This window comes from Pogona vitticeps, chromosome 4, assembly GCF_051106095.1.
Source record: "Pogona vitticeps strain Pit_001003342236 chromosome 4, PviZW2.1, whole genome shotgun sequence".
NCBI lineage: Eukaryota > Metazoa > Chordata > Lepidosauria > Squamata > Agamidae > Pogona > Pogona vitticeps.
Window position 1 is genome coordinate 42,038,826 of NC_135786.1, and position 260,570 is coordinate 42,299,395.

The 260,570-nt window shown below is 40.9% G+C and overlaps 1 protein-coding gene and 1 long non-coding RNA gene across 4 annotated transcripts; one reads left to right on the plus strand and one right to left on the minus strand.

The window, feature by feature from the left end:
• Nucleotides 1–60,728: 60,728 nt before the first annotated feature.
• On the plus strand, nucleotides 60,729–67,262 carry LOC144589184 (uncharacterized). The gene is made up of 2 exons (XR_013545138.1): nucleotides 60,729–64,003; nucleotides 65,190–67,262. It is a non-coding gene; the product is annotated as an uncharacterized LOC144589184 (long non-coding RNA).
• Nucleotides 67,263–108,486: 41,224 nt separating this feature from the next.
• TAFA3 (TAFA chemokine like family member 3) lies at nucleotides 108,487–233,716 on the minus strand. 3 transcript variants are annotated; one of them, XM_020780599.3, is made up of 7 exons: nucleotides 233,246–233,716; nucleotides 190,906–191,012; nucleotides 184,377–184,465; nucleotides 183,130–183,245; nucleotides 126,697–126,846; nucleotides 116,201–116,325; nucleotides 108,487–110,788 (listed from the first exon to the last, which is right to left on the minus strand). In XM_020780599.3, the coding sequence occupies exons 4-7, from the start codon at nucleotides 183,242–183,244 to the stop codon at nucleotides 110,777–110,779; spliced, it is 402 nt and encodes a 133-aa protein (XP_020636258.1). In that variant the 5' UTR covers nucleotide 183,245; nucleotides 184,377–184,465; nucleotides 190,906–191,012; nucleotides 233,246–233,716; the 3' UTR covers nucleotides 108,487–110,776. The 3 variants fall into 3 exon arrangements, with proteins under 3 accessions (XP_020636258.1, XP_020636257.1, XP_078249496.1); XM_020780598.3 differs by lacking the exon at nucleotides 190,906–191,012 and having other exon boundaries at nucleotides 233,246–233,715; XM_078393370.1 differs by lacking the exons at nucleotides 190,906–191,012; nucleotides 233,246–233,716 and adding an exon at nucleotides 232,115–232,710.
• Nucleotides 233,717–260,570: the final 26,854 nt, after the last annotated feature.

A 260,570-nucleotide genomic window follows, 5' to 3' on the forward strand; every position in this document is an offset into this window, starting at 1 on the left:
TCTCTCTCGGCAAACCTCTCTCCTTTTCTCTCTCTCTCTCTCTCTGCCTTAACTGACTCTCTGCCTCCGCCCCTCCTGTCTTCTCATAGGCTTACGCAAATGAGCTGCAGATAAGAGTGACAGGCATGATGTGGGGCATCCATCACAGTCCTTCTTTAAAAATTCATGCAGAGAACCTGATCTTCATTCAAGCCACCTGGGATTTATCTCCTTTCTTATTCCTCCTGGTTGCTATTCATCCATGAAGAAAATAAGTTTTTTAAAAGACTTTATTTGTATTTTTAAAAGATGGGGGGGGCATCCAGCTCCATCAGGGGGTTCTGCCTTTGCACTGCATCCACCCTGATTCCTGCTCTTTCCTGGGTCTGAGATTAGTGGTGCAGTCACCCAGATTTTTTTAAAGCAGATTTTCTAATTGCTCAAATGCCTTTTCAGACTCCTCCCCACTGTAAAAATACTAGAGAATGATGTTTTGCACAGAATTGCCCACATTGCACAAAAGTGTGTGACTTGCGCAGCTGCATAAAGGTGAAGCGATTGGTAGTCTATTTAAAAATTTTTAAAATAATTTTCTGTTCCTTCTGTGCTTGCTTCATATATGTGTGTCATTTGCTTCTGGAAATATTTTACATGCAGTGTGGAAAGTGGAAAATGGGGAAGAGCTCTTTGCCTAACTTTTCTAATCATGTGAGTTTTTGAAATTTCTTAAGATGTCTCATTATGTTGATACAGACAAAAGTTGGTGAGAAAAAGTAATGTATTAAGTATTCATTCCATCTCTGTGCTATTGTAGGAAACTAGATGCTGGACCAGACCAGTCTTGAGTTTGGTTCAGCAGGGAACAACTATGTACTTAAGGTATATTTGTGAATGCTTGCATAGGCACAAAGGGATTTCTAAGGCTCAGCAACAGGTTAAAAAAAGGAAGAAGGATGGGGCAATGCTTAGCAATCTGCAGATGTGATGTGTTGCTAAATTCCTTCTCATTCTTCAATATGGTGATCAAAATCAAGATAAAAAACAGTTCCTTTAATTCTAAATAAATTTAGAATTTATTTCTAGGACTTTGGGGTCCCATCAAAAGGAAGGTGAGAGGCTGGAATTTCCCCCCCTAAACTACAGCTCAATAAATCCCCCGGGCAACATGGCTATTAATTGAGTCATTCATTTCATGAACAGTAGGTGTGTTCCACCCTGCATGCTGATATGGGGGCGAGACATTAGAAATGAAGTGGAGCATGAGAGGAAAAATCAAAATATCATGTTGCAGGAGAAATGCATGTGAAATACCATTAGAAGAGAATTTGTACTGTTCAGAGCCCCATCCCACAGACTTCCATGCGCATGGAAGGATTATATTATATGGTAATAGCATAATCATGAATAGCAAGCAGACCACTATGCTACCCACCAAATTCAGTCCCCACCATTCTCACTTTGACAGTGGGAGTCTGGCTGCTTGAGATGAATTTAGCTTATGTTGCAAAATGGATGTCCATCTCTCAGAGACATAGGCCAGAGAAGAGAGGGACGCCTGAGAAAACAGATGTTGTACAGCCTTGTTGAACAACATGCTGTTCTGCAGCAGTGAAAGCAACAGCAGCAACCACAACCCATTTTCCCATTCTCCCAGCTGTTGTACCAAGACTAAAACCTACTCGCTGGAGCTTCTGCATTCAGAACTGCTGGTGCTTAAAATTTGAACTGAAGGGGATCTTAGGACCTTCCGAATCACTAGTTAGTTGGCTACACTCTGATGCTTCTGCTGCACCTAATAAAATGTGGCATGACACATCCAGATAATTCAATGACATTTCACACAAATGCTACTTGAGCATACATGCAAACAGTGAAGAACTAAAATAAAATAAATCCCCAAAGACTTAGTGCACCAAAGTCATCTGTTCTGCTGATCTGTCCATAATCTGTGATCCTGCACTTATTAGAATTGCAGAGAAATGTTCGTGATGCATATTATCATTCATCGGTTTCGCTGAGATGGCCATTATACAATTTTAGCAGCTTGAGCACTGCTCTCATGTTTTCAGGGTGAGCCTTGTTATATGTACCTTAATCAACCTCTTTGCACTCAGCCATCAGCAATGTGGAACAGAATAGTTCAGGTTGAGGGGGTTTAATCTTGTGTGTCGCATTGTAACCCTGATTGCAATATAGTGCTGATTTAATCTAGGCAAATGATACGAATCTGAATTATATCCCATCAGTGAGGCCTTGGCAAGTGCAAGCACTTCAGCATCACTGGAGATGTAGAAGGAGCAGATGGCAAAAAATAGGAGGGACTGTTTTTCCTGAAACATCAGATACCTGTGTGTAAAAATGGGCAGTCTTGATAAATGTGCATGAAGAAAGCAAAAAGCAAAGTGTGCTGCTTATATACCATCCCATAGTGCTTTAAGCTCTCTCTGCATGGTTTACAACTTAATTACGCAGGCTACGCATTGCTCCCCCCCCCCAAGTGACCTGGGTACTCATTTTACCAACTTTGGAAGGAAGGAAGGCTAAGTCAACCTTGAGCCAGTTACCTGAGTCTGGGATCAAACTCAGCTCATAGGCAGAGTTTTCACTGTAGTAGTGCAGTTTGCACCAGATTTAAACATGTGTGCATGTACACACATACATGAAAGATAGTACATACAGAAAGTATATATAAAAACTTGATACATTATAATGCACCGGACAAACCAGAAGCACATTCCAGACCATTTTGTGCATTAAAATAGTTGGCAAAAAGCAAGTACATCCATACTTTTGCTGTCTGCTGCATGGAGTGTGAGATGCTCAGCAGGTCCAAGAACGCCTCTGCCTGAGTGCCATCCATCCCGGCAGGGAAGGGAGAGAGACCTGTTGAACTACAGCCTGGCAAGAGCCTGATGGAAAATGAAATGACAGCCCCAGCGGAGAGTGTGTCAAAGGAAAAGGCGAGAATAGAAGTGGAGGGAGAGGCTGAACTGTTAGAAGAGGTGGGTAGAATGGTAGAGAAAGTGACCAAACAGTTTAAAAGGGTTGAAAGCAAGGAGATATATAAAGAAGGGTCCTCAGGGAATTATATAGCAGAGGTTGGAAAAGTTGCGAAGGAGAAAAAAGGGAAACTTTCCCCCCCTGGGTGGAAGTGGATTTGGCTCAAAAACATGTGGAGTCACAAATGGGAAAAACTCACAGTACCTAAAGAAGCAGAGAGGAGGAGATAAGAGACTGTTCCCCCAAAGTCTTCTTATTGGGGGGAAAAAGAATCCCAAGAGTGAGGATGTCACCTCAGGGGGGAGAAGGCAAGAAGAGAAAGAGAGAGAGAAGAGAGAGAGCTCATTGTCAGAGACCAGCTGGGATCAAGAACTGCAGGAACCCAAACCATGCGTGATCCAGGCGCCAAGAGATGGGAAACCCTGGTAGGAGGAAGCCGGGGGGGGAGCCGTGCTCTTGCTGCCAATACCACCAGGCACTCTGTTAATGGACATTAACTCATGAACAGTTGGATCTCGTTGCTGATTCTTTATTGGGTAGCCAAAAATACAGTCCCTTCTTCACCCCTTTCCATGAGGAGGAGAAGTTGAACATTCAAGTTGACGTGAACATTTTCTTAGACATTTCCCGAGATAAATGTTGGAAGTTTGAATTATAAGACTGTCCCTGTATTTACTGAGGTAAAGGATGAGTCCGGGGAAGAAGTGCTGAAGGAACCACCCAAATGCTTGCATGGAGACACATCTGAAATGGAAGTCCATTGTGTGAGAGGATGTACCTGTCCATGAAAGTGCATCTCTGCAGCATATTTTTGTTCTTTGTTTCTTAAATTATTTTAAAAACATTTCTTTGGGATATTTGTGTGTATGTTTGTGTGTGATCAAGATGTTTGTGGACATGCACGCAGATATGCAATATGCCAATCACTATCTTTTTTGCCACTTTGTAGCTTGTTCTATAACAGCATAATTTACCTATTCATTTCCTTATTTATTAACTACACTTCTCCTACATTGAGCTGAATATGTCACACATGTCTTTCCTCTAGAGATGGACATGAACCTTTTCTTGCCTCCCTGGCTGCATCCCTAATCACCATCTGGCATGGGCTTCTCTCTTCTTCTTCCGCTGCTGCTGCTGCTGCTGTTCAACTAGTCTCCAGCAGGAGACAGGCTTCTCTGCCCCACCTCCTTGGCTGAACACCCACTCACACAAGGAGGCAGAACAGGCAAACCCATGTTCCCACCAGGGATTGGTTGAACAGCTGAAGAGAAAAATGAGAGGACCATGTGCCAACTAGTGAGTGGGTCATTGGCAGAGGACGTGGGGGAACGGTCTGTGCAGCACCTGTGATGCCACATGTACAAACCAGCACAAATCTCCAAGCTGAGGTTTGTTACCATCTCTACTCTTCTCTTTTCTATTTTATCCTCACAAGCACCCTGTGAGACAGAATGAGAGCAAATGAATTGTCTAAGGTCATTGGGTGAATGTCAAGTCTTCTGTAGGACTTGAACCTGGACTCTCCAACATTCGAGATGGGCATGAATCACTTTGTCACACTTCATATGAGAAGGTGTTGTGCGGACCCATCCCCTCCCCCCAGCTGGCTGGGCTACTCATCATACATTGCAGGTGGGATGGGGATTCCCCCTGCACAGCCACAGAGTGGTTGGCTGCCAGAGAGGGCAGGGAAGGGCAGCCCGAGCTCCTTGCCAGACTGGAGCTCCGCCGGAGAAAGAGGACCCTGGTGGAACAACACACAGTGAGTGGCCCAGCTGCTTGTAAGGGCATCTGCACAGATGCTTTGTACAAGACACAACAAAGTGATTGTACTCATTTCTGTCTACTATACTAAGTCTCCTCCCACTCAGTGCTTCAAGTGGCATACATTAACTGCATAGAGTGGCATGGCTCTGAGCAGAGGTGTTACAGTCGGCTCAGAAGATGCTGTCACTAACACTGCAGGTAGCTAGAACCCACATTTCTCTCCACAGGGAAAGTGGGCAAGTTCCCTTATTAACTCTCACAAAAGGCAGTGAAAGACAGCAAAGCACATTAATTGTTGAATCCACTTTGTGCTGCATCATGTATTCTTGTTTTTTTAAAAACAAACAACAACTTCTCTTTGCAAAGTATTATTAATTCTTCACTCAGTTTATTTCTATTTATTTCTAAAGTTATATCAAGCATAAATTAAATGTGGAGAACAACAAATATAAACCAAATTGTTCAAATACAAAAATAATCAACAGGAATCAATCTATTGTATAGACTGAAAACAAGCAAGCAAACAACAAAAGCAACAGGGTTTAAAGATGTGTGGCACTCAAGTTTCTGCATCTCATTGTCTTAAAATGTGTCAGGTATACCATTCATGCAACTTTCATCCAATTCTGACAAAAAGGTGGGGAGAGACAATTTCCTGGTTTCTTATGATAGTCAATTGGCAACTCGGAGATTTGCATTCTCAAGCCAATGTTTCTATTTGAACCTCAGTCAAGTCAGAAGCTCTCCAAATTGGTCCAAGCCAAATTGGGGTGCTTGCTGTTTTTAATTGTTTTAATTGTCAAATCATAGTCTAAGCCACTGGTTCTCAACCTTGGCTTACTCAGGAGTTGTGGACTGCAACTCCCAGAAGCCTTCACCACCAACTGTGCTGGCTGGGGTTTCTGGGCGTTGCAGTTCAAAAACATCCGAGTAACAAAGGTTGGGAACCTAGGGCTAAGCTATACTTTGTTAGAGCTGACATCTAATTAAAATCTGCATGCATTTTCTACCTCTTTTCTACTTTTTTCCTACTTCTCTCTCATCTCTTCAAAGGTTCTTGCTGCATGAGAGTGCAGAGCAAATCAACATTCCAAAAGGCAATTGTAAAAACGGGGCACCACAAACAAAAAAATTGTAACTTTGAAACCAAGTGTACACTTGTTGAAAAACAGCCCTGACAATTGCTTTGTGTTTGATTGAGAAGGGGTAAACCAATGAAAAAAGGAGTCAGCTTCTGAGATTTTCCCTTGTGTAAAGTTGCTTTTTGAATGGTCATGGGCAGTGTTCCCTTTAAGCTGTCCAGCTGCATGCCTGCGCAAGGCTGAATTAGGGCCACTCATTTCCTTCTTTGAGTTGCTCATAGCAAAGTCCAACAGACTGCCAGGAGATCTTCCGATGATCATTGGCTTCAGCTCTGCTCTCAGATAGCAGCAGACACAGGTAGCATCAAGGGAATGTTCAGAGTATGTTACTATGGTCTCTCGAGACTGAAGGATGCCTACATTTCCTTCTGGTTGGAGCCAGAACTCTGCATGCATAGCGAGGGACTCCTACACAACGCTCCAGAAAATTAGAGGAAATGTTGGTAATTAGCACAACATTGGTAGAACAGGGGGCCCCAACCTTTTTCAGTCCGTGGGCCGGCTGGAGAAGGCGAGGCACCTCTGTGCTCGTGTGCATGCATGAACAAGCATGCACATTCTCTCACACAAGTGTGTGCACACCCGTGCACATGCACAAACAGCGGCACAACACTTGTCTGGGCTTGCTCACACTCATGCACATGTGCATGTGCAAACAGCGGTGTGGCACTCGCACAGGCGTAAACGGGCAGTGCAGGGTGAGTGCTTGCAGGGGATGGAGTGGGAGGTCTGTCTCGGCAGCCCAGTCTGGGTCAGGCCACGGACCAGCACCAGGCCACAGACCAGGGGTTGGGGACCTCTGCTGTAAACCATCTTGACTGCTGCCATGGGCGTTGTCAACATTCAGGCTGACCTTTGCTATGTAGAGCTTGACATCCTCTCTCCTGCTGGCAATGCAGACACAATATTGGGCCAAAATATCAGGCCATCTCCTGGTGTTTTGAATCATGGGCACAGAAGCACAATATCCCACATTCATAAACTGGAGGGTGGTTTTGTTTTGTTTGTTTGTTTGGTTTTCTGAAGAATTGAATGACAATGTGGTGATGTCATTTTGTACAACGTAATGTGATCATTCCACACATCAGAAATTATAAAACACATGAGAAGAAGCAAAATCAGAGTAGCTGATGAAGACAACAGCCCCTCAGGTTCTTCGTATATAGTTGCTTCCACAGTTGAAAATTCTAAAATCTATACTAAATGATGCCGTCATTAAGCTAACCAAAAACGCTCAGATATCTGAGCATGCTTTCAAGACCTCTAGGTTACTTCATCAGGCATTATGTTATAAAAGCCAGGTGAGAAACAGACAACTGCAAAATGCAAAACTTTCAGGGAAAATTTCCCTCTACCTTTCCCCTCCACCTTACTGCCTTCTTTGACTTCTTAGTTGGCCTAATAATGGTACTATAGATTTAGGAAATCATTTTATGGCCAGCATAAAATTAAACATACAGAAAGACATCTATAAATGTTTCATTCCAGATTATTGTTGTTAATGGGACAGATTTGTCTGCTGTTGTCCTTCAGTTAATTAGCCTTTGTAAGGATTTGAGAATGAATCATTACAGCACAAATAGTGTACAAATACCCATATTTCTATTGTTCTCCCAAAGAGAAGATTAGATGTTCAAACAGGGCCCTGATTTATAAGGCATATCAAGTTTCAGATTGAAAAAAAAACATATGATGGATTTTCCAGGTGTCTCATTGATTTATAGACCATATGGCAATTTATAAGTCATGTCAGTAACTTTATAAGTAACACAATTAATTCCAAAGTTATTCCTGAGTTATCCAAGTTGGGTGCTGCTGATGGATAAGCAATGGGACTGACTTATAAGTTGATGTTGAACTATAAATCAAGTAGCTGAGCAATAAATCATGAGATGGATGGATTTGATTACACTGAATAGCAAGCCACGCAACTGTATCTCACTTGCTGAGCTGTTGGACCAGTGTGTCACCATCTATTCCATGCATTTGTTTGGAAATGTGCAGATTGATTTAACAAGCAGACACACAAATCATCATTCTGCTTTGTACCCCAAGCTGATTTAAAAGCTGTGTTTATCCAAGCTGTGTTTTATCAATATACCCTCCATTTAGTGCAACAGTGCCTGGCTTACATACATGATGCACACTGGCTGCTCTATAACTGGGTCTTAACAGATGGGAGGCAAAGCTGCCTTTTTCCGAATCTCTTGTCAGGCAAACATGAGGCATAAGAGGCATGAATTGATGGTGCATGCTTTGTAAACAGCACTATAGTGTGTTAAATCAGGGCATTAAAGCCCTTACAGCTAATAGATCAAGAATAATTTACTCTTGCCTGCTACCCCAGGCAGTCATTAAAGAAAGCCTGGGAACTTCAGTACCAATGTCTGTTAGTTACAAGGTGCTAAGGCATGTGAGTGACAAATGCCTGGATCACACAGTCAGGCAATTCATGCTTTAGGCGAGACCAAAGTCACAAAGTTACCTCTGATAAAGCAAGTAAATGCCTGCTGTTTCTTGCACTACTGTTCCTGCTCTTCTAAAATCAGCAGGTCTGCTAAAAAGCAAGTCCTCTTATAAAGACCATATGAAGTGGTTAGCCTCCCCATTAGGTTCTCTGTGTCTGCTCTCCTAACTGGAATTGTAGTCAGTCCTAAAACTTCCTCAAGTTCTGGCAGGGTGGCAGCCTCTGCAGGTATGCAGAAAGGCTTCTCCCCAGCAACCTGGAACACTGGTTCAAAGTCACATGGAAGAATGTTGTGCAGACACTTCCATTAGGCTATTCTGCAGATATTTCTATTAGGCACCAGCATGGCAGTGAGGCAGCCTCAGACTGGGTACATGTCTGTATGTGAGCATTAGCATCTTAATAGGATTTGCCTCTCCTGTTTGTTTCGACCAAACAAAGTGGTGGAACTGCTGGACCTGTGTCTAGAATCGGTGAAGGGCTGGAAAGAGTCCAAAACTATCAGAGTGCTTTAAGAACCCGGTATATCTGGTACATCAGACACAACTGGACTAAATGTCAAGGGGAACCTTTTCCTTTACCTTTATATATCTGCATCATTTGAGTCCTTGCATTCAGATGTATACTTATATGCACATATAACTGAAAACATATAGGAGTATATTTAGTAGAATTAGGAACAGAAATTTTTATCACAAATATAACAGCAGTGGCCTTTAAGATAAACCGGTTGATGGCCAAGGCCGAACAATCAGGCTTCCTGGCTTTTTGAGACAGCACCGGAAGGAAAAGCTAAATGTGTATGGACTCTTCAAAGCAGCCAGTGATCCTATAATGACCTGCCCTGACTTATTTATTTTCTCAGCTGAGACAGGTGTCATTATGGTGGCAGACTTTTGTCAAGGACTAGGCAGCAACCGAATGCACGGAGCAGTCTCTTGGGCGGTCACCTTGATGCTTCCCCAACTGTCGAAATGTTTCAGACACGGCCTTGTTTTTCAAACCGCTGTCACCTCTCTCTGCTCCTGACTCAGCAAACCGTGGAGTGCTGTTTGTTCAGGAAGCAAAATGTCCTCTTGGAATTCCTGCTTGCTGTGTGACCCAACAGCTGCCTCCAAACATCGGCAAATTACATTAATCATCAAAGCTGTTCCTTTCAGCTCTGTCAAGAAGCAGAACCATAGCAACAATGCAGGGCAAAGCAGGGCAGGAGCTGTGTGATTGATACAAGGCCACCGAGAGGGGAACGCCACTCCGGTTCGGATGGGACAAAGTCAATAGATTTCAAGGTGTCAGCCTGTAAATGTGAATGCAGCACTCAGGAAAGGCACCCAGGCCCTCAGTGCCCTCCTTTCATTTAGCTGGAGGCCACGCTCCGCAACCTCTTGCCACCCACTTGCACTTTTGTTTTTTGACATGCATAAATCATCACCACACTGTCTTCTCTCTATATAATTATCTCATCTCAGGAAGGAACTCTGAGAACTTGCCCTGCAAATAGGAAGATGCATTTTGTATATGTAAACAGTGTATTAACATACAAATTGGTTGTTGTTTGCAGTACCGCTCACTGAAATTTCAAAGCGTACATTCTGAAGAGTGAGAAACAGCTTGGTTTGAAAAGAGAGAGAGAGAAAATAATTCTAAACAATTATCCCTTCCAGCTAATTATTAGTTTATTGTGACATGTTTTTTTCCTGTATATTTTTCCAACCTTCTGCAAGTCAAAAATTAGTTTTTGGGCCAGGAATCCAAAAATATCCGTAAGATTATTTCCCATTACTTGTGACATAGTGACCATGTGGGGTGAGTGATAATTCTGTTTCTATGGCTGTGCGATTGCTTCCTCTCATTCCACCCACTTCTACAGTGCTACCACTGAGTAACCTCTGGGGAGAATAGCAGTCTTTGTCAGCTACAGCCAAAGCAACAGAGTCTTGAGGCATCTGAAAGATTATTAGACACAAGCTTTTGTGGGTTATAACCCATTTCTGCACAACATCTTAAAATGTCCCAAGACACTTTGTTGCTTGTACTCACTGACCTGTCGTAGCTCATGAGTCAGCTTCTTAAGGACCAAAGGAGACATCTGAGGTCACAGGATGAGAGCTGGTGGCAGATCTGAGCTCAGCTCTTCTCCTTTCTCAAAATATGCTTGAATGGCCAGGCAGCTGTCTGTAGGCCTTGGTTTGCATTTCTCTGCACATGCCAGGCTGATTCAACCTCACAGAAATCACCTGGATAACTAAAACCTCCAGACTATGGATCCGACAGTTTCTGTTTGTGAAGCTGCCTCAACTGCCACCCCTTTAGTTTTCAAAGAGACTTTCTTTGCCTTCCCTTATATAACTGAGAAGTGAGGCCCAGCCACATCCTCCTCCTAAAAGCTGCTGTAATGAGTTAGTCCTAGGATCTTGATAAGTTTAGTTTGCTAATAGTTCGATTATTCATTTTAATTTAAACATCTCTGGTCTAAATCTCATTGTGCAGCTTTGTTGATACAGTGGAAGTGTCACCAGCAAGGCAGAATGTTAATAATTGAAGCATTCCTGTCTGATTTCAGGTTGTGCACAACTTTGTCTCATTGAGTAGAAATCTCATGCAACCCAAAATCAAAGGAACAACTCTTTAAATAGCAGCAATCTGTTATTGCTAGTAATGTCATTCCTGCTACACAGTCAGAGCTACACAGCAAGATACTGGCTAATGTCTATTTATGAATTTCCCTCAATTTAGTTATTTACTAAGTATATTGAACCAGCTATTGAAGTTTGTCTGGTTACCTGCCCCTACTCTAGGAGTTAGCCTGATCCATATGGCAAGTCTCTTGGCAGAAACAAGCTAATTTGGCTGGAGAGGGGAAAGCACATCTTGGAAAAGGAGACTAGCCTTCTCCATAACTCTGTAAGTCTGATTTTTTGCATAACCAAGATTTCAGAATTACCAAAGTGCACACAGTGACAACCTATGAGCAATATGCATTCACAATACATATTCCAGCCTTGCAGCTTCTCCAACTACAAAGGATAGAAGTCCACATGCACAGCTTTGTTGCAAAACTCTAAGGGAAGGGCGCTCCGGAAACCAATTATATTATCCTCTTAGTGCCCTGAGAAACTCACTACATTCTCTCTTCTGAAATTAAAGACCTCCTCTTTAGAAACCTTGCTACTGCAGGGAGACATCTCTATATGACATCTCTTTGTGACTACATCTATGGGCACTAGGAGCCCAGCTCCACTGACACAGGCTTGCTCTCTTTAATTGCCAGCCACTTCTTCAAAAAGGACAGAGCCAGAGAAACTAATTTCACAGATGACTGACAGAGGCCAAGTTGGCCCCCTCCATCTTATCCTTCTGTCATCAGGGAAACATATTCCTTGTCAATGAGGCTTTTAAGAAACAGTGTATTTATTGCATTTGAAGATTTTTGAATGTTTTTTTTAAATGGTTTTAAAATTATTTTTAATCCTAGTTTGAATCTTGACACATGTTTCATTGTTTTTCATATAGCTTTTGTACAGTATTTTCAACTTGGGAGGATTGTAGAGTTTTAATGATTGTGAGCCACATTGGGTCCCCAATGGGGAGAAAGGCAGCAAGCAAACAAGCAAGCACATAAATAAATAAATAAGTATTCATTCATTCACCCATTCATTACCCATTGGCTCTGCTTCACTGCAGAAACAGAATGTTACCTGTAAGGTGCCTTGTATCCCAATATGACTCTCCTAGAGCCCTCCCATAATTGTGTTTGGGTTCTGTACATTTTATGTACACCTGAGTAGAGCTAAGCTGTCTGATCATGTTGAGGCAGCCTGTTGAGAGTTAGTTCACATCAGTGGTATTTCTTGCCCCCATCCTGAGAATGAGACAACAAACAGAATTACCCCCATCATTCCTGTGACTTGTGCAAAATGCCTCTGTTGAAAACAGGTCTCTTTTCTTTTTGCAAAGCAAAACAGAGAAGGACTGGCTGACTGATCAAAAATAAGCAAATAACCGATCCAGTGCTTCTAATTTGTAAAAGGCCCATGCAACAAGATAGCAATTATCTGAACAATTTGTACAAAAGCTATTCCTGAAAATGGGGGAGAAAACATCTCCCTGATTCACAGGTGAGGAGATATATTTTGTGTTTTCTCAATCTGACACATGAGAATGAGATAGCAAGGATTTATATCCCTAGTTTTTATTAAATTGTTTATTTGTCCCACAGATACCTTTCATGGAGAGCATATCAGGATTACTGAGATGCTTCATTTCTATTTCCTGCATGTATTGGATATTCCTTTAGAGGAGCTATGGAGAACTATTTTCCAATACAGTCCTAGAATTCTACTAGTTTTTGGATTCCACGGTACAAAAAATTAGAAAAATTAACATGACTGCTGATAATTAACAAATAGATGAGAAGTGTGATATCAAGACTTTGTAAGATGGCAAAGAAATTCCAGCAGATCATTCTTTGCAAGGAAGATCTAAAAACATCACTGTGAGAAAGTGGATCTTCATTGGAGTTTTTCAAACTATTGGCTCAGTCCTCAGCATGAGGACAACCATGTCAGAACTGTAGTAAAAGTGTACAACATTTCCCTTATACTTTGTCTGATTTCTCCTGGTTTCTCTTGCAAATCAGCCGACCTAACATGTGAACAAAAAAACACTTCTTTGAAGGACAAGATCAAAAAGATTTGCCTCATTTATCCTTCCAGGAAGTTTACAATAATGCTATTGCCATTTCCATCATCCATTAATACTTTAGAACCCATCTATACACAGTACCGGGTTCAAGGGCCAGCATTTACAATAGAAGGATGCAAACTGCAATGCATTCCATGAACTAATAATTTCTGCAGCTCCTCCCGCTGCTGCTTCCCTACTTTCCTCATTTTCCAGCCTCTGATTTTCTCTGCAGCAATTACAGTGATATAGTCATGGGACTCTTGTCCTTATTATACCTGTGGAGTGTGGGAGTGGCTTTTCACAGTGAGATCTATCAGCAAACAAAGCTTACGAGAAGTCATTTATTAAATGGGTAGATAATCCTTTGTGGTTAAGCATGGTAGGACACATAGCTATTTCTTTACCAATGAATGCCTTCTTAATAAAGAGGAGAGCTTTCAAAAAGCATATTCTATAAGTCTAAGCACTTAAAATGAAAGTGGTCTATCTGGCAATGTATTTACGAGACAGAGTGCTCACCTAATATAGGTCACTAGCATATAAGTGCATACAACAAGCGCTAAGTGACAGGCAAAGCTGACAAACCTTGGTCCAAGAAGGCTAGCACTAGGCACATCATGAAGAAGAGCATTACTTGAAATGTAAGTTTTGCAGCATAGGTTTCCCTCAGGTACAGTCTTTGCATCTGCGATAAGAATAATCATCATCAGCCATGGCCAGCTCTGATAAGATCAAGTAATATAATAACCTGAGAAATATTGTTTTATTATTGTTATGTGTCATCAAATGCTTTTGATTTATGGTGACCCTAATAGTATGTGAGATGCTGAAGGAGTGGTTTACCACTGCTATGCCATGTAGGTTTCTATGGTTAAGTGTGGATTTGAATGAAGTCTCCTGATAGTCCTACGTGCTATCCACTACACCATACTGCCTCATCTTAATCTGAGAATAGCATTAATAAAACTGATATTTTTATATTTTAAAAAGTTTTTTTAAAAAGTTATCAGGAATCCCAACACTAAATAGTGCCATTAAGATTTTTCCTCAGTGCTATATACAATATTATTCTGGCTAATTCATGCCTGGAGTGGGTCTGCTGGCTTCCCATGAATCCACTTTTTCAGAGAGATTCTTTAAGTTGCTAGGAAAAAGAATTCAGGAGATAATATGTTTTTTGTAATGCTGTTTCAAACATTCTTGGGACTATTCTGAAATCTTTTTGTGAACCTGCTGTATGTTTATACTGAGTCAGAAAGTTTAATAAACTTTTCACTTTATAATCTAGAGAAACATCGCAGTTAATAGCATGAACTGGAAACCTTTAACTGCACTATCATTTCAGTCAGTTGACCAAGCTGCCACCATACCTCTATGAATGTACCCAATTGTGTTTGATTTAGGAAAATAAGTAGGGTCAGTCCTGATTACTGCTCAGACAGGAGATCCCCGGGGAATATCGGACATTTCAAGATGGCACTAGGAAAGATCCCTACCTCAAACTATAGAGTTAGTCAGAGTTGACAAAATCTGGGCTACCTGGACCACTGACCTGACATAGAGTGTTCCTACCTTGCTTCTTACTGCTTGCCACTTTTCAGGCATGATTCCTTGTATTTCATTTGAGAATGACAACACTTATATATAGGATTGTCGCAGTGATTATTTATGTAGTTAGGATAGTGCTTAATAGTCCTCCATTTACATTGAAAGTAACACATTTGGGGACAAAATATATTTTGCACTGAACATGCTTAATTGAGGAAATATTTCCTTTTTGCCATCCTCTTCCTCATCACTGTTTCCCTCATCTTCTGCTGTTTTGCCACTATTACCTTCTCATAACCTTTTTCTTCCTATTTGAGCATACCACATTATTCAGAAATGATTCCCTACAGTCCTCCAGAGAAGCTTTGAAAGGAACTGCATGTAGCTTCAGAAGGGAAAAAGAGGACAGGAAACTTTTCTTTCACTGACCTTCTTAAGTCAATTTATTGTGGGATGTGCCATTATGGCCAACATTCCTGAAAGTCCTAATGAAATTAAGTATAGTGGTGGATAGATAGCCCTTTAACCGAAAGCCAAGGCAATTCATACATGTTTACCACCTGATTTTGTTAGCCATTAATTTGAAAAGATCTAAAAGAATTAGATTTAGGAATATTGCAAACAGATAAAGTCAATGTTTCAGTCTTTTATTTTGAACATTTTGTTGGCTATGAACTTATCTGCAGATTTATTTGTGTTTTGACAGTGAACCATCATTCTACTCATACAAATAAACTGAAGTTACAGACCTGAGTATTGTGTGGCATAGAGCTGGCATCAAGTGACAGGACAACAGCTTTAATGCTGATGCGCTTAGACACATGGAATTAATAGGCATGACTGTGAAGGCCTGGGGTTGATTGTGGGTATTTGAAGATGTCAGAAGTCGCCTGCAGATGGACATGGAACAGATGAACAGACACACTATAGGCCAGCTTAAATGCTCTGTGTCTGTACCTGGGAAACGACAGCTACAGAGAGATCAGAGTGATATTTTTATCTGTTGGGTTAGTAATAATGAATCCTAGGTTATTATGAGATAATTTTAAATGTGTATGGACATTATAATGATGATAAAGATTATGCTCTGTGAGAAAATATTAGTTATGACATACTATTGTTCTGGAATCTTAATACGTTCAGCTTCCATTTCAAAATAAACAAACTAATATGTATTTCATAAAACCTGTTTTCCTCATCTAAGCACAGAACTACTTTGGTTGATTTTCACATGGAGAAGAGAAGATTGTTTGGTCTATTTAAAACCAGCAAAATACCCTGCTTTAGACACATCAGAATAGCCTTTGTAGTTTAATATATGCATATATCTAACATTACAGAATTATCAAAACTATATGCATTGTCTTCACTTGTTGTGAATCATGTTATGAATTATGGAATTGTCAGGGGTGCCTCCTGACTTTTCATGAACTTCACAAGTCATTTGATTTGGAACATAACATCACAACATATCTCTGGGGGTCCACTTGATTTTATGATAGTGGTTGCAAGAAGCTGACATTGACGCAATGGTTATGAATTGGTGGGAAACATTTCCCGAAGTCAGATTGTAAGAGAATGCTGAGATTTATTTTCTTCTTCAATGGTGATCCCTGGTTTCAACCACTACTACTTGGTTTGCTGCCTGTCTTGCATGCTTCTGATGGGCAGTGAAGTTGGGCTGCTGAGTCCTGGAGCATGTGTTCTTCTAAATTGGCTCCTGGGTGTGAACCACTATTTCCAGGCAGCGAAGCTAGCCACTGCATTCTAGATTGCAATGCAGTTGAGTTGCTGCTGCAGCCCAACTTCACCGCCCATCAGCTGGGCAGCTGATAACATAAGGTAACACTAACAATGATTTATAATCACATGACTGTCACATGATTATAAATCAAATTAAATAACACCAATGCATATTGTGAAGTATATCACTGATGTAACTGAGCCCTCCTGTCCTTTAAGCCATTGCTTTCAAATTTCCACTCATCTGGATCCAACTTTTCCTCCTTTCTCTGCCACTTTTACTAGCTGCTTTTTCACAAACTGCCTCCTTACAAAATTCTTTCAAGTCATAGGAATAATAATCTATAAATAATAGCCATTCCATGATTAGGGAGTTTGCCCTTTAGTGGTTTAAGATGATATTGTAGCCTACAGACATATTTAAATAGATAAATCAATCACTTAGTAACCGAAGATGGTATTCCAGTTTACAGATTAAAGTTAATCAGTGTTTTTAAGCAAAAGACAAATGACCCCAAGGCAAACACCATAACACACACTCCTTAGTGTCTATGACAAGTGTCAGGTGTCAGGTGTTCACCGTCTGAGAGCTATGGTGGATGCAGAGTGACATCTTCTCCATAAATTACGGAAGATAAATGTTGAACACAGATGACTAAAACAGCACACACATGCAGATTAACACTCTTAGAGGCAGCAACTCCATTGCCTCTTGTAAGATCACGAGGTTATGGTAGCTCTATATTTTATTTTATTTTATTGTTTTATTTAAAATATTTTACCCCACCTTTCTCCTTCAGAAGGACCCCAGGCAGCTTACCTCATTAAAAGACAATATTCGAAGCTGAAAACAATAATCATACAAATACTAAAGAGGATTAAATATCATATTAAAAGACAGTAAACAAAACCAACACCAAAAACACATTCAAAGCAGTAAGGCGCAACCATCCATCTGAAAACCCTGCTCAGGCAGTCACTCATTAAGGGAAAGCTTGCCTGAAGAAAAAAGGACTTCACCTGCTTGCAGAAGGACAGCAGAGATGGGGCTTCCAAAGTCTGGGAGCAGCAACAGAAAAGGCCCTCTCCCATGTCCCCATACAACCCATGTATATTTTCAATACACCCCATGTTTTTAGTTTAGGAATCCGAGCTCAAACACCCAGTTTTTTCTGCCTCTTCCTATACCTTTCAAATAGAAGTTTCTCATTCCCTCAATTATTTCTGTTGTTCCCTACATACAACATGTGTGAGAGAGAGTGCATGCCCATTCAACACATCTTAGTCAACAGCTTCTTCTATGAGGCTTCTCTGGGAAGACATGTAATTTTCTCAAAAGTCTGATGACTTTTCTCCCCAAAGCTTTGCAGGAAAAAAAATCCCCAGCCATTTTCTCACCCTTAACTCCATTAAGGAACCATCAGCCATAGCCATTAATATTATTTGGCCTGGTAAATGATATGGCTGAACCAATGTTCATGCTATTTTGCAAGGTAAGTGAAATATTTAGTAAGTGGTTTTACCATCCCCCCCCACAAGCAGGTTTCCATGGCTGAATGAGGATTTGAATCCATGTCTCCTGAGTCCTAGTTAGAGATGGGCATGACTTAAGTCATGCTGCATTGTATTACTCACATAATGCCATGCCACAGCTGTCACGTGTTCCCTCCGACCACTCCCAAATTTGCTGCCCCACTCACAAGCTTCCAAATGCCATCCTCCATCACTAACTCCCCAGTCCAGGCAGGAACTCTTCCCTGCCTCCTCTTACAGCTGACCACTCAATAGCTGTGCAGGGAGACTCCCTGTCCCACCTCCTCATCTGAGTGGCCGGTGTTACATACAGCACTAATGTTACCTGTCTGTCATGGGTTTGGAGGGAAAGTTCCATCCTATGGGGAGTGGAAGGCGGGACATCAGGAGGAGGGGCTGTACTGTATATATATGTGAAGCCTGTGTGGAGAAGTTTAGAAGGAGAGCTGAAGGAGAGCTGAGAGAAGAAGCTGGAGTGGGAGTCTGTGTGTCAGACAGGGTACTACTGTGTGTCAGTCAGTACCAACCTGATAGGTTCAGGTGTCTGTATGGTTAGCCAGAACTGATAGGTTCAGGGTCTGTGCTTTATTTAAAGGTGTTCTGTGTGAACCAAACTGGTGTATGTATGATTGAGACTAAGCCACGTTACTGTATGTTATTCACTTGATCATTTTATTTTCCCTGTGTGTTATTTAAATAAACCTTATTCCTTTATTTGTTAAAAATCCATTCCTGGTCTGTGTGACTTCTTACAGGGAATGGTTGGTGGCAGCTTAGTGAAACTGTGGCATATCCCAGTAGGTCTGGGGTTGTCACAGCCGGTTGCTGGAGAAAGCAGGGAAGGGCAGCCTGAGCTCCTTTCTGGACTGAGCAGCCAGTGATAGAGGATGACCCAGGTGGTGTGTGGAGGCTTGTGAGTGGGGCAGCTGGCTTGGGGGTTGGTCGGAGAGAACACATGGCAGCTGTGGCATCATATGGTACAATTTGTGCCCATCTCTATTCCTAGTCCATCATCCTATCCTGTGCCACACTGATGATGTTTACCATAGGGATTTGGAAGAAGGAAGGGTTGGGCCTCCTTGCATCACACTATCACATCTCTGGAGAGAGGACTCTCACGAGGTGACCTCTCTAACAGTAGCTCCAGCACTGAACAGCAATCAGACTCTATTGACCAAGCCCTCCCAAGTAGCGATGCCACTTTTGATCCCGTACCCTCTGTGTAAAATATCAAAGCATTACCCATTCAAGCTCAGTGACTTTGAAATGTCCCCATCTTTGCTCTTGATGGCCAACAAGAATAGATCAGGACAATAAATTCCTTTATGGGTAGAGCTCAGGTATGCATATGATAGCAATTTATGAAAACCTTCCCAGTTTGTTTTATCAATTATATCTGAGTACTTTTACACACTGAATGCCAGTGTTCTTATTACGATGGTTCGGGACGTTAAGCACTTGAGTACAATGTATCTATCCTTTTCACCCCTTCAAACCCCCTGTGTGTCATTGGTGGCCATGTATAAGGACCCTTTCTGTCATCTGCACATCCACAGCAGAGAGGCTTTTCCGTTGTTCTCGGCAGGAGCCACCATTAATCACTGGAGGCGCATAAGGGCTTTTTGCTAATGTGTTTCTCCCTCCTCATTGGGACTATGTTGCAAAACTGGCTGCCACCACCAGATATCTTAGGCAATTAATTAAGATGTCATTTATAGGCCCATTGGGTGACCTTAATTAAACTGTAAAATGGTGAACACTAATAAGAAAGATGATATCCCTGCAGGTGGCAAATCAAGTGTATTAACCTCCCAGTAAGGAATCTTGGCTTCATTTGATAGAGGATCTGAGAAGCAACCGAAGCAGTGAAACAATTCTACTCATTACCTCCCTCTACCCCTCCTCACAAAGCACAGGATGCTCAGGGTAGCATCTTAGGCTTTGGAAGTAGTGCTTCTATTGCTCAAAATTGTGCATTCCTTACATCCCTACAGTCATCCATGTTTCATTTCTATACCTCTTGCAGAATTGACTCAATTATTTGCTCTGGAGACTCTTTATATTCAGTGGCTGAAATCTGCCACACTAGAGTAGGCACATTGAATCAGTGGGGATTTGGTGAGCCAATCCCTCCATAGGTTTGATTGATTCAAATGTGCTTACTCTAGTTGCAACGTACTATGCTAAACAACAGGATTTAGGCCAGTATATTTCTTACCTTTGATATATTAGTTATCTTGTGGAGAAAAGATAGGATGGAGCCAGCAGTGGTGAATACAGACAGACCAAGTGGGGGCCCTTTTTGAAGTAAGTCCTAATCTTTGGGGAGGCAGAAGTGGCTCCACCCCATCACCCATTTTAATAGCTTGCCATATTGTTTTTATTTGGAGTATTCAGAATGTTTTTGTTCCAATTTTTTAAAAATTTAATTTCAGTTCTTATTAAAACTTCTCAAACAACTATTTTTGACAATAACCATATCCTATCTGTGTGTGTGGTCCCCCCCCCTAAAGTTGCATAGCTTGTTTGTTCCATCTGAACAGAATGTGCAGCTCTTTGCCTTATTCATTCTGTTTAATTTATCCAGTAGATGACTGGATCCTCCTTCTATTTTCCTTTTCCTACTCATTTGATTTGGGATTCAATCTCTGCTTATCTATAACCACCCCAAAAGGCCTTCATTATATCATACCCCTTTCTGGTCATGTACAGCCCACCAGACACAATTATTGCAGAAGAAGAAAAGAAATATAAGAAAAGCACTTGGCACAATGGGAGTGTAACATAAATGATTACTGACAACTGTTTCTGCAATTTACTTAAGTCTTCCTTGGGTTATGCTAAAGTGCTGGCAGGGTGCTTCCAGCCATGAAAAATTTGCATCTTTCAGTAATGCACCCACCAGTCTTGACAGCAGTATGAGAATAGTGGCAAAACTACACAACTCGACCCTTGCCTATCATGGCTAATAAAGGAATCTGCCAGGGGAGTTCGCACCAGGATCTCGGAGGTAATCAACTCCTTGTTAAGAGGGGGAGTGGTCCTCACCCCGTTAAAGGACGCAGTGATTCACCCACTTCTTTAAAAAACCTAATCTGGACCCAGGTCTAGTGATCAACTTCCGACCAGTAGCAAATCTCCCTTTTCTGGGTGAGGTGTTGGAATGGTGAGCAGCTACAGGCTCTCCTGGATGAAATGGATTATCTAGATCCATTTCAATAGGGTTTCATGTTGGATTATGGGACAGAGACTGCCTTGGTCTCCCTGTTTGACAACCTCTGCTGGGAGAAAGACAGGGGAAATGCATCCCTGTTGATTCTCCTGGACCTCTCAGCAGCTTTCGACACCATCGACCATGGTGTCCTTCTGGACAGATTGGCTGGGATGGGAATAGGAGGCACTGTTTTATGACGGTTCCGCTCCAACCAGGCTGATCGAGTCCAGAAGGTGGTGATGCGAGATAGTAGCTCTGATCCATGGTGGTTGCATCGTGGGGTTCCTTAGGGCTCTGTACTGGCCCCATGCTATTCAACATCTACATGAAACCGCTGGGTAAGGTTGTTAGGAGGTTTGGGCTGAGGAGTCAACAATATGCTGATGACACCCAGCTTTACCTCTCATTCTCTACCAAGCCGGGTGTGGCAGTCGCCATTCTGAACTTGTGCCTCAACTCGGTAATAGACTGAATAAGGGTCAATAAACTGAGCCTCAATCCAGATGTCAGAAATCCTGCTGGTAAGTGCTCCACCAGCTAGGTTAAAGGGCCATTTCCCTGCCTTAGACGGGGTTACACTCCTCCTAAAGGACAGAGTCCATAGCTTGGGAGTGCTCCTTGACCCAGGTCTGACCTTGGAAGCCCAGGTGGACTCAGTGTCCAGGGGTCCCTTCTTATAGCTGTGGAGAATATATCAACTTCGCCCTTACCTGGATGAGCAGAGCCTGACAACAGTCACACATGCACTGGTAACAACCAGACTGGATTACTGCAATGCACTATGCGTGGGGCAGCCTTTGGAGACAGTCCGGCGACTGCAACTGGCAGAGAACATGGCTGCACGGCTGGTAAGTGGTGCCACCGCATGGACTCATATCACACAAGTTCTGAAAAATTTACACTGGCTACCAGTTGCTGCTCAGGCCCAATTCAAAGTGCTTACTTTGACATATAAAGCCCGAAATGGCTTAGGACCTGGTTACCTTAAGGACCGCCTTCTTCCACATGAGCCTGCCCATCCTCTAAGATCAGGCCAGGAGGCCCTTCTGAAGGTGCCATCCCTGAAAGATGTGAGGGGTATGGCATGTTGAAATAGGGCCTTCTTGGCTGTTGCCCCCCAACTTTGGAATGCCCCCCATAGACGTCCACCTGGCTGCAACACTTTTGGCTTTTTTGCACCAGGCAAAGACCTTTCTGTTTAACTGGCATTTTAATTAAATAGTATTCTTCAGCTGGCCATATGAGCAGCAGGATTTATTAATATTAATGTTTTAATGATTGTTTTAATATAGGATATTATTATAATAGTGCCTATTTTTTATGGTTTTAATGTTTTTAAGGTTTTAATATTGTTGTACGCCGCCCAGAGACCACTGGTAATGGCATGGCTAAAAAAATCTTGTAAATAAATAAATAAAACACAGGGTGAAGCCAATTGGACTGTCTGTATAGCCCTGACTGTTTAGGTCACAAAACTCTATCAAGCCTATTGTTACAGGCAGTAACTTCACTTGTGTATTTCTGTGCATTGTGGGCTACAACTTTGCTAGGGAATAAAGTACATATTTGAGAGAAAACAGCACAAAATGTGAACTTATCACAGTGTCCTCCTGTAATATCTCCCCCTTTTAAAACTGAGGCTATCTCAATGCCAGCTCTAACCAGAATCTGAGAAAGTTCTAGAATATAATTAAAATTGTATAATTAAAATTGTATAATTAAAATTGTATAATTGTATAATTAAAATTGTAAACCGCCCGGAGAGTGCTTGTAGCGCTATGGGGCGGTATATAAGTCCAATAAATAAATAAATAAATAAATAAATAAATAAATAAAATAACTCCCAGAATCCCCCAGCCAGCATAGATAGTATTCATGCAGACTTGGCAGTTTTGGAACTCCTTGTCCAAAAAAAAATTCTCTCCAAAGTTTCAGTGATCATAATTTCATAAAAACATAGACTCCTCATAGGGTTGGAAGGGACCTTGGAGGTCTTCTAGTCCAACCCCCTGCCCAAGGTGGGAGACCTCATACCATCCCAGACAGATAGCTGTCCAAACTTTTCTCGAAAACCTCCAGTGACGGGGCACCTACAACATCAGGAGGCAAACTGTTCCACTGCTTAATGGTTCTCACCATAAGGAAATTCCTCTTTATTTCCAGGTTGGATCTCCCTCTGATGAGTTTCCACCCATTGGTTCTTGTCCTACTCTCAGGTGCAATAGAGAATAAATCAATCCCCTCTTCCCTGTGGCAACCCTTCAGATATTGGAAGACTGCTATCATGTCTCCCCTCAGTCTTCTCTAAGTCTTCTCTTCATTAATTAGCACTGAGGCATATAGGCAATGATTTCATCATATAATATTTTTAATAGCATCTTGTTACATTCATGTCCTGCTAATCAAAATTGTGTTAATATTTCTTCATGAAGCCTTTGTTGTCTACAGTATAACACTTACCTGGCCAGATCTAGTACTTTTAACTATAGGCCATTAAAAGTAATATGATAAACAATAATATCGTATCAATGAAATGGTGATAAAATATTAATTAAAATAAATAAAATCGACATTTTGGATTTGAGAAGATACAGTTTCACTTATCGATGCTCTCCTGGAAAGAGAATTTCATACCTCAAGGAGCAGAGGGTTGTTTTTTTCTCCCAGCATCACCAGAAGACAGAATATTCAGGAGGCAATTATTCCTGCTGCTGAACCCAAGCAGCTGAGCGGAGTAGCTGATAACTGCTGCTCACCTCATGGCTGCTGAAGAGCACAATCCCTGGATCACTTCCCAGAGTATCAGACACTTGAAGGGAAATCAAGATTGATTCTGCTTGTCTTGCCAAGGCTCCCCTCCCCTTTCAATTTATTTGGACCTCTTCAGAGACTCTTGCTGAGAAATGCATCTATGCTACATATTGTGGATTCTCTTTGTACTTCCCACCCCTCAGTACTCCAGGGCCAAATTCATAACCTGATTCAGCTGCAAGGATCGGTTGAATTTACACCACTGATCATTTTCTGATTCTTGTTTTGGTGTCATTATTAACTCTCTGTTGACTGAAAGCTGATGGTTGTGCAGATGAGCAATGCAGAAATTGCTAATGCAATCTTATAAATTACAAATGCAGGATTTACAATAGCATTCAGTTCTTATACTACTATGTTCTGTTATATTATATGATGTTTTATACAATGCAGCATTAAAATGTTTGTTTTTATAAAGAAGACATCTCTAAAATAATCTTAAAGTTTATTTTGCACCAGTGAACAAATTTGTTACCACTCTATACAAAATAGACACAAAATAAGCATAGAGCCTCTGTGCTATTACGATTAACGTTTTTAGAAAGCTATCATTTGCAGTTACTGTTACACCTCAGACAACTGTGACTATGCTATGTATTTCTCCAAAAATCACCTTAATTTTTAAATTGCAGGGGAAACACTAGTGCCATTTTACAAAAGCCTAAACAGACAGACAGACAGACAGACAGACAGACAGACAGACAGACAGACAGACAGACAGACAGACAGACAGACAGACAGACAAAGGGGATGTATGGCTGTATCTAATAGGACAGGCATGTAAATCTTTCCTTATTTTGTTGTTCAGGTTAAGAACAAAACTTACTAAATGTTTTATCCTGCTGGCCAAGAATGAAAAACTTTTGTGCATTTGCCATATTTCAGCCCTTTTTATGAAAAATCTGCACATACATTTGCACACAAACCTTTTATTTCAAAGAAAACTCTGCAAAATACAGATTTTTAAAAGGCAATATACATGGTGTGTGTGTGCGCGCGCGCGTGCACAATACCACAGGGGAGGTATCTTGCTTACACAGCAACAGAAATTGATTTTAAAAAACAGGATTTTGTTGGGTTCTTTTGTTCTTGGTCTGCCACACCATCCTCATCCTTCTCATATTTTTGTACAAAAACATGTACTTTGCATTAGAAACATGGCCTGTACAGTGGGTATTTTTGCCACCAAAAGAAGAAACTGGTAAACCATTTGTCAGTACTTCAAACCCTGAACGGGGTCTTTATAAGTTGGAATTGACTTGATGGCACATCATTGTCATGATAAGGAGCAATAAATTTCATACTGGATGCCCATTCTTTTTCAACAGTGTGTCTCAAGGTGTGGGCACATCATTTTTTTTTGTCTATTACACGAACAACTATATTATTGCTTCTACATGATACTTTAGATATAATTGGAGTTATATTTATAGAAATAAACAGGCTACCTTTTAACACTGATATCATTTGGATAAAATAAGTTTCTTCAATCCAATAGTAAGGATGACAATATCATACAAAGTATCTTTTTCCAAAGAAGAAAAAGGAAATGTACATTATAATAGTTTGCAATGGAAACGAAAACAAATGTGGAAATTAATCCATAACAGAAAGTCCCTGTTGTTCTTTAAACTACTGCTTATGGAACAATACATGTTTTGTTTACCTTAATATATATTTTTGTCCAGAAACAATGCCCATTGTGTCACATACACAGGTAACATTATTAGGAGATTATTTGAATATCTCTGGTAACTGAAAGCAAATATTGCCATACACTATGATTAGAAAAAGGTTATGCGACGGAGTGAGCTCCCGTTGCTCTGTCCCAGCTCCCGCCAACCTAGTGGTTTGAAAGCATGCAAATGCGAGTAGATCAATAGGGACCACCTCGGTGGGAAGGTAACAGCGTTTCGTGTCTAAGTCGCACTGGCCATGTGACCACGGAAGATTGTCTTCGGACAAAACGCTGGCTCTATGGCTTGGAAACGGGGATGAGCACCACCCCCTAGAGTCGAACACGACTGGACAAAAATTGTCAAGGGGAACCTTTACCTTTACCTTTATGGTGATTTTATGATTAGTATTACTATTATTCAACAATCTCTATTTTTCATAGCATGCCAAAAGGCTCTTAAGTGCATTGGTGTTGCTCTCATTTCTTCCTTTGGATTTGCAAAACATAAATGTGTGATTTGTGAAGATAACTTTAGATGCAAGAAAGCACCGTTTCAAATAAGAAAAAAAAGCTACCTGCTTTTGCTCTTGCAGGTCTTGGTGGAGCTGTTGGGAAAGCAGTAAAATATAGTACTGTACTTGTTTTCTTACATATGGCTGTGCCAAATCAAACTGGGACCATTGAACTAATGGGTCTCTAAAGTATTAATGGATGCACAGAGAATATGTCTAACTCTCCCCCACTGTAAGACTTTAAAAATGTTGCATTATAATCACACCCACTTTTTTATAATTTGGTTTTCTTTTTCCTTTCTGTGTAGCACTACAAGTGTGACACTTTAATGTAGTTTGCTAATAAATCATATCACATGACTAGCAGCATGTAAGGGGTTACAATTCACTTGTCCTGTGATCCCAGCCCAGTGAATGGATATTCTGAATTGCATAAATACATTATTCAGCTAAGGACCCAGCTTTGCAACACAGCTAGAAAACAAACCATGGTGGGAATTTTTCTCTAAAGCATTTTATTTTGAAAGAAAGATTGAGAGAGAGAGAAACCTGCCATACCTTCAAATTTAAGTACATATATGATGTTATAAGCTTTCACAGTCAAGAACCTACTTTACTGGATGCATAAAAATAGAGAAGGTTTAGAACTATGAAAAATAAATATGCAAAGCTAGAAAATGCCATAACATATTAGATCATCCAAGAGTGACCATGGGAGGGGGAGAGACACTGAAATATATATACATTAAAATATATAGATGATCTATATAAATAATCCAGCACTGTAGATTCTTTATAGCAATGTCTGAATTGTGCATATCATTGATGAGATGCAGGATGGATTGTATCCAAAAGATTATCTTTTTCTTAGAGATGAATTGCAAGTATCTCCTACATAGACAATTATTACAGCAGTCTAGGTACAGCAATGTCTTTATGCCTAAGTTTTCCTATTAAGCCACACATGTTTTTGCACTAAACATTCATTTGTGATGCCCAGGGGGCAAAGAAGATGCCATGGGAAATGTAATCAGCACGTTAATTAAACCTAGCACAAGTAAACATTGAAGGGTAGAGAAGCAACTCACAAATACATAGTCTGCTGTCTGAATAAATAATGTGGATGTTTATTGTTTCCCTCCCATTCCCTTGACTCTCAATGGGAAAAGCACTAAACAAAACAACAATTTGAAAAGCTTGTGATTAAAGTGGTGTGAAGTACCCAACTATAAAATCCTGAGCAAAAACATATTCTACAGTACTGGCCCAAAGACATACGATGTAACTGTCCTATTGAAGCTAAGCTGTTCTGAATCTGCTCAGTGTCTGGTCAGTGCTTGAATGGGAGAACTCCAGATAGCCTGCCTTGAACTCCAAGATGGAAAACTGGGGATATAAATGTATTATGCAAAATACATTGGAAAGCATTGCAAATAGTGAGGGGCAGAAGTCCCTGTACACTTTAGGAGGCATTTTAACTTGCTTCATCCTCAGGACCATTACATTATCTGTGCACTTCCAGATACAATGGTGCCTCGCTAGACAATGATAATCCATTCCACTGAAACTGTTGTTTAGCTAAATCATTGTCTAGCAAAAAGCATTTCCCCATTGGAATGCATTGAAACCTGTTTAAGGCGTTCCAATGGGGAAGAATCGTCGTTGTCTAGCAAGGATCGGCCATTGGAAAGCCACTTTGCAAACCGCCGATCAGCTGTTTAAATTGCTGCCTTGCAAAGCTTAGGTCCTGAAAACACCTGTTTTGCAAGCACAGAGGGAGCTATCAAAATCATTGTCTAGCAAAAATTGGTTTGCGAAGCAGGGACCAAACATTGTCCAGCGAAATTCCCCCATAGGAATCACTGTTTTGCGAATCGCTATAGCTATCACAAAAAGTCAGTGTCTAGCAAAAAAAAACTGTCAAGTGGGGTAACTGTCTAGTGAGGCACCACTGTATCCATTTAAAAACAAATCAACCAGGGAAACACAAATGGCTATGATCTAGGGCTCTTGCATTGTGTGACCTATCCACTCACCGCTCATACGACATCTTTCCACAGTAGCACACAGTGTAATAAAGTTTCAGTAAAGTTTAGTAAACTAAGTTGGGTGAGAGAACAAAGAACAAGAATACTCCAGGATGGCACGAGTGGGCAGAAGGCTGTCTAGACAGTGATTCTGGTATTTCCCTTCACTCTACAGCTCTGCAAAATGACTGGAAGAGTGGATGGTAAGGGAAGCATAAACAGCACAGTGACCTCAATCTGAGTCCTCCCTAGGGCCTCAATAGTTGGAATATCCAGAGAAGATCTGGGCCTTTATTGGAGCTTCACCTGCCACTCATCTTCTCTCTTGGTACCAGCTGGGCAGTCTACTCCATTACTTTTGATTTCCTCTTCCCCCATTTCCTCAGTTCCTATCTTTGTAAACTTACAAGTGCTGGATGGGATATAAAGAATCCATTGTGAACTGCTCACCCCTATGTGTTTATGGTGGCCCCTTGCCACCATTACAGTCAACCCAGAACTGCACAAATACTCTGATTCATTCTATTTCTGTGCATTTGTCCAAAGACAGCATTCTGCTGATAAAGCACAACTTGATTTGATTTGTTGTTATTCATGAAAGGATTTTGAATGCAGACATGGATATAGGACTGGAAGGTTGCCCCGCATTAAGTTATTAGCATTGGTTTGTCTTTCCAAACCCTAGTTTGCAAACACTCTCCAAACCCTTAGGCAGAGATATCTACTAACACTGCTAAGTGGAATGAAAATACCTTGGGTTGAATACAAACCTTGTAGATGTTGGAACTGTAGCAGCCTGCATATTAGTGTATGACTTTGGGAGGCTTTGATGGGAGGGACTTTGAGTGAATGTTAATCACATAGTAGCAGCCCATTGTTTCCGCTCTACTCCAGATCCCTTTCCTTTACTTTTTTACTCAGAGTTCTGAGTCTGCTTGCAATGTCAATGTTCTGTGTTTGTTAGAGTCTGTTACTCACGAAGTCAGCAGTTAAGAGTCTGATTGAAGGGTTTATGTAACCAGCCAGTTAGTGAAGCAAATGAAGATAACCAGTTAAAATATTATACTACATAGCAAGTGAATATGTTGTGTTTGTATTCTGATATACATGAAGATTTTGTGAGTAAAAGAGATGCATTTTTAAAACCTGTGTTCTTCTATTGAGTTCTGTACCTTCCAAGAGGACATATATCTAGCCAGCTATCTTTCTGATATGTCAGCCAATACTGATGTACAGCATCAGAGCTTGCCTAAGGTACCTGCTTGTGTAAGTCTGGAAACTCTCCAACTTCCCATGTGATAGAGTATTACACGAGTATAAGGAACAGACAGAATTATACCCATTGGTCAAAATCCACTCATGCAGTTAGGACAGCATAAGGCTCATGACATAACTTTTGGAGGTGATTTGCCTTGAATTAAGAAATCACCACAGGTGTTATCTGTGATCTACACCCACAGATGTACACCCTCCATGTCTGCAAAGATGAGGTGCAGACATGGGGGTGTCCCTATGCAAGAGGATTTAGGCCAATGCTTATTCCATTTTAATCTTACCTATCTCTCATGTAGTTTAGAAGGGAATTTATTGCAGACTGTTAGTAATCTTGGAGGGAATGCATGCATGAAAATACTGTAAATTCAAATAGTTTAAGTTCCTGGCCATACCATTTGTTCTTCAGCGCAGAAAGGAATAGTGAGTGGCTGCTAAAATTAATTTTTAAAAAAAAAAATGATACTAATCAAAGTTCTCTTAAGAGCAGGACAGTGGTGTGCCCCCTGAAATTTTGAGATAAGTGCCCCTCATCCTGGTCTACACATTGCCCCTGATATTTTAAAAAATCAGCTTGTTATATCAGATGGTGAACTATACTAATATAGATCACTGGTTCTTAACCTTGGGTTACTCAGGAGTTTTGGACTGCAACTCCCAGAAGCCTTCACCACCAACTGTGCTGGCTGGGGTTTCTGGGAGTTGCAGTTCAAAAACATCCGAGTAACAAAGGTTAAGAACCACTGATATAGATGATGTTGACAAAGGATTCCCACCAGGTTTGCGACTGCAGCCAGAAGTGGGATGCTGTGTGTTACCATCTAGTCCTCCTTTTCATGGTTAGTGGTGTGGGGCATCCCAATGGATGACACAGCTGACACTGATCCCCATATGATTTTCTTTTCAGCCTGGCAATCATAGTGCAGTTTGACTGGCTTGGGAGGTGGGTGGGCCTTTTGTAGCAGACCTGAAGAGGTAGTCTCCTCCTCATATACTCTGGGAGCGTAAAAGTGGGTTCCACCTCAGTAGGAAACAGACAGCCTAGCTCAAAGTTTCCTTGCCCACCCTCTGTTTGCTTATGGAATGGGAAGGCTAGACCGCTGTAGACTAGACTGCACTTCAAGTGGTGCTGCCTGTCTATTATTTATTGATTCAAACAGTAGTGACTGGCAACTTCCCTATTCTCTGTCATAATTTGGGGTTCATTGTTTTGGCATGGACATGCATCTAATATGGGGAGCAGAACTGTTCTGCATTCCCTGTTCTGGGGGGATCCCCTTAAGGGATCTTGTGGGAAGGCTTCAGTGGCCCACCCAGCTCAGAATCTGTGGAGTGCCTCAGCCCCAGATAAGATGAAGAACCACTAGAGTCATGCATGCAGGTGGACCCCCTTTTCCTCCCATCCCACAATATTATCCATCAGCAGTTGAGTGGCTGGTCATTGGATAACAGGCAAGCTACCCAATGGTTAGATCTGATGCCCACCCTGTGTCAATGTTCATTACAACTTTAATCAGTAAAGCTGTGGCCATATTCTATTCCATCTATGCAAAGAAGTGGTGTTGTATGCATTTCTTTGCTTTCTTGTTGCATGTGGCTTGCCATGAATGCTACAGACCTTGCAATATCTGCGTGGTACCATTTGGCTTCTAAAAACTACAAACAAAAATACGGAATGAAAGTCCTTGCAGTGCAATGAACAGCTGGAGTATGGGGATAAACATTTACAAGCCACTATTTTCACCAGATAAATGATAAATGATACGTAGTTAGGTAGATTGGTAGGAGAAATATAAATGCATTTCCACAGAAGAGAGAGCCTCTATATGCAGAAAGCATAGGGGTGTGTGTTCATTCCATTATGATGACCTACAACCTCAGAAGATGCATATAGTCATCTCTCCTTGATATGCATTTGACAAAAGAATATACTTTTCTTAGTAACCAAAGACACAAAGATCATCATCTTATGTACAATACTTAAGGATCTTGCATTATTTTCTTTTGATTTTCTTGATATTTTCCCCTTTACTGCTTTCAAACACTATGTGAACTCTAATTTTCTTAAATAAGTCCCATTTTGCTCTTTGATTACCATAATTCTATGCCCAGAGTCCATTCACATTCACATTTCCACATATTCATGTTTGAATATAGTGCTGGGAGTTTGAGAACCCTACCTTATTGAGCTTACTATTTGGGATGTCATACAATTATCTTTGTTGTTTTGGTCCCAGCAGATCCAGCCATTCGAGAACTGGGATGACTTTAGAAACCATTAATTTTATATCCTTTTGTAGTCTCTGTAACATTGCCTTAAATTTGATTTTCCACATTTTCCTTGAGAAAGCTCAAGATGGCATGAACACATATTTATTGATTTAACATTTCACCTTCTTCTATGGGGACCCAAGGTGGCTCACAACATCTTAGAAAACAAATATAGTATTTATAATATGAAATTACAGTATTAGGGCACTATTAAATGAATCATCACCTTAAAACATGCATCAAATTAACATAACTTCAAAGCCTTTCAGAAGAATGCACAAAGTCATCCAATATTATCCATCAAGTAAACTTATGAGGAAGGTTTAACTGAGAATGATGACATTTAATAAACTAAAAGAACCTAGAGAATATCTTCCAAACAGGAATTGTAATTTAGATTTGTTTTTTATAGATCTAGTATATTCCCTATAATAGCAATCATGCTATGTCAATTCTGACTTATGGTGACTCTTTTTCCAGGTAGAAAATACCCAGAAGTGGTTTACCATTCCCTTTTTCTGGGGGTGCACTGGAACTGTGCAGCTTACCCAAGGCCACACAGGCTGGCCCTACTCATAGGAGGCACAGTGAGAAATTCAACTCCAAACTTTTGGCTCTACAGCCAGATACCTAAGCCATTGAGCTATCCAGCCAGCTTATACCCTTGTGTTTTATGGCTAGTACCCAATTCTGTACTTCACCAGCAGTTTACACATACCATCCCTCATTGTTTCTGCCAGAACTGTTGCTCTCCAATCCCCTGTTACAAGTTTTCGGAAGCAAGTAAAGCAGTTTTTATTGCTGTTATTTTGTTGCTGCTGTTAGGAGGTAGTGTGTGTATATGTGACAACAGAGGTCTGCAAACAGTCCTATCTCCATTGACATGGGATTCAGAAATACTCCATTGGATCTTAGCCTAGGGAAGCTGGTCCCCACTGATTCAGCTTCATATTTTGGATATGGAAGTGAATGAGCATTTCAACTCCTAATGGAGGAAAATAAATGCCGCTGTGTCCTAGATCCTCATTGTCTGGTTAAAATAGTATTTCAGGTGAGCACATTTTCTGATACATTTTTAAAGTGCAGAAGGAAGCCACTGTAATTCCCTACATGACCTTCTGCATTTTGGGAGCCACAGAAAGTCACCCATTTGGCCTTATATCAAACCAAGTACTTCTGAAACAACTGGGGAATGTCTTTTAAAAATGAAATACTATTTTACTTGAAACAGTTTCCTGTGGGAAGGCAACTTTCACTTGCCCTGCGCAACCTCTCAGCACTCAGCTTACAAGCCACACATGCAGATTTCCAAGTGAAAAGAGTTGGATGCTGTGCTACTGTCAATAATTGTGCTTTTTAAAAAAGGCACTTAAAATTGTTAAGGACAAGAGTGAAGCAAAAGAAACAGCTGACAGAAAGAGGGCCAGAATCTAGAATGCAGCTTTTCAGCCACTATCACAAAGAGACAGAGAAAACTAGTGCAAAAATCATGCAAAGAAACAGAAGATAAAGACAAAAGAGAGAAAACAAGTGATCTTAAAGATGTGGAAGATGGGCACTGAACAAAGTCAAAAAGAAAAAGATTGATTCATTTGAAACAGAGTGTTGGAGGAGAGTTTTGCAGATAGCCTGGACCACCAGGAAGGCAGTCAAGTGGATCTAAGTTCAATCAATCCTGAATGCTTCAATAGCTCTTCAGCAAAAATGATGAAACTGAGGCTGTTGAGCATGTCACAAGAGGACAAGACTCACCAGAGAAAGCAATGATGCTGGGAAAGCTGAAAGGTAGGAGGAAAATAGAAAGGCCAAGTATGAGGTGGATTGACTCTACACAGGAAGCTATAACTAACTCTGCAAGAGCTGAGCAGGTCTATTAATGAGAGAACCTTTTGGAGGTCACTCATTCATAGGACTGCAGTAAGTTGGAGGCAACCTGCTGGCACATAGCCTTAGTACAGACCTGGTCAAAGTGCGGCCTGAGGGCCACATACAGCCCGCCAGTCGTCGCTCCAGTCCGGTGTTCAAGCACTTGTTCAAGCCCAAGACAGACTGGATTTCTCTCACTGAACAAGTTGAACATCAAAACCATTTATAGCTTTTTGTCTAAAGCTGATCAGTTGCTTATCTTTAACATACCGCAAAAACCTCTTTAGTATTTAGATTAACAAGTTTAAAATAAAAACAATCATAGCATCACTGTTTCATTTTATTTTTAAGTGAAGTTGGTTCAGCCCTCAAATACAGTTCAGATGTTTCATGTGGCCCCCTACAGAAATTAATTGCTCACCCCTGCCTTAGTAGTAGCAGCAGCAGCAACTTTTTTTCCAGCAGCAAAATATTCAAAGTAAACTTAAATTTACATATAGACTTCTCTCATATCTTGAGTTAGTTATTAAACTATGGATGACTCTTCAGTGCTGGTGGTGACCAAAAGATGCATGTCTCTGAATGAGAAGAAGGAAGAAGAGAAGGAAGAAATACCTCCTCAGATTTCCAGACTGTCCTTTTTCTGCTCTGCCTGTGCTGATCTGAAGCTAGTAATTACAATTTGGAGTTCCATCACTTTTCCAATCTCAAATGTATTTGCTTTAAAAACTAAAACTTTTTTCATTGCCTAGAAAGAAGTGTGGCCATCATACAAAGAAAAAAATGTAGTTGGATAATCATTCTGTTTTTTAAAGGTCTGAAACCACAAGTTAATGTTGCTTCTGTGTCATATTTTTGGTTACTTTGCGACACATAGACTCTGTGCAGTAATATGTCCTCATTCACTTTCAGTGCCTCATTTTCTCATGGTTTTGAGAGTTAAGTAAAGGGCAAAACCCTTCCAGCCTGGAATTTGTGACAATTGGAAACTGACTGTTACTGTGTTTGTATATCCTTACCATGAAGACTCTATAGTATTAGGCAGGTTGAGAACGGAACTTCAATACCTGACCTCCCCAGATTCCCAGACTGTCCTTTACTTGCTGTGAACTGTGTTGATCCTCCTTCAAGCTTAGATTGCTATTCTTATGTGTTGAAGATGCCACTTCTTTATCACATTTTTTCTTGTCCCTCCAGGGAGAAGCCATTTTTTCTTAGTTCTCTAGAGATGAAAGGGGCAGCCATGGTTTCTGACATTGTTTGTCCTATTTTCCAGGAGCCACGTGTGTTTTATATAAAAATAATCTATCCCACTCCTTTTTCAAGCTGTTCCACTCCTTTCCCAGTGCTAAGGCTGCAGTTTATTTGGTGCAGTTAAAAGCACTCCTGATTATCCTGTTCGGCAGTCTGTGTGGCGCCTTAATTCACTCCCAAATAGAGTTGTGGTTGATATTCTCTTCAGTAAAAACCCTGTGACATATGCAGTGAGTTGAGGCAGTAGAAAGGACAGAAGGGAAACCTTTTCAACTATTCTCCTCTTCTCACAATTTTAAAAATATTTTCCTAAGTGGCACAGAGCTATTTCAGATATAAGAGAGTATCTGTATGAGTCTGATGTATTGTTGTAGCGCTATGCTTTTACTAAATTAAATAGAAAAATCATAGAATAATAGAGTTGGAAGGGGCCTATAAGGCACTGAATTCAATCCCTTGCTAAATGCAGGGATCCAAATCAAAGTACATTTGACAGATGGCTGTCCAATTTTCTCTTGAATGTCTCCAGTGTTGGAGTGCTCATCACCTCCCAAGGTAATTGGTTCCATTGCCATACTATTCTAGTAGCTAAGAAGCTTTTCCTGATATTCATCTAAAATCTGACTTCCTATAACCTGCGTTCATTATTACCTGTCCTTTACTCTGGAATGATTGCGTATTTGAAAAGCGCTATCATATCCCCCCTCTGTGTTCTCTTCTCAAGGCTAAACATGTGCATTACCCTCATGTAGATGGTCCCTAGTCCAATAATTGGCACTTCTAGTTAGAAGGATCATTTAGCACATGGGAGAGGGATGTCCCCTGAGATATTGAAGAACTGTCAACAAGAAAAAATAATCCTACTTTAAATTGATAAATGATGTGACTCTGTGTGTGTGTGTGTGTGTGCGCGCGTGCGTGCGCGTGCACATGCATGTGCACGTGCATGTGTGTGCATCTACATGTGCATGTGCGCGCGTGTGTGCAAATTTTGGTAAAAGGGGACAAAATGTTAACATTTGGCAAACGCAACTGCAAAATTATGTATGTCATTGCCTGGCCCTTGCCTCTTCTTTAAGCAGTTTTCCACAGTGACACTTTGGCTGAAATCTTGTTGCTTAACTCATAACTTATATGCTAAACTCATAACAAGGTCAGGTCCACTCACATCAGTGGAGCTTACAGAGGAGCTGACTCACCAAATCCCCATTAATTGAGTGGGCCCAATCCAATGTGACTTACTTGCAGGTTTTCAGGTATTTAATTTTTCCCTACCAGTGGTCCGGCTATGTCTTCTTTCCATTTGACACATGGCCCTTGTTTTAGGGTTGTTTCATTAATACTGAATTTATTCCACCAAAATGTGTAAAATATTCATTGATAGTCTTGCCACCTTTAAAATTTTGCTGTCTCCATGTGCTATCAATAATTGTTAACTGCAGGCAGAGTACTTCAGAATGTCAATACCCCAGGAAAAAAAGTATCAAATGAAAAAGGTGCTAAGAAAAAAAAAGTCAATCAAAAGTTGCCAAAACAGCTCATGCTGGAATGAATTTCCAGTTGGGTGCCTTCTGAGCCAAGAAATTATTAGCACGCACATCTGGAGCAAGCATATTATAAAGCAGTCTTTAGAAAGAGAAAATTAATATATATGTATATTACTAAACATATGAAATTGTAAATAAAAACACTGAGCAACAGGGCAGAAATAATTCCAAATGGATTCTAGAAATTTTTTTGCTTCTTGCTGTTTTCATGAATTCCATCCAGCAATGGCATATATATCCATTACAACTATTATCCATGGTGACAATGCCACCATGTTGTTGTTTTAAATGCATTTCATTTCTTAGCACATTTAGCATCTGCCCTTCAGTTCTACAGAACTTCTGGGTTTTAATAAATCGTGACAATCAAAACAGAAAAGAAACAGTAGAAACAACATTAAAATGATATTGCACCTAATTTACCAGCAGCATTGAAAGTAAACCAGATTGAAAGCCTTGGCTGAAAAAAAGATAATACTTCCTAGCAAATCAAGATCCGTTAAGTCTTATTGCCAAGCAAACCTCTCTGGGAAAAGCATTCCTAAAGACCGGGTGCACAACAGAAAAGGTCCTATTTCTGTTCATTGCCTTGAACAGGGGTTAATGAATTGGTATGGACTGTTTCACTTTAATAGTTATACAGTGGTAAAACGCTGTCTAAAGGGCAGTTTTCATGTGAATATATTTTGAAGGAATCCTCATAGGTATTTTAGGAGTGGTTGTTTGCTGAAGAGGTCTTTTCTGTAAGCATTGTAGAAGCCCAGCATAACCTCCAGCCCCACATCGTCCCTTGGCTTTAATGTGTAAAACTGTCGAGCCAGGTCTGCCAGAAGCATGGTTGGTTCATCTGACCAGGAACCCTGGTTAATAGAATTCCCCATCTCCTAGTGCTGGTCAGTTGAAAGTGCTTCAACTGGAGCAAAATGCAACAGTAGATAGATGGAATACAGCAAGTAGATATTCCAATATCAAAAATATTCACTGCTTGCCATTTGGTTTCTGAGCCCAATATAATAGTTTCAGCCTTTAAAGCCCCCAAAAGATTTGGGGCCTGGCTATCTAAGCAAACACCTGTCTCATGATGAACCTGGTGAGACATCAAGATCTTCTGGAAAATGCCAATACCAGTCCAGGTCCACTTGATAGGCACACAGATGAAAGCTTTCTCCTCTGTTATGCCAAGAATCTAGAATGTCCCCCTGCCAGAACTATGATCAGCTTTCCATTCTTACTGCTTTTGGGAGGGTTGTAAAGACATCTTTCTTCTATCTGGCTTTTTAAACTGTTTCGATGCCTATTTGTTGCAGGTTGAAACTCTGCTGATTTTTTATGCATGCAGAAGACAAATGATGTCATATTCAGTCACTTCTGACAACAAACAAGTTGCCACTGGGATTCTTCAGTGGGTGTAGATGTGCACAAAGCCTACGCCTTTCTGTGCGCTCAATAATCCCAGTGGGGACTAAATAATCGTTGGTCAGAAGGCACTGAAAAATAAACTGTTTGCTCTCTACATGTGTAATAAAGCAACCAGATTTCACTCACTGAGACAATATTAATGGCTTTATTGTTTAAGTTGCTTTTTGGAAAGGCTATTTTTCAATGAAGCAACTTTTAATCAGAAAAGTGGAACAAAAGTAAGAACTCACATATGATTTATATACTTGTATGTTTTGTGACTTTTTCCATTGCCTGTAAGCGGCAACATGTGCTTCAGTTATTGATTTTACACATATTTCTAGGTCTTGTCTTGTGCTTACAAAAGATTGTGCTAGTCTGGATTATGGAATATCAGACTATAAACCACATGAACTCCCAAGGAGCATTTTGCCATCCTACAAAGCTGCTTGAGTGTCCCCCCCCCCCTTTTATCTCAGTCTTGATCCTTATCTCATGTAATTTCCAAGTCGTTTTCACATTGTGGGTACACGGAATCCAGTGAACCTCTCCATAAAAGCTAGAGATAGCATCAGCATACTTCCTGTTCCCATTTTCAATGTGGCCAAAAATGACCATTTCTGAGGTCAACCACAATGAGGTCTGCAGGCCTCCCAAGGCTACCCGTACCAATGGTAGATTGATAGTGTTAAGGCTATAACCACTGGGGTTGGCATAGAGGCCAACTATCCTAAATATGCCTCTGACCTTTCTTTCAAAAGCAGGGAGAAATTGGTTGTTAAATTCACTGGGCAAGATGTGCCCTTCCTGTGTACATATTTATTTCCTGTTCAACAATATATGGAACTTGTTACGAAAATTGTGCCTTGTCTTTTTTTCCCCAACTTTCAGTGAATGACTAGACTAGATAACTCTTGGACATGGACCAAATGACCCCTGAAGGTATCTTCTAGCTGTAGAATTCTCCTATACACTCACCACCCATCTTACATTCAGGCAACCTCCAACTCAAAATGTCTTCTACAGACCTGGTAGTGATCACTTGGCATTAGCCATGGGAGTGTGCCTTCTTGAGTTAGAATTCTATCACAGTTTGAATCATGTTCTGTTCTGCACTCAAAACAATTTAAGACAGCTTGGGGGGGGGGAGCAACAAGCACAAAAACCAAAGAGCGATGGTTTCACTAGCAAATACTTTGCAGGGCATGCCATTTGTTCATGAGAATGGATCAAAAGCTAAACAAACAGGGAAAAAATGGAATCCAAACAAGACAAAACATCAATGAAAGGATTGATTTCAATGTAAAGAAATGACAGAATAACTGTGTAATTCAAAATGGTATGTGGAAGACAAATATACTTTTGCAAACGTGGTTCTAAATAGGCAGCCTCAACAACTAATACAACATTATTCTTCTGTTGTCCGCTAAACGTAGAATTGCAACTGACTCCCCACTATTTTTTCTCCATATGAGTGCCTGTAGTCCTATTACAGTATAATTTTAAAGGGTATAGTTTTATTATGGGTAGATAGTCATTGCGCAATATATATTCACTGTTTTGCTATACCCTTTTCAGTTAGCATAGTTTTATCACCAGTTTCTGTTTTTCATCAATCTTTTAACTTTGAATTATATGAATGTAAAATATTAACAGCAAAGTACCCCTTAAATGTTATATCTCTATAGCACTGTAATGCAATAAACGAGTGAATCATATACACAAAAACATAGACACAGATTTAAATTCCAGTGGAAATCTTTTCCAGTAACAGCCATTTTAGCAAAGTAGAAGTTGTCTGAGAATTTTCACAGATATCTTTAGCAAAGTGGTTCCCACTCCCCCCAGTTTTTTAAAAATGATTTATAATAACATTAGCAAACTATGGTCCAATACTTCTATAATGCTACAATACTTTTTCTCCAAACTAACATGATGGGGATATTGTGTTATAATCCTACGATGCTTTAAAAATGATTTAAAGGGCTCAGAAATCCCCCTAACACATAGAAAAAGGATAACAGTTACTTTGTGCAATTTCCATTTTCTTTTCCAATAAAAAAAGAAGACTCTTTCTAACGGTTGTTTTCAATCAGAATTTTACTTCAACAGGATTTTTGTCGGATTAAAGAAAGCAATGAAGGCCCTTCAGCAACCAGGCCAGAGATCTGCACAGGTCAGCCAGCAGTGACTTGTTTAAATAGTGTGAAATTGTTCTTTATGAGGCCAGTCACCTTTTGGCCAGAGAGGCTGGCCTTTTTGCAGTGTCTAATGTTTTCTTTTATCCCAGATGTTATTTGTTCAAGAGAAGAGAGAAAGAAAAGAGAGAGAGTCCAATTTAGGCCCAGTTGTTCAGCATTTAGATTGCTAAATGTTAAGAGCTTAAAGATAAAATGCCCTGCGTTGTAGGTGAAGGCTTGACAGGGATGGAATTCACGGGTGGCTAATCTTTTGGTTCCCTGCTGGGGATTTTAACAGCATTTCCTTTTTGGAATTGCAATTTGTACTGTTTATTGCTCCTGTGTTCAGCATCTTGTAGCATCTTCAGAGGAAAGTGGAAGGAGAAATGGGAGCTGTAGAAAAGGCATGGCCCTCAGCTGGGCAAGGAATAAAGGGCTATTGTTTGCCACTGTTTCTTTGTTATGTTGAACGGATGCTCCCCAAAGATGTTGGGCAAAGCCCCCAAATGCTGCTGTGTTTGAAACATTTTTTATTTAAGTAGGGGCATTGTTTCAGATTTCAGCAAGGAGGTGAACAAATATTTATGTAGGCATGGAGGAATAAGACCCTGGACTCAAAGTGATAGTCTAAGATTAAAGTGGAAAAATATGAGAGTTTATTGTTGCTATTTGTATACTAATGAACAACTGCCTCAGTGTCGTCAGGACAACAGGTCAAATAGCCACTGTTTTGAAACCTTGATGTGGCTCTAATGTATAAGAGGGCAACAGGCAGGCTGTATGCATCAACTCATGGTCATTTTTGTGAGGCTCAGCACGCTGACCTGACAATCTCCTCGCTTCACAAAAAGATAATTTTTAAAAAAATTTTAAAAGTAATATTTTGCTCAGAAAGTCCCTTTGTGCCGTCCAGGGAACATGGAAGAAAAATTTGCCATGTTGTAAGGGACCCTCAGCATCATCAGGGGCCTCCAGAGCTTGCCAAATACTTTCTTTAATTAGGGGACCACTAACGGAGCTCAGGGGGGCTTTTTCAGTTAAAAATATCCCCCTTTTTCAGTTGAACCCATTTTTCAATTAACAAAAGCACATTTTAGGAATATTTGCAATATAAAACAAGTGCATTAACTTTTTTAAAAATTTAAGTAAATATGTGAAATTAGCCTTTGTAGTCTTCATGTGATCCTTAATCTGTTGTGGGTCCTCAGAAGTCCTTTTAAAGTGTGGCCCTTAGGCTACTGACAAATCTGAAAGATGGCCCTCAGCAGTGCTGAGACCATCCACCCAACCTTGCACATGTTTACTCAGAAGAACGTTTACTCCCAGAGCAGTTATAGGACTGCAACTTTGCCTCTGAAGGCTTACCTGTGGAGGCTGCCCATCTGAAATTTTTAGATGACTTCCCCTCTCATTCCAGTCCATAAGCTATGTGCTTTGTGATACTATGTCATCCCATTTTATTTAGAATTAAGTTCCACTCTGTTCCCTGAACTTGCAACCATGTAATACTAATTGTGCACTGAACTGCAGCATTAATTGCATGTAACGTATCACCACCACTAGTAATTTACAAGTAATGTTGGCTGCCCTTTCTCTGACTGTATATTCACAGTCCCAGAAAGGAGAAAAACAAAAGAGATTTCCAGGCCTCTAGTGGGCCAAACTACATGGATTTGTATGTATGTGTTTAGCTTCATAGGTCACAAGTTATTACAATAACTGAGAGTCAAATTAGATATTAAGGAAAATGTATTTCCCCTGTGATCAACTCATGTTCTCTTCTGCAATATATATTTCATCAGAGAGAAGTACCTCTACAGACCTATGGCCGTGTCCACTTCCAGTGACTAATGACAAAACACATCACACTAGAATGCAAGATATGGAGATGAGGGAAATTCAATACTATGACAAACAAACATTTTTTACCACTTACAAAAACAAACTTCTATTGTCATTATACTCATATCTTCAAGTTTTAAGCTTAGGTTAAGCGTGTGTCTGAGGATGATGATAGTGATCTTGACAGAAAATCTTCAAAATCATTACTAGATGTGAAATGCGACCAAGCCCCACTATCCTTTTACCTTAGAGGCTTGCATGTATTACCATGCAGTCTCTGTATTCTAACTCTTATGCTCAACAAAGTTCCATGAAAGCTCACATTAAAATCTAGCAGTTGGTTCTTAAGGTGCCACATTATCTTTTTTTTCCCTTTTGTGTTTTGTGTTTCTTATTGAAATGCTTGAACATCTCATTATGCACAAGCGAAATTTTCTTTACCAAAATGCTGAGGACCCACAACAGATTAAGGGTCACATGAAGACTTTGATCCACTAATGCTAATCACACAAGCATTGGTTGATCTATAGACCTGGCCAATAGTACAGCATTTATTGGACAAACTAAACAAATTCTATGAACAGATGCCTTCGGTGACAGATCATCTAGGTTACTGAAATTATTTTATTCACATCAAAATAGCTACTCCTTTTGTTGTTTATAATGAAACTACAGTGGTGTCCCGCTTAACAATTACCCCGCTTGATGACGAATCCACTTTACAATGATGTTTCTGCGATCGCAAAACAATGTTTTAATGGGCAAAATCCGCTTTGCAACGATCGGTTCCCTGCTTCGGGAACCAATTCTTCGCATTACAATGATCAAAACAACTGATCGTTGGGTTTTCAAAATGGTCAGCATAGTGACTGGGAACTTGTTGGTCTTCCTCTGCATTTCTAAAATACTACTTTGCTGAACTACAGGAATCCTTGAAAAGTGAAGAGGAGGCAGATTAAACATTTAAAAAATACAGTGTTTGATTGCCCTGAGCATGCTAATGGAAGACATTGCCTGCTTTACCCATTCTGGCTGTGACCCAATCTAATTTTCCTATCCCTGCTCTCGATGATATAATGACACTGCAATTTGATCCTGTCTTTGCAAAATAGGATGCAGGTTTCACTCCTCATATTTGTTTTGTCTGGTGACCTGATGGACCTGGCATTCCACTTTGATCAGTAAATCATTGGGATGCCCTCTCATGCCCTCTCTTTTGATTCCTTTTTAATGAAACTGTCCTGAGGAAAATAAAACTCTATAGAAGAGACAGCCAAGACAACCACATCATCACATAGGCGACAGACACATAGACTTCCTTTTATGAGAAAGACAGAGACAGAGAGAGAAGTTTTAGCAGACCAATTTTTGCCTAAAAGGCACAGTCTTAAATTGATTAATAAGTGCTGAGGAGGTGCTAAAAGCTAGTGTCAATTAGGCAGACATAGGACACTTTTACAAGTCATATTATATAAGCAGCAAGAGATCTTGCTTCTTCTTGTGTTCTGCACAAAGCAAAATAAAGAATGCTTCACAAATCAGCAGTGATGAGAAAGCAGAAGGACTTGCGAGACTTCTCAAAAAAATGACAACCGGAAAGACCATGAGCAATAAATATGAAGCCCAAGCTAATTCAGTCTGCCCTGCTGCTTCTGACAGGGCTGACTTCCCCTGCAAACGAAGAATGTACACCACAGTCTCCTGGGATGATAAAGATAGTTTTGACTGTGGAATAAGACATGGAAAAGAAACGGAGATGGTCTCCAGGCAAGACATTTGGGCAGCCCTACAGTGGTGATTTTGGAGCTGATGGGAACTGGATTCCAAACAAAGCAACAGCAAGAGGGTAACAAGTTCCCCAGCCCTGATTCAGAGAATCATGTCACTTGACTTTACTATGTCATAGGCTTGAAGGCTCTGCCATTTCAACATGCCCCTTATACAGTATGTAGAACAGGAACAGAAAATGGCCATCCTGGCTGGAGAGTTCATTTCTAAACTCTGAGCACAGCATGGAGGAAGTTAGCATTGCAACTAATTCCCTCCGTGGCATGTCAGCTTTCTTTGCGAGAAGAATGTTTTGAGGTGTGCAAACATACACTGTGCTGTGAACAGTTAAATCCAAGAAAACTAGCATCACAGAAAACAGCTGTGAATGTAAGGTTGGCCTCTGCTACCTTTGAGAGGGAGCACAAGAGTAGTGTCAGATGTTGGAGAAAGCAATACAAGAGTCATTATTATAATCTTAGAAGTGCAGAGCTGGAAGGGACCTTATGGATAATCAAGTCCAGTCCTGGTAAAGGAAGCACAATGGAGAATCAAACTCCCAACCTTTGGATACACAGCCACTTTTCCTCCAGTGAGATCCAGGAAGAATACATCTTCTCCTCACTTTGTCCTCACAAAAAACCCTGTGAGGTAGGCAGGCTAAGGGAGAATCACTGATTCAAGGTCTTGTGGCGAGTTTTATGTTTCTTTAGGAACTTAAAGATGACTCCTCAGCTCTATTCTGTCATTCTGAACATTGCAATACATGGTCTCTGCTTAGTGAACAGGGTGGTATTATCCCTCAAGAGGAAGGATCTATTTCATAATTCCTTAGCTGGTAAAGGAAAAACTTAAGAACCAAAAAGCGGAGGGTGAGGTATATATTTAAAATGCATTGCTGCTTTGAAAATGACATTCATACATATAACCTCCGATAGACCTGACCGCAAAATATTCTCAAAATCCACAAGGGTATCTGTGGAGAAAGTCAATCTCTTTTCTTCCAGTTGTCAGATCTGTGTGAACAAGATACATAGCTTGCAGGGCCTATAACCCAGACTCACCAGAGTTCGGTATAGAAATAGATAAAAGAAGTTAGCTAAGTGCTCAGTGTATGATTGGGGGGCAGAATGCTAATGACTCAGGACAGCGGTTTACAGAGAAAGCAGTCTGCTGCTCTGGCTCCTTTGCCTGAAATAAAGTAGCAAACGGCAAAATGGGTAAGTGTACTGTATGCCAAGAATTAGGTTTGCCACCTGTCTGATGGCCTTAAGCCAACATAGTTACTGTATTTTTTGCTACTTTCCTTGGTGTGACAAGAAGCTATTCTGAGTTAATATTCTTCTCTCTCTCTCTCTCTCTCTCTCTCTCTCTCTAAATAAATGCAGGAAAATTGGAAAAGTTGGAAACAACCATGATATTTGGGGGGGGGGGGGTTGGAGAGAAAATGAAAATAAACAGTGTAATGTATTACAGAGGGAAGCAACTTATGCTGTCCAGAGTTCTGCCTTGCTACACCCATCAGCTTTCTGGAGAGAATGACATTGTCTGTGCCCTGATTTAAATAATATGTGGCGAATGACAAATTCTTTGGTTCCAATTTCATATCGGCCACCCCATCACACTCCTCTGCTACCCCTTTCATGTTTGGGGGTAGTAATAATAATATTGTATTCCAAACTCATGTGAGAGTTAATGCACATTGAAAATGTGTTGGACAAATGTGATTATCATACATAATTGTGTGCAGTCAAGTCAATTCAGACTTATGATGACTCTTTCCAGGGTTTACCATTGCCTTCTTCTGATGGTGCCTGGGAATATGCAGCTTACCCAAAGGCTGGCTCTTCTGGGATACACAGTGGGGAACTGAACTTCCAATCTCTGGCTCCTCAGACAGATACCTAACTCTGAGCTATCCAGCTGGCTAAATGTGGTTTATACCTAAGAGCTATTAAAGATAATGTTTTCAATTTTTGGGCTCCATTGGTGAGGGATATAGAAATTATATTTATAGTTTGTTGTGCCTTTTGTTCCTTGCACAAAAATAATATTGTCACAATTATCCAAGTAATAGTGACATCACAAGAAGTTGCAAAGAATTCTGAAATTCCAGCTAGTGTAAAACTGGCAAACTTTTAGTTAACTGCTATTAAGATTGCTAGGTCAGCTGCATCTCATTTCCTAAGATTTCATGGCCAAAATTTGGGACATGGAGATGAGCCCCTATGATGTTACAGAGGCCACCACTTACAATGTCATGAAAGCAGGACACATTGAGTTAAGTAGGGGCAAGGACTGTCACTACTTTTTTAAAGTGGCAGAAAATACTGTTACCCTATTCTAGATAGGCTAATTTGCATATTATTCAAATTAGAGTCTAATTTGGATACTGTGCAAAATGTACTAATTAATGCAGGATTTTTAAAAAAAACATTATGCAAGTTAAATGCATTAATTGTTGCAGTATTTTTCCACCAATATATTTTAACCCTGTAATCATGTATACAGTGAACACGGATTTGAGGAAGCCAGGATATTGTAATGGCTAGACTGTTGGATTTGGAACATAGGGACGAAGCAGGTTAAAAGCCATGCCCTGTCTACTCACATTATTGAGTCAGTCAGTAATTCTTAGCCAAACCTACCTTACAGGGTGTGTTTTTTTCCAGAATAAAATTATAAGAAGGTACTATATGAAGCAGCCATGTACTCTTGTGGTCCATAAAAATAAGCGACAATTTTCTGTGATGCACCTAGAATCTCTTAATCAGAACAATCAATGATTGTAGCAACAGGGAGATGCTGGAATCTGTAGTCTAAGAAAGTAATTCTACTAGTGTCTGTTTCCTAATAAATACAAATGTAGCAATTTCCCGTACATTTTATTCAGTTGGACATATATCAGAGTAAGCAGTTCAAAGCAGCACATTGAGACAAATCCATATACAGTGATGCTTCGCAAGATGAAAATAATTCATTCCACGAGTCATTTCGTATTGCGAAAATTTCATCTTGCGAAGTGCAGTTTCCCATAGGAATGCACTGAAATTTAATTAATGTGTTCCTATTCGTCTTGCAAAGCACGGCCACAGAAAAATTTGTCTTGCAAGTCACCAAAAATTGCAAAATGCTTTCATCTTGTGAGTTTTTCGTTGCGCGAGGCATTCATCTTGCATCTGTAGATAGAGTTAACTCCTTCTGATTATCTCTCCAGAAGTATAAAGTACACAGGAGCCATAAATGCAGTAGCAAGGGGGAAAAAAATAAAAAGCAGAATATTTCAAAACTTTGTACTCTCCAGAAAAACATTTTCTGGAACTTCTCAAAAAGTGGTAAGAGCTCATAAGAGAACATATCATTCTTTATTTATTTATTTGATTTTTACCCCGCCCCTCTAGACCATGTCTACTCGGGGCGGCTTACAAAATAAAACAGAACAGTATAAAAATACATAAAATCATAAAATTACAATTTAAATTTCAATTTAAAACAATTAATTTAAAGAGAGGATTACCAAGATGGAATAGCGAAGAAAATAAAAAAGGAGAAAGACTTAATTGACTGGAGGGAAGGCCACATGAATGATAAAGCTTATGCACAAATAGTGGCTGAAATCCAATGAGAAGAGAAGGTCCATTGACTCAGTGGGGATTTGATGATTTAACTCCTCTATAAGTTCCATTGATTCAGTGGGCCTACTCTAGTTATGACTTACTACTGGGTTTTAGCCAGTGATGTTTAAATGGCATATAAGATATATCCGGTCTACACTTATATCCATATCTAATCAATCCTTGTTGGACTTTTATTTCTTTTAACTTGCTCTAGTAGAAGAAATCCAAAACAACAACAACAACAACAATTTACCCAGCCAACTTAGGATGCCTGCACATGTGTATGTGCTGTTGTTGTTCCTTCAGTTGCTGGCTGATGGTGTGTGTGCTTTTAGACTTAAGCTATTCCAATACCATAGATTTTTGTCTCCATGTGTGGGTTATTATCCTAAGTGCTCAGCACTGGGACATTAAGCAGCTGAAATCTGTCAAAGAAAACTCTCTCAGGACTCCTCTATGGCAGAGGAAACCAAGCAAAAGAGGCGCTGAGGTCTATTTTAAACATGCTCAGGCATTTTTTTATTTCCTATGACCTACTTCTTTTCTAATAATTGAAGGAAGCAACCATGTGTCTTCCATCCTGATGGAAAATTACTAGTACCCTACATAAACCATGCCTGTCACGGTGACTTGTGAATAATGAGGCATTATGTGCTTTGGGATGGATATTCAGAAATGTTATTGTGACATTTGTGTTCTAAATTCAAAAACAAACAAACAAGCAAGCCCAATTAGGATGTGCTTCCTCCCCAAACCCTTATGGCATTGTGGATGTAAAGTAACAGTAAATATTCATTTCTGAGTAACTTGATTCAATTTCAGCCACTAGCAAATGGTCAGAAGAAGAATTTACGGCTGCATTTATTTTACTGTGGTCATTTTTCAGAAACTAGTTAGACATACACATAGAGAAAATTCTTTGAAAAACATATTTTTATACTCAACCCAACCTCAAGCACCCGGAGTTCATCACTGCTGCAGAAGTCTCTTTGAAATGGGGTGTTGGGCTGGGAAAAGTAATGGGTTCTGGCATGTGCATTGCCTCATATTGTTTACTATGGCTATTATGTGACCAGTTATTCATTTCCTGAGGACTCTCACAGTAAAAATGTTTATTTGCTAAGACAATGGGTCAAAAAAAATGTCTTCAGGCTTCTGATATAGGATGAAAGCTCTGTTTTAATTTTGCTCCATTAAACATTATGGGGGAATTGTGCTGGCCCTTAATGACCACTCCTACAAAAAAACTGGCCAATAATCCACTTCATGCTTGCTTTGTTTGATGGAATCTGTGACACAGAAACACAATTAAATCAAATAATTGCTGACTAGAATTTTTTTAATGGTCAGCATTAAAATTTTTACATATTCCTGGGGTATGTAATTGTGACCCTCCAGATATTTTTGAACCACATCTCCCATAATCTCTCACAATTGGTGGTGCTGGCTAGGGCCAATCAGACCAGTGGACCAAAAACATCTGCAGGATCTCAGCTCCTCATGTCATCACTGAGCCCCGTGCCAAACTCATCTTGGCACAAAGAGAAAGTGGTGGTCAAGACATGCTAACAGCATACATCATGCAAAACCTTTTGGAGTATGAACATTATGAGTTAGAACAGGAGGAGCTGTGGGCCTGTTTCATTGTCTACTGTTGGTGACAGCTTCACAGTGGCCACAACTTCTCATGTTAGGCTGCATGGGTGCTCTTTGAGAAGGGCAAGAGGCATACATTGCACGTTCTACATCAGCCACAAGATTCATTTCAGGACCAGTTCAGGGGAAAAAAAAAACAACTGGTTCCATTTGGAACAATTTATAATCTGTCTGATTCTACTCCAAATTTTGTTCTCAGATCAAAAATCCAGCACTTCATGCTGATCATCACTGGGAAATTATTAGAATATCACTGACATTTTGGTGCATAGGAGCCCATTAGGAAGGAACTACCCATTAGGAAGGAATTCGTACAACTCCTAAATTTCAGATGAACAGGTATAGGAATAACTGTGCTATGTGCCTTTAATTTTGTTTTAAAAGATAAGTGTTAATGGCAAAATTAGAAGAGACTTGCAGAAAAGTTTTCCCTTTTGGAAGGATTTACTCTGATCAGTTTCAGAAGAATGAATGAAGAGAGCTTTTGAGCAAAATGTCTAAAAAAGGATGCAGATATTTCCATCATGCTTGTACAGGCAATTGTGATGAAAAATGCATGCACAATAGAAGTCCTTGTGGTTTTAGATATATCAAATTTTGAGTATGATAGGAGTGTTCAAGCTATTCATTCCTCCCAGTGCCTTCTGGGGCAACATTTATGGGGGGAAACATGTGTCAGAGGCAAGAAACCAATTTTGAAGGAAGATAAGTGCATGGGCTAGGTAGCTATGATGAATGATGAACCATTTAAAATGTTGGTTTTACTTTCTTTGTGGTGGTACCAAGGTGATGGGAAATTAAATAGGATGGGTGGATGAAGGTTGTGCACTGGATGATACAATGATGGAGGCAGAATGGGCTGAAAGGACTTGGTCATGCAGCATTTTAGCAGCAAGCAGCCAGTCTTACACCCTCCCATATTACATGGACAACATCAAACAGTTCTGATATTCCCATACTTGAGAAGCACAACTAATAGAAACCTGGAGAAACCAACACTGATTCAAGCCTTTGATTCTATAAATTCTGTTGCTTAGCACAGTAAGTTACACTAAAGTAGGCTCATCAAAATATTGGGGATTTGTTGAGTTTATAAGTTCCATCAAATTGCCTACTGTAGTTGCAATTTACTACATTAGGCAACACTATTTCAACATCCCTTCTGGAAAACAATGCATTTGAAGGGCTTCAATAAAGCCATTCAGTAAGCCTTGAAGCTAAAAATGCTACCATGAAATGCCATCCCATCATCTCCCTCTTTTTCCTGCTCTGGTAGTTGCCTTAAACAAGAACCCGAGGAGATGGCAAAGCTTAGAGAAGTGTTTCGAACTACAGTTGTGAAGTATCTATTCTGAACTAGTTTCCCAAACCCTTTTTTCCAGCATGCTTACTGGCTGAGAGATTCTGAAGTTGTAGCTCATAAAAGAAACTTTTCCAAGCTCTGAGGGAGAAAATACATCAATTCTGGAGACACAATTTTTGGGCATCTGTGTACCTTCAGATACAAAGGGCTAAGGAATCTTCAAGAGTTTTGAGGATTAGATCTGCTCTACTTCAGAGGAGCCCTGCTTTGACATTTCCCAGATCTGATCAACAAGTCTATCCGTTCTCGGATTCCAATGAATTTGAAGCAAGTCCTTACTACTTGGGTGCCTATCCAGAATAACAATCCGACTGTCTGAAATTTCAGCCCAGTCTCATCGAACCTGCTTGTTAGTTATAGCTATGAAAGAAAGTTGATGTTTTACTTTCAGCTCAACTAATTAACCCAGTGTTCTTTTCAAGCAAAATATCACAGCCTTTAATTAATTTTTCTCCCCTGTTAACAGTTGGCAAATATCATCCATTACCTAAACATGGCATATCTGCCTTTTCTGAGCCACTGAAATCATATTCACTGTCACCCTCTGACAGGAGGATGGGAAAACTGCATTATTCAAATTGGATATCAGTCACAAAAATTGAAGAGTAATTTGTCAAAGTCACAGCCGGGCTCAATAATCATTTGGAGACAACTAAGTAATTAATCAATAATGCATTCTCACCTTTTCATTTCCCTCAATTGTCAGCACTGCTGCACCCAGGATGCCTTGAAATAACAGAATGAAATGTTTGGTACCAGCCAGGTTGACAGCTCACATCCACAGACGGGAGCATTTAACACTGCTTGTTTGCTTCAGGACTTGGATGCGGTTGAGGATTGTCTTCACTAAAACTATATAATCACAATGATTTATGAAGATGGAGATTCCATTACCACCTCCAAGAGGGTAGTTTCACTGATTCCAGTGGGGTAGCACCAGTATGTGATAACCAAAATGGTCCCTTTGATTGTAAAAGTGTCATTTCCCCACCTAATTTCTTAAGTCATTTCCTACTTGTGGACTGTACCGGGTCTTGCTTACAGTAATTGTTTCTGATATGATTGCAGTATCTTTACTAATCTAGTGCATTTTAAACTTTTATAGTTGACCTCTTGATGCACTCTTGTAAACTCTGAGACCATATTTACAGAATGTCATAATCTGGATTATGGATTAAGCGGTATCTACAGCAATATGTAAAAGGGAAGTTGATCAGAAAACAGACATGTGTGGCTCACAAAGTGTTATTTGAAACATGGTTTGAAATCAAAGAACACTTCAGATCTGTGCTTTCACATATATGCCAACCACAGTTTTGCAAACTGCAGTTTGTGAGCCCATAGCATAAACTTCCAGTTAGGGTTGCGAAATATAGAATCTTCATATTAAGGTACTTTGCAGATTTCATGTAACTGGAATTCTATTGTCACAACTTTCAATTTATTTCTGTACATTTTTTCACAGCTCTTGTGAATATCATCATCTTTTTGTTCCTCAGAATGGGCAGGCTTCCTCTATTTCTTGAATACAGTCTCGTTTTAAGCTACATCAGCCCATTTCTATTCCTTTCTGTGTCATTTCCCCTCCTCCAAGTACCAGTGGAAAGCTTTTGCACATTCTCTGTGGACAGCTGAATACAAATTACTTAAATCAGGAAAAGATAATTAAATCTAATGAATCTGGATTCTGCCCAGGTTATAGCTCTACTAAGGCATTAATCTTTCTAATTACTTAATTTTACTAACACACTATTCAGGGAGTTCAACAATGCATTCAATGAATCCAGCTCTGTGGAATGACTGTATCACAATTGATTTTGAGTTTTAAAGTACTTTAGGACTGCAAATCTTACTACTTTATTAATGTAATTATCACTTTTAGGATATTTGAGATAAAACTCTTTCAGTCACAAAAGCAAAATCATTCCATCATCATCATAATCATCATCATCATCTTAGAACTGCAAAGCTGGAAAGAACCATATTTTATTACTGTAGTGAGTTATTCTACTCCAGAGATACAAGAAAATAAAATAATTTAGTTGAAATAAACATTCTAGTCATTAAAGCATTGTTTAGATAACTTGGAAGACTCAGAGATTAAACCACTGGTTCATCACTATGCTTTTTAGCCCCTCATTTGTGTATTATACTGTTTTTTTCCATCTGCTTGGCTCATCTTGGCACAAGTCACCACATGCACTCCCTTCACTGTAGAGAGAAATAATGCTGATAATAGTTTAATATGTCTCCTGATGAATATACAACTGTGCTTGCATTGCCCAAAGCTGCATTTGCTTAGAAAACTACTATGGGGATCAATGTATTCGCGAAGGCTTTCACGGCCAGGATCTAATAGTTGTTGTGAGTTTTTCGGGCTCTTTGGCCATGTTCTGAAGGTTGTTCTTCCTAACGTTTCACCAGTCTCTGTGGCCAGCATCTTCAGAGGACCACACTCTGTGCTCTGGTGTAGTTGGCTTGGGAGTGGAGTATTTATGGCTGTGAGATGGGCTTTTGTCTTTTTCTGTAGATGACACACTAATCACCCATCTTTCATACAAGCATACATATAAGCTGAGATCTGCAACTGCTTATAGTACTGTGTGAAATTTCTTAATATTATTCCCTAAGCCCCAATGACTACGGGGACCACTGAGGTGTGTTTCTTCCAGAGGCAAGATGTTTCAATTGCCAGGTCTCTGTAGTTTGTTAATTTTTCCAATTCTTTATTTTTAACTCTGGCATCCCCTGGAATTGCAATGTCAATTATCCAGACATTTCATCATTCTATTACTACTATCTCTAGAGTGTTATGTTCAAGGTATCTATCCGTTTGGATCCGGAAATCCTACAAAATCTTGACTTCCTCATTATTTGATACCTTCTCTACCTGATGTTCCCACAGGTTTTTGGAGGCCGACAAGTTACATTTTTTTGCATAATGACCAGTGCACTCACTTTGTCACTCTATCATGTCTAAATTTGCAATCTGTTTGTACAATCTTTGGACATTTGAGGTGATGATGATGATGATGATGATAGTTTTTAGCTGAATTGACAAAGCTATTGCTCACATCACCTCAGTAAATAAATCTGACAGGATTGTGTGAAGTAAACATGTGCATAGGAAAACTTTAAATGTGCTGAAATTTATTTCTTAAGTATTGTTAAGATACTCAATACTGTGTTACTAATAGACCACTTTTTAATCCTAAAGTTGAGTCCTTATTAATAGAGTTCAGTGCAAAGAAGTGCATAGAAACACCTTGACATCCAATTTCTCCATTAATATTCACCCTACTGTAACATCTACCCTTAAAGAGTGCTTTAACTAGATAGTAAAACAGGAACTGGAGAAAGTCCCATTTTAGGGAAAAGGACCAATGATTTATTGCTATGTCAAAATTTCTACACCTTCTATAGATCTGTGAACTGATCAAAGCAAAGGAACAGATAAACAAAAAACTGTGTAATTTTGTTCAGTGGTGTACAATGTCCTCAACCAGTGATTCATGAAGGTGAAGCTAGAAATTTGTTCAAGAACATCCTGCCATCTGGACTTGGTGCAGAGAAGTACTTAGTCAGGGAGAGCATCCTCCACTGAACTCATCCTTGCATACCTGCTTTCATTAGTCAGAGCAACATCTGATACATAGCTCTGTACTGTCCTCTTGGGCTAGTTTTATGAAGATGCATGTCTCAAGCAGGCCCCTCCACTTTCTATCTGACTTGGTTCCTTCTGCCATTTCAGGAACAGAGGGATTTTGTATGGGAAGATTAATCTCTTTAAAGAGGAAAAGGAATGGCAGCGGGCAGCAAGCCCAAACTCTGTATGAAGATCAGTTGTATGGAAGGTAGCAGCAAGAGCAGCCTTTTCCCTTTTCTGCAAAAATATTGAAACAGTAAAAGAAATCCATCATCATTTATGTTATTTGGGCTTCCAGGTTACTTGGCAGCTTTCTGATTCAAAAAAGAGTTTATTTTCCAGTTGTTTCTTTTGAATAAAGTTTCAGCACGTTCTGGGACATTTACTGGTTATTGATAAATCGGAAATGGGATTTACTACTTTATATCTAGGGTTGAAGTTGATTCAATGAAACATCCAGATGCAAAAGGGGAAAGAGTGTCCATTAGAGATGGGAATGAAATGAACCACAAACCAAAACAACAACAACACTCAGTTCATTTTGTGGGCAGTTTGGGGAACCGCTCTTGCATGGAGTGAAACAAAACACCTATCTTTTTCACTCTTGGCATTTCATTTTGCTTTGCACACACACACACCCCTGAAATTTCCCCTTCATGGCCCTCAGAACCTACTGTACTCATCTCAGGCCTCCTCAGTGCCACTCCTGCTGCCCAGCTGGGTAGAGCAGTCTGGAACCTACTTCCTGCGCCAGTGCTTTCTGACAGGCTTAGGGTATTTTGGGAAGTGTAGTTTTGCTGCCCATTGGGCTACATATAGGGAACCTTCAAAGACCTACACTTTCCACAATACCCTATGCCTCCCAGGAAGCACTAGGGCAGAAAATAGACCCCAGACAGCCTACAGCCCTACTCAGCTAGGCAGTAGTGGAGGGGAGGAGGAGGCCCAGAGCAAGTAGGGTAGGTGCTCAAGCCCATGAAGGGGGGCTTTCTGTGTAGCTGCACCACAAACCATCATTGTGCCATTCATGCCTGTCTCTAGAGCCCATGCAATTAGGTGTATGAAAAGGATATGAGGCACCTTTGTAATATGGGACATGGCTTATTTTGGTTACCTTAAACAGAAACATTTAAAAGCAGATCACTTCTACATGGAGTCCAAAGAAGCTCATGTTTGGTTCATCTCCAAGGGAAATAGCCACTAATTGCCTATTTGTACATAACAAGCAGCCTGCTGTTGGGCATGGGCTATTCATATTCATATCCCTGGGGATACAAACATAAGTCTCAGCACCACAGGTGCCACGGAAGCTCATTCCCTCCCTTCAGAACTGGCTAGTCCATTCACCAGTTGCCACACAGCACTTAGGTCCTGCGTTGTCTGGGAAGGCTTCTGCCTGGCCAGCACTTCCCCACCTCCCCATGCAACTGACCACTCCAGTGAGGAGGCAGGGCAGGGAGTCTGTCCTCTCAGCTAATAGGTGGTTGGCTGGCAGGGAGGTGCCGGCTGGAATCCTTCTTGGATTGGCCCAGTGACAATGACAAAGGATTTGAGCACTGCACAGCGACTGGTGAGTTGGGAGGAAGGGAGTGGGCCTCCATGGCACCTGTGAAACCATGATTCATATCCCAAGATAAATGAATATGAATAGTCCATGTCTCATTAAAAGCTGAAATCCATTAGTATGCTTAGGAGACCTACTTGATGGAACAATCATATGTGTAAATGATGCCTAAGATAATCAATCACAAAACCAAGAACATTAATTGGCAAAGGATAGGAGATACAAAAAGTCCAGTTGTGAGAATCAAACATGTTCAGCAAAATATCTTCTTCTAATACAGATTAGTATAGAGTTTATTACTGAGAGCTTCAGGAGCTGCTTTTCTGTGTGCCATTTCTGTTTGACCTTGGTGTATAGATTACAGAATTGAAGGAAGAATCTTTGCTACTAAGAAACCAGATGTGCCAGAAAAAAAGAAAAAAGCTATGTGGTTCTTTTACACAATCTGCAAACAAGGTGGACAGTAAATGCAGGATTCTTAACCAGGGTGGGTGTTACAAACTGGATGGGCCTGACAGTGTTGTTTAAAGTTCCAAAATGGAGGCTGAAGCATTGTAAAGTTAGTTGGGGCAGCAGGTTTCAGGTTTCATCCCAGGTGAAGTAGATTTCAAGAGGCATTCCCGTCCCCTGAGGGCCAATGATATTTGCATTTATTACAAAATGTGCAAGCCATACAAATACTTTTCTGGGTTATCAGATAATTTTAGCATATTGCAAAAATGACTGAGCATTCAAGCATACATTTTGTAGTAAATTATTGTCCTAATTTTCATATATTACATTTTCCCCCTTACGAAATATTGAAATGCCATCAAACTTTGTCCCATGGCACCACAATATACAATTGTGCTTATCCATATTCATAGTCACTCAGCTTTTGTGATGCAACTATTTCTAAAATCATACAGTGTTCTTAGAAGCATGCATCCATAATATTTATTATTGTTATGAATGGAGGACTATTTCAGCATGTTTAATAACTGTAGGATAAGATTCTCAGTACATTTAAATAATTGATTGGCTTAGACATTTCACACTAATGCAAATGCATCAACAAGTATTTAATTGGATCACTGCTTGATCCTAGCATCGTGCTATGGCTCACGTTCCTTGTAAATCAATTCTACATTTTATTCTGTCTATTTCATATTTCTAAGACAATATCTCAGCAGCAGCTCAAGAGAGATTACTACAAAGTTAAGCATCCGTGCTATATTGTGACAGCATTGCTTTTAGAACAATGTTAATTTATATATGCTAATTTATTTAAGGATTCTTAATATGTAACATTGAGCTTAACCTAAAAAGCAACATCTGGCAAGGTCAGCTGGGAATCAGCAGAAATGAGACACATGGCTTTCTTTTCTTCTAAATACTTTCAGATCTGAATGTTGCAGATATTCCCCTGTTCCAGCCCATATCTCTATTACCAGGAAAACAAGGAAATACTCAGTGGTCTTACTATCAGTTGCTCAGTGCTGCAGCTAAACTGGTGACTTTCAAACCCAATGGATTTCAGAGGTGGCGTATGTGCTGCAGTGAACATGTCCACAGCAGGACATTTCTGAACTTACTGAGATGCTCTGTAGCCCTTACTATGTACACCAAAGAGGAGACCTCTAAGGTCATTTCTACAAACCACCCAAGTCCCATGAAGCATCCCAAATGCCCCCCCCCCCGATGAAATAGCATAATTACATTCAATACAGGTATTTGGCTTGATCATATATAGTTAAACAGCCCTTCTATTTTATGTGCAAAAAGCAGTCCATCTCCCACAGGAGCAACTCATGGTTGGAAGAAGTGTAAGGTTGAAACAGAGAAGAGAGTAGTGGATAAAACTCAAAAGCAAAAACTCATTGTAGGACTACCATGACAAGAAAATGTTTTGAAAGAAAATAGGGCTACCTGTCTGGGTATTATTGTTGTTGTACTGCTTATTTTAATGGTCTATTTTTGTTCTCTTTCTTGGATCCCCACCTTATTGTGATGAGAGGATCTGAATGTGTCAGAGAAGCCAAGAGCAATGCCATCAGGAGACCAGAGTCTATTACAAATCTGGGCTTCTACTAGGGTCACCCATGACAGAATGTTTACAGCTGAGGCGTTGGTCTAAGAGGCGTCCACCATCTTTAGGGGTAACAGCTGCATCAGCAGAACAAAATGAATAGTTCCAATAGTGATGTGGGCAGAAGAACTTCAGGGAGGCAGCTACTTGGTAGCAATGGTAGCTGAAGGTGAAGATGGTGGAGGATCTTTCATAGACAATGGCTGTGACACTCAAGGTAACTTTTCTTAGTGCCATGTAGAAGAAGGCAATACTAAACTACTGCTGAACTTTTCTTACCTTGAAAACCCTATGATGAGATGGGCTAAAATGAAGCAAGAGATAGTGCTGGAATATGAGACTCCCAGGTTAGAAAGTACTCAATCAGCTACTGTGGAAGAGTGTCACGTTCCCGGCAGTTACAATAGCTAAAGTCCAGTAAACCAGTCCAGGGTCAGAGATACCAAGAATGCAAACCAGAGTTCCAAAACAAACTTACAGAGTGCAGTCCAAAATCAAAGTCCAGGGTCAGATACACAGTCAGAGTCCAGAGTACATAGTCCAGGGCCAAGGTCCAAAGTTCAATACCAGTGCAAGTCCAGGGTCAAGGTCCAGAGTTCAGGAACAAGAGACGTGGATGCCAGCCAAGATGTTGACTCCTTGCTTCCACGAAATTTCTTGCTTCACTGAAGCTCAAGCTCATTTTATCCTAAAGCAGCTCCCTGAGCTGTTGGAATGCTCTCTATTCTGCTAGTACTCGGGGCTAGGTGAATACAGGTCCCTGTGGAAAGCTTTAGAGCGATCCTCTGCTCTTCTTTCCCTGAGTCTTTTCCGAAGCCTGCCCTGAAGCCTGTCTGCTGTGGAGGGAGAACCTGGAGGCTGCTCAGCTGTTTCCAATCTCTCCACATTCTCCTTAGCCACAATTAACCCTTCTGGGTCCAGATCTTCGGTCGCACTCATGACAAAGAGGAAAGGACAACTACAAATAGTGTTGTCACTAATAACAGAACTAGTTTGAAGCCGAAAGCGCGTATAGTGGCTGACATGCACAGAAGTGAAAGCAAAGTCCATTGCTGCACAACACAGACAATTGGAACATGGAATGTGAGAAGTAGGAATAAAAAAATGTAGGAATGCTGTTATACAGTTGCCTTGCTCTCAGGATTGGCAGGGGCTAACTGCTTTGCAGTGGTTTTTTATTTAGTAAACTGCTTTTCAAACCTCATTTTTAAAATAAAATGTATATTTTCAGGATTTTTTCCCCTACACTCCCTTAACTATTTTAACAATTTGTGTCACATCTTGCCACAAATTTATGCCAATAGAATTTTGGACTCAGTTTTATTGCTGTACTATGATAGTACTATGGTGTATGTTTAAAATGTGAGATTGCTTTTTTGTCATTTTTTCTCACACACAAATTCAGAAGCTTACATTGCATATAATAGTACTGGAAACTGGGACATAGATTTGTTAGCAGGGTTCTTCATATGGCCCTCTAAAACACCCTTATTCTATTCCTCCAAGACGATTTGAATACATGATCTAAAATGATGGTGTACCACCACAGTGTTTAATTAATGCATTGTTTGATCATCAGTCTTATTTTTTGTTTATTGAATAATTTTTCCAACAGCCTAATACCGAACAATGTGCCTCTGCTCATACCCTTCCTGCTGTCTACCAAACTTCATAATTCCTAGCATTATTTATACCTTTCCTTGAGCAGCACAGAGACAAAGCTGTCAGCATTTTGATCTGAATCTTGTTGTGGCATTATTATTACGTGCTTATTTCTAAATGTGAATGTCTGCCATCACCAATAGCATATATCACCACAGATATTTCCATTCGTTCTCCCCACAGAATGAGTGCCCACAATTTATCAAAGAAGGTCTATTAGAATAAGATGAGGTTAGCTATATATTTCAGACTCTACATGGTTTAGAAGCAGAACAGAAGCCCCATGAAGCTTCTTTAGAGCCTGAGGTAGAACACATTTTGCTTCCTCAGAAATTTGGTATGAAGTCTATCTTCTGAATATGAAAAACATTCTCGTCACATTTCTAATGTTCATTTATTTGGGGATGGGGTATAAAATGGCTGGCATATAGCCTGTATTTTAAAAACAAGTGGGATACAATCTTGTTTTTTGCTGAATCAACCTGTTCTGTTGCTGAAAACTCTCTTTTCTGTCCTCTGGAGTAGGATGTAGGACTTGTCAACAGCTTCTGAAAGGTTCAGAAGCAAAAAATAAAGATACATTCTTTTCTGCTGCTTGAGTCCAGTATTTCAACTTCAGTGGTATATTGCTTTCCACAGAATCTTAGGGAATGACTCCCTTTTCACAGAGAATAATAATTCAATCATTTGCACAGTGAAGGAAATTCAAAGCTATATCATCATCAACTGATGTGTTTCCAGCTTCTCCAGAGAGTGAAAGCTTCTAGGTTAATTGGTGCAGTCCTCAAACAGCTTTTACCATCAAGATATTTCTCCTAACAACCCACTAAGACATTGTCTCCTTTATCTTAAAACCATTAGATACTGTCCTACTATCTAGGGCAGCAGAGAACAGCTCTTTGTCCTCTTCTGTGTGACAATTCTTGATTCATCCGAGGAGTGCTATGAAATTGACCTCTCAATCTTTCCTTCTCGAAGATATATAGTATCTTTTGTCCCAGAACTTGCTTTTCATACCACATGGTGTCTTAGTTAACCATCTTTCAACCTGTTTCATTTTTGTCAACCTCTTCTTAAAATATAGCAAGTTATGTGAGTGGGGTGGGTGGGTGGGTGCTTGAGTGCACGCAGGCATCCGTGTGGGCGGGTGGAGGTGCAGGCAAGGCTGTGTGTGCATATGCAGATATGTACACACGTATGTGCCCATGCACGTTCAACCCTCTAAGGTGTTGAAAGTATCTGGTGTGGCCCTCAGGGTCAAAAGTTTGAAGACCCCTGATCTAAACCAGTGAACCTGAACCAACCTGAAGCACAAACTTTTTTTTTACAGTTTAACAAACTTCCTGATTGTTCTCCCACCCACTTCCAATGCCCCCGTTGCCACCCTCCCTGGTCCTGTTGTCTCCTCCTCTTCATCTTTCACCATCTTGAGACACAGCAGGCCTAGCTTTCCTTCCTGGGTGCCTATCAGCTGAGAAGCAGGTACATGCACAGAGAAAGCAGGCCCAGCTTTGGAAGGGAAACTTGGCTGCTGTCTCTCAAGATGTAGAGTGGTGCAATGGAGGAGAAGGAAGAGAAGGAGGCAGCAGGACCATGTAGGGAGGTGACTGGGGCAGTGGGCAGGCTGTGGAGCTGTAACTAGGTGATCCAGCACCTTGCAATGGTGGGTCACCTATTTGCAGTGATGGAGGAAGAGGAGGCAGCAGGAACAGGTAGGGAAGTGATGAGGGAAGTGGGACGGGGAGAGACAGGTTGTGAGGTTCCAAATAGGATATCCAGCACTGTGCCAGATCACCAGATTGCCTGTTTACAGCAATGGGGGGGGAAGTGGAGGAGGTGGCAGGACCAAATGGGTTGGTGCCGAGGTGATGGGAAGGGGGTGGAGGGCAGGCTGTGGGGGTTAGTTCCCCATCTAACAAACCTTATTAAAATGATCCAGTTCATAGTTCTTTTTTTTTTTTTTTGGGTGGTCCATGAGCAGCCATGAACCACCACAAACCACCATTTTTGTGGTTGGTGCCCATTTCTAAGCAGTGTGGTTCTTCATCCAAACCGGTCTCCTAGGTTCTTCTCCTTCCTACACTTCTTTTTCCATTTATTTTGCCTTGAATGACTATGACTATTTCATTTTATGACCAAAATACTCTCTTTTTTCCTGCATTTCCTCTGCCTTATGAGTTCTTGATATTTACTCATTTGCTTTAGTACTTCTTTCACCCTTTCAGTCTATGAAATTTATTGATTGATTTGATTTGATTTGTACCCCGCCCATCTGTCTATAAGACCACTCTAGGTGGCAAGAATATTTTTAAAATTCTTTAAAAAATATCTTAAATTGTTATCAATCAATCAATCAATCAATCAATAAAATATATACAGACTGAAATCTGCCCTCCTTTTGGAGGGCAGTCCCATCACATTGTCGTGAACATAGAGGTTCTGTTTATTTATTGCAGCTAATATAACCATAGGATTCTCTTTTAAGCTCATCTCTAAGTCGCTGGCCATCAGTATTTAATTTTTATTATTATCCATCAAATCAATTATGATTTATGGTGATCCTTTCCCGATACAGAGTACTCAGAAGTGATTTACTATTCATTTCTTCTGGGGACACTCTGAGACTGTGCAGCTTGCCCCAGGCTACACTGGCTGATTTTTATCTCAGGAGGCACAGTGGGAAATTGAACTCCCAAACTCTGGCTTCATAGCCGGGTGCGCAACTCATTAGGATGTATCTATCTGTCGGATTTATATATCGTCCCTCCAGTGAACACGGTACTCTGGGTGGTTTACAAATTAAAAAGTCAGAACCCCACATGACCCTAATTGTGGTACATCAATATGGCAGTTAAACAATCTAGGTCTAAAAATTTTCAAAAAGAAAAAAAAAAGAAAATTTAAAAATATTACTCTTAGTGGTCATTAATTCCCTAATTGTGGGAAGAAACATTGCTTATGTTTTCTTTTTCTCCCAGAGTTTAACCTTTGCTATTAAAAGCAGAGAGTTCTCAGGAGCGTGGGCTGCGCATCTGTACTGAGAATCGGATCTCTAAATGCTGATATCTCATTTATTTTTCAGGATCTGAAAAATCTGGATAAAGGTTATAAAACCCAAGCTCTCACTGAATCCTCCTCCCCGCAGGTAGGGGAACGAGAAATAGGAAGACATTATTAGCAGCAGTGGAGCATGTGCTAATTTGCTCATGTTTCCAGTCAGCAGGCATTTATTAAGACTTTCTAACTTCATTAATATTTCAGTAAATGTAATAATATTATCATACTCAAATGACACATGTGGAAATAATGGAAGTCCAACTATATTTTAAATAAAATAAAATTCACATACACTCTCCAGACAGTCAACCCAATTATCTATATTAAATGGTGATGTCCATCTGTGAGTCTCAATGGGTCCCCCTCTGAATCATCCACATTCAATTTTGGGAACTGAACTGATCATGACTACCCTAGTGTATTGCTTGACTGCTAGAGTAGTGAAGTCCTACCCTCTTGCTTTCACTGGATTTTCAATGGTATTTGATACTGTCATCACTCATCCTATTGGACTGGCTTAATGAGAAAAGTATTGGAGGCACTGCTGCAGATTCTGGTTCTATCTGCAGGTTGAAAAGATAGAATTGGGAAAAGGCTTTTGAGTCTTGTGATATGGCCCATGGATTGAGAGATAGCATAGGCCACTATTTGTTCCACAGTGCTATTTACATCCATATAAGCCATTGTGAGCTGTCACTAAAGGATTTGGAGTGAGTTGTCATTGGTACTCGAATTAGAGCCCAATCTATTTCTCTGTAACTTCAGTTGTGAACTAGATGACTTCCACTAAACTGGAAAGATGGAGACTTTTGTGGGTAGTGGAATTATGTTGTACCTGCCAGAAGGATCAAGTATATAGTTCAGAGCTGTCACTGGAAGCATGGGTGTTTAGCTGATGATAAACATCTGTAGCCACTGCACAACCATTATATTTTTGCTTTGCCACTATAGAAGCAACTAATCTTGCTGACAAGGAAGAATTAGTCATGTCTAAGAAAATGAAAATAACTTTTTAGCTGCATACAGGACTGTTGTGAAAACCAGCTTATTATTAATGTATATGTGTAGCACAGTCACTGTTTAAACCACTTTGGAACTTACAGATATATGCCAATTCAATCATCTCCCTCTTAAATTGGGTCCTGTATAGAGATGGGTGGGAACTGCCAAAATGGTGGTGTATTTTGGTTTGTGGAAGTCCATGGACCATGAACCACAAATTTATGATTTTTCCCCTGAACAAACCAAGAACTGAGTTGTTGATGCCTGTGCACATGCATCTGCCTCACACCAAACATGCCCAAATCCCATTTAACAGACAAACCAGGAAGTTTATTAAATAAAAAAAGAGTTGTTGGTTCAGGAATGTTTGGGTCATCCAGTTTGGAATGACTCGAATCTATGAATCAATGATTTTTGATGGATTTCCTGGTTTGTTTGTTTTTTTATTTGTGTCCATCTCTGCTCCTGGGTCACTAGAACTTTCTAGCCCTTGCCATAATCATCATAATATATGACGGGACAGAGTTTTTTTTTTTTTTAATATAATCAATGAATGGTACATGTATATCAATTAATATTATTATGTGTTTAGCCTTCCTCTTTCCTTGCAGAAATCCTTATCCAGATCACACCCTCCTCGCTAGTAGTTTATAGTGCAAAACAGAGCTATGTTTGAGTCTACTGATCAGTTATGTTACATAAAATTTCTGGTTCAGAAGGACAATCTGTACTGAGACTACAGCAGGGGAAAATAACTGCCTGTTATGCCACGTTGTGCGTGATCATGGAACAAAGGAAGGCTAATTGCCTTAGAACAAAGGAGTCTACCACACGGATGTCCGAACCAGCGGAGCCCTGCAGGTAAGGCTCTGAGAGCTCTTTTTATTGACTTAGCATGAGATACATAGTATGTTATTAGAATTCAGATAGGATACTAGTTACCTAATCGCCACTAGGATTGGTTGAAATAATTCTTTGGTCTTATGCACTACCTCTAAGCGAAAGCTGCTACTTCCTTCCAGGATTGTATGCACATCACTGGAACAGAATGCAGCTACAACCTTTAAGCAGAAGTTTCCCACACCACGTCCCCAATCCAAATCTGGGGCTTTGTACTAACTTTAGACTTTGAAAAAATTAAAATTAACTGTGGTCAAAATCACAACATCGGTGGTGATCACATAGTAGTTTTTACCTACTGGCGGAACTATCTTATTGTGCCCATCTAGTGTGAGATGCATGAAGTGGGACCTGCTGGATGGGGACTGCTTACACAATATCCTTTTACAATCATGTATGTAAATGGGTCTGTGTCTTTGAAGTAAAATCTGCTTTCATCCTCAGTTCAGGATCAGAATAAGATAATGCCACAATCTTCAGATTTCTCCTTGTAGCACAGCTAAAATCACCTGGACCATTAACATACTATAGTTTTCTGCATTATGGGAATCCATCCCACACATGCCTGTCTTCTGACAATAAATACCACTATTACTATTTCTAGGCAGACTAAGAAAATTGTAGGAAATCACAGGGAAAAAAGTAAGACAGCACTTGTGGGAAAGAGATCAATTGCACATCCTGGAATTCTCCTTTAATTCTTTTCTTTTTTTAAAAGACAACATGGTGGTGCAGATTATAATTATAGAGACAACTCCCCTCCCTCCCAGCCCTTTATGGCTCAATTATGGGTTAATAAGTGCACTTTGGTGGATGTCTGGTTTATTACGGAGGATGTCAGCTAAAGGTTACCTTGCCCTGTTAAAACCATGCAATAAGATGGGGTCAGCCAGACAAGGAGAATCACTTTCCTTCACATGCATGGGATGCAGAACCATAGATGGATTTATCATGTTTTTTTTTATTTAAAATATGTCGTGTATTGTTCAGGCTGTTGTTAAAAAAGAATTGCATCCTGAGAAGACAATTGAGTTTTCAATTGTAAATTTCACTAACAGTGATGTGGCCACTTAGAAGAGAGAAGAAGTGGGCAGGGCAGTAGTCCTCTGAAAATATCATTAGCTGGATTTCTTTCTTTCTTTCCCAGATTGGAGTGAGTAATAGTGGTAGCAGGCTAAATTGCCTCTTGAAGCAAGAGAGCAAAAGAAGAAGAAGATACTCTTTCTGGGTGGAACTACAAAACCACTTTCAGTTACTTGAAGAGTCTGTCAGACAGGACAAAGAAGAGACCCCCAGAGGAAGACATGAGTAGGGCTGAAGTGCAGCATAATACAATCGCTGAACCCACACCCTACAGAAAGAAGAGTAGTTGTAGCAGGGGACTCCCTCCTACGTGGAATTGAGACTGAAATTTGCCAGGAGAATCCATGGACTCACCAGGTATGCTGTCTCCCTGGAGGATGGATAAGGGATGTGATGGAAGGATTGTCATCACTCATAAAACTTACAGATACATATCCCTTTCTTCTTGTAAACATGGGAACAAACGACACAACCAAGAAGAGCTACTGAGAAATCACATCTGACTTTGAAGCTCTCGGAAGGAAACTCGGGGACTTTGGGGCCCAGATAGTTTTTTCTACCATCCTACTAGTCCTTGGAAGAGGAATCAAAAGAGAAAGGAAGATCCTCTGGGTGAATGACTGGCTACAAAGGTGGTGTCGACAAAAGAGATTTGGTTTTTGGGACCATGAGCTAAGCTTCCTGGAGGAATGGCTGCTAGCAAGAGATGGCTTGCATCTAACAAGGACTGGGAAGAAAGTGTTTACCCACAGCATGAAGAACTTCATCAGGAGGGCTTTAAACTGAATTGGAAGGGGGAGGGAGATGCAGGCACAGAATTAAGGGTAGATGAAGCCTTACACACAATAAAAGGAATGGACCAAACTGACCAAAAGGGCAACAATAATAACATTAACAATAATAATCACAATAATAAATACAACAATCATCATCATCATCATATTCATAAAAATGTACAAACAAGCCACAAATCACACACCTTCTGATGGCTGTATATGAATGCCAGGAGTATGGGAAACAAACAAGAAGAACTAAAAATTTTAATTTAGGAAGGCAAGTATGACTTGATAGGAATAACTGAAACTTGGTGGGATGACTCCCATGACTGGAAGACAGCAATTGAGGGATATAAACTGATCAAAAACAACAGAGAGAATAAAAAGGGAGATGGAGTTGTAGTATATGTCAAAAATATGCATTCCTGCATGATTCAAACTAGAGGAAATAAATTAGTACCGCTAAAAGTTCTTGGGACGTTAATCACAGGATATAAATAATGTGACCATGTTTCAGGGCAACAGAGGTATGGAAAGTATCAGAAAAACTAGAAAACATTTCCATTGTGTGGCCAGGGCCTCAGTCTTATGTTGTTCCAGTCTTCTTATCTAAATACAAAATAATCCTAATGTAACTTTAGTGAACAGAGAGCAATTATGATTACAGAAAAAGTATCCACAACTAAATTGCAGAACTAGATTTCAGAAATGCAGAAATGTGATTCCAGAAACATGGATTTTGTGCTTTGCATGGGCCCTCTTCAATCATTAATGTTAAGGAATGCCAAATAAGTGTGGGAGCACTCAGGTCCTACTTACATCAGAGAAATTGGCAAAGGTGAAGAAAAATGAGAAAGATAAATGTTGGAGATGTAAGACAATAAAAGGAACACTGTATCATATGTGATGGGGTTGAAAATTTATTAGGAAATTTTGGAAAGAAATAGAAAAAATAATCACCAAAGATTTAAAAATAAAAATGGAGATGAAACCTGAAACTTCTTTGTTCAATATGGTAAAGCTAAACTCAACACAAGAGACAAAAATTTGTTTATACATATTAGGCGCGGCCAGAATTCAAGTGGCAAAACAATGGAAAGACAAGGAGGAACCTTTGGTGGAGGATTGTTTAATAAAATTACAGGAACTAATATTAATGGACAAACTAACAGACTCACTGAAAGGAAAGAGTAGAACGGAGCACGAATCCCAATGGGGGGAAGTAAAGAATTATCTTAAAGAGAAATGGAGGAAAGATTCTAAACCTGTTCCAAGTGACTTAGGCTTAAATTAGAAGCAGAACTGCTCTCAACAGAAGTAAAAACAAAGTATTATATTATTAAGATTGCAAAGAAAATAAATGTTTGGTGGAAAATAAGGAAGTAAAAATGTTAAAGACTTGCTGTTTTGCAAAAGAGATAACAGAAAGTTATTTTGGCTGTGTGCTAATATTGTGATAATTACTTACCTATTTTTATAATTTCTTTTAAAAATGCAATAAAGATTAAAAGTTAAAAAAAGTCCTGCCTTCCTATGTCTCTGATTTCATTGCTGTGAAAGCATGGCAGGCAGTGAATCTGAATAAAAGAGTCTTCTCTATATGTAGGACCTCTTAATATGAACTAGCACCCTAGAGAGCACCCACAGATAGTGGAGGTTCTCCTGGTCAGACTCAGTACCCTCCATGGTGATGTACAAAAAATGGAGTTATAACAAAAAAGGGAGTGGGGATAGGGCATGTGAATATTCTTCTTTATCAGTGGTTCCCAACCTTGGTTAACCCAGATGTTCTTGGACTGCAACTCCTAGGACACCCTGCCAGCACAGGTAATGGTGAAGACTTCTGGGAACTGTAGTCCAAGAACACCAAGAGGAGCTAAGATTGGGAAGCACTGCTCTATGTAAACAGCTCAGTAGAACTTTAGCACACACATAAAATATATTATGATTTCATGGAACTAGTGTATATGCTTCTCATTTTTTTAAAAAAATTATGGAATGAGGGTAGATTCTTGTAGAGAAGCAGTATTGTTTTCAACAGCATCCCAGTGTTGAGCATAACACAATTTCCTATTTAAAATTCTCAATTAGCCACAAAACGCTGTGTAACAGAAAAGCTGAAGCTAGAAACCGCTATGGCTTTGCCAGATGCCTGGCCCAGCTTGGACTTGACTTTTTAACTTATGCCATTCTGCAGTGCTCTGTGCAGATTGATGGACCTCTGTAAATAAATAAATAAATAAACAAATCAATAAATAAAACTCTCTCCCTGCTGCCATTTCCTGTCTTCCTCTGCTTTGTTTTCCAATCTCCTGTGTTACATAGGATATCAGGGCTTCGCTGGAGAAGCAGCACAGGGAAGAGCACAAAGCAATTCTTCACCTGGGCATGATGAGATTTTGACTGAGTGGCTGCAGACTGGAGAGGGCTCAGAAGCTTTCCTGCAGAGAGCAAGAATAATGAGCATGAAGCCAGTCAGAAAGATATTTTCTTTTTCATAGAAAAAGAGACAACAGAGAACTATAGGATAGATGAGCCTTTGTCAGAAATATTTGCCCAGGTTCTGAGGCACACTAACATATTGAGATTTCACCACTGACAAAAAGGTCAGGAGTCAGAATTTATGATTGACTTGAGAGTAGCATGGTCGTTCAGTGAGTTGGAGTGCACAAGGAGCTGGGAGTTCAAATCCCCGCTGTGCCTCTTCAAAGAGGGGCTAGTTGAGTATGTGTGGCTAATGGAGTTATGTGCCCTTCCACCTGTGTGGCTTTGGACAACTTTATGGTCTCAGAGATTCACTCGAAAGAAGGACTGATAAGCAAGCTCCAAGTACTTTTGTATGTGAAAAAGTCACCATAAATTGGAATTGTGCATCACTAGATGATGTGTTTGCACACTTTGTATACCTGTTATGTTTTTTATAAAGGAGAGAACAACTGGTTATATGTTTCAAAGATAATAGAAGATAATGGGTCAACACAGCACCAAAACAAAGTCGGGACAGGTATCATCCTTCTCCCAAGGTTCCTCTGTTTTACTAATTCCCAATTCCTGGTCTTCAGTTGTGGTTGGATTTTACCTCCGAGAAGTCCCAGGTTGTATGATCAGTGGTCAGAGATCATGGGAGTTGTAGTCCAACATATGTAGACCACACTTAGGAATCACTGTTCTTTTTAATTCAGGAGAGGGAGGTTCATGCCATTTCATTGGTGACACATTCACATTCACTTCCCCCACCCCTGTGTGTTCACTCACTCACCAGCCAGTTCATACTGCTTTTTCTCCTGCTCTTTGTGCAGTCGCCCAGTCACAGCAAGAGCACAAACTTCCCTTCATTTCCTCCAGCAGCTGCCCACTCAGATGAGGAGGTGGGGCAGGGATTCCTGCAGCACTGCCTTTAAGTGGGCAGCTGTTGGAGGAGGCGGAGAAGGGAAGTCTTTGTTCCTGCTGTGACTGGATGATTGCATGAAGAGCAGGAGAAAAGCAGCATGCACCTGCTAGTGAGGGAGCCTGCAAGGGGGGGGAGTGAATGTGTGGCACCTGTGGTGTGATGCCAATGAAGCAGCATGAAACTCTAAACTGAGATTCATCCCCATCTCAAATACACATCCTTTATCCTCTCAGTTAAACTAATGTTGTCATGCCTGCTTCGTCAAACGCAGACTGGAAAGCTACGTTCCAAGTTTATATCCCTTGCTTTGAATTAGGCAAGGTGAAGAAAAAAACAGTATTGGACCGAAACCTTTACAGATATGTTGTGTACATATTTTCTCTTTGCTTTTTGAAATAAAACAATTAGGAAGAGGTTGGAGTTAGCAAAGAATATCACTGAGAAGCAAGGTCAAAATCATGCATACATTGTAAAACGAAGATAGTGAAGAAAGACAGGGACAAAAATCAAATCATTTGAAATGTGGGGTTGGCAGAGATACTAAAGACAGCCAGAAAAGTAGAAAAGTGGGCGCTCAATCAAGTCAAGCCTGAACTCTTACCTGAGCAAAAATAAGTGACTTGCATCTATCATACAATGCACATATAGTAAAAATGTGAACATTCTAACTGACTGAATTATTTGCGTAGCATGGCATTCTGATACATCAGAACGTCTCTGCAGTCATGATTTCTGTGTTTTAATCTATGACATAAATGAGGCCTATGACCGGAAAATGGTTTAGGGATCATCCTAGTTAAAAATCATGTTGATCCATGAGGATCCATGCATCACATTCATGTTTTGCACCACTGCAAAATTATGCGCTGGGGGACCCATGATTTCTGTGGTGTTGTTTATGGGCACAGATGGGCCCTATGACTGGATAGTGGTTTGGGGATGAATCTAAGTAAAAATCATGTGGATCAGAGAACTGCTGAATAACTCAGTGGGTTTGGGTCTTTGAGAGTTCAATTCCCCACTGTGCCTCTTTGTCAGAGACTGGACTTTATGATCCATAGGGTCCCTTCCAACTATGCAGTTCTAAGGTTATTATTGGCATTGGCATTAGGATTGGCGGTGCCTTAGATCAGTGTTTTGCACCATTGCAAAGTCATGTACTGGGAGACCCATGAGCTCTGTGGTGTGGTGTGTGATCACAGATGGGTCCTGTGATTTGTTAGTGGTTTGGGGGTGATCCCATGTAAAAATCCTGTGGCTCCATAAGGATCCATACTTTGGATACATGTTTTTGCATGACTGCAAAGCCATGCATGGAAGGACCCACAATTTCAGTGTTTGTGGGCAGAGAATGGAGCCTATTATTAGACAGTAGTTTGGGCATAATCCTCCATAAAAATAATGTGGATCCATGAGGATCCATACATTGGTTCCATGTTTTTACACCATTGCAAAGACATGCGTTGGGGAGTCCATGATTTCTATGTTGTAACCTATAAGCTCAACCAGGGGCCTATGAGTCTACAATTGTTTGGGGATAATTGTGCAAAAAATAATAATGTAGATCCATGGGCATCTCTTATTATTGGTGTCCTTTGCCACTGCAAAGCCATGCACTGGGGGACTCTGTCTTGTAGTCTGTGGGCAGAGATGGGACCTATAATCGGACGGAAGTTTTAGGATGATTCTGTAGAAAACTCATGTGAATCTATGAGGATCCGTATGTTGGATCAATGTCTTTAGATTAGATTAGGCATCCTTCAGTCTTGAAAGACTATGGTAACGTGCTCTGCATGGAGGACTTGGAACAGTGTCTAGTGTGGCTGAGGAGGCCAATTCGAGAGTGACAACCCCTTCCACACTGAAGACAAATACAATCGGTCCGCTGTCCAGCTCCCTGATTTTGCTGCTTTCATGACTGCCTCTTTGCCTCGGCCTGCTGGACAAGGGTCTCTTCAAATTAGGAGAGGCCATGATGCAACACCTGCCTCCAGGCTGAATGCTCAGATGTCAGGGTTTCCCATCTGTTGAGATCCATTCCTAAGTCCTTCAGATCCCGCTTGCAGATGTCTTTGTATCTTTGAATTGGAGTTTGTTCATGACTTTGTGTACCTTGGCTCAATGATCTCTGACACACTGGATAAACACACTGGCAAAGCAGCTACCATGTTCTCTAGACTCACAAAGAGAGTATGGCTCAATAAGAAGCTGACGGTATACACCAACATCCAGGTCTACACAGCCTGTGAGCTGAGTGCACTCCTGTACTACAGTGAGTCCTGGATCCTTTCTGCATGGCAGGAGAGGAAGCTGAACACGTTCCATATGCGTTGTATCCAACGCATTTTTGGTATCACCTGGCAGGACAAAGTTCCAAATAGAATAGTCCTAAAACGAGCTGGAATTTTTAGCATGTATACATTACTGAAACAGCGACATCTACGTTAGCTCGGGCATCTCATGATCATGGCTGATGGTCGGATTCCAAAAGATCTCCTGTATGGAGAATTAGTGCAGGGAAACCACCCCAGAGGGAGACCACAGCTGTGATACAAAGATATTTGCAAGCAGGATGTGAAGGCCTTAGGAATGGACCTCAACAGATGGGAAACCCTGACATCTGAGCGTTCAGCCTGGAGGCAGGCATTGCATCACGGCCTCTCCCAATTTGAAGAGACACTTGTCCAGCAGGCCGAGGCAAAGTGGCAGTCCCAAAAGCAGCAAAATCAGGGAGCTGGACAGGGGGCAGATTGTATTTGTCTTCAGTGTGGAAGGGACTGTCACTCTCGAATTGGCCGTCTCAGCCACACCAGACACTGTTCCAAGTCATCTATTCAGAGCACATTACCATAGTCTCTCAAGACTGAAGGATGCCTAACAGAAAAAAGGTGTTTGCCTGTGCATGAGGTAAAACAGTGTTGTTGTTGTTTTAAAAAATCACAATTGGAAAACCCTCTAGCTAAATTTGGCACAGAGCAAGAGCAAACTGGTGCTGCTCCAAGGTCCCGTTTCACAGTTATACTTTTTTGTTTGGGTATCCATATCTTTTGGGTTTGCTTGTAGAATGCTTTTTATTGTGCGTACACAAAATATGTGGTACATAATTGCATACCAACTAGCTAAATATAAAGGTTCTGCAAATAAATATATTCCCATCTTCTAGAATCACAAATCTATATAATCCACACATTCCTGCATGTTTGGTTGCGAATGCTTCTAGAAAGTCTTGGGCTCAAGCCTTGTTTGCATTTAAAGCCTTGGATTTTTGCAGAGGCCGCTGAAAAATATTCCAGGCTGGGTTGAAGTATATGGATCTACAACTGAGTGCAGCCAGAATTAATTACATAGGATGAGATCCACATGCAATGAAAAGGGGATAAGGTTAGATGCCGTAATCAAATTAAGTTATTCAGAAGAAACTGGTCCCACTTGAATAACCCTGAAGGGTTGTTAGACTGCAAGAGAGGTCATAATATAATGAAAAAGAAAATGATGTTGAGCATACAAAGCAGCAGTGATCTTGTGACTGTGAAAACACTTTAAAGACTTGTTTGTAACTGGCATGAGCAATCCCACTTACACCACCTTATTAAGTCTGCTGAATATAATATTGGACTGACTGGCTAATATTGATTAATACCCAGTAATAAGTTGCAACTAGAATAGGCACATTGAATCAATGGATTATGTAGAAAGGTTAACTCACCAAATCTCCATAAGGTTACATTAACTGCCTAGGGTGCAACTAAAATTCTGATTCTCTTTGATTTACAACTAAATATGAAGGGTCCAGATCCACATCAAGGCTATCACATGTGGTTAGTAAAGTTTTAACCCTTCTGTCCATGGCTAGTTGTAGCAGCTGGTTTTAGAAGAGTTTTAATTATTTCCCGCAACTCACCTCTAGAGTTGATTTCCCCAAAACACACCAATATCAATGTGTGTGGGGGGGAATCACTATGAGTTGTGTTTCTGCTTCTCATAGGGGATCTACCGTATGTGCATAGAACAGGGCAAACTAGATTTGGGCAATTTTAATGAAAAACAATAAATATCCCAACCCTTTCTCGAAAGGAATATCTGAGCACTCTATAGCACCCAAAGGTATTTTTCTTTTCCCTGATGCTGCCTTAGCTAGAATCTGGAAAAGGGGTCTATTCTAGAAGCATTTTATGCACAAACTACACAATACTGTTAGCATGTCACTAGAAATGGAACTTCCTGAAGTGAGAAAAGATGTATGTCCTGACAGAAGCTTGCCTCCCTCTGTATTTGGCAAATGGCTTGAGCTTGCTTTTGTTTTATGCTTCATCGTCTGGAGTAAATATAGGCCTCATTTGCACGTCTGATTGCTCTTTGAAAGAATGGCATGCTTGAAAGGAAACTGTTGTAATGTTAGGAAATGCTCTTGGTGTGTGATTTAACCCTTAACTACTGTATATCTTGGACAAGTGTTTCTGCAGATACAGTCATGTGAAGAAAGACAGCATGGCCACATGCTCATTCTGCTGCCACCATCACATCTTGCACTGGCCGCTTTCCCAGTGTCATCCATATGTTTCAGAAAGGGAAATTCTGAAGATACCAGGTTTCTTTGTGAGCTGAAGCTCTGAATGCTCATTTTACATTAGGATTTCACTTTTTTTAAAATTGAAGAAGTGAGAACTGCTGAGGTGTAAAATCAGTCACTGCCGTGGCTTGTTGCCTAGCCACTACCTATTCGGTCTTCCGTAGTTTAAGAGAACTACCAAATGTTTATCCCCATGCGAATGGTGGGATAGTTACCACCTTTGCCTGGTCATTTCTCATTGCCTTTACTGTGACAGGGTTGCAACACCAATGCAGAGAAGTTGACACATCTTTGTTAGCTTGGTGCCATTAGATGAATCTCAACATAATTTCAATACCTGAAGCCTTCAATATCTTGCACCTCTGAAGAGTCCTAGATCAAATCAAGCCTGAACTATCTCTGGAGAAAAAAAATGTTGAAACTGAGGCTATTGTACTTTGGGCACAGCATGAGAAGGCAGGATTCCCTGGAGAAGACAGTAATACTGGCAAAGAAGGAAGTCAGCAGGAAAAGAGGAAGACCAACTATGATATGGATTGACTCTCTAAGGGAACCACAGCTAAGTTTTTGAGGACAGGATATTTCTGAAGTCCCTCATTTATAGGGTTGCCATAAGACAGGTAATTTGAAGGCAAATAGTAACAACAACAATGAAGGTTAATTAAGACATTAAGGGGTTAATAAAGACATTCCATGTAGGATGCTTGTTGCTTAGCTACTACCCTTGCTCCGGTGGAAGTAAAATTTCCAGTCTTTGTTAAAATATTCGAACAGAAATATAACAGCTGAAGCATTCTAAAGATACTGTATTCTTCTAGGTTTCTGATTTTTTCTTCTTCTTCTTAAATCTGTCTTGCCACTGGAATGATCTTTAGACATCAAACTTTTAAACTTTTGAGTTTGAGGAACATATTCCTTGAAACAAGACACTGTACAGGACTAATGTCTTTGGCCAAAAAAAGAGAGAGAGAGAAATGCAGAAAAGGAAGGCACAACAAGAGCTTCCTGCTTTCGAGCCCATTCTATTAACTGATTGGATCAAGGATTAAAGTAGACGTTCATTTTTTATAAAGTGATTTCTAACCTTGTTTCCCTGCAGTTCTAGATGGGGCCAGCAGCAAAGCCACTGGTTTGTGTAAGGCACAATTTAATTTGTACATTTCCTAGCCTATTATTAATCTCCTGATTTATTGCAAGCATTTGATTTCTGCAGTATTGCTCCATAATAAAGGGATTATCAAGAGCCAGAACTCTCTCATACAATGCTCATCTGTTGTGGATTATATCTCCAATATGTTGTTAATTAATGGGTCATATAAATAAAACTGTAGACATGGAAGTCAACATTTTCTTGGAAAAGAGAGCAAGGCTCAAAATGAAGCAGCAAGAGAGGGTTTCAGGGCAATTACTGGAAATTGAAAAGCAGGTCCTTGGCTGAATGACCTCAGATTTCTTACCTAAATATACACTGGGGAAAACATTGGCACTCTAGCTCAAGAAATTCTGCAGAAGGAATTAAATGTTCCAAGTGCAGATATTGCTGGGTGATTGGTCTGTCATCCCGCATGACCAAAGTGGAGTTATGTCTCTAACAACCAGCGATGGGCTAACCCTGGGTAGAGGCACCATAGACTGAACTGATGGATGCATCCTGTTGAACTTGAGATAAACCTGAGTTAATTAAAGTTTCCATTCACATCATATGACATATTACATCGTGTCATGATTTATTTTACGAAACTAAAACCAAAATGGAGAAACAACTTAGTACACCTTATGATTCAATAGCTTGTAGAACCACCTTTAGCACCAGTAACTTGAAGTAATCATTTTCTGTATGACTTTACCTGTCTGACATCGTTCTGGAGGAATTTTGGCCCACTCTTCTTTACAAAGTTGCTTTAGCTCTTGGAGGTTTGCAGACGTTTGTTTATGCACAATTCTCTTAAGGTCCCACCATAGCATTTCAATCAGGGTGAGGTCTTCACCAGAGTTGATGAATACAAAGTGACAAATATTATACAAATCAGTAATTTCTGACAAATATCACAACTCAGTTTTTTATTCTTCCCTATGTCTATGTTTGACATTTCACCACCACCAAAAAAAACCTCATTAGGTTTGCCTTCTGCCTCCTGTCTTTGAAGCAGCTGGAGGGAATAACATGGGAAACTTCCATAAGCAAACCATGTACTCGGCTGTTTTGCTGGATATTGATCAGCATGATGACAGCAATGATGTGCCTACTCTTTTCTCTCCTGCAGGTGTCTCTGCCCTCTGGCTAACAGTGCTGGAGGTGCAAAACTGCCTGCAGGGGGAAAAGGTGTGCAGTGAAAAGCGATCCGTATAAAATGCAAAATATGTTGAGCACTCTCTAAAAGCTGAGAGAGAGTCTCGCACATGCAGACCATTTACAAAGCACTGTGATCCTCCCTCTTAATGTTAATGGTGCTTTTAACCACCAGAATATTTCACAGGAGGCTGAAATCATCAGCGTGCCCAGTCTGGATTCAACAGTGGCAGAGAAGAATGATTTCTTTGCTGCCACTGCTGCTATGGTGTAGGCTTTCCAATGAGCTCTAGCCCATGTTTGAATGGATCTTTTCCAAGTCTTCTGCTATTGACACTCCAGGCCAGGCTTGTTCAACCTGTGGCCTGAGGGCCGCATGTGGCCCAGGTCAGCTCGTAATGCGGCCCAGTGCAATTTTTTATTTTTAAAGAAATTCCAAAGTTTCAAGTTACACTACTGGCGCTTGCGGCCGGAATATGGCGGGGCATGTCACAACAGTAGAGGGGGAGAGAGGGAAGGAAGGATGGAGTGGGAGGGGAGGGGACAAGGGGGCTGCGTGACTGCATTGCACCATCCCCATCAATAGGTGGACCCCCTCCCGGCCCCATAAAGCCACCAGAGTTGAAGCTGGCAGCCTCTGCTGTCTGAGATCGCAGCTGCTGGTAAGCGCACTTGGAGCGGGGCTGCGGAGGACGGCTAGGGCTGCCCCCCCATGCGGCCCAAACCAAATGTAGGTGCAGCCCAAACCAAATTTTCATCTTCTAATGTGGCCCAGGGAAGGTGAAAGGTTGGACACCCCTAATCTAGGCTTTTTCTGGCTGGATCAGTGGCATTAAAAGAAAAATGGGGCAAATCACATATCTCTCATCTGGGTGCCATTCTGGTTCCACACACAATTCAAAGTGTTGCTTTTCATCAATAAAGCCCTAAATGCCATAGATCCAGGCTGAGAGAATGTATCTCTCCATATGAGCCTCCCCATTTTTTAAAATCTTCAGAGAATACCCTTTCCCCCCCGTCCCACCACCCTCAAGTATAGACACAAGGGAAGGGTTTCATGGATTAAAATCTAGCTATGACTTTTCTTTGCATGGTAAACTGCTGTTAGGATAAGCCCATTTGAATCCATGGAACTTATGCAGGAGTGTAGTCACTAAATCCCCATTGATTCAATGAACCTACTCTAGTGTAATTCATCACCCTAACGAACAGGATTTGGGTGTCTGTATATAACCAACCACGCGACAGAGTGAGCTCCCGTTGCTTTGTCCCTGCTCCTCGTCAACCTAGTAGTTCGAAAGCATGCAAATGCGAGTAGATAAATAGGTACCACCTCGGTGGAAAGGTAAACAGTGTTCTGTGTATAGCCACGCTGGCCACGTGACAATGGAAACTGTCTTCGGACAAACGCTGGCTCTATGGCTTGGAAACGGGGATGAGCACCGCCCCTAGAGTCAGACACAACTGACTAAATGTCAAGGGGAATCTTTACCTTTACCTATATAACCAACCAACCAACTAATCAGATACATGCATACACACACACATACACACATACATACATACATACACACACATACATACATGCATGCATGCATGCATACATACACACACACATACCACTTGTCCAGAATGTGGCAGTTTTCTTGGAGCATGTCAGAAAAAAAATGGAAGACTAGCAATGGTATTCTATCCAGGCAGAAGACTGGAGGATTCTACATCGAGGTGATGCTTGCAGCAGGGAGCAGCCCCCTTGCAATGGCTTTTATTGTACATTAGGTGGGAGCATAAATATTTCATTCATTATGTTCCATGAGAACATCTTCTCCGATTAATAAAACATGAAGCCGTGTTTTTGGCATCTCCTTGGTTGCCTCCTGAATAGGCCCCCTCACAGATTCATTAAGCAGAACAAATACTTAAGGTTCATATCTTTAATAGCATTGTTCTGAGGGAGTCACATACAATGTAATTTCACAGCAAGATGTGTTCTTGGGAGTCTTAGCTGTGCTGGAATAGTAAGATGTGTGCAGTCATCAATAAAAACTCAAAATATCTACTTCAGAAGTAAGAGGGTGAGCTCTCTTTTCCTGGATAAACTGGAATGCTGGACCAGCTGTTGATTCAACTTACAACCTTCTCTGTACAGTAGTAGCTAAAAACAAAGACTGTGAAATGGCAACCAAAAAAGAAGACAAAAACAGAAGCATGTCTCCATATGTTAATCTTTATAGAGCCAAATTTAGAAAATATGCTATAATTTAAATAGATATGCAATTGATTTCATTATAGTGAGAAAGAGGGCAAGCAGGTGTCCTGTAGATGTAGATGGTATTAAATAGCAAGGAGAACAGAAGCAAACTGTAGGAGACCCTCCTAACTGCTGATAGGCAACTTTCAAGTCCCTGCTCTCCCTTCTAGTGCTTATTTATTTTCACACTGGACCATGACTGACCAAAGTACCTGACAGGTGGCTACATAAAAGACAGAGTATACTTGCTTTCTTTTTGTTGAGGATAACCCAAATTTCAAGAAAGGCAATTTTGGCTGAACATTAGGAAGAATGTCCTGGCAGTGGAACGGGTTACTTCAGAAGCTGGAGAGAAAAAAAATGAACCTCATGGTTTGTGCCAGTTTGTCTTTTGGTTGAATAGATTTTTGTCACACACCCCAGTCCCCCTGTTTGTTTTTCTACACACCCAGGATCCCTTTCGGGTATGACATGTATTTTTCACCCTTTTTCACTGCCACCAGAGGATATGTTCCTCTACGTACCAAATATGACTATTAGATCAGTGTTGTCCAATATAACAATGTTTATTTATAGGTTTGTAGGTAAATCATATAAAGAAAATCATGGATGGTCTTTTATTATTCATTCAATAAATGTTGTTTTGGTTACATTTATGTTTGCTTATGTAGATTGACTTTAATCAAGGTATTTATATATTCAACTCTTTATTTCTTAGCACTTTTAACTCTTTCCAATCTTAACCACATTAACTCTTCAAGGCTTGTCCTATACTTATCTCTTTCTCTATCTCTCTATTACTCTTCTCTCTAACACAACCATGGCCCTAACTGCCTAAACTCTCCTAACTATCTAAACTGTCATTAACTGTCTTTCTTTTTTCCTTTTATTTCCCTGGTTCCACCCCTTCTGTACTGTCACTGGTTATCACATCAGGGTTCTACTGTGGTGGACAGGCTAGGTATTTGGACTATCCATCACAACAGTATACTTGCTTTCTTTTTGTTGTGGATAACCCAAATTTCAAGAAAGGCGATTTTGGCTGAACATTAGGAAGAATGTCCTGGCAGTAAGTGCTGTTTTGCAGTGGAACAGGTTACTTCAGAAGGTGTTGGCTGGAGAAAAACATGGACGTAGTGGTTTGTGCCAGTTTGTATTTTGGTTGAATAGATTTTTGGGATGTCCCAGCCCTGCCTCCTCTGGTGGGTGCCCACTGAGAGGCAGCACCCAGTGGAGGCAGAGCAAAGAATTCAGGGTGCTTCCTCTGAGCGGGCATCCACTGGAGGAGGCAAATCTGGGGAGCACAGAACACCTCTTTGACTGAAGAATGAATTGGCATGAACTGCTGGAGCTGGTTCAGCAGTTTGTGCCCATCTTTAGTGGCAGCCTCTCCTTCACTGTAGGTTTCTCAAACAGGTTGGGTGAACATTTCTCAGAGATGTGTTTGCTGAATTTCCTGTACTGGTGGTGGGTAGAACTATATGATCCTCGATATCCCCTCCAAATGTACAATTTTATGATTCTGTACCTCTGAAGAGGCAGATAGATCCTTATGTCGAATAGAACTGGTTATTCTTAAAGGTGCCAAAAGCCTGTTACTTCTTGGAAATGTCTCCTATGCTATCAAATTTGCACCTTCGGATGGATGAGCCCTTCAAAATGAGCCGAGTGAAGGAACTTCCAGAGCTTTCAAAGTTCAAAATCTAACCCAGAATGTAGTCTAGAATTTAAATTGGAATTCTGGCTCATTGGAGGATCTGTTTATGGGAGAGCAGTAGTTGCACATAGCTAATATTTGCAGGTACAAGCTGAGTCCTGACCTCAGGAATCAGTTAGCATCAACTGAAAGTGCTTCAGTCCAATCTCTGGGGGGAAAAACCCTAGGTCCCTGGCTGAAGTAACAGATGGGCTTCCACAGGAAATTTCAGTTGAGGCCACAATGACATCAAGGTGTGTGATCTTACTTTCTTACTACTCTGGCCTGGAAAGGCAAGAAGAATTCACCCCTCATTATGATTTTTTTTATCCCTGTGATAAGATATCTAAGTGTCAGAAAGATAATTGGATGTTGGCTTCTAATGCAAAGAGTATCAAAAGAGATGCACAAGTGTTATTTAAACCTACTGAGCTATTTTCAGGATTTTACCAGGTTTCTCACCAAGGTCTTAGATCAGCCAATTTAAAGGTTATTTTATGGGTTATTTGACTATAGTAGTGACCTAGTAATCAGGAAGGTGCTTACATCTCTCTGGGGTTTCCAAATTCTACATTCAGCAGGGAACAACTCCTTTTAAGTCAGGCAAAGAAAGTAAAGGTAACAAACTTCAATCACATTAAAATTGACAGTCTAACACACACATATACACACTCTGCACCCCTTTCCACCTAATTGCCATGCAGCCCTTGTTGCTTCAGCCTTTCCAAAGGTCGTATCAGACAAGGCACTAGGGCAAAGCCGACAAAAATGCAAGATAGAAACTACATGCATACACAAGCTATCATAGTCATTCTTTCCAGCAATAACTATTTTAATTAAACCATAATTCTTCCTATGCCACCTAAATTGGTCACTTACTGCAGGTGCTGGTGTAGTGATGAACTTTCTGCAGAATCCCCGAGGCCAGGTAAAGAGTCCTGCAGAAATTGCTGCATGCTGTTCTTAAATGCTTAGCCACAAGCTAATTTTGCTGTGGGACAGAAAAGCAGCGAGATATGATGTTGCTGTTGTTGCTATATGCCATGAATATGCCTCCAACTTATGGCAACCCAATGAATGAATGACCTCCAAAATGTCCTATTGTTAACATCCCTGCTCAGCTCTTGCAAATTCAAAGTTGTAGTTTTCTTTACTGAGTAAATCTATTTCATATGTGGTTTTCCTCTTTTCCTGCTGCCTTAAATTTTTTATAATGCCATTGTCTTTTGTAGTGTTTTCTCTTGATGTGTGCAAAGTAGGATAGCTTCAGTTGTTTTGATTTGGATTCCTGCCTTGAGCAGGGGGTTGGGCTCGATGGCCCTTCCAACTAAATTATTCTATGACTTGATGATACTGTTTTATGAGAGGTACAATGAGCTGATGACTAGTGCTAGTACCTCACATTCCACTTGGTGCGTCTGTGGGCCCACACCTCTCTGGACAGATTGCCCTGGGTTATGGTATATCACAGAGTCTGTACCTATTCTGCTTTGCTACCTTGTTCTGTCATCAGCATTCAATTGGCAGTCCAGTTAGGCTTTAAATGTGGAAGGACAGAAGAGGGGGCATCTTTGCCCCAGGCAGCAAAACAACTTGCCAGCACTGCTTCTGCACATCTCTCTCTTTCTCTATAAAAAGCATCATTAACAAGACAATATTTAAAAGCTAAAAACAGTAGGTATATGAATATTTGAAAAGAATTAAGCAAATATTATATTAAAAGCGATAATAAAATCAATACTAAAACACATTTAAAACAACAGAGCAGGACATTCCATTTAAAAACCCTTCTCAGACCACCAGTTATTAAGGGAAAGCTTGCTTGTGTCACATTCCCAGGGGGTTTCAACAGGAAACAGTCCAATAAACCAGTCCAATATCAGAAGTCCAGAAGATGCAAAGCAGATACCAAAATGCAAAAGCCAAAACACAAACCATAGTCAGCAGTCAGAGTTCAAAGCCAAGGGTCCAGAGAACAGGGTCCAGGGTAAGCAAGAGCATGAATGTGAGCCAAAGTGCTGACTTGTTGCTTCCACAAGCTTGCAAGCCTCTGGGTGCAGATTTTATAGCAACAGCAGTCATCTAAACACCTCATCCTGCTAAAACTCAGGGCTGGTCGATCTGATGTTCCTATGGGAAGCATTCATGCGGGCTTCGGATCTTTGTGTCATGAGTCCTTGCTGAAGCTTCTCTCTCACTCTGGCTACTGGGGGAGGAGAATCTGGTGGTGATTCAGCTGCCTGCAATTCTGATTGCCCAGCATTCTCCTCAGCCGTAACTAACCCCTCAGATTCCAGATCTTCTTTGGCTGAACTCATGACAGCTTGAACAGAAAGGTAGCTTCCTGTGGAAGTGAGCTCCAGAAATCTGGGAGCAGCAACAGAGAAAGCCCTCTCCCATGTCCCCACCACCTGCACCTGTGAGGGTGGTGGGACCAAGAGAAAGGCTTCCCCTTATCTTAATGCCTGGGCAGGCTCATAGAGGAAGGTGGAGTCTTTTACATAGCTTGGACACAAGTTGTTTATATCTTTATAAGTTAAAACCAGCACTTTGAACTATGCACAGAAATGTCAGTTGAGTTGTTGTAACAAGAGGGCCTTTCTTTCTTTCTTTCTTTCTTTCTTTCTTTCTTTCTTTCTTTCTTTCTTTCTTTCTTTCTTTCTTTCTTTCTTTCTTTCTTTCTTTCTTTCTTTCTTTCTTTCTTTCTAAAAAACATTTGGGGGCCATTTCTGGACCTAGCTTCATCAAAGTTGCTTACTTCCACTGTAGGTTATTTATTTATGAAGTTTATTTATTTATTTATTTATTTCCATTTTTATACCACCCCATTAGTGTTGCCACTCTCTGGGTGGTTTACAATATGCAACAAAAACATAATAACACTATATAATAAATATAACAGTACATTAAAATACAATTTAATCCCGTCACTAGCTGAAATTACTTGTAAATTTTTTAAAAATACGTAAATTAAAATCCATTTGAACGTCACAGGAAAAATGTACACCAGTAGAAGGCAACTTTGTATCATTCATCCTTAATTAGCCCTAAAAAGGGAGAGAGGGCTGGTGCCTGGCAAACCTCTGTAGGAAGCTGGTTCCAGAGGAAAGTGAGTCATGTTACCATCCTTGCATAAGATTGACATGTCAGCAGACATTAAGTGGACACCAGTCTGCAGAGGTAAAAACCTGTTTTTTGGGGGGAACACCTCCTACTCTCCCTGCCCAATAAACAGCTGAGTGAGGAAGAAGCATGATCAGCAGCCCTAGGATGGCTACTAAGAATTCAGGAGTGGAAAATGGCAGCTTAAAAGAAAATGGAATAGTATATCCTGGAGGCAAGCATGGCTAGCAGATTAGAAGACTGATAAAGTTCTCTCAGCACTTTTTTTTTAAAGGTCCTATTTGTAGTTCATAGCCAAATCTTGTTGGGAGAAACCACACGAGGAAAGGTAATCACACGGAAATTTCCTCCTTTTGCCTGGCTTTCTTCTGAATGACCAGTGGGACACCAGTTGTAAAATCAGTCATATGAACAGCTGTGTTATGGATACTTCACCAAAGGCGGGGGAGGAAACCCAGCCTTTTGCAGGCGGTTTGTCCCAACAATGTAAGACTGCAGCCTACATTTGTGTCTTTTCATCACATACAGAATAACCAAATGCACCATTTCATTTCATCTGATCAAGCACACCCTGCCTACAGTGTTAATCCTTGCTATTATGGAAACAATGCATGAATACTCATTCTACTGTATGTATTCGCAAAGGCTTTCACGGCTGGGATCTAATGGTTGTTGTGGGTTTTTCAGGCTCTTTGGCCGTGCTCTGAAGGTTGTTCTTCCTAACGTTTTGCCAGTCTCTGTGGCCGGCATCTTCAGAGGACAGGAGCAGCACTCTGTGCTCTGGTGCAGTTTGTGGGATAGTTGAGTATTTACAGCTGTTGGATCAGCTTTTGTCCTTTTCAGGAGATGGGTGATTATGATTATCAGTGTGTTTTTGTTGTGGGTGTATTGTTGTGATAAGGAGGAGAGATTATCTGTCATTGTGATTGATGGGTGTTGTTAGCTGGTCTTTTGTGTGTAGTGATCACTGGTCCTTGTGGCTGGGTAGAGTTTGCTGACCTTTTGCAAGCTGTATTTTTCAGTGCTGGGAGCCAAGCTTTGTTGAGTTTTAAACTTTCTTCTTTTTTGTTGAAGCTCTGTGGATTTCAGTGGCTTCCCTGTGCAGTCTAATGTAATGATTGCAGAATATTCATTCTGTTTGAATATTTCCACAATAATGGTTATGTACCATTACATTGGCTGTTGATTCCAGCACCTCATATAAAAATAATCACTTATCCTAAGTGAAATCTATTATGCCATAAAGATAGTAGCTATGTATAAAGCAGAAAAAAAGGGGGAACTAGCTATACCATTTCACCTAATTTTGTCTCCCATTTCATTTTACATCTTTCAGTACAATGCTGAGTGGTTGATTGTGTTTCTATCTTTTCTTTTCTTTTTCTGATAATGCTCTCCTTTTTCTTAGTCTCAGCTTCTGAAAGATTCCCCCATCCCCTTCATTTTCCTTTCATTTCACCTTCTTACAGAGCTCTAAATTTAGGTGGCTGGTAATTTGAGGAATATTTTATATGTGATGCCATTATTATTGTGAAATAAAATGGAGCCTTTGCCTTTTAATTCACTTACTAGTAATTCTCCATCAAAGCTTTAGCACCAAAAGGTTTTTTCCCACCCTTCCCCAGAAACTAATTGAACTAGATATAATTATAGTACCCCAGGAGATTATAGTGTGTTTTAATAACTCTAACAATCCTTTACCTAAAAGCCCCCTCAAGGCTGCCACATCAGTTAGTACAGGATATGTTTAGAATCTAGTTTATTTATTTATCCATTTAATTTACATTTGGAAGAAAGCTACAGATACACTGCTATTCCCAACTGTGTGGACACAATAAATTCAAAGAGCTGGTGGTGAACTCCTGGCATTGCAGGATGTTTGGGGCCAAAACAGATGTCAAATTTAACATATCATTAAATGGCAAGTTTCCTTAAGAGATAAAAACATCTGCTCATCCAAGCATGAGCTTTCCTCCTTGCGCATGTTGTAGATCAGCTTGTTTTTCATTTGTAATAGGTCACCAGGAGGTAAACACTGTCTCTATCTGCAAGCCTGATTGCTCAGGCACAGAGTTTTGAAGGAACTGGTATGCCTGGAGGAAAAATGTAATAGTAGGAAATACGCATTTCCTTTAATGTATAACTTGACTTTTTGTCCATCACTGCTCATTTATTTTCAAACAAAAAATTCAAACGCAGGAAGTTTGAAGTTTCGATAGTACCTCATGCAGCTTTCTCCCTCCTCATTCCGTTTCTCCTTCTTATATTTTTATGTAGTTTGTATGCCTCTTCTTCTCTGACACAGAGCTGTCCCTCCCCTCAAAAGAATGAGAAAGTCCAGTGGTATATACTGGGCTACAGATTAAACTGACTAGAGCATATGATGCTTTCATCACCATCTTCCCCATACAAAAAGCATATTCCTCTTGATCCAGCAGCTGACTGTTAGTGCAACTTTGGACATGGATCACCATCATTTTAATCCTTAACGAAGTCACTGAACTAGGGGTTTTCAAGCTCATGGGGGTGGCTAAAGGGACCCCATGAACATTCCCTATGATACACTGCAATGTGAGCCTTCATATTGTAAATAACATTGTATTGCATCCTGGAGCAAAGACTACTTTCTGAAAGGCTGATTCTCATGGCATCAAGTTGGCAAGCATAAAATATACACCAGCCACAAACACCCCTCATTTCACATCATGGAAGCTACAATTCTCAGTATGCTAATGCCAAGTATACAGAGAGTTGCTTATTTTTAAAATACTCGTACTGAAATAGAAACCAGAACTTTCAATACAAGCAGTTTGAGAGGAAGACTGCCCAAATCTCTATATTCTCAGGTACCATAAATCCATAATTATTAATCGCTGCCAACCTGTTTTACGTTTAATTTTTCCAAAATCTATTTTTCTTCTTATTCTCCCCCTCCATTTTTTTTCTTATTCTCCCCCTTTCCTTCTTGAGCCAGATCGAAGGGAGTGTTGCATACATATCAGACAAGGCCTTCTTTCTGTCTAGCAGCATCTTTGAATTTAGTTACATTTCAGGGCAAGTGCTGGTGATTTTCTGTATTTATATGTATTACCTTGGTGGCAGTACTGAAGATGCAAGGTCAGCATTTAGTGCTGACACCGAGGGGCTATTGCCTTGCTAAAAGAACTGCAGGAAGTGAAAAATAAGCAGTAGAGGTAGCTGTTATGTGAACAATAAAATGGTTTTATAATACCAAAGTCAAGCCTCCAGAAGAACAGGTCCTTGGAATTCTAAGCACACTGCATAATCAGGCACTTTAGGGCCACTAGGGAACAGCACTGGTAGACTTGTATTCGGATAGATACCAATAAATATTTACAGCATTATAGTGTTAGGGTTCAGCAGTCATGAACATGCGTTGTTCCTATGACAGGTACTATAAGGTGTACCTATAAAGGCAGGGATTTTGCCTAGATTAAGTCAGAATCAATAATAAACCAAAGATACAGATATAAATAACTCTGTATAACTTAGATATATGCTGGGAGGGGGAGAGATTTTACCAATGGATGCAAGAGTTCCCATTATAAAATGTGGATTTTCAACATAAATACTTCCTGCTAAATGGTTTTCAATGCCAAAAGCATTGTCGTAGGTAAACTGAATCTATAGTAAGGTAGAATTTTTTTTCTAAAGAGCAAAAGTTTTTAGGCAAGGAAAATGAAACTTTTTAAATTAGGAAGGAAGGAAGGAAGGAAGGAAGGAAGGAAGGAAGGAAGGAAGGAAGGAAGGAAACCTAAGTCTATCTGCTGCAAAATTCTGTAACATATAATTGGCTAATTAATCATTGAAAAGTCAGTCAGTTTCAATAAAATTGACATCCTTACTATAGGCATATACTGTACTTCAATCATAATAATTCTGTCCTAAGGCTGACAGTACCAGGTATATTTCATCTTCAAATAACAATTCCAGTCTTTAGTATCCCATACCGTGGCAGAGGAAACTTCAAAATGTGGTAAGAGGGGAAAAAAAGATTATACATTCTCTGCATGCTTGTATATATGTGTGTGTACAATGGTGCCTCAACATACGAATTTAATTGGTTCAGGAAGATGGGCGTAAGTCTAAATGGTCATAATTCGAAGCACCATTTCCCATTGGAATGCACTGAAATGCAATTAATCCATTTCGGCCAAAGGAAAAAAATCACACACAAAAAAATCACTGCAAGATCAGTCGGAAACATGATCAATCCCTTCCAGCCAAAGGGGGGGGGGGGAGAAAAGCAAGACCCATTGCAAATGTAAACAAGAGAAAGCAGCAGATCATGCAAGATCAGAAATGAGGGCAGAAAAAACTAAAAAGCAAACCCCCAAGACCCATCGGAAACGGGGGAAACCCCAAAACAAACAAACAAAAACCCCAAGATCCATCAGAGCACAGAAACATAACCCCCCAATTCAAAACCTGTCATGAGTTCAGGCGAAGAAAATCTGGGCTTAATTACAGCTGAGGAAAATGCTGAGCAATTAGAAGCACAGAGAGCTGAATCACCACCAGGTTCTCCTCCCCCAGTAGCCAGGGTGAGGGCTAAGCTTCAGCAAAGACTCATGACACAAAGGGCAGAGGATCGCATGAATGCTTCCCACAGGTCCTAGGAACATCAGGTCGACCCGCCCTGAGTTATAGCAGGATGAAGTGTTTAGATGACTGCTGCTGCTGCTATAAAATCTGCACTCAGAGGCTTGGAAGTATGTGGAAGTAACAAGTCAACACTCTGGCTCGCATCCACGCTCCTGCTTACATTGAACCTTGTTCTCTGGTCCCTTGGCTTTGGACTCTGACTGCTGACTACAGTTTGTGTTTTGGCTTTGGCATTTTGGTATCTGCTTTGTACTTCTTGGACTTCTGATATTGGACTGATTTATTGGACTTTTGCCTGTTGAAACCCCCTGGGAACGTGACAAAACCACTCTGCAAAAATACCCAGAACAGTTTTTAAAAAGCAGGAAAAGCACCTTACTTTACAAGACAGCCCGAAGCCTCCCTGCAAACATATACACACACACACACCCAGAAGCAGAAGGAGGCAGTCCCAAGCCTCTGACGGCGCACAATCTCTAACTGCTGGGGCAAAAGAGCTACAAAGAAGCATCCTCATCGCCGCCTACAGTTAGAAGTTTGAATTCCCTGCCTTTTTCTGTTTGTAAGTGGAAGCTCCGGTCACAAGTAGAAGCAAAATTTTGTGGGTTGAGCTGGTCATAACTCGAAATGGTCGTAAGTAAGAGCATTCGTAAGTCAAGGCACCAGTGTATATTTATTGGTATGTCTGGTGAATATAAAAAATTCTGAAATCATAAAGAAGCTTTCAGACTTGGCTATCAATCTGATGTTTCTGATATTCATAATCGTATTGGGAATGAAATGCTTGGTGCTCTCCCTCTTGTTTGGCTTTGCAGTAGCAAGGGGCAAGTTGAAAACATCAGTTCCTCTCCTTCCACCCATTCTTTTCTTGGAGAGCTGAAAGAACAGCAAAAAACCTCTTCTATAGTCATGAAGCAATGTAGAAATGTGGGTAAGCAGGAAAAGCTTCCACAGTCCAAAAGGAGCTATTCTATTTACTAGCATAGTATGGAAAATAACTTTCTTAGACAACACCACCCATATTCCCTCAAGTGGCATGACCAATTTCCATTCTGGTGAGGGAATTCTGGTAGTTATAGTCTAAAAGATAAAACTCCCCTGTTTTGCACATATGCAGGAGGTTCATGGGATTTCCCCCCCCCCCCTTTAAGTTTTAAAGAAGCTAATTCTTTGCTTCAGGCAATGATTTGATTATACAGAGGAGCCTCCTTGTGAAGCTAGGAGGCTTGTAAATGCCTCAGGAGCAATGTTACATGTGGAATGCTGACAAACTACTTGAAGGAAGGCAGGCAGGCAGGGCATTCTTGAATTATCTTATCAAAGCAAACCTAAAGTCATCCCCCTACCTTATTGCCCCCACCTAAAGACACATGAGTTTCATTGCACATTTGTTGCAGAGCGAAGCTCTGACATGTTTTGTGACAGCAAGGTACAGTGGTGCCTCACTTAACGTCGATAATCCGTTCCTTGGAAAATCACTGTTAAGCAAAAACGTAAAATGAAAATAAAAAGCCCATTGAAATGCATTGAAAACCATTCAATGCATTCCAATGGGCTAAAAACTCACCGTCCAGCGAAGATCCTCCATATGGCAGCCATTTTCGGTGCCTGTATAGCGAGGAATCTGTCCCTAAACACAGAGGGGAGCCATTTTAATTACCCGGTGGCCATTTTGGAACCGCCAATCAGCTGTTAAAAACATCGTTTTGTGAAGAATCGGTTCCCAAAGCACAGAACCGATCATCGCAAAGCAAAAAAAACCCTATTTAGACCATCGTTTTGCGATCGCAAAAACATCATCGTGAAGTGGATTCGTCATAATGCGGGGTAATTGTAAAGCGGGGCATGACTATAAATCCTTGTTAGTCTTATCCTCATACATGAAGACGGGGATTGCAAATTCTTCTCACTAAGCAAGAGAGTAACATATTCCCTGATGTTCTTAATGATTATTCTTACATTGGTGAATTTCTCTTTCTCCTCACCCCCAATTTGTGCCCAACTACCTTGCGGCTGCTTTGTTGCATGAGCTTTTCAGGATAAGAAGCACTGGATGAGTTTTTTTGCATCTTCCTGAACAATCAGCTTGTGATTGCTGTGTCTATCTGCATGCTTTTCTCAATTACTTTGTGTACAGAGCCATTCTATGCTGGGGGCGGTGGCAGCATTTTTTGTTCAGCAGTCACTCAGGAGGTGAGAATCTTGCAAGGCTTGAAAAATGCTTGTTGGGAGGTATCTTGTCACATTGGGACATCCTGAATCAACAGGAATGATGAATTGGCCGAGTATTCTCCACATCCCTGTAAGTGGTGGTGAGAAAATGGTGATCCTACCAACAGTACACATTGACAGAAGTCCTGCTGAGCTGGGATGGGACTTGAGTTGCACGACTCACTGTCAATTCAGACTTTAGTCACACCAATGACTCAACTCCATTCCTCCCCCCACCCATGACATGGACTCAACTCAAGAGCCTCGTGGCACCGTGATTAAACTGCTGTACTGCAGCCAAAACTGTGCTCATGACCTGGGGTTCAATCCCAGGTAGCCAGCTCAAGGTTGACTCAGCCTTCTGTCCTTCCAAGGTCGGTAAAATGAGTACCAGCTTGCTGGGGGGGGGGTTTGCAATGTGTAGCCTGCATAATTAACTTGTAAACTGCCCAGAGAGTGCTTGAAGCGCTAGGGGGCGGTATATAAGCAGCACGCGTTTTTGCTTTGCTTCATAACTTGGAACCCACTCGCACCTCCCTTTTTTCAGTGGGGTGAAACTTGTTTTTAACAAGACCTGGTGCTTAGGACTCAGGTCTCAGTACCAAAGACTTGGACTTGAACTTGAGATTCAGACCCAAAGACTTGCCAGCATCACCACTGTTGAGTAGCTACATGGGTGTAACTCAGCATTACGTCCACAGTAGCCGAAACAGTGCCAAGGCAGAAGTGCTATCACTTCTGCTGGTGCATTGCACACTTATTTGTGATGGGGTAGGAACCATGCCACAGAATGCACAGCCAAATTGTGCAATCTGCTTTGCCTGGGCATAATTCTTAGCAAAGTTATGCCAACTTTATGTTGCGTGGTGATGAACATGATTTCAGCCATTGTCATGTAGCCAAATTTGACCACATGGTTCATTTGCATCCAGACACTTTTTAAATTCACTTCTCTTCTGAAGAAATCAAGATCTTTCAAAATCTCTCAGAAATTAGCTTCCATGCTGGATTGTTTGATAATGTCGAGCTGTTTTGCCTTCACCAATGCCCTGGTGCCACTGCTGCCACAGTTTTGGGATTTCTGTCTGTGCTCCTCCACAATGCCTGGTGCTTTGGGGCTTCCTTCCCCTTCTTGCTCATTCTTACACTGCCTCGTCAATTACACTGCCTCGTTAATCTGCCTTCTTCAGTTTTCCTCTCCATTTTTCTGCTAAGATCCCTTAGCATGGTGCTGTCTCTGGAGCAGGTGGGGAAAAAATCAAAAGGGAGAAAAAGAGACATAGTGAGTGAAGGGGGAAAATGCAGCTATGGCACAGTGGCACTAGAGAAGAGGTGGAAAAACAAGGGCACATGAAAGAAAAAAGGGAGTGAAGGGGACCAGAGAGGAAAGCAAAGGAAACATCGGAATAAGCAAAACATAGGTGTCACAGCAGGGACAAAGAGAAGGACACCAAAAGGAGGCAGCTACCAGGCAAAGAGGTTGTAACAAATAAGTGGGGGTGGGACAGAGGATGGAATAGAGGTCATATAGTAAAAGGGGGAGATATCCCCTCCCTGACCTGTTTAATAATAATAATAAAAGGCTTTGTAAGAGCTTCTCTACTTGAGTTTTGGTTTCATGGACAAATCTAGGAAGGAGAAATATCTATGACAGCTCACACTAAAATATAGCAGTTAGTCTTTAAGGTGCTACAACTTTTTTGTCTTCTTTATTTTTTATTTTCCTTTTGTTTTTGCCTGATACGCTAGCACAGGCTAACATGACTGCCTCTTCTGAAAATGAAGAGAACATGGTGAGCATGCATGAAGTAACAGGGCTTGGACAGTTATTTTTTTAAAATTACAACTTTCAGAATCCTCAACCAACATGACCAGCAGCTGTACTGGCTAGAGGATTTTGGACAATGTACAGTACTCCAGGAAAGTAAGTTTTCATGTAGTTCTGAATGACATAGGAAAAGCTATTTATCAGTGTGTTCAGAGATGTAGCGCTTCCCACGACTCTGCCCTTGCCAGTGACTGCATTACACAAGCTGCTGATTAAGATCCACACTGCTATTTGTGTTTATGTGGGGAAGGTGTGTGTGTGTTTGCGTAGGCACATCCATATATGTGGACCTGTGCACTTAGTTGGTGGTAGTGAGAATCAAAAATGTTTTTAAAACAGAAAATTCAAAATCCACTCGATGTATTGAAAGTTCAGAGAAACATAAACTGTGGTGTTGGAAGGGGTACGAGGTTCATTGTGTCCAAACTCTGTCAATGCAGGGAAATCCTCATCTAGAGCACTCATGACAGATGGCCATCCACTCTCTTTAAAAAATTAATCCTTAACAAAGGAGAATCCACCAGCTTCTAAAGTAGTTTCTTCTATTGCTGAACAACTCATACTGTCAGGAAGTTATTCCCAACATTTAATCAGAATCTTCCTTCTTGTAATTTAAATCCATTATTTCAGTTCCTACTCTTTGGAACAGTGGATTCCATGTGGCAAAGGAAGTGGACTCCTTCACTTGTCAAAGATAGCCCTCATACAACCTCTTGAGTCTTCCTTTCTCCAGGTTATACACACTTAGGCCCCTCAATGGTTCATAGAGTTTAGGTTTCCAAACTCTTTAATATATTTTTTGTTCACCCTGTTGATTGCCAAATTAGTAATCTGCCACGGCTGTTTATATCTAGGAAGCCTCTCCAGCTGCTGGCACTTGAGTGTCCAGGAAGCAGTACTTTGTTGACTAAAGATTAACCTGCATATGCTCTTGTTTTCATCACCGAGTGCTCACAAAATCTACACATTCTCTTGGCTTCTGCTATCACTGGCTCCCAAGGAGGGTGAGGTGGAGAACACATCTCGGCTAGCACAGTGGTACCAGAACATCTAACTGCCTAACATCACTGCCTTCTTTCCTAAGTATCTGAGACTCCAGCATGAATATATTAATGGTATCGTATTATTAATACATGTCTAGATCTAGATATATAGCTATATAAAAGCTATAAGGAAAGCCATCCTGGATAGTTTTCATGGTTTGCTTTCTTCCTGTTGGCAGAACTGCAATTTTCAAAATAGCTGGATAAATTGCCTTTCCTGGATACTAATCAGTCTCCTCTTATCATTAGATACTACTGTTTCTGTCTGCAGTTTATGTACTTCCCCCACTTCTTCTCCTGTCAATATTGTCGATTTCAAACCTGAGCTTGCCATCTCTGCCAGAAGTGTTGATCCACTCAGAAGCTATGACTGATTTGTTTCATCTTAGATGTAGATGTTACTGATATGACGACTGGTCTTAAGATATAGGGGCTGTTGGGTGTCTTCTCAATTCCCCATCCTTAGGAAGTAGTGCATTAAAAAACCACATTATCTGTCTCATTTTCTCATGCATGCACATAATTTTGGAATTGTTATATAGGAGCCCATCTCCTATGACAGCACAAGGGCCTTGCAATTGCTCTTATTTCAAATCATTGAATGATGTTTCCTCCCATTTTTTATTATCCCAGTACAGTATCTACTGTTGAATTCAGGGAAATGAGCAGTGGCAGGACTTCTCAGAGATGTTCCAGTGGCTAGATGAGGAACCTCAAAAGGTCACATTAGGGCTGGAGGGCAGAGGTGTAACAGTCCACATAGATTACATAGAGGCTCTATTCCTCCACAAAATGTGGAGAGATAAAAAAAGGATAACTTTGTTATAGATGACACATCACCCCATGTAGATTCAGGTCAGTTCAAACTGGAATTTGCACAGATCAAATTCATAAAGTGCTGATGCTTGTGCATCCATCTACTTACAGCCCAGGTATGGCTGGCATTCTAAATATACCAAAAGACAGGGTCCCATGGCCTTACATATGTTTAATTATCACTTGTTGGGTCCTAGATCAAATCAGGCCTGAGCTATTTCTGAAGGCAAAAATTTGGAAACTGATGCTTCCTGCCTGCCTCCTTGCTTGCTTTGCATACTTATGCAGCAACAAAGCTGAAGAGAACAGTTTCTTCTTCATGTGTAGATTTTACTCACGTGCAGGAACCCTGGAAAATCCTGCATGCAAGCAAGACCCTTCTTTTCTTCAGACACGTTGCTACTTGAGAGGGCTGTAGTTTCTCAGATCATTTTCACTCAGTGCACACACCTAGACAACTTTTCCCCTATAAAAAGAATTAGCGCCTGAAAGACTCTTTTTTTTTTCTGTTCTCAATTCAGATTTGGTTTTTTAAAAATTAATTCAAAGTGATTTTTTAAAAATGGGCTTGCATGTAAAAGATACATTCACTGCCATTCATGCAGAGTTAAAAGTGAACCTGAAACTAAATGATACGAAGTCAAAGCCCCACTAGTACTAATAATAATACCAATGTTGCCCGCTCAATATAGGCTTGCCAGATACGTGGGCATCAAAAGGACAACAAAGAAAAAAGAGGACAGAGGAGGACATATTGAATGTTTCATTTGAATAATTCCGGATTAAACCCGCAATCAATACAATTTTATTACAATAGCTGCCAATAAATGTCTCTTAGTGAACCGACCAAGAAACAGTCAAGTTAAAAAATAAAAATAAATTCAATGGAGGATTTTTTTTTCAAAATACCAAAAAAACATTATTTAAACAGCCAATTGTACAATTATTACTTTATAATCTTTATTAATTACATGACATATTTTTCGGAGGAGCCAATTTTTCACAGAAGAACTTCATTAGCAATCACATATGTATAAAACTGTTGACAGGTAATATTCTTCAAATTGTACTTCCAACTGGGAGCAAAGCAAATAAACCCACCCCAGCCTGGCTGCGGGATCCCCCAGCCGCTCGCACTCTGCACAGGCTCAGAGGCAACCTTGCTAATCTGGACACCAAAAGAAGGCTCTGGCACAGGCAGGGGGAAAGCGGTGCCAGGCAAAGACGAACGAGGCAGCCTCCCCTCCCCTGAGGGTCATAAGTTCAAGGCTAGGGAGTGTGGGAGTTGGAGTCCCTGAAAGGGACTTTAAACACACACAGTCTGGGCACTCGCCTTCCCATTGATGCGTTTGGGCTCTGCTTGCTCCTGCCTGGCTTGGCAGGTGGTGCTCCACTTGCTCTGCCTTTCTGAGCCCCATGTGGACTCGACAGGCATGGTGGATTGCTGAGTAGCTGCCGCTGCGGTGGGAGGAGGCGAGGGCTGCAGTCTGACGCCTGCAGCAGGTAATGGGGGGGCGGGGCCCCCAGGAAAGACAGGGGGAGGGGGTTCCTTCCTCTCTCCCTCGCCCATTCAAAATTATAACATGAAATATACAAAAGCTGGACATTTTAAAGGTTTTTATCTTTGTCTGGCCGACGGAGGACATTAGGCTAAAAAGGAGGACATGTCCTCCTTTTGCTAGATGTCTGGCAACCCTAGCTCAATACTTTGATCAGGCTACTGGTTTTAATGAAATAAATAGTAAAAGACTTAAACTGTAACATCCAAAACTTGAAAAGAAGGAATCTCAGAAATAAACAGGTATATCTCAGAATTCCTTTCTTGGCTAACCTGTAAATTTTCTTTCCTTACACCATCAAATACTCTGCAAATCAGTAATATTAATTATTTATACTTACAAACAACTGATCAATACGAAAGCCAGACACAGGTCACTCCTCAGGCAGGGCAGGATTTTTTCAGATGGTTAGTCTCGCCTTCCCCATACCATTTATCTAAATGTGGCCTTCATCCAGGAAGACACTTCAGGGCACTCATACAGTCTTGCCTTCAGTGTGCAAGCTGAACATCAGATGATTAAATTCTGAGAAGTAACTTTAGGGTTGCCACTCTACCCCAAGACCAAAGGTGCTATGCCATTAATAGCCACCTCTTCTTGATGTCTTCTGCTTCTGTGAGGTCTCTCCCATTTTTGTCCTTTATCATGTCCATCTTTGCACAAAATGTTCTTTTAATATCTCCAATTTTCTTGAACAGATCTCTGGGTTTTCCTTTTCTATTCTTTTCCTCTATTTCTTTGCATTGTTCATTTAAGAAGACCCTCTTGTCTCTCCTTGCTATTATTTGAAAGTCTTCATTCAATTTTCTATAACTTTCCCTATCTCCCTTGCATTTTGTTTCCCTTCTCTGCTATTTGTAAGGCTTCATTGGACAGCCACTTTGCTTTCTTGCATTTCTTTTTCTTTGGGATGGTTTTTGTTGCTGCTGCAGGACATGAGTGCAGAAGAGTTCATGTAATCCTCCCACTCCTGTTATCCAAGTAACTGGTATGCAGAGGCTAGTTGTCTCTAAAACTGGTAGCAATATATGGTCATGATGCTCATTAGGCATTGTTAAATAATTTTATTCTCTGAATTTGTGTAATACAACTTGGTAGCCATTATGACATCCCATGCAACCAAACTCCACAGCATAATTTATGCAAATGTGAAGAATTATTTGCTTGTACCTACCTTGAATCTTCACCACTCCACTTCATTGATCCCAAGTTCTAGTACTATTCACTTTCTCTTCACTATGTATAATTCTATATCTTTCTCACATGTCTTACAGTACATATTTTTCCTAAATATGTACTGTAAGACATATGATGCAAGAACATGAGAGCAGCCATCCTGAATCAGACCAAATGATGTTCTAGTTGAGCATTCATTTATGCTGTGGCCATCTTGTTGCCAATGGGAAGGCAGAAGCAGGACTGGAGTGCAAGAGCAATTTCCCTGTCCTCACCTCCACACTTGTGACTAGTGTCCACTGTTAGCTCCAGCCTCCAATGTTGTAACCTCTCCTAATAATTCCAAAAACAGTGCTTGTTTCAGTTCCTCATTGCAGACCTAATACCTATAATGTTATGAGGGTTCAAAGAATGTTGAAGACATCTAAGCTCTCTTCCAAAACTAGTTTTCAGAGATATATTGGAGAAAGGAGTCATGACGGTGCATAGTGCAAATATGTCCTTTGCTTCTTTTCACATGTTGAGAGGAGCCATTTGAGTTTTATTTCTCACCTCACCACAGCATTAAGCTACTTTTGCTTACACAGTTGACTCCTTCCTATCTCTTTCCTTCTGGGAGATGCTAGTGTATAAGCCACTAACACACACACAGTGCATTTTAAAAAAATAAAATAAAACCATCTCCCAGTGTTTGGACGGAAATAAATCAAGCAAGGTTCTTGCACCTACATATCAAAATCATGATCCAGTTCACACTGTTTTTCCTAAAATACAGTATTCCAAGTGCTATGAACATGGTGCCTAAACAATAACAGCTATTGCAACAGTTGAAAATTTAAGAACCTCCGTTTAGATTTCCTCTCCTTCCAACCCATTTAGCTGAATCTTTAAATACCATTTTCCTATCTTCTAGGCTTCTTTTTGAATACATCTAAATTACATCCACATGGATTAATGCCATGTATTTCTCTATAGATTGTGACTAGCCTGAGGCACATGACTTGACTGCCTTTTCTGTCCCCTGCTTTGGACATTCTAGGATTCCTTCTTAATTCCTGCTAGTTGTTTTTATTCTTAATACTGCTGTGCTGTTTGTCAATGTAGAATGTTCACCATTTTCCCAAGCAATAGGCTCCAGGGACAGCAGTAAGCAGATTAGGTTTTCTTGGAGGAAGAGAGAAAGAGAAAGACAAAGACAGAGAGAGAGAGAGAGAAGATTGAGCAAATGGGAAATACAGCTAAAAATGTAACATGGTCTTCATAATGTTTGCTTTATTTAGAAATGCACAAAGATATAGGGGGGCAAAACACCCACCGTCAGCAGCAAATCTGCATCCCGCAACAGATCCTTATAGAGGCACTGTATTCTGAGATGTGTTCAGTCAACTCCTACCTTCTTCACTCCATTTCATGTTCTCTCTCTATTTCTTTCACCTCTCTGTTTCATGTTCTCTCTCTTACATCACTCTTGATTATTTTTTAATTGAAAAAAATATATTCTATCTTTTGATAAGATCACACACTGGTGTACAAAATATTAAAATTATAGGTAGTATCACCTTTACCAAAGTTGGCTCAGTAGACCTTTTGCAAAACAGATAAGATGTATCACTTCCAATGACATTTAACAGTCATTTTAGGCTGTTAATTTTCAAAACTTGCAAGCAAAAGGATGGTCAGCTCCTTCTATGCTCCAAAGAAATGGTCCCAAGGTGTTTTTATTCTAAGATTCTCAGATAGGGTTGAATCTCATGGCATAGTGACAATAAGGAAAGCATGATCATAAAAACTGTACATAACACACTGAAACACAGTATGAGCATCTTGATCCTTATGACAAAAGGGGAAAAAAGGGGTCACACACATCGTAGCCACTGTGAAGTAGGAAGAAAATGGTTTGTCAACCCAGTTTAATGTACCACCATGGAATGAAATTAAGAAAGTTGTCTAATGGGCTGGGAAAATTAAAGAAATATTTTCATACATGATAGTATTTCTCAAGAAAACAGCTCCATAAGCTTTTGTTGGATCAAATCAAGCAATGCAATATTTATATGAATGGTAAAATTGGCCGAGGTTTATGAAGCTAATCTAAAAAGCAATAAAAGACGCAAAACACCAGACCATGCACCACCAAAACACAGGCTGAAAATGAACTGCTGAAAGTTTCACAGAGACATTAACCAGAGCGAGGGCTGGTGTTCTGCAGTTCCTCATGAGGCAACACATACCATTACTTATTTATTAAATATTTTGCTATTTAAACTGCTTTACAAAGGACTAGTGTGTTTGTTTTGTTTTGTTTTATAAAACACCATGCAAACTTATTCTGTAGTCAAAACAAATGAATGTGGCTCTGCAGACCAATATTACAACTCTCATTAGCCCCTGCCAGTATAGGCAACGATAAAGAATACTGTGGGTTGCAGTCTAGTAGCATGTGAAGTATGTAACCCGGTTGGGCAGACTTTGCCCAGCCATGGTCAAAGGTAAAGGTAAAGGTTCCCCTTGACAATTTTTGTCCAGTCGTGTTCGACTCTAGGGGGCGGTGCTCATCCCCGTTTCCAAGCCATAGAGCCAGCGTTTGTCCGAAGTCAATCTTCTGTGGTCACATGGCCAGTGCGACTTAGCCACAGAATGCTGTTACCTTCCCACCAAGGTGGTCCCTATTTATCTACTTGCATTTGCATGCTTTTGAACTGCTAGGTTGGCGGGAGCTGGGACAAGCATCCGTTGCGTGGATTCGATCTTACGACTGCTTGGTCTTCTGACCCTGCAGCACAGGCTTCTGCAGTTTAGCCCGCAGCGCCATCACGCTGCCATGACGCCATGGTCGAAAGGAAGCATAAAATTGTTCCAAACTGGCCAATCTGTCACACAAGCCTCAATGCTGCAGTTCATTTAGCAGTAAAGGTGGATGAAGAAACTGGCAGTGTGGAGGAACAAGTTACTAAGTAAATTTAAAAGGAGAAAGGGAAAAAAATAAATAACATGAGACCATTTAAGAAGTATGACTAATACAATAATATAATCTGGCGTAAAAATATCATAAATAATCTAAAATGGAAGAGAACATATTGAACAAGGGAAAAAGGAACACAGAATGAGTAAGTCAGTTAAACTCTAAACACTGGGACAAGGTTGTAATCAGGCTCTTAATTAAATTAGTAAATTTTGTTGATTAGCTAATTATTCTGGATTAAGTTCTGTAGCTTTGATAATATCACAACAAAGGCCCTAATCGTCCAGTCCACCCACACTAGTAAAAGGTGGGGACATTCGCATCAGAGTTTCTGTAGAGCAGTGTTCCCCAACCTTGGGCCTCCAGATGTTCTTGAACTACAACTCCCAGAAGCCTTCACCACCACCTCTGCTGGCCAGGATTTCTGGCAGTTGAAGTCCAAGAACATCTGGAGGCCCAAGGTTGGGGACCACTGCTGTAGAGGATCTTAACAAGAAGGCAAGTTCTTACAGAGCATTAGGTGTGTCAAGTAACCTCATCACAAATCCACTTGATGCCTCAAAACAACTGATAGCCACCAGACCACCATTAAACAAATGGGGTTTTATTTATTGATTTATTTATTTTATTTATTTTATACCCCGCCTATCAGGTCAATATGACCATTCTAGGCGGCTTCCGGACATGTAAAATACAGTAACATATACTGCACATATAATGAATGAAAAGTAAAAATCAATAATGTACTATAAGCAATAAACAATAAACAATAAGCAACAGACAATAAACAATAAACATATTCTTCAAGATGGCAATATAAAAAATAGATTAAAGAAGGAAAAATTAAATGTTATCTGGAGGAAAAGCCTGCTTAAACATCCAAGTTTTTAGATGGGTCTTAAAAATACCCAGCGACGGGGCCTCGCGAATCTCTGGAGGAAGGTTGTTCCAGAGGCGAGGAGCCACCACCGAGAAGGCCCGATTTCTTGTTTTTCCCTTTCGGGCCTCCCTCGGCGTCAGACTCCTCAGCCTCACATCCTGACTCGATCGAGTGATACGGATAGTTCTTGGTGGGAGTAGGCAGTCCGACAAGTATTGAGGTTCTAAACCGTTTAGGGTGTTATATGTAAGCATCAACACTTTGAAGTTGATGCGGAAACAAATAGGCAGCCAATGCAGTGCAACCAGAATGGGTGAGATGTGTTGGTATTTTCTCACTCCACTAAGAAGTCTGGCCGCCGCATTCTGCACCACCTGGAGTTTCTGCAACAGCCTCAAAGGCAGCCCCACATAGAGCGCATTACAGTGGTCTAATCTTGATGGCAATGAACATCTTAAATCCTGGTGAAATAATTTCAATTCAGTTTCACATGTTATACTTCTGTATTCTGCTACTGGTTTCTGAAAAATCTTCAATGGCAGTCCCTAATAAAATGCAATAATGTAGCCAACACTGTCCATAAACAAGACATGGGCAGTTATGGTAAAATGGCTTCTCTCCAAAAAAAGAGTTACATTTGGGAGCATCAGCTGAAGTTGGCAAAAGCTGTTACAAACTGCAGAAAGTATTCAGGTGCCTATCTTCAAGGCTAGATCCCAAAAACCTAATCCTTCACATGGGGATATCTACTCAGGCATACTATCAATCAACAAAACATATGCCTTGTCTAGCCTGGAGAGCTAGTAAAGTTCTCCCTGATCTTCATGTGTGTTCAGTCGTTTAGTCGTGTCCGACTCTTCGTGACCCCATGGACCAGAGCACGCCAGGCCCTCCTATCTTCCACCGCCTCCCGGAGTTGTGTCAAATTCATGTTGGTTGCTTCGATGACACTGTCCAACCATCTCATCCTCGGTCGTCCCCTTCTCCTCTTGCCTTCACACTTTCCCAACATCAAAGTCTTTTCCAAGGAGTCTTCTCTTCTCATGAGATGGCCAAAGTACTGGAGCCTCAGCTTCAGGATCTGTCCTTCCAATGAGCACTCGGGGTTGATTTCCTCTAGAATTGATAGGTTTGTTCTCTTTGCAGTCCAGGGAACTCTCAAGAGTCTCCTCCAGCACCACAATTCAAAGGCATCAATTCTTCGGCGGTCAGCTTTCTTTATGGTCCAGCTCTCACTTCCATACAACACTACAGGAAAAACCATAGCTTTGACTATTCGGACTTTTGTTGGCAAGGTGATGTCTCTGCTTTTTAAGATGCTGTCAAGGTTTGTCATTGCTTTCCTCCCAAGAAGCAGGCGTCTTTTAATTTCGGGGCTGCTGTCTCCATCTGCAGTGATCATGGAGCCCAAGAAAGTAAAATCTGTCACTGCCTCCATATCTTCCCCTTCTATTTCCCAGGAGGTGATGGGACCAGTGGCCATGATCTTAGTTTTTTTGATGTTGAGTTTCAGACCGTTTTTTGCACTCTCGTCTTTCACCCTCACTACAAGGTTCTTTAGTTCCTCCTCACTTTCCGCCATCAGAGTGGTATCATCTGCATATCGGAGGTTGTTGATATTTCTTCCTGCAATCTTAATTCCAGCTTGGGATTCCTCCAGTCCAGCCTTCCGCATGATGTACTCTGCATATAAGTTAAATAAGCAGGGGGACAATATACAGCCTTGTCGTACTCGTTTCCCAATTTTGAACCAATCCGTTGTTCCATATCCAGTTCTAACTGTTGCTTCCTGTCCCACATATAGGTTTCTCAGGAGATGGATAAGGTGGTCAGGCACGCCCATTTCTTTAAGGTCTTGCCATAGTTTGCTGTGGTCCACACAGTCAAAGGCTTTTGCATAATCAATGAAGCAGAAGTAGATGTTTTTCTGGAACTCTCTGGCTTTCTCCATAATCCAGCGCATGTTAGCAATTTGGTCTCGAGTTCCTCTGCCCCTTCGGAATCCTGCTTGTACATCTGGAAGTTCTCGGTCCACATACTGCTGAAGCCTACCTTGTAGGATTTTGAGCATAACCTTGCTAGCGTGTGAAATGAGTGTAATTGTGCGGTAGTTGGAGCATTCTTTGGCACTTCCCTTCTTTGGTATTGGGATGTAGACTGATCTTTTCCAGTCCTCTGGCCACTGTTGAGTTTTCCAAACTTGCTGGCATATTGAATGTAGCACCTTAACAGCATCATCTTTTAAGATTTTAAATAGTTCAGCTGGAATGCCATCACCTCCACTGGCCTTGTTGTTAGCCAGGCTTTCTAAGGCCCACTTGACTTCACTCTCCAAGATGTCTGGCTCTAGGTCAGCAACTACATTGCCTGGGTTGTCCGGGGTATCCAAATCTTTCTGATATAATTCCTCTGTGTATTCTTGCCACCTCTTCTTGATGTCTTCTGCTTCTGTGAGGTCCCTTCCATTTTCGTCCTTTATGATGTCCATCCTTGCACCAAAGGTTCCTCTGATATCTCCAATTTTCCTGAACAGATCTCTGGTTTTTCCTTTTCTGTTATTTTCCTCTATTTCTTTGCATTGTTCATTTACGAAGGCTCTCTTGTCTCTCCTTGCTATTCTTTGGAAGTCTGCATTCAATTTTCTGTAACTTTCCCTATCTCCCCTGCATTTTGTTTCCCTTCTCCTCTCTGCTATTTGATCTTCATACCTTGCACTTTATCCTTTTGGCAGTGTAGCTCGAATAGGCAAATCCTCTTGGTCATTTAGTACAGGAATTATTTAGAGGGGCTCTATGCTTATGCTATACAAATGAAGCTGCATAATCTTATCCGAGCTACAGTCCAGAGAAGAGCTTCCACAGATGTAAATGAACTCTAGGTTCACATATAACTGCTCAACGTTCTTTTTGAAAGGTAACATTAATGTTCCAGGAGGTTTAAAAATTCAAAAGGTTTCAAAATATAGAAATGGAATATCATATAGGAAGACTCTAAAGAAAAATCCCATCACTGTCTGAAAACAGAACTTCAGTTTCTAATATTGGTATACACTATCCTCAGAAGTCGAGCAGGGTGGGATGGGGGCATTACTTCACCATTTCCGAACACCAACACTCCAAAATGTCAAAAGGGACAGTAAAACCTGATGAAGGAGTCACTCAGGGGGAATATTCTTTATTTACGAGAAACAATCCTCCAGTTTCAATTATCAAAGCCTCCAAATATGCAGCCAGAATGTGCTGCTTCACTCCCTTTCCTCTAGAAACCCTTTTGAGCTATAGTTGAGATTTAAATAAGATGCTCCCCCCCATTACAGTGGTACCTCGCTAGACAATGACCTCGCAAAACAATGAATTCGCATGACAATGAGGTTTTGCAATCGCTATAGCGATTTGCAAAACAGTGATTTCAATGGGTGATTTTCGCTTGACGATGATTTGGTCTGTGCTTCACGGACCGTTTTTTCGCAAGACGACGATTTTTACAGCTGATCGGCAGCTTCACAAAATGGCTTCCCTATGTTTTTGGGACCGATGCTTCGCAGGACAGCCATTTTTACAGCTGATCGGTGCTTCACAAAATGGCTGCCCTATGGGCGATCTTCGCAAAACGAGTCAGGCAAAGCTTAAATATGGAATCAGTTTGTAACTTTCACACAACCACAGGTACAGTAGTCAGTTTAGTGGGCTACCTGGCCCAAGGAATTCTGAAATCCTGGCCTGAGTTAACAGATGAGCCATACACATTTGAAACTCTGACAATAAAATTGTCTCAATAAAAAACACTGCAGAAGCCCATGTACATGGTCATATGTTCCATGATTAGACATAAGCACAGCAAACAAATCAAAGGAATAAGCATTATAGGATGTTTAAAAGGCACAGGAGAATAAATGGGGGTTAATATAGCACTATATGTGACTGTTGTTTTTATCAGCCATCAAGTCAGAACTGACTTAGAGCAACCATAATAAGCTTCAAGGTAAATGAGGTATTTAAGGAGTGGTTTTACCAGCTCTACCCTCCCTATGAGTTTCCATGGCAGAGTCAAGAAACCAAACCCAGGTTTCCTGAGTTCTAGTACATTACTCTATCCAGCATCCTGGGTACCAATAAATTAATATATTATCAGTATTATGCTTGGCCATCTCTAGGAGACCAATTGCCATAAACAATTCCTTGCTCAGCTGCACAACGCATTATTTCACCTCACCACTTTCAAGTAAATAGTTGCAAATAATATATTTAATTATAACTAGGTCTTTTGGGGATTATAATAATGCAAACAAGGTACAGTGGTGCCTCGCAAGACGAGCGCCCCGTTTAACGACGGAATTGCATTACAACGAACTTTTTGCAATCACAAAAGCAATCGCAAAACGATGTTTCCTTTAGGGGAATTTTGCTTTGCAGTGATTGGATCCCTGCTTCAGGAAACGATTCTCGCAAAACGATGATTTTTGGCCAGCTGATCGGCGGTTTCAAAATGGCTGCCAGGTTAAAAAAAATGGCTCCCCTCTTTTTTCTGGGACGGATTCCTCGCTGCACGAGCAGTGAAAATGGCCATGCCATGGAGGATCTTCGCTGGACAGTGAGTTTCAAGCCCATAGGAACACATTAATCAGGCTTTAATGCGTTTCTATGGGATTTTTTTTTTCGCATTACGTTTTCGTTCTACAGCGATTTCGCTGGAGACACCACTGTACATTTCAAAAGTAGCATCATGTAGCTAAAAACATATTCCTGTAACAAATACAGTTTTAATTGCTTCCACAGGTCACATTTTAAGGCCCTAATGAGGAATTTTAGAGGCATTTTGACACAAAATGCTTCATATTTTGTTATTTCTTTACCAATCTTGTCTGACATGGAAATAATAATAATAATAATAATAATAATAATAATAATAATAATAATAATAATAATAATAATAATAATAATAATAATAATAATAATAATAATAATAAGAAGAAGAAGAAGAAGAAGAAGAAGAAGAAGAAGAAGAAGAAGAAGAAGAAGAAGAAGAAGAAGAAGAAGAAGAAGAAGAAGAAGAAGAAGAAGAAGAAGAGATGCCAGACAAGGGTGCATTTCCTCACCCTTATCTATTCAATCTGTATACAGAAACCATTCAGACTAGATTCAGATGAAGGAAGAGTGAAAATTGATGGATGAATAAATCCAAACAGAGACTGCTGCCAAGAAATCAGAAGTTTGAGAATCAGAAAGGCAGCAATGAAGGAATTAGAGAAAATTATCAAGTGTAAAAATGTGTCACTGGAAACTAAGACCATGATCAACCACAGTCTTCTATTCCCGTTCACCATGTATGGATATGAAAGTTGGACAGTGAAGAAAGCTGACAGGAAAAAAATGATTCATTTGTAATATGGTGCTGAAGGAAATCTTTGCAGATATCCTAGATTTTCAGATGTATGAAATTGAGACTGTCATACTCACATCACGAGAAGGTAAGGTTCTCTGGAAAAGACAATAATTCTGGGAAAGGTTGGAGGCAGCAGGAAAAGATGATGACAACTGACTTCCTAAAGGAAACCACAGGCTTGAATTTACAACTGAGTAGGGCTATTGAGGGCAAGGCGTGTTAGGAGATCTCTCATCCATAGGGTCACCATAACTCTGAGGCAACTTAATGGCACGTAACAGCAACATAAATTTCCTTTTCAAATGCCATTTTGACTACTTCAGTGATTTCAGTGAACAAGATTAAACTATGGTTGTTCTGGGTTTTTCGGGCTCTTTGGCCGTGTTCTGAAGGTTGTTCTTCCTGACGTTTCGCCAGTCTCTGTGGCCGGCATCTTCAGAGGACAGCAACCTGTACTCTGGACCAGAGTACAGGTTGCTGTCCTCTGAAGATGCCGGCCACAGAGACTGGCGAAACATCAGGAAGAATAACCTTCAGAACACGGCCAAAGAGCCCGAAAAACCCAGAACAACCATTAGATCCCAGCCTTCGTGAATATAAGATTAAACTATGTTTTTCACATTATTTAAAAAATGAAAATGAAGAAAAGAAACAGAAACTCTTCAGTATCCAAACTGAACTGCCGCTGTCTTGTTCATAAACTAGTTGAGTATAAAAGCATGTGTGAAATTACAGGATCTTAATTATGGAAATGAAGATCCTATAATTAATTCAGATGCCATCTACAGAGAGGCTGAAATGCTAAGTGCTTCTGTTAATTTTGGCTGCAGAAAATGATGTTATAGAGATTATACATACTGTATGTGAAGGAGCAAATTCTGTGCACTGTAGGCAGGCAGTGTATTGGCAGCTTCCAAATGTATTGTATTAAACACGTGGCTTCTTCCTCAAATGACTCTCATCTCCTAAGCCAGAGGTTTTTCATGGCAATAAGAAATGGAAACAGTCCAATGAAATGAGCTCACTTTACATTTTTTTATTGTCATATTCCATGCTCCAGAAATGACCATCAAACCAAAGCAGTGATCATTCTTCTACATACAGAATGAACATTGTTTTATGGGAAAAGTCCAATTCTCTATGAAGAGGCATTCATTCTTTCTGTGCAATCTTAAATTTTGCTTCACAGCTAGATTGTAAGATTCTTGTCATTCCACTTAACTGCTCTTGTTGGAAGATTAATTTGGATACCAGACAAATATTTAGTTGAAAGTGCATCAAATATTCAGAAAACTTCCCGAATTTTTTCTCAGCTAGAAGAGTAGCACCATTCTCTCCTCCCTCCACCTCAAACAACCAGAGCATTTTAACAGACTGCTCCTCATGCTTTTCCTCAAGCAAGCTTATCTCATCCCATTGACTTGTATTGGTCAAACTAAAACAGTAATTTTTTGTCTTTGTATATGAAATTTGTTGATGTGATATACCCTAAAGGAGGGAGTAAACCTGCCAGACTACTGACTCATAGCTTCAGGACCTTGTGTAGTAGGCACTTTTAATCCCCCCCCCCGTAAAAGTGGAGGGGCATCCATTTGTGAAACCATCCAATTTGACTGTGCTCTTAACACAAATTGATTCACATATGCACTTTGATCCAGCCAGGAACCAAATTTAGCCATCCCATATTGATTCAGATTGCACACAAATTGGGCTGATTTGGTTTGAAATTTGGGATTTGTCAAAATCCAGTGTACCGCTCTGCTTCAAATTAACACATAGTTTCAATCTGACACTGACCCTCTAAATCTCTGAGATTAAGAATTTGGAAGGAGTCCAGTTCTTTTTATGATGTGAAGTGACAAAGCCCCAAATACTCCAAAACAGTCCTCTTCTATTATAGATTCACTTTTTGTAGAATCAGACATACACACCCCTTTCTGATGAACATTTCCACTGCCTCTCTTGCACCTGTTTCTTACCATTTCCTGCCTAGTCTGCTATTGGTACTCACATCCTAAACACTTTTCCTTCAAACTAATCAAAATACCCAGGTCCACAATTTAATTGTTAAGCCACCAGTGACCCACTTACCCCATGTAAAAATGTAAGTGGCTCAACACACATGAGGAAACACAGCTGATTATGAATGAAAAATTGTTTGTTTATTGGTAGCTAAATTAATCCCAGGCTATAGATAACAAGCAGGAACAACATGGTAATGATTACTGTATTAAATGAAGCCTGGGATTAATTCAGCCACCATTGTCATTGCCTACAGTGCTTCCTGGGAGGGGAACTGGGTATCAGCAGGGGTTTTAAAGGTCATTGCCATGTCATTCTTTATGGGCCATGTATAAATATCTGCCATGTACTTCCACTCTTATGTCTGAGGAAGTAGACTTGGTCCACAAAAGCTCACACTGAAATATTGCAGTTATTCTTTAAAGTGCCAGAACATTTTTTTCTTTTTCTTTTTTCTTTTGGCGTAATATGCCAGCACAAATTAACCTGGGGATCTCTTCTAAAAGTATCAATATATTTGCCATGCACAGGTACTACACATGCAGTGAAGTGGACTGACATGAAAGTTCAGTCAAAAGCCTTAGGGAGCTACCTAATTTTGTTTTGGAAGAACAAAAGTCAGGCAGGTTTAACATGGGAAAACCATGCTTTTTACATCCCTGTCTGACAAAATGCTTTTCATTCATCTGGAAGGTGACTTCAGTCCTCTGCAGCTTTTTCCCCAAAGCCCGTCCACCTGATATTTAAATGAACACATCATTTTTCTCAGAGATTAAAACGAACTTTAATATTTCACAGTCTGGTATTTACATCGCATCGGAAGCAGGTACAACGTAGTCTGTTACAAAAACATTTAGGTAATAAAGTCAGCAGATTGTACAGTCACAGCATGGAGGCCAGGCCACTGCAGAACAACGAAGGGCATGGCAGAGTTCCAAAGGTGCAGCTGTTTGCTATTCTTCCTGGGTACTCTAGAAATCCTTTAATTTTACTTGGAAGGAACTGTTTAACTTTGGGTTATTCTTCTAACATGTGCAATCATCCTCAGCCCCAGGTTAAATCAACAGACCTTCATGAATCAAGGTAGCCATAATAGGACACAGACATGGATCATGATTATGGGTGTTGATTAAATGGGAATGAATCTCAACAGTCCACTTCGAAAAACCAACAATGACTTATGTAAAGCAAAAGCAATCCCTTCTATGTTTGATATTACCACTTGCTGTAAAATGTTCAGCATGTTCTGAATATAAATTTCTGCTTTAGGCACCAGGTTTCTTATACATCAAATATTTGAGATAAATTTCACCAAAGTGACACTCTTCTGTGTCCACTGATCTCTCCTACCCCCACCTGAAAAACATTTTCTCAAACCTTCCCCCAATCTGCTGAAGTCAAGTAGAAGCCACCACTAACATGTTTATATCAGCAGAAACAGAAATAGAAGCATAAGCTAGAGAGTTTAACAGAGTTCTCATCTTATTTTCTTATTTGTCGGAAGAGTTTATTAAGAGCAATTATTTAGTCCCTGAGAGGGACCTGTGTCCATTACAGTTACCAGGTATGCATTTTGATTTATTACTGTGATGGTCTCAATGATCCATAAGGTCCCTCCCAGCACCACAATTCAATGATGATGATTATATGCAACTAGCCTATCCGAATGCCCCAAGCAAAATTCAGACTGAACCAAATACAATAGAACAAACAAACAAAAACAACCTGCCCCTAGCCTTTGTAATTTCTCAGCATAATTGTGACAGCGTTTTAGAGATATGGGGATTGCCTTATACCAAGCCAGACAGTTAGTTCACATAACCCATACTATCACCTCTGACTGATAGCAGTTCTCTGGGTCTTCAAGGCATGATTCTTTTGAAGCTCTACCTGCAGATTCCTGCTATTCCCTTCCAAGTACTAATGAGGTCCAACTCTGCTTAGCTTTACAAAATCAAATCATACTAGTATGTTCAAAATGGTATGGTGTGGTTGACTTTGACAAAATAGGAGAGACAAGTCTAACAGCCTCATTAAAGGCATTGCTCATGGGGAGGGAGGAAGACAGAAAAAGACCAGGGGAGACCTGATCTTTTTCCTTGTGAAAAAAGAAACAGAATGCACTATATTTGTTCTTGCATTTCCAGCAACGAATAATGAACTGCTGCCTATAGTGGAAATTTTCCCATGCTCTATATAAAGAAGCTGAAGCTGGTATTTCAATATATGTTGGAGCAACTGCATGGTGTTTCTTGGATCTGGTGCCTTTTGAGTCTCTTCAAGTGCCCTTACTCAAAATCTGCTATGAAAGCAACAGGACATAAACTGGAAGATTTTGTAAAATCAAAATCAAAAACAAAAACAAAACACACACACACACACAAATTTTATTTTAAATTATGAATGCAAAACTCACTCAATACCTTGATTCTCTTAGCAATCATCGTAGCCAGCCTAAAGACACAGGGGAACTAACAAGAAGTAACATTGCCTTTTCTTTGTAGCCATCAAGAAGTTCTATGCAACTCCACCATTTAACGGAGCAGAAGGGGAAGAACTGTATTTTTCTGGCAGGTACATCCATGATACGAAAAGAAAACGTAGAGAAAGGAGTTCTTGTAACTGCATTCAGGAACCATAATTGAAGATTTAGTAGCAACTGGTGGTTAAATACCTTACAAGCTGTACTGAATCTGTAGTTGATGCAAATTTTTAATCTTCAAAATCAAGGCAAATTTCCCAAGATTTTGTCCATGCAGCGGTGTCCACCCTTTTCTGTAATCCTTGATGCTGTTCTATCAGGAGGGAGCAAACAGCAGCAGCACTCCCTTGGCAGACATGTTTGTGAGGAACAATAAAGTGCCCATAAAAAATGCTCATCCTTTGCCAAAAATGCCTTCTATCCAGTGCCAAGGAAGTCATCCTCTTTCCAGCTCTGCAGAGCATATGAGGGGTATCCAGCACCGGAACAAAAGCCATGTTGTGCCATTTTTGTACTGTTGGCCATGTCAAAGCAACTCCTAGGAGGTACAAGGAGCAATTCCCAAATCTATCGTGTGACCTGTGGACAAAAAAAAGAGAGTGTCAGACAGAACCCCGTCAAACTACAGAATAATCTTTGATCCAGACCCTGATGAGTGTCATTGTTTACATACAGAGCCCTTGTATGGATGCAGTTTACAGAGATTATCCCTCAATATACAAAAATTAGGAAGCCTGGGAAGGCATGGTTGCTCTCTGTGCGCACTTTATAAGCAACTGTGTTAGTAAAGGACTGGAACGGAGAGACTGATTCATTTTTTCTTTCTTACTATTTTTCAAAAAGACAAATAGTAAGAGCCTCGTGGCGCAGTGGTTAAAACGCTGTACTGCAGCTAAAACTGTGCTCACGACCTGGGGTTCAAATCCCAGGTAGCCGGCTCAAGGTTGACTCAGCCTTCTATCCTTCCGAGGTCGGTAAAATGAGTACCCAGCTTGCTGGGGGGGCAATGTGTAGCCTGTATAATTAAACTGTAAACCGCCCGGAGAGTGCTTGTAGCGCTATGGGGCGGTATACAAGTCCAAAAAAAAAAAAAAAAAACAGTCAGAGGTTGTTTAGATTTATTTTTCTTTCCATAGACCTAACATGAGTTTTTTTTTTACATAAATAATATTCAATCATCTATCTATCGACAAAAATCCTGCTGTGTTTTGATGTCAGTGTCATGCAAATAGTTTAAGTCTTGGCCCTGAACTGTCACAAGTTAAAAAGTTAGTGAAGGCATTTGTTGTGGTGCACAGAGCCACCTGACGCCTAACACAACACAAAATGCCTGCAATAGTTTCTTGAGTTATGGTAACCTGCTGCTGAGATTTATGCCCTAGTTATACCCTAGTTATACCCTAGTGGGCATAACTAATAGGATTTTCCCATCATGCAGCACACACATAAACAATACAAAACACATAAATAAAACATTCAACATTTTGGCTGAAATCCAATTGCAGACTTCCACTTGCACAATAAGGATGATGTCAGCAGCGGCGGCAGCATATTGCCACTGATTAAAGGCTTCCTTTTGTGATTTCAGAGTGTACACAGCTCATACATAGTGCAATGAAATAGTGTAAATCTCAAAACCATAAAAGAACACTTTTAATCAATAGCAATTTGCCACTACTGATAGTATAATTCCCACTGAACCCACAGGACAGCATTTTGGTCATCCTGTGTGACAGGGCTAACTAAAATGCCTAGTTTTTTCCCCCAGAAAACAGCTGGGTTGGGAAATAGTCCAAGAGGTAAATCAGTTGAAATTATTTTGCATCAATAAGGGGTGCAGACCAAAATTTTAACTCATGGCTGGCTCAAAAACATACTCCTATTAATCAACTCCCATTCACACATATTTAGTGTCAACCTTTAAAAGAACTAACATATTTATTGCATTATGGGCTTTTGTAGATAAATGCCTACTGGACTGGATCTATTAAGGGGATACTCAATATTACATGCTGGGTGAGGTTTTGATGAGACCAATAATATTCCACGTCCTATGGCTAAATCCAGTCCTTTCTGTGGGTAATATCCATTGCCTTTGCTGTCCATTGTATGCAAATGATCAAACAAGCTCTCACCTATGCAAAATAAGTTTGGGACCAATAAAAAAATCCAGCTCTGGAGAAATATTCCTGAGATCTAGAATTCAAAAGTTCGAAGCCATGATAGCCTTTCATGCAACCAGGGAACTGGAAGGCAGCCAACCACCTTCCTGAAAGAGGGTTTCATGTCTTCCATATGAGCACAAATGTATTGTGAGTTTGCAGCATATTCAGAGGAGTGTGGTCCTGTGCAGGGCTCCTGCTTTAGGGCTACAAGGAATGCATGCTCTTATATGCATATCCACAAAGGGAAGCAATGAAAGGTGCCACTAAGTCAAACATCATCTAAGATTCAGTAGAGAGAGCAGGGAAGGAAGACGTGCCGAAGAAAAATAGGTATGGCATTTATTTGGGAGCAGGCAGAATCTATTCCAAAATGCTTAAATATTAACATTTCTTAGAATTTTAATATCTGCATGTGCTCCTAAGCTTCCAGTTCCAAGATTACCTCAAGTGACCTTTTTAGCAGGCAAAGTGCAAGGTATGTCTTTTTATTTAAAATTCGTCTAGCAGAGCTGCATTTACTTTGTTCTGCCAGAAAAGAAAACCAAGAGCATGCCAACTCTTCAAAAGCATTTATGGAGAATGCAGATGTGTTTTACAAGTGAAATTGTTCAGAAAAGACCTGAGAGAGGAGCAAAAGGAAATGTTTGCTCCATGTGCAGCTAATTTATGTGAAACCCATCACAGGCCCCTCTTTGATTCTACATGCCCTGTGTACACAGTCAATAATCTAAACAAAGACTCCTTAAATAGGAGCCTGAAGATTGTGATTCAGCCTTTGAAACGCCATATTATTCTGATGCCTGTGGATGATTTTATACTCCTCAGATGTTCCATACCCTATTTACCCATTACAATGTCCTTTCTTATGGATTTCACAGTAGGACTAGTGATTTCTGTCAAAGCAGCCATCAGAACTATGGATGCATTTGAAATACTGCTATTTAAATTCTATCCCTGGCCTTGTGTGCATGCCAAACAAGAGGCACATTCAGCAGGAACAATTTAGCAAATCCATTGGAAAATAGCAAAGAAATCAAACTGAGAGTATTGCAGAGGTGTGTGTGTGTGTGTGTGTGTGTGTGTGTGTGTGTGTGTGTGTGTGTGTGTGTGTGTGTGTGTGTGTGTGTGTGTGTGTGTGTGTGTGTGTGTTTACACAGTAGAGACCCCACAAACAAGAAAGAAAGATATGTCTATTATTTAACTACTCAACTACAAACACCATAGCAGTTCTACAGAGAGAGCAGAACAAACAGAGACAATTTGCTTTAATGCAGAGACTGAGACATCAGATTGGGGAAAGCAACTCATAAAACTCATGCTGTTCTTTGAAGCTGCACACACAGATAAAGTAAGGTGGAAAGGACAAAGCTACTTCTACTTATCAGACATGAGTCACAGGTATAGGATACCTGCATGCACATATTTTTAAGGAAACTGACAATATTTACCTCTTTTCCTCTGCAACCTATACATGCTAGTGTGAGCAAAAAAAACACACTAGCCCTGCAGTGAAGGCAACTGTCTTCAGCAGTGAAGCCCTTCCTTTATCCTGTACTTCCTCCTGTATTGCCTGCTTTTGCCTTCTGTTAGAGGACAGGCCTGTCCATGGCACACAGCCCTCCCTGGGCCTGCTACCCTAGTTTGCTCCATCAGCTGAGATGCAGAACACTATTACATCACCAGTTTTTGGAATAAGATTCCAGTGCCATCTCCGTTGGCTTTGGTATTTGCAATGTAGATGTGGTGGTATCTTGTCCTTTTCCTCAGGTACGAACACATATTGAACTAGGCTTGCATCCAGCTGTAGGTGGGTATCTGATGCACCCTCCTCAACTTAATTCATTACTTTAGTATTTCTTGTCACCCTACCACAGCACCAGTTCTCTATTATGATTTCAGTCTTGCCATTTCTGTGCAGTCTAAGCACTGAACCTATATGTCCTCTGTTCCTGTGAATGAGTTCTTTCAAATTGACCAAACAAATAAATGTTAAGTTATGTTTTCAATGGCAATTGTTTGCATCATGCTTCTGGAGTACATAAAGCCTCAAGTATAAAACAGATCAAGGCAATCTAACTATTTTAGAAATATGCCACAATGACATACATTGTTTCTTGTCGGCATTGTTAGGAGTGTGGCTGCAGGCCAAAACTGTTGCTACCATGAGTACAGCACTTTGACAAAACCAAAATACAGTTGTGCAAATAAAAACGTAGGAAACTAAGCAAAAGGGAACGGCCACAAGATAAAACAAGGTTCATGGTGCAAATCTTGTTGGATTACTCAGCAGTGTTTTGACACCTGAGCCACTGGAAGCAGCTCTGATGTTAATTTTTCTTAAAATACTTTGCTGTGAACATGTTATTTGTGGAGTAAAAGATAAGGGGAGAAAACAAGACTTTGTATTTCACAGAATAATTTTTATGGGGTGTTCGTGTGGAAAAGAGATTGAAGTGCGAAGCAAGCAAAGCCTGAAGAATAATTACACTCCACTGTATGAACAATGATTACAAAATTATGCAACTGATTAACCATGACATACATGTAATTACTAATGAGTTTGATAAAATTTTAATTATACCTTGTTCTTCAGGGTATTCAGCAAGCCATGAAAATAATAATCATGTAGCTCTCTGTCACAGATGATTGCTCCAACTGGAGGAAGTGTGACAGGCTGGAAAGTCCTTGGATGGATCATGATGAAAAGAATAGGAAGCCTGCTCCATCAGCCAACAGGCAGTGGCTGGCAGAAGTCTTAGAAATACATGGACACAACTCTTACTTTTATTAGGAAGAACTTTGCCTCCATATTTACCTCTCTTGCAAGAAGTGATACTGCTAAACACACTTGAGAAGAGACAACCTACAAAGCCATTCCAATTTACTGGTTTATGTTTGCTTTGACGAGGCAACTGACATTTTATTATGAGCACTATAATCGTCACTTCTCATCTGTCCTTCTGTTCTTGGATGCTGTGCAGCATATATAGGATACATTTAGGTAGAGGGTTTGAATGAAGTTCAGAGTAAGCTTGTCTCAGTTTATTCGTGTGAGGAAGGATAGCTGTAATCACATCACTTAAACACATATTTTAACAGCAAGAATATAAATATGGTTGCAACTGCGGGTAACACAGTTGTGTCTGATATTTTTCAAACAGCTTCATATACATTGGCAATGTGTCCATGTGTACTTATGTGAGATGAAGTCTTTCCTATGCCCATACACTCTCCTTTTGAATTTTTTCACACTGAAGCTCCTTTGAGTTCTCTCAAAGTCTCTGCCACTCAGCTGTGGATCTTAGTTGCTTTGCTGACTTACAGCCTCTGCCATAATTCTCTTCCTGTACATCCTGCCATTGCACTGACTATGAAAATCTTTTTTTAGTTACCCCCACTACAGAAGCTGCCTAATACCAACAGCAGCAGCAAGAGCACCAACAAATTATTATTCCCTATGTTGGAATAGTGGTAGACTTGCCTATACTGTATGTTGCATCCTAATTCCCTTAGTCATTTTATCATTTGCTTAAATTATTCCATGTAAATACAAATAACTACTTCTTTTTACCCTGCAAAGTGATGTTTGTAATCACATTCTGTTTCATTTTCAAGCCCAATCTTTAAGTTGAGTTGTCTTGTGAATGGCTGAGACATTCACCACATAAGTCTGGGCTATTAAAAAAAGGCCTGAGAGATACATAGTATACCACATCAAAATGGTAACAAAATTTGCTTTTTTGTGGGTTAAAAAAAATCAGCCCTCAGGTGTTTCCCTCTGGTTTTGGATCAACACTACGTCAAGGAGAAATTGGCCAAGAAATACCTTGGTTGTCTTTACTTTGTTTCCAGTACTGCAGCTCCATCCAGACAAATCTGGTAGCACTTTACACTCCTCACCTTCTAGACATGGTTGCATTTGGCACCACCACTTCTGAAGCACTATGGAGGCTAGATGAAAACAAAAAAGCATATTACAAAAAAACCACAATAGCAGTAACACACCGGACACTACAGTTTTCTGTTCCTCAAGCGAAAGTATATACAGCCATCAAAAGAGTTAACCAGTTTTCTGTGTCAGCAGAGGTCCAAGGTAAATTAAGATTCTACTCAGCAAAGCACTGACAAAAGCACTGAGTACAGTTTTAAACTTTATCACATTCAGGGTAGCTCAGCTCAGCAGGGAAACTAAAGGCAATTCCCTCCTATTATAGAAAGCGAGAGAATGTGAAGGATTATATAGACAAATGAATTGTTTGAAATCCATTAGTAAGTTGCAACTACAGTAGGCTCACTAAATCAATGGAGTTTACAGAGGAGTTGACTCATCAAATCCCCACTGACTCAATGGGCCTACTCTAGTTGTGATTTACTATTGATTTCAGCCAATGAATCTCTGAGTAGAAGTGAAACTGAATTCACCAACTCCACTTCTGATATTCTGGCCACATTCTCCTTATGAACAAGTGATAGTTCATACAAACACACAAAAGCATACCAGAGTAAACAAGAGGCTCACTGCCATTATACTAGTAACCTCTTGTTCAGTCTGACTTACAACAGCTCTTCATGTTTCTAACCAAAATTTCCTAAAAACTTCTATAACCTGAATATATTTGGAACAACTTGCTGCATTCCCAAACAAGGAAGCTCAGAGGTTACTTGCTACAAGCATGAAAGCAAAAGAAGTAGGAAATAGTTTTCATTGGTCTAGTTTAAATCTTCCAAATGGTTCTTCCTACAGACGTCTATTTAAACATAAGCCCTATTTGGACATTACATTCAATTCGAAGTGCTGGTTTTAACCTATAAAGCCCTAAATAGCTTGGATCAAAGTTACTTCAAAAACAGCATCTTCCTTTATGAGCCCGCCCAGGTTTCAAGAAAATCAGGGGCTGCATTTTTCTCACTCTCACAGGTGCATAGGTGGAGACTCGAGAAAAGGCCTTCTCTGTCACTGCTCCCAGACTCTGGAATTCCCTTCCATGGGAAGCCAGGCTGGCCTCACCTTTGCTGTTTTCCGCAAGCAGGCAAACTGCAAGCAGTTTCCTCTTTAGGCAGGCCTTTTTTCATGGTTGGCTGTAAAAGAGAGGTTCTTAAAATGGGACTATTGTATTTCTGTTGTTTTTAATTAGTTTTTCATGTTTTTAAAATTATATTTAATTATTTTGTTAATATCGCAATAATTTATCATTGTTAGATTTTAGTACTGTAAGCCAGTGGTTCTTAACCTTTGTTACTCGGATGCTTTTGAACTGCAACTCCCAGAAACCCCAGTCATGACAGCTGGTGGTGAAGGCTTCTGGGAGTTGCAGTCCAAAACTCCTGAATAACCCAAGGTTAAGAACCAGTGCTATAAGCCACCTTGGGTCCTTTTTAGTTGGAGTATAAATATTTCAAATATATATACACACACACTGAAATCAGGTACAGATTAAACCATGGTGGGGGCAGGGGCATGTGTCTAAGTCCTGCCCTCTGAATCCACACCTCACTCAGAAGTTGTGCAGACCTGCAGTGATGCTTGTAAGTACACTCAAATGCCTACCACATTTCTGTGAGTGGAAGCCCTTCCTTATCAGATTTCTCAATTACAGAAATAATTTAAGGACACTCAATGGAATGAACTAAACAACCACCACTGGTTGTCACTGTGAATACACAAATGATGTCTAGGTGGGATACGGATATGGGGGTTGGCACTTACATGTGTCTCCATGCTATGATCATGCTTCAAAGCCAACCCAATTCTAGTGTTCACTATGTCCCCGTTACGTTTCATGCCCAACCCAGTTTCTGACATAATGCCTGGATAAGGATATACAGGTACACCCTAAAAACTGAGAATACTTAAAATGGCCAAGAGTTTAACTTTGTTGTTGTTTAGTCGTTAAGTCATGTCCAACTCTTCGTGACCCCATGGACCAGAGCACGCCAGGCCCTCCTGTCTTCCACTGCCTCCTGGAGTTGGGTCAAATTCATGTTGGTAGCTTCGGTGACACTGTCCAAGCATCTCGTCCTCTGTTGTCCCCTTCTCCTCTTGCCTTCACACTTTCCCAACATCAGAGTTTTTTCCGGGGAGTCTGGAGATTTTAAACTAGCAATTTCCACACTCTGCCAACACACACTGAATGATTTTTGAGGAGTGAACAAAAAAACCCCATTACTTTCTCACAGAATTTCATGGATATTATATCAGGATAAGATGTGCCTCATTAGGATGAGAAAACATTAAGCAATATAACCCAACTCTATATACCAGGCAGGAGTATCATAAACCTCCCATCTGGTGCCTTTACTGTCAGAAGATTGTTACCAAAACCATATAAAAAAGGAAACTGACTGGCCTTTCTAAGGAACCCTACATATTTTCTCCTCACTGATCATGTCCTGTCTACATTGCATTCAATATAGTGCTTTTAGTCTCACCAATACTGTAAGTGCTAACTTATTTTCCCTAATACTTTAACACAAACTATTCCTTCTCTCCTCTATCCTATTTCATTCTCAGTTTTCTTTTTAATCTGCAACAAATAAATGCTAAAGTATGCATGTATTTGCTCATTCATTGGTGAGAGGTTGCAATTAATTGTCACTTGAAAGCTTGTGTGGTGATATGGCTGGACTGTTTATGTTTAAACTTGGGAAGGCCAGTTGCAAATGGCACCTAGTTCAGTAACTAATCTCACCAGAAGTTCTAGACACAATCTCTTAGAGCTACTTCACTGCAATTTCTATCCTGCCTTCTCCCCTGCCCCCAAGGAAAACTGCTCCACAACGAACACTGACTCAAATCTACAGCTGTCATGGATCAACTGAATGCATGGTCCATATACATGAGAAATATGCATACTGGGAACACACTGCAAGTCTCATCATATATGAATCTGACCATATCTAGGATCATCTGCAATAAATACATGATGATCTCCATGCGGGTTTCATGTATTTTCCCCAATATTGAAAGTGCTGTGTATGAAGCATAACCTAATTTTACGGGATTGTTGGAAGGATAAGAGAGAAAATCTGCAAAACACTGCCAAAAAAGTGGCAGAAATAATAAATGACCAGATGGATAAGCAGCTAAACTCAGTAGGCTGAAACTAGCTTAACTCCCCCTGAGATCAGATTATATTTCAGACGCTTTATGGCACTTCTTTGGAGGGCGAAATCTGCTCTGCACCAAGTCTTGATAATGGAGGAGCCTGAAAACAAAAAAGCAATGTGAACTCTTTTTTCAGGGAAGCATGAATGCATCCTTCACCCCTTCTCCTACCGATGATACAGCTCCGGCTGGAATCACAGTCCAGCAGAGCAACCCTCAAACTTATTTTATGTGTTATTTCTTTACTGACTGTGGGGCATTTCTTCATGAAAACCTGCAGTGGGATACTGGAATAATCTGAAGGAAGAAGAGCCTACAAGAAGGACCATTTCCATGGTGACCCAGATTTCATCATCACCTGATCAAAGTTGGGAAGACTCGTCAATCAAGTACTTTGAGGGCAGAGGAAGAAGATGCACAGAGAGAAAGAGCAGCAGTGTTCCATTATTAAGGGAGGAAAGAGGATTGAATGAAGTTGGCAGGAAGCACACACCATGGCAGAATCTGTGGGAAGAGATGTCTTGTGGCATTAGGGCTGTCCTGGTTCGTGACAACTTCAAACAGGGAAGACATGTTAATGACAACTGGCCAAGAGCAGGCAACCTTGAGAGGATTATTGCAATAGGGACTTTGTGGTTAATGGTACCAAGGGGCCTAATTTAATCACAGTGATGTCTGTTTTCTCACGGTCTGTTCCTCTGCCCTGCTGATAAAGTTAAATACGGATACAAAAAATCCTTCTGGCTGAAGTTTCCAGGAAAAAGGATTCAGACTGTCTTCCCCTGGCATGGTAGGAGACTAAAGCTGCTCATGCTGATTTCATTGAGACTGTCAGCTCATTCTCAGCTTAAGACAAGACAAATGGAACACACAAAGTTCAGAATTCAAAAATGAAAAGTATGGAAAGATGGAACAAGAAAAGAGACAGCTCAGGTCTAGATAGACCCTAAACCAGTTTGATGCTCCATGCATGAGCAACACCACATTGCCTCCAGAGTTGCTCATTAAGTCACACTGCTTGTTTGGACAAATTGTGGTTTGGGGGCAAATACAATGGAAGTGGGGAGGTGAGACAGACCTCCAAGGTCTTGGGTGGGTGTGTTCGGTCCCCACACCTCCAGAAGCAGCCCGGCTCTAGTATAAATCTTACTGCATACTGATACAGTCAGATATAATAAATTCATTATTTAATTATTTAGGTTATTTTATTTAAATTATTTGCTAGCCACTCACCAGCAAAATCTATTTGCAGTATACAGAATGTATGTATACATACATATATATATATACATACACATACTGTACATATACACACACACAAAATAATGATTAAAACAAATTCACAGCATGCAGGGCTTTTTAAAAAAAATTGTAAAGCAAAACAAATTTACACATTTATTTGTTAAAAATACTCATATATAGCTTTTCAGCTTGTGAGGAGCTCTTACAGTGATACACAATTATTTGAAAACAGTCCTTAAAACAGATTCAAAACAATTTGAACACTAATGTTAGAACTCAACATCCTTTAAGGTAAAGGTAAAGGTTCCCCTTGACATTTAGTCCAGTCGTGTCTGACTCTAGGGCACGGTGCTCATCCCCGTTTTCAAGCCGTAGAGCCAGCATTTGTCCAAAGACAGTTTCCATGGTCACGTGGCCAGCGTGGCTAGACACGGAATGCTGTTACATCCTTTAGTAATAGATAAATAACTAAAATCAAGCTTGAAAAATATCTTTACACACCAAAGACCACCTTCATTGGCATCTGTTTTAATTTCTCCTGCTGGCTATTATATTTGTTCAATGTATGTATTATTTTATTTCTTTGTGTTTGATATTGCGCTGTTTGTCTTGTTGCTAGCCACCCAGAGTGGCCTGGTTGCTAGATGATGCGGGGTATAAATTGAATGAATGAATGAATGAATGAATGAATATATCCTCTTGTCCAAGAAAAACCAGGAATGCTCCATTCTTTACAAGTTATCAGCAAACAGCCTATATATATATTGGCTGTTTGCTGATAACTCCTAAAGAATGGAGCATTCCTGGTTTTCCTTGGGCAAGAGTTCCACAACTGAGATGCTTCTACAGAGAAATAAAAAGGGTTCCACTTGATACCAAGATGTGAGAGAAGTCAGGAGGTGAATTTATCTGGGAAGGGAATCTAAGAAGTAGGGTGCCACAATGGAAAAAGCTCTGGTTTGGGCCACCATTTGGCTGACTTCAGATGACAGAGGAGGCAAGCGCAAGCTATCTCGGGGATCAGCCTTGAACAGATTCATGCATTAGTAGTTAGTCTTTTTGGGAGAAACATCAGTGTTCCAGATTAATCACTCAGAGACAGGAATAGATAGAATAAGATATTTTATTGATCCAAGTCAAAGCATGGGAGGGAGGGGACAATAGCAGGTGTCCGCTAGTTAACACTGATCAGGCTGAGTGGGAAAAAGATTCGCAATTTGTAACTTTTTAAACTTAGCAATATTGAGCCAGGTAATTCAGAATTACTATTCTGTGAGGAATTAAGCCCCCCTTCCTAGAAGGAGAAAAGAGTTATATAATAGCTGGGAATTCTGTCCCCTCAAGAGTCTCCTCTGTAACTGAAGAGCAATTTTTAAGGGGGGTTGGTTTAACCATAGGTAGGGTGATGGAACCACTATCTTCACAAAGTTTTTTGGGTTATTTGGAGGAGAATAGTTTAATTAATGGGCAAAGTGTATTATTTCAGAGGAACTGACTGGTCATTTGACTGCAATAGCATGGGAATGGGGAGCGAGCCAGTTCACGGACAACGTGGCTGGGCAGTTCAAATCCAGATGTGGAATTCAATGCACACACACATACTCCTGTTTTAGCATATATGAACCTTCTGCCCACTAAGAGTATGTACAGTTCATCCAGCCTACTGTATGTGCCCTGCACAAGGTCAATCACACAACTGGCCCTCCAATTCCTTCCAATGACTTTACTGTGAACCATCAAGCATCTCTGACATTCACAAAATTATTTTGCTTTAACCAGTAGCATGACGGTGACAGGAAGGCAATGAACATGCACAAAATGTTGTAGTATATCAGAAACCCACCAAATCCTTTTTTTCTCCCCGTGCTGTTTGCACTTTAATGGCAGTATTGTATCAGTGAGAACTTTACATCTGGGCTGTTATTCATGGTTACATGGTAATTCCCATGAAATTACAGAGGATGGTTTATGGGGAAATGCTTTGTTCACACAACAGGAACCACCTTGGTGAGGCTGCCTGGGAATGCAGCCTTTCATGGGAACTGTAGCCTATATTTTCAAAGTAGTTTCTTGGCATCATGTACAAATCCATTTGCACCAGTCAGGCTGCCAAGCCAATCAATAATGCACCAGCAGAGGCTTCCAGCCACTTCAGATGGATCCAGAATGACACTGCTCAATAAAATATAGATGGGCTTTTTTTCTTCTTCAGTGCTTTGCACAGGTGATTAGATGGTTTATTTTTATTCATGTGTTCTGCACCTACATTGCAGTAATAGGCTTTTCCAAGTTTTTTTTTTAAATAACCAACAAAAGAGTTCTTTGGCCTATGACTAAACTGACAAAATAAGGACTATATGAAATAGTCTGATTCAGAATTAGTACAAAAAGTAATTTAATGCCTATAAGGGCATTAAATATTAGTTTCACAGTCCAAAACTGAACAAGTTAATTAATGTTTCACTCAAGAAGTCATTTATTTAAAAGAAATCTTGATAAAATGCATACTTTTTTCAGAGTAAACCACCAGGTTCATTAATTGAATTGACCCAACCATTTAATTGACCCATTAAAACATTAACATATGCAGTGGTACTGAAATCTGAGACAATAACAGGACATTATATCTTATATTCTCCATAGACCAGGTGCAGGATTTGACACTCTACAAACTCCACTTTACCTGGGAAAAAGGCAGAATGTACACCTGTAATTAAAGGTTATGTATATTATATCAACATTTTTAAGAGGTCATTGATAATATACAATTAGGAAGTAGCATTAAGTATCTATTGGATCACATTTACACTTTCTCCTCCCCACTGTATTGTTGACAAATATGGTGAGGCTGTCCTGGATTTCTAATATCCCACATCTGATATTATTCCCAGCAAAACAAGGTATCTGTGGCCTCAGTGTTCTAGAAACAGCAGGAAATCAATGATTCCCCTGCTTCCAACACATATATTCAGTATGGATCCAGGTAAAAACTGAAGTGATTCCCTAACTAAGGACATCACAAATGCAGGAATGCTCATTTTGTGTCCATTTCAGGGCTTCAAATCAAAAATCATAAATGCATGTTTGGTTGGTTCACTGACAAACTAGAGGCTGACAACATGGACATTTAACCTGCTCTTTGGTCTGCTGTGGACACAGTCTTAGTTTACTCCCAAAGATGGTGACCAGATAATGTCTTTGCTGGAGTGAATCAGCCCATCTGAAGAACAGTCCTACCAACACCTTTCTGGCCCCTGTCAGGAGCTTCTACTTTGTAGTGTGGGTAGATCTGTTTTCAGCATATGTGATCACTGGAAATAAATCAAAGCAAGCCTTCCTCATTTAATTTGCCAATATTGTTAACTGAGCCACTTCACACTGGCAAATTAAATGCTTTTGTAGCTCTGTGGAGGTGCTGAGGAAATGGAAAAAAACATTTTTTTAAAAAGTGCATATTTAGAGCAGCAAATATGTGTTGTATCATTTGAAAAACAGCATAAGGAATGTGTATTGCTGTTTTTTAAGTGATGCAGTGCGCACTTCTTCCTATAATACACACTTAGTTTTTTTCATCACTTCTTTAGCTCTTCCACAAAACCAAGGAAGTGTTCAATGTGCTAATATTGTGAAGTGGCCCTCTTCTTCAAGCACTTCAAAATATTGGCAAATTGACAGCAGGCTGCTGAAAATCAAATAGGGTCACTTGAGGTCCATATGCCATTTAGATATGAGGATTACACCAAATTGCATACCATAATTCCTAGTGACCCTATTTAGCTTGCTCTAGTTGCCATAAGTAAAGAAGGAGACAGGCAACCAGTCTGCTGTTTTATAGACACCAGTGCAGAAGATCTGAACTCAGGAGGCTGTGTGATCATACTGAATCCCAGATTACAGGATAAAAAAGGATTCCCCTGCAAGTTTGTTTGACTAAAGATTGATTGTAAAGTTACATGTCCCAAAATGTGTTGCTAATATAAAACATGGGGGGAGGGGAGGGGAAGTTTTGGGGGTTCTTCAGACATCTTCTGTCTTTTCCCTGTGATGCCAGAGTGCTCTTCTGCATGTGTTGCCAGGTCTGAATGTAGGAAAATTTAGCTCAAAACTAAACTGAAATTTAAACTCACCAGGCAAGGCATATGCTACCAGTCTGCATCCCCCATCCCTAAAATTAAAACAGTAAGGACCTGTTCCAGTAGGACATCTGAAGAACAAATGGGTTGGAATTAGAATAAAAAATAATGTGGTCCCAAGCCTCTTTTTTTCTCTGTGTGCCACCACTGCTGCTATCTCGTGCTCTGTTAGTACATTGTGAATCTCTGCTCCTGTCCAGAATGTGTAGCATAATCATCACTTTTGTCACCCACATAAAAACAGGGAGGGAAAAGAAAGGCTATGAAAAATTTACCTAGGGTAAAACTGGGGTGGAATTGGATGAGTTTGGGAAAAACACTGAGCCTCTCAGTGGCCCTTATTTTCTACTGTAAAAATGAAGCATTCGTTGAAGAATGCTCAACTCACCCACAGGCACATACGTATAATAGCTTTAATTAAGGGTGTGCTAGCTGGATATGACATGGTTGTAATCCTGCTCAGCCAGCTAGGTTGTGTATTGTTGATCTATGTCAGGGGTTTCCAAACTACATCCCGTGGGCCACATCTGGCTCACCTTGCTGTTTTATCTGGCCTGTTCCTTAACCCCGTGTACGTGGGCAGGGAAGCGTGTGTGCATGCATGCATCTGCCGGGTGTGTGCGCATGCATCTGCAGTGTGTATTTGCATCCATGCATCTGCACGTACGTGTGGGCATGGGAGGGTTACGAGCGAGCGGGCATACGCGTGTACATGTGCATGCATGTTCCTTCAGCCCTCTAAGATCTTGAATGTATCTGGTGTAGTCCTCAGGGTAAAAAGTTTGGAGACTCCTGATCTATACAGACTGGCAAAAGATTCACGAACAAGAGTCCCTGTTATCTTTCCATGCAAGGATTTATATTTTGAAAGTAAATTAGCATGCTTCCTCAGTCTCAGTCTGGCTCTGACCTGCACAGATACTGTGGTGTCATTCATTCATTCATTCATTCATTCATTCATTCATTCATTCATTCATTCATTCATTCATTCATTCATATCCCGCCTTTCTCCTCATGAGGACCCAATGTAGCTTCCAGTATTAAAACAAACAATATTAAAACTAGAAGGGGAAAGGCATTGCTCCTCTTAGGCAACCAGTTACTGAGAAAAAGACTGCCTGAAGAGAAATGTCTTTCTATACCTGCTTGCAGAAGGGCTGAAAAGAGGGGAAAATCTGGCCTCCTGAAGGAATGGAGTTCCACAACTTGGGAACAATGATAGAGACAGTCCTGTCTTGTGTCATCACCAAACACCTCTTTCAGGGTGGCAGGGCTGAGAGAAAGGCCACCCATAATGATTTTAAACCCAGAGAGGCTCATAAAGAGAGATATGGTCTTTTCCAGTTGGTTGGACACAAGTCACTTAGTGTGTTGTAGGTCAAAACCAGCACTTTCAGAATGAAAGGTGAGAACAGCAATGTCAGTCAAACACAACTGCCTGGTATACAGAATGGTTGATTTGAGGTGATAATGGCTTTTTGGATGCCCACAAGTGAGTCACTGGCACTTTCCTCCTGAAGATCTTTATGTCTATTTGAATACAACTTTATTCAAAGTTAAATGAGTCATCAGAATTAGTCTCTCCAGCTGACATTTATCAGTTATCAGACTATTATATATGCTATCAATTTGGTGAATCTTTTGTACCTTAAAAGAACAGAAGATTGCCTGAAGTCATATATACAGCTGCCTATATTAACCATATGGCCTGAAATATTTGATGTAAATCTCCTGACTGGCACAGTTATCTAGACTTAAAGGCTTTAGAGTTATGAATGTTTGTCTTCATCTGTATCTACTCCCATATCTGTATGCCCACTTTATGAAGGCTTATGTACTTACCATCTACACATGAAGGAGCAGCCCGTGTCGTCCCAGCCACCTGACCTGGAAAGCAGGAACATTTCACTGTTTGCGAGCGCTCTTCTATCTTGTTCTTATTGCAGCATCTGTGGGCAGCAATGACTTCACATGTGCCAGGCTCTATGTGCACTGCAGAGAAGCAAAGCATGGCAAATTGCACAGAGATGTGGTAGTCAAATGGAATTCGTCATTTGCATTACAGCACTAAACAAACCACACAACACTGGATATGTGGTGAAATAATTTTAAAGGATTTATCTGAGCATGGAAGAAAAAGCCAAACACATTTTTCATATCACTTCCTGTTAGTTAAAAGATAGTGTAGAAGAGTGAAAAATGTATATAAATTCTCAGCAGCCAAATATCACAAGGTAGAAACCAAACAGAAATCTAATAATATCTGTCACTAGCTGGTGCTAGGCAGCTAGGACTCAGAGGAGTTTAAAGGAATGGTGCTAGGCACCTAGGACTCAAAGGAGCTGACCCTTGAAATTATTTTTAAAGGAAGATGTGTAAAAATTATTCATTTTAAAGCTGGAGCCAATGACAGAGTCCATAAAAAGACATTGCAAAGAAGGATTTTGGTTTGGAACAGTTCACTGGTAGGTTGCTCTTGCTCAGAATCTGCTAGTGTGCCAACTGCCTCAGTATACTGTGCTACAAGCTATAAAAAAGCCACTTCTGCATGTCAACATCTGGATGATGTGAGCAGCCTGTAGCTCTACTTCATTCCTTTTAAAATCCAAGACTCAGCTGAAATTCAGAAGAACTGCATTGGAAGTGTTAAAAAGCATGTTGAAGCTGTATGAAAATATGCCAGTAAGCCCTAAGAACTAGTTTATCTTAGAGATGGCTTTATGAATCCCTCTTCCTTTATAATTTTCGAGTTTGCTTTCTTCTGCTTTTCCCCCAGTTTTAAACTTATCTTTTTTGAACAGTGATGATTGAAACAGGACTCCAAGTTCCATAAATAAGTCAATTTGTTTTCCTAAGGGAAGAATTATGTCAGCAGTTGACAGATGTCATAGATGTCAACCGTCAGCCCTCAATATCTTCTATATCCTTCCATATTGTGTCCCTTATGTGTCAAAAATGCTCATGATGCTTACAGTGGTACTATTAAATTCCAATCCCTTTCTGATGCTCATGAATCATCAAATGCCTTATGCATATTTTCCATTCTCAACTGAATTCCCTTCTAATTGTCATTTCATTGATATTGCTTGTATCATCAAAGCTGTCAACAAAAACATTTAATAGAAGCAGTCTAGAGAAAGACTCATATTCCAGGAACTCAGCTGGGAGATCCACAGGGTAACTGTCTTAGCCTGTTGCAGCAAAAGCAATGGGTGCTGTGGTACTTTAAAGATGAGCACATTTTTATTGGACATAAGCTTTCATACACTGTAGTCTTTGTATCTGAAGAAGTACACAAACACATGTGCCAAGTAAACCTCTACAGTACTGCAAGACTCTTCATTCTTACAACTGGAAATTCTTTTCTTCAACTCACAGAGTTGCCTTTCATTTAGCAGTACAGTATCTTTTATTCAAACATGAATCATGAATTCTTCCATCTCACAATCCAAACATTACTTCAATTTGTAGTGTTATTTTCCTCACAATATTGTATTCAATATTTTGCAAATCTGCAAACACATTCGTTTTATTTCATCTCCTTTGGTTTAATTAAAAGTGTTTGTAGTGGGTACACTTGCTCAGCTGTAATGATTACTCTTTGAGAGATTAGCTATGCAGACCCACAGTTGTGACTTAAACCTTGCACAACACTCTGCAGGAGCCTGGTCTAAACAGATGCAAAACAAAACAGATTAAAATATCTAACAGAAGACATTGGATAGCATCCACAGGGAGAAAGGTGGAGCAGAAAGTAAATTAGGGCATAAGGAAATAAATCCAGTGACAATATTCTCCAAAAATGGCTTTAAAGGAGGAGGAATCCTCTGGAGTCAGATGTTTAAATGGTGCAGAAGCTCAAAGAGGTGGTGGAGAAAAAACAGCTTTTTTGTGAACAAACAAGGAGGAAGCAGCTCACCTCTAGTATGCTGAACCAGCCTTCCCCAATCTGCACACTGGGGCATGATGCTCCAACATGTTTCTTGGGACAGTTGTTAGAATCTGTCACAATTCTTTTCAGACTAGTTTCTGTTCTACCCATGTGAAATAGTCTCAGTTTCCCCCTGCTCTTTTGTCTGCAATACCACAGTACGATTTCCCTAATCAACATTCCATGGACTTTAGTACATTCTTAATAGTTGCCTATAACTCCTAGGAGCAAAAGTTCAGAACCTTTGCCAACAATGATCACTAACCAAGTACCAGCAATCATTGCTTACACAGAGTGCAAACAAAATCTTACTAACCATGGAGCAGTTTACTCCATAACAAGTTGCTTCTGCTTCTATTTGTACTAAAGTCCATTTTCTTTTGCATTCTGAAACAGGATTCAGGTTTTCATTAAAACTGAATTATGATGGCATTTAAAAGAGAGAGTCAAATTTATGGCCACAAATGTTATTACTAAACGCTTCTAAGATAGGTAATTGTGTAATTATTATGGGCACAAATGAAACTGATGGTTCATTAGTAGAAAACGTCCATGAAATAACAATAAATAAAGCTAAATGAAACCAGTAATGCAGAACCCACATTGGCTTGAGCCAATTGTTTCTTTAGGCATCTGGTACAGCAGATTTTAAACTGTTGCTGATGTTTTCCACCTGTACCGAAAACTTTGATTGTGTTCATGGGACTTACTCCCTCGTAAGTACGTATATGAGCAGTTTAATTCTGAATGCCACAGCTTAAATTCCAGTTGGGAAACTATCTCTGTGGATCTCTCCCAGAGCCTGGAAATAATGTGTTAAAATTAATGCAGTAACATTAAATTCCTTACTTTTTGGAACTATGTTTTAAAAGGCGCTTGAAAGCTAATCTTTAAAAATTAAAAATTAAAATGTTACACTAATTGATGTTTCACTCATTTAAATTGTTAGTACTGAATACCCCTATGCAAAGGGGACATGGCAGTTCACATTCCACTTTCCCAATAGCTATAGGGTCTATACTGTTTAAAAAATCCGGATTTATAGCCAGCTCTTTTTTTATCTGCAGCCAGATGGGAGATAGCCAAAAAGAACTGGATTCAAAATGTAGTAGCTTAGCTGACTCTTTCTGCCTGTTGAACAGTACAGCTGTAATAAAGAGTCCCTCACTGAACCAAGAGAGATTTTATTATTTTTATTTTTCATATTCATCAAGCAGACATCTCCTTTTGGGTTTCATTCAACCCCCCTCCAAAAAAAAAATTGTGGGCATGCATGTGATGGGCAATTCAATGAAACTTTACACAGCAGATTTGGCCTTCTTTAGCAGTATACAAGAAAGCTTCAGGAGTGTGTTGTGCAAATCATTTGAGCTTCATCATGCACAAGAGCTGCTGGCTTGTGTGGTTTTGCTTCAAATGAGCTTACTGTATTTCTCAAACATCACTGATGTTTGATTGTGGGACACTGCCTTTTCTCTTATTTGGGTGCAACATGAAAGGAGGGTCACTATAAGTTGAGTAGCTGCCCTGGAATGAGTTATGCAAGTTCCTGAGACAGCTTTTAACCACACGTATACATTCTGGCAAAGTTTGTTCCACCGTTATACCAGAGATAGATAGGGATGGCCAAGTGGCTCTTATAGATCAGTAATTTACTATTACAAAAAAGAAAGGAAAGGAAAGCCGTGTGATACTTGTCCATGTTATGTTACGAGGTACCGTATTTTTCCATCTATAAGATACTACTTTTTTCCTAAAATCATTACACTAAAAATTGAGCAGCATCTTTTACACAGAAGTAAGCTGAGGTAGCTGAGGAGAGAACAAAATGGCACATACATTGTCTCTGTAAACAGACTTCCTTCAGTCAGGAGGTTTAGTTTCTTACAATCAGGAGACTTAGCTTCTTCCAATCACGAAACTGACATCAACTGATGCTGAACAAACCAACACACCTCCTTGGAGGTGGAGCCTGTAGGTTCAGATTCAGCAGAGACTCAAAATATCCGATGTTCTGAGCTCAGAGGCTGAATCCTCAAAGCTATGTTTTCTTAATTTGGGGGTTAGAAAATTGGGGGGGATGTCTTATAAATGGAGGCATGTTATAAATGGAAAAATACGGTAATTAGGATACAACAATGGTCCTTTTGCTTATAATGTATTATATAACATGACTAATGTTTCCCACAAAACATTAGTTAGTTATGGGCCATTGAGTCAGAACTGGCTTATAGTGGCCTTCTGAGGTAAGTAAAGTACAGTATTTAAGGAATAGTTTTACCAGTTCCTCTCCCTAGTGAGCTTCCATGGCCAAGCAAGGTTTTGAACCCAGGTCTCCAGAGTCCTAGGCCAACATTCTGCCCACTATAAAACACTGGGTTCCCAACAAGTACATTTACTTGTTATTTTTATGTATGTGTGTGTTTTAAAACTTTCCTCAGTATCACTGGAGAATGAAATACTTGGGGGTGTCCAGAAGGTTTTTTTGTGTGTGTTTTGTTCTGTCAAGTTTTCTAATAATTCAATAATTCTAATAATTCTCTATGAAGGAATAAAAAAGGAATGAGGAATGCAACAAATTACCAAAAAAAATAAAAAAAAATAAAAAATCCAGCATCAACAATTTACTGTCAGAGGACTTTGTAATTATTTACATAACAAATGATGTTACAAAGTGTAACTTTCCAAACTCAGATTACTAGATTACTTGCAATTTGCAGAATCTCTCCAGGATTTCTGGAAGCAGGCTTTTCCAGACCTATCTTGAGACATCAGGGATAGAACCTGTTATTATTTGCATGCCAGTCATGCGTCCTGCCACTACAAGTTACTCCCAGTTTAATGCGGAAAGTGATATACCATAACTGTTGTAATAAAACCTCAATATCCAGAGAGCTGTGAAATATTTGGCCCTTCTTCAAACCTCAGTGGCAACTGTGGGCTTCATATTATGCAGATTCATAAAAGTGGATATCTAGTAGCGCATCATCTATTCAGACAAGCTGTCTCAAAATAGGCAATCATATCATGAGCCTTTTTTATGTTCTTTCCTGAACATGTCCTTGCATTTATGCCTGGTTTGTATCATGCAGAATTCGGGATGAAAGCATTTATTTTCAGGTCCTATTGAAAGCTACTGTATATGATGGCTGGATTACAGTAATCTAAACAAATAAAAACCCATTCTCGGAAGGTGGGAAATACTGAACGTCATGTGTCGGTGCTTTGTTCCTATTTTCAAAGTAAAAGCAAGTTCTGATTCTGAAAGAGTGATTGAACCAAGGTACTTTCAAAGTTTTAAAAGTGTCTTATTGAATGAGCTGCTCTGCTGATTCCTATAAGGCATGCTGTGAGTGCTCTCCTGCTTATCAGTCCTTATAATCTAATAAGCAGGATGCCAGGGAGGCAATATACCAGAAGGGGCCTCCGGTAAACTAATTCTAAAACTTCTGAAGCATTACATCTACCCCTTGAGGACACTTCCTTAGTGGCTGAAAAGAAGGATATTGTACATGCTGTCAAAGCAATCTTGATAGAAAATGGTAATGAAGGAGACTCTGTACTATTGTGAATTAGGTACAAAGGAAATACCATTTATAGACTTGCAAGACCTTTTCTGTATTAGAGCTAAAGCCAGACAATTGCTCTGTCTCTCATCAGTGGTGATTACATGCACCTTCAAAACTCTTTTCTTTCTGCACTCTCTACTGCCCACTGGCTGATCAGCAAGGAAGATAAGTGCACCCAATTTCTCCAACTTATTTCCCTGCCGACATTGGGGGTGGGGGGAAGCACTCGAGTGGCTCCTTTGGAATATTTGGGGCCATTGTTCAGAAGACGGACATGCCTAGCTGAAGACTTCTGCTCATTCTTCTCAAGCCCCCTTGATTTTCAGAGTCATTTTGCCTGTTCCTTTCCTCTTTTCCTCCCCAGCCGTTAATTTAGCTTTTACTTTTTTGCTTGCCATTTCTATAGCATTCTTTGGTGTGTTCATCTACAGACAGTGTCAGCATATGTAACTTCATGCATGATCTGTAGCCTTGGATTAATACTAGCGAACTTATAAAGATCTGTGTCTACTATGTTTTCCCCCAGTTCATTAATTAGAGAGCCATCGCCCAATCTGCTTTTCAGGCAATTCTGCCTGTGGTTTTAGGGATACACACAAAGAAAATTTCCATATCTCTTCATTTTGGGTTCTTTTGGGGGGGGGGGGTGACTCTTTAATTTTATTTTGTATCTGTCACATACGGGTCCTTTCATTTTACATGAAAAGGAAAAGCCTACAGATTTCGTACAGACATACAGATTTCGTGTCATTCATTTTCTGCACACACAACCCATGTTTCCTGGCACTGCGAAAATTCTAAAGAACACTCTAAAACTATTCCAGAAAGTAGAGGCAAGGTGACAGATAATCAGTTTACTCCAAAAGCAGGAACATGAGGTTTTAGGCACTAATTTACATTACCAACAGTATGAATTCAATGCCATCATCCCAGCACAGTGGAGACTCTGAAGAGAACCTCTAGGCCTGGATAGCACAATTTGAAAAAGCTGAGGAAACAGGCAACCAGCCAGATGCTGGTTTACCAGAGAAACCAACCATAACACAATACCAAGGGCAAGATGAAAGAAATGCCCACCCAGCTGAGGAGTACACTGGCTTGGTCACAAAGTCTAGCCCTTTGACCCCCCCCTCACAGAAGCAAACAAAATAGTCCCACAGACTCCCACCAAAATATGGACCTTTAACACAACCATACCCCTTTAATAGAATAAATAAACAGTAAATTAATCAAACAACAGTTTTAGAAAATCAACCATAAAAGGACAGCTACACACATACATACACACACGGGGGGGGGGATATTGCAAATTAAATGAAAGATACCTAGTGCTGTCTCCCCAAACCCAAGAATACCAAGTAACCCAATTAAGGCAAAATTACAATCAAAACCACTTCCCAACCAATACTATTAGGATATCAGGAGATGCCTTTCCCTCTTGGTACCTCCTGTTCTCTTCTTTGACTTCAGCATGAAGCAGCAGACAAGCCAGCCAGGCAGCAGCAAAAATAATCCAAAAAAGAGGAAAGGATAGAAAGGCCCTGCTCAAATGAGCTTACAAAACAGATAAAGTGAGTTGGGGCAAGGTGAAGGCAACAAAGGAAAGATACAAGGGATGACAAGAGACTAATCACAGTATTTCACTGGCTATTGACAGGCTTGGCACATAGACCCAAGTCCATAGATAGCCATATATCCACTAGGTTAGCTCAGACAAGTTGCTATCCACCTGACTTCACCATGTCTAAAAAGGAGGAAGGCATTCCACCTGATTCGCCAGTCAACAGTGCAATGTGTATTATGCTTTAAACCAGCACTGAAGAGCAGAGTTGAGGGAATGGTTGTTTATCCACAAAGTTTGAATCTATAGCTGGGATTCCTCTCTTCTTTCTTTCATCCCAACAGAGACAGTATAACACATGCAAATTAGGAACTCTAGCATAACACCAACATCTGCAAGTCTTGCAATAAAATATGTTTTATAAACACTGGATAGCATTCATACCTCCTGCTCTGGAGGGGCAGGGTCTGAAAGCTATTCTGGGTACACTAGGCTTATAATTCCCTGGTCCCTCCACATTAAAATGCAGCTTAATTGAAAGCAGTAGCCAAAAGCAACTGAATAAAAGGAAGGGACTAGTAATGGGTATATGGCACTGTCCTTTTTGATGTGTTTTTATCTGCTTTAAACCAAGCTGCATTTTAATAGTATAATGTGTTTAATTGTGTAATAACAGATTTTTAAAAATATTTTTATCAGTGCCCATTGTAAGCTTTCCTAAATTTGGCTTTGGGTGCAACGTGGGATATAAACTCCGATCCTTGATTCCACCCCCCCATGCAATTCTCTCTCTTCCATCACCACACACAACTTCTGATCTCAAACGGACACTCCATCAGAGAGGACACTGAATCATGTGGCTTCTCTCAATCTTAAAAAATGGGGGGATGTGGGGGAAATTATGCAAACTCTGGGTTTTATCCCACATGAATTTGTACTAGCACAAAGCACCTGTCCACACAAAATGGTGCATTCAATTTACAATGACTTCCTTCCCTATTTACTGCAACTTTCAGCACCGTAACCCATACAAGTTGTGGAGTACAGAGCTATGGTCAAGAACAGCAGGGTGGTAGTGGTGATGATGAAAACGAGTGCTTTGCCCTCCTCGTGTGTGAGCACTTTCCAGCACTGCAAAGCCACAGTTACCTACATACCAGCATTATAACTTAGTGTTTTTGTTGAGAAACCAATTCTAACTACAGCTTAACAACAATGATCTGACCCCAATATAGGTTTGTAATTGCTAACAATTTATTCAAAAGTATTCATTCATTCCTAAACTAAACAGCAATTTTAAAAGCGTTTCCTAAGCAATTAAACTGTAACTTTTGACAAGCATTTTAAAATGTAAAAAGACTGCTTTGAGACAGAACAAATGAGCATTCTGAAGTAGTGGAATCTTTTATTAAAGATTAGAGAGATTTTTTTTTTTGCACTGGTTCTGTTTTGCTCTACAGTGAAGTGTACACACTTGCACCATTTCAATGGATCCAGCACAGGGCTTTTAAAGTGGTCAATTATTTAAGTGTTTAGTCAAAAGAGCTCCTAAAACAGCTCTCTGGAAGGGTTAGTACCTGGGAACAGGGATAACACTTCACAAGGCATTTTACCCTTTGTTTTAAACAACTCACGTATCTGATGCCTTTTGTTTCCTCAGCTTGTACAAAAGTTATTCTGAGGTAGCCACTTGAAGCAGGCAAGAATTCTGCCATTTGGTGAAAATGACCTAGGATGACTTCTGCTTCCTCTTGGTCATGTCAGAGGGCCAAAGGGATTTCATAAAACATCCAGGGCTATGAGACCGACAGCACTGGGAGTTAATGCGGCACTTCAACATTTTTTTTAGTACGAGTTATGTTATCTTGTTTGGGAAAAGGCTGTTTGATGATGTGGAAATTCTTTCAGTCAGCTACACGGCACTAATCTGCAGTTTGACAGATGCTCAATTTAAATAAACATCTGGGAGAGAAAATTTTACACTGTTCCTTTTACACTGTGCTAATTATTTACTAATACAACAACAAGACACATTTGGGATTGGAGGTAGCAGCTCAGCAGGGTGAATATAATTTAATATAGATGCAATGCAGACATCTATGACTGTACCACTTAAGAAAGCAAGTGGAAAAATCATGGAACTAAATGCAGTTTCACTTCAGAAATTCTACACACACACAAAGAGAGAGAGAGTTCCCTCTAAGGTGTGGGGCTGTGTGAGCAAGTGTGACTCAGCCCGCCTTCCACACAGAGCGCCTCCTTTTCCACGCACTCACAGTGATAGATGGGCTCTGGTTGTGACAGAACCCATGCAGGTGGGTGGAATTGCACAGGGGACAGAGTTGCGCAGGGGTGGAGTCATGCATACGAGGAGCAGAACTCATCCAGTGGGTCTGAAAAATTAGAGGGAACATTGCACACACCTGATTTATTTAAAAGACATTGATCCTTATTTTAGCTGTCAGGTGTAAGGCAACTCATATTATTTTTTAAAAGTATCATAAAAAGTCAGTATTGTAACCCAGGAGAACAGAACCATGACACTCAAAAAACAAAAAACAAAATAACTATCAACAGCAGGTGTAAAATGCTGTCTACAAAAGCTCATTCAATGCTCAGATTAAAAGAACAGCTTTTAACTGGCCTGCAGAAGACAGAGAGCAGCAGGAGGATGGATAAGGTGACCATGGTCTACAGACAAGGCTCCAATCAAAAGCTCCAAGTTCTGAAATCATATACCTATCTTACAGAGGTGTTCAGATATATATCTTCACATCTTGTAGTTTTTCAAGACACCTTCAAACCCTGGTCATTGAAGGATTTATCTATAAAACCTAGTATTATAATCTGAGTCCAGAAACACACTGGTAACTAGGAAGCACATACGGAGCTATGCATTTACTGTGATCATTTTCAATGTCCAAGGAGTTTGAGCATTCTGTTATTCAGCAGTACTTACTGAACCCTTTAAAATGGTGATCAACAATAATTAATCAACAGGAACACACTGTAGGTCAGAATTCTGTTGTTTTATGGGACTGGATAAGGGCAGTCATGCAAGTGGTGGTAGAAATTTCCTGATCAGTTTGTTCTGTTTCCAGTCTTTCCCGAGTTTCACAACCAATTACACACCAAGGGCAGTCTGGAACAGAACATACAAAAGCACTTCCATGAATTAACTTCTACATATGCAAAATGTCAACAGGATTTTGGCCACAGCATTTAGGTTGCCCATGAAATAGATAGCAGTTTGGACTATACAAACTGCTGTTAATGCTTTTTTTGATTAACAGATTAATGGTTTGTTTGATTAATCAATTAAGTGCACTTTTTCCAAGTGTCATTGACAAGACTGTTTTGTCCAGAATATGTCACTTCTAAACGTGAAGTGAAGTTTATAAAAGGCAGCAGGAAGCTATTTTACATCCGCATGTACCAACTAGTCAATGAAGGCTTTCCATCTGTGTTGTGTGGGAAAGGCAAAATCCAATTTAGAAAAACCACATGCACAAATGGCCACATTCATTGAATGAAAATGCAAAACATAGACTTGAAATATGATCTTAATTGGACGTATATCCTGTAAAAGTGGGTATTCAGTGAAGACCCCAAAGTAGTAAGAATCCACATTATCCTGTTAAACCATACAATCCGTTTCAGACCCTTCTCAAAAAATTCATCAAGAATCCTTTATTTTTTAAAAAGTCTAAAACAAAAAGCTCCCAAGAATATGAGAGCACTAGTAATATGGTGTGATAATACCTTGAAAATAATATCTGAAAGGTGTATATGATATGCATGTAGACATGTTAGAAAGAGCAATAAACAGCATAGCAAGTACTGTTTGGTAAAGGTATGTAAGCATTTGGAGCATATGAAAGTATCACATCCCCTTGGGCACAGCGTGCGAGAAACATGCATTCCTTACGTATACAATAAAGGGGAAAACCGTAAGACATCTTCCCTGCAAGCAACAGATCTGTCTAATGTATTTAGTCTGAAGGAATAACTTTTATTTTAAATGCCACAAAATATCAGCTCCCTTGTTTGACTGCTGTATTTATTTTAAAATTGGTTGATCTGCTAATCTGATGGAAGTAAGACACATAACCTCCTACTGTCTGACATGGTTCAATCCTGGTATCTGATGGCTCCCAAAGGTTTTGCTTCCAGAAGAAAGCATTAGTTGCCAACTTGTCTAAATTTTTTCATTCCTTTGGAGAAAGGGGATTTCACCTAGAGTTGTTATAGACTTGAGGGCACTGGAAGAGATTCACCTTTTGTACTATTGATCTCCATGCAAGACTCAAGCGACTATCATGTTTTCTTCATGCGCTTTGGTGTAGAGCTCTGTGGCCTGAGTTTAAAAAGAGACCAGGCTTTGAGAAGTCATGCTAAACATGATTGTTATTATGTGCGGTTAAGTCGGAACTTACTTATAGTGACCCTAATAGGGCTTTCAAGATAAGTGAAAAGATTTCACCATATTTCCCCCACTTTGGCCGCCTTATACTGACTACCTATCCACTTCCACATTGATTTCAAGGTGTTAAGCATTACATATAAAGCCCTTAATGGTTTAGGACCTTAATACATGGCAGAGCGCCTACTTCCACCCAATTCTACCCATATCAACCGCTCCACTCAGGTTGGGCAACTGAGAGGCCTAATGCCAAGAGAGGCCCGGTGGGAAAAAAAAAACAGAAATTGGGCCTTCTTGGCAGTGGCCCCTCACCTCTGGAACAACTTACCTGTTGAAATCCACCTGGCTCCCTCGCTGAGGATCTTCAAGACTAACTTGAAGACATGGCTATACAGGCAGGCCTTCCCTACAGCCATTACCTAGCCTATCTCCCCTTTTCCTTCTCTCTCTCTCTCTCTCTCTCTCTCTCACTCACTCACTCACTCACTCACTCACTCACTCACTCACTCACTCACTCACTCACTCACTCACTCACTCTCTTTCTTCCTCCTCCTCCTCTCCCCCCCCCTTTCTTTTTTCCTTTTCCATCTTGGATTAATCTGGATTTTATCTTAGTTTATTTTTATATTATGTGTAAACTGCCCAGAGTAGACACATTCTAGATAGGCGGTATATAAATCTAATAAACAAATAAAAATAAATAAATAAGTGAAATATTTAAATAGTGGTTTTACTAGTTCCACAGCCCCAGTAAATTTCTATGGCTCAGCAGAAGTTCAGCTGCTTTGCGCAAGCGCAGGAGTGCCTGCATGCCTGCATGCCCGCCTGCCCACCCCTTCGCGTGGGCGCATGCATGAAGGGGTGGTGGAGTGCTCACGCTGGCGCTGGCATGTGTGTGTTTGTGTGTGTGCAAAGCAGCTGTGAGGAGGGGAGTGTGTGCAGGGGGGTGGGAGGTCTGTCTCTGTGGCCTGGTCCAGCTCAGGCCATGGACTGGCACTGGGCCGCGGACTGGAGGTTGACAAGGTGCCATTGATGTTGATGTTCCCATTGCTCAGGCAGAGCTAAGCAACAGGATACTGACGACAGAGTTCTGTACTGTAGTACCATAAAGACTGCATGATAGTGAATTAAGTCTTTCCATTACTGATACTGGTCAGCAAAACAAGCAAAGTATTCCTGTCCCATCAGTACTTCTCCACATTTGCATCAGAGCAGCAGGAGAACCATCTGGCTCAGATTTGGGGGAGCTCTATGATGAGAACATTGCGTTTCACTTTATAACACAGTGAAAGCTTCTGCAGACAGCTGCCTCACTGGTTGAACCACTAAGCTAATTTGCAATTCCTCCTGAATCTCTGACTCCAAGTTTGTGTGTGTGTGTGTGTGCGTGCATGCGTGCCTGCACGCAAGCGCACATGTGAGAGACAGAGCAAAATGTTCACTATGAGCACTCAAGTAAGAATTTTCAGCCTTCCTCGGAGTTGCATGAAGGATTTCGCTTTTTTGCAACAGAATTTTGTGTTTGTCTTTTATGGCATTTGTTAGAAGAACACTATTTCTTAAATGACATTGGTATTTCGAAATTAACATTTGGCTGCTTAATTCTAATAAATTATTGATTAACCAAAGAGAACAAGAGAAAAGCAATAACAGCATGTGCCTTTCCTTCCCCAAGGGCAGGGAGACACAATACTGACTACAAAAAATCTACAGTGTTTTCAGTGCTCTCAAATGGTTCAGACTTATGGAGTACCTTCATTGAGTCTAATTTGCTAACTATCTAGCAATGTACTTGGAACAAACGTTTCACTAGTAGCCCGCCAAATGAGGGTCTCCAGCCTCTTAAAACTGATGGTAAATTTGGGGTTTTGAGAGAACATCATGGGCATTATCACAAAATGGCTGTCACAGAGACATGCATAGCAGTTTCTTCCACATCCTATAATGGTCACTAATACAGTCACTAGACACCACTTTCCAGCAAAATAAACTGCTGTAGCTAAAGATAAAGTTAACAAGCAAACAAATGTGATGACAAGGCAAAGTGCAGTCTGGAGTCCAAAATGTTTTCTGCTCCAGCACTCTTTCCCAGCTGGCAAAAAGAAAGTAACCAGGCTGGTACCCTGGAAAAGACCCTGATGTTAGGAAAGTGTGAAGGAAAGAGGAGAAGGGGACAACAGAGGATGAGATGGCTGGACAGTGTCACCGAAGCTACCAACATGAATTTGACCCAACTCCGGGTGGCAGTGGAAGACAGAAAGGCATGGCGTGTTCTGGTCCATGGGGTCACGAAGAGTTGGACATGACTTAACAACTAAACAACAACAAACTCAGTTCAGGTTAGAGGTATGACACATGTTTGCCCATAATAAAGCTTACAAAAGGCAAATTGATGTTATACAGAGAAATCCAGGCAAGCAACTCCCTCAATCAACAGAAAACATAGAACTCCCGTTTAAAAAAAAAAAAATCAAAATGTCCCACTGCAAAACTCTAACCACACTGAAAGCAGAGAAAATACACACACACACACAAACACACACACACAAACTTTCCCTCCCTTTTAGCCCTCTTTCCACATGCTAGCCACCAACAGCCAGCTTACCCTTTTGTTTTTATTTTTTCCCTCCAAATTGTTTGACTGGGCTTGAAAATGAAATCCTGAACTGTAGCTGCCCACCGTTTTCTTTTACTAAGAAAATCTCTGGGGCTCAAAGTGATAAAGATGATAGTGCTACATGACACTTCAAGCTCCGTACCAAGGCGACCCTGTATCTCATTTTTTAAAATTATGAAATTAAAAATATCAGGAGCTGCAGGGAGGCAAGGAGACATGTATTAGAATCAGGGGTGTCCACAGGCTCCATATATGAGACCACAGCATGAGATTCAAATGCTAAAGTCTCACCATATTCATTTCATCTGTGTACTGAAGAAAATACCAAAGGCGTTCTTCCTATAATAAAAGTATAAACCCAATAGAACTTAAGCCTGTGTTTCTTTCAGCGATTTAGAAATAGGAACAAGATGGTGTGGGGTCTTTGTTTCTGGCTTTGTTAAGTTAGTGAGCAGATGAATGTATAAGGAGTCTGATTTCCCACTGTCCCTCCCGGCAGAAGAGCCAGCCTGTGTAGCCTTGAGCAAACTTATACAGTCCCATTTACACACACCCCAAGAAGAAGGGATTGCTAAACTACATCTCAGTATTTTATATATCCAGAAAATCTTGGAAAGAGTTCCCATAAACCAGACCTGATTTGATGGCAAGTAATTACTATTTTAGTGACGCTCCAAATAGGAGTAATGCCAATTGTTGTAAGCCGCCCATAGACCTTTGGGTAGAGTGGGAGGCACATAAGTTAAATAAATAAATAAATAAATAAATAAATAAATAAATAAATAAATAAATAAATAAATAAATAAATAAATAAATAATAAATGTCACATGACACATTTAATATTTATTTATTTATTTATTTATTTATTTATTTGATTTTTTACCCCGCCCCTCTAGACCATGTCTACTTATGTTATTTATATACTACCCCATTAGTGCAAAAGCACTATTCTGGGCAGATTAACAACAGATTAAAACAAAAGACAGAAAACTAAACAAACAGTTAAAAACACAGTATAAAAAAACCCAATGACACCAGAAAAATTTACAAAAAGCAGCAGGACTCAAAATGAGCAAAATATCAGCCCAAGTCAGTCTGAAGGGCCTCCCTGAAAAGGAACATCTTCAAGTTTTCATCTGAATGACAAAAGGGAGGGAGCCAGGCACCAGCTACTCTGGAAGCTGATTCCATACAGTTCAAGTCACTGTGGAGAAGTGGAAGACTTTCAGGCATCCCTCATGGTGGCCACCCAGAGGTGTCTTGTCTGGGAGGATATGGTGGGTGAAGCAGGTGACATTGTGGTAAGGCGCTCCAACAAGCGACTTTGTTGCAAACTTTGTTGTAAATGTCAAAGTATGTAACTGATTGTAGAACAAGGTATCATGGATAACAGTCTGTCAGATAAATGAACTGCGAAAATTCCTATAGAATTAGGTAAGAGTGACATGGGTACATATTAATCTGTTTCCACCTGCAATAAGTGATGTTTGGTGGGTGAGGGAAAGGTGGAAATGGAATTTGAGATGTGTTGATTTTGAAAGCAGGTGTTTGTGAAAGTAAAAAGGACATATACACAAATTAGGTGGTACAATTAACTCGGTGACTCTAGCAGGGACAGTCAAAATTTCTTACAATTTACATTGCCTGAATTATCCAGATTCTACATGCCAAGAAGGTGGGGGTGGGATTGGGTGTCCATGCCTAATGTAAGGGAAACGTTCCCCTTGACATTTAGTCCAGTTGTATCCAACTCTAGGTCGCGGTGGTCATCCCCGTTCCCAAGCCATAGAGCCAGCGTTTGTCCAAAGACAATCTTCCGTGGTCACATGTCCAACGTGACTAGACATGGAATGCCATTACCTTCCCCCAAGGTGGTACCTATTTATCTATTTGCATTTTTACATGCTTTCGAACTGCTACGTTGGCAGCAGCTGGGACAAGTGATGGGAGCTCACTCCGTCATGTGGATTCGATCTTACAACTGCTGGTCTTCTAACCTTGCAGCATGGAGGCTTCTGCGGTTTAACGTGCAGCATCACCACATCCCTTACATAGTCGATTGCAAATGAATGAGTATGGAGGCAGAATGAGTACAATTCTACTGAGAAAAGGACAGCAGAGCTCATCAATAAAAATATGTTTATGAAGTTCAGATCCAGAGAACACAGAAATAAATATAAATTACAGAAAAAAGATACATTATAGAAAAAAGTTCTATAGAGAAAAAGGTATGGTTGTTTGGGTTTTCTGGGCTGTTTGGCCATGTTCATAAGGTTTTTCTTCCTAACATTTCACCAGTCTTTGTGGCCAGCATCTTCAGAGGACTTCCTATTCTGACTTCCTATTCTGATTCCTGTCCTCTGAAGATGATAGCCACAGAGACTGGTGAAATGTTAGGAAGAAAACTTTAAGAACATGGCCAAACAGCCTGCAAAACCCACAACAACCATCGGATCCCAGCCGTGAAAGCCTTCGAGAATACGGGGGAAAAAAGAGTTGGGATAATCTCGACAATCTCATATATGTCCCCATTACAGCTCAGATATTTGTATATAGATATTAAGTGCATCTCAGTCAGAACAGCTATCAATACCAATAATACAGATACCTGTATTACAGTTGCTGAATGTGGTTGAAATTTTAGGAGTATCTATTCAATACTGGCTACCTTTCAGCAACAGATACCCTTGCCATCAACTTTCTTGCATTTTCTGCCTCACGTCCCAGCATGAAATATTCTTTATTTTCCTTCAATTGATGCCTCCATAATTTCAAAGGATGATCTGGAGTGGATTTCTGATTCTAGCTGAAAGAGTGTGAACCTAACAGATTTTGCCAGCTTGGACATCGTGGCAAACAAAGATTAACACTAAACAAAACAACAATGGAAGCAAAAGCTATCTGCAAGTGGAGATTGGGGGGAAAATCATAAGAGCTTGTGAATTCATTTCAATCCTTCAAACCCACGATTTAGGATGATTATCTTAAGTGTGCCCTAAGTATATCAAAAAGCCGTATTAGAGAACTGAAATTTCAACAATCAAAATAAATTCCCTGATTTGAGAGCCAATCTTACAAATGTAGATAAAATACATAACACAAGGGATTGCCCTGATTCCGAATGCAGTAACAAAAATGGTGTATTTGACTGCACCATCAGAACAGGATATGTCTATCTATGGCTGAGTTTGCACTTTCAAGGATTTTTCTTTTTTTTAAAAAAAGGCAAAGCATTTAAAGTGATGCAGTCCACTGTCAATTGTTCTTTCCCAGACAAAGTGAAATGAAATATGGTTAAATTAGAGAGCTGCAGTACCATAGTTGCTGAGAGACTGAACTATGAATGTAGTGTTTCTACTTAGATACAGTGGTGCCTCGCTTTACGATTGCCCCGCATTACAACAAAACTACATTATGACAATCTTTTTGCAATTGCAATTGTGATCACAAAACGATGGTCTAAATGGTTTTTTTTCGCTTTGCGATGATTGGTTCCCTGCTTCGGGAACCGATTCTTCGCAAAACGACAATTTTAAAACAGCTGATCGGTGGTTTCAAAATGGCGGCTGGGTAAACAAAATGGCCCCCGCTGTTTTCTAGGATGGATTCCTCGCAAGACAGGCAGCAAAAATGGCTGCCCTGTGGAGGATCTTCGCAGGATGGTGAGTTTTGACCCCATTGGAATGCATTGAAGGGGTTTCAATGTGTTTCAATGTTTTGTTTTGTTTTTTTGCTTTACGATGTTTTCGCTTAACACTGATTTTCCTGGAACGGATTATTGTCGTTAAGTGAGGCACTACTGTATATGAAGAATATTTACTAAATTTGTCCTCTTATCACAATGTAGCCCATCTTGACTTGACCAGACACCTCAATGAGAAAGCCCTGCAGGAATTTTTGTTTTCAAGTGAGAGTGAGACAAGGACCACATTTTTTTTCAACAAATTCTTGCAGAAATTGCAAGAGACAAAAACACTGTGGCACCACAAAGACGGCTATATTTTAATGTAAGTTTTCATGAATAATGCCCACTTTTTCAGCCATGAAAGTGAAAGTGAAACTATGTGGCCATCATATTTATGCATGGCCCAATGACCAGATTGGGATACAGCTAATGACGAAGTGACAAGAGTGTGTTAGTAAAGGAATAGAGATATCAGGCTGTGAATAATTTCAATTATCAGTCTACAAGGTAACACCAGCATAATTAACAGATGTGGCTAACCTTAGGAAATCAATGTAGGATTTCACACTTGGCAATGACTAAAGAACCCTTCACTGACAGTCCTTTTTAGTTGGTCTCTAGAATCTTATTTCAAATATTTCTCTTTCAAGTCTGGTTCTGTAGTGTTTTTCCCCACAAAACGGTCACTTGTAGGTAACTCAAAGAGTCTTGAAGTAGACTGAAATGTTCTGAAATAGGTTTTGTGTGTTGCCATTCGTGATGCCAGATCTATGTCCATTAACTCTTTTGAGTAGAGACTGTCCTTTTTCTCCTTTGTATAATACATAAGGCATTGTTGGCCAAGGATGGCATATTAGCAGAGAACACATAAATACACTCTTGATGTTATGACATTGTTGTGGCATGTAACTGTTGCTGGAATAGATGTGGGGACAAAGCTAGCATATTGGTTTGCATCAGGGTTTAGTTCCCACCTCTGTATCAGTGTTGCATAATCTACTGTGTGCCAATAGTTACTTGAAACTGGGGGGTTGTCTGTAAGCAGGTACAGACTTGCTAACCAAGTGTTTGGGAGAGTGAAGCATTCTTGTCCAGAATTGGCTGAAGATAATTTATGATGTATGTGAGTGGCCTAATGCTGTTCAGTCATTTTTTCTTCTGCATTTGTCTTGCAGAACATTGCTTCTGACTTCTGGGTATTCATCTTGCTCAGTTAATTTGCTCTTTACCCATACTGGGTGGGTAATGTAGTCTGAGAAATGCTTTCTGTAGATGAATACATTTGGAATATCTCTTTTGTGGGTCCAAACAAATTCAGTTATATCTAATAACTTGGTTTAGATAGTATATATTGTGGTTTGCTCAGGACAAAAACTTGATGCAAGCAAGTGTATCAGTTGGTGGTTTTTTTAATAGAGAATAACACCCATTACACCAATAATGGTATTGATGCTTGAAACAATGGGCCTACCAGGTTTGCCAAGTTTGCATATTTTTGGTAATAGGTTGAAGGTTTTGTCACATATATTTTCGGGGAAGTCTTTCATCAAGTTTTGTAATTTATTTCGGCATTGGGCAGTTGGATCTGTTGTGCTTAGGAGCTCATAAAATAACAACAGCTCCGCCCTTATCTGACTCTTTGTTGATAATGTCATATAGTCTTACTGTTACGTCTGAGGAAGCAGACTTGATCCATAAAATCTCACATTAAAATATAGCAGTGGATCTTTAAGGTGCTGCAACATTTTTATTTCTTGGGCTTTTGTTGTTTTGTTTGCACAGACTAACAAAGCTATTTCTTTGAAACGTGGAATACAAGTGTCTTTTCACTTTGAGAAGGAATGTACAGTATACACATAGCAAGCACTGAACTTTTGGCTTATTGTATGAAGGGGAAAAGATGCAAATAACCCATCAAATAGGAAGAACAACCTTCAGAACACAATCAAACAGCCCAAAAAACCTACAACAACCATCACATCCCAGCTGTGAAAGCCTTTGAGAATACAATTAACCCATCAAATACTTTTAATATTTACAAGTCCATGCAACAAAGCATCAGCTATCATTGTTTGGCACAATTTGTATTACTTTTGTTTCAAACATTATTTGCACTTAATGAACATAAAAATATTCATCATCATTTTCTCCTTTTGTCAAGAGAGTCACAGAATACCTTGACTCTCCTCACACCTCATCTTCGCAACAAGCTGGTCAAGTAGGGAGATATGACTGGACCAAGTACACTCAGAGTTTCATGGCTTCGTAGGGACATGATCCCAAACCTTTCAGGTTCTAGCTCGACACTCTAACCACTACCCATACTGATTTTGAGACGTTGACACTATAGCATCTACGTAAATGCTAACACCATATCTATACAACATGATTATAATAGTTTGATTATACATTAATTAACATTTAACAATGATCTTGTGCACTGCCTTGAACCACAGCAGAGAATTTAAGGGAGCTCTCCAAACTACAGACCCCAGTATGACACAGAACAGGGCCATGTCAGTTAGGCTGGCTGAGTTGGGAGTTGGGGGCACTGCTTTATGGTAGTTTGCTCCTTCCTGGCTGACCGTGTCCAGAGGGTGGTGCTGGGGGACAGTTGCTCTGCCTCATGGCGTTTATGTCATGGGGTTCCTCGGGGCTCAATACTGTCCCCCATGCTGTTTAACATCTACATGAAACCGCTGGGAGAGGTCATCAGGAGGTTTGGGCTGAGGAGTAGGCAATATGCTGACGATATTCAGCTCTACCTCTCATTTTCCACCAATCCAGGTGAGGCGGTTTCTGTGCTGAACTCGTATCTGGACTTGATAATGGACTGGATGAGGGTTAATAAATTGAAACTCAAACCAGACAAGACGGAAGTGCTGTTAGTGGGTGCTTCACTGGACAGGCTGGAGGGCCATTTCCCTGCCCTGAATGGGGTTACACTCCCCCTAAGGACAGGGTCCACAGCTTGGCGGTGCTCCTGGACCCCAGTCTTCAGCTGCATAAATTATACCAGCTACAACCCTACCTGGACGAGCAGAGTCTCATGACAGTTACACACGCACTGGTAACATCTCGCATAGATTACTGCAATGTGCTCTACGTGGGGCTGCCATTGAAGATGGTCCGGCGACTGCAACTGGTCCAGAATTGAGCTGCACAGCTAGTGAGTGGTGGGACCGCTAGAAAACACATCAAGCTAATTGTTTAAATTACATTGGTACCAGTTGCTGCCTGGGCCCAATTCAAAGTGCTTGCTTTGAATTATAAAGCCCTAAACAGCTTGGGCCCTGGATACCTGAAGGACCGCCTCCTTCCATATGAACCTACCCAGCAGTTAAGATCTAGCCAGGGGGCCCTTTTGAAAGAGCTGTCCCTCAAGGAGGTAAGAGGGATGGCTTGTAGACAAAGGGCCTTTTCAGCCGCTGCCCCCAGACTATGAAATGCCCTCCCAACTGAGATTTGTCTGGCGCCAAAGCTGGTGACATTTCGGTGCCAGGTCAAAACCTTCCTGTTCCAGAAGGCTTTTAATTAAAATAATATCAACTGTGGGTCCTGATGGCAATTTTTAGAATATATATTTTAATTGCATTTTAATTGTTTTGTCTTTTTATTGTATTTTAATTGTTGTAAGCCGCCCAGAGACCTTTGGGTAGTGTGGGCGGCATATAAGTTAAATAAATAAATAAATAAATATTGTTCCTCTCATCCCTTATCTTCTTTTTTAACCCTCCTTTCTTTTTTATTATTCACATTTCAAAACAGGCATACAAAATCAAAAATGTTCATAGTAATAGTACAAGTCTTCTTTTTCCAGCTTTTTAAATAAATCAAGGCATTCATACCAAAAACAAAAAAGCTTGTAGAATATTCTAATGGGATGAAGAAATCAGCACCAGTCTTTGAGTAACAACCCATAAACTGACATACTATAGCCCCAAAAGGAGGAAAAACCATGTAGAGAAAAAAAGGGTTCTGAACCATCACACAAATCCCATTTAGCAGCCTGTGGCTCACTCTTGCCTCACTTCACAAGCCTACTAAGTACTGCCTGCCTTTTTTCACTTCCCTCTTTCAAACCCTGCCAGCCTCTCACAGCTCTCAGTAAAGGATTTTGGCCAGCTTCTTTCCTTTGTTCATTAGACCTAGCAACCAGGCTAGAAAGCTGAAAAGAGCTCAGGTAATAAGAGGCACTCAGAGATGTGCAAAATGTTGTGGAGTCTCAGGTGCTCGACGACCCATAAAGAATTTCAGGAATCTATTCAAGAGCTGCAGCTGCCTCAGTACAGCCACAACATAAGAGAAGAGAGTCAGAGATTTCAAAAAAGGAACTAACTGACTTGGTGGGAAGGAGCTGGTTAGACAGAGAATGACAAAGGTAAGAGAAACAACCTCTTCTCTCCAACAGAAGACAGTGTATCTAATTAGGACACCAGAGTTGTACAAAACCAGCTTTCTTTCTGTGTATTGCTAAGAAAACTTCCCAGGGCTTCATTAAACATACACAAATGTGGCTAGGATGATTCTGAATTATAAGCCTGTCCTCTTCTGGAGCGTTTGTATCTTCTGTAATTTAATAAGCATTCTCTCTTTCCTTTTGTCCAACTCATTACAGATCATGTTTTACAGTCCGGGACAAAAAATATATATAGTAGTGCCTCGCCTGACGATGTTAATTCGTTCCAGCGAAATCGCTGTAGAGCGAAAACATCGTCAAACAAAATGAAAAAACCCATTGAAACGCATTGAAAACCGTTCAATGTGCTCTAATGTGCTGAATACCTGCTCGTCCAGCGAAGATCCTCCATACGGCGGCCATTTTCGGTGCCTGTATAGCGAGGAATCCATCCTAGAAAACAGCGGGGGGCCATTTTGAAAGCCGGCTCCCATTTTGAAACCTGACGATCAGCTATTTACTGACCGTCGTAAAGCGAAAATCGGTTCCTGAAGCAGGGAACCGATTAATGCTAAGCGAAATTCCCCCATTTAAAATGTCATTTTGTGATCGCAAAAGCGATTGCAAAAACATCGTCGTGAAGCGGATTCATCATTATATGGGGCAATCATCCAGCGGGGCACGACTGTACTTACAACACTATTTAGATGTTCAAGCTGTTGTGAAACTGAGCATGTGAGGAAAGAGCACAGACTAGTTGTGTTGTGTTCTATTGCAGTTCAATTCATGTGGAAAGGGATAGTCTAAAAGGCAGAGAGACTCTCCACATGATCAATAACTGTAAAAAATAGAACTTCTATTTGTATAGAAAAGCTGGACACATATAGGTTATAGACTAGCACAGTCCTTGTGAAGACAGTGACTATAGAAAGGGTAGAATTAAGCCTGCTCTCTCTCCTCACAGATTCAGGTTAACATACTACATTATCTTGAATGCCTGAATTCCCTGCTATAGTTACTGCTTTTTAAATGGATAGTTTTTAAATGTATTCTTCAATTAGCTACACAACACCCCCTAATTCCATGTTGTTATTTGCTGGTGGATTTGATGCATGAAATATATTCAGAGTCACATTAAATTTAAACTATCTAACATAATTATCCACAGCCACTATTTCTTCCACCCATTAATTGGAGGTAGGATTGAACAGCCATCCACAAATTCGGAAGCCATCGTTTATGAAATCTAGAATGAGTATCTGGGTCAAGTACTCTCCCCTTGAATATTGGCTTCAGACTTCATGCCTGGCTTGTGTTGAGATATTCCTGCCATGCATTCATTTTCTTATGACCAAATTGAGTGACTCTGGCTTAATTAGTTCAGAAATCAAGAAAATCTACAGGCAAATATTTCATGGTGGAGGCGAGTATGCCCCCAAAGCCTGTTCCCAGTGCTATAAGGCATGATTTATGAAGCTGGAAAAAATAATCTGAATCCTACCTTTGTGGTTTATAAAGCCATTCTGGGACACTGATTGCCTGTCATTACCCTTATATAAGCAAAACAATGGCTTCCCATTTCTAAATCCTTTAAATATTGCCTAATACAAAGAGGAAAATTTGCAAATACAGGCCTTTTTCTTTTTATGTCCCCCAGGCTACTTATTTAGGTGACTCAGACTTGAGTTAGTCATGGAACAAGCATGTGGAATGCCAATATATAAAAGGAATGAGGGTTTCCTACTACACACAAAAGTCCAGCTAACAACACCCATCAATCACAGTAACAGATAATCTCAACCCCCTTATCACAACAATACACTCACAACAAGAAAAATGCTGATCACCATAATCACCCATCACCTGAAAAGGACAAAAGCTGATCCCACAGCTGTAAATAATTATCCAAACAAACTGCACCAGACAAAAGAAAGAGTTCTGACTCCTGTCCTCTGAAGATGCAGGCCACAGAGACTGGCGAAATGTTAGGAAGAATAACCTTCAGGACACGGCCAAAGAGCCTGAAATCCCACAACAACCTACTTTTTCTTTTTCTTGGTCTTCTGAACAACAAAGACTCAACCCTCATTCCTTTTACATATTGGCAGTCCACATGCTTGTTCCATGAGTGGCTAACTCAAGTCTGAGTCACCTAAATAAGTAGCCTGGGGGACATAAATGACTGCCTCGAGGCTGCTGGGAGCAGATATCAAAACTTTTTGAAGTGGGGGAAGAGCCAGAGGACAGAGAGCAATCAGCAGTTCTCACCAGGGAAAGAGGAGGAGGAGAGAGAAAATTTATACCACCTTTCTTCTGTTCATACAATACCCATTTTATTCCATAATTATTTCTGCATGGCTGAGCCTTTTATATACCTAGCACAGCTAGCAAAAATAGCACAAAAGAAAAACTATGACAAGGTTTTTGCCTTGTAAAAGCTAATGTGAGAGTTAAGATCCAATACACAGAAAGGTGGGAACTCATCTAAAACAATGCAAATGATGGTACTCTAAACAAAGACGCTGAGGAGATCAAAAATATTCTTTGAAGTCTCAACTTTCAGTTTTCAATTCCTCCTAATATGTACAATTCCTAAAACTAGGTTTCTGTCCACATGCTTAAATAAGAGAGACCTCTTCTTTGTATCTGCTCAGAAGTCCCGCTGTATAGCGTTCAAGAACAATTCCTCCCAGCCATGTTTTTATGTTGTTATGTGTCATCAAGTAGCTTCCAACTTATGGTGACCCTGTGAATGAGGATGCTCCAGAATGTCCTTTGATGAACAGCCTCCTTAGCTCCTATAAAGGCTGTGGCTTCCTTTATAAAAGTCATTCCATCTCATATTTGGTATTCCTCTTTTCCTACTGCCTTCAACTTTCCCTAGCACTATTGGCTGAGTGAAGTAAATTGCACTAGAGTAAGCCCACTTAATCAGTGGGGATTTGGTGAGTCAAGTACTCCACAAGTTCCATTAATTCAAATGGGCCTACTCTAGTTGAGGCATATTATGCTAAAGTAAAACAAGTCTTTTACAGCAATGGTCCCCAACCTTGGGCCTCCAGATGTTCTTGGACTTCAACTCCCAGAAATCCTGGCCAGCAGAAGTGGTGGTGAAGGCTTCTGGGAGCTGCAGTCCAAGAACATCTGGAGGCCCAAGGTTGGGGACCACTGTTTTAGAGCAAGCCATCTCTTCTTGTGATCAATATAATCAAAGGCTTTGCTGTAGTCTATAAAGCATAAACTGTACTTCTGAAATTCTTTGGCATTCTCCAGTAGATATAGAAAGATCCTCCCTGAAGAATCGAAAGCATTTCAAGTATACTCAGGTGTTTGCTGGTCAATGGTATACAGCCAATTAATCCTTTCTATCCAGAAATATTGCATAGTAAACCTGCTGATGAACCAATGGCCCAACCATCTCTTTTCAGACCACAAATGACAATAATTTATATTAATGTAGAGGTCATCTCATTGTTATAGAGGAACTCCAAGATTTACTTTGTCATGAACAGAAATGTGATATCCTTTGTGTCCAATAAACTGACTGAAACAATTGATCATCATCAACCAAAATTTCTTGAGATGTGGCTAGTTACTAAGAGGCACCACTAACAATACGGAAGTACCATTTCTGTAAGAACATTTATTGTAGTCCTCTCAATGGACTATACTGAACTCCATACATAGACAGCATAGAAATCTTGATGGTTGATCTGGCAACATGTATATTAACATTGATTTATAAACCACTTAATATACCATTCTGTTTTAAAAAACCATCTAATAATAATAACAATTTCATAGAAACAATGCCTAGATGCAGCTATGCTTCAGACTTGTCCCTCAACCAGAGAACTATTAATTTGAAACTTTCATTTTGGAATGTTCTCATACCTCCATTCCAAGAGGGTGCCAGGCCAACTAATTCCCAGATCTCACACTGGAAACACATGCTGAATGATTAGATTATTTCACACTTTGAAGAAAATCCTTTTACTGAACAAAGAATAAAAATTGGGAGAAATCTGACCTCAACTCCTGCAGAAACAAAAACAACTCATTGGACAGACACTAGAGATGGGCGTATTCATACTCGTAGATGAATATCCCCGCACAGGTGGAAATAACGAGGGTTATTTCACTTCTGCCATCAGCTCTGCAGAGCCTTCCTGTTGCGCCATTCTCCGCAATCGGTTACCCACTCCTGCCAGGAGGCGGGATGACAAGCGTCTCTGCTAGGTTGCAGAATGGCTAATCCATTGCGAAGAATGGCATGACAGGAAGGCTCTATAGAACTGGTGGCAGTGGCGAAATCATGAGTGGACAGTGGAACCTTCATTTCCATTGGTGCGGGGATATTCGTATTCGTATACAAATACCCCCATCTCTAATAGACACTATAGCAGAGCTTGACATGACAAGAAGCAGCTGGAAAGCATGGAGACTATTGAAAAGAATGAACAACGATCCAAACAAAAGCACACTGTATGCAAATATAACTCCCAACCAAATGGCACACCAACTACTGACAGGGAAGACCAATCAACATATAATAAAAATAAAACATCAGAGGGATAGTCACAGCAAATCCAATGAACTTTCAATTGTCTTTATTTTGGCGGAACTAGGAAAAGCCATAAGACGATGTAGGAATTGCAAAGTAGTGGGTCCTGATGATATCTGAATCAAGCAAATTAATTATTTCAGGCAAATTAAAAAAGGAATGCTCCTTCAATTCTTTAGTAAGTGCTGGACAAGGAATTCCAAAAATATGGCAAAAGACAAAAGCAATCACTATACTGAATCCAAGCAAAGAACCACCAGATCTCAAAAGCTATAGGACAATATCTTTACCATGTCACTTATACAAAGTGCTTGAATACTAAATCATCTAGCCCCTAGAATTGAAGTTCTTCTATATCCAGGACAGGCAGGCTTTAGACCTAGCAAAAACTTAAGACTAACACAGCATATAGAAGATGATTTTGTAAAACATAAAATAACTGGAGAAGCATTTTGTCAGCCCATATGATATGTTCATCATCAATTGCTATTCAAAAAACTCTATCTCCTTAAAAAAGATTGAGGACTAGCAGATATGGTTGCCTTCCTACTTCAAAACCAAAGATTCTTTGTTGAATTTCAAGAGAGGCACAGTCACTGAAGAAATTAAGGGTATCCCACAGGGTAGCATCTTGGTACCATTATTTTTTAACATTTACACAAATAATCAAGTGATATTCCCATACTTCAGGAATTTCAGGATAATGTTGCCTTGACAGTCCAGGAAGAAACTTCTGAGGCCATCAATTACCAGCTAACCTCTTAGAAGATCTTTCCTTATACAGTATTATAAAAACAACCAGCTTAAACCAAACCCTATAAAAAACACACAGGTCTGTACCTTCCACTTAAAGTATACTCTGGAGCAAACCCTGACTTACAAAAAACATTGTCTAAAAACTAATCAGAAAATTGCCACAAGAAATAGCATAGAGAACTGGCTGAGCTGGACTAGACTGCACATCCACAAAAATATGAACAGCTTTGTCCCTGTGCTACAGCAGAATATGCTAGTCCTATAAATCAGCATATGCTAAACAAGTGAAATTTGCTCTTAATGAACATGCAGGATTTTTACTGGCTGTCTGAACCTACTCTCCCTGAAAAAGTCTATTATTTGGCTGGCATTGCTCCTCTAGAAGTACATTGAGAGATACTAGAAAATAATGAATTAAATAAGGTAATGCAGCACCAAACCCATCCACTTCATGGAGACCAATCCCCTAGGTGATGACTAAAAATGAAGAATATTTTTCTGCACACATCTCAAGCTCTAAATGTTAAAACGGAAGAAACTAGGCCAAATCTATGGAGGGCAAAACCAGCAAACTTCGCCAAATCGATGAATGTCGAAGATTCTGGATGGACCTTCTGGAAGTCACTTAACAGACTTTGAAGCAAAGTAGTAAGATCAGAAAATAATCATGTAAAATGGGGCTACTTGAATTTTCTACGACTGTGGAGAAATTCAATCAGTGCTGCACTAATGTGCATGCAATTTATGTCCACCACATGCACAAAAGAGGATCTAGAGAATTGCTAAGATAATACTATTGACGTAGCCCACTTCTAGTCAAACATAGTCTAATCATTTTAATATACTAAATTTGTTTAAACTTTATATTTCATATATGCCCATAATTTAAAACTTTGCAATGTTCAGATATGGCTAAAGAGAGACAGGAGCTAAGTCTGTGATTTTATTTCTGGTACTTCTTGGTGCCTTTTTATTAGTTTTTATTCGTTCTTAATAAACAAACAATTATTTGTTCACACATTCTTTGTAAATTTAAGCAACGATGTACTAGATGAATCTGGATTTAAATCATAGCTGAGTAGCCAATGTGAAAAGTACCTGTCTTTAGTAGTGCTATGTCTGGATCCAGCACAATGCTTAGAAATGAAAACACCGTGGCCCCAACCATATTACTTATGCAATTGGTATGAGTCCATCACCATAAACTTCAGCAACAAATTTATTTATTTTATTTTTATTTATTTATTGCACTTCTGTGCCATCTGTCTCCCAGCAGTGGGTCTCAAACTGGCTCACAAATAATTTTAAAAAGACAAAATTACCACCAGTTAAATAATTGCAGACATTCAGTGTTGCACACCAGGTATGTGACTTGGCACATAACAAATGTCTACATAAACATCTTAACTGGCAATAATTCACTGCTGAAATATATGCCAATGCACTTACACTATTGTAATTCACATGGATTCTGACTAAACTTTGGGATGAATTTCCTTTGAAAACGGGGGGGGGGGGGACTCTCCTTCATCAAGATACAAAGTGTCTTTTAAGAGCAGAGATCAGATAGTCTTTAATTTAGGAATGCTCTAGCACACTCACAAAGGATTGTCTTCCAACTCTTTGATTCTTTGATTGCTTCTAGACCAACGGCTCTTACTGCTCACAGTGAAAAGCAGTAGCTGTACAACTATTCCGTCTTTTCTCCTTAACAGATTATTGACTCATGCATGACTAATATCACCAGCTATGGAGGCAGCTTATATACCTGCACAGGATGGCAAAAAGGCACTCTGAGCCATCTCTGCCATCAGATCTTAAAAGAATACAGCTGGACCAAGCACTACCACCAAGTTGTCAATTTACTTCATCGAGAAGAAAATGACCATCTTCAAAACAAGTTGGGCCTACAATTTTTGCAAAACAACAGTACTGTATTTCCTTATTTGTATCAAAGTGCCCTTTATTAGCCCATGTCCAAGCCTTCATTTATTTCTGGTCCCAACTAAGCACCTTTACAACTTTCCTGTCATCTGACTTAAATGCTTTATCCAATTACAGTGGGGTCTCAACTTACAAACGACCCGACTTGCGAACAATTCGAGTTACAAACCTGCCCTATAGGGAAAGTAAGGACTCGACATGCGAACTTCCCTGGAGTTACGAACAGGGAAAAAAGTCCCCCCTCCCTCCCCTTAGAGGCTTCTGGAGGGGGGAAAAGGGTCAGAAACTTAAAAATAAATACTGTACTGTTAAATAAAGTCACTTACCAGGCCTTGGTAGCCCCCAAACCACAGGAAAAAGAGCAGGAAAGAGCTAAAAGTCGACACCCAGAAAGAGCCTGGCAGCCATTTTGTGGTTTTCCCCTCCTCTCCCCGCCTAACAGCTGATCGGCTGGCTTTGAGCAGGCTTCCGGAGGCTTGCTCAGCACCTAAAAAGCCTGCCTGAGTGCCTTTGTGCTGAAAAAATCAGCACAACATACTTTAAAACATTATTTAAAATTGGCTTCGTTTAAAAAAAAAAAAGAGTTCTAAAGTGCTGCCTTAAGTGTTCCCTGCCTTCCCTGAACCTAAGGGGAAAAAAGAAAGAAAATATCCCCCTCTAGTGGCAGAAGGCAGAATAGCAGCTTCCCATTAGTTTCTATGGACAGAAAAGAGCAGATACGGATTAAATGGTTTTCAATGCATTCCTATGGGAAATGCAGATTCGACTTAAGAACTTTTCGACTTGAGAACCACCTTCCAATAAGGATTAAGTTCTTAAGTCGAGACCCCACTGTATTGATAAAACTGAGCTAAATCCAATTTTAGTACTCTTACAGAAAATCCACTTAAATAAATGGGACCTTAATACCCAGTGTGGTGTAGTGCAGTGGTTCTCAAATTGGGGTCCCCAGATGTAATTGGACTGCAGATTCCCAGAAGTCTTCATCACTTGCTGTGCTGGCCAGGATTTCTGAGAGCTGCAGTCCAAGAATATCTGGGAACCCAAGTTTGAGAACCACTGGTGTAGTGGATAGAATGATGGATGTTTCCACTCACTGGGGGTGTGGAATTAGTAAAGCAATTCCTTAATTATCTCACATACGTACATTGAAAACCCTATTAAGATTGTTGTAAGTCAGTTATCACATAACAAGGCTAACAAAATTAGTCTTGTCTAATGAGTTTCATCAATTTCAGTTATGATGAACACTGGATTGAGGTCCCTAAATATCACAATATCACAAGAGACAAAGTATCTTGTTTCACTGCTGTACAATGATACTGCTTACAGGTTCAGCAAAATATTCAAAGTTCAGTTGAATTTTATTCAGTAAAAGTGTTTCTTCCTTGTCTTAAAATAATTCATAGCTACAGCACTGACCATGATCAAAAACAAAATAAAAAAAAAGGAAAAAGATAGGATACAGAACTGTAACAGTTATAATCGGAGGTAGATAAGTTGCATCAAAACTAATCAAACATATGAACAAAGACATGTTTTTAATACTGCAAAAATTCAGGCAAGTTAATTGTGTCAACTAAACACAGTATCACAACATCAAAAGGGTCATTTCGTATCCCCATCATTTCTTGCGCAGTATGATATTCCTATGTTGACATGGGATGGGGGGGGGAACTGAACATACATTGTAACCAATGGCTGTTTTGCATTTTTGTTATTAACTAATTTAGAACAATGTCAAGTTAAGCCTTATTTGCAAAACTCTCCTTAAAGTGGAACACAAGTGCTACAAGACAGCATAACTGCTCCTTAAACCTTTATTGTAGCACAGTGGTGCTACAAGGGAGACAAAGTCAAATTCAGGCACAAAAGAGCTCTTAGTAAGGCTTCCCCATAAGCCTCAATGAGGATAAGCATCCTGCAACTAAGTTGGGATGAACCAGAGCCATCTGCATCCAAAGACAGAAGATGAAAAGAATTAGCAGTGGTCTCCGAGGATCTGGTCAGAACTCAGTGGTGGCAAAAACAAACACAGCTAAGAAACCGTGACGTTTGATCTTCCAGCACTGCAGACTTCATCCACCAAGCTTTGTTAAATCTCCTCAGCTTATCCCTTATAATGCCTGAAAATACTAGCTTCCACAAATAACATGCCAGCCATGCGACTTTAATACTCTTCCTCAAAGAATGACAAAGAGACATGCAGAGGGGAAAACAAGACTCCACCATATATAAAGATGAAAAGGCAAACCAGTAATTATTCCAAAACACCTGCAGAAGACCTGACGGTATGAAAGTAGATCCTGGCGGGGGGGGGGGGTAGGGGGAATCAAGATGTCATGACTGACACAATTAATATTAGCTGAATGGTGCATTTCCTTACTTTGTAGAGTTTAAACTGAAGACTGCTTTAACCTGAACACTGCATTGGAAGTTTAGCATAGCAGGATTTGAAGATGGGTCTTAAAAGTTTCTGCTGAACTTCAGCATATGGGAGAGTTAACTTTTGGTGAAGATTGCAGAGGAAAAACACTCATTTTTACCACTTGCAGGCTTCTTATTTGTTCCAGGAAGCCCTTTCAGTATTGATATGGAAAGACAAGATAATTAAAGGAATCAGTTAGAATCTTACAATGAAACTCCAGTGTATAGGGCGTCCAACAAAATGGGTGAGATAGTAACTGTATTGTCTCCACACCATTTGAAGAATGGATGTTCTCAGATAGTTGTCCAAGCAAGGAGGGACTCATTTTGTCAGACTACAAGTGCACAATGAGTTGGAAAGCTGTTTCTATGAATGTATGCATTCCAGATGAGTACCCATCATTATTGTACTTGATATTATGAACTAACAGATTTGTGGCATCTCAAAAACAGGCAGAATTTATTGTAATGTAAGCTTTTTGTCAACTACAGGGCACTTCATACACATTTGAACAATAGGTGAGATATTTTGAACCACATGTAAGAGGTAACAGCATGTTACATCTGTATCCTTGAAGGAGTTCTAAGCAACATTTTAGCCTTGTGAAATCTGTGATCCTGGTTATAGTGCAAAAGAGCATGTCTGAGCATGCCAGAAAGTTTCACAGTTGAGCATGGATTTCATTTTGGTTCCTCGTATTCAAGCCCAATCTTCTAACCAACACAGCTTCTCTGTTGTACTTTGCGAAAGAAAAAGAGAGAGAGAGAGAGAGAGAGAGAGAGAGAGAGAGAGAGAAAGAAAGAAAGAAAGAAAGAAAGAAAGAAAGAAAGAAAGAAAGAAAGAAAGAAAGAACACTGATAGATGTAGTTTTCATATACTAATTCAGATGGGTAATGCACATTTTAGAAATAGTTACTTAATACAATGCATCTCATTGGACCAAGAGTTTCCCCAAATAACCTGCATGCCTGCTCAATTATTCAGCTATGGTTCAGTTGGACAACTTCAATCTCCATGATCCCCATTCATATGGAGCTTTAACTGTAAACTAAGTTTTAACTGGACAGCCCTTTTAGATGAAGGCCAGTTTCTAACAGAGGGCTGTCCTCTTCTGTTTCCTCAAATATTGGACTCCTTTCTGTGAAATAGCTTCAAAGCACCTCCGAGTCAAGCTTAGTGACAGCAGCATTGCTATATAGGAAAGCAAATTGACTCTTGGCCAACACAGTTTTCTTTTCTTTTTTCTTCTTTTTTCTTTCATAGATCTTACACTAAGAGAAGCATCCCCTTCAGGCAGCTACAAGGACTTCCATCTGTTACCTACTCCCACAGTCAGGTAAGCTTGCAAGGCAGAACAGCATCTGCTAAAGTGAAGTTTAGAGCACCTCAAGCGCATGTTGAGAGGGGATTTTAAACCCAACACTAGACCTGGAAGTAGCGAATGGTGGCAGCTTGGAATCATTACATTTGGCATAACCAAGGACAAAACTGTTTTCCTATGAAGGACTCTTTCCAGAGGAAAGATGCAACAAGAGGAAAAACTTGAACATCTAAAATCTCTGCCATCTGTCTGCCTGTTAACAGTCACAATGCCCTTGTTGGGAAAAGACAAAAATTATGACAAATCTGGTCTAAATCCACTGGCTATTGAGCTTCTGCCAAGAGGAACTTTCACCCTGCCAACCCAGGAACACAGGAACAGGCTATGAGCGCATGTGCTACCACTGCACCAAGTTGAACACCTGGTGCTTATGCAAACAGTGTGATGTTTTGTTCTTACACTGATGGGAATCTCCACTCATCCAGAGTTCAGCGTTTGTCTACACTGCCTCTTTTGGAGCAGCTGGTATGGACTAAATAGTTACTTGGGGTAGTGGGGAGGTGTGAAATATTGCTTGATGTGATCCTCACATCCAAATGGCATATCACAGTTCAGGTGACCTTATTTGGTCTGGCTCCTTCCAAAATTATGAAGTGGCTTAATAAGTGACCCACTTCAGGATACTGTATTGAACATTTCATCTGCTCCTTGGATTTAGCTGCAGGAGTTTCTCAACAGGCCCTCTGGATAAACCAAACTGTAGCACTGGCAACAGAATTAAAGTGGTCCAATCTGAAAATAACGCATGACAAAACAAGCCAGCATTCATGACTCATCAAGATGCACACAGCTTGAGCAACAAAGCATGGGGATCAACTCTGCATTTGGTCCTGTTATCTGGAAAAAGGCAGCATTCTTTCTCTAGTTTGTCCCTTCCATCAAGCCAGGGTGGCTGGCTGGGTGGGAGCCAGGTTTACTCTTGGTTTTTTCTCTGGTTAACAGGCAGGGAACAGAACAGAGAACAGAAACTACCTTCTACCAGATAGTATGAGAAACCAAATAGACAGGGAAGTTTCATGGACACGTGTGCACCAGGAGCATGCTACTCACTCATGATATGACAGGGTTTCTGGAGAATCCAAGCTTCCCATGTCATGCAACCACACTGTTATTCCTGTAGGAAGATAATTGTAAGACAGCACCATAGACCATAATCTTTTTATTTAATGAATTCAAATTATATATTTTAGTTTGTTGGATATGTATTTTTTAAAGAAGCAATGAACATACAGGAATATAATTAGTATAGAAAATAGAACAAAAACAAAGTGCAACATGTGAAAACAATGGGCTGAATTCAATTTAATCACACTTAAGAGTAGACTCAAGGAAATCAATGTGACTTCAGTGATAACTAACTTGCTTCAAGCTTCTTATCCTGATGGATCCTCATTCTCCTGACCTTAGTAACACCTTACTCTAGGAATCCTATCTGCCCTTGGATGGCTCAGGTGCATCGCATCTTGGTTTTGCCACATATTACTACTATTAGACTACATGCATTTTAGACTGTTTTATCTTGCTTGGCCTCAGCTCCTCCTCTTGATCATGCATGTTTCATTGATCTGGTATCAGAGCTATATTACACCTCTCTGATCTTTAGTTTAGTTTGTTCATCACCTCCTGCAAAGTCAAGACAACAACAGGAGAGGACACCAACCCTGTGGTAGAGACAGAGCTTATGAAAGAGACTCTCCCAAGTTATAGTAAAGCTCTTTTTCACTTTTTTAAAAAAATAAATCACTTAAAACCCATTACAAAGCTGCAGAGAATGGACGGATTGTGAACATATCTGTGACATCACAGGCACTATCTAGTAGGTACCACAGTATATACCCCTGCACCATAATGACATTCAATGCATTTTGAAAGAATGGGATTTTAAATTAAGTACTCCTAAACAGATCATCATTTTCAGGAAGTTTATGTCTAGGCTAAGGCTAAAAGGGTGATGATTTCTCAGAAAGTAAAAGGCTTTTTAGGAAATTATTTTTAGATAATATTTCATCACTGCAAGCTTTCCAACACTTCTTTCTACAGCAAACTGGTCTTGTTCCAAGCCACCTTCTTCAAAAGATACACGACCCATGTTTCATTTGTAGCTGTAATAACAACTGCAGAACAGGCTGCAAAGTGCAGAATCGATAGGCAGCATAAACAGGTGACACAGAGAAAAGATTAGACCATAAAGAATATGTATGAAACTGTTCTGACCCTCTAGTGCTGGAATGGCTGCTATCAAGGGACACTATTTATCCTGCTGTCAGTATGTTTTCCAGTTGCTAATTATGTTTTCCCCACTCACTAATGAGCTCCAGATCTCCAGGCAAGAAGCCATGAAAATCCAAATGAGCCCCAAGCTCCATCAGGAGAGAAAGCCTGGGTCAGCAGTGACACAAGCAAATTACGGACCTGAAATGACAATGGAATCTGAGACTATTTTCTTGGGAAAAGAACCTCAGCAAACAGTCCGCAGAATTTAATCCTAAAGAGCCAATGGAACACGAACATAATAATTTTCTTCTAGCTTAGAAAGCTGATCTAATTCAACTCCAGCACACCTGTCATATGATCACAAATGTACTGCTTTTAAGCCCCTTTCTCCTGCAAATTTTATCAAGCATTTATTAAGATTTCAGCAAGGGAAATTACAAATAGGACATATAACGAGCATGAGGACAGCACTGCAATTCAGAATGAAAGACAGAAGATTATCCAAAACATTAATAATGAATGATTTTCTTGATTTTGAAAACAGCTCAACTTTTAATACACGGATTCAACAATATGGCAGTGAGACATGTGGTGTTTCCTGCTCCCTCTGTGAGTTATTAATTTGCAGTTTATGAAATTTCTGAAATTGTTTTTAGTGGTGAATGCAAGCTGCCTTAAGTACTATGCTAAAACAATCTATAAAAGGACAAACTAAATCAGAAATATTTATATATACAGAAACTGAAAGAAATGCCATGAGCCTAGCAACAACTAATTAGTAATTACTTGGCATCAAGTCAATTCTGACTTCTGGTGACTCTTCAAAAAAAATATTTCTAGGTATAAAGCACTCATAAGCAGTTCACTGCTCCTATCCTCCTATGCTACTCAAGGACTCAAGGCCACATAGGCTTACTCTTCTGGAAGGCACACCAGGATTGAACTCCTCAACAATTGCTCATACACTATCTGGCTTCTACAACAAGAAGAATATAATTGTTGCTGATCAACAAATACAGTCTATATCAATGTACAAGTTCCCTGCTTACACAGTTAGTCCAACTGTATGGATATAACAGGCAGAATTTTAGGAAACACAAAGTGTTAACCACTATGTGGGAGAACACTCTACATTCAGACACTCTGTATATTCTCCTCCCATTGAAAACAAACAGGCTTTAGTATGCACCAGTAGGTAGCAAATACCCCATGGTGTAAATGTTACATAAAAGGCAACTGCACACAGAACAGGATTTGAGAATATGTTGTGGAGCTATATGCATAAGGCAGCCTCCCAGTATTCCAAACCTCCCTGGCTCCACTCCTTGTTGTTTAGTCGTTTAGTCGTGTCCAACTCTTTGTGACCCCATGGACCAGAGCACGCCAGACCATCCTGTCTTCCACTGCCTCCTGGAGTTGGATTAAATTCATGTTGGTAGCTTCGATGACATTGTCCAGCCATCTTGTCCTCTGTCGTCCCCTTCTTCTCTTGCCTTCACACTTTCCCAGCATCAGGGTCTTTTCCAGGGAGTCTTCTCTTCTCCTGAGATGGCCAAAGTATTGGAGCCTCAGCTTCAGGATCTGTCCTTCCAGTGAGCACCAAATCAGCACAAAGACGCGAAGGGAGACATTAGGTGTATTCAGATGATTATACTGTAATTAGAAGCCTCTTCGCAATCAGTAACCCTGAACTGTATCAGTATATTTATTTACCAATCACAAGATTTGATTCAGTGATTCAGCCAGATAGGACTCAAACCCATTTAGAGGCCACCTGGCTCAACTCAGGACCTAAACCATGATTTAGAATTGCATGTCTTTATATTTTCCAGTGACTATCTTTGGAACTCAATAATTCCCCCCCCCTTGTCTGTCAGAACTAGATGAAATTTGCATACATATGAGCCCCTTATGAGCCAATTAAGCCTGTCATGTTTCAGACACATAAGCCCAGGAGTTGCTGTTGGTTTGCCAAGTTTCAGATGAATAATTTTGGGATGTTTATGCCAAAGTAGCCCTTACAATTGAGCTTTTCATAACAAGGATGATTGTAACCTATATGTTTATGTGGTTAACTGTTAGGAAAATTACATACAACTGAGATAGAGGGCTTTCATTTCATATCATACATCTGTACAGAGAGAAAGCCCTGCTCCAGAGAGCATGTATAACAAGCGAAATAGGATTTGTTTTCTTCCAACCTCCTCACTTTCCCTTTTTTGCTGACCCAGAAGAAACCTATCATTTCTATCTGAGAAGGCAAATCTGAGTGAGTGTTTAATGCTGAGCTGCGGGAAACCATTTGAGAGCCCAGGACAATTTCCTGCATGGCGCATAATGCTTTTCACTCCAGTTTAGCTATTATTTTACCTCCAGAACTTTTTAAATGAAAAATCTTATCTTGCAGGAGGATATAAGGATTGCAAACGCACAATGTTTACAAATCTCGAATATAAATTTAGCATTAAAAAAAATTAAACCATGTCCCTCTTCCTTTTGATTTTTAAATGAGCAGACAAACACTCTTATGGCATCAACTGGAACAACACAGGCTCCACTTTCCTAGAGGTGTGAAACTGCCCCACATTTCACTTGACCAAACACATATACACATGCGTTACAAGGAGCTTTGAGAAATTAATCAAGAGAATCAATTCTGCATTGCCAAACTAACCCACATTATAAATTCAGACTGTCATTACAACTAAATACAGGCTCTAGCATCACTCAAGACAAAGAGAGGAGAAAAGGAGACACCGACTTCCATAAACATCTGAACACTTTAATTAACAGGAAACATGAAAGGAGCCTCCTCGAAGTATGGAAAGCATTGTGAGTACACCTGGGCAATGGCACACAAGTGGCGAATTTTTTCTCTTCCAGAACTGTTGCACTGCATACTTTCTGATGAGCAACATGACCCAACAATCCTTTTAGGGCCACCAATGACCATAATTTCTAGCATTTTAATTTATTTTTAATTTTTAACCTATATTTCATATACATCCATAGTTTTAAATTGTGCAATGCTCCAGTACAAATAAAGAAGAAAAACCTCAATTAATAAGCCCAAATCTTCTTGTTTAAATTATGCCAGTATTGGACAAATGATATCACTTGCATTAGCACGATCCACATCCAAGAAATGACTTTTTAATTAGTGGCTGCTAATTAGGGACCCCACTGAAATCTTTTACTACATGAACCTTGGAATTCAAGCCAAAGATTTAGTGATCGGCTCACATGAAATTAATTTAACTGCAATTAAGATTCAATATTTGGTAGCATATGATTCACAATACTTCCTCGTTCTGCTGGTAGGTGCCCAACAGTGGACCAGTCACTTTTCCCTACCTGCTCTCTTGCTATTTCATTTGACAGGAATTTAGAGCAGATAATAGTTCAAAAGATAGAACACAGTGTCTTCTTCCTAGTGGATTTGCTATACGGCCTGAGCTTCAATTTCCCATTTATCAAATATGAATGATAGAGTAAGACCATAGGGCTTTTTGTGAGGCTGCAAACAATAATTTGTTTTCTTCTTTCATATATCCCACCTCCCTCCTAGTAAAGGCACTCAAGGAGGCTTACAAAATACTTAAAAGTCAAATACAACTTAAAACTATAATTAACTGCACCATTTAAAGGCAATTAAACAAAACTTTCCTTTAAAAAAAGACACACTAAGGGCAATCACATAGTGGTCTTGCATGCATTACTTGCTGCCTGTTGAACAATAAAGAGAGTCAATAGGCATCCATCTGCTTCCCTGGCCAGAGAAAACTAAGCAGGACTACACCTGTCTTGTAGAATAGGTAGGTAAGCTAGTAGAAGTGCCTCCATGAAACAAAAGTGTATTACGAAAGGATTTTAAAAGTGTGGCATCCCTGAGCATCCTCTATAATGACTATGGATTACCGTATTTGCCGGCGTACAAGATGACTTTTTGGCCCTGAAAAACATGCCGCCAAGTGGGGGTCGTCTTGTACTCTGGGTGCATGTCCAGCAAACCCTCCCTCTCTCCCAGCGAAATCACTTACCTGGTAGTAGGATCAAGCAGAGCCCCGCTCCTAGCCTGGGAACAGCCTGATTCTAGCACTGAACAGCTGACTGTCGGGAATAGCACAGAGGAGGCAGCCATTTGGAGATGCGACCACATGGCTGCTGCCTCTCAAAATGGCTGCTGCCTCTCTGTTTTTCCTTCTTCCAGCAAACCCTGGCTCTCTCCGAAAAGGAACCAAAAGGGGCAAAAGGAACTCTCCCCATGATGCAGCCAAAGCAGAATCACGCATGCGGAAGAGGGGGTAGTCTTATACAGCAAGTATATAACAAACTCTACATTCTGAGTGGGAATGTTGGGGGGCTGTTTTATACACCTAGTCGCCTTATACACCGGCAAATACGGTACAGTTCAACTGAAACATACAAACTGCTGGATTGCTCAAAGGTTTAGGCATCTAGCAGACTGTGCCTCCCTAACAAGGGCCGGACTCAGTGATCCATATGGTCCCTTCCAGCTCTGCAGTTCTAAGATTACTAGATTATTATTAGATTATTATCTATAAAAATACTAGTGCACCTCAAATACCTCAAAAACCAGTCTTAGGGCATTGTTGTCAACTATTCTAGAGCTATAATTGGTTTGTGTCTGCCCCTTGAATTATCTAGCCTTAATCTTCATATGCAATCCATGTCAAAAAGATGTATTATCACTTCACATATATGCACGGTCGTAAATGGCAGAATACGATAATCATTAAATATGTAATTCTAAAACCAGTCTCAGAAAGGATAAAAACTGGAACAGCAAGCTTTGATTTTAATTGGCAGGCAAATCCATGGAAGTTCTAGTCCCATAATAAAATCAGCTTCCCTCATTAATCAGTGAGTCTGTGACAGAAAGCTACAAATCATTGAAAAGGCCATAATGCAAAAAATGCCTGCTTTCTTCTCCATTGACATATCTGGCAGCAGAAACTAGCTACCAAGTGTGACAAACCCAGACCTACTGGGATCTGCCACACGTTAACTAAGCTGCCACCAACCATTCCCTGTAAGAAGTCACACAGACCAGGGATGGATTTTTAACCAATAAAAGAATAAGGTTTATTTAAAACAACACACAGGGAAAATAAAATGATCAGGTGAATAAAATATAGTAACGTGGCTTAGTCTCATTCATACATGCATACAGTTTGGTTCACACAGAACCCTTAACTTGAAGCACAGACCCTGAACCTATCAGTTCTGGCTAACCAACAGACACCTGAACCTATCAGGTTGGTACTGACACACAGTAGTACCCTGTCTGACACACAGACTCCCACACCAGCTTCTTCTTCCCAGCTGCTGCTTCTTCACATCCCAGCGTCTAAACTTCTCCACACACGCATCACATATATATACAGTACAGCCCCTCCTCCTGATGTCCCGCCTTCCACTCCCCATAGGATGGAACTTTCCCTCCAAACCCATGACAGACAGGTAACATCAGTGCTGTATGTAACACCTCCCCTCTTTATAAGTTGTTTTGTAGGGGGAAAGCTAAGGTGCTTTTTCCCAAAAAAACAACCTGGATAAAACACACAACAACAGTTATACATACCATATCATACTTACTTATACTTACATTCTAAGTTAACCATAGCAATTAGGCATTTAAACATTTACCATATACATTACATCAATTTACCTTTATTCATACAAACCAAGATCAAAAAACAGGTACATTTAACTTTTTGTCATCAATATATATACATAGTCCATGTTTCTTTCGCCGTCTTCATTCTTCAGGTCTTCTTGACAAGGCGTCAGCAACACAGTTCACTGACCCTCTGACCACCTTCACTTCAAAGTCATAGTCCTGTAGGTTTAAAGCCCACCTCATAAGTTTGCTATTGTGGGTTTTCATTGTCTTTAACCATTGCAGTGGTGAATGGTCAGTGCACAGAACAAAATGTCTTCCCCAGATGTAAGGCTTGGCCTTCTGGATCGCGTAGACTATGGCCAAACACTCCTTCTCCACGGTTGCCAAATGTCTCTCACCTTTTTGAAGTTTCCTACTCAGGTAGGACACTGGATGCTGGTCACCATTCTCATCCTCCTGGCACAGAACTGCTCCTACCCCGCTGTTAGACGCATCGGTGTAGACGATGAACTCCCGGTCGAAGTCTGGAGCACGCAGCACTGGATAGTTGATGAGCGCCTGCTTCAACCTCTGGAACGCCTCCTCACAGTCGCTGGTCCACGGGATGCGGTCATCAGCCTTCTTCCTCGTCAGATCGGTCAGCGGAGCCGCAATCTCGCTAAACCTCGGGATGAACTTTCTGTAGTAGCCCACCAACCCAAGAAATGATTTGACTTTTCTCTTGGTGGTGGGTCTAGGCCAATCACGAACTGCTTCTATTTTGGCCTCCAGGGGTTTTATCACTCCTCCCCCTTCCATGTGACCCAAGTATTTTATTTCTGGGCTACCCAGCTTCAGTTTGTTCTCTTTGCAGAGCCTAGGCCAAAGCACTTCCTCCCCTGGATTAAAGCGCCTCTCCCCGGCTCTCTGGACACACCAGGCTTTCTTTCTGACTTTTTGAGCTTGCAGGGTCTCTGCTGCCAGCTCTAGGTTTCTCTTTAGGTCCTTCCTCAAAGGGTCTATATATGTCACAACACCTTGTGGGTCATCCTGGGTGATCTGCTCCCAATTTTGTTTGATCAAATCAAGGGGCCCTTTCACCCTTCTCCCAAATAAAAGTTCAAACGGACTGAACCCGGTACTGGCTTGTGGCACTGATCGATAAGCAAACAAAAGGGATTGCAGCTTCTGGTCCCAATTGTTTGGATTCTCTGCCAAGTAAGCCCTAATCATGCGCATTAGAGTCCCATTGAACTTCTCAGTTAACCCATTACTTTCAGGATGATAGGCAGTGGTTTCCTTGTGCTTAATTCCACAGATTTGCCATAAGCGTTTCATGAGCTTTGATGTGAACGATGCGCCCAAATCTGTGATTATTTCTGAGGCAAATCCCATCCTGGACATATACCCCACCAAGGCATCTGCCACTGTGTTAGTTTCAATGTTAGTCAAGGGAATGGCTTCAGGGTACCTCGTGGCATGGTCCACAATGGTGAGAATGAACCGGTTCCCCCTCTTTGTGGCCTTGGGCAAAGGTCCCACAATATCCACCCCTATGCATTTGAACGGAGTGTCAATCACAGGCAAAGGGCACAACTTTGCTTTGGTCCTGTCGCGGTTATTCCCCTGCCTTTGACACACATCACATTGTTTACAGAACTCCCTGATCTGCTTTCCTATGTCAGGCCAGTAAAAATTCTGTGTGATTCTCTGCTGTGTTTTGTTCACCCCTAAGTGCGCAGCAAACATGTCAGAGTGCCCCCTTTGTAAGATCATGGGGCGATACTTTTCAGGTACCACCAGCTGACTTCTGATCCCATCTCCCCCTTTTGAGATATTCCTCAGGGTCTCTCTATATAAAATCCCCTTTTTCTCCAGAAATCTCACTGGGGTTTCAGGTGTTAGCTGGGCGTCTGTCACCTGTTCAAAACACTTTTGGAGAGTGGCGTCTGCCTTTTGCTCCTGTCCAAATCTGCTGTCTGTGGTTAAGGTTTCCACCACAGCTTCTGAACTCCCCTCTGCTTCCGTCTCTGGCTCATCATTACCCCCCTGAACTGTCCCCGTGGTGGCTTGTGAACGTGTAATCACTAGCACCCGTTTCACATGTTCAGCCAGGTCATTTCCCATGAGCACGGCTGCTGGCAGAGTCGATGAAATTGCTAGCCGCCAAACTCCCCTCCAGCCTTGAAAGTTCACAGGTACCTCCGCTACTGGCAGGGAGATTACCTGCCCCTCAATCCCTGCCACCTTCATGCTCTCATTTGGGATTACATACTCCCTGGGAATAATATCTGGATGGCACAGGGTCACCTGGGAACAAGTGTCCCGCAGCCCCCGATACTGATGTCCAAGTATTCCTACGTCCACCCCTGCTGTCTCAAACAATTGAGAATCTGTTCTCACCAGCAGGCAGCGCCTGACCTCCACAAGAGGACCATTTTCCTCAGCCTGATCAGCAGATGTAGCTGTTCCAGATTGAGTAGCCATGGCAACAGGCTCCCTCAGTGACAATGAGCCTTGCTCTTTCTGGACACAGAACACAGCTTTTGGCTTGGTCCCACTCGAATCCTGAGGCACAATTCCTTTTAGCTGCTTTAATTTCTCACACTCTGAGATTAGATGGCCCTTTCCCTGACAGAAATAACATTTTCTGGTGTATTTTGATTCTCTCTCATCTTGTTCCGTTTTTCCCTCCAAAATCTGAGGTCTTGGTTTCATGTCTGAGGGCTTCCCTTCACCATGGGCCCCTCCCCCTTGCTGGTTTTTCCCTGGTCCCTGAGAGTACTTGCTGTAGGTTTCTTTAGGTTTCCCCATCGCTTTCCCCTCACCCAAGGGCTTTCTTATTTGGGAAATAAAATCTGCAATCTCGGCGGCTTCTGCCACAGATTTTGGTTTCCTTTCCCTCACCTGGAATTTCAGTTCCCCATGCAGGACTGAATAGAACTGTTCCAGCGCTATTAAGTCTTTGAGCTGCTGAAAGGTCTCTGTCCCCTCCTGAGATAGCCATTTCTCTAGCAGCCTCACCAATTGGGCCCCCACTTGGGTAAAAGTCTGCTCTGGTTTCTTTGTGAGGGACCTGAATCTTTGCCTCAGCTGTTCCGCATTTATCCCATGTCTTGCAAACACCAGTTTTTTAAACTCTGCAAAATCTTTCATCAGTTCCTCAGGCATCTCGGCATAGACTTCAGCCAGGCTACCACTGATTAAAGATCGCATGATGGTCATCTTCTCAGTTTCCCTCACTGAGAAGTCCACAAACGCTCTTTCCACTAAGGAAAAGAACACCTCAGGACAATCTCCCTTGTGGTACACAGGGAATTTCTTCAGGTCAGCCTTAGACAATTGGCCTCCCTCAGAATCCCTATTGTTATTATTGTTCTGGTTCATCATTCCCAATTTTCTTAATTCAAACGCCATTTTCTCTCTCTGCAATTCCAATTCAATTCTCTGTCTCTCTATTTCAAATTGCCTTTGTTTCTCTCTTTCCCTTTCCTCCATTTCAAATTGCCTTTCCCTTTCCTCCCTTCTTTCTCTCTCTAATCTTTCCTCCACTTCAAACTGCCTCATCCTCAGTTCATGCTGTTGGGCTATGAGCAATTTTCTGAGTTCTGGGTTCTGTTCTCCCGTGCTGTCACCTTGCACTGAGCCAAATTCATCCTCAGAACCTTGGTCAACCTGGGGGTCTTTCACTTCACCCATTTCTGCCATTTGGCTTCGAGTCAAGGGCATAATCCCCCCTCAGAACAGGCTGCTTTAAAAAGTCAAGCCTCAAAATAAAACGACCACTTTTTTTTTTCTTTTGCCTCAGAACCAGCTTTCCCTATAGATTGCTGCTGTCCTTCAGCACTAATTGCAACAGTTGCGAGCTAGAGTCTACCCCCCTCTGCTGGGCCTCTCAGCAGGCAAGCTAGCTCACTTCTATTTCACAGTTTTGCCTCAGCTTTTTTCCCGCCAAAAACAGGCTGCCTCAGAGCACCCTAATCTAGTCTCCCCAGTTGGCACGTTCTTCTACTAGCGCACCTCCCCGTGAGGTACACCTAGAAGATTACCTACGCGCCTCAGATTGTCCCTGACTAGACCCCCCTTGCTCTGGGCACACTTGCCAAGGCTTTGCTGGACCGCTGGACAACTGGACCAGTCGTATCCCACACGCTGGACACCAATCAATGTGACAAACCCAGACCTACTGGGATCTGCCACACGTTAACTAAGCTGCCACCAACCATTCCCTGTAAGAAGTCACACAGACCAGGGATGGATTTTTAACCAATAAAAGAATAAGGTTTATTTAAAACAACACACAGGGAAAATAAAATGATCAGGTGAATAAAATATAGTAACGTGGCTTAGTCTCATTCATACATGCATACAGTTTGGTTCACACAGAACCCTTAACTTGAAGCACAGACCCTGAACCTATCAGTTCTGGCTAACCAACAGACACCTGAACCTATCAGGTTGGTACTGACACACAGTAGTACCCTGTCTGACACACAGACTCCCACACCAGCTTCTTCTTCCCAGCTGCTGCTTCTTCACATCCCAGCGTCTAAACGTCTCCACACACGCATCACATATATATACAGTACAGCCCCTCCTCCTGATGTCCCGCCTTCCACTCCCCATAGGATGGAACTTTCCCTCCAAACCCATGACAGACAGGTAACATCAGTGCTGTATGTAACACCAAGTTAGCACATATTTTGACTTTCTGGAAGAGATTACTGGGGTTATTTCTTTCAGCAATATAGCTGCAGCTGACATTGATAAGCTGCAGACAATGTCCATGTGTTTTTTAAAATTTGGTCCTTCTGTGAAGGTTCTTTTAAAAAAAAACTATTGGGTTAGAGTTCTATTTGGAACCAAATCTATATTCCAGGGACAGGGTGGCACTGCAGGCTAAACCGCAGAAGCCTTTGTATGCTGCAGGGTCAGAAGACCAGCAGTCGTAAGATCGAATCCACACGACGGAGTGAGCTCCCGTCGCTTTGTCCCAGCTCCTCGCCAACCTAGCAGTTCGAAAGCATGTAAATGCGAGTAGATAAATAGGTACCATCTCGGTGGGAAGGTAAGCAGCGTTCCGGGTCTAAGTCGTACTGGCCATGTGACAACGGAAGATTGTCTTCGGACAAACACTGGCTCTACGGCTTGGAAACGGGGATGAGCAACGCCCCCTAGAGTCGAACACGACTAACTAAATGTCAAGGGGAACCTTTACCTTTTACTATATTCCAGATTCCTTTTGAACTGTAAGTTACACAGGAAACTCTTCAGTATCAGTGTTTTCCAAAACAGAGCTGGCAATATATAACAGCATTTACATTTCATGAACTATTCAGTAAAAAAAAGAAAATCACATATCAAAGGTCTAGATATAGCACAATTTAGGAACCTAAGTACAGAACAGAGGAGCAGATAGCATCAAGATTACACCTTACCTTCCCAATAACAATAAGGGGAAATCATAAAGAGACTGCAATATAAATATAAGGAAGGAAGCAGGGAGGGACAGATGGAGTAATCATATCTGTGTGCAATTACAATATGCTTGTCCCCATGACTTGAACCATAGTCCACCTATGTCCACTAGGATGGATTGACTAATAGTTCAGTATGACATCTTTCATGTTCTCATTGTAAGTCCAAAGAGATGGAATGAAATTTGGGAGACAGCAAAGTGGATAACCAGCTCATCAGTCTGTGCAAACACTCCCTCCATTTAGAGTGAGAAGCAAAGCAGGCAAGGAGTTGTAGGGAGAGGAGTGAGTACAAAGTGGCAGGGAAATGAACTGAATTCAGAGTCAGGGGCAACAACAAACCCCTCAGCATTAAAATCACTGCAGACTTAGGTATTAAATCCTATGTTGTTGGACTACAACTCCCATCAGCTTTAGCTAGGAAAATCAACATTTGATTAGTGGCATCTGTAGTGCCATATGGTCCCCATCCCTGGGTTAAATAACTTGGGTGGTTTGCACCTCTCAGCCAAATTTGTAGGCACATGGCTACACTTGGAAGGCTGTCCCAGGATGAATCCAGTCAGATCGAAGTCTCCTATCACATTTAAAATCATTGTTGTCATTCACACAGAAATGTTCAAATATCCCAGCTAGTTGTGGGCAAGAATCCACACTGCACCTCAAATCACTACAATCTTATGAGGATCACAAGTCATTCATCTTCCTTTGTCACTAGCACCAACTTAGCTGTATGTCATATAGAGTCAATAGAAAATACACTGAATTTAATCATGCCAAGTCCAGCACAAACTGAAGAGTAAACTGTGGTGTGGTCACAAAGTGGGTTAAAATAGAACTGTAATCTCTGAACAAATGTCCTTGTTATAAACAATGAGACATTTTAGAGTTAGGAAATCACTTGGTGCTAAGATATTACTGCTAATTCTAGTTCATCCAGCCTGCTGATCTGGGATTTGGCAAACTTCTGTTTCTTAACTACTGACAACCAAATCTCAAATCAGAGAACTAATTCTGCTAATTTCCTCCCAAGCTAACTGCAAGTGAGAAATCTGTATTCAATGCTTAGCGTGGTACAATGCTGCTGCTAATATTCAATGAATAATTTAAAAAAATTAAACTCACTTCTGCCTTTTGCACATATATTATTAAAATGTCTACCAGAGAGAAGTAGACCTGCTTTTTATTGCTGATTACTACCACACCTTAACAGAGCATAGAGGGCGGAAATGGATTTTTAACATCTTGTCACATCGGATTTGCACAACACGTAAGAATAATCCACATGAAGGCATATATTGGCCCATCTTTTATAGAACAATTTACATGGAGAAGCAGTGTCATTGCATAACTGTTGGCTCTTGACTAAACAGATTTATCCCCTCATCTTTATATGGCAATGTGTACTACAGTGGTGCCTCGCACAACGAGTGCCTCACACAACGATGAATTCACACAACGATGCCTTTTTCTGTTAAATTTGTTGCCTCACACAGCGATGTTTCCTATGGGGGATTTTCACACAACGATCTCCCTTTTCGCTCCTGTAAAAGTGTCTTACAATGTTTGGACGCTGTTTTAAATGATTGCAATGGTTAGTCCACCTCCTGAAACCGATGCAAACTGATTTTGGTGTTGTTCTGACACTTTATTAATTTATGATGATTTTTTGAATTTTCTCCATTGGAAACCATTGGATGGTCTGTCTAATGGTTTCCAATGGAAAAAACAAAAAATCATCATAAATTAACGAAGTGTCAGAACAACACCATAATCAGTTTGCATAGTTTCAGGAGGTGGACTAACCATTGCAATCATTTAAAACTGCTTCCAAACATTGTAAGACACTTTTACAGGAGCGAAAAAGGACTTCACAAAGGCATTGAAATGTATTGAGTCGGCTTCAATACATTCCAATATAGGAAACATTGTTTCACTCAACGATGTTTCCTATGGGGATTTTCACTGACCGATGGCAATCCATTCCAACTGGAACGGATTAACCAGTTTTCAATGCATTCCTATGAGAAATGGTGTTTCACAGAACGATGTTTCACACAACGTTGATTTTTTTGGAACCAATTAACATTGTTGTGTGAGGCACCACTGTACTTCACTTCACAGAATCATCATCACCTTAGAACCACAAAGCTAGAAAGTATCCTGTGAATTACCAAGTTCAGCTCCTGACAGGGAGGCATAGTGGGGGCATCAGCTCTCAACGTCTGTCTCCACAACCAGATACTTAAACTAGCAAGCTATCCAGAATCTTAGAACTGTAGAGTTGGAAGGAATCTCAAAAGTCATCAAGTCCAACCCCATGCCAATTCAAGAAGACCATAGCTAAAGCATGGCAGATTGCCATCCAAACTCTGCTTAAAAGCCTCCAACAAAGAAGAGCCCACCACTGTGTGAGACAGCCTGTTTCACTATCAAGCAAGTCTGTCAAGATGTTCCTCCTTATGTACAACTGAAACCCTCTTTTCTTCTAATTTGAATCCACTGGTCTGAATCCCACCTTCATGAACTCAGAAAAACAAGCCTGCTTCATCGTCTCGGTGACATGCTTCAAATAGCTGAAACTTTGACTCATTTTGGTATTCATCCAGAGCATTACATGTGAACACCTCCATTATTTTAACTACTCAAGTTCTAAACGGCAGCACTGAAGTCTGGTCCTGATGGATGACTTCCAAACATACTAAGTGAATATGTTTGTTCACATCTGTTGACAGCTCATAAAAAAGAGACAATATCATATACATTTCCAAGTTAAGTTGTGCTTAAGAGCCTTGCAATGATCAATGCAACTGAGATGAGTAGCATGCCATGCGCAAATTCTTCTTTCTCTCCTTTAACGTAGATCTAGAATGGAAGAAAATTACCAACTTGTCTCTCGATGTGTTTTCATGTTGCCAAACCCTTCAACTTCCATTTAAGCAACATTTACCCAGCTGGGTTAGCAGGCATGAAACTGTAGCCTACAGGAAGAGAGAAGGGGGTATAACCAATTTATCCTTTTCTTTCTCTTCTTCACCATGTTGTTAGTATATCCAAAGAAACAGCCTCAGGATGTGTAATGATTCCTGTAACTACAGTTCTGAACTTGATTGCCAAAATTGTATTGGCTTCAGTAATAAATAAAACATTTTATTCCACTACCCACTTTTTGGAAGTAGCACCACTTATTTTCAATAATATTGGTTGGATTTAATCCAGTTCAAAGCTGAGCTGAGGAGCAGGGAAGTTGCCCATTGCTAATTCTATCACACTCAAGAAGAATCAGGGCCTTAGCTGTGGAACTCAAAAACAAAACCACTTTTTAAGGACATTAGATCTGTCAGCATTTCTAATCACCAGCTTTCAGTCAACATGTGCTTTATCAAAAACCATTCCCACTACACACAGACAAAATTGTTTTCGGAAATGGGATCTAACGAGCAAGGCCAAAGCCATGCAGTGAAAAAGCATGATAAGACGGCATCAAGTGCTGCTTTCAGCAAGCAATTGCATTTAAATGGACACATACATCAAACAATGCGATTAGGATATTGCTATATGCAATAGGAGTAGCATTAAGCTTGGCAAGGTAATGAATTTGCAGCTTAAGTTGCCAAAGATCTCTTAAACAGATGCAGTCAGCAATTTCCACTTGTGATCTTCAGTCCTCATCATAAGATCATGCTTTCATAAAAATCCATCACTAACTATGAGGACTGTGGAGTGTGCAGGGAGATATTTGCAAAAGACTTTCTGTTCTGTATTAGGAAATCTGATGCATTTGAAATAGTTATTTACGGCCAATATCATGCTTGCAGAATCTAATCTTGTTTTTGTTTACTAGGGCTTGCAATAATCTGCAGCAAAGCTTTTTACTGCAGGTTAGCTGCAAACAGGCATGAACCCATTTGCAACATGTGTCTTATTTTAATGTGATCCCCCCTCGCATTAAAACAAGATGTTGCCAACTGGCTAGTGCTTGGAGGCTTCCCAGCTATTGACAGAGCCAGGGTCAGGGCAGCAGCTGAGGATCATCTCCATTCAACATGCTGTGAAAATGGAACTGCACTGGCAACAGCAGCAGCAGAAGGACATGATTCACTGGGAGGTGGTCAACCTCCCCCAAAAAAGGCTTGAAGGAAGAGCTCATATTTGGGCAATGGAATCCTCAATGGAGAAGCCTCTTTGTTTCTAGCTGTGGTGGCAGGAGAAGGACACAATTCACCAGAAATGACCAGAGGGAAGAGCTCACGCTTGTTTCCTGCAGCAGCACCACCACCAACAGGATACAATCTGCCAGGAGATGGAAAGAAAACTGAACTGCTGGGGAATTATACCTGAATGGAGAAAAACTGTGCTCTCCCCTCCCTCCCCAGATACACCCACATGTCTTCCTAAATGGTTAAGTTCTCTAGAAGCCAGAGATTCACCGACTATAATAAAAGACATACACTTCAGAAGTATAAATAAAAATCTGAGTCCTGGAATTTGTTTGGTTTGACAGTAAAGAACTCACCGTCTTTCCACACAAAGTACCAGTCTTGGACATCAACTATGAAGGTCACCGGCTGATCTTGGAACAGTCACAGTCTCTCAATACTGTATAACATATTTCTTACTCAACTTTCCTGAGGGTGTATCTGTTATTAGCATTCCTTACCTGGTGATAACTCACCACTGTGATTTCCAGTATTTGACTTATGCCAGTGTATATAAATAATAGGTTTTTGGCCACTATGGGTTGCTAGTGTAAGCAATCTGTCACCCCAAGTCCATATGACTGAACTCTGGATGGCAAGTTACAATTATCTGAAAAATTCATTAAATAAAACTTTATAAATGAACAACTGGACTGTCTAAATCATTCCTACCTACACAATAGAAGCTTATCTCATTCTGCAAACTGGGACTCCTTCCTAGAACTTTATTCCAATAAATATGAATCTGATGAAATGGTCAATAGTTCATGAAAGCATATGTCAAATGAAGTTCAGCAGCCTTTAAAGTGCCACAAGACTCATTGTTGCCTTTGCAGCAAGAGACTAATGCACCTACACAAACACCCTGGAAATAAATTTCTTACAAATCCCCTGAGAGATTATATCCCCAAGATAACTATAAAAATTGCAGATAACAAGGGTTGTGCTCACACCAAAAATAATTCCAGATATTATTATGAAAGTTTATCTTTCTTTCACCTGATTAAAGGTTAGGAAGAGGATAAAGAAAATGGATGTTCACTTGCAATTTGAAATGGTCACAAAGGGAGATACAGGTTGGTTTTCACCAATGAGGCCAGGGGATTAGAAGATTAAAATTGTTTTATCAACAGGGTATAGGACTGGTACAAACAGAAGAGGAGATAGGCGTGTATCATAAATAAGAGTATACACTTGCAAATTAACTCTTCATCTTCTCCTACATATTTCACTTTCTTGCTTCCTCTGGTAGGTGTTTACAATGTTAATGCACAGGTCAAATCCAGCATTGAACATACACAGAAATGTGGCAACTACTGGATTCAAACTGAGTGTTCCACAGAAAGTGCAGATAAATACAGAACTCAGCTTTTAAATCAAGTTGTAGGAAGAACACAATGTCCCATTTGCTGTCACATTGTCAAATGGCTTGTCAGATACTTTTGATGCCTGCTTCATGAGGCTGCCAGAAAGTGACAGTCAAGGAAACCCATACATTTTATAAAGAGATTATGGAACAGGCAAATGTGCAATTCCTGCAAACACTATAAATGGAGTTATTAGAGACTCCAGCGCTCTGTGGAACTAGTGACCTTGTACTGCTAGTAACCTGAGTTGTATTGATCAAAATCCTGTTGCAGTGTGGATGGAACATAATACTCCAGACAAGACATTCCACAATCTTCAACTCACTATTGAAGAAACCAAGAGATTGCCCTGTTGAAATGAATGGTCTCCCACATATAAAAAGAGGTACTGGATATCTCCTTACAGAAGCTTCAAAAAATAAGAACAGTTCATATAACAGATAGCTGCATGAGGGAGATGGAACAACAAGTTGTGGGGAATTACATTTTATGAAGTGGGTGACAGGCCACAAACCTCATGTCAAATCAGGGTGGATAATTAATGGTACCTTAAAATTAAATTGATTTAAATCAGTTTACATTTTAAACGTATTTTTTAAAAATTTCGAACAGAAAAATCGGATTTAAATAAAATGCACTCTGTGCCAAATAAAACTTTTAAATCTTTTTAAATCTATTGTTTGTTGTTGTTGTAACTGTTATTATTGTTGTTGAAACAAATTAACATGACTATCCCTGCTTGGGATCCTTTTATGTCTGGACATCAGCAGGCAACAGAAGCACAGAGGACAGAGTCACCCTATTGTTGACTCAATGATGTGAGCATGTTCAATGAATCAAAAATGGAAACCTGTGAACCACTGCACATAGCCTTGCCCAGATAATCTAGTCAACACTGAAGAAAATCTGGAAGACTACTGCATGGTCTTCACAATGTTATTTTCTAGTTTCCTAATGTAAGAGAAAAGCAACTGTAAGAATCAAGATGAGGTATGAAAACACTTATCTCAGACCATTCTCTGGGTCTTGTGCTGCAATTTCATCTTTCTTTATTTGGCCCACTTACTTCACATTCTCCAACGGGAAAGCTTACAATGGTTTATTTGGGTTTCTAGGCAGTCTCTTTTCCAGGCACTTAACAGGCTGAGATCTGTTTAACTTTTTACAACATAACAGCATCTGTTCTTTTCCAGCTTCCCTTGCTACAATTTCCATGCATGGAAATACTCCCAAAAGTAATTCTTGTGTATGAAATCTTAATGTGACTCTAAGAAATACAAAAGTATTGCAATCCTCTTGAAACATCTTGGCAATATCTGTGTGCAACTCTCATAGCTCCGCATGTGTAGCTGGCTCTTTCACATTAAATTACTAAAATCAAAAACAATTTAGAAGGACACTTTTATTCCAAGAAGGCAAAACATGGACAGGATCTACTGTAGACAACCGTTGTTGCCTCAAATCCACACAATTATGGTAAGAAACAAAGCACTGAAGCAGAACTATTTTAAAAGCATTATTTCTAAATGGAATGGAAAATTCTGCTGAATTTCTTGTTCTTGCTGATTTAGGTTGCCTGGAATTTTAAAGCCCCGTGAGATAACTTGTTTCAAGCCTTTCTCTCAGTTCTCTGTATTTTACACACAATGTCTTTAGTGTGTCCCTTTGCCTTTGAAAGGAAAAGCACACACTCACAAAAGCACAGGACTCTGGAAGATTGTTCAGGAAGCTGCATTTCACAGTCTTGCATAAAAAAGCAATCACACTGAGGCAATTTGGGGAATTCTGCCCAAAATGGACACTTTTGTGCATAGACACACAAAAATAAAAGTGGAAAGTTCAGGGCAAAAAAACGCCATTCTTGCCAGTCCAGGAACTCTTCTGAGACTGTCATGAAATTCTTCAGCCACCATGCGTAGAAAAAATTATTTCCCCATTTTTGTATGAAAAGACAGGACAATCAAGGATTTGCATCTCTAGCGTTAGATAACAAGTATGCAATAGATGTGCGTGGAATTCAGAACCAAATCAATAGTTTTCCCAGCTTTCATCAGCTCTCTACTGCAAAAGAAAGAACCCTGCTTACAAATAAGAACTAAAAAATAACTTCTCTCTCTCTCTCTCTCTCTCTCTCTCTCTCTCTCTCTCTATCTCTCTCTCTCTCTCTCTCTCTCTATCTCTCTCTCTCTCTCTCTCTCTCTCTCTCTCTCTCACACACACACACACACACACACACACACACACACACACACACACACACACACACACACACACACACACACACAAAAGGAAAGAAAGAACTGTATTTACTGCACAGCTGGTTACATTGCTGATATACCTCAGGAGCAGCATCTGCTTTTATTTTCCCCAGAAATATGCTTATGATGCATTTCTTGATCAATCTGTTTACAAATACAGTACCTGCCACACTCTGAGGCACATTATAAGACAGTAGCAACAGGATTTGAACCCCCACAGTAAAATACAAAAGTTTCCCCAAGCCTGTGGATATAAATGGCTCCAGAACTTCCCTAAGCAGCCTCTCAATTTTAATTGCTCCCTGTAGCATGAACCAATTAGGGAAGCAAGTCTCAGGCTGAAATCCTTTGAAGTCATCACATCTTGTACTTCATCTGCCTACAGCTCCATAGCACACAACTCAGAGAAGGCACAACAGTGGGACAGGTTTTAAGCATGTAAAATAGAACAAATACAGTTGTATTAACTATCTACAAACCTAGCTATCTCAGAAAAAAATTCAAAATTCCAGTCTAAAGTATTTAGATAATTTCTCACAATTCTAGAGCTTATCTGCCACCTTGAAGAATACTCATGAACTGCTCACCTGTACTAATACTAATATGAACTGCAAGGTCAGGCATTCTGAGATACCTATTCTTAAATTCTTAGAAGCAGAACCAATAAGACAACTTATCTCACTGCTTTTTAAAGGGTGAGTATATTTCAAGTCTTTTTTTCTTCTTTTTTGCTTGCAACTCCAGGTTTTAAATGATCCAAACTGGCCTCTTTGCCTTGTTCAGCAAAATTAAAAAGGAGGCCTAGCAAATATGCCTTAAAAGCCTGAAGGAAGAAACAACTGAGAGAAAACAGATTCATAATAAGGCCAAAAGACCACATTGTCCATATTTAAAGGCCAGTTGAGATCCAGAGCATAGAGGGCTCTGTCAGTTTGCTGACACAATTACACTTACAGAACCCAGTTGAGGACTATATTCAATAGAAAACTCAACACAGCTGCCTGTGTACAAGCCCATACAATTCTGTCTAAAATTGTGTAACCAGCTTGCAGAAGTATACACATGCAGGGAGACCAGCTCCTATGTCTGTTCTATGCTCCTGGAAAAAAAATGATGAAATTATTCCTCAGACATCTCTATCCAAAAATAAGGTCATCAATTTTAAGAGTCAATTTGTACACAGTTACAGTGAAAATGCAAGTGAAACTTGAGTTGCCGCTCTGAGTCAACAACTAGCAGCAAAAAGCCCTGGATGATCAGATGGCCTCCCGTTACTAGATAATTTGTAGGCTTTTTTGATATGCATCAGACTTTGATGGGGAAAAAAAGCAGTTCATGTTTCTCAGAAATCTGCAGGGGTTTTTTTATTTAAAAAGAATGGATTTTACAATATTAAAAACAAAAACACTCATATACATATACACGTATACACACCCGGGGATTTTCATAGGTTTTTCAGATTAGGGTTCACAAAATGTCTTGGTTGCACACAATAAATATGCCAAGCATAAGAACTTCAAGAATTGACTTCTGTTTTAATCCCAAATATTTTTAAGAAGAAAATTCTGAATGTTAATGAACAGATTCTTCAATGTTACTGCTGTGAACTGAATTTGAAACTGAGTTTATTGTTCTATAAAACTCACAATATTGTATGCAGCCGGAATGCCAGATCCGGAGGAAAAAAAAATCTTCCTTCTCTGCATAATATTTGGTCACAAAGCAGCAAGTTGTACCAACATCATAACAGACACCGCTGCAAATAAGTAACTATATATGTGGAAAGTGTCTTGATATTTTCAGGAAGCAAGAAAAACTACCAAATGCATAAAGGAAACTAAGAAAGTAAAGAAAGAGACCTTCAAACCTATGTACCTGAATGGCTTCTGTGGTGCGTTGAGGCCAGTGTTAGCCTTCCCCATAGTGTTATAAGGCAGAGAGAGAGTACCAATACCCCTTTGCTCAAGCTTCGGATATCCCTCTCACTCATTCTGCCAAGAAAAAAGATATAATAGTAAAATGCACATGTACATTACTTCAACTGAGAGCCAAAACATCACATTAACTTGTTCTTCTTGAAAAGGGCAACATTTATTTGATATTTCAGCATTTCTTAGTACATTCCTACCCCATCAAAAACATTTACAGCAGCACATATGTTCTTTGAAAATACAGAGTTGGCTGAAGTCATGAATTATATCCCAACTTAGCCATTCAACCATAAAAAGCTTTTGATCTAACAGATGATTCTTCTGGAAGAGGAAGTAATTTCCACCCACTACCCTTCCCTAGCTTCCAGAGCAGATTTCTGGAGGGCAAAAAAAGGAACTGAAGGAGAATGGGAGTTTTTGTAAAAAATTGTCTCCAGCACCTCCACTACAGCTAGCTCAATATCTGAGCTCATGATTTTTCATAAAAATATTTTGATAACATTTTTTGCTTGTATCTATTTGTAACACACACTACTCTCCAGTGAGGTTGGGAAATTTCCTGGAAATTCTAGTGAGCCATTGTGTACTGCCATCAACATGGAAGCCAACTATTTTCACCACACGACTGTTAAATTACAGTCAGGGGAAGGGGAATAATCCAGTGGATCCATGTAGTAAGGAGCTACATCTTGATATAAATAAGACACCCTCCTACAGCAAATCAAAGGCTTATCTAGCCTAGCATTCAGTTCACACAGTGATCAATGAGCAGCCTACAGAAGCATACAAGAAGGACATGAGTGTAATAGCTTCCTCTTTTTCATGGGCCCCAATAAATGGTCTTCAGAGATATATTTATGTCTGTATTTATTTGTTTTAAAAATGTTATCGAATTTTTTTTTAAAAAAAGGACCCAAGGCAGTTTACATCATTAAAAAGACAATATTTAAAAGCTAAAACAGTAAGTATACAGATATTAAAAAAGGATTAAACAAGTATTATATTAACGGTAAATAAAATCAATACAAAAACACATTTAAAACAAGAGAGCACAACAGTTCACTTATAATTTATGCTTTATATAAACTATATTTCTTTATTTCTGTTGGATGCCACCTTGAGTAGCAATTTGCTAGATAGGCCGTATAGGAAGGAAGGAAGGAAGGAAGGAAGGAAGGAAGGAAGACTCACCTCCTACTGGGGCTTCACAGCTACTGTCTGTGCATTGGCCAATCTCACACAGACTTGGTATTTGTAAGGAAGGGCAAACATCAGGACACCTGAAAATAAAGAAATAAAAGCTTGGCAATTTAATGGATCCAAAAAGTGCCAGTAAAATGTATTCACCATAATAATGTGCAAATATAGACATCACACCTCACTGACACAATCCTGTCAGCTAGATATATGATAGACCATTCCTCTCCTTCCCTTCCCATATTTGGCTACTTGCCATGTTCTCTGCATGACTGGGAACCTATGTACTCTCTCACTTTCAGCTCCATTAGGCAGGGGTCAACCTCTTGCACATGCGACTTTGCTCCTGCACACATGTGCGACTCCCCCCCACGTGTGCATGGTTCTATTGTGACTGGAACCTAACGTAACTGCTGTGCAGAGGGGGAAGATGGCTGTGCAGAGGAAGGCAAAAGGCATGCACGCACCCAGCTTACAGGCAGCCTTGCTGGGAACCCAGGATTCCTTGTTACACCTGAATAAGACTGTACAGAGATTAGACTTCCAAACTCCTATCTATCTGTAAGCAGTTTTCAGGATACTAAAATCAAATTGGTGCTGTGGCCAGATAGCCTATTATTTGTTCCTTATTACCAAAAGATTTGTAAAAGTTTATCACTTTTCTGCACTTCAACAAAAAAACTGGGGAAGCAGAGAAGTGGCAAACATCTCCATCACCTGAGAAATACTAAGAACCAACTTGTCAAGTGATTATATTCACACTATGTTAAGTAAGTGACTGCATTCAGCACCAAAGGAAGAGAATTGTCTCCAGCTGGAAAAGTCCAGTCTCTGAGCTTTCCTGCACCCTATCTCTCTTATAGTATTACACATCTTAATACTGACCAACATTTCTGCTCCAAAAAAAGAAGAAGAAATTTATGGAACTTACAGCTATCCTACGCAGGCAGAGTTCAGGATGCCAAGACATCAAGATTTGCTGAAAACCACCTACAGATTTAGCAGAAGTCTGACTGACTCCTCAATCGAAATTCAAGAACCGAACTGGCAACTCTTTGAGCCCTAGCCTGCCTACCCACCCACAGGATAAATGGGACATCTGCACTGCTACTAAGAATCTAGTTCTTCCTCAGATCTGCAGAATGACTGGCTGAGAACAGCAGTGAGGGACCAGTTAGGATGACCCAACTCCCTTGTTTCCATTTTAAAACAAGGTATGTTCGCCACGTGCCTTGTTTTCAAAGAAAAATGCTAACAGCGTGACAAGTTCAACTACAGTAACAGCAGGAACTAAGGATCCTCTATGGGGACCATGCCTGATCTAAGCCCACTGCTGGTACACTGTTCAGAACTTTATTTTCTTAAGTTTCTCATGCACACGCTCTTTCTCTGTCACACACACAGACACACAGAGACGTATATACACACACTGCCTTTCTTTGTATTCATTCAATTTCTGGTCTTCAAGAACATATTGACAAACAGGAAACATTAAGGGACAGCAAAGCAATCACAGAGAAAATAGCCCTCTCTGCACATGTTTTCCTTACTAGGAATAGAGAAAAACTGCAACATCACTGTATACTAACTGCTGGGATTTAAGAGGGTCCAGAGTGAACAACCACAGGAGCTGTAAAATTTTAGTGCTCAATCACAATTTATTAACAGTGAGCTAGACAGTGAATGGATGTTTGTGATGATGTAGAGCCCTGACTGGCACAGGGCCAGATCACAACTGTTTCTTATCCAAATAAGCACTGGATTATTTATTTACAAGTATTTTAAATCTTTCACTCTGCAGCAACAATTCTTAAGCTTTGTTTTATTGCAGCCCACTATTCTCCTGTGCTTTATTCTTTAGAAACCACCACATTTTATTTAAAAAGTTTCTGGATGAAAGCTTTGCTTCTGCTAAATTCTGATGCAGCTGAAATGTCATGCATCATGTTACTGAGCTATATTTGCCAGTCAAGGCACTGCTCTTCAGAATAGATGGAACACAATGACATGGACATGTCATTGGCCCAAATGTGCACGAGGAGTTCATGAACCATTGCTTAAGAACTAGAGTGATACAAGAACAAAAGCAAACTAGACATTGGTCAAATGATAATAAACTGGGTGCAAAACTTGCTAAGGGAGCACTGGAAAAAAATAGTAATTGCTCTCCCAAAGGAGAATAAGTCCAATGGGAAATTTGAATTGGAAGCATAAGACTTGATGTGATCCTCAGACAAAACCAAAGTATGAAAAGCAAGGGCAACATTAGCCGAGAAACATATCAATGCCTGTCTTTCCACTGCACTGGACTTTTAAATCTACATCTCAGAATTAAGCCATCAAGAATAAACATAAGCATTAATTCAAATTTCAAGATACAACTAAAGTCCACAGAATTCCTTGCTTGCCATGGATAAGCCAACAAGTTGGGCTTCCACCTTCCAATAATCCCACTTGTAATGGGAAGAGCTAAAGAAGCCATGAAGATTAAGTTGTGATTTGTTTACGTCAGTGGTTCTTAACCTTTGTTACTCTGATGCTTTTGAACTGCAACTCCCAGAAACCCCACCCAGCACAGCTGGTGGTGAAGGCTTCTGGGAGTTGCAGTCCAAAACTCCTGAGTAACCCAAGGTTAAGAACCAGTGGTTTACGTGACATGTGAACTGAGCAATAGAAATCTGATCAAATATTGTCTTTTTAATGATATAAGCTGCCTTGGGTCCTTTATTAAGAGCAAGCCAAGGTAAAATATTTTACGTAAATAACAAATATAAATAAATCTCAACAGTTTGCTATTTCAGTAATATTTGACTGTTGATTCAAGTCCTATATCTTGAAGCTGAAATGTGCAATGGCTTGAGTATGTTTTGTCAAATTCAGAGTTCTGAATTCCCATTAAGGATCAACTGAGGCAACTCAGCGCATCATAAGCAATCATATGTCTATGCGGACAGCATGCCTTCCTTAACCTCATCATTTTAGCTAAGTGGTTGTAAGTGGTTCAGAACCTCTGGGAAGGGCACCACATTGGAGGAAACTAGCAAAGATATGCATAATCCACCCCTTCAGTAAAGAAACCAAATGTCAAGGCTGAGAGGAGAGAAACAGAGAAATAGATCATGGTTGAAGGAAGATATATGGTTAAAAAATTGTACAGTACTGGAAATCCCACAGGCAAAGACTAGGGCAAAGCTCTCCTTGTTTAATGCAAGGGGGGCATGTGTTCCCATCAGCTAAATTGAGTAATTAACTTCCCAAAGGGCAGAAGGAGAATTTCAACAGGCAAACTGCTGGCATGCCATATATTTGGAATCAAAGCTCCAAACTCAAGACACATACTTTCCCAACGCAGGTCTTTATTTCCCTAATCCAGTCTATGGGCTAAGGGCATACAAACCTATAATAAATGACCACCCCTTCAAAGAGAACAAGACTTCATTTAAAGTGAAGTAAAACAACCACCCTTTATTATAATGGAATAGATCATGAAAAGTGTCTGCAGTTAAGTCAATGCAATATACATAAATAAAATGATGCAATAGTATCTACATGAAGGTATCTATCCATTTCTACACCTAACTGGATCTGCATTATGCCACCCACTTTCCACCAAATATATGACCATGGGCACATGGTGCATAGAATCCTGTATTAAAGCAAAAAAGTCAAGCAATAAAAAGAGATTGGAAGGGGTGGAGGAAAGGGAATGAAAGGAAAGAACCTTAATGCTGCACAGTTAGGACAATAGAAATCTTGCATGCATGTACAGATTAATGTGACTGTCCTTTGCCGCTAACTTGGTTGGTAAGGTTCTTTTCCCACCTCTAGCATTTAGGGCAACCCCCTGCCCCCTCTTCTTTTGCTTGCTTCCACCATCCTTGTTCTTGATAGCCTTCTCTCTCTGACCTGTGACCATGCAACAAACATGGAGGTCTCTCCATATGGTGGACAATCCATTTTATTTTTATACTTCTGACTGTAACTACAAATAGTAACTGTACGTAAAGAGACCTTTTTCTACTTTACATGGTTCTAGAGGGATTTTATCATGCAAAGTGCTAATTTGTATGAAAAAGAAACCAAGAAGGGGATATTGAGATTGGGCTGATCTCTCTAAATTACTTTGTGCTATTGCTTTTCTACCTCATATTCTGCTATCTAAAAGAAATCACCAAAATTCCCCAATGTGGACAGACACATATACATCTTAGAACAGATTTTTGATAGAAGGGAGAGAAGAGTGAGAAACAGAGAAAGAGAGAAGTTTTGGCATAATCGTCACTCATGAAATGGTCTTCGTGTTTCAAGACTATTTGAGTGTAGCGAGCAAATTCCTAGTCACAAACAAAGACAAACATTCATACATAGAGATAAACTCTTCCTGCTCTGAATGATTGGTTCGGGGACAGCAGGCTCCAGGACAGAGAAGCAGAAGTCTGTGCAGTTGCCCCCACTGTTTAATTCACCTGCAACCATTTCAAATGCCCTGTTACATCATTTTGAAATCTGGAATCATGATTACAGGGGAGACACCGGCTCCATCCCTCTCCATCATCACTTTATTCACATATAAACAAGAGAAGCCTGAAGAGAAGAGGTTCCTGTTCAGGTATACACTCTATATGCAAGCAAGAAGCCTAACAATCTGGGTTGTTTATACGAAGAGCTGGAAAACAAGGAGAACATTTGTCTTACAAAATGTCACTGCTCATGTGAGCAAAGCGATAAAGGTGGGGCAGAGCTAATGTCTCTCCTGAAACTATGCTAATAATTCTGCATTTCAGAATGGCTAAATAGATCTGAAGTCCCAGTCTGTCTAAGGTACAGTGGTGCCTCGCACAACGATTGCTTCATACAACGATGAATTCACACAGCGATGGATTTTTTTGAGGAATTTCCCCCCTCGTTTAACGATGTTCTCTATGGGGGAATTTCACTTAACGATGTCCCTTTTTGCTCATTTAAAAGTGTCTTAAAATGTTTGAAACCTGTTTTAAATGCTTGGATTCCATAGTGCACCTTGTGAAACATGTGCAAACTTAATTTGGTTTTGTTCTGAGTCTTCATTAATTTTTGGTGATTTTTTTATTTTCCCCATTTAAATCAATTGAATGGACAGTTCAATGCATTTAAATAGGGAAAACAAAAAATCACCAAAAATTAAGGACGACTCAGAACAACACCAAATTAAGTTTGCATAGGGTTCAGGAGGTGGGCTAACGATTGCAAGCATTTAAAACCTGTTCCAAACATTGTAAGGCACTTAAAAATGAGCGAAAAGGGACATCGGAAAGAGCTTCAAAAGCAGGAAAACGGAGATCAAAGAGCCCTTTCCAATGTCCATTTTCGCTCATTTAAAAGTGCCTTACAATGTTTGGAACAGGTTTTAAATGCTTGCAATCGTTAGCCCACCTCCTGAACCCTATGCAAACTTAATTTGGTGTTGTTCTGAGTCGTCCTTAATTTTTGGTGATTTTTTGAATTTTCTCTAATTGGAATGCATTGAACTTTCCGTCCAATGCATTCCAATGAGAGAAAATTCAAAAAATCACCAAAAATTAAAGACGACTCAGAACAACATCAAATTAAGTTTGCATAGGGTTCAGGAGGTGGGCTAACGATTGCAAGCATTCAAAACCTGTTCCAAACATTGTAAGGCACTTTTAAAGGCGCGAAAAAGGACTTCGCAAAGCCATTGAAATGTATTGAGTCAGCTTCAATACATTCCAATGGAGGAAACATTGTTTCACTCAACGATGTTTCCTATGGGTTTTTTCACTTAAAGACGGCAATCTGTTCCAATTGGAACGGATTAACCAGTTTTCAATGCATTCCTATGGGAAATGGTGTTTCACAGAACGATGTTTCACACAACGTTGATTTTTTTGGAACCAATTAACATCGTTGTGTGAGGCACCACTGTATTCCTTTTATCTTCCTCAACTATTTTGATATCAATATTTTGGTAACTCATCAGTTTTGACTGGAGATGGGGACGACTCACCATTTTGGCGAGTCGTCCTGCTTTGTGAGTCATCAAAAGTTGATGGAGTAGACGACTGGACACTTGTACATGACTCCCCACCTCCTGACAGGCAACAAAGCAAACCCACTCTTCACTTTTCAGCATCTAGTCTAAGTTAGAGGCTGCTCATCCATCTGGCCCATGACTGTAGTTTTGTGGAGACATTACAATAACTTGGAGGGGAAAAGAAGAAGCTGGATCATGCATACTGTCTGTGATACTCTGCTGGATGTCTGCAATAACTCAGATACATGCAGATTTATGTATTAGGAACCTTTGAAAAGCGGGACCTCTTATTTCATCATTCCATCTCCTGAAGAAACCTTTGCCATATGTTCAGCACATATGTCTCAACATCCCAAAGGGCCATTGCAATGCCATTGCACTTCAGCATCATTTTATCTTCTCAAAATGAGAGCAAAATTTGAATTCTGCCAAGCTACAATATTTTTTTCATATAATTCATTTTTTAAAAATCATTAGTCATAGTTCACTGACCTTTTAGCACATGTTTCCTACAGCAACTGGAGTGCTATGCTAAAAAGTATGCCTTTCTCTCCAGGTTCTCCTGCTTCGTCTCTCCTTGCATTTCAATGATGAGACATCTGCAGAAGAGCAAAAAAACAAAAATCTATCTATGCCTACTGCTATACATGTCCTTTTCTCATACTCTTGGGATGGCAACTACCTCATTTTGTCAATTTTAAAGCACTGACAAGTTTGAAAGTAATGCAGATTGGCCAGGATATGGCCTCTAGGGATGAGCATGGTGAAAACTTTTATTTTTACTCAGATTGGGTTCAGTGGGGGGCCTCTCTCGTTTGTGTGTCTTTTAGCCAGTTTTTTCTTTAAACCTAAAAGGGGCTGCCTCTTTCAGTTCTTCTGTCTCATTTCTTCCCATTCCGATTATTGCTGCTCATAGTTGAAAAAGCCCAAAGAACCATAAAAAAATACAGAACCAAGGTAAGACAAAATCAAATCTACTACAAACTACAAAGCAGATAGCCAAAACTGCAAACTGCACAATGCAAAATGCAAACACACAGCCAGGACGTGGTAAGCAGGCAGCAGCTTTAAACTTCTGGTCTTGGAGCCTGAGATGTTAAATCATATAAATCTCCACCCTCCACCCATGCCACCTAGCAGCCAGCCCTATTAATAGCACACCCACACAATTATCTTCCTCGATTTATATCCAACATTCAAAAACAAAAGAAGGAACAACAGGGGGGAGGAGGAATATAGCAAAGCAGCTTTGGGATGAGCTCTGCTCCCTCACCACAAGTGTGTGAGTCCTTACCCATCAAGTTGGAACCAACATATAGTGACTCTTAATAGGGCTTTCAAGGTAAATGAGATATTTAAGGAGTGATTTTACCACTTTCAACCCCCAGTGAGTTTCCAAGGCCAAGTGGGGATTCAAACCCTGTTCTTCAGAGTCCTTGTCCGCCACTTTATCCACTATACCACCCTGGGAATCCTCACCATAAGGGAGAAGGTGAACAAAAAAACCTCTTAGGTGAACTTTCAAGTTGCAAGTAATAGTCTGCATTTCCCTCTGATCACTTGCTTCCAGTTCAGGAACTTTTACTCAGCTGCTGACTCATTTTTAAAACAGAAAAGAAAAAGAAAAACACTTTTTCCTGAAAAAAGAGGAAATAAAGAAAGGATGTTGGAAAGGTTTTAATGCACCCCTTAGCTCTGTAATTCTTCCCAGAGGCAGTGACTCTGCACTAGTCATTCTTCCCTATGTTCTTCTTTTTTTGCTGTTTCCAGCATCTCCCAGTCCTTCAGGTAATTCTCTCTCTCTCTCTCTCCATTTCCCTTCATGTTTTCATGTCCCTTTCTTTCATTAAAACAAAGAATTCAAAATGAATTACAGTGGTGCCTCACTTTACGATTGCTCCGTTTAACTATGAAACCGCATTACGATGAACTTTTTTACGATGTTTCCTATGGGGGAATTTCGCTTTGCGATGATCGGTTCTCTGTTTCAGGAACCGATTCTTCGCAAAACGATGATTTTCGGACAGCTGATCGGCGGTTTCAAAATGGCCACCAGGTAAACAAAATCCCCCCCCCGCTATTTTCTGGGACGGATTCCTCGCTGCACAGGCAGCGAAAATGGCCGCCCTATGGAGGATCTTTGCTGCACTGTGAATTTCCAGCCCATCGGGACGCATTAAACGGGTTTTAATGCATTTCTATGGGCTTTTTAATTTCGCTTTACGATGTTTTCGCTCTACAGCGATTTTGCTGGAACGAATTAACATTGTTAAGCAAGGCACCACTGTATATTAAGTGTTTTTCTATCAAAGAACCCAAAAATGAAAGAGCTTCTTTTGAACTCTGCACACATGGATACCTCCAGTAAGGCTGTTTCACCACACCTTGCCCAAGTCTTGGGAAAGTCAATCATGTGGACTACAACTTCCAGAATTCCCCTGCCTGTGTGGCTAGTGCTAATACTGGCTTAGGAACTCCAGATGTTACAATGCAAAAGGTAGTTCTACTAGGTTCTGTATTATAATGGCCTTAGAAAGCTTCACATTTGGTAGCATAGGTAGTAGTTGATGCTTCATTAACACTAAAATATTCTGATAGACTCTTTATCATTTGAATTTTAAAAGTATCATTTAGTCATGAAACATTAAACCACCAAAACCTAAAGGATTTAACCTAGTCTAAGGACAAAAGAGTTAAAGATATGGTAGCATGATCAGGAAAAAAAATTGTACCTACAAAGGACACAATAACCTGAGATATCAAAGAGAAAATAATCTAATTGAAAATAGTTATTTTAGACTGAGGAAATAAAGTTGTAATTTATTTCACTTGATGTAATATGTGCTTAGAATCAACAAAACCTAGTTTATCCATATAAGCTTTCAGTGCGGAGCTTGTTGTTGTTACATGCCGTGAAGTCACTTGCGACTAATGACAACTCTATGAATTAGCGATCTTCAGAATGTCCCGTCCTCAACAACTCTGCTCAGCTCTTGGAAACTCAAGCCTGTGATGCATCTTGTCTTAGATGCCATTCTGAGTTTGTTGTTTTCAGAGATGAATACTTTCTAGTTGTCTGAATGAAAATGTCCCATTCCAGGCCACTTTAGTTCACTGACACCACACACTGAAATGCTTATATATTCCATTTCTTCCTTTTTGGTTTCTAGTTAACCTTGATGCGTATTTCTTACATTCTGTGTTCCAATTGTATGCCTTGTGCTTCATCAGACTTTCTTTTTACTTCTTTGCACATCAGCCACGAGATGTCTCCACACCAGGAAAGTATCTGTGATCCTACTTTTCCATTGCACCACTAAAATAACTTCATTGCTCCTCATTGCTTTGTGGCTTCATCCCACCAAAATGTTACTAGGGATGATTGACAGCATTATTTGAAAACTAGTTAATTTCCCAGCTCTGACCCGCAGACAGGGACTTACATTGTGCCCCTCACAATGCCAATCTTACCAAAGAATATTCTTAATGTCAAAAAAGTGTCCCATCTAAGGTTGGATCTAAAACACTATTAAAATCTCCTACTTCTCTGAGCAATATTGTCCCTCAGATGAAAGAGACTAGCTGTGCAGAGCTACAATTGTTTTGAAAATGCAAAAAAGGCCACGGGCAGTTGCCAACTAGATATGATCACAGTAACAATGCTGTTTCTATACTACCCTATAGTACTTAAGGTACTCTCTAGGTGATTTACAATTTAATTCTGCAGGCTACACACTGTGCCCATCCCCTGCAGTAAGCTGGATATTCAATTTACCGACCTCGTAAGAATGGAAGGCTGAGTCCACCTCAAGCCAGCTACCTGAGCCCAGGATTGAACTCAGGCCATGATCAGTGTCTTAACTGTGATACAGCAATTCAACCACTATGTTGCAAGGCTCCTGTACAGTTTTCAGGAGAACTGAAAGATTGTATCTGGTTTCTCCAACAATGTTCCTCAAAACATTTACCCTTCTACAAGTCTAAAATTTTAAAACTGTTTGACAGAACTAAATGATGGGAAAGGCAATGGGGGGGGGGGGAACGCTAGCACAAACAGTGAGTCACCTTCCTTGACAATTACACATTTGGACTGAAAGTCCTTGTTTATTGCGTACTGCTGGTTCTCCCAAATATGCAAGTATATGGAAAAGGAAAAGAGTTCTGTTTATACTAGTGATATGCTCCACTGGGTGTTGTTCATGCACAGAAGGTCTCAATGGTTTATCATGCTGCTGCTGCTGACCAAGCAATATATTGTGGGTTAATGCCCTTAAATGGATGGGAAAAGATCAAATTATCCTTTGAGAAGAACACACCCACACATACATACAAACTGCTAAGGAAGTCAAAAGACGTTGTCTTCTACTTTTTCCATGATGAGCAAAGACTTATCATACTTATTCAGACCCATCTTATATTCAGCCCAGCTGAATTTGCTTCTCCACGAACACTCACACAAGGCTATGAATAATCCCAATTTCCAGCAAGTCCACCTATGTAATATATATTTGTAATCCTATATTTGAATAGGCTATTTGAAACAAGAAAATTGTAACTGAATCACATAGCACATTTTGCAAGTGGTGAGAGTGAACTCCAAATTGGAATTCAGCACATCACCTTTTGCAGTCTAAAAAGCTTTGAACCATCTCGGCCCTTGTAAATTAAGAGGCAACTCACTAGCAGGAGAAAGTCCATGATATCACTACAGACCTCCAAATCTATTTAATGCTAGTGATGATGGGTACACTAGAAAATTTTCTGCAGGAAGATCTTTACAAACCCGTTGTGGGAATGTATGCCATAGCTAAACATATAAAGGTATTTCTTGTCATGTTAATATCCATGTTGTATGAACCATGTTGATCTCCTCATGTGATGTAATATGGTGTGTTACTGAGCAGAGCATCCTATTGGCTCATGTAAACCTGACAGTTGATGTTATGTAACCGGTAAGAGAATAAAAGGAGGTGCCAGACATCATTGGGGAAGCTGTTATCACAGAGAGCTGAGCTGTTTTCACAGAGAGCTGTTATCACTGAACCATTTGAACAGCAACTTCAGCCAATGATCCTGAGCACGCTTTGAAAAGATTAATTCGACTGCAGTCTCCTTAGTTCAGAGGTCTCTCCCTCTGGAACCTTTCAGGGACCTCTCCCATCACCACAGGTTGTTGGAGCCGGATTCCAACAAGTGGTGCCCTGCGTGAGGCCTACTCCACTGTGTGAGGCCTACTTAACAGTGTGAGGCCTACTCCACTGTGTGAAGCCTACATCACAGTGTGAGGCCTACTCCAGCGTGTGCAGCCTACTTCAGCGTGAGGCCTGCTTCTCAGCGTGAGGCTCCCAGAAGCTAAGAATACCGGTGGAAGGTCACTCCCTCACCCACGTCCGGCAAGGATTACAGCGCGCGCCTCGCATCTTTGGATCCCGGGTGAGTGATCCTCTCAAAGTTAGAAAACTATGGGTTCTTCACTGTCTCCTCAACAGTCTAAATATGTTGATGATCTTTACTATCTTTTAACGGAAAATGGACACTCTGCTACTAAAAAGGAAGTCGAAGCCCTAGTTTGGACTATCGGCGATATGTGTCCATGGGTACCCGAATCTGGAACTTTTGATTTGGAAAAGTGGACAAAAATTGGCATGAATTTTCAAGGCAATCCAAAAGTGTCTTCTCGAATTCTGTTTACCTGGTGTAAGGTCCGAGCTTGTTTAAAGGGACTTACACCAAATAACATTCTCTTTAGTCAACAGCTAGCATCTGGGAACAGCTCTTATCCTCCCTTGCCTCAAATCTTGCCTCCTCAACCTTTAAATCTCATGCCTTCAGCACCGCCGCCACCAAATTACAACCAGGGGCGGCTGCCACCAAAACCTCCAGATAAACTGTTGAGAGATGATGAGGACTCCAGCCCTGATCTGTTTCCCACTGATGAACATAACAAGGCAGTACTAATTAAACCCTCTGCGTCAGGTTCAACCCCCCATGGGCACACTACTATGCTTTCCAGATCCCTTGCAGCTGCCCTTTGTGAAGCTGGGGCTACAGATAACTCTATCTTATCAGCGTTTCCTGTTATTCGTGGACGACCCGCTGTACCAGCTATTCCCGGTGCTGATGATAATGACCCTGGCGTAGCTGGCAGACCACCTGTACCTGATAGATATGAGCCTATCCAAATGAAAGTGATAAAGGATTTGCTCCACAGCATCAAAGAAAATGGACCCCATGCTCCCTATACTAAAGCTTTGCTTGAAAATTTAAGTGAACAGAATCTGACCCCCCAATGATTGGAAACTTGTGGTCAGATCGCTTTTACCTCCGGCCCACTATATGCTCCTTATGGAGGAATGGCGTCACCTTGCCTTGCACAAGCTGAAAAAAATCAACATGCCAATCCTATAGTGCTAGTAGACAGGGACATGTTGACTGGGGAGGGTCAGTATCAAACCAACCAGCAGCAATTGGCACTGACAGATGTATCCCTAGAGCAGACTGCTAAGTTAGTTCTTAAAGCATGGAAGAAAATACCTGGAGGTGATGCTACCGCCAGTTTTGGCTCAGTTCGGCAGGGGGCGAAAGAAGTGTACTCTGATTTTGTGAGCCGACTATACCGTGCTTTAGAACTTCAAATAGATGACCCCAACGCCCGCTCCATGCTTATTAAACAATTAGCTTTTGAAAATGCTAATGATGACTGCCGATCAGCGCTTACCCCCATTTACAGCAAGAGTGACACGACCATCCAAGATATGCTGCGTGTATGTCAGAATGTTGGAACTCATACTTACAAAGCACATCTGCTAGCAGCTGCCCAAGTAGCCGCTAACCCAGTGGCAGGTAGGAAGTGTTTTTCTTGCGGAAAGGAGGGACATTTCCGTTCTCAATGTCGTTCGGCCCCCAAGGGCGTGGCTCGACCATCTAAAAAATGCCCCATCTGTCATAAGGGTTATCACTGGGCTAATCAATGCCATTCCCGCTCTGACAACCTAGGTCAAACTGACAATATTCAGGGAAACCAGAAAGCGGGCCAGCCCCAGGCCCGCCCAAAGAATTAGGGGCCATCATCAACAATGCCAATCTAGATGAGAATGGTGCTGGCTATTCTTTAAATGCGGGGATTGACCGGCAGGATTATATTCCACCTTTTGCGAAAGACTGCTTAGATGTAGCTCTGAGACGGGAAGCTGCCAAATGGGGTTGGCAAACCCTTGCTTCTCCCCTTACATCTGACAAAGGCATGATTGTGCAAACGATGGAACATTCCTACATTAACATCCCAAATCTGCCATAGCTAAACATATGAAGGTATTTCTTGTCATGTTAATATCCATGTTGTATGAACCATGTTGATCTCCTCATGTGATGTAATATGGTGTGTTGCTGAGCAGAGCATCCTATTGGCTCATGTAAACCTGACAGTTGATGTTATGTAACCAGTAAGAGAATAAAAGGAGGTGCCAGGCATCATTGGGGAAGCTGTTATCACAGAGAGCTGAGCTGTTTTCACAGAGAGCTGTTATCACTGAACCATTTGAACAGCAACTTCAGCCAATGATCCTGAGCACGCTTTGAAAAGATTAATTCGACTGCAGTCTCCTTAGTTCAGAGGTCTCTCCCTCCGGAACCTTTCAGGGACCTCTCCCATCACCACAGGTTGTTGGAGCCGGATTCCAACAACCCGTCAATATATGGTGCCTGGAACGCTGGAGTGAAAGCACTAATGCACTAGGTCAGTGATTCCCAACCTTGGGTAATTCAGGTGTTCTTGGACTGCACAGCTGGTGGTGAAGGCATCTGGGAGATGCAGTCCAAGAACATATGGGTTTCCCAAGGTTGGAAAGCACTGCACAAAGAAGTTTAATAATGGGCTGAGGCGTCTTGAAAACCTTCCTCACTGTGTCTAAGAAATTACCATTGCCGTATTATACCATTACCTTCCTTCCAGGAAGGTAAGCTTCCAGAAAAATCTTTAATTTCTTTTACCACTGAGAGGTAAATCAAGAAAGAAATCAGGAGTTAGGAAAGGTACAGTAGCACAAGTTTTAAGAACGAAGAATGCTGAGTTGGAGCTTTGATATCAAAATTTAGATCAAGAAATAATGGAAGACATATGTTGCTTTAAAAAAAATTCCAACAGAGATGAGGATAGTTCTTCTCACCACAGCCAGTTCTGACTTGAGTCAAGGGCAGTGTGCTTATGTTAATACGTCTATGGGCATGTTGTAAATATGCAATGTGTGGAGAAAGCAATCAAGGAAGTTAAAACTGAATCAACTAATGCAGGGTAACTGATCCTCTTAGGAAAAAAAAATCCAAAACATCTTATAAATGAGATCTTGATTACACAAAGGCTACTTCCCATTGCACTGTTAGTGTAAAGAGCCTTAGAACAAGTGCTGGCATCATTTTACACTCCTTTATGCTGGCAAAGAAATGAAATGGGATCTTGTTGACACTAACTCTTAAGCAAGCAAGCATATCCTGTACCACAGGAATTTCTGCTTATCCTCCAGTTCTGGACTGGTCCCCACAATGCACCCCGGTATCTCCCACCAGCAGAGAGGTTTTTATCCTATTTAACATCTAGATATTGCTGCAGGGCACCCTAACATAATAAATGATTCACATGGAGCTAAGTGATGGGTTCAGTAATTTGCAGGTGTAGATGAAACCATATGCTTGTAGCCACTTTGAATTGCCAGACATATCTTTCTTGCTAGACAATAATTTTAATGCAACACTGTTCAAGCATGCACATATATACAGTACTTGTACACTAAATATTTATAAAGCAGACATACACTGAAGACCTCAGGTAGCAAAAAGAAAAGGACACTCACACCAAGCAGAAAATCAATAGATGTTCAAACATCCATAATTATTATCTGAAGTCACTCCACCAATGTTGAGCAGATTATTTTGGATTCTATAAATATTTCTGACCTATCCAAATGACAATCTCATTTGAGTTTATCCCAAGCTTCACCAAGGATACTCTAGAGTGAGTAACAAGTGCTGCTCTGAAAAGGCACTCAGTTTGGTGTATGGATCTCAAAGTTGTTATTGCTAGGGTAGATAACAGACACAGGAATGCTCCACTTGCTTTGATGGGAACAGCATTATGCCTTGAATAAGACAGGAAAGACCAGCAGCGCCCCATGGTTCCCAAGACAGGTCTCATTCAGTCTATTGGAGATAAGACCCAGGTCTGAAAAATGGATTCAATAAGGAACAATACAATGTTTTACCTAGAGATTTTTTTTAAAGGTGGGTTGTATACGTTCTTGTTTATCCTTTAATGGCCTTTTTTTCCCCCCAAGACACTAGATACTTTGACTGCCACCAATACGAGTCTTCTGGAACATTTTGAATTTGGAGATTTTCTGGAAAATTTCAGTGCTCTAAATCAGCCTTTCTCAGCAGGGGCCCTGGCACATTTGAAGAGAGACACATACTGAAATTTGTGAGAAGGAAAGCCCCAAGGGTTTGTGTGGGGCCCTGGCAACTGAATTGATTAAAAACCCAAACAGCATGAGCCTAGCCCTTTGCACAGGCTTCCTGCTAATTTCATGGCTTTCTTAGAATAGAACAGAGGCATCTCTGCCTGCTACTTCCTCAGTGATTGCTGATGCAGGCACCCTGTCTTTTTTCACTGGAGGCCAGTCACCCTGCCTGTTTTTGATTGAAAGCCACCCATGACTGCAACCTAACTGAAACAACTCTATCTGCTGCCTCCACAGCAATTCCTGACACAGGCACCCTGCTTTCTTTGAAAGCTAGCCATGACTGCAGCCTAACCTGCTGGGGCAATTCTGCCAGCTGCCTCCCCAGCAATTGTTGATGCTCTCTCAATCTCTCTCTCTCTCTCTCTCTGTGTGTGTGTGTGTGTGTGTGTTTCCTTCATGTCTGATAAAGACCATGGAGAAAAACTTGTTGATGTTAAGGCAGATGTATTTTATCTGGCAGATATTTTTCAGAAACTTAATTTGTTAAACAAGACCTTACAGGGCAAAAACAGTAACCTTGAGGATAGTCAGGAAGCCATTGTTTCTTTCTTTAAGAAACTCTAAGTCTATTGGCACAATACAGGATGTTGGGAATTTTTACAATTTCCAAACCAGAAGACTATCGCAGAGACACTGAAGGAAGATGATGTGTGAAGCATCTCAGTCACATACACAAGGATATGCAACAAAGATTTAATGACCTGTTAAACCTGAGTATCCCGGATTGGATTATGAATCCATCTGAAGTACAACCACCCAAGTTGAGGCAGAAATTCAAGAGAGTTTGATTGCTCTTCGGAGTGATTTAACTGCACATCATCAGTTCAGATTCAAAAAGATTTTTGGATCAAAAGTGATCTGGCGAATAAATTTCCAACACTGTGGAGGAAACCCAAACATTTTTAATTACCTTTCCCTGAACATATTTGGTTGAGTGTGGATTCAGCAAGGTAGTTTCCTTGACAAAATCCAGGAACCGAACGGATACTGCAATAAGAGGTGACCTCCAACTGTACTTGTCTAATATGGAGCCTGATACCATGAATTTTACAGAAAAGCACCAAGCTCAAGGATCGCAGTAGGCCTAACAGATGTTTAATTTCATACTGTGTTTTTTAAAGTTTTGTCAAGCATGTTGGAATATTCATGTTTTCTTTGATGTTCAATAATAAATGATTTTATGTTTATCTGTTCATGTTGTACCTTTGTCTGGCCAATGGGGGGGGCTGAAACTGAGAATAGCTCCTGGGGGGGCATAGCCAAAGAAAGGTTGAGAAGGGCTGCTCTAAATAACTTGTGATTTAATCTGGCATGCTTATCTAACTTATATTTAACAAACAAAGGCAGAAATCCTGTTAGAAACAGCATAACTTAAAGCAGTTTGTCACTGGTAATTAATGAGTCTCTTTGGAGTTTTGAATGCATGCCAATGCTGTGCATAGCTGCATGCCCAAAAATCCAAGCAGGGACTCATTAATTAGCAGCAAGAAGCCACTGTAAGTTATGCTTTTGCCTTCCACAGGCATAATTAAGCAACAGGCTTTTGATCAAAACATTTTAATGTCCCATACAGTGGGTAGAGTTGCTGTGAGGATTAAAATTTTCCAGTTCAACAACAGAAACGAGAGACTGTTCTTAAACTGAAACAACCATTAATCACACTTCAGTTTTGATTTTAATTTGAACTCCACAGTCAAAAGGATTGTGGAATTCAAGACTTGGAATTAGTTTGAATTGCTATGCGTATTTGTGGTTCTACTTTATCCTTTTTGTTCCCAAACCATCAAAACACAAATGTACTTTTACACGTATTCCTTTTGGATAATCACCTTCTTAAAAAGTTCATCTTATAACAACTAAAGCACAACTAATCTGGGTTCAGACTTAAAAGTGGGTTTTAAAAATATACAAATTGCTTTGTCAGCTCGCATCATGCTGAAGCTGCCAGCTTTGCTTAATAGTGTACTGGCATCCATTCACTGTTACAGGTGAATTTTGTGAAACACCAGACTTTTTAGATATGGAGATTTTTTTTTCCTGTGGAAAAATTTAAGCACTGGAAAATTTCCCAGAAATGTTTTATCTTCACATCACTGCTGCCTCTTCCTGGAGGAACAGTGCCATAGATATATCAATTGTAGCTCTCGTTCTTTCTTCTGTATTTAAAACAAAAACAAAAAAAGACCCAGTCATTGACATTTCATAAACATCTCTGTATTGTCAACACAAACATAATTCGGAGCAGAGTTTCTAGCATATACAAGGTGCTGTTACAAACTTTCTACCTTCCTATGGCCAACCTAGTAGTTGAAACAGGAGCTTCCTTACTGATACATGGTGGAAAGGTAGACACATCTCTTTCACAATTAAAACCCTTTCAGCACAAATTATGGAACCACTCGGAAACCTTTGTTTCACTGGCAGGCTGCACCATTTTAAAAATTCCCTCCCTGACTTTGGGTTGAAGAGGATATGGCTACAGGGGCTCTCATTCAGGGCCTTCTGAGGATTGGCTACCAAATTGTGTCTGATTTGTGGGTACAACTAGGGCAAATACTGGAGGCCATTGTGAGGGTGAAAATAAAGAAGTATGGGACTCAGGTTATGCTATCCAATTTTATTGATCTACAAATGCTTACTCTGTAAGGATGTAATCACATTTCTGTTAAGCACTGCTAGAATGGAGACAGCATGACAGAAAATATTCTAGGAGTCCATTCACAGAAGACTAGATATTAGAATAGCCATTATTGAAAAGTTAATAATACCTTAACTGGGGGGTACAGCTTTATTTTCTTTGCTAACAAAAAGACTTTCTTTCTCCTATGGTCTGCCTACCAATTCACCAAAATTTTGGGAAAGTGCCTTTAGACACTGACCTTGCATTGATTAGCATGCTTGAATCAGATGTCTGTATACTCACTAGAAGTGTAAACCGATCTATAATGTTTTATTCATGTGGCCAAGGTTATTGTTTATGTACTTACTTCTGTTGACCTGTTGTGTACCTGTAAAATTTCAATTTAAAGAATGTTTTTTAAAAAGAATGGCTCATTAATATCTTGTTCTCTCAGTGAAGCTACAGCTATCCTATCATTGTTATTTTCTCTGTGTAATACAGCATTTATGGGAGCATAAGAGACTGACTGCTCCCTGTCATACTAAAACAGTGCAAGTACTGACACAATTTCCACAGACCCTCTTGCAGCTGCACCCTCTCTCAATACCCCTCTCTCTTTCCCCCCCAAAAGCTGTTATCCCATCATTCCCTTACCTATTTTGCTTATTTTTATTAGTTTATTAGTTTATTAGTTTATCACTACTTCTACTTTTCTCTTGAATATGCTCCATCTTTATCCCATCTTTCCATATGATAATCAACATGGCCAACAAAATGAAAAAAACCCTGAGCACAGTTATCTACTAATAATAAATATACATGACATAAAATGAAATAAAATAGAGCATATTGACTGAGAAGGAAGAAGTAAATGGCAAATAGCAATTATTTTGTCTGCCTCAGTACCAGACGCCTTCTGAATTCAGGCTGCTGTCCTGCACAAGAAGACAAACAAAGGAGGTGTTGGAGGGGAAGTCCAATACAAATACTGAAAAGAAAGAAGAAAGAAAGAAATTCTCAAAATACAAATAAGCAACAACTTTCCTTACTTCCTCTTGTAGCAAGGATAATTGTCCACAACCTACAACTTGGAAAAAAAGGGGGGGGGAGCTAAAGATGTTATACCAGGTGACTGGATTAAAAGAATCCATCTTCAGCAGTCATGAAATGACATGTCCTACCAAAAACAGATTGTGTCAACAAAGCACATCCAATCTATTTCTATTCCCTTTTACAAACCATTCTTTCTACACAGTGAGGTAAAAATCCACACTCTCACTAGCAATTTATTTTCATTTAAAAATGCATTAGTAGCTCTTATACAAAACCCTCAAAACAAGCTCTCATTAAATAAAACAAGCACATTAAAGCATCTACGTAACACAAAACATTTTAAACTAGTGGCTGTTTAGAATCAGAACCAATACAAACTCCATTTAAAATTAAGTTTAACTTCAGTTTCTAGTAGCCGTGCCGTTCTTTTTTTAAAAAGCAAAAGCTTTCTGAGTGTAACTCCATCCAGCACAGGCTGCATCCCTGTTCCTTGATCTGTCTTTTGACTGACTAGGCGCAGCTCTGTCTTGTCTGTATTAAGTTTCAGTTCATACACCCACATCTAGTCCATTACTGACAGCAGCCACTGGTCTGAGCTGAAACAGCTTCATCAGATTTAGATGTCAAGGAGAAATAGAACGGGGTGGCATTCACATACTACTGATACCAAACCCAAAACTACAGTGGTGCCTCGACTTACAAACGTAATCCGTTCCGGAAGATGGGTGTAAGTCGAAATGGTTGTAAGTCGAAGCACCATTTCCCATTGAAATGCACTGAAATGCAATTATTCAGTTCCAGCAATCACACACACACACACACACACACACACACACACACACACACACACACACACACACACACACACAAAATCACTGCAAGACCCATCAGAAATGTGATTAATCCCTTCCAGCCGAAGGAGGTGGTGGAAGAAAAGCAAGCAGAGCATGCAAGACAGATGGATATGGAGAAAAAGGCAAAAGGCAAATGAAACATGCAAAACAGATTGGAAATGGGGGGAAAGCAATGCAAAAAGCAAACGAAGCATGCAAGACAGATCGGAAATGGGGAAACAGCAATGCAAAAAGCAAGTGAAGCATGCAAGACAGATCAGAAATGGGGAAAAAGCAACCACCAACAAATAAACAAACCCCCCAAACCCATCGGAAATGGGGGGAAAACACTCAAAAAAGCAACCAAACCCCCCAAGATCCATCGGAAATGGGGGGAACCAAAAAACAAACAAACCCCCCAAGATCCATCGGACATGGGGGGGAAATTCAAAAAAAACAAAAAACAAAACATGACCCATCACAGCACAGAAACATAACTCCCCCAGCCCAAAACTATGCTGCAAATACACACAGAACAATTTTTAAAAAGCTGAAAACAGCACCTTACCTTACCAGATAGCCTTCTCCGATCGCACACTCTCTAACTGCTGGGGTAAAAGAGCTACAAAGAAGCAGCCTCGTCGCCACCTACAGTTAGAAATTTGAATTTCCCGCATTTTTCCCCTGCCTTCTTCTGTTCATAAGTGGAAGCTCCCGTCGCAAGTAGAAGCAAAATTTTGTGGCCGGAGCTGGTTGTAACTAAGTCGAGGCAACACTGCTGACAGATGCAGAAGATTGAGAACTTCACCCTCACTCTGCCTCCCCTGCAAGTCAATATAAATATAGAACCAACATGTCCCAAAAGGGGTTATACAAATCAACCCGCTGACCTCTTTGACTGAGTATGGAAATGCTGCTGATTGGAAGGGCAAAGTGCAGTTTTCCACTTGTACAGCATTCTTCACTAGTAGGTTTGCTGGCTAGGGCTGGTGGGAGTTGGTGTGTGTGTGTGTGTGTGTGTTTAGTCGTTTAGTCGTGTCCGACTCTTCGTGACCCCATGGACCAGAGCACGCCAGGCCCTCCTGTCTTCTACTGCCTCCCGGAGTTGTGTCAGGTTCATGTTGGTTGCTTCGCAGACACTGTCCAGCCATCTCGTCCTCTGCCGTCCCCTTCTCCTCTTGCCATCACACCTTCCTAACATCAAGGTTTTTTCCAAGGACTCTTTTCTTCTCATGAGATGGCCAAAGTACTGGAGCCTCAGCTTCAGGATCTGTCCTTCCAGTGAGCACTCAGGGTTGATTTCCTTTAGAACTGATAGGTTTGTTCTCCTTGCAGTCCAGGGGATTCTCAAGAGCCTCCTCCAGCACCACAATTCAAAGGCATCAATTCTTCGGCGGTCTGCTTTCTTTATGGTCCAGCTCTCACTTCCATACATCACGACAGGAAAAACCATAGCTTTGACTATTCGGACTTTTGTTGGCAAGGTGATGTCTCTGCTTTTCAAGATGCTGTCAAGATTTGTCATCGCTTTCCTCCCAAGAAGAAGGCGTCTTTTAATTTCAGGGCTGCTGTCTCCATCTGCAGTGATCATGGAGCCCAGGAAGATAAAATTTGACACTGCCTCCATATCTTCCCCTTCTATTTCCCAGGAGGTGATGGGACCAGTGGCCATGATCTTAGTTTTTTTGATGTTGAGTTTCAGACCGTTTTTTGCACTCTCCTCTTTCACTCTCATTACAAGGTTCTTTAATTCCTCCTCACTTTCTGCCATCAGAGTGGTGTCATCTGCATATCGGAGGTTGTTGATATTTCTTCCGGCAATCTTAATTCCGGCTTGGGTTTCTTCCAGTCCAGCCTTCCGCATGATGCATTCTGCATATAAGTTAAATAAGCTGGGGGACAATATACAGCCTTGCCGTACTCCTTTCCCAATTTTGAACCACTCAGTTGTTCCATGACCAGTTCTAACTGTTGCCTCCTGTCCCACATATAGGTTTCTCAGGAGACAGATAAAGTGGTCAGGCACTCCCATTTCTTTAAGAACTTGCCATAGTTTGCTGTGGTCCACACAGTCAAAGGCTTTTGCATAATCAATGAAGCAGAAGTAGATATTTTTCTGGAACTCTCTGGCTTTCTCCATAATCCAGCGCAGGTTAGCAATTTGGTCTCGAGTTCCTCTGCCTCTTCGGAATCCAGCTTGTACTTCTGGGAGTTCTCGGTCCACATACTGCTGAAGCCTACCTTGGAGGATTTTGAGCATAACCTTGCTAGCGTGTGAAATGAGTGCAATTGTACGGTAGTTGGAGCATTCTTTCGCACTGCCTTTCTTTGGGATTGGGATGTAGACTGATCTTTTCCAATCCTCTGGCCACTGTTGAGTTTTCCAAATTTGCTGGCATATTGAATGTAGCACCTTAACAGCATCATCTTTCAAGATTTTAAATAGTTCAACTGGAATGCCATCACCTCCACTGGCCTTGTTGTTAGCCAGGCTTTCTAAGGCCCACTTGACTTCGCTCTCCAGGATGTCTGGCTCAAGGTCAGCAACTACATTGTCTGGGTTGTCCGGGATATCCAAATCTTTCTGATATAATTCCTCTGTGTATTCTTGCCACCTCTTCTTGACGTCTTCTGCTTCTGTTAGGTCCCTCCCATTTTTGTCTTTTATCATGTTCATCTTTGCGCAAAATGTTCCTTTAATATCTCCAATTTTCCTGAACAGATCTCTGGTCTTTCCCTTTCTGTTATCTTCCTCTATTTCTTTGCATTGTTCATTTAAGAAGGCCCTCTTGTCTCTCCTTGCTATTCTTTGGAAGTCTGCATTCAATTTTCTGTAACTTTCCCTATCTCCCTTGCAAGGTAGAAGGCCACATTTTGTGGACTTTAAGAACCAGAGTTCATTAAACATAATGTGTCTTGTGTCAATGTGTCTTGATTAGACCCTGGGCCCTTCTAATCCATCCAGTGAACTGGAGCCATGGAAGCTATATTTGGTTCAAATTCAGTTTTCCCTATACTAAGCACATTTGTTTTATTTCTTGCATTAATGCCTTCCTTGCATGGAACTCAAGAAATCCCAAACATGTCTTCCTCGTTTGTTAAACTCTAATGCTTCCACATTTCTGGTGTCTAGTTGCATAGATTATGTAATTTATCTAAAGTCACCTAAAAGAAGAAAAAATAAAGAAACCCAGCTTCTCTCCTCTTTGCTTGAGGCACTTGACTGATGGCTAAAAATGTCTAATTAAAAGAAAAACTGCTTTATGTCTCGAGTCTGCAATACACACTGTTATGTGTCACGTGCATTACTATTCCGCCACTTGCTGGTGATCTCTGCTCCTTCTTTTACAACCTGCAGAGAGATGCTACAACCTTTGCCAAGGTCCGGATGACAAGATAAAAGAATCACAGCTTGAATATTTATTGCAAAGGCATTCCTGCTTCAAAACTGCACAGCAGCTTGTTTCAAACTCAGATGTGGATGGGGGAAAATACGGTTAATTTGAGGCTGGGAAATAAATATACCCTGAGGGTATTTTTAGGAGGTTTGATCTGCGTTGTAGAAGAGGTACAGCTGAACGAGGAGGGACTCCTGGGTAGAAGCAGCAGGAAAATGCCACGTCTCAGGAAGTGCTCATTATATTTTAAAGTTATACACCTCTGCTGCTTTCTTTATTGTTGGCTATAATCATCTACAACAAACAGGGTGGCCATGTGCCCTGTTCTATAAAGGAGGATTGTTCTATTTGAATGAATACAGTGATGCCTCGCAAGACAAAATTAATTCATTCCGCGAGTCGTGTTGTATTGTGAAAATTTCATCTTGCAAAGCGCGGTACTAATGTTTGTGTGATTCAAAACAAACCAAAAGGGGGGGGATTGTCTTGCAAAGCACGGCCATAGAAAAATTCGTCTTGCGAGTCACAAAAAAAATCGCAAAATGCTTTCGTCTTCTGAGTTTTTCATTGTTTGAGGCATTCGTCTTGCAATGCATCACTGTATCAGTGGCTCTCAGCCTTGGGTCCCCACATATTTTACATTTCACAGGAATCCTGGCAAGCACAGCTAGTCATAAAGGCTTCTGGGAGTTTTACTTCATGAACATCCATAGACCCAAGGTTGGGAACCATTTCTCTATATGAGAAGTTGTCCGCTCGAGGTTTATAGATGAAACAGTCATAAGAACTAAAAGCAGGAGCACTGGTTGCTTATCCAGATCCAGATAGTATCAGACTAAGCAAGTGCACAGAACATCCCCTCGCATTCTTTTCCATTATGGTGAAATGCACTGCATCTTTTTTTAAACTTTGTCAGCCATTTCTAATTTCGATCTAAACTGCTTTTGGAGAGTATGGGCATGTTACATGCAAACCTGTCCAATCTTTTGTCCTCTTTTTTAGTGATGGGTTTATTTTATCTCTTTTTGATTATGTATAAATTGCCCCTGGAGAAAAACAAGACTGAGATGGCTAGAAAAAAAACTACCTACCATCTCCAAGCACCGCTAGAGAAATAAGAGTCAAGCTGGATCAGCTTGAAGGCCTGTACAGTCCAGCATTCTGATCCCATATTGACTAACCAGATTCCAATGGGTAGCTCAGTGAAAGCACATGTAGAGCTAGATCCTCTGTTTCACACTCCCCCAAAACTGGTATATAAAGGCAAACAGCTTCTGACATTGGAGATGATATACTGCTAGGGATGGAAAGAATATCTGCTAAAATACTCATTCTCACTGATTCCAATGAAGAGATACCTCCACAAGGAATTTTAAAGCCCACAAGACTCTCACCTCTAGCCAAGAGCAAGATGAGAAAAGCACTTTTCCTCCTGAAGTTCTCTGCAAAATTAATGCCTCTAGCACTCTTTACCTTTCAGAAGCAAAGCACACACAGCAAGCACAGAATGACTGAGTGATCATTAAGAAAGATGCAAAAAAGCACGTGTACAGGAAGCACAGAAGAACTGACAGATCATTATGAAAGATGCAAGCTACTCATCTAACGCCTCAAATTCTGGAACAACACAACAGCTATCTTAGTTTTCGGCAATTCACATGCAATTAATAAACAGCAAAATTCTGTGCAATAAAATGGCAACTGGGAGGCAAAATACTCTTTTGCACAGACCAGAGCTATCTTGTCACAGAACATTGTTCTTAATGCACTCTCTATCAAAAGCACTAGGAGGTTCCACACCATCTTGCTAGCAAGGAGAAGTATGTTACCATCCCTTGACCTGGCTTTGGAAGATGAAACAAGTGAGGATTTAATGTCCCTGAATATAGCCATCAGGACTAGAAGCCATTTGGCCGCACAACTCTGCCATAGTGGATGAAGAATATTCAGCCTCCTAGTCCTCCAAATTCATTCCTAAACTCCAGGCTGAGATGAAAAAAATGAAGCAAAGTTTAATTTAGCCATTTTTAAAAGACCCAGCAATAATCTGCCATTTCAGGGGGACACCTGTATCAACCTGTAGCAGAAATAAAGCATCTCATGGAATCTTAAAGATAAAAAAAAATATTATGGCACATGTATCCATAAACTAGGCAGACAGGGAGAGAATTTTATCCATCATCCATGGTTCTGCTATGATATCAGACCCTACCAATCCATCATTTTTGAAAAGAACTGAAGCCAAGCAACAGCTATAATTCACCATGACTGAACTCTTTCCAAGCCAGATTTAATCCCCAATGCAGGTGGAATGGGATATTAATAAATTTGCATTGTCCATCTCCCATGAAAGAATAATTCCTCAGTTGCTATCAGCACCTTTCTCCATATATTATTTCTTTTCCTTTCTCACATACCCCATCTACACCGCAGAGGTCTGTGGTGCAGAGGGGGATTATCCAATTTCATCAACAAAAATGCCATGTGAAGATTAGGCTGAGAAAGTATTCCCCAAGACAACTGAAGATCAGTATTATAGGAGATCAGGGATTTGAACAAGCATGATCAAAACTGGACTGCTGGCAGCTACATTACAATCACATGCTGCCCTTGCCCTCCATACATCATATAAGCCTGAATTCTTGCTTCTTGACTTAGCTTACTGTAGATCTGCTCCTGTTTTCTCCCTCCTGGCCCATTGTATTATGGACATAATCCACAGCTTGACAGTGGCTTTCCACTACTGCACACTCCTTGAAACTTGGCTACACACACATACACAAATAGATAGGTATATCTAAATTAGAGAAAAAGCAAGGTGGTTTGGTTTGTTTGTTTAAGTTAAAAGCGGTGAACAACAGAAAAGCCCATGTTCTACATTGCACTGGGTACCTTTAATGAACAGCTACGATTAAAACCGTACTGGTGCAAAGGAAAAGTCCTTATGTTTAACTATGATCATAGAATAATTGAGTTGGAAGGGACCTATAACACCATCGAGTCCAACTTCCTGCTCAGTGCTGAACAAGGAAAAAAATTGGGAGTGAGGCAGATGACAAGGATTTATATAAGCAGGCAGGGAGCATCTGGACCCATCACTTAAAGGACACAAGTGGAGATTGGGCTCCAAAAGCATTTATGGTGAGGAACAGGATCAGATAGTCCTGCAGTTTCCCACTGCTGAAATACCAGTCATGTAATTGTGCATGTTTAAAGGCAAGCCATCTCATAATACTGCACAAAGTCTTCATTTTTCAATGGGTTTTGATGCCAATTGTCCTCAAAGTCTGTGGCATGCAAAGTGTTACAAAGCAGACAGATGCTTTGAAGTAAGACAATGTCTTACTTCAATGGAATGCCCATCAGTCCCCCTATGTCTTCCCTTCCCACAGTCTTCTATTTTCTTTGCTTGGGATTTTTGCATATTACCAAATAATCAATGAGCAAATACAACCTGAGAACTACAGCTACATGGAAATTACAAGAAGATGCAAGAGAAGCTGAGGGAACAAGGGTGTCTCCCTCATTCTCTTGCAAACACAAGAGCATACATAAAAACAGGGAACAGTAATGGGTTTGCATTATGTTGCATAAGTGTTAGGCATCAGGGCAAAGATGTACCAATGGGAAATTAATGAAAAGACCATTGTAGAGAGAAAGAGAATTCATTAAACTGTCCGAGTCCTTGACAAGACATATCCTGATCTATGAATGTGTGAAAAGGAAGTGACCCACTCACTACACAACCCCAGGCAAATCATTTACTGTGTATGCACCTCCAATTTCCTCTGAGACAAATAAGCCTACATGAAATATGCATTGGTGTCTTCCCTAAGCCTGGCTAAGTCCAGTCTTCACATAAAGACCACTTCAGGCAAAGGATGAGGATGTCACTGTGCAGCCTATGACCATTGTTGAGATGTAATCAGGACAGAGCGGAATTAGGAGGTGGGGAGACCACTTCTGTATCCTACTTGTTTTTCATTATATGGAGCACCACCTCTTGACCTCTGAAAGTGATTTTATCTCGCTAGGTGGGGAAAGGAAATCTCACAACTTGCCGTCTCTCCATAGTGCTATTTCTTTCAAGATTAAACACTTCCATCAGCTTCACCTGTCAACCTGCTTGTCTCTGTCAAGGTCGCACACAGTTCAGTGTCCTAAGAGGAATGTTACATCTGGTTTATCAGCTTTCCATCAAGACTCCAGCATGCCTGCAGGCCAAAGGAAGAAGAAATTGCTCTGAGTGACAGATTCTCTCCATGACCTTGCTTGAAATGGTAGAAGTATCAAGGACTGTGCAACAAAACTCATAGTGCTACTGGGGGTGATGTAATGGAGGTGGAAAACTTGAATTCCTTGACATTCTCTTCAGGCTTGAAAAGTGACTTTTCTGAATAGAACCAAAACTTAGAAATATGTCACATCCCACATAGTCACTTTTCTGAAGTTCTGAACAGAGCCCTTAAGTCCACCAACTGGAAGCAGGTCTAAATCAGTGGCACAGAAAAGTGGGTGCACTGTAAAAATTTGAGAAAATGGTGTATCTGAGAAAACATGAAGCAAAGGAACTTGTCACCACTACAAGAATCAAGCTTGCAAGTTCATTTTCAAAATAATTCTTTTCTACTTCTCTTCATCAATAATTTAAGATATGCAGATAACAGAGAAAGCATGACTTCTGGTGAAAGAGAAAGGTGTAAAAAACAAGATTTCCATCAAACACTAAGTCAAAAAAGATGTCTATAGAAGAATAACACAACTTTAATGCTGACAATGAGATTATTAAATGTGTTTTATATCTTGGTTCAGTCATCAGTCCAAATGGATACTGCAGCCAGGGAATCAAAAGACAACCGACACTTAGAAGGGCAGCTATGACGGAAGTAGAAAAGATCATTAAGTGCAAGAATATATCTCTAGAGAACAAGAGCCAAGATCATCCACTTTATTGTATTGCTGATTACTATGTACAGATGTGAAAGGAGGATAGTGAAGAAAGCTGATAGGGAAGAAATAATTCCTTTGAAAGAAAGATGAAATGCCAGGGAGAAAAAAGAGTGGACCCTAGATTGAATCAAGCCTGAATTTTCTTTGGACACAAAAATAATGAATCTCAGGCTTTCACACCTTGGAACTCATCATGAAAAGACAATATTCACTGGAAAAAACAGTAATGCTAGGAAAAGTTGAAGGCATCAGGAAAGAAGGAAAACAAACTGAGATGGATTGACTCCATAGAAGAGGCCATAGCCTTGAATTTCCAAGGGCTGAACAACTGGAAGTTGGAAACTTTTGCTAATCCAGAAAATTTCCAGTGGATGTTAGTATACTTCCTACCAGTGGAAGCCAATATACTTCTTACTGAGACCTACTCTAGAAGACAGAAAAGAGATTCAACAAATAGCTGGAATATGAAATGAGCACCCAGGCATAATTGGGGTGTGTGGTGTCACAATGACTTTTTTTTTTAAATGTGGTCAATGCTACAACCAATAAATCCTTTTCCCTGTAGCAACCATCTACCTCTCTGTTGAAGGTGGGGGTTTAAAGACTTCTGCTAAATCCCGTTCAGTGCTGGCCTCTCTCCCACTGCCACCACATTAAATTGACATTTTAAAAAAAGGAATAACTGGGGGAAAGCAATCCTCACACACTGACACACTCAGGCACCCAAAAAAAAGAGCTTCTACAATAGCCCTTGTGATGCGGGAACTGTCCACAGCAACCTTATAGTTAGAGGTGCTGAAAGAAGCCACGGCTGAAACATCTGACAGTACAAATGCAGGAACAGGTGATGCCTTTATTCATCCATTAAGAATATAAAACAAACAAACAAAAAACAATATTTCAATGATAAATCGTCTTCTTCAAGGTCGTGCACCAAGTTCTTGTAGGTAGTTCCAAATTACATGCTGTTATTAGTCCAAAAGTCATATGGCTGATGGTGAGGCCAGGCTAGCTTCTTAGTTGGAAATGGCCGCAGTCTACAAATGGCTTATGGGGGGAGAGGGTGGCTTCAAGCCCCTTCTCAGCTAGCAATTTGGAATTTATAGCCCATCTCTGAAAATCTTACATCTTATAGGACATCTTCCTACTAATCTGCCCAGAAGAGCAGAGCCTGGAGGCATCTGGAATTCAAGTCTAGATAAAATTTGGATTAAGTCTGAAGAAGCAGAACAGGCTTAAGAGGGCATCTGATCCAATACGGCAAATAAGGCAAAATGGGGCACATTACCCTCACCCCATCCTCAGTTTTGAGTTGAACATAAACAAGCATTTTCTTGTTACAAAGCAAAAACGTGTTGTATATGTTTCTGCATCTTAAAAATGTTGTATGCCTAGAAAACTTTCAAATAATGCAACAGTTCTATGAGGAAAGATTAAAATGTCTGGGGGAAAAATGGCAGAGAGGTATACAGCCATGCATGGTGTGAAGAAAGTAGAAAAAGTCTTTTTCTTCTTCTCTCATTCTACTAAAACCTCATGGTACCAGAGCTTTCCTTAAACTGCACTGAAGGTCAAAGGTGGAAGACAGAAGGAGATACTTCTTCAAACTATACTACATAATTATACTATGGCATTTACTACCAAAAGATGCAATGGCAGTTTTAAAGCTTGGACAGCTTTAAAGGGAGATGAAACAAATTTATGGAGAATAAAGCAATCACTGGCCACTAGTTATGGCAGCTGTACATTACCTCTACTCATCAGAACCAGCATGTCCCTTAGCACCAACCAAGGAAGGTGTTGCCCTCATTTCCTGCTTGTGGGATTCCCATAAGAATCTGGCTGCCCACCTTGAAGACAGAATGTTGGACTTGAGAGGTTTTTTACCTGATCCAACATAGCACTGCCTATGCTTTTAAACAGCTCTAGAGTATGAAAGCCAGGGGCAGCCCCAAATAGAAAACTTTTTATGTTATTGCATGAAAGGGATTCATATTCTTATACTCCCAGTTTAGTAGGAACAAACATAGATGCAAAGATCTATAGTAACACATATTAGAACTGTCACTTTAAAACTATCACTCTTCCACCACTACCAGATGACATAGGAGTATAGAAAATCACTCAGACACACATACAGATGCAAAGGCTTCCTGCTTCTCTCATGATACTCGGCTACGTTAAGGAGATCTACTTTCTTACACAACACCAGTAAGAAACACTACCTAGTGTGCCGAGTTATAGCAACAGAACCAGTCATAAGGAGCACCCAACTTTTCCCTGTCTGGGTACCTTATCGTTCTGCTGAAGGTCACTCAATAACAGCCAGATGTTCACACATCCTCCAGGCAATTGAAATGTGAGCCTCCGTCCTTGAGCAAGTCAGAGAAATGCTTATCACATGAATGAATTACTTGAACATCATCATCTGCATATAGAGTAGCCAATTCACTTTTCTCCAGGGACAGCCAGGTTGCAGGAATAGAGCTACAAGGCAGTTTACTGCATGCTATTCTATAGCCCATAAAATCCTTGCCTGGTCATAGTGCCATCACCAAACAGTGCCATTTGCACCTCTGCCCCTCATTCCACCCACCCACCTGCAATTCCAAAGGCCTTGCTTCTGAGCATGGAAAAATATCCTTGTTGTTGAGTCCCATCAAGCCACATCTGCCTTACCGTGAGCCTAATTCCAATTCTCAAGGTATAGGAGATATTTAAGAAGTAGTTTGAGCAGTGTCATCCTTCCAAGGGAATTGCACAAACAGAGCTTAATGCAGATTACCACATGCCAAACAGGGATTTGAACCCAGGTCTCCTGAATCCTAGTCACTTTATCTACTACACCGCACTGGCTCTCCTGTAGGAAAACACACCCATAGAAACATTCCCTATATTCAAGAAATATTAAGCTTTATTACCTACTACAATCATGAAGCGAGAGTTTTAATACAGTCGCTCAACAATACTAAGAAAGGAAATTCTACTCCATTCTGCAATGCTATGGAGCAGGCAGCCCTTCAACTGTAATCAGCTGATATGATACATCCATCACAAGGGGACTGAGCATACTTGTTTTGTTCATTACCATTCATACCCATTCTGGTCCCCCAGTGTTCAAAGCAGTCTTGCTTGGGCACTATTTGCTCCTTTGCTGCTCAGGGCACATGTTTAAGACACCAGACTGAGGAAGGGAAAGCCTGGGTGCTTGCACATTGGCCCTGGGTTAGCCTCAGGCCTTCATACACTGTGGAATGCATGTACGTGTACCTGCATCTTGCACTTTCCCTGTTTTCCCCAACTTGCTTTTGGAAACGGTTGTGCTTGAATGCTCTGGCAGGAATTTGTTCTGGCTTCCTTTGGCAAGTAATTTCTCAGTCTCTTTGTTCTGCAGCTATAAAGCAGCAAGTTTATATCTGGAGTATTGCCTGCATGTGTAATTCTTTGACCATTTTTTCCAGATGCTTCTGACTAGACTTGTAGCTTGCCTTACTTGTAGAAAGAAATACATCTGTTGTGCAAGTATTTTATTTCTGAGCAATTCCTTATCCTTTGGAAAGTCTCAGCCTTTCCCATCTGTACAATGGGCGGAGGTTTGCTAGGATGGCTCTTAAATGCTATATACAGTACTTTCAGAATACCTGGCAGTAGGTGACCTGCTTGAATTCAGATTGCTCTATGATGACTTGTATTTCTTATATTTATCTTGTGAGATTCTTGTAGTCTGGATCATATGATCCACAGTGACCCAATACCAGTTGTGAATAATATTGCTTGAACAGCAAAAGCCTTGGACAATAGAGACGTGAATATACCTAACTGCACCTTGATGCCCTTCTTCTGGTTGCTACACCATGTATGTGAATGATGGGGTAGGAACTTAGAAGAAACAAGTCCATAGTCAGACACGGACATGTATTCTGTGCTAGATTTTGTTGAGAAAGCATCCATGCCACTTAACAAAATACATCCAGTTTCAATGCTATGGGAACTGCACTAGGCATGGAGCAGAAATAAACCCTTTGTAACATAAAATTTCAGTATGGCTTGCTATAGCAAGAATTTTTCCCTGCTGTTCCTTTCAGAAAGCTCTTTCATACAGTATAGGGCCCTAGTTTCCCATCTTTAAGCTCTTGAGATTGACATTGCAGATCAGTCTGAATTCAAGCAAGTCACTTAGTACCGGGTATTCTGAAAATATTTAGCTTTTATAAAGTGTCTTCAACATTAAGGTAGTCCACACCACTAGAAAGGTCTGGTCCAGGGCTTTGAACTGAGCTAAACCTCCCAGAATCTCCCAGCCAGCATGGCCAGTTGCATATTTTGGAAGCTGTACTCCAAAACAAACAAGCATCCTTTCCCAAGTTCTAGCCTGGACACAGGCAATGAGAGGAAATAACTTGTGCCAAAGTCCTTGCAAAATGTATTGCAATGTGCATCATTATTAATTACATTGCTGTGTCCCATTTCCATGGCTGGTTTCTGCTGGGATGTTGTCTTCGCAGCCGTAACAACACCTGCCCTAAAGAAAGCCTCTTAGTTATGTAGAATTTATGCATAAGTGTCCACAGTGAAAGCAGAATCTGCAGCCTCAAATTCTTTTTTCCACTACAAAGAAAACTTAGTGCATTTAGTCCATGACTAAACAGCACAACATCTGAGTTTCCCAATAATACTAACATTACATTTTTGGCTTGAGGGTTACAATATCATTTTTAAAGAGACATAAAAGGAAAGAAAATAATGCCTACCCCTGCTGTTCATGCTCTTGCTAGCTCCTTTGTATGCCATATGAGAGAACTACACTCTATATTCCAAATGAGAATGCATCCTTTGCCCCAAACCAAAAGGAAAAAAAAGCCAGCAGGGAAAAGTGACAGGACCAGCCCCACCTTCACATTCTGAGCCATTCAAGCCCAAAGACTGTGTGGCCACTGCTGAAATGCTATGTTGTAATCAGCAAATAAGGCAAGCCAGGCATACAGCCCTGAGTGCGAACTAGACAATGTGTTTCATGACAATGCCGGTTAAGATACTGTGGGCTCCTGTCAGCTCAGTTTGCCAGAAAGGGGGTCTGACAGGAATACTAAGGAGAGAGAGAAATAAAGAGAGGCACAATGCATTTCTTGGCTTGCTATCCCTCACAGCTTTGCAAATGACTTTTATGATTTTCACATGTTCATCCCCCAACAATTTAGCACCCTGGGAGTGCTGCTGGCAAGGCTGTCAGACACTGATGAGATTATATTATCAAGATAAAAAAAGAAGCTACAACCAGTGTTCCTGTTTCAGCAAATGCTAATAATTATCAAGGAATCTAACAGTATATTTAACAAAAAAAAATGCATTTGCCATTGCTGGTCCACTCAACACCTATTGTGTCACCATCATTAATGCATTTTTTAAATTTTTGCAATGCATTCATTTTTAGCTTTTTATTAAAGGACCTACATAACTGTGAGAAATTATTGCTGCATAAGAGTGCAGCAATTATCATGTGCTGGCAGAGCAAATCAATATTCTACATGCAAATTCTAAAAATGGGGGCAGCCCATAGGGCAATCTGAACATTGACAACGGCAGGTGCAGCAGTCAAGGTGGTCACTATCATTCACAAAGGACACCAAGCAGAAGGAAATTACCAAATTTGACTTCTTTTTTGACCAGTTAACCACTTCTCACCCAAACACAAAGCAATTGTCAGGACTGTTTTTCAACAGCTTCTTTAAGTATCAGTTGCTTGGAGCTACAAAGTAATCAAAATGCCTAGAAGAAATATTAGGGAGCACAAGAGAACATCCTGTAGACCATCTTGGCTGCTGATGTGGGTGTCATCAACATGTAATGTAAAATCCTTTTTCCTGCTGGCAACACAGGTATGATACTGTGCAGCAATATTGGGCCATTTGCTGGTGTTTCGAATTGTGGATACAGAAGCACAGGCTAATCACAAAATGTCAAGAAATATATTCTCCCAGAACTAAACTGATTTAGTTTTTTGGAAAATTATATAGTACAAAATAAGGAGAGTTGTTTCCCCCACTCCTTCCACCATCCAAAAGGATTTGCAAAGCATAAAGTATCACCAGGTCAAACTTTGTTTGGCAGATAGTATATGGTGGTAATGAGGGGCTTTCTATGACACTAAATTACACTCATAATTTAGGGAAGAATACATGCTGCTTACTTAGGACTGTATGGTGCACACAAGAAGATTAACATTTAACAGTAGTCACATACCTAAACAGAGAAGCAGCAGCAGTGAGTCATACAAATTGTTTAAGTGACTGTGCATCCTGTGCATCTATGTCAATCATGATCATCTGTATTTGCAATGTAGCTTGGATACCAATGCTAATGCAGCTAACACTGTAAATGCCCACTCAACAAAGAAGGCTTGGAATTCCAAACTCTGACATATTGGAAAATATCAGGCTACAAAGTATGAGGTGGGGTAGCCAAATAAGAACCGAACCTGCTCAGTAACAATGGAATACTGATTGCTGTTGGAGAAAAAAACTTGAAGGCTGAGGGAGAGGAGAAGATGAATATAATCTCATGAAGAAGCAGATACTCCATTCAGGAGTGCTCCACACCGTGACAAACTGCTGCAAGCCCCACTTCTCAGCTCTGATACAATCATTTTAGCATTCAAAGCAAAAAAATAAAAATAAAAAACTCAAGCAATCATCCCTTCACACTAATTAATGTGTTGGAAGGGAAGGACAGTTGCTCAAGCTATGCTCTTGCACAAATTCCATTCATTACAATGGGGGCTTGTGCAAGAGAAGTGACCACCAGATTGCATTGCTTGGTTCATATCTGGCTGCCTTCTATACTTTTGCACCTGCCACTCCCACCTTTACCACACAGCAGTGTCATCCCTGACATCAGAGTGAAAGATCAATAATCAAGCTTCATAATGTAGCTCATTGCCTCCCATTAGTCACTCCTAGCCCATCAAGTTAAATCACTGGGACATACTAAGCTAAACTAGCAATTATCTCATTAGCTCCATTATATTATTACTGGGTTTTCATGTTCATCTGGACTTTTTAGTTTATCTCATCCTCTCTTCAAAAAGAGAGCGAGAAGGAAATGAAGACACTATATATTATAAAATGGAAATTAAGTGCAAGGAGATTCCCCATGAATTCTGAAAATATTTTTGTTTACCTGCACAAAGCAAGGAAAATTACTCAGAATTCTAAGTAACTCACATACTATACAGTACAGTATATCTAAAATTTCTGGATTTTCTTCATTGCTGTTAACATATAGAAAAATCTTAGAATGGAACCTATAACTCATGAATTACATCTTGCATCTTCTCAGAAATGCAACAAACCTAACTACAGTGGTGCCTCGACTTACGATCGTCCTGACTTATGACCATTTCGAGTTACGACCAGCTCCAGATGCAAAATTTTGCTTCAACTTGCGGCCAGAGCTCCCAGTTACAAACAAAGAAAGGCAAGGGAAAGAGGCAGGAAATTCAAATTGCTAACCGTTGGTAGGCGAAGAGGCTGCTTCTTTGTAGCTCTTTCTCCCCAACGGTTAAATAGTGTGCTCGGAGGAGGCTTTGGACTGCCTGGTAAGGTAAGGTTTCTGCTTTTTAAAAACTGTTCTGGGTGGGTTTTACAGATACAGAACAATTAAGACTCAGACTACACGTTTTCTGAATAGTTTTTATCCCAGAGCTATAATTGCACTTAATAATGAACTTAACTTAAAGACCACCAGTAATGAACAGTTGGACAGTGTTACTTAGCCTGCAATGTAAATGTTTGTATTTTTAGTGGGGGATTTTTAGTGGGTGAGGAGTGTTTGGGGATTATTTTATGTATGTGCCTGTGGGTCTGGTCTCTGGGTGTCTGTGTGAATTTCGTTGTATGTGTATAATATGCATGGACTTACAATGATAATAAATTTATTTGTATTTATATTTGCAGTGTGCTTTTGGGCTGGGGGGTTTTCTGTGCTGTGATGGGTCTTGGGGGATTTATTAGATTGATTGTTTGTTGGTTGGTATTTTTTCTCATATCAGATTGGTCTTGGGGGGTTTGCTTGTTTGTTGGTACAGTATTTCCCCCCATTTCCGATGGGTCTTGGGGGGTTCCCTTGTATCTTGATTTTTTCCCATTTCCAATGGGTCTTGTGGGGTTTGGTTGCTTTGGGTTTTTTTTCCCATTTCTGATGGGTCTTGCAAGATATGCTTGCTTTTTGTTTTGCTTTCTTTGCATTTCCGATGGGTCTTGCATGCTCTGCTTCCTTTTTCTTTGCTTTCTTTGCATTTTTTTCCTTTGGGCGGAATGGATTAATTGCATTTCACTGCATTCCTACGGGAAATGGTGCTTCAACTTATGACCATTTCGAGTTACGACCGGAGTTCCTGAACCAATTATGTTCGTAAGTCATGGCACCACTGTATGTCATAATTTGGGCAAACCAAAGGTGATTGTTTTTGGTATCCTTCGCTACTTTGATGATTAAAATGTCCCTAATTTTGATATTTAATGTTGCAGTTTTCAATGAAAAGTCTTCAAACCAGCTAACTAAGTCATGGTGTGTCAATTTAAACAAATACCACCATACAATAACAATACTATGCAGAAAATGACTTAAGAGTAGTAATATACTGGTATAGTTCATGCTTCACTGACTATGTTCATGTCATTACTTACTGCAGTGTACAAATGCATCTATTTTCTACATCTTATATTTATATTTAAACAGTCCGCTGTGTATACCCTGCCCGGTCAAGTTCAAAGAATTCAACCAAATATTTCAGATTAACATACCAAAGGTGAACAACCTTTTCTGTGCACACACAACTCCCCAGTTTCTCTTTTCAAATGTTTTTTAACTTTTGAACTTCTATGTTGCAACTTTTAAACATGTAAGGATAGGATCAATGTTTTCCTCCCATCCCAATGTGCAGTATCCACACAATTGATAGTTTATGAGATTTGCTGCAAAGAAAATAGAGTCCTAATTTATAATGTTAAGTCTCCACACAACCTGATTTTATAATTCATGGTTTTCCTTAGTTCTTGCATTTAGGCCCAAAGAAATGCTTTACTCTTTCTCTTTTTTCTTCTTCCTTGATCCAGTTTATAAGCTCTTTGAGGCCTGAGCTCATTGCCCTTCTTTCAAATTAAACTGCTTTGGGAGGCTCTGAACCTTTGAGAACAGACTATAAAGAAAACTACAAAAGTAATAGCTTGAATTTGTTAGGCAATATCACTAAAGTGGATATGCTTATTTGTATCAGTTTAAAAACAAAAACAAAATAATATTGATCACTAAACTTTCTGCTTAACATAGAAGTCTCCCCAGAAACACAATACAATAAAAAGTTTTTCATAAGTAGAGGGAGGATTTCTATGACATGTCATTTTTTCCCTGCAACCTATGTTTGAGCTTATGGGTATGTTTGAACATGTTTCTGCATAATCTGGTGAGAAAGGCCAGATTACTCACAAACATGTTTGAACTTGCTTATGGGTTCAAATGTCGATTGCAGAGAAAATGTGAAATGTCACAGGAAACCTGACCCTACTTATAACCTAATAAACATTTTGCACCCTTAAGATGTTCTGTAAAGTTGATGTTGGCAGAAATGGAGACTGCAAAACAAGTTTCCATTTGGCCTTGTATGGATAACCTATCTAAACCACTGGTTTGAATCCAGAAATGGGAATTAGAGCTCAGGTGTTGTAGTCATATAAAATATACAAAGATCTTACAGAATGAACTCTACCTATCTATATCCTGTGCTAGCCCAATTCATGAAAAGTGGCATATTCACACCAACCCCAGGCCTTTCTCCCTCCAGCTGGACTTGGAGAACTTGAGAACAGATTCCCATGTGTGGGATCATGTAAGTGTGTAGAGGTATTTACACTGCATATCAAAAGCACAGAAGGTGTAGTCATATGGCACAGCTTCCACTCCCATTATTTGAATAAGCTGGAAAGGCATGAAAACAGAAGGAAAAAATATATCCTGTCACTTTCAAATGGGCAAGGGAAATAACTTCAGACACATAGACCCTGCTTATTTTTCAAGACCTCTTTTTTACTGGAGAAGCAAAAGTTACAACGCAATGAGGAGAAACAGGGGCATTAATTATTTGTTTCCATTTTATTTAAAATATTTACATACTTCTTCCTATTAAAATATCCACAGCAGTTTTCAGTTTTTCTTTTAAAAAAATCCTCATAAAATAGTAACACAAACCATCTGAGAAGCTGTACTAACAAGAAAGCTAGCTAAAATTAGACAAGATCAGAAGAACATTCTAAATAAAAACAGCTCCCCTGATTACCCACTAAAAGCCTTGAAGAAAAAAAGATGTTGATCTGTGATTCAGAAGATGAGAAGCACTGGTACCCCCCCCCCCCCCAAAATCTGTCTGTGGATGCAGTTCTACAGCTAAGATGCTACCATTAGGAAAAAAAACCCACTGCATCATCACCAGATATATCTTATTTTTGTGGCAAGAACAAGAGCAACATCCCCTTACTTGTGGCAAGATTTCTGCATAAGAAGAAAAACCTAAAGACAGATACAGATTGGAAGATAGAAGTTAACTTGTTAACTTATTTTGAATCCTATGCGTACGTGGAAACTAACAGGACAGGAAGACGCAGAAAGCAGAAGCAGAGAATGAAAAAGTCATAATGACCATGTGTTTAAGAACATAAAAGCTGGACTGGATCTCTCTTGTCCAGAATTCTCTACCTACAATGGCCAACCAGAAGCTCACGGGGAACCCACAATCAGGTCATCAATAAAACATCATATTCCTAGCAACCAGCATAAAAAGGCATGCTGTTTTTGAATAGTAGAGGTAACACATAATCATTAATATAACTAAGTAGCCATTCATTACCTTATGCTGCTTGGATTTGTCTCGTCACTTTTTATAGCCATTCAAGTTAGTGGCTGTTGCGTTCCCCCAGTGTCCCGTTTGTTTTCCCTCAAACACAGGTCCACCTTCAGACACGATGTGCTGTTTTCTCCTTTTACATGCTGCCACCAGTGGCTTTATCCACACTGTACCAAATATGTTTCTTAGACCGGGGCTGCCAAATATAACAGGTTTATTTATTGGTTGATTGGTAAATCACAGAAGTAAAGTCATAGATGTTCATTTATTGTTCAATCATTAAACTTGGATAGGATTACACGTTTGCTTGTTTGTATTCATTCCCATTAACCACTATAAAAAGATGTTCTGACTGTCTATTTTCTATTACAGTGGTGCCTCGTATAACGAGTGCCCCGTTTAACGACAAATTCGCATAGCGATGGCAAAAATGCCATCGCTTTTGCAATCGTATAATGAAGGTGCCTATGGGGAAAAATCGCTTTGCAATGTTTTCCCCATAGGCACCATTTTCCCCCAGCTGAGCGGTGGGAGCCTCCAAAGGAGCGCTCCCACCACTCAGCTGGGGGAAAATGCCTGCGGTGGCCTTCGAAGGACCCTTCCGAAGGGTCCTTCTTAGGCCACCGCGGGAGGAGGGTGGGGGGATCCGATGCCTGTCAGGCATCCTGGGCTCGGATCCCACCTGCCGCCGGTTACCCAGCCTTGGGTAACCGGCGGCGGGTGGGATCCGAGCCCGGGATGCCTGAAAGGCATCCGGATCCCCCCGCTCTCCCACCCTCCCCCCGCGGCTTGGATTGGACCTGCGGGGCCTAGCCCTGCCATGGCTGGACTCCCAAGAGTCCAGCCATGCCCGGGGTAGCCCCCGCAGGTCGGATCCAAGCCGGATCCAAGCCGCGGGGGGAAGGTGGGGAGACCCGATGCCTGTCAGGCATCCTGGGCTCGGCAGCGCGGGGCAGCGGGGACAGGGTGGAGGGGTCCACCCACCCACCCTGTCCCCTTTGCTGGCAGCCACCCCCCGCTGCTTTCCCCAGCCTGGATCGTGCTCCTGGGAGTCCGATTTCGGCTAGGGAAGGCAGCGCGGGGCGGCGGGGACAGGGTGGAGGGGTCCCGAAGGCTTCCAGGCTTTTGCCTGGAAGCCTTCGGGATCCCCCACCCACCCTGTCCCTGCCAGTTTTTAGTCCACTGGAACGCATTAACCGGGTTTTAATGCGTTTCAATGGGCTTTTTTATTTCGCTTTACGATGTTTCCGTATAGCAACGTTAATCCTGGAACGGATTAACGTCGCTATACAGGGCACCACTGTACTTTTATTTCTTATCTATTCTCTAACACACACCAACTTTCCAATCTCTGTCTTAACAGTGGTTGTTGTGGGGTCTTTCAGGCTCTTTGGCCGTGTTCTGAAGGTTGTTCTTCCTGACGTTTCGCCCGTCTCTGTGGCCGGCATCTCCAGAGGACTGGAGTAGGAACTCTGTCCATGATCTGTTGCTGTTTGTTGGATAGTATTTATAGCTGTGGAACAGCTTTTGTCTTTTTTCAGGAGATAGGGTGATCAGCATGTTTTTGTTGTGATGAGGGGGGAGAGAGGGAGAGATTGTCTGTCACTGTGATAGATGGGTGTCATTAGCTGGTCGTTTTGTTTGTTTGTTTGTTTGTTTGTTTTTGTGCAATGATCCCTGGTCCTTGTGGCTGGGTAAGAATTCGTTGACCTTTTGCAGGTTGTATTTTTCAGAATGGAGTGCCAGACAGTGTTTAGTTTCAGGCCTTCTTCTTTCCTATTGAAGTTTTGTTTATGGATTTCTATGGCTTCCCTGTGCAGTCTAACATGCAGATTGCTGGTGTTGTCCAGTACTTCAGTATTTTGAAATAGAATTTCATGTCCCGCTTGTTTTAGGGCATGTTCAGCTACTGCTGATTTTTCTGGTTGTTTTAATCTGCAGTGTCTCTCATGTTCTTTGATTCTGGTGTGAATGCTGCGTTTTGTGGTCCCGATATATACCTGTGCACAACTGCAAGGTATCCAGTATACTCCTGCAGTGGTGAGGCGGTCCCTTTCATCCTTTGCTGACCATAACATTTGTTATATTTTTGTGGTGGGTCTGAATACTGTTTGTAGGTTGTGTTTTTTCAAAAGTTTCCCCATGCAGTCTGTGACCCCTTTGATGTATGGCAGAAATACCTTATTTCTGGATGGCTGTTTTTTTCTCTTCAGTTTAGTGTTGTTTTCTTGGTTTGATGGCTCTTTCAATTTCATTCTTGGAATAGCCATTCGCCTGTAGGGCCCAATTCAGATGGTGGAGTTCGGTGCTGAGAAATTGAGCTTCACAGTTCCGATTTGCCTGGTCTACCAGTGTTTTGATTATTCCTCTTTTCTGTTGTGGGTGGTGGTTGGAGTTTTTGTGTAGGTCTGAGTGGGTGGGTTTTCTGTAGACCTTATGTCCCAATTGGAGGTCAGTTTTGCGTATGACCATGACATCTAAGAACGGGAGTTGGCCCTCTATTTCTTTTTCCATGGTGAACTGTATATTTGGGTGGATGCTGTTGAGATGGTTGAGAAATTCTTCCAATTTTAATTCACCGTGGCTCCAAATTGCAAAGGTGTCATCCACATATCAGAACCAGACTGTGGGTGCAAAGAGTGCCAAAGCCAGGGTCAGTTTTTCGAAATGCTCCATGTAGAAGTTTGCTATAACAAAGCTGAGGGGGCTCCCCATGGCCACTCCATGTGTCTGTTCGTAAAATTCATTATCCCACTGGAAATAACTGGTCGTTAGGCAGTGTTGTTACGCAATGTCTTGACACTTCAAAAACTCCTTTCTAACTCCCTTCAGTTTCCAGCTGTCCTCTTGACTCCGCTCCTCCTTTCCTGCCATAGGCTCCTGCCCTAGAGATCCATATGACAGACAAGCATGACTTGGGCATTCCCCCACAGTGGCCATCACTAACTCTTGCAGTAGGGAGTCTCACAATGTAAACTGTACATAATATTAAGTATTTCCTTTTATCTGGCCTGCACCTCCTACCATTCAGCTTCAATGGATGATCCTCACGATCACTGGCCAATACAGTGGTGCCTCGCTTAGCGAGCGCACCGTACAACGACGAATCCGTATAGCGATCCCCTTTTCCGGGATCGCTATACGGAGCACCCAATCGCCGCACCTCGTTTTGCGACGATTGGGGCGGCGGCGGCGGCCATTTTGGAGCCACCGATCAGCTGATCGGCGGCTCCAGAATGGGCGCCGGAGGACCCGAAATGGCCCCGCGCTGTGTTTTCGCGCCCTCGGCAAGCGAGGGGAGGGCGCGAAAACGCGGCGCGGGGCCATTTCGGGTCCGTTTTGAAGCCGCAAAACAGCTGTTTTGCGGCTCCAAAACTGCCGTGGACGACCCGAAATGGCCCCGCGCGGCGTTTTCGTGCCCTCCCCTTGCTTGCCAAGGGCGCGAAAACGCCGCGCGGGGCCATTTCGGGTTGCCCGCGGCCGTTTTGAAGCCGCAAAACAGCTGTTTTGCGGCTTCAAAACGGCCGCGGGCAACCCGAAATGGCCCCGCGCGGTGTTTTCGCGCCCTCCCCTCGCTTGCCAAGGGCGCGAAAACGCCGCGGGGGGGCATTTCGGGTCCGTTTTGAAGCCGCAAAACAGCTGTTTTGCGGCTTCAAAACGGCCGCGGGCAACCCGAAATGGCCCCGCGCGGCGTTTTCGCGCCCTTGGCAAGCAAGGGGAGGGCACGAAAATGGCTGCCCGGGGCCAGGAAACATCTCTAAGTGGGAAGTTTAGGGCCAATTTGGAACGCATTAAATGAAGTTTAATGCGTTCCAATGGCTTTTTACTTCCCGCTTAGCGAAGATTTCGTATAGCGAAGGTTAATCCGGAACGGATTAACCTCGCTATACGGGGCACCACTGTACAATGTGAAAGAAAAACCACTCTCAAACAGTTTTGTCTGCACCATGCTAAACTTGTACATATTTATTATGTTTTGTCTTGTTCATTTTTCTTCATACGTTGAACAGACTGCAAAGTTTCATTATATGGAAACAGATTCAGCTCTTTGGTCACCTTGATTACATATATTCATGTGCCCTCATAACCCTATTTAGGTAAATGGTTTGACACACATCAGGACAAAGAAACCATTCAAATTTGGAAAGCCTCCCATGCTCCTTAGGAAGCAAACAAAGGAGTCCATCAAATTATAGGTTCATTGTAACATACACCTAGGTAACCAGAAGAAGCCCACCTGCTCAATGGAAAATACAGACAAAAGAGGTGGACTGAGATTCCAGCAAGACAACAGTGGGGAAAGAACCTCACCGGCTGAATTAACTACAAGACCATTCATGATGGAAGAAGAGGGGCCAACCAGCCCAGGAAGCTCCAGAATCTGACAACTGTATTTGCCAGATAGGAACTGCCCTTACTTGGAAGAATTAAGAAGGCCAGGAGCACTCATTTCATGTAACTGAGGGGTAAAACATATGTAATTAAGAGGTGCAGAAACACATTCTTCCTAGCTTCCATGTGTATACAATTAATCTGTAAAGCAGGAAATCTACCTGTCTCATCTGTTTTGACCCACAGATAACCAATGCGGGGGGAGGACCTGTAGTCTCCTGAAAGCCATGCACAGCTTCACCAGCAGACCAGACATTGTGATGTAGTGGTTATTAGAGTGCTGGGAGTAGGATTGGGAACACTTAGATAATCTCTCTCTCTCTCTCTCTCTCTCTCTCTCTCTCTCTCTCTCTCTCTCTCTCTCTCTCTCTCTCTCTCTCTCTCTCCCTCTCTCTCTGACTCATCACCCTCAGAGAATTCTTATGAGAATAAAACCAAGTGTGGGACGATGCATGTTGTCTGGAGCTCACTGAAGGGAAACATAAATATAATAAATAAATTAAATAGAATGCAATAAAATGCACATGTGGCTGAACTTGAAAGTGAACATAGTAAAATACAAGACAAAAGACTGACTTGAGCTGCAGCGGAATTAAAGCTCCTTTCCCCACTTTTATTCAGATAAACAATCTTTTGCTAAGGTAAGCAACCTGATGCCTGCATTGGTATATTGTAAGCCTCAGCCAGCAGCTACCAGGTATCATGGGAGAAGTAGTCTAAAGCACACTGAAGACAACAGGTTACCTACCTATCTATATGCTTTCTTATAAGCAGATAACCAACCAGGGCTCTTCCCAAGGTCAGAGCGGCAAGGTCCAGCAAAAAAACTATGGCACCAAATTCTCAGAGCTAAAGTAAGACAGGAACCCTATTTAGATGTTCAATTTAAACCATACACCAGGGGTCCCCAACCCCCGGTCCACGGCCTGGTGCCGGTCCATGGCCTTGGCAGGACTGGGCCAGAGGGACAGATCTCCTGCCCCCCCACATGCGCTCTCCCCACACACACACACACACACACACACCTGGCACATCCACCTGCATGCACAGGTGCCTTGCCCACCCGCACATGCGTGAGAGAGCGCCCCACCCAACCGCACATGCATGAACATGCCCCGCCCACCCGCAAGCGTGGGTAGTACCCCCGCACACAGACCCCGCTCCCCCAACCAGCCTGCAGTTTGGAAAAGGTGGGGGACCACCACCATACACAAAAGGGGCAAGCTAGCCATGACACTTCTGTTTAAGCTCTCACGTGCAGAGAACTAAATCTGAAGTGCAAAATAGTCTTTATGCATAGACTATTTGTACATCATTAGGAATCCTGCTTGGGGGGGGGTGGAGTTCTGGCTGTGTAAAAGGCCCTGCTATGCTGACATGACTCAGATGCTTGACTCTTCAAGAAACAAACAACAGTAGTCAGAAAAAGTCAAATACTTCAGATGATATTGCTGTTATAAAAAAACAACATCGTTTTCCTCTATTTCAACTACAAAATTTATTTAACTTCTACTTCTTATAACCTCTTTAATAATGCTAAATGTAGAATTACAACAAATCATTAACACCAGCATTATTTCATATCTTATCATTCCATGGCTGCTCACACTCTGTGGCAAACAGCTTCACGGTTTTCTCACGTAACAATCAGCTATGCAACATTTTGGAACTAATGCTGAAATGCTTCCATTCCAATCCAGACATACTGCATTCAGTCAGTCACTGGCAGCTGAAAATATGTACATCATCTGGCTCATGGGCAGCTGGTGACCTCATAACATCCTTGTTTCAGCTTGGTGCGAGAGGCCGTAGATTTTAGACATTATGAAGAAGGGATTTTGTTCAAAGTTGCATAACAGATTAGCAAGCCAGCTGTGTTGGCAATTTAAGATTTCTTAATCTCTTTAAAACCAAGAATGGTAACTATCTGGACAGTTGTGAGGTATTTGTTTTCATAGACCACCTGATATGTAAGACAGCCAAGATGCATTGTTCTAAAAATTTGAGTAAGATGGCATGAAGGTTGAGCTGGTACCCTTGGTGGGAAAAGCTGAAAAGTTATAGAAGATTAGTAGGCTTCAAATCATCTACAGTAATTTTCCTCTAGAAAAACTGCTAGCTAAATCCAAGACCCCACAATAATACCCATTTACCCAGTAGAAGGGTCAGCATTATTTGCTCAGAAAAAACAACATTGTTTATTCTAGCATGTAATGTCGAAACTTTTGCCAAAACTCCCAAGATGATATCTAAAATACACTCTGCAGTTTTATACATGCAAATGTACACAGAATTACACAATATTCCTGCAGCCACATAAGAAAGCACCCTGAGCACAGACTTCTGCATATAATGAAAACATCTGAAAATACATTTAGATTTGCAAATAAAGTTTATTTGTTAGCCACTGTTAAATCTTTTTGGCATGTTGACACTGCTTAGCCCATGAAGCAAAAAGGCAGAACCTATGCCTTACATGTTAGGAATCACATGTGAAAAAGAAAATAGATCAACCATGCTCTGCCAACCTCTGTGCTCATCACAGCACAACAGCTGCATATAGCAGACCTGCATAGCACTGATTTCAGAAACACCCTGGACCTCTGGCCTCAGGTATGACTCAGGATTCTTATCCACCTATCAAACTAGGCAGAGGAAGAGGGGAAAATCCCACTGCAATTTAAGTTATGGCAAGAACTGTGTTGGCTGGGCTAACCAACAGAACTGTACTGAGACATATTGCCCAGGAACTCCATGAAGACACCCAGCCAAATGAAGAGTTTGTCAGGCAGCATCCCTTTTTTTTTCAAATGACACAAGTTTTTAGCAGCTTAAATGACCAGTGTTTGGAGGACCGAAAAGGAGGTACTTGGGTAAACAAAACCCAAACCCTGCATTGCGATAAAAATACAGTAACACCAAATGAATTAACTAACAGTTTGCTGCCCTTTCATTATACCTCACACTGGCTACCTCGATAATAGTATGGCTGGCATTGGACAACCGTGTAAACTGAAAGTGCACCTAAACAGACATTCCCAACACAGGTGACATGTGCTCGCTCCCACATTGTTCTCAAAAAAGCCTGCACTTGGATGATGGACATCAGAGTGTAAATGTTAATCAAAGCAAAGTAGTATGAATGGACACTCAGACTTCAATACAGCTAACATTTTCATGAGCTAACCTATGTTTCTTCTTTAGAACAATTACAGCAGCATGCACGGATCCCACTGGGGTCTCCCACACCATAGATTCACAAATGTGCCCAAACCAAAACAGAGCCAGATAAGAATCAATGAAGGTTAAATGCACTTTATATGGGTGTGCATGTATGTATGTATGGTGTCCATGTGGTCCTATAACAAAAACTTTTCAAGGTGATATGCACAATAAAACAGACAAAAAAGATCACTAAAAAATTCGTAGTAAATAGCATTTAGGTAGAATCTAATAAATGGGGGTGTTTAATTAATGTTTGAGAAACAAAGGCCAAATACAGCGCCGCCTTAATTGGCAAGAAACTGGGTTTCAGTGTCTTACACAAGAGGATAGTCACAGCTGGTGCTTTCCATCTAGACCAGACACCAGTACAAACAGGCAGGTCTCTTTGCCAGGTGAGAGAGAGTGCTCCATGTAATCCGGCTACAGCCACTGCTTCTGGAACAGCTCCCTGCCTCTCTCCCAGCCATGACATCACACTTCTCACTCAACTGCCCACGAGGCCACAGAGATCCTGTTGTCCCTTGCAGAAGAAGAAATGGGCAGGGGTTCAAACGGGGGGGGGGGGGACACCTCTCTGCCAGGAGATGCACAGCTGAAGGAAGGTCTTGCCGCCTACCCTCAGCTGCCCTAAATTCGCGGTTGCAAAGCCTCCAGCTTGCCCTGCCCCACCCCTTCTGGTACCACCGAGGCTTCAACGACGAGCCGGTGCCTGGCAAGCCCTCACTCAGTCTCACGGTGGCTGCATTTAAAGAAGCTGAAGGGTCATTCTCTCTGCAGGGGGAAGAAGCTTCCCAAGAGAACAGAAGACGCTGTGTGAAACTGACCTGTGAAGGGTCCTACGCGCGCCTCTCTCTCTCTCTCTCTCTCTCTCTCTCTCTGTGTGTGTGTGTGTGTGTGTGTGTGTGTCTCTAGGGGGCCAGCCCCCACTCGGAAGGCGCTCCACGGCCCCCACAGTGGTTCCCCTCTCAACCTCGCCTTCTACTTCCTCGCACGGCTCGTGGGCCGAGCGAAGAGCGGCGCTGAGGGAACAGCGGCTCCGAGCGACCGCTCCTTCCCCCGTCGCCGCACCGGCTGTGGCGGTTCTCTTCTCGTCCGCGTTGGGTCCGGAGACTTCGTTGCCTTGGAGAGTTCGGCGGGTTTTTTTTTCCATTTCAAACCAAACAAAAACAACAACTTTGCGCCTTATTCGATACGCCGCCGCCACGGTGCAGCGCGCGGCCCAAACGCCCCGCCGTCTTCTACGGGCCCACCCCGGCCCCCTCCCCGCCCAAAGGGACTTGGCCTGTTTCACACGCCGGCAAAGCCCCGGGGGCCGCGGCCGCGCGCTTCTTCCGGTACATCGAAGCAACGCTCGAGCCGCGGGAACAAAATGCCTGGTGATCTGAACGTCGGCGGCAATCGCCGCCTCGGTCGGGCTCCTTTCTCTCGGCGCCGCACCGAGCGCCAACACCTCTCGGTCCCCATTAGCGAATAAACACCGAGAGGGGAGGGGGGGAGACCGAAGTTCTCCGAAGACCCGATTCCTAGAACGAGCCCGGGGAAGTTTCGCGCCCAGCCAGCCAGCCAGCGAGCGAGCCTTCTTCCCCTAACGCGGGGAGTAAAGGTCACGCCGCCCCTCTGCCCGGCCTTCTCGCCGTGACTTGACCCCGCGGCTCGGCTCGGAGGACACGGGCACCGAGCGAGCCGCCCAGCCGGCCGGCCGCCGCTAATGAAAGGACCGGCGGCGTTCTCCCAATTCGGCGCACAGCGGCCGAAGGGCCGTCGAAGATCGCCATCCGCAAACTTGCGGGAGAAGAAAGGGAGGCGGCTCCCTTCGCCGGGAGGATCAAGGGCAAACTTTGCCAGCCGCGTCGGGCGCCTCTGCCTGCCAGACCGACCCTCGGAGCGCACCGTCTCTCCGGGGCCACGACGATCGTCCGCGTTCTCCCGCTCCCCACGCCTGGCCGCTTCCTTACCTGTTGGTGCCCCTTCACCGCTGCTCCGCCGGCGCGTCCTTGCGACAGGCCATGCGGCTGCTGATCCTCATCTCCTCCTTCCCCTCTCCCGGCGTACTGAGCCCCGAGCGGACGGGCCGTCCGTCCGTCCCTCCGTTCGCCTCTCCGGATCCGTCCGCCGCGGTGGGGAGGCGGCGGCAGCAGCAGCAGCAGCGACGCCACGTGCCCGGGGCCCCTCGGCTCTAGCGCCAGGGGCCGGCTGGCATCGCCCCTCCTCGTCCCTCCGGCAGGGCTGCCCGGCTTCTGTTGCTGCTGCTGCTGGTGGTGCTGGTACTTCTCCCCCTCCTTCGTCTCCTCCGCCTCCTCCTTCGCCGTCGTCCCGCTGCCCCTCGGCACACGCGCGCAGACTTTGCAGGAGACTCCGCGCGGCACAGCATCCGGCTGCCTTTGCTCGGTGCGCCGCCAACCTGAGCCGCGCGCCGTCTTCCCGCGGGGGTGGGGGTGGGGCGGCTGGGCAGACACAGAGCCCGGCGCACGGAAGGCCCGCAGCGACCCCCAGAGTTCGGGGAGGGGACTACACCCACCTGCCGCCGCGCTGCAGCTGGGGGGGGGGGGAAGAGGTACTTTCTCCAAGGAGCGTCTTGCACACGCGTGGGCAGGGGAGATTCCGCCTTCGTAGTGGCCCTACCGTTAGGCAGACAGCAGATTTCGCATGTCCTGAAAGACCCGCAAATCGTTAAATATTTCCTTTTTTAAATGGGCTATAATAAGGGTGGAACAATTTGGACTCTAATGAGGGTGAAAGAGGAGAACGCAAAAATAGTCTGAAGCTTCACATTAAAAAAACTAAGATCATGGCCACTGGTCCCATCACCTCCTGGGAAATAGAAGGGGAAGATATGGAGGCAGTGACAGATTTTACTTTCTTGGGCTCCATGATCACTGCAGATGGTGACTGCAGCGACAAAATTACAAGACGCCTGCTTCTTGGGAGGAAAGCAATGACAAACCTAGACAGCATCTTAAAAAGCAGAGACATCACCTTGCCAACAAAAGTCCCAATAGTCAAAGCTATGATTTTTCCTGTAGTGATATACGGAAGTGAGAGCTGGACCATAAAGAAAGCTGACCGCCGAAGAATTGATTCTTTTGAATTGTGGTGCTGGAGGAGACTCTTGAGAGTCCCCTGGACTGCAAGGAGAACAAACCTATCCATTCTAAAGGAAATCAAGCCTGAGTGCTCACTGGAAAGCCAGATCCTGAAGCTGAGGCTCCAATACTTTTGGCCATCTCATGAGAAGAGGAGACTCCCTGGAAAAGACCCTGATATTGGGAAAGTGTGAAGAGCAGAAGGGGACAACAGAGGATGAGGTGGTTGGACAAGGTCACAGAAGCTGCCAACATGAATTTGACCCAACTCCGGGAGGCAGTGGAAGATAGGAGGGCCTGGCGTGCGCTGGTCCATGGGGTCATGAAGATTCAGACTTAACGACTAAACAACAACAAAACATAGAGGTGAATCTATTGATGAATGTTAGGGGGGGAAATAAAAATCTTCTGTCTGTATTCACTTTTCCTTAAAAACAAACAAACAAAAACAATAAACTTTATCTCTTTTGTGGGGGGGGGGCAACATATTTTTCACCTTTTTCTGGAGGAACTAGCATAGATTGCCTTGGGTGCCAAAACTTCTAGTTACACCTTTGCTTTTTTATCATTCTGTTTTTACCATCAGGAAACAGGATGTGAATTTGTCACATAGATGTTTGTGGAAATTTACCTCCTTTAATCAATGGGTCTGCTCTACATGGCACTAGGAATTGGATATTGACTAATGTTATAGACACATGTCAGTACTGTATAGACCCAGGGTACACTGGTGACTTCATCCTGAAGAGGGGTTGGAATATTTTCAAGCCTGTGGATTCCTTTCCCTTATGGTTACTTGCTGGCATAGGCAGGAATTTTCTATACACAAACATGTGTGTGCACACACAGAGAGAACAATTTACTCTTTTGCTCTCTCACACTCTCTTCTATATGGACTACTGGCCAAACCTATGGCATTACTTACACTGGTACATTGAATGCTTTCAACTAGAGATGGGCATGAACTGACAAACCATCTCTACTTTCAACATTTAAAGCTGCTCAAATTCTTTATGCTCTTTAGGTTGGAGTGCCTTTTTCCACCCATTGCAGTTTGTCTTTGGCTTCACATTGCAAAGTTTAAAATGTGGTCAGAGCACAGGAAAAAAATCATCCTGAAGCCATAAGTTCAATCAGACTGAAGTCTCAAGAATCTGCAAGCTTTGATAAACATTTATCTACATCTCTATTTCTCTGTGTTGCTGTCCTCTGTCCTCCCCTTAGATGCCTCTCAACATTTGCCTCCTATCCTGATGATTGGTTTGCTTTAATTCCCTTTGAAAAAATTCTCACATTACACCTTGGTCATAGAGCATTCCTATTGATAATCCCTGTGATCCTTCTATCTCTTCTCTCAGATCTCTTTCTCTGATCATCACCCTTGCACTGCTTCCTACTGCCTACTTCAAGACTTGGTCCACTTCTGATCTCCCTAGTGTTAAATTTGTAGGTCTAATGACACATCCCTATAGATTGCTTTGACTAGACGTAGCTCACACTGGGTTTTCCTAGTATTGATCTTAGGAGTCCTTTACCTGGAAATATCTGGAATGGAATCTGACACCTTTAGCATGCAATCTATATACTTGACTACTTATCTGTGGTCCCTCCCTTAAAACTGAGCTTCTGGACAACTTCTGCTTAAGAGAGGGAAGTAGCAGAAATTGTTAAAGTTGTGTACTTTTTCACTGTTATCTCAGCTAGTCTTTTACTGGCCCTTAGTGAAAGAGAAAGGTGATCCCACAACCACTCTGATGTAACTCCAGTTCCCTACGAAATGCAACAGGTTGGTTAGATGCAAAATCAGCATCTGAGTTGAGGAGAGGAAGAAAGAGAGAGAGAGAGGTCTGGCAAGGTAGCCTCTTGAAACATTTTGGAGCAAGAAGCTAATACTGGAGGCAATAATCGGTGCCAAAGGTCAAGCAAACCAGCACTCTGTTTGCAAAGAGCAGCAAATGAGGTCACCAGAGGTACATTTCAGCCATTCTATTTTGCAACAGCCTCCTATATGCAGGATGCATGAGAGGGGAAGAAGTACAAAATGAAGATGTGCGGTTAGAATCAAATTGCCCCATAAAAAGAATCACAATAAATTTTGCCCCTCCCAATTACAGGGGACAGGAAAATGTTAAAACCCATTAAGGGCTGTAACTTCTCTTGATTAATTGTCCAGGGTGCATCAACCTATTTGCTGAGCTGCACTGTATTAAACTAATTATAAATTACTATATTGCTCATTGCACACCAAAGTAAGGTAGTCAATTAATGCACTGCACCAAAGACCCTATTTCAAAGTATCCATTGGTGTGTTTCAGTGATCTAGAGGGTTCATTAATTCTTGTGTTGGTTTAAAGACTACTCAAGGACTGTTCTTCTCTCATCTTCAAAAATATGTCTGCTGTCAGAAAGTGCATTGCTGCTCCAAAGATAATGATCCTATTTTTCAGAAAACATTTGCAAATCATCGCAATGGGGAAATTTTAAAAAATAAAAAATGTGTGCTGATACAGAGCATTCTTTAACATTTTGATTCCAGGAAATTGCTGACCTTAATTCTTGTGCAGTCTAAATGTAAAATAAAACACTACAACCTATCAATATGTGTTACATTTATGAAACAGAAGCATCAAGATCTCCCACCAGTTATCAAGTAAGGCATACAAGGACACTCCTTGGCCTGCTCTAGTGATAGTGCTTGAACTCCCCAATTCATCTGCCCAGTGATCAGAATTGCTACTCAGCAAGTGTGTGGTAGGCAAATGATGATCCACTTCCACACCATGTAGCACATCAGGCGGCAAGGTTTCTCCAGCATGAGTGTTTCGGTGTCCTCTCATGTGGTATGTAGTGCCTTCAGGTTTTGTATCAATGCTCTTCGCCAAGTTATTTGAGGTGCCAGGGTAGTCCAACTCATTGCTACCTTCATGCCTTGTTCATATGAAAAATATGGACAGCCAGTTGGAGTCTTCTACAATGTAGAAGTTTACATGAGCCACTCGTTTGGAGCACCTCCTTGTTGGTAATGTGACTGAAATATCAGATCTTTAACATTCAGAGGAGACACCTTTGCTGAAAGATGTTGAGCCTCTTGTTGATATATGCTAACTCCTTCCAAGTCTCACTGGCATAAAAGGCTTTCAGGATCACAATAGAAGCAAACGGACAGAACGTAACCTTCAGTGATATGGCTGGTGAGGACCAGAACTTGTTCATCTTCCTGAAGACAGCTATCACCTTCCCAGTGTAGCACTTGACAAGTAGACAGATAAAACAAACAAAACCAGACATATTTGATTTTAGGGCAACTGTGAGGTGGAACAGAGAGCTGCTGTTTACCTCCAAAATGGAACAGATCCTATTTCTTCTATTTGGCAGTCATAGAGCTAAAAAGAAGGTCTGCAATTTGTATTGAAAAGGGGGGGGGGGAACTGAAGTCAACACACTGCATTGTTACACTGAATTCCCGGGACTAAAGAGAAGGTGAGTAAACCCTCAACCCCAATGTGAAGACCAAGATCTTCCCTCTACAATCATAGAGGCACGATGGAGGGCTCACATGAGATAATTGTGCACTATATATTATTCTACAGCCTCTGCACCAGCTATTTCATGTAGCTTCAGGGTGAAGTAAAAGATGTGCATTGCTGTTAGATAGCCCATTTGGGTTCTGGAAGTCTTTTCAATTTATTTCTCTTTGCTCCCTTTCCCCCACTTTCACTTGGATGAATGTGCAAAGATGAGTGCTCTATGGGCTTTGATTGGGTAGGGCATTAGGATTAATCCTTCCTATTCTTCCCCTGACATTTTTGTACATATTTTTCTGTCTTCGGGATTTTCACTTCTTGTTGCAGGTATGCAATACCATCAACTGTGTGTGTTTAGTCGTTTAGTCGTGTCCGACTCTTCGTGACCCCATGGACCAGAGCACGCCAGGCCCTCCTGTCTTCTACTGCCTCCCGGAGTTGTGTCAGGTTCATGTTGGTTGCTTCGCAGACACTGTCCAGCCATCTCATCCTCGGTCGTCCCCTTCTCCTCTTGCCATCACACCTTCCTAACATCAAGGTTTTTTCCAAGGACTCTTTTCTTCTCATGAGATGGCCAAAGTACTGGAGCCTCAACTACCTGCCAGAATACCATCAACTACCTGCCAGAATTCCGACCATGGTGTTAAGGTTTATCATATCCATAAATGGGAAGCACTACATTTGTCTTCTCCACTTATTTTCAGAGTGTGTGTGGTTTTTTGTGGTTTTTTGTTTGTTTGTTTAAGAAAGAACCAGAAAGGGCCAGGTGTCACATTCTGGGTAGAGGAGATTGAATGTCTCTTAAAAAGCACTGGATGGGTTGGTTCAGATCTGTAGGGCCTCTATTCATGTACAGAGTAGGGGTTGGTGATTTGGGGGTGCTTCCACATGTCTGACTGTTAGGGTGAGGATGCAGTAGAGTAAAGCAGTAATTCTCATCCTGTGGCCAGCTGGATGTTTCTGACCTCATCATCTAGAATTCCTCACCATTGGCCATGTCAGGTGGAGCTTCTGGAAGACCAAAAAAATCTGTAAGACCAAAGCTTGAAAACCACTGATTTAAGGCAAACCCTCCCCTCTCATTATCTTGATTGCTGGAATGAGGGAAAGTTAACACCTCTATTAGTATCACTGTTAAATGAGGAGATTCAGTGGGGGGTGGGGAAAGATTTTTCTTTCCTTATCCCCACAATTCTAGTCAGGATTTCTTGGATGAAACCAATATTAAAACATGTCAAGATGTGACTGATGTGGATTAAAGGATGCTCTGTTTGCTGTTACCTATGAAGCATTCTTCCAGATCAGAGCAAGATGTCTAAGTCCAGTGCCTTTTTAAAATCTCCCAGTAATCAGCAGGAACTCGCTGGTTCATCAGAAATTAGGAATCTGCCCTATGAAAGTAACTGTATCCCTCAATTGATGTTACAGTTGTTCATTTGTTGGCAGAGCCAATATGATGCAAATGCCATAAGACTTTTATCCAAAGAAAACCAAAGTCAGCCTAAATGCAGGGCTGCCTTTGAACCTTCTCACTGTTCAGTCAAGTAAGGTATATGTGCCCTGTTATAGGGAATGAAGGAACAAATGTCTCTTTAATTCTGTGAAGGCCCAGTTTCTGTGAATACATATCTGTCCAAAGGTTCAGTCCTCATACTTGCTTACTTCTGTGAAGATTCTACTCCTGCATGTATTTCTATGACCAAAGAACCAATTTCTATGTATTTACCTCCTTCAAGGTGTTGCACTGATTCATTCTGAGGGGCCTGGACCTGTTGGTAAAGAATCCATTTCCTTGGGCTGGCATAACCACACTGTTTCAGTCATTCTAGAGCAGACCTTCCAGGTAGAGAATACTCAGAAGTGGTTTACCATTCCTTTCTTCTGAGGGCACCCCGAGAGTGCGCAGCTTGCCCTGGCTGTACTCCTAGGAGGCGCAGGAGAGGATCCGTCTCCCAACCTCTGGCTCCACAGCCAGATACCTAAACCACTGAGCTATATAGCCAGGCCCTGTGATAGACTGCAGGCTGTAAATGTTTAAAAATATATAGATATATATAAATAAATATCTGAACTGCACAGGGAGGCACTGTGGTTTTATGTGGCTCCTCAGCACTTTTTGCCAGTCCTTCAATGCCTACTATGGCTCATGAACACCCTGCTCCTGCAGCCATGACTACGTATTCATAATGTCATGTGCCTATACATTTCCGCACACAAACATTAATGTCTCTGTCCGAGAAAACAAGATATCAATCAGTTTCAGCCTAGCTTATCTCACCAGATTGTTGTCAGGATAAAATGAGATATGGATAGATTAGACCTTGGGACAGTCCAGTTTTTTAAAAAAAAAACTGAATAAAAAATACACAGACACACACACACACACACACACACACACACACACACACACACACACACTACCAACCTGCCCCTCCCCCCAAAAAGAAACCCCAAAATCCTAAATATAAACAATTTTGGGAAGCCTATATTTCTTCTTCCTGAAATGCTGTTGTACTTTTGATTAAAGATTTGAGCAAGCTTGAGAATAAATAAATAATAACTCTGGCAGTCCTCCCTGCTTAATCCTTGGATGTCAATAAACTAGCAAACGATATGCAGAGCTGACAGGAAGAAAACGGTCTGTGTCTGATATTACACTGCTGTTTTTGTGTTTATGTTTTCGAATTGCCCAGGAGAGCCTTGTAAAAACAAGAGAAAACCTGGGTTTGAGACCACAGAGAGACAGTCCATGTTAGCATGGGCAATATGTAGGACGCTATTCATGGTTTTTGCTCTGTTCACCCATTTATGGCTGGACATAGAAGACCTATTATTTTAATACATCAACCCATATAGTGTACAAAGGGAAGGGGAAACATAATGATTGATGCTATCAGAAGGTAAGAAATTGAATGGGTCAACTCACAGTGAAGCTAAAACGGCATGTTTTCTAATGACACAGGATTACTTTGGAAAATGGCACACTTGTACCAATTCTTTCCTTTCATCTCCATTACACATAGACTCACTTAATGGTGTCATCATCCTGTCACTAGTTTGGCTAGCTGCCATTTTTCCCCAACTAAAAATGTCTTCTCTATATATACAGAGCTTAGAAATAATGTCAAAATTAACGTATTCATTTTAAATGCATTACTTTTTTCATCACAAGACATGCAAATGCTTTAACAGGGGCTGCTGAGTTCTTGTGAACTCTGAAACTGTGGAAGGTAATACAAAATAAGTGTGTGCTATTTTGGGTTGGAGTGCCTCACCACCACCACCAGGTCCTGAAATAACACTAGACAGAGAGCACTGTGGAGATCAGAAAACGGTTGCATGGCTGCCAATGGAACTGAAGGTGCAATTAGAGGGCTTCAAATGTGCATGTCTGATTGCACTCGAAAGGGTTGCTTTCATGGGGGCAATCTTTCCAAGAGCTACCCTTCCATCTGCCAAGGAATCACTCCAGTCCAGCCCCCAAAAGTTGAAGCCCTGCAGCTGGACCAAAAAGGTCCAGTTTGGGCATGGATTGGGGTCAGGTTGAAAAGAAGAAAAATCTCATTGGGATTGGAGGAAAGTATATAGTTGTACCACAGCCACTGCTATTGGTAATAGGAAACTGTTGAAGACTATTTCCTTCTTCTGGAGAAATTCAGTGAAATTGTTTTCCTAGTTTCTCTTTCCACAGATAAGAATGCCAAAAGGCCATGCATTTATAGCTCTAATTCACTTTCTCATGCACAATTATTGAAACGCTAATTTTTTAACTTATTCATGTGTTTTCATTAACAAAATATTAATTCAATGTTTTCAGATATCATGCTTTACCATTTGATTTTTTTAAAAAAATCTCTTACATTGATATATGTTTAGATTGTTATCTATACTGAAGGCAGATCTATGATTTCTCCTTCTGAGATTTCCATTGGGTTAACTGGGCTTTACATTAAAAGCATTTATATGAGCACTGGGATCCAGAATTTGGTCAAAGTATGTTTTTGAACTCCCACATTTACCTGCCAACATGATCAGCCATGTTGTTTGGTGAAATCTTAAAGTTGCAGAGTTGCTTTGTGTATTCCATTGAAACCTGAAAGATCTGCTCAAAATGTCTTTCTCCAATCACTTCCTACTCAAAAACAACCTCAACTAGATATCTCTCCTTATCTTTTCAGTCAGAGATGGGAAAGCAGATGGGAAATGTTTATCGTGGGTGGATACATGGCAAGAAGGGTAAAGGGTTCAACAGCCTGTCCCCCTTGTTCCCAGTTTCAGCAACCTTGCAGCTTGTTTATAAAAAAAAAAAAAAAGAATAAGAGACAGAACCATCACATGTTGTTTGGCATCAAAGCAGAAGAACAGGGTAGCTCTCAGTTGTAGACAATGTAACATCTCTTTCAGAAGCAATCTGTTAGAATGGGTGTGAAGCTCAATGCAATCAAAAATTTATGAAACTGACACAATCACTCAAGGAGAAACAGTTTCATGAAATGTTTCACTGATTCCTCAGCACGTTTACTTGAGGGAAATTTGGGTTGAACTCAATGCAGCTTGCCTCTGATTACAGAAGTGTAGGCTTGCACAGAGATCTTTCTAATCCCCTTATAATTCTCCCTAGCCTCCCTGAAATGTGGCATGGGATGCCTTTTAGAATAGCCTCTGCTTTCAAATGAAGCATCTTTCAGTGTCTGCAAGCCATATGTACGTACAGTATTTTGCTAGAAAACAGACAAATGAAAACAGCCGTTACAATGTGAGTGAAACAGCTTCAAAATCAGGCATGTGCATTGTCTTCAGACAAATGTGTAAAAACAGACTGATTGTGATTCCAGAGTGACTACTGGGAAGATCAAGAAGCCACTGTTTACCCCAAGCAGAGCAGCATCACAAAAGATCCTTCATATCTCATTGTGCCACCTGTCAGTTTTGGACCTGCTGAAGTTTCAGTGAGTTTCCATTATTGCAGCCCTGATGAAGACAGAAAGTCACTGGTGCCTTAGAAATGCTGTTATATGGATGGCTGACACAAATTGAACATGATACAACAAACTAAAGGAAACACATGGATGTGCTGCCATACTGGCAAGCCCCCTTGAGTGCAACTAGACACTTTCCTTTGAGGCATGTCACCTGATGAGTGAGCAGTCCCTCTCTCCTATGGCAGAGGGGCTGCCAAGACTTGGGCATCCTCAAGGGTCTTTATATCCCAGCCTCTCTACATCAAAACTGGCAGGGCAGCTTGAAAGAGAAGGGACACCCACCCACTGTGGGGAAGAAAAACTGTTATGTGCCGAGTCACACAAACTACTTCCCTGACAAGGTCAGCATCATCACCTTGAGAAAATAAGCTGAAAGGATGGAACCTGCATTGTCTTTCAGTGTTCATGGATGTGAGGGTTCACCTTCAATGTTCATTATTTCTGTCCTCTCAGGGCTAGCCACACACACACTCAGGTTTTGCTTTCAGACTTTCAGCATTTATTTCAGGAACGTCCAAATACCTGTTAACCTCAATCTTAATGTTCAGCTATTCTTCTGCACCCAACAGAGTGCAGAAGGGATTCGTATCTTGAACAGCGAAGATGTTCAAACCTGAAGTCGCAATGTGTCCATAAGTCCCATGTCTTCCAGTGGCCGCCTTGCACTGGCTGCATAGGCATCTCGCCTCTGGGTGCACAGCTGTAACCTGGCAATCTTTCTCACAAGTTTGGGGTCTCCCATGGTCCGGGTTTCAGAGTCTTTCCATCTCATGCATATAGATCCATTGAGCCCTTTCCTTTTTCTCTCTTTCTACTGCAGCTCTCTCCTCTCTAATCTTCCGACCCCACTTTTGGGCCTTCTTCCCTCCACCCCCGTAGGAGGGTTTTCTACAGTCGTCCTTGGTCTCCTTTTCTCAGCTTCCTCTTGAGATACCATGAGCCACTTATTCATCCATGAATTTACCATCTATTTCTATTCCCCAACTGGCAGGAGCACTTGTTCTTTCTTTCTTATCTCTGCTTTCCCTACTTCTGACCCCTCTTGTCACTTTTTATCCTCTTGCTTCTTTCCTACTTCTTTGTCTTGGCCAATCTAGTTGTTCCCTATTCTTGCCTGCTTTATCTGTCTTGTCATCTCTGTGACCACTTCCTTTTCCATCAGGGGTTTCTCTACTCCCCCTCTGGCCATAGGGTCCTCTCTCATCCTATCCCTAACTAACAGGTTCATCTCCTGTCCTCCTTCCTGGGCTTTCTCCTCCAAAGTTTTCTGGATGGACAGCACTTGAGTGGAGATGGCTTCATGCCCGGTTCTGTCCTCACAATGGATTCCACATGATATTAATGAAATAGTGTACAGATTCATTTTAGAGATTTCTCATCCAATATACCCATTTGGCATTCAAAAGGTTCAAAAGATGGTCAGTGATTTGAAAAAAAAAAAGACAGAAGAATTTGGATGTAATACAGTAAGAGCAGATTGAGCTGCTGATGCCAAAAGAGAAGTCAAGTGACAGCTGAACCTTCCAATAAAGACCAAGATTTTCTCTGGACACTCCACCCACTGAGGCATTAGAAAGGGCTCAGACTTATGTCTTGGCACACATACCGTATATCTTCATAGAGCTCTTCTGCCAGGCATTTCACAGAGCTGAAGGCCAAAAGGAAAGACTTGTGTCACTGTTAAGATGGACATTTGCATTCTGGAATACTCTTTTTTCCCTTTATTTTCTTGCTGTGTGTGTGTGTTTAGTCGTTTAGTCGTGTCCGACTCTTCGTGACCCCATGGACCAGAGCACGCCAGGCCCTCCTGTCTTCTGCTGCCTCCCGGAGTTGTGTCAGGTTCATGTTGGTTGCTTCGCAGACACTGTCCAGCCATCTCATCCTCGGTCGTCCCCTTCTCCTCTTGCCATCACACTTTCCCAACATCAGGGTCTTTTCCAGGGAGTCTTTTCTTCTCATTAGATGGCCAAAGTACTGGAGCCTCAGCTTCAGGATCTGTCCTTCCAGTGAGCACCCAGGATTGATTTCCTTCAGAATGGATAGGTTTGTTCTCCTTGCAGTCCAGGGGATTCTCAAGAGCCTCCTCCAGCACCACAATTCAAAGGCATCAATTCTTCGGCGGTCTGCTTTCTTTATGGTCCAGCTCTCACTTCCATACATCACGACAGGAAAAACCATAGCTTTGACTATTCGGACTTTTGTTGGCAAGGTGATGTCTCTGCTTTTCAAGATGCTGTCCAGATTTGTCATTGCTTTCCTCCCAAGAAGAAGGCGCCTTTTAATTTCAGGGCTGCTGTCTCCATCTGCAGTGATCATGGAGCCCAGGAAGATAAAATTTGACACTGCCTCCATATCTTCCCCTTCTATTTCCCAGGAGGTGATGGGACCAGTGGCCATGATCTTAGTTTTTTTGATGTTGAGTTTCAGACCGTTTTTTGCACTCTCCTCTTTCACTCTCATTACAAGGTTCTTTAATTCCTCCTCACTTTCTGCCATCAGAGTGGTATCATCTGCATATCGGAGGTTGTTGATATTTCTTCCGGCAATCTTAATTCCGGCTTGGGTTTCTTCCAGTCCAGCCTTCCGCATGATGTATTCTGCATATAAGTTAAATAAGCTGGGGGACAATATACAGCCTTGCCGTACTCCTTTCCCAATTTTGAACCACTCAGTTGTTCCATGACCAGTTCTAACTGTTGCTTCCTGTCCCACATATAGGTTTCTCAGGAGACAGATAAAGTGGTCAGGCACTCCCATTTCTTTAAGAACTTGCCATAGTTTGCTGTGGTCCACACAGTCAAAGGCTTTCGCATAGTCAATGAAGCAGAAGTAGATATTTTTCTGGAACTCTCTGGCTTTCTCCATAATCCAGCGCAAGTTAGCAATTTGGTCTCGAGTTCCTCTGCCTCTTCGGAATCCAGCTTGTACTTCTGGGAGTTCTCGGTCCACATACTGCTGAAGCCTACCTTGTAGGATTTTGAGCATAACCTTGCTAGCGTGTGAAATGAGTGCAATTGTACGGTAGTTGGAGCATTCTTTGGCACTGCCTTTCTTTGGGATTGGGATGTAGACTGATCTTTTCCAATCCTCTGGCCACTGTTGAGTTTTCCAAACTTGCTGGCATATTGAATGTAGCACCTTAACAGCATCATCTTTCAAGATTTTAAATAGTTCAACTGGAATGCCATCACCTCCACTGGCCTTGTTGTTAGCCAGGCTTTCTAAGGCCCACTTGACTTCGCTCTCCAGGATGTCTGGCTCAAGGTCAGCAACTACATTGTCTGGGTTGTCCGGGATATCCACATCTTTCTGATATAATTCCTCTGTGTATTCTTGCCACCTCTTCTTGACGTCTTCTGCTTCTGTTAGGTCCCTCCCATTTTTGTCTTTTATCATGTTCATCTTTGCGCAAAATGTTCCTCTAATATGTCCAATTTTCCTGAACAGATCTCTGGTCTTTCCTTTTCTGTTATCTTCCTCTATTTCTTTGCATTGTTCATTTAAGAAGGCCCTCTTGTCTCTCCTTGCTATTCTTTGGAAGTCTGAATTCAAGTTTCTGTAACTTTCCCTATCTCCCTTGCATTTTGCTTCCCTTCTCCTCTCTGCTATTTCTAAGGCCTCGTTGGACAGCCACTTTGCTTTCTTGCATTTCCTTTTCTTTGGGATGGTTTTCGTTGCTGCCTCCTGGACAATGTTACGAGCCTCTATCCAAAGTTCTTCAGGCACTCTGTCCACCAAATCCAGTTCCTTAAATCTGTTCTTTACTTCCACTGTGTATTCATAAGGGATTTGGTTTAGATTATACCTGACTGGCCCAGTGGTTTTTCCTAATCTCTTCAGTCTAAGCTTGAATTTTGCTATGAGAAGCTGATGATCAGAACCGCAGTCAGCTCCAGGTCTTGTTTTTGCTGACTGTATAGAGCTTCTCCATCTTTGGCTGCAGAGAATATAATCAATCTGATTTCGATATTGCCCATCTGGTGATTTCCATGTATAGAGTCGCCTCTTGTGTTGTTGGAAAAGAGTGTTTGTGATGACCAGCTTATTCTCTTGACAAAACTCTATTAGCCTTTGTCCTGCTTCGTTCTGAACTCCAAGGCCAAACTTCCCTGTTGTTCCTTTTATCTCTTGGCTCCCTACTTTAGCATTCCAGTCCCCTAGAATGAGAAGAACATCTTTCTTTGGTGTCAGTTCTAGAAGGTGTTGTAAATCTTCATAGAATTGTTCAATTTCAGTCTCCTCAGCAATGCTGGTTGGTGCATAAACTTGGATTATTGTGATGTTGAATGGTCTGCCTTGGATTCGTATTGACATTCGTATTTTCTTGCTAATTTATTAAAATTACTGAAATATTATACACTGATTGGAGTAAATGTGAAAGGACAACTGCTGTATAGACCTATGCAGCAGCCTACCATATTTTTCCGTGTATAAGTCACCCAATGTATACGACCCACATATACACTTTTCTAAGCCCAAATTAAGAAATCTTGTGAAGAAAGTGGAGGGGGAAAGCATTTTCTTCGCAAGAAGGTGGAGGGGGAAAGTAGGAATCATCAACGTGCTTTGATCCCTTCTCCCCTCCTTACTTCTGTGTATAAGACAAGCCTCAATTTTTAATCTAAAGATTTTAGACAGAAGTATCTTATACAGGAAAAATGGCAATTATGTGGCTGTCAGCTTTATAGGTCACACAGTTAGGCTGCTGCATAGGCCTGCCAGATGATACACTTTTGCCTTCCCATGGGATATTTCCCCCCCAACAAAGATCCAGATATGCACAATGTGTTGGAATATCTCCTAAAGGATTGGACCTGATCTGCATGTCCTTTATTTGGGTACAGATTGGGTCAAGGGTCTTTTACACACCTATACAACATGATAATTGTCATGTTATACTTATTTTTACATGGAGATTTCATGCTGACAGGAAGAGCTACACACATAATATAACCTCCAATTGTCTTCCACTAGGATATAACTTTTAATAAAGAATATAATTAGGTCGGGAAAATAGGGACAGGATTACCTCAAAAGTTTTTGACAGCTACTGTTTTCTCAAAATTTATAGTGGTTCAGTACTCCATACAGAAGTCATGAGAACCAAAATTATTTTCATATCACTAATGGGTCATCTCCAAGTCCAAATCATTGACTATTGCATGAAGGCAAAGATTCTTGCTTTACAGATTATGCTTAGAATGAGACTTCCCCCTTGTCTGTGTTTGGCAAACTCTTTTTGTTACCACAGTCTTATTTCCACAAAGTGCCCTATATATGTCAATCATGTATTACTTTGAAAATATAAGTCATAGGAATTACTATAATAACAGATGAATTGCTTGAACTCTCCTTGAAGAAAAATTTGATTTATATACCTTGATTTCACACATCATTCTTAATCACTATAATACCTTATAAGGAAAAAAAAAAGAATCCAAAAGCACTCTTGGTCCTAGCCCAAATAAGCCACCCTAGTCAATACCTGGTAGAAAATACAGTACTGTAAATGGGGCAGGGCATCTGGGGCTTTGCTACAGAGCACCAAAACATAGAGGGTACCAAAATGAAAAGGTGAATCTGCTGGTAAGTGTTATGGAAATAATAGCAATGCCTCCATCCCATTCATTTTTATTTTTTAAAGCAGAAACGTTTTCTTTTGGGAGATGCTACATACTGCTCTTTTGCAGGGAAGTTTCTCATGGCCATGTTTCATGGCTGAATGAGTGGGACATGGTGCCATTTGCCTCTGGTACCAAAATTTCTAGTTACAGTTCTGAGAAAAAACAAGAAGTGGATTCAATGCTAGTTGATTAATATAGCAACTACCAGGTCACTAGGGGATGTGTCAATGAGGCAGCCATTTTGCTGCCTGATGCACAGCAACAAAGGGCACCTGTCACATCTCTCTCTCTCTCTCTCAGATGTCATTTTTTTCTTGTGAATTGACTTTTTTAGGTAATGGTCTCTTCAAATCACCACAACACTAAGCATGTTTTCTTCACTAATCTTCATTTCTTTCCTCTTCCTTTTTTGCTGCTGCCAACATTTTGCTGCCCCTATGCATGTGTATTTCCCCCTTCATATCCTTCACATAACCAGCCTTCAGGTGTAGAACTCATTACCACTCAGATTGAATAGAACTAAGAATTTTTGTTAAAATAACACTGTTAGAAGAATGTTGTTTCCCCCTAAGTTTTCATTAATTTAGTGCAATACTTGACTCTCTCCATCACATCTCCGCCCCTACTCCTTCAATCTCTTTCTCAACTGCTGTCCCTTTGGCTGCTCTCTCAGATGCCAGATAGCAGATGTCTCTGCCCAGATTACAAAACCACATTCTCTTTAGTGTTTCCACACCAGACTGGCGCACAGACACACTTCCTCCTCTGTATTTAGTTTCTCACCTACCCAGTTAGATCCATTCTTCATAACATTCTATGCCCCTCACTCATATTCTATGCCCCTCCACCACATACTTACCTAACCAATGTATTTCAAACAATATAGCTCTTAGAATACATTTAATATGACCAAGTATCACAACACCATTGTTTAGTCTATCCAGGCATGGTACCCAAAGCCAGTCACATAATTTGAGCACATGAGGCAGACTATCCCCCCAGTACCTTTCCCCATAACTAACAACAGAAATACAAAAATAACTAATTATTAAATCTTGCTGCACTTTCTTGACAGTGAGAAGCTGCCACCTGATATGCCCACGTAAGGTTCAACTACATTTCTCATTGCATTTATTTGAGTTGATATGGAGCTTTTGAACCATACCCCTTGGCAGCTTTTACTGCTGATATTATTGTAATAGGCCACACTGGAGTTAAATAATTATAATTGTTATAACTGGGCCCTTTTAAAAGAAAAAGGTGGGATAAAAATATTTTAATTAAATAAAATTATAAAATTAATTAATTATACCACTGCAAGCGTCAACTCTGCATAATATTTTTTCCACTGAGATCACCATAGTCCCTAGTTTTTCAGCCACTTTTCTCCCCTTTTCCCCCATGTTCCCCAAAAGACACAACCCATTCCTCTCTCCTTCTTCCTTATCTGCACCGGGTTGCCCATCTGTAAGCTCTGACATGTGTCATGTCGTCCTGATAATCTTTCTCTCTCCCACCCCCCACTTAAGGTCTCGCCTTCCTGGCTTCAAATCATGTTTCCAGGAGCCTGGCATTCAAAGTGGCTCCCTCTATTCTTGAGGCTGCGTAAGTTCAGGCTGCGATGTAGGTGGGTGGGATGGCAGGCAGATCAGAAGAGAGTGAGGAAATCCAACAGAGCTGCCTCCCCCAAAGTATCTGGAGCCTCTTAGATTGGGGGAAAATTAGTCAGGAAGGCAGAGAGCTAAGCTCTCCTCAGAGTCAGCCGTGGAGGGTGGGTGGGTAGGCAGTCAAGGCTCTATGGAGTTGTCCTCCTCTCACCCTATTACCACTCTCAGCTAGTTGGAGTCCCTAGCTGTCTATCACCTCGTGCTACCCAGGGCTGTTGCCATGGCTGTGGCCGCCATGGCAATGACTGCTCTTTTTCATTTTTAAAATTTTGGCTGAACAAAAAGCTTCCCAACACTAAGCTTTACATTGTGTAGTCATCATTTTTTACATTCAATTTTATCCATGCCACATCCAACACATACTGCAAGGTAACTAGCCAATGTAGCTGCCTCCTTTCTCTGTCTTAATGGAATTGCTGGCCTTACATTGATGAAACAGTGATAGAGCAGGGTGCAGTTAATATTTGCAGGGACCCCAAATAAATGTCTGTTGCTACAAATATAACATATTCCATGGAGAGTCTGTATTCCTTCTTTTCCACTCATTTTAACCTATGGCTTCATAATGCCACTGGCATAGACCTCTGGCAGTATTGGCAAGCCTCACAATTCCACCTCCCTTTTAATAAACCCTTCTCCCTTGTTTAACATTTGCCTTGGCAGTGAATAAAAAGACCAATAATCTGGCTTTTCCCAGTTCTCCTTCAATTGCATTTTAACTAGGAGAAGGGAGCATGGGGCTCTCTGAGGATGGTTTGATGGATTTATCCTGAGCCAACATGTGTGAAAGGGGGATCAGCAGTGTAAATTCTTTCATTCCAAATGGCCAATAAAAAAAGTATCCAAAAGAAAAGACAGTGGTGTAAATGTGAGCTGCAGAATGTCAGCAAATAAACTGCTTCTAGGCAGTGCCTCATGCACTTCATGTCACTGGAATTAGTGTGAAATCTCTGTGATGTAGTCTTATAAGTACCATGTGCATTAATATCTTAAGGTCTTCTTATGCCAGGGCCTTTCAACTACAACTTCCAGAATATTCCAGTCAGCATGGCTAGCAACCATGTTGACTGAGGTGAGGAGGAATTCTGGAACTTGTTGTATGTTCCCCCCCTCCCGAAAAGTTCACTAGTCCAAGCTACGTGCCAGGTAATATTATGGCAAAAAAAACCCTGATCTAAACCAATTTTTAAGCCAGAGAGTTTGTGCATAAAAGACAGGAAAATTGAGGAGGGGGAAAAACAGATTGTGTTGGGCATTTGCACATCTTTCTACAGACACTCACACAGGCAGGATATCAACAGGATATCCTGAACCTCTGCATTATTTGTATTATGTAGGTGTGCCATTTCTGGCTTCATGGTAGCACCTCTGAGCCACAAGCTATGTTACGCTTGCAATACATTCTCCAGCATCTCCAGCAAACCTGTGTCCATTCTCTTTGATATCTCTTGTCTCTTATTAAGAACATAAGAAAAGCCAGCCCAGCTCACACCAAAGTCCTAGTCAGTCTAGCATTCTGTTCACATGGGGTGGTGTCCTTTCCTTTGGAGAACCGTTTCTCCAAGAGTTTTGACTCACACTGACTCTGACGTTTTTCATTCCTAAGCCAGACCAGTTTAGTTCCTTATCCACCTTCCTGGCTTAATTTACACATGCTTTTTGCTCTCATTTAATGTTACTGTTTTATAGATATATTTCGTTGAATTGGTTTCAGTCTATATTTTTACTGTTTTATGTTACTGAATATACATCTTTTCTGACTCTGGAAGCATTACTCATTTTTTGTCTATAGCTCCCAGATCCCCTCAGCCAGGATGGGTGCTCTAGTCCTCAAAGTACATTTCCAAGGCCTGTTTCTTTAAAATAAAGTAGAATGAAATAAAATAGAAAAAATAGCATTTGCTTTTGCAGAAACCTTGTTCTTTGGGCAGAAGGGGGCAGTTTCCCTCCCTCCTCCCCCCCCTCCAGTATATTTGAAAATCCAAGGAGTCTGCCAATAAACATCCATCCCACAGCTAATCTCCATCACCACACATGTCTGTTTCTGGCTTTAGCACCAAGCCTGCATCACACCTGTCACTCTTTCTGTCAATCATGTTTGTGGAATCCAACCTACCAGCTTTCAGGAAAACTACCTAACAATCTCCCGCCCACAGAAGCCAGCCCAGTCCACAAGTTGGCAGTCACCACCACCCAGCAGACATTTGCAACTGCCTTCCATTTCACTCTGCCAGATCCAAGTCCTGAGACAGATTGGCTGTGAGGGATTGACTATTTCATACAAATAAAAATGAGCAGGGGAGAAATGATTCACCAACAACCAGAAGTGGAACTTAGTCTGCATGCAGCTGCAAAGTTCTTCAGAAGTTGCCATTGCATATTCTTCTGCTAAACTGACAGTAGAAAAGAGAGGTTCCTAAAAAGTGATGAGTTCCTAGTGTCGCATAAAAGCTTTAGCCCTCAGTTTCCAAAAATGTAGACAACAATGTGGCAGCTGTGATCCTCTGGATGTATTTGAGGAACAGCTGCCATCATCTATCACCATTGCCTATGCTGGTTAGTAGCTTAGAAAGCAATTTTTCACAGAAGCCTTAACTAGTATGATCTGGCTGGGGGATTCTGGGAATTGCAGTCTAAAAATCTAACTTTTCTCAGCTCTACTTAGAGCTGATGGGATTTGTAAGCCCATTTTCTCCTTCCTCTTTCCCTCCCTGCTCAGCCAGCGGTGAGGGGAATAACACGTTGCTCTTATGAGGCCTATGAACTGATATATTTCAGAGAAATTTTGAATTTAGGCTAAGGGCTGTACACAGCCTTAAAGAGTTGCCAGCACTGACATAGACTATCCTCCTCGTATTTGAACCAATAGCACAATATGTTCTTAGGCCAGCAGTTCTCAACCTTGGGTCCCCAGATGTTCTTGAACTACAACTGCGAGAAGTCCTGGCCAGCTCAGATAATAGTGAAGGAGTTTTAGACCAAGAACATCTGGGGACCCAAGGTTGGGAACCACTGCCTTAGGCCAATTAAGTGTCAATCAGTGCCAACTGCTTGACTTAAAAAATCACACATAACAAATGGTCTAACAGGTCCTAAAGCTCAAGTGTCTCCAGTTTAAATGTAAAGGCATATCTTCTCCATAACTTTACATCAGTTTCAGACAACAATCTCTGGGAATGATGCTTCTGTGATTAAACCAGGTACTCTTTGTACTGTGGCAAAAATCTGCAACTCTCAAGGCAAAAAAATACATTTTGGGGTCACATTTTCAAGAATCCCCCAGCTCTCCAAAAAGTAACTTTTCCAAGCTCAGGATAACAGTAATTTTAACTCACTCCTCTTCCTTCCATTAGCTTGTTAGAAGACTATCTATAAAATAGCTTGTGCCCAAACTACCTGAAGGACTGTATCTCCTTTTATAAACCTGTCCAAGTTTTTAAAGCACCAAAGCTGTCCTTTCTCTGAGTCCCACCACCCTCAATCTGCATTTAGTGAGGACATGTGAGTGGGCCTTCTCTGTAGCTGCTTCCAGACTCTAGAAGTCTCTCCCACAGGAGGCCAGTCTGACCCCTCTTTGCTGTTGTTCCACAGGAAGACAATGGCTTTTCTCTTCAGGCAGCCTTTTTCTCAGTAAATGTCTATATAACAGGGGACTGCTGTGCCTCCTTGCCCCTTTTAATTTTTATAGTTGGTTTTAATATTGTAAGCTATCTTAGGTTCCTCTGCAGGAAAAAAGCAGGTTATGAATATTTTAAATAAACAAATAACAGGTGTAATATTGGTGTGATGACCAAGGTGGGAGGACCCATGACTCTTTCATACAGAAATGAGAAAAGGTGTTCATCATGAAATGAATATTTTTGCAAAACTATTCTGTCTTCCTTTGCTTCCGGCCAGCCAAACTGCTATAAACTGGTAGTGTTCTGTGCCCACCCTCAAAAGCCTTTTTCTTTCTAGGTTCTTGCAGAAGACGCACACAAAAATAATAATACAAGGCTTGGTATCTTATTGAGCTCCTGCTGAGTGAAAAGTTCCACCAGCCTTGTAATGCCAAATCATACTGGTTACTGAAGAACTGCAGTTGCACAAGCAAGATAGAAATCACCCCTTTTTCAAAGGCAGCACTTGTGCAAGGGATGTGATGTTATGTTTTTAAGTGGACAGGACTTTCCAATCAGTAGGATTCTAGCCAAGACAATTACTCTGCCATGTTCTTTGATTTTATATTGTTGATATGAACCAGCTGTAGCTGAATGTTTTTATTGTTTTTTCTGTTACATGTCAAAACTTTTGGTCCAGAGAAAATCAATAATGATGCCTTCCTCCCCCCCCCCCAAATTTTTCAACTCACACACCTTTCTAAAGCAAGATCCCCAGTTATTATTGATTCATATTAGTACTGTCTGTGTTTACTAAAGAATGCCCAAAGTAAAAAGGGATTTGGAGAACTAATTTGCTTGACGTTATCACTGTATGCCATTGCAGGAGCAGGGAATGCAATTAATCCAACACAGCAGGAACTTCAGCACATCTTTGGCTGTCTGAATAAGAGCTTTTGTTGTGCTCTACTGAAAGACTGCTGTTGCTTCTTGGCTTTCCATACTAACATTACAGGGGGCTGCATTAGCAAAACATTATCTGGATCTGCCTGTACAGTACATGTCTCCATGCTCATGCATTTGTTGCAGAACATGCAAGAGAAATGCTACCACCATTGCAAGCTTTGTACTTCTTCAAGCTTGGCATTAAATGCCATTTTGGATTCCACTAAAACACCCAGCATATATTATAAGTGTGCATGCTAATAACTTCACTGATTAAAAGTGACAAAATGTTTGTAAAGATGGCCAGAGACCACACAGAACATCCCCAGCATTTACTCCATGTTTGAATGTGTGTATTCTTTTACTGATAGATTTTAAACTGCTTTTAATTCCATTGTGTTTTAATGGTATCATTTAAAAGTGTTTTAATATTACAGGTTACTGGAAACCCTATTGCATAGTATAGTGAGTTGCAACTAGTATAAGCCAATTGAACCAAAGAGTTGACTCACAAAATCCCTACTGATTCAATGGGCCTATTCTAGTTCAACTACTATGATAAGCAACAGGATTTCAACTACTATTTGCATGCATATCTTTAAAAAAAAATCTTTAAAGAGGCAGGATATAAACAGATAAATAAATTAATGAATCAAGATGGTGGTTTCAAGCTCTCTTAGAACTAAGAAACATTACTTCTTCGGAATTAGAGTTCTCAGAAGCCTCTAGTCAGCATGACTGATGTCCCTAATGAACCATGGCTAGATCCACAACATAATTTAGAGGTTTCTGTCTGGCTGTTCCTTTCCTTGGCAGATCAGAGGTCCAAAAAGTAACTTTTGTGGACTAACATTACCAGAATCACCTACTGGCCATTCTGGCTTTGGGATGCTGGAGATACAGTCCAAATGAGTAATGTCTTGAAGCTCTGAGACAGATTGAATGATAATCTTGTTCCTCAGTGGGAGCTAATGAAAGGATATGGTTGTGAATCTCCTTAAGTGTTTGAGTATGTTTTAATTTATCCCCCCCCCTCGTGTCTCTCAGACGCACAAACTGCTGCTGTGGATAGTTAGGATGGCACACTTAGCCTAATATTTAATCTAACTTTGCTTTTGCCACAGCAGCATCCCATAGACTGACAATAGATTCTCCTTGTGGCCTTTTACAGATGCAACAACATCAGGGATTCCTGCCTTTTGCTGTTGTTACAATAGCTGCAAATGACACCTCTGAGCAAAGAAGGCTTTAAATAGGGCAAATAAATAGGGATCAAGATAGGGCCCTGAGCTCCAGGCGTTGGATCAGTGATTGCAGCTCACCATGTTCAGAGCAATTCTCGCTCCTAGTTGCCTAATTAAAAGCATTTTGAAGCCTAGCAGCCATCCCAGCTACCTGATTACATCTGCACATCTGCAGGTCTGTTAGAAAGAAAATATTTCGAGAACACACCCGTTTGGTGCTTTTTGCAGCCTTGCATCTTAATCAACAGCACTGTGCAACCCCCCAGGTGCTTACAGAGCTGGATGTGTGACTCTTGACTCAGGGAAAGGGCCTTGTGAGAATTAATGTTATAATTGAAACAGCTTGTGGGCTAAGCAAAAGCAGATTGTCTTGTCAGGGAGGGGAGTTTGGTTGGAAAGCAAAGTATGCAAGGCAGCTTTGGGTCTCAACAGACTTACATAATTAAGCTTTGTGGCATATGCCTTGCTATCACAAGACCTCAGCAGGAGCTTGAGCATCAGTCCCGCATCAAAGATCTCTGATCCTGGGTGACATTTAGGTACAGGGGCCAAATAGCACAGCAACTGGGACTGGAGGCCAAAGAAATAAAACTCTGGAAGGAAGTTTAAGGATAAGGGCTTAAGGATAAGATAAACTTTTTTAAAAAAAATGCGAGAAAAATGCATCTAGACACTTAATCCAGCCTCATGCCCATGGTAGGAACTGAGTTCTATCCTTCTGTCATCCCTTGGCACTTTTCCCTGTGCCATATCTTCATCAGCCAATCAAGTGGGACAAGACAATTAAGAATCCTGACTGTCCAGGGTCTTTAATAACACAGATGTGCAAAAGTGTTCCTTTTGCAAGGAGTCCAGCGAAGTTGTGTGGGTTGAGGATGAATATGTGGCTCTGCCTGCATCACAGCTAGTTTCTGTGCTGGCTGTTCCAGTGAGTATTGCCTCAACAAGACCATGGTGCATGTGCAAAGTGTGGCATGAAGGTTTTAACCTTCTCTCCCTTTTCCTGGCATCATTCTGCTTAAACACCTTCCTTCCTCTTCTGCCGAAGTTAGACTTGGTTGTGGGGCTGCTGCTGACACCAGACAGAACTGCAGTTCCATGAAGGTTAACAATAGTTTGTCGGGTCTGGATGACCTCACTAACGTGCTTTATTTAAAATAGAAAAGCTGTGCCAGACAGGCAGGGTGTGAAGCTAAAATGCACTCTCAAAACCTTAATTCTGGTTTAATATCAAGTCTAAATTCTCCCACTGTGTCTTACTCATCCAGCCCAATATTTCTCTACTTTTGCACCTCCAGATGTTTTGGCATTCTACTCCCAGAAATCACAACCAAAAACAAATTCTTTCAAAAGTGGCCCCAGTACATCTAAATTTCAAAGTAATTCTCTTTCCCCCTTTTATTTCAGGCTGCTTGAATTATTTTATTCTTACCATCCATGAGTCTTCAGAGACCTTTCCCTTACCCCCAACACTTTCAGGTTGCCATCCCATCTTACATCCATAGAAATAGGCTGTGGACAGCTTTCTTCCCTCTTTGCACACAAAAATTCATAAATGCAAATACTCCCAAGGCTGTTCTTCTAATAGCAGATTGTTCAGTCTGTATCAGGTAAGTCCCAAATCTCAAATAGACTTTGGAATAAAGAACCTCTCTGTTCATTCCCTCTAGATCTCTTTGGCTGTCCCAGCGTCTCACCAAATAACTATTCCTGACAGCTGTAATCGAAACCATCCTGCCCTGTTTTGCTCTAGGATCCCAGTTTGTCTACAGGGGATCATTCAAGCAAATTGCAAAGCAGACAAAGCTAAACAATACAAATATCTGTCATTGCTGAGCAAAGCTATCCACCTTGCCTGTAACAGCTGTCTGTTGCCAGCTGAAACAAAGGTAATATAGCGGTGAAGTAATATAGGCTGACTAAATGCCTTAAGGTTGCCTAAAGTATATTTAAGCCAGAGCTTTATATCATATTGAGGGGAGTCCAAATGGCCATTGGTCTTCTAGTGGACAATGCCTTTGGTACCATTCATCATCTGCTACAAACCTGTGCACACTGTGGCATGGTAGCAGCACAGCAAGCTGCAACTGTTATAGGTATTGTGATGATTGCCCCATGTCACTCCTGTCACTCACATCCAGGGTCTCATTTGCATGATCCTATGACAGGAGTGGAGGGGGCGGAGTCGGCAGATATAAGAAGGTGTGGCAGGATAAATGGACTAGGCAGAGAGAGAGGGAGAGAAGCAGAAAGAAGCAAAGAAAGATAGAAAGATAGTCAGGGAGATAGTGAGAAGAAATAATAATAGAGATAAGCTGGTCAAGATAAATAGACAGAGCAGGTGGTAAAGGTGGCAAGATATATGATATTTGAATGATTTGATTGTATGCATTAAATAAAGAACATTGGTGATTCTGATTAAAGTTATTACCCTTCAATAAATAAGTTCGCTTGGCAGCAAACTGACAAGTGTCTGACTAAAGTTCTTTATATATTGTGGATCAAAGAAATCCACTGGTGGCAGTGAGAAAAAGGGGGAATGTTCCAATTGTTATCTGCTGGTGGGAAGACATAGTGTGAGCCCTTTGCTTGAGGAAACAAGCAGGGGTTACATGGTAAACATCACAAGTGGTGTCCAGCAGCAGGATACAAATAGATTGCAGTAAAGCCAAAGTTTAAATAGAAATTCTCTGAGTCAAGGGTATTTATTAGTCAGAGATCTGTAGGGAAGAAGTGTGTGACTCGCTAGAGCTTTTGTGGAAAAGCTTAGTGGCGGGGCTTCTGAACTCAGATCTTGGGGGGACTAAAGATAGGAAATGACTCTGAGAGAAAAATTCTGGTTGAGGTTGAATAGACCCAGTGAATCCAAGGCTCCAATAGTTAAGAGAACACTTGTGGAGAAAAAGTGGAAGCCGGGGTCAAAACAGGTCTGAGGTGATAGGAACAAGCAGAGGCTTGAAAAAAAAACAGAAGTTGTTTTGTGTCTGGAAGCAAGAAAAGTGTCTCAGACCAAGGAACATTTTGGCTGGCATGGTGCCAGAGAAAGTGTAGCCATCCTTAGCTGCCGAGGGAGAGCTACACAGTACCTCAGAAAGAAAAGGTATTTTAAAAAGAGGCCTGACTATCTCTCTGCAATATAAACCAGCTCTTATCCAAAGAAATACACATACGTATGCCACCTAAAAAAGTAAAAAGCTAGTGATGGAGGTAATTGAAGAGGCACAAGGTTTACCTCATGAAGTGGAGGGAAATGGAATTCCTCTATCTGTGGAACAGGAAGAGACTCATGAGGGTGCCTCAGGGAGAGATAGGAATCCAATCTCCCAAGAATGTGAAAAATGGAAACTAGAAAAGGAATTCCAACTAAGACTAAAAGAATTAGAAATTAGAGAAAAAGCTAGGGCTGATGAAAAAACTCAAGAATTACAGTTCAGAGCTGAGGAAAAAGCTCAGGAACTACAATGCAAGGAATTAGAAATTAGAGAAAAAGAGAGCTGAAATCAGACAAATGGAATTAAGACAAAAAGATATGGAGTTTCAATTACAGATGAAACAGTTAGAATTAACTTCTCTAAATAACAATAACAATAACAACAGCAATAATGAGGGAAATCTCTCCAAAGTAGATTTAAAGAAATTTCCCCAATATAGAAAAGGTGACTGCCCTGAGTCCTTCCTTATTTCTTTCGAATGTGTGTGCTGGGATTTTAATGTGAAAGAGGAAGAAAGAATGATATTGCTGAGATCTCAAATAAGTGGAGATTTAGCAAAATTGTATTCACAGATGCCTCTAGAGCAGGCCAGAGACTTTGAGGCTTATAGAAATCTTGATTTCTTCAAGATATGGTATCAATGCAGAACACCTAAGGTGAAAATTTTGTGCCCTGACAAAAAAGCCTGATGAAACTTATTCCCAATTGGGGGCTAAATTAGTCCAATGTTTGGAGAAGTGGATGGAGCGTGAGAATGTCACTTCTTTAGAACAAATGAAAAGTGTGATTGGATTGAAGCAATTTTATTCTATTTTACTTGGGGAGCTATGCTATTTAGTAAGAGACAAAAATCCTAAAAATATATTGGAAGCAAGTGAGAAGGCTGATTCCATTAGTGAGATAAGAAACCCCAGGTTCTCTGACTAAAGTTCTTTATATATTGTGGATTAAGGAAAGCCACTGGTGGCAGTGAGAAAAAGGGGGAAAGTCTCAATTGTTATCTGCTGGTGGGAAGACATAACGGGAGCCCTTTGTTTGAGGAAAAAAAGCAGGGGTTACGTGGTAAACATCACAGTTATATTCATTCATTTATTTATTTGCTATATTTTTATACCACCACACTTAGTGACAGCCCACTAATCTAGGTGGTTATATACCAAAAGCATAACAATCAACAGCCAAAAAGCAAACCCTTCACAAAAATAAAAAGACATAAACTTAGAACAAACTCAAACAACAACCTAGATAACTAAGAATTAAATAAATCATAAGTAGTGGCAGCACTCCTCTGTAACAGAACTAAAACCAGGGGTCAGGCTGCCATCTGAGGGGGAGAATGTCCCTGAAGGCCTCTTCAAACAAAGCTGTTCTTAATAATTTCTAGGAGGTCTGGAGAGAGT

Excerpts from the sequence above, each read along its gene's own strand:
- TAFA3 (XM_020780599.3), bottom strand. The coding sequence starts at position 183,244 with ATGAGTGAGAGGGATATCCGAAGCTTGAGCAAAGGGGTATTGGTACTC. Across the intron at positions 126,847-183,129 it reads GCACCACAGAAGCCATTCAG|TGCACATAGAGCCTGGCACA; the intron begins GTACATAGGTTT and ends GCTTCTCTGCAG. Across the intron at positions 116,326-126,696 it reads TGCTCCTTCATGTGTAGATG|CCTCCATAGTGCTTCAGAAG; the intron begins GTAAGTACATAA and ends GTTTTCATCTAG.